General features: G+C 42.8%; 5 protein-coding genes across 33 annotated transcripts in view; 3 read left to right on the forward strand and 2 right to left on the reverse strand.

Moving 5' to 3' along the window:
- The window catches only part of UBE2N (ubiquitin conjugating enzyme E2 N), a 19,182-nt gene extending 5,693 nt beyond the window's left edge, over positions 1 to 13,489 (reverse strand). For both annotated transcript variants that reach the window (XM_080393349.1, XM_080393348.1), the window contains exon 1: positions 13,333 to 13,489. In XM_080393349.1, the coding sequence (XP_080249475.1) occupies positions 13,333 to 13,362 (30 nt within the window). In that variant the 5' untranslated portion in view covers positions 13,363 to 13,489. The remainder of the gene's footprint in view (positions 1 to 13,332) is intronic.
- Positions 13,490 to 28,628: 15,139 nt separating this feature from the next.
- On the forward strand, positions 28,629 to 37,703 carry MRPL42 (mitochondrial ribosomal protein L42). 3 transcript variants are annotated; one of them, XR_013929097.1, is made up of 7 exons: positions 28,629 to 29,022; positions 30,356 to 30,460; positions 32,790 to 32,853; positions 33,781 to 33,865; positions 35,142 to 35,305; positions 36,573 to 36,680; positions 37,576 to 37,703. XR_013929097.1 is itself a non-coding variant. In XM_080393331.1 (6 exons), the coding sequence occupies exons 1-6, from the start codon at positions 28,644 to 28,646 to the stop codon at positions 36,570 to 36,572; spliced, it is 813 nt and encodes a 270-aa protein (XP_080249457.1). In that variant the 5' UTR covers positions 28,629 to 28,643; the 3' UTR covers positions 36,573 to 36,690. The 3 variants fall into 3 exon arrangements, 2 of the variants coding, with proteins under 2 accessions (XP_080249457.1, XP_080249456.1); XM_080393331.1 differs by lacking the exon at positions 37,576 to 37,703 and having other exon boundaries at positions 36,557 to 36,690; XM_080393330.1 differs by lacking the exon at positions 37,576 to 37,703 and having other exon boundaries at positions 36,573 to 36,690.
- Positions 30,467 to 108,596, reverse strand: LOC308066278 (uncharacterized protein). 23 transcript variants are annotated; one of them, XR_013929099.1, is made up of 5 exons: positions 55,128 to 55,939; positions 45,134 to 45,226; positions 44,222 to 44,264; positions 43,554 to 43,631; positions 40,610 to 40,689 (listed from the first exon to the last, which is right to left on the reverse strand). XR_013929099.1 is itself a non-coding variant. In XM_080393342.1 (5 exons), exons 1-4 carry the CDS (start codon positions 55,436 to 55,438, stop codon positions 43,807 to 43,809), a joined length of 492 nt encoding a protein of 163 aa, XP_080249468.1. In that variant the 5' UTR covers positions 55,439 to 55,939; the 3' UTR covers positions 43,554 to 43,631; positions 43,767 to 43,806. The 23 variants fall into 23 exon arrangements, 7 of the variants coding, with proteins under 7 accessions (XP_080249467.1, XP_080249472.1, XP_080249471.1 ...); XR_013929103.1 differs by lacking the exons at positions 40,610 to 40,689; positions 55,128 to 55,939 and adding exons at positions 43,767 to 43,851; positions 52,645 to 52,785 and having other exon boundaries at positions 42,651 to 43,631; positions 44,916 to 45,226; XR_013929106.1 differs by lacking the exon at positions 40,610 to 40,689 and adding an exon at positions 42,671 to 42,784.
- On the forward strand, positions 54,815 to 56,509 carry SOCS2 (suppressor of cytokine signaling 2; the record flags this gene model as incomplete). Its single annotated transcript, XM_080393336.1, has 2 exons — positions 54,815 to 54,959; positions 55,936 to 56,509. 2 exons carry the CDS (start codon positions 54,815 to 54,817, stop codon positions 56,382 to 56,384), a joined length of 594 nt encoding a protein of 197 aa, XP_080249462.1. The 3' UTR covers positions 56,385 to 56,509.
- CRADD (CARD and death domain containing adaptor protein) lies at positions 68,220 to 150,705 on the forward strand. Of its 4 annotated transcripts, none has more exons than XM_080393332.1 (4): positions 68,220 to 68,362; positions 71,780 to 72,090; positions 127,506 to 127,592; positions 147,411 to 150,705. In XM_080393332.1, the coding sequence occupies exons 2-4, from the start codon at positions 71,793 to 71,795 to the stop codon at positions 147,704 to 147,706; spliced, it is 681 nt and encodes a 226-aa protein (XP_080249458.1). In that variant the 5' UTR covers positions 68,220 to 68,362; positions 71,780 to 71,792; the 3' UTR covers positions 147,707 to 150,705. The 4 variants fall into 4 exon arrangements, with proteins under 4 accessions (XP_080249458.1, XP_080249461.1, XP_080249460.1 ...); XM_080393335.1 differs by having other exon boundaries at positions 127,506 to 127,564; positions 147,411 to 147,538; XM_080393334.1 differs by lacking the exon at positions 147,411 to 150,705 and adding an exon at positions 128,911 to 129,062.
- Positions 150,706 to 239,958: the final 89,253 nt, after the last annotated feature.

Below are 239,958 nucleotides of genomic sequence, written 5' to 3' on the forward strand. Positions count from 1 at the left end.
CTTTGCCCCTAAAACTGCCTTTGAAACCTTTGTCCAATTTGAACGTTTCTGTGCACTTTGTAAGCTGTCAGTGGCTAAGACAGAAACCAAGCTCAATGTTTCTGAAGAGAAAGACGTGAAGAAGTTTGATATTACATGCTCTTCAGCCAGTTTATTCTAACAAAGTATGTACTATTCTTGCCTGGCAAAAAACCCTGCCAATAAGGACAGAAAGACCTGGAACATCCAAATACTAACATACTAAAGAGGGAAAAGGACAAATTCACCAAGAACTAGGTTTTGCAGTTTTGCTGTTCACAATAGATGTTCTTACAATAGAGCAGTTAATGTTCTCTTCATGGAAATACAAATTTCCATCAAGTAAGTGTTCCAGAACAGCACTTTATAGTGTTTCTTATTAGCTCTGCTCTAGCATACTGAAGTAAGTTTCACAGAAGAGATATCAGGACATATTTTGAGCTCTAAAGCATTTAATGAAGTATCGCATGCTGCTGTAAGCAGTTACTTCTATCTGTCATACTCTGCTATGTTTTTAGATTGAGATCTCCTCTCACTCCTGCTTTTACTCCACTTCTTCCAATTCCAAGAGTATGTCGTCATTTCCGTTGGCCAGCAGAAAGTAAACCCAAAATGAAGATACATGTCAGTACTTCAGAAAAAAACAAAACAAAAAAAAACACCCACACCAAGCCACAACACTGTCATTCACAACTGGTTATGCCCCCCCACAATTTTATCTTTCTTATTTTTAATTAAGTGATTAAAAAACACTGAAGTGCTGAAGGTGTTTTGACAAAATAAGAAAAGCTTTGCTTTCGCAACACAGGTGGCCTGAAGTAGAGTGACAGATGATATGGATGGGACAGATGGTGCAGCTGACATTCTGCATAGCTATTCTTCTATGAAGACATTAAATTGAAAACTAATTGTACCCAAAGGGGAAAAAACCCTCAACCTGTTTTTACAGTAACCTGTGAGGACAAGAAACCTCGGGAAGGGAGTGCACTCTGACCTGTAGAAGAGACCAACAGAGCAAGAGGTGGGGATGAGGGGTTTTCAGCTTGCAAAGACTGAGAAACCACGTAAACACAAGAGATCAGTTTGCACAGGGATGTTTCATTCTTTGAATTTTTGCTTGGTTATCTGCTTTCAGCAGAAGGAAAAAAAGTTACTGAAAAGCAGACATAACCACAAGGATTCTCCTGGTTCATACACCCAGAATAACACAAAAGTCCTTCTTTAAAGGAGTGAATTGAACTTCCATACACACATGCACAAAAATCAATTGTTAGAGCACACAGGAATATGAACAAGCATACAAAGAAATCCATTAGAAATATACTATTTTAATCACTTCCAGTCTTGCAGAAGTGTTCATAAAAGCCTCAAGCTGCCAAGGCCTCAGTCAAAACAACCAAAAAAGATTTCTGTATGCTATGTTTTTGGAAAACAAAAAGCTAATTCAGAAGTTTTACTTGCTATCAACAGACTAGTGCAGGATCAAACAGTGGCATATTGACAAATAACTACAATCAGAAAACTCATGTATACAAGTATTTGCAAAAAAAAATACCCAAAAACCCAAATGTTATTTCTTACATAGCAGAGCTGAACTGAAATCTCTAAAGCTTCACCTGCCTGACAGAGACCAATCCAGTAGCGAATGAAGAAATTGTTGCATGGGATTAGACAATTTTTAAAGCTTTTTCATTGCTTTTTAGGATACTGTATTCTTTGTTTGGGAAAATAATTGCAATTCCATTCCCTGTACTATGGCAGTAGCTAATCACAACAAATTTCACACTGCCTGCCAAGGGATGCGAGGAAAAAAAAAGTTAAGAACAGATCAATATCTAGCACCCACAAATTACAAGAACTTTAAGGCTACTGTATGAAGCCCACTAGAATTTAAGAAAAAAGCTTTCCTGCAAAGTCAGCACAAACTAGCTCAAAGAAGAAATCCATACTCCATGTCTTCAGGCAAATTTGCTTTGCTTAGTAATTCAGCTGTCTGCATGCTCAATTTCCTGACACCCGTTTTCTTACTTCATATTCAATATTACTACTATACAGTTACCTTCCACTAAGTAAAAAATTCTGCATATTAATCCACAAGTTCAATATAGTAGTCTTTAGTGAGGTGTTACAGTTGAAGGAATATACCTTCTGACATAACCTAACATGGTCTTCTGCTCCACACAGTCCTTTAATACCAGCTGTGAAATCACTTGGTGAAATTCATAAAATCTATTAGAACAAAAGGAGCTTAGAGAAATCCCAACACCTTACAAAACCTGAACGTTATAAGCTGATAAATGAGCAGACAGAGGAAAGGAAGAAAAAAAAAAGCTGTGCTGCCTTTCCACTTCGGCCTATTGTGCACCTTCACTTTTGCGTGTATAGCTGTTTCTCAGCCTCATGTTGAGATAGCATGGAGCTGATCTGGAAGGAGAAAAAAAAAAAAAAAAAAAAGTCATACAAGAAAGAAGAGTCCCTGATGCAGCTCACCACATGTCCACGAAAACAGCTGTGCCAAGAAGGGTGCAAACACATGCTGTCAGAAGGATGGGAGAACAGACTGCTCCTTTTGGTGAAGGGGCCAGTTTAAAGAGCTGAGAATGCAACATCAATCACAGCAAGATACTAGCATAACAGATTACTGTTCTATAACCAACCTAAAAAGGAAACACAGACTACCTCCTCATTCCAAAGGAAGAAGCTTAACTACCAACAGCACTAATTTCAGTAACTGCTAAATTAAAGTCTTCATCCCTCCACAAACGTCTTAGACTCTGTGTATCTTCTTACATGTTACAGTTATCTAGCAACCTTTTATAGTACTGCAACTACAGAAAAGCATCCTTGTGACAAGCAGCTTTATGCTAGTACCTTAAAGAGATAACATCATTAAGACTTACAAAGGTCAACATAGCTGCAATAAAATTATTCTGAAACTTTGTAACAGAAACCATTAATACGGCCTCTTACACAAAGAGAAAATATTGCAGGTCTTAGAGCTGTTAAATATTTAAAATGGCACAATACCGCATCTTTATGCAAAGTCTCAGGGGAATGACCCTTCCCTTGTATTTTCAGCAGCAGATTTACTAGCACAATTCTTATGCCGTAGTCAAGTAATTTACCTTCAGCATCACCCAAGATGGAGGTTACATCCCTACAACTTCATCAGTTCAAGGCAAGGTACAAGGCCTCTCTAATCTACTTCAGACAGTGAAAAAGCATAGGTAATATCCACCTTTACCTGTAGGTTCAACTAACCCAAGATGGTTTTATTCTGAACAGATCAGGGAAGACAGCTGACGGATGAGTATGTCTTAGTAAAACTTAATCTGCAACAAATCACAGCTCAGAGCTCTACTCCCAGTGCTTATTGCTGCTCCCTTGGCAGAAATCACCACCAGAAAGTAAACCTTGTCAGTATTCCCAATTCAACTCAAGGGAAGTATACTGGGCTCTTTTAACCAGATCTTTAAACCAAAAAATGTTGACTGACAGCATACAAACTCTGCTGTCATCTAGCAGAGGACAGTAACTTTGAATAGAAATGGATGAACACTTGGCACCAGCTGCAGGTAAAAGCATCTTCCAACAGTAAGATTAAATGAAATCTGCACACATCTCTTGATACTTTTCTTCCATAGGTACTACAAGCAAGGGTCTCCAAACAGCTGACTATAAAGCAAATTTCTTTGATAGTCTTGGCCATTTATAATAGGAACAACAGGATGCAACGCTGCATGAATAGTCCCAAGACAGCCTAAAAGAAAGTTATTGGTAAAATGAAAGAAGCACCCAGACTGAAAGAAATACACATCAGCTTGCCTCACTACTTTGGGACATAAAACTTTTATTTGGTTTAGCGTAACTACTTAATCATCTAGGCATATGTACAGGGTGCAGGTATCAAGGCGTTGGCAGCAGGGGGCCTCCGGTCTGACCTCTGTGGGAAGGGGCCAGGGGCTGTGCTGTGCCAGACACAGCCAGCTCCAACAGACATGACACAGCGCACAGCTGAGCCCATCAGCCACACTGGTGGCACACCTGGGAAAACAGGATAGAAGGCATCCCACAGAGAGAACAGTGAGGGGGACGAAAAAAAAAAAACAAATGTGAGCAAAACTAGTCTGAACACCAAGCTCAGAGGAGGATGAGGAGGTGCTTCAGACACTGGAACAGAGATTCCCTGTAGCTCATGGAGGACCAGAACAGAGCAGACGTCCACACTGCAACCCATGGAGAGGACCATGCTGGAGCACAGGAGAAGCACAAGGAGGAGGAGGAGAGAACAGCAGACAGGAGCTGTTAGGGACTAAGCAAACACTTCCATTCTCCTGGAACCATCAGGGGCAGGGGAGGTAGAGGAGTCAGGAGTGGAAGGACTGCAGTTGAGTGTGGAAAAAGGAGGCAAAGGTGTTGTTTTAACTCTATCTTTGCTTCTTACCATCCAACTCTTTTACTTGGCAATAAACTAATTTTCCCCAAGCCAAGCCTGTTTTGCCCTTGATGGCAATCAGTAAATGATCTCCCCATCTTTCTCTTGGACCATAAGCTTTTTCATCTTTTTTCTCCTGCTGCCTGGTTGAGGTGGGGAGTGACTGGGTGGGCAGCTGGCCAGTGTCAACCCACTACAGCATGAATCACAATGTACTTTTTAATCTGAAATGTTTGAACTGTTGTATCCAGAAGCACTTTTAGTGAGGATGTAGTAGACTGCTTCAGACTCCACAGATAATATTGCAAATCAGAGGTTTTTCAAAAAGATAACAGAATTAAAATCAAAGCCACTAGCTCCATTTTTTGCTATAGCTGTAATGATAACACTTATCACTGGAGGGTACCACACACAATAATTTATGTGGGAGAATATATGATGAGGAAAGTGATCTCTTTCAGTTTAACTCATTGCTTCTCAGCTTCTTCAGTATTTGCTTCCTAGGAGAGATCAGACATCTGCTGCCAAGTCCTCCAGCAGTTGAAAAGTCACTACCAATAGCAAAAAGTGAAAAGCTTTAAAAAAAAGTACACCTAAGTTGCACTGATTTTTTTAGTCATTGAGAGTTGAAGTCCTTTACCTTATGCTTCACTGGCTTTAGCTATTGAGCTTACAATTGAGTCAAACTGCTTTTCTCCCCACCATTTCAGCCTGATTCTCAGTCCTTCTTGATCAACTTCACTCACATCTGTAACTACCTCCACCTTTTCCTTTCCTCACAAATTGCAGGGTTTGCCTGAATGAGAAGCCCAAACTTCTCAGCAGCAGCGCTAATTTATACAGTCCCCATTCCAGGCAACCCTTCTATCAGCCCAAGTGTTTGCAAAGTCAAACAACAAATGAGGTCACAGAACTGATTTGGCTTAAGAAATAACCTTTACTGCAGAGTTCTGAACCAAATCAGTCCCTCACTGCAAGCTTACCACAGCAGCACAAAAACTTTTGTGCCAGCACAACCCAGGCTAAATCTGTTTATATAGTAAGGCTACTCATCATGAACCCAGGGTAATCACCTTGAGAACTTCTGGTTAATCTAACTTAACTAGGTGGTAACTCCTCCACCTTGTGCTGGCTCTCTGAAAAAAACACAGAAGTACACCACCAACTTTAGCATTTCAATTCAGACTACATACGACATACATTTGTTTCATATTTTTATGCCAATTGCAGGAAACCCTTGCCAGCTACCGGTGCCATTATCGTCCAACTACATCTAATAGTTCAGGTTAATTTTGAGGTACGAAGTAGAAACTGAAGGTTTTAGTGGCATAGGGCAAAACTTAAAGCAGCATACTGGCACACCGACAAGTTAATAATTACTTGCCAAATGGCAATTCTTTCCTTTTCTGTCAGAGTGGGATAAGGGGGAAGATCACAGTTATCTCCTTCGCCAAGAACTGGCAAGTGACACATGAGAAAGTAAACCACATGCATGTTTCTGCTTTGATTTTTATTGGGGGGGGGGGGGCAGTAGGGGAAAGTGAAACGTATCAGTCAAAACTGCCTTTTACATATACGGATAAAGCTGCCTCAGAAAACCACAAAGACTTAATTCAAACACCTTTTATAACAGTACATAACATTTTGGCACAAGTTCTTCTAGGGTCTATCAATTCATTAGCTACAATTGTGTAAAGAACTGGCTATAACCAGCATTACTCAAAATGAACTGGTTACCTAACCAGAAATCATAGCCAAGAGAGATTTAACAATGTTTAGATTAAATTTGTGTCACTGTAAAACAACTACATTGAAGGAACTCTTCTGAAAATAGCATCTACCTTTTAGGAAAAAAAAAAAAAAAAAAAAAAAGAATTAGCAATAAAGCCCATTAAACTGTAAGGCAGAGGTCAAACATCATAAATAGAAGGCTACACTTGTGGTTTCCAGTAGCTGGCCTCCACATTAATTCTTCTCTTCCTTGCCATATATTCCCCAGGTGTCAGCATCCCACACGCCTCTGCTTCCTGCACTCATTACTAGGCTAACATCTCTGTACACCAATGCTTCCATCACCCTGCGGGTTCCCAGACCCTACCACCAGCCTCCACCGCCAGCCCCAACTGTAACTACACTACCACCTCAAAAAAAAAAAAAAAAAAAGCAAGAAAATGTTCTGAGTGTCAACGTATCAAAGGCAACAGCTGTAAAAACAAAGAACAGAACAGTGGTACAGCAGATTTAGAAACCATTAACTAGTACTCAATCTATGAACAATTGTCCAGCAGCTTGAAACCACAGCTCTGCTAAGCAAGCACCACGAACTCCAGATTGCTCACAACCTTCCCTCATGCATTTCTGGTTCTCCAGTTCCTATCACCACACAATTTTAACCATTGCACAGTCACTTACAGGGAGATGAAGACAAACTTACTCCAGGCAAGAGTAAGTAACCTTCCCAGAAAAAAAAAAAAAAATCCAGGATCTACCCACTCTTGGAACAAGACCTTATTGCCAAACAATAGTAACGTGAAGAGGGGCATTTTTAAGGTCAGCACCACTCTCCCCTGAAAACGACCACCTCCTCAAATTTTCCAGAGCAGATTACAGGATTTTAGAACTGTGAAGCTGAGATCCTATGCAAATTCCTAGAGGATTATCTATGTACTAACACAGATCAAGCTTTTCATGGTGTATCTCCAGCTATAGCAAAGTAAGGCACAACTAAATTCACTAGGCTAACAGTGAACCCATTCCTGCAAATATACTGATGGAGCACATTTGCATTAATATACAGTGCAGAGTCAACTATCAAAGTGTGGTTAAAGCAAACAGTAATTCATACATTCAAATGCCATCTGTACTGGGCTTGCGTGGCAAGGTTTTGGTAGCAGGGAGAGCTACAGAGGTGGATTCTGTGAGAAGCTGCTAGAAGCTTCCCCCAGTAGAGGGTATGCCAGTCAGCTCCAAGATGGACCCACTGCTGGCCAAGGCTGAGCCTATCAGTAATGTTGGTAGTGCCTCTGTGATAACGTATTTAAGAAAGGAGGGGCAGGAGTGTGAAAATGCAAGAGAAACAACACTGCAGACACCAAGGTCAGTGAAGAAGGAGGGGGAGCAGGTGCTCCAGGCACCAGACCAGAGATTCTTCACCCCTGCACCCTGCGGTGAAGACCATGGTGAGGCAGGCTGACCCCCTGCAGCCCATGGAGCTCCACAGCAGAGCAGAAATCCACCTGCAGCCCGTGGAGGACCCCACGCCGGAGCAGGTAGATGTGCCCAAAGGAGGCTGTGACCCCATGGGGACCCTATGCTGGAGTAGGCTCCTGGCAGGACCCTGTGGACCCATAGAGAGAGAGAAGCCCACACTGGAGCACCTTTGCTGGCAGGGCTTGTGACCCCCCATGACGGAGCAGTCTGTTCCTGAAGGACTGCACCCTGTGGAAGGGACCCATGCTGGAGCAGGTTGTGAAGAACTGCAGCCTGTGGGAAGGGCTCCCCTTGGAGAAGTTTGTGGAGGCCTGCCTCCCTTGGGAGGGACCCCACAACGGAGCAAGGAAAGAGTGTGAGGAGTCCTCCCCCCGAGGAGGGAGTGTCAGAGACATGTCATGAACTGAGCACAACCCCCATTCCCTGCGCCCCTGCCCCTCAGTGGGGGAGGATGTAGAGAATTTGGGAGTAAAGTTAAGCCCAGGAAGAAGGGAGAGGTGGAGGGAAAGTGTGTTAAGATTTAGTTTTCATTTTCTCATTAGCCTACTCTGTTTTGATTGGTAATAAATTAAACTAATTTCCTCAAGTAGAGTCTGTTTTGCCCATGATGGTAATGGGTGCATGATTTCTCCCTGTCCTTGTTTCAACCCACAAGCCAAGCCTTTCATTGCATTTTCTCTCCTCTGTCCAGCTGAGTGATAGAGCAGCTTTGGTGGGCACCTGGCATCCATCCAGGTACCCAACCCACCATATCATCTATGGCAAAATTTGCCACTTGCTTCTCACTATTAACTCACCAGTCACATATAACTATGAAAATATGTTTTTGTTTTGTACTATTACACAAAACCAATTCTGAGGTACACTGAAAGCCACATAAACATAAGACAAGCATAGTATTAAAAAAACCTGCATGCAAAACAATAGAAAACCATTAGCATCGGTAGTTAGAAAGCTTGGTGTACTATAGATTTGTACCTCAAAGTTGCTCCAGTGTTATACAAAGAGGTGGTCCAAACAAGACTTTTGCCTGTAGTTGGATTATCTAGTTTTTTCCTCAGTTTTTCTTCTCTAGCGTCTGCTGAAAGCTTCTTTAAGGAAAAGGATGTGAAAAGTTATCAGTGTCCTCTTTAATATCTCTTATTAGGAATCCATGTCTTCCTTTCAAAACTGGTACCTTAGTCTGACTTGAAAGTTTTCCTATCCTCTGAGCCTGAACCACCTTCTCAGCTTTGCCCTGACACCTCCACAAAGGTTGCATCCCGCCGAACTTCAGGCTTCCAATACCTGCCTCTACACCCCTCCCACTACCAGAGCCAGCCTATGCTATACTGGTCACCTGGCAAGAAGATTCAATGTGGGTTGCAAAGTAGTGTTATGTCTTATCTTCCTACCTTCCTACATTTGTTGGGGAGGCAGGGGAAGGTGGTTTTAAGAAGAATGATACAAAACACCCTCTGAAAATTCCTCAAGTTCTTACCCTCCTGTCAAATTTGAAGTTATCCACAAGATTCAAACAGCATACAAGGGGCAAAAACACATTACAAAGACCAAATATACAGTTCCTCTGCAAATGCCAAGGAACAGCACTGTCCAGAAGTAATGTTTTTATGCCTAACCACCATCCAAACAAATGCAAAATACCACTAAAGATGCTAAGCTTACCTTCAGCCTTTTTAATTTTTTCTATCCAGGAAATAAAAAAAAAAGTCAAAGAAATCAAGAAGTAATGGCAACTTAAATTTTCAGGTGGAGACAGATGTCCACACCCCAAAAGCCCATAGCTTCCAAGACAAAATGACAAACTTCAAGTTGGCTACCAGTAATACTGTTCAAGAACTTCTAGAAGTTTCAGAAGTTGCAGACTAAATGCCTGATTTATATTTTAAGAAACATATAAAGCTGTTCATACTGACCTCTAATATAGAATGCTGTTGGTGCCCATCACCACACACACCATGAGAATCTTCATAAAACCTCTGAGAAATTTTACATTTTCAGGTAGCATTTTATAACTCAGCAATCCAAATGTCACCCAGATCCTCGAAAAATACTGCAAGCTAGCAGCAATGTGGAAACAGCTTCTCACAGTAAACACCAAGAAATTAGTATCTCATACAACACAATACCATGCAGGGGAGGAAATCAAAGACTCAGTAATTTAATGCCGATAAATTCATCAACTAAAAAAGTCTGAAGGAGTCTCAGATACTGCTTCAGATGGTTGCTTCATGATAAGAGCAGCTGCAGTGGTTGCAACAGAAGCACTACTAACAACTGGCTACACAGTCAAAACATAGACCTGGACATCAAATCATGAATAATGAGATCACTGCAGTAGTGAAAACAGCAGGAAAAAAAAACCATTTGAAAAGATGACAAGAGGCAGTATTGCCCATCCCATTCAGATATACTGACTGCACTTGACACAGCAATGAGGTGGACTGAATGTCAGCCAAAAAAAAAAAAAATCAGATGCAATTCAATTCCTTACTTGACTGGAGCTACGTGACTTTGCAACACTGGAGAGAATTGGTGTAATACATGCTTGAATGTAAAAATCGCTGGGCTTCTTTATTGTGTATATTGCAAAGGCTCACATTTTAATACAGGATTAATATTAAGAAAAAATTTTACAGCATCAAAAATGCACACCTATGTAAATGTGCCATAGCATATTTTTATTTTATCTTACATGAACGGATTTTCTTGTCAAGGTGATTCTCAGAGGACTCCTAGCTTTGGACTACTGAAGAAAATAAAAATACCTCTTCTCTATTCACAAGATAGATTTTCCAATTCTGACTATATCTTTAAAGATTCAAAACTATGTCATCATTTTCTACTCAACATTTGTGAAGTGCTAACACCAAGTTGTAACACTAAAGCAAGTAATCTCTTGAGCTTACAGATCATTCCCATACACACACTCAGTCCGTGATCCTAAGTAATCTGAGGACAGCAAACTGGGACTAATTCTGTATCTTCTGTAACAATTGCTTTGCAACATCTATACTAACACCTTTGAATTGAATTTGGGGGAAGTATTAGAAATATAAATAGAGTGCTCTGCTGAGACAAGGAAAACTACTGCTCTCCTACTGGGCCAGATGACAGCCTCCACATAGCAAAGCAGCAAGCCGAGGAGTACAGGGCTGCTAGTCAACCTGAGAGCCAGGCCATCTGCCAGCAGTCGGTCAAAATGAGGAATGCCAGCTGTATTTCGAGCAGCTAACTAGACTCTATACTTCATTACAGTCCAAATATGCACTCGTATCCCAAATCAGCCATCAGCGGTCTCCCTCGGATGACAACACAAAGGGTGCATGTGGATCAAAGGGAGGAGGTCTTTTCCTAACACTAACCCAAACCATTTATTTATCATCAAATTTATTACTGTGCATAAAGAAAATCAGTTCACCTTGTTATTGGAGTTATTTCACCTTTCTACAGCTCTTTCCTTCCCAATCTCTCTCACTTCCATTTCCTTTCCTTGTTTTTCATTCTCACTAAGCAGAGTTCACTCCTTCCCCTCCCTCTAAGGCAACTAGCAATAGGAAATTTAACTCCAACATCAAGATTAGCAGGATAGAAAAGGTCAAAACAATTCTCACTCAAGACTCCTGAGGACTCAAGCAGGCATATTTCTAGGTCTGCACCTCTGCAGCTGCAGTATTTCAAAATATGACTTTGCACATTTTTGAGTCTGTAGTAAATAGTCAGATTCAAGTCCTAGACTGTATGCACATCTGGCAACCTAATGTATGTATAGCACAGGAGCTAAAGAATTGGTCATCTAATGTGACCCACCCAAGATTTAAAAGCTCTGCATTGGCTGCAGAGAACTTATAATGCACACATGGAAATACACAACCCACTGTACAGACCACCTTGTAACATGTAATAATCCTGAAAGTACTGAAGAGAATACTCTGGAGGAAACATGAAGTTTCTACGTCTCTGTTCTGCTGGCATCCACCTCCCCTCTCCAGGAGGAGAAGAAACATTCCCATGCCGTCACACATCTTTGAAGCAAGTCGTGAACTGCTCCACGTTTTCTTTTAGGAAACACAAAAACCCCAAAAGCACCAAGAAGGAAACGTATGCACCAGCTTACAAGTGGGTGTGCTTCTTGGTTGTATTTAGGGGAATTGTCAAGAGCTATTAAAAAATTTAATACAGACATCAGCCTCATGACTGAGCTCTTACCACAACTCTGATTAATACCAGTTCCACTGTATTATGAATCAGTGATCCCTCTCACACCTGAAATACATTCAGCTTTGCATGCTGTGCACTAAGGCAGCTGGGTGAGCATCAAACTCATTTTGTAAGATTTGTCTTTGTTATTTTCACTACTTACAAATCTGAGCAGTAATCATAGTTTAGTCTATTTCACACCAGATAAATGCTACTCCAGCCTTATTTTTAACTCATGTCCTCTATCACCTGTTAGATAGCTTGACTTTTTAGTATATGAAAAAAAAAACCTGTATTTTCCTCTATTTAACATGTTCTCCACTCAGGCGTTTTACAATGGTTGCCAACATCATGTGCTCAACCAAGAGAGCTTCACAGTGTTAGAAATTATTTGTGACATTTGTACAGTTCAACAAGTAACAACGGTGCTGTTATTTCCTATGAGGGCTAGCGAACCTCACTGGAATCACTTCGTAACTTTTGTAAAGGGAGCAATCATCAATTTGAGGGCTTCAACTCACAACACTGCAAATGGAGTGGGAAGGAGTAGCCCAGCACCAACACCCACGACTAAACCATCTTTTGATAGCTTGCAATGCAGCTAGCTGTGTATCTCTGTGAAGTGACTCCAAACCATTCAAGTCCTAAGGGTCAGCTGAAAATACCCCGAAGAAGAGAGCCCTTACAAAGCTTTTGAGCTTAAACGAAAGTCCAAGCGAGACAGTGAACCGCCAACAGGAAGACGCTAACACCGTAAGGGCCGACAGCTCAGAGCGCACGTAGTAGTAACCAGGCTGGCTTCGCGTGTGCCGGCACGGATGCCCCCGACGTGCAGCTCAAGCCCCGGTTTAACCACTCGCTGAGTTTCGCCCCTCCTCGTACCGGAGCGGGAGCCCAGCACCGCGCCGCCGCCGCGATCCCCCGGCCCCGAGCCGGCGAGGAGCCGCGCAGCCGGGGAAAGAGCCAGGGGGGTGCGTCCGGTGCCCTCCAAGCTCCGGGCCGCGGAAAGGGCGCGCAGGCACCCAGCAGACGGCAGCAGGGCAGGCCGTGAGGCGCTGCCGCCGCCTGGGCGGCCACTGTGGAAGGCGCGGGCCCACTGCCGCTCGCCGCCCCCGGCCCCTCAGGAGGGCCCAGCCGCTCCCCACCGCCCGCGCACACCCGGGAGCCCCCGCCGGCGGCCACACAGCCAGCGGCGCAGGGACCAGGACCAGGACCGGGACCGGCGCGGCCCCAACCCCTAGTCGCTCCCGCGGCGGACGGGCTCAGCGGCGGGTCCCCCCCCGCCCGGCTGGGGAAGGAGAAGGCCCGGGAGGGCCCTGCCCCCGCGCGGCCCTGCTCCCGGGCACCGGAAGCGGTGCGCGGCCCGGCCCGGCCCAGCCCAGCCCTACCCTGCCCTGACCCGCCGCGCGGGGCCCGGCCCGGCCCCCCCTCAGGCGCCCCGCAGAGCGCGGCGGGGCAGGCGGGGGTACCTTGATGATCCTGCGGGGCAGCCCGGCCATCTTGTCTCGTCGGGGTGTAGGCTCGCGGGCTCGCCTCCGCTTGGGGCTCGCGCACAGCCGGAAGTAGTCCGCCCCGCGCTTCCGGTGGCGCCGCCCTCGGCGCGGGACGCTGGGCAATGTAGGCCGCGCCCGCCCGGACGGCCGCGAACTCCGCTGAGGGGCGCTCCGGGGGTGAGGCGGCCCCGTCGGCTGAAAGGGGGCTCCTGGGGTCCCGCTGCCCGTGGGCAGGAATGCGGTGAAGGGGACGCTGGGGAGGGAGCCGAGCGGGGCCGTGAGGCGGCAGGCGGGCCGGGGCGCACCGCCTCCCGCACCGCCCTCTGCCTGAGGCCGCGCCGCCGCCGGTGGCGGGACGAGCTCGACAGCTGCCTTCGCGGCCCTGTGGGCAGCCCCAGGCTGAAATAGACCGGGGCCGTCAGCCTGCGGGAGGAGTGGGCAACGCTGGGGGGCAGCGGCCTTCGCGCCCACCCCGGTGCGAGCTGGCAGAGCCCGGCTGCTAGAGCCCCTTGTAGTCCCTTTGGTTTATGCCCTCGGTGATGCACTTCGGCTGTCTGCAAAGGCAGGAGAAGCCCGTTTGGAGTAAGTGTGTGGGATCATCACTCAACACTGACAACTAAGATTTCTTCAGCGTGTCCTGTGAACAGTAATGGCACAACGTGTACCACTTCCTGATTTTAGGCAGTGTGACAGCATACCTGTCACAAAGATACTGTAGAACATCTTTGTCTTGATAACACCTGGTTAGTAAACCTCCTTCTTTCTTAGCAGAAAGAAAAATATTGTGGAAGTTGGAGTATTATCATCACCTGAGCATCCTATGACACTACTACAGCTGCACAGTAATAGTAACATCTAGCACTCTGCATCATTGTTGATGGGAAATAAAAGCACAGACAGGTGAAGCAACTTGCCATTGGTTACTAAGCAGGCTAGCAGCACAGACAGGAACAGGACCCTGCGTATGTATGATTCTCTGCCGAGTGTTTTCTCCTGGTTTAAACACAGGACTTCTAGATGATCTACATAATTTCTGTACCCTCTGGTAGAATGGAAAGTTCTCTGACACTGGCAAATCTAGACAGTGTAATGGCTGAAACACGTCTATCACAGATATTACAAACATGTTCTATATCTTAAAATTTAAGCATTCATATTATTACACAATGGTTACCATAACATGAAGCACGTGTCAGAAGAGTGGTGTGGCTCCCTCCTTCATCCTTCCTGCAACGCTTCCTAAAAACTTACCAAGTTTTCCTTCTCTACCCCTCTTATTAAGCCACTGGCACTACAGAAGACAATTAGCACATAGAGTAGTTCTACACTATTTGATATCCTCAGTCGTTGAATACACCAGTAATTTCAAACTTCATGTAAATTCATGAAAATGCATAATCTCTGTGAGCTCCTGTGTACGTCCTCAGCCCTTTAAGCACTTAGATCCCTTCCTAACTTTCTGCGTATAACTTTCTCTGAAGTCAGTCAAATCAATGAAGTGAGACTCACCAACAGCAGTGCATGAAAACACATTTGCAGAATTCAGGCGTGAAACATTCATCAATAACACACCTTGTTCTGCAGTGGAGATGAGTGAGTTCATTTGCGTACATTAGCATGTGAAATGGCCGTGTTTAGATGTGGTCCTTCAGCAAAATCTGGTCTTGCTTGTTACACATAAAATACATAGTACACATACACTATTCTTTAATTGGGGTTTTTTCTTTGTGCTTAATTATTACAGCCTATTGCTGCTACCAAAATAGACCAAGTAGATACTGCTGTGTACTCAGCACCTTCACAGTACTTACCTAAAAAGATGAAATGCTGATCTCTAGGGGGAAAAAGCTGTAAGGAAGAGAAAAAAACTCCTAGCATTATACATTTTATCAGCTGGATGTTAGCCTGTTTTTTTCCTAGTTTCACAGATATTGGTCTATACCACATATACCTTATGTACCTTAGAATAAACATATATACTCTGGGCAGATAGGGCTCTCCTGAGGATGCACAGTGTCTTATTGTTTGATCCTGGTAGCAGCAGTCTTGCTGATTATTGCTTTTGGGGTTGGGTTTTGGGCTGGTTTTGAGGGTATTTTTATTGGATTTTTTTAGATAGGTGAGATCACACACAGACAAGTGAAACATCTTCCAAATGATATAGCACAGCTTCCCACCCCTCTGCAGGAACAAATAGACTATATGGGAAGTATGGTATTCAGGATGTTTTTTGTATGGGCTAACCTTAAGCTTTGTATGTAAACCTCTGGCCTGAGCTCATACAGTGGGGTTTAGAACCCATATGATATTAAATTGTTCTCAGGCAATCCTTGTTAAATTGGAAGAATTCTGAGGCTGTATTTAGTGCCTGTTTCTAGCACTCAGATCACAAATGAAGACTTATTTTGCAGTAAATTTTACAAGGCAAAAATGCAGTAATGCCTTCTCAAATCATCTGTCACTTGGGAGAGCCATGAGGTTGGTGTAAATGAATTAACAACATCTAGTGATGACCACAATGTAGTGCTGACCTGCATATAAATAACTGCTTACCGCTGAGCAGCATGTGTATGGGGTAGAGAATCTAATTGCTTTTGAGGAATGGGATTACAGTGAACTTTGCTTAGGAAGTTAGGAGAAACAGAAGTCAGGAGGACATAAGGTTAGTGAGAAGAGGAAATTAACATTCATATAATCTTGAAAATTTGTGAATAACTGAAAATATTTGTAATCATGTTGCTGTGATACCCAGTTATAACTAGGAGCCTTCATTTCGAGTTAGCAGATATAATGACATATGTAGAAGGAATACAAACATTTAGGTTATTTTTAAAATTGTTCTCTCCATGTTGTATAAATTTCACATAATACAATAGTTTAGGGACCAAGACCAGAAACGGTATGTAAGCCAAATGATCCCTTTTCACCCTTCTGTCCTGTGCTGGTAACCCTTGTATGCACTTGCCAGCATCAAACAAATACAAAGATACAGCTGGAGAGGTGAAGCAGCTCCTTGTGAAAGACAGTAATTCCTTGTGAATATTATGAAAGTAGGAAGAAAAAAGAGGAAAAAAATGTTGCTGGTAATCTTACTAGGAGAAAGACTCCATGACTCCAACACTTCATTAGACATCAAAGTATCTTCACTGGGCCATATCCTCAAGACCAAAATAATCGGAAACTAATGTATTTTGTTACACTGCTTGCAGAATTACTTCTTTTTCTTTGTTTCTGCTTTCTCCTACTCTTTTTTTTTTAACCCTTCTCCCAGAACATTGACCATTAAAGGACTGGCATAAGTGGAAGAAAACATGGGCCAAAAGATGCTTTTAGTTTCAATGCAAGTAAAATGCCACTCAGTTTCTTGGAAGTGCTAGAACTTCTGCTCTGTGAGCCTTGCCCTATATCTATGAGATGCAATAACAGAGTGGAGCATAGTGGCTCAAATGTTCATGAATGTTGTATTCAGCATCCCCTTCAAGTGTTGTAGACCACAAATCTTGCTTCAGTCTGAAGATGCAGCAAATCAGCCTAGCAAGTTACTATGTTCTGACAGTTTTCATTGCTTAACAAGTGGCCTGCCACAGTCTGGGAAAGTTGCAGTTTTCATGACACCTCTCTTTCTCTCCTCTTAGGGGGAAGCTTTTGAAGTCTACTTGCTCAGGAGATGGCAGTGAACAAAAACATTGTTTTCTGCTGTCAAATCTACAAAGATTTAGATTGCTCCCCCAAGTCATTCTAGCTCCTGCAAGGACTGCTGCAGATATTCCTGAGTATCCATACAGGTGCTGGAAAAGCCATCCAAACTCACTACTCCAAAAAAACGGCTTTAGACTTTGGTCATTTGTGCTCCTTCTGTACCAAAGGATATCTTCCAGTAAAAGCCATAGTAAAAATCATCCTTCTTTTATAGCATACTCAAATTCCTGAAGGAGGCAACTTAATCCTCTGAATGAAAGCTGGAACAAGACACATATGTGCCAGCAGAGCTTTGTCTCTCCTCAAGCTAGCCATGCCCCATGGAAGTTCTTGCATCTTCTAGGTGCTTTCCCAACCCAATGACGTTCCAGTGTCCACCCCTGTCCTTCAGGATTTTCCACTCAGCCATTATTGCCACTGTAACTGGGTTCTGGACCGACGCCTGCTTCACTCTGTGTGCATATCCTCCATTTGGCATGTGTCTTGGAAGACATCCTTGGAGAAGCACCACAGGTGATCCAGCCTAGCATGCTTCTGCTTTCCACTTGCCTGGGTAGAATAGTACTTCAGCACTCCTGAATTCCAGAGTTCAGAGTTGTTGCTAAAATGTATTTATGCTTCTCTGCCAGATTATTTATTTTGAGCAGTATGGCACAGGGATTCTTTATTCATACCATTTTTCACAGCCACATATACCATTAAACATATGACAATGCCATTAAACATATGGCAATGGCATTAAAACCATCTAAAAACCCCTAAAAGTTTCTAGAAGGGCATGGGAGGGGGGACAGAGAGGAGGAGGAGGGAAGAAAAAGTAGATCTGAAACGCTACTTTCCACAGTGCTATATGTGTAGTTTGTCAAAACTTGCAGAGTGTTTCAGCAATCTTTTTTTTTTTCTCTTTTTTGGTAAAATAAATGTTTGATGGGGAAAAAAATTCTCCTTTCATCCCAAGTATTGTAATTAATGAAGTTATGCATCCTTATTTAGGCAGCTGCCCTCCCTGACTCAACCTGCTATTTTTATTTTGCTAGGCTGAGCGATTTCAGTGCTATGTGTTTGGAAGTCATTTAGATTGATATTTTTGTTCAAATCAAATTGAAATTTTTCATTAGACTCATTGCCTGGAGCTCTGTCTGATGCTGTGTTAGCACTGGCAATTGCTAACTGTTTGCTCTCTTAATACCCTGAAATAAACCCTGCACCTCGGGCAGAATGTGAGGAAATCTGGGAATATTATATGCCTGTATTTTGTCAGATGTATACTGACCAACAGTTCAAGGATATCAGGCAGGACTCTGGATCGTTGTACTCCCCTTAGATCAGTAAAGGCTTTGTGGGATGCTATTTTGACTCCACAGCTTTGCGTCAGAGTGCCGAGTGCACAAATAGACCTTAACTGCTGTGACAGCCTCAACAGGGGCCTCCACCCTCACCCTCTGATGGTCCTGGGTGCTCAGTCCTTCCTTAGCTATGTCTCAGCTGTGCCTGCCTGACCGTTGGGGGCTCCTGGACCATCCTCAGACCTGGCCCATTACTGCGTCCTGCCTGATGACCCCTTGACTGTGGATAGGCCCTGCTGCAGAAACCACCCTGCCCTGCTCACCTGCCTCAGGCACAGTGGGGTCACCACCTGGCTCACCTTGGGGTGCCCTTGGCTCCCAGCTCACCCACCCTGAGGGAGCAGTGCCACTCTTGCTGCTCCCTGATGCTTGCTTTCTGAGTTCAGAGCACCTGAAATGCAGGTTCATTTTAGAAAAGCAATCTGATCAGCATCTAAGCTCCTGAATTGCCAAACTCTGATTTAGTGTTTAGCTATACACTAAACGAATCTGTGCACAACATTTAGGCCAAACTGACTCTCTAAAGTTGTTAAAAGTGATGAATGATGGGATATCTAATCAAGGGAGTCAGCCTTGGAAGGATGGGAAGCAGTGAATGGAGGGTGAAAAGAACACTGTTAAGTTATGCGGAAAGAAACCTCCAAGTGAGGAAGTTCTGGCCACAAGAGGAGGCAAGTTGAAGAGCTGCAGGTCACAGAAAGCTGGTTGAAAGTAGGACAAAGGTAATTGTGGCAGTGGGAGATTGTGGCCTCTGATTCAAATAGCCCCACTGAAAGAGGGCAAAACCCCACTTGAGGAGCACGCGTAGTTAGCAAAAAACATCAGTGGTGCTATCTGAGGATGTGCACTAGTTTCCATTAGAACTGAGAAACTTGTAACCAATCCTGTACGTGAATGAAAATGAATATGCAGTACACTATGAAGGTACAAGTACTCTACTGTATATAATGTGTACCCTCAAGTAACCTGGTGTGTACACTGGGCGGAGCAATTCCCTGCGCATCCATCATTGTAAATAAAAGAGAATGTCTGCTTCTTAATGCTACATTGGTGTTAAAGAGATTTATTCTGTGATATTGTCACGCTACAGTTGCTGCTGCTTGTCTTCTATAAAGCAACATCTATATTTGTATTTTAGAGGAAGTATAGGTACAGTGTTCAGCAAGACTGGTGTCACCTGTAGTCCCCATTTAAATCAGAGTTCATTCCTACAGCCCAGCTCCACCAAGGCCTACCTCCACAGGTGTTATTTAGGATGTAGTTTCATGTCAGGGTTATGCCACTTTGTGTTTGCATTGCTGCAAACAGGCTCCTGCCCTCCTCTGCCACACACCACGGCTCCCTCAGTTCACATCATGAGCTCATGGAAGATGAGCTGATCAAAAGTGTTAATAGTTCCTGAGTGAACTATGAGCTGATAGGAACCACTGGCAGTCATGTAGCTGTGTAGGTCTGGCACAAGAAAGGGGACAGGAACCCATACCAGAGGGTGAGGGAAGGGGAATGTCTCTAGTTCACTGTATTAGGGACAGTGTGAAACCACATATCTGAGGTCAAGTTATACCAGACAGCTAAGTCAATCTGTCAAAAAGAGGACTTCTTACTTCCCTTTCCCATCTCACTCCTCCTACCCTCCCTCCTCATGCACGGCATTTCCCCTACCATTAATTCCTGAGGCTTGTCAGATTCTGCTGAGCTGATTCAATGCAAAAACTTGGCAGAAAAACAGTCATTTGGTCTGGTCTTCTGCTGGACTGACGAATTGATCTGGCTTGCAGTGGGGTCTAGCAAGCACCAGAGACAGCAAGTAACACAAGTGGGAATGAAATTGCCCCTTCTAGTATCCAGGAGTTATTAACTCAACTTTGGATGCCTCTTATCCTTTCAGAGAAGCTGCAAGCAACACTGAGCTCCTGCTCCCTTTCCCTGCACTCTGCCCTGTATTCCTGCTCCCCTCCTTCCATTAGTATGTATCTATTAGAGTACAGGGTGGGGGTTTTGGCCAAGTTACCTTTCTGACCAGCTCAATGAGGCATCAGAGCTAGCACAAAAGAAGCAGTAGGAAACAGAGGGAGATGTGGCAATGTGAGATTACCCCTTCCCACAGCAGTGGCCTGTTCTGCTGGCTGAGCAATCTTGTCCCACCACACAAATGTGAAGGCCAGGATGGAGAGCACAATCCTCCTCCCACAAATCCATGACTATCACGAATCACTGCTGGGATTACAGTGGTTCTGAGAACAAAGTCAGGCAATCACCTTATTCACCAAAGTGCTGTATAATGTCACTGTAAACAGAAAAGGTAAACAAATAGTTGCAATTAAGCAATTAATACTCCCAGAACCATTCGACACAGCTGCTGACCATCTTCCTATGACAGCTTTTGCTGTCATTGAGTTACTCACTGAATGGGTGCATCCAGGCCAGCTGAGCCTGTGGCTGACTAATCTGACTTCCTCCTCCTACCCCCCCTTTGCAATCTTGTAAAAGACTTACTGCAATTACAAGTGTATTTCAAACCCCAAGTTCTTTATTTTGCATAAAAGCATTTTTATATTTTTGTCAAGTATTGCAGAAAGTCAGTTCTACAGAAAAAAAATAGATGGATGGATGTACACATACAGAATGAATTCTCACAGTAATATATAGATATTAAAAATGTTTTTCAGTAAATCCCAGAGTATTTTACAAGAGTTTATGATCCTTATGTACAAATGGGGAAACTGAGGCACAGAAGTGCAATGTTTTTCACTTAGCACTAATTGTAAGAGTCACTGGACAATTTCTGAATTATCTTAACCAGCAGTACTGGGGGAAACTGTACTGAGAGAAGAAAAAAACCCACCAGTTGCATGTTTTACCAACTTAGGACATCAGAATAGAATGCTATGAGTAGAAGCCTTCACTGTAGCAAATAACTTTAGATTTTTTGGTTTTTTTCATTAAGTGGATGCTTTAATAGAGGCATAATATTTTTTACTTCAACTACAGTAATCAACAGGAACACACCCTATTTAAGCTGCATTTAGTCATCTGTTATTTGCAGTTTCAGCTTGACTCCTTTCCGGTAACTGCATGGCCCACTGATGTGATGGTGCGAGATCTGCTAAAGAATGAAGACAGCCTGTTGACACTAGCATTGGCATTTATTCTGGGTGTTTACAGATTGACTTACAACATAGAAACCTGTCTGGGTATAGCATAACTTGAGAAGATTTGAGAATTAAAACCATAATTAAATTACAATGTCTCATTAGAAATTTATATCCTACATTTATAGAATAACCTCATAAAGATTAAGATACATTATTTCAGGAGTGAAGGCTCATCCATCTTTATTGTTAAGATACCACCTTTACAACAAAACAAACCCATCTGTTTACAAATTCAGTTCCACTTCTAGGTATGACTATATAGTACCTTTTCTACTCCAGATTTAAAGGAAACAAAGGAAACCAAATGCTTATTCCTGGAAGATTCTGAAATACTGGTTTCTATGAAAAAAAAATACTTATTATATTCAGTTTGTTAATGAGCAGCCTGAATGATTTTACTAAGAAACAATTTCCTAAATATGCCACTGCAGCACAAGAACTAGAATAGCCAAGTCCCAGTTTTCCACTTCCTGCAAGGAGGGAGGGAGGGAGGAAAGGAGAGTGTGTGTGTGTGCAACTGCTTACACAAAAGCCATGCCAATCCACATACCAACTCTGACTTATAAATTTGTTCTTCCAAAACAGAGCCAAGCAATGTAGTCCTATCCTCATTACTACATAGAGTTTGCTGCTCAGCTGTAGCTCAACTCCTTTACCAATTAGAATTATTTCCTGGAGAAGTTCGTAACTGACTGACTAAGAACAGGTGATGGTTTTTCTTCAGTGACAGAGCAACCTAGAAATAAAGCTTTCCAGGTTTTCAAAGACATGAAGTCCCAGAGGTCTGCAACTCACCATTAGTACCTTCACAGTGTCCTCGCAACTAATGGAGAGAGCAGCCTCCTTTCTGTTGAGCCAATACAGAATGAGCAGCTCTCCTCTTCACTGTCTACAACCTGCTGAAGCAAGCAAGGCCGTTGGCAGTTATTAATAACCCCATCTCCAGACATGCTAGAGAAGTGTGTAGTCACGCTTCTGAGCTGTCCTGAAGCAATTCCTGTCTCCCTACCAGAAAGTTGTAATCTGTCAGAACATGGTTCCAAGAATAGACTCGCAGAACATTATGTGTCAGGAAGGGGGTAGACCTCGTCTACTCTCTCCTAAAAAAAACCTTTTTATAGAAACTATCTAAAAGTAGCCTGGAAGCTTAATAGGGAATGTGGTTTAGTTTTTACAAAATAAAGCTCTGGGGTACCTTCAATTACAACCTTTTAGAACCAGGGTTTAAGTTATAAGATTTCCCATTACCGTGATGTTTTAAAAGCACATATTTCTAGAATAAAATCGTTACAAAAACACCTACAGGTTACCTCTAATTTAAAACTAATTAAGTAATGAGGGTCTAATATCTGGGAATCTGAAAAATCTAGTGAAGGCTGTTTTGTGAATCAAGATTCCAGAGTGCTATCAAGTTTCCCAGTGAGTTCACACAATGAACAGAAGATTGCTAACGATTTCTGATGAACCTTGCAAGCGATATTCCATTGCAGTGATGTGAAAGCAGAGGCTAAAGATGTGGTAGCACCAGGCAACAGATACCCAGTAATCCTCACAGTGCCTGCCCTCCTGTCTGGAATTGGAAATTCCCCCCATAGAACCATGTAGCATTTGCTATGTGGAAAAAACCCAAACAGTACAGGCTGGCATGTGGTGCAACATTTATTAAAAACAAAAGAAACCAAAACAAAATACTTCAAATTCAATAACTTTTGCTGTTCCTTGCAATCTCATTGATGAATTAGCCCCTATAGCCATTAACAACCAAATACCACCAGCCTGTAAAATCCCACCATTATAAGATGTTGGTCACATTCACCAGCAACATCAGAAACTACTTTTTCAAACTTGTGTCTGAGGAGAGCACACATACTTGTGAGTATATGTCTGTATGCAGTCCTCAGAAAATACATATGGTACTGAAGAATAAAAAAATTGTCTTGATAAAAGCAAATAAATCAACATAGGAGACAGTAATGTAGGAGCACCACAGAAGGCTTATATTGCAGTGATGGCTAATATGCTCAATCATATCAAGATCTAGTATTTTTTATGGAGAAGGAAATTTTCTAAGAGGCTAGTGAGAGGTTTTTAAAAATTGATTTTTCTAACAGGTTGCTGCTCAATATGGAGAAGATAAGTTAAAAAAAAAGAGGCAACTTACACTGGAGAAAGAAGCAGGTGTGATTTGCTGTGATCTCCAGCTGTGAAGGGACTTAATTTCAAGGTTTGCACCTGACAGCAAAGGATTTTTGTCACCTGCATGGATGAACAATACCCTTGATGAACAATATCCTTCTGAGAAAGTATCTAAGAATCAGAGGTGTTAACCACAGTCGTCGACATCACTGTTTAGGCAAGCTTTTAAAGAAGCTATGACAAATTTATAAGTACCTTCAAGATAAGTCAGAGAAGCCTTAATTTTACTTAATATCTAGGAAACCAGAACAAGGCCTACTGTGCTTGTCTCACAAGTTCACAAGTTCACACACAGAGCACACATGACAGCATTCTGCACTAAGGGACCACAGCAAGGTGCATTTGTATACAGGTGTGTCGCACTGCAGCTGTCCAGGAGAAAGGCAAGAATCCTGGGCAGTATTCCCCTGTTGCTGTGGGAGACGGTATAGCTGGAGACGGAAAGGCGCTACATCTTGTTCCTCCCTTTGCTGTTTGCATGGGAAATTTACACTAGAGATTAGCTGGACATGGCACAGGGCCAGCCAAGGGTTTTGGTTGTTTGCTTGAACACAGAACTATGAGCTTGTTATCACACGTGCAGCTGCAAAAGATCCTGAAAACCAGAAACCATGAACATGCTTGGCAAGCAGTATTATTGGCATCCACAAAGCCACGAATCCAAAGCTGACTGGCTCTAGTAGCCGGTGTGTTAGTATATAAGGCGTTCACTTGAGCAATAGAGGGATTCTGATTGAGCACAGATTGGAGTCCATGTAATCATTCAACACAAATGGCGCCTGAACATGGACCTGAAGACATTTGGAACTGAAACTCTGTGCTGGTGGTGGATCCGCAGCTGAAACGGAGGAGACATATGTACGCATGCACTCTCGAGAGGCATCACCCTTTGCCGAATGATTGAGGTGAGCAGCTGCAGCAATTATAAGATGGGGCAGTCAGTTACGAAGGAGCAAAACCTCCATCAAGAGATTTTACAGAGAATTTTGAAAGAACAGTGCTTTGAGGTATTGGCCTTAAAGTTGGTTACATTGCTGGTTTGGATAAGAGACTATTGCCCATGGTTCCCTTCCTCAGGTTCTTATGATAGCTCTTTGTGGGCAAAGGTGGGGAGGAATTGCAAATGAAAAAGACTTGCAGCTCTAAGTCCCTGAGGAAATCATTATTACCTGGAAAACAGTGTATACAGCTTTAAATGCTCTAAGACCCACAGAAGATATCTTACAAGCATCTGCTGCCCCTCCTCTGTTCTCTCAGAAGCAGGAACAGGCAGAGCCGCAGTCTTTTGAAATATTACCTCCTGTGTACAATGAAATTCCTAACACGACACAGGATGTGCGGGAGGTAGATCTGCCAGAACCTTACGATCCTTTTGATCCCAGGGAAATAGACCCCAAGGATGAACCTGATTTATACCCACCACCAACTCCAGTAAAGGTTATGGCAGCCACTGCCTCTATGGCAGATGCAATTTTGCAGGCACAGCGAAAGAAGTCAATATCATGCATGTCACTTACTACTGACATGCCCCCCCTTTTGCTCCCACACCGCCTCTGACACATACGGGGCCACTGCATGTAGTTGGACAGTCAAACGGATTGTTAGATAAATGTAGGATTGAAGCGCTCTGCAAAGGAGATGTTTCTATACTCCAAACGATACCTGTAATATATAAACCTAACCAAGCCCCAGAGTATGCTCACTTACCAGATGGGGTTATTAAGGAAGTTTGGAAATCAATACGAAAATATGGTCTCCAGACTTAATTTGCTATAAACCTTATACAAGCTATAGGAGAATCTTATGTCATGACCTCTCCTGATTGGCGATCAGTTCTTGGAATGGTTCTATCATCTACACAATATACTGTCTGGACATCAGAATATAAGGAACTTGTGACTGCACAGGTTATGGATAATATTGCTGCTGGACTAGGTATTGGAGAGAACGAGTTGCTAGGCCAAGGCAACTAGGCCACGGGGGGATCACAGACTGCACCGCCAAGAGCAGTATTTACACAAGCCGTGGAATTAACTGTCAAGGCCTTGCAAAAGGTGCCAGCTTCTGTCTGGTGAGAAGTGCCTCTTACATCAATTTTACAGGGATCTCAGGAACCTTATGTTCAATTCCTAGATCAGTTACAAACTGCTATTATGAGACAAATTGAATAAGAGGAAGCCGCTGAGATTTTGCTATTTCAGCTTACAATTGAAAATGCAAAAGCAGACTGTAAGAGAGCAATTGATCCTATACGTAATTCGGCAAAAACTATTGCTCATCTCGTAAAGGCTTGTCAGAATGTCAGGTCAGAACAACATAAAGCAGAAATGCTCACCACTGTTGTAGCTCAGCGGATGGTAGTGGCACGGGCTGCACTTAAATGCTTTCAATGCGGTCAAGAGGGACATATGAAGCAGAATTGTCCCCAGAAGAGAAAACAGACAGAATATGAAATGTGGATAACTGGCTAGCTGAAAAGGGTCACATAGACATAGTCCAGCTGGCTGGACAAAAATGCACATTGCTCTCAGCTTATCTGAAGTAAAGCAAAAATACACTGTCTTTGGCTGTTCTTGTTACACAATAACAGGAAGATTTCGGTGGGAAAAGAATGTTGCAGGTGGGAACAGATAACTACAGAAGAGAAACTAGGGGCGGGCTTGGTATTTAGGCAACTAACCAATAATGAGCTTAACTTTTGTAATATGTATGAGCTAATTATAAGAAGGCATAAAAGGTGACTGTAAGAGACAATAAATGAAGTCTGCTGATCACTCATATTGAGTGACTGTGTCTTCCCTCCGTCGCGACAATGAAACAACCTCCTACACAGCTGTGCCCAAAGTGTGGAAAAGGGTATCACTGGGGAAACCAATGCTGCTCAAAATTTGATAAACAAGGAAATCCAACCCAGGGAAACAGGAAGCGGCCCACAAGACCTGGCGCCCCGAAAATGCACAACAGGGTCCCCCAGTGACAGTGGGCGTACCTGACCTGGGACCAAAACATGGCGAACCCCAGCATAAAACCATTCAGTCCCTCCAACACAACACAGCTTGTAGCGCCGGGCTGGACCTGGCCACAGCGACAACACTTACATTATCAGTTGGATCAGTGAACCTTATACCTACTGGGGTATATGGCCCCCTACCTCACAAGGTAAGTGGTCTATTAATTGGACATTCTTCAACCACCAAGTCCGGACTTTCCATATTACCTGGAGTTATCAATTCCAGCTTTAATGGAGAGATTAAAATAATGCTCTGGACTGCAAATCCTCCCTGTACTATCCTGAAAGTATATTGTGCAGTTGATTTTATTACCGTATCATGCTGTCGCAGCAGACAATAAACAAAGGCAAGAAGGAGCATTCAGCAGTACAGGAGCACCAAATATTTTTTGTTGTCACAAACTGCTTCTGGTCATAAATTTGGCAAGAGTCACTTTGAAGTAATTCTGTTTATCCTCACTATACTTGTGGACAAGGTATTCCTGAAGCTCACTCCTTACATGCAGTTTCACTTCCTTCTTTTAATTCCCAGACTGCAATTGTTTCAGACAGTTTATAACCTTTATTTATTTTTGTCAACACTGTCTGGGAGCTTATAATCCTCAATATGTTTTCTTTGTCTATCAGTATAACCACCATCTTGCTTGTATTCAGCTTCAAAAGGCTGTTCTTCAGCCGAGGGCTGTCCTCATGCTAGTACAAGGATTTCCTTGTGGGAATAATGAGCTGGAACACTGCAGAAGACACATAGAACTGTGTTGCTTCTGGTTGGTGCTTGAGCTCAGATCAGACCCCTCTGTAGCTGCACACAGGAACTTAATGGGAACAATGGAGAGAGGTGATCTCCACAAACCTGGAGGAGTGTTGTAGTGGAGATATGGCGTCCCACCTTGCATTTCTCCAAGCAGTATGTAAAACATTTTGGCCCATCTCCGTCTCTTTTCTCTGTGGCTTGCTTAATCTAATATTGCAATAAGACCCAGAATGGATGTCTTCCATCTTTCATGAAAAACATTCAAAAAGAAACCTTTGCCACTGCTGATGGGAACAATCAGCTCTTGACTAGTGATTTCTGGTTACACTTCCGCTACACTTCTGGAAGTTATCAGTGTCACTACAACCCTGCAGCTACAGAACAAAGTTGGACGCTGCTGAAATTGTGAAATTTCCACCCACAACTGCATGAAATTGCTGTAATACAGCCAATTACCAGAAAAGATGCAATGATTTGAAGTTACCTGGAAGAGGTCACAGCTTTTTCAAGAGGTCTCTTGTCCACAACTCTCCAGAGGAGTAATTCTGTGAAAGGAACTGAAACACAGCTGGCTGATCTGATTTAGAGATGCTTCATGAGCATGTGAGAGTTCATGGTGCTGGAGCCATTTCAGGTACTACAGCAAGTCAGATAATTGAATTTTGTTTATACTTCTTGTCTTTTATCAGTGTTGTGTAAATACAACATTGTTTTTTAAACACTTTGTGACTCAGTCTTTGAAAGAAGCAAAGCAAGTAGCCCCAGAGCAGCAGCGTGCCTGAGGCGTTCAGGTGAGCTTTCTGCATGCCTTAAAGATCTCAAATGTGCTATTTCACGTACATAAAAGCCGGGCCTTCCCAGTGGAAAGGTATTACAGGCACTGTGAAACGTTGGCAGGCTGAAGAGAGGGAGCTGCTGCAGCCGTTGTGTAACTTAACCTGGAAAGCAAGCAGGCAGTGCTCACAGGCTTGTGAAATTGTCATTTGTCACATGTCAGAGATGCCCCTTCAAATTACAGGATTAGAAGGGGTTATTTTTCAGCTAGTCTAACAGGACGACATACGTTGTATTTCGGGGCGCGCTGCCCCCCGAAACTCCCTCAGCACAGGGACCGCCAGCCAGCACGGATGGCGGGCTGGAGCGGCCGCCGTCCGCCCGCTCCCCCGGGCCCGGCCCGGCCCGGCCCACCGCCATCAGGGCCCGGCCCGGCGCGGCGGGGCCGCCCCCACCAGCCAAGGAGCGTCTCGCTGGCCGCGGCAGCCGCATTTCGGAGCGCCTCAGGGTTCGTTGCCGGTGTCGGGACGGCCCTGGGCGGGGAGGGAGGCGGAGAGGGAGGCGACGACCGCGCCCGCGCCCCGCCAGAGGAGGCCCGCACTGCGTGTCCCGGCGTGCCGCGGGGCCAGCCGCCGCCGGAACCGGAAAGGAACCGGAAGGGTACTAGGTGCCGCTTCCGGCAGTGTGGCCGTCGGTGGGCGGCCGTGAGGGGACGCGGCGGTGTCCGCACAGGTAACAGCAGCGCCGTGGCGGCCGGGGGGGGGCGGCCGGGCTCCCTCCCTCCCTCCGGGTTGCAGCGCCCGTGTCCGCGGGCCGGGCCGGGCCGGGCCGCCGAGGGCCCGGCTGCTTCGCCGGAGGGTCGCTCCGTGCAGCACTGCCCCGGCCCCCCTTGTTTCTGTAGTTAATGACAATGTGTGCCCGGCTGATGCAGGGGAACTGCAGGCTAGGCCTCCGAAACGGGCCGGAGGAAGAGAGTTTATATACTTTCGGAAGGATTAAATCGCTGTCTTTCGCCCTCGGGTTTTGCTTGTTTGTTGTTTTTTCTTTTAATAGCCTGCAGATCCATGTGCAGTCTGCGGGATGGGAATGCCCCGATTTAAACTGTAGTGATCCTTGAGGCGAGGCCGAGAATGGGCCGGTGCTTGAACCCTGTCCTTTGACAAGGTGGTCCAGATCCCCCATATTCCACACACCTTTTTTATTAATGAGCTTTCAGAGGCATGTTATGAGCAGCTCTGTAGATGGTGTGTTAGTGTTTGCTAACTTCAGCAGCACTTGTCACAGGTAAAGAAAATGATGACTAATAATTTTTCAAAATTTGAAAAAACACATTTCTGGTGATGTTCTTAAGTGCTAAATATGAAGTAGTTTTAAAGATGTATTGTTGCTTTTTTCTTTTTTTTTTTTATAAGTATGTCTTTAAACTGCCTCCAGTTAAGTTTTTTTAAAGATTCTCTTTGAAGCAATTTTTTTTTCTGTAGGCAGTGAAAACTTAAGATGTTTATATGTGTTGTTCTGCCTCTGTGCAATTTGGGGTAATATTTAAGGTATTCTAAATGGTGTTTCATAGCTTTTAGGTGTATTGCTTTTGAGATGGATGAAACCAACTGCTCTGTTTGACTACAGCAAGTGTTATTTCTAAGTACTTCTATTTTTATACTGGGTAATGATATTGACATTGTGAACAAAAAAAGCATATTTCAGGTATAACTCTTGTGACTTGCACAGAAGGAAGGATGCAAAACTTAAGTAGGTGAGTACCAGTAGAAAAACTGAGAAGATCCAAGCTTGGAAACTTGAAAAAAGTTAAAAGATGTACCTTTAAGTAAATAAAGTCTTGTACTGCATTTGGCTATTAAGGAGGCAGGTACCAGGCTCTTAAATAATAAGGACTTCTAAACAACTGACAAATAATGATTAATATACTGCACACATTTTATTTATCCTTAAGATTTCAAGAAATTAAATTATTGGTCTTTTGTACCCTTTTGTTATGAAACTGGTTTCTTTCAGAGGTTGTTCTGGAGAAAAAAAGGATGTGGTGTCTGAATTCTGTCTTGTCCAGGACTGATTTCTTCTGCTGTCAGCATGGCAATGTCAGTTAGAGCTGTGTGGTCCAGCTTGTTCTGGATGCGTTCAGTAGCAACCTGTAAGCAGACCCCACTGCAGAGTAAGTAGTGATGAAACCAGAAGTCCTATACTAAAACTTGTTCTTTGAGAGTTTATTACTGTACTTTTTAAGGTAATGGAAGCATGTAAATGAATTTTTATTTGAACGGAATCAAGTCTGCTATTCCATATTCTCTGCTAATAATAAGAGAATATCTTGGTTTGTTTTTGTTTTCTTTTAAAGCATCCATGGTCCATATATGGTGCTTCTTTAACTTATTAACTAGCTTGTAAATACCACCCTCTTGTCACTGTTTGAATTTGAAGATTTATTTTTCAGACTTAGTGGTGAGAAAAGACTACAGTAAAATTTCATTATTTAACATATAGAACAAGTGAAAACAGGCAATATTATTTCTTAAGATTTTTGTCCATGTTTTAGATGTCAATAGAAAGATGTAGGGGAGATAGTAAAGGTAGTAAAGAGTTTGGAAAATATAATGGACATGTTACATTTTAGAGGTTAGTGAGCAAAAGGGGAAAGAAATATTAGGAAGAAATACAAACTATTTGCAGGAATATTTTACCAGAACTCAATTTTTTAGTAAATAAGAATGGCTTAATTGGAAGAACTGAAGCACTAACAAAAATTCTAAATTTAAGAATTTTATATTTTAAATAGATATAGCTAATACATTTAAATATATAAATTTAAGAATTTTGCATCTAAAATATTTATTAGAGGAAGATAGCCACAGAAAAGTTTCTACTTGGTTCTGTCAGCTTTCCCAATTTTGACACACTGAATGCTCTCCCCCTCTGTTATGAACAGCCAAGAAAAATCCTGTTTGTATTAAAACTATGGTCAACATAAAACAACATGTTAGAAAAAAGTTGAAACCTTTTTATGACTTGAAAACAGAACACTCAGAACATGCTAAGACTTAGTTCTTATGGTCATAATTTGGTCTTTAAAGCGTAGTGGTAGAAGAAGCTTCACTGGACTCAGAAACTTACATATGGATTTGTGTCAGGTTCTAGCAGTAAAGGAAGGGGTTTGCCAGTACAAGTCAACTACAGGCAGCTCCTAGGCCCACCTTAGGCGTGCACACCTATATGGTTGTGGAAGGCAAGATGCCCACGGTATGGTTCCTATGTAAGGGACTGTTACTGTTTAACACCTTACATCAGGTTTACAGTTGGACTTGATCTTAAATGTCTTTTCCAACCTAAATGATTCTATGATTCTATAAAAAAAATCGGAATAGATCATGGGAAAGCTCAGTTGGAAGGCACTCTGGGTGGTGTGTGGTCCAACCTCCTGTTCAAAGCAGGCTCAGCTCTGCAGTCATACCGGCTTGCTCAGGGCTTTGTCCAGCTGGGTCTTTTAAGTCTCCAAGGACAGAGGCAGCGCAGACCTGTCAGGGCCCCGGTCCTGTTGGTTGGCTGTCCTCATGAGGAAAACATTTCTCTACATATCCAGTCAACCTCTCGTTCCAGCTTATGGGTTTTGTTTCATGTCCTCCTGCCATGCAGCACTGTGAACAGACTGGTTCCCTCACCTCAGTAACCTCATACATAGTCACTGGGGGCTGCTGTTGGGTATCCCCAAAACTTTCTCTGCTCCAGGCGGAGCCAGCTCCAGTCCCTCAGCCTTTCCCCACAGGGCAGGTGCTGCAGCCCCTGACCGTCTTGGCAGGCCTTTGCTGAACTCATTCGAGTTTGTCGAGGCCCCAAAATGGCTGTAGTACCTAGATGTGGTCTAACAGGTGCTGAGTAGAGGGAGCTAATCCCTTCCTTCATTGTGCTTAGTACAGTCCTGGATGCTGTTGGCCTTCGTTACTACTTGTAATTCTTGTGATTGCTTTCCTTGGAGCAACAGGAACCTGGGGAAAGGGGTGAAGTTGTCTAGTATTATAGCAGTCAAGACATTATAGTTCTGTCTTTTGTATACCATATATAGCAGTGGCCAGTGAAGTACAAATTTGATTTTTATAGTAAATATTGCTATGAATGAAGTTATGATCTTCCTGGTAAGTCAGAACGTAATGTTCTTTGCATATATAAAGAACGTACTGTAGTGGTGGAATCTATAGGTATTTTGTTCGTACTGTGATTTTTCTTAGGAAAACAATGAAATTGAAAAGGTAAATGCAGGCTGTAGCCTCTTAGATACTTTATTTTTTTATTGCTCTAGAAATCTGTGTAGTAAAGTGAACTTCTGTTTAGACAGTATTTGGGTTTTGTTAATCTAGAACTGAGGATTCCCCAGTTGAGACTTGGAAGAGAATGAAAATATAAACACTCTTAAATTTGGCACAGCTCTGCTTGTTTTTACATTAGTGTTCTAGTTACTTGCTTTTTTTTACTTGCTTTTTTTTGTTTTGCAGATGGAGCTATGCATCGTGCTTGCCATAAATCTACATATTCAGTTCTCCCTGAAGACTACAATTGGTACTTCAATGTGTGCCCTTTCCATGTGACGTTTATTCCAGGGCTGCTTTCTGTGTTGCGAAGTTGTCATATAGTGATACCAAATACATCTTCTACCAGTTTTGAATATAAGCAATTTTTAACTAAAGTACTGTTTCCGATCATAATGATTGTGAAGTTAATATTTTAAAAAAAAATGAGTAACGAAAAATCATACAGGACTCATACTAAACATGGTGATGATCCCAGTACGCCTTCAGTTTTGTTTGTGGAAGCGCAAAATTAGCTAAGGAAGTAATCTTTATTGATGTTTGTTGTTAAGACAAAGTCCAGGTATCTTTGTGCTACCACATGGGAAACTTTTGTAGAAACCAGAAAAGATGATACAAATATAGTGAGAAACACAGCGCCCGTGCCATTCAAGGCTTTAGGAAGCTAATGTGTTAAAGGAAGGGGAAGGAAGGCGAGAAAGTCATGTTCCCTCAAGGAACCTCTAAGTAGGACTTTTTCTTCAACATGCTTATTATCTTTTACCAAATACAAAAGTTGGAACCCCAAACAGAGCTTTGTTTCCTATTCTTTCTTCTGTAGGTGCCATACTTCTTACAAAGGCATGTTGTCCTAGAGATCATTATCTCCATCTGTTGCTACAGTTTTATATGCAATTATTCAAAGTGTTAAAGATTTTTTTTCCAACCCATATTTCCAGCTATCTTTAATACTTTATTTTAGCCCTTGTTTTGCTCTCCATCCAAAAAAGAAACGTGAAGATGGCTGGGAGAAAAAAAATGCAAGTTCAGATCAAGTATTTGTGACCCTTATTTATAGAAGATTCTTAAGAATTTGTAATTGCAGGGTCAAATATAGTTTTCTATGGGACTTGGGCTGCTCAGGTTTTCTGAAAATTGTAGGGGGTATATCTAAGAGTGTAAGTTTTTATTTTTATAGCAAAGTGGAACTTGCGGTGACATCAGATTTGAAGACAATTGTCTGCTACCACCCTTCGCTTGAGATTCCATACGAGCATACAAAAGTATGTCCAAATTTACACATTTATATTTCTTTCTCTTGTAAAGGCATAAGTAGTTCATAATTTTGAGTCTTTAGGGCATCTTTTTTAAAATTTTAAATGCTGAGGTACTTTTTAGTACATGATCAGTGTATCTGTGAAGTGAATGATGAATGTGTAGTTGCTGCCATGAGGAGGACCTTATTCTCAGTTGAACTGAGGGAAAATTGGAGAGTAAGAAATGCTCAGATATCACAGCATATCGTAACTGAAATAGAATTAAATGAGGCACTTAGATACTACAGAGAAAACTAGTGTCTGTCTGAGCACTCCTCAGGATGTTTGGGATGCATGTTATAGTTCAAACGTCCTACTGCGTACAGATGCTGCAGACTGGGCAAGAGGATATAAAGTGCTGCTGCTGTTTTCAGCTAGAGCTTTAAATTTCGTTCAGTGCTCTGGGTTCATAAATGCCACAAAAAACTTTAAATATTTTGTTTTTATCTATTAGTAGTACTTCCAATGTGTTCTTTACACTGATGAAAGTAAGTCTAGATAAACTTTTCTAGTGTACACTTTTCGTTTTGATTTCCAGTTCTCATGTACTAGTGTGCTAGTAAAATATTGCAAATGGTAACTGTGTTGCTGATGTACCCAATGTGAAAATTCTCCATTGAAAACTTAAAAAGTTTTAGCACTGTTTGCCTGCAAGTTGTGTACTGGTATTTTTAAATTTCAGTTGCATGTCTGTTGGGGAAAAACGGGTGTAAAAGACTAAAACAAGGAAAAACGTTTGTAATGGTGCTAGTAGTTAGGTTTCAGGTTAAGAACAAACATCCTGGTCTTAGCAGATGCACAAACGATTAGGAAGTGACATTCTTCTCTAAGGTGCACATAATCTAAAAGCCTTTTTAGTGATGATTGTCACTATGAATAAATTTCTACATAGGAATAATGTAGGTACTTTTGTATTAGTAGAACTGAGGCTTATGATTCAGCTGGTGAATTGTAAGGATGAGATCAGCAATAATGATGACAGCAGTGCTGATTTTAGGGTTAGGATAATCAGCTGTAGCACCTGGGGTAATTAGATGTTTCTAGACATCTGCTGCACAGTGGTGTGGTTTTGTTTTGGGCAGGCGGGGGCGGTGGTAAATGGCCTTTACAATTACAAGCATTCTTCTGTATTCCATTGGTTTCAGCTGTTAAAGGTAAATTGTAATGCTATCTATGTAGCTTGGCTTTTTGTTTTTCTCAAAAAAAGGAGAAAAAGGAAATATATGCACTACTGTTTTTATAGCCCGTACCGCGGCCAGATCCAGTGAATAATAAAGAAGAAACCCTTGATCAAGTTTTGAAATCCAGATTGAATGAAAAAGATCTAAAGAACAATAGTGGTCCTACAATTGAAGAGCTCAGCAAAATGTTTTACACAACAAAACATCGCTGGTATCCTGTGGGACAGTAAGTATTTTCTTTTCAATGTTTGTTCCTTTTAGAGGTCAAGGGAAATACAGGAATAATTTAATGACCAGCTTCAACCTAGGATAAGTCATGTGAGAGAAGATACTGTCAGCACATGGGCTACTACATAAAATCTTAAATGCAGTGTTATGTAAATGGAAGACTATTTCATAAGGTTTTTTAACACTGCCCCTTTGCTAGCCTTTGCCACTTTTTTTTTTTTTGATAAAATCTATCGCAGAGTAGAATTTTTTTCATACAATCTAGTTAGCTACTGGTTCAGGTCGTTTATTAAAGTTGCCTAAGAGAATCTATTCTGTAAAATACCCTCAATGGACATACCCAAATACAGCTTGGAAACATGCATTGTTTATTCTTTATCAACTTCTCAGGAAAAAAGACTTACTGGGGTGATTCTCAGATGAAAAAACAGTAGAGGTTTTTCATGTGAAATGGTGAAAAGTGCACTTTAGCGTGCCTTGTATTCAGAAAGCTAGGAGGAGGAGACGGGCAAATATGGATCACTGAGCTTAAAGAGGAGCTATATACATTCAGATATACTAATGGAAACATGGCATTCTGGTTTGTGTTGCTCCTTTCTAGTCTATGTTACTACATTTTTTGGTAGCTGCTTATTTTATAGCTATGGAGACTTGATACAGGCAGAATTTTTTTAGTCCACAGAAAATTTTTTAATTACTGTGTTTTGAGTGTAGATAAAAGGAATGAAATGATAGGACTTTCTATGGCCAAAGGGTAGCTGCAACTTAAATGAGCATCCAAGAGGATCTTCCTTGTTTTAGGGTGGGTAATTAAGAGGGAAGTAGGGATAGCTTGTTGTTGTGAATAATTTGGTTTTTAGTTTGTCTGCAAAATATTATGCTATTTAACATACAGTCTGGCACAACTCCTTTAGATATCAAGTCTCTTTGTTCTGTAGCAATCACTTTAGCCAAAGGAAAAGCTGACCATGTAATAAAATTAACTTCACAGAAAGGATTAAGAATAAACAGCAGCCTTTGTACCTATTCAGGCTGTAGAACTGATTGTATTATTGCGTGCTTGTAGCAGATGTAGCAATAGAAATGAGTAGCATTATGTAACTCCATGAACAGAGAGGACAATCTAATGAGTGGTCATGGGTTGTGCTCATGTATCTTGCGTTTCTCTTACTTGTGTAAGCTCAGGTTACTTGCTGGGTGCAAAAATATCAGAAAATCAAAGACTGTCCAAAGCTTGCATTCTCTGCAGCCTTTTTTTCTTCTAGATACCACAGAAGACGCAAGAATCCTAATCCTCCTAAAGATCGATAATTAAGATAACTTCTTGTTCGTCAGCGCTTTGCTGTTGATCTTTATTGGAAATAAAAATTACAGTAAGTGAGATGTTTGGCAATTCTGTGTGAGTGCTATAACAAAAACATGTTTAATTAAATTTGACTGTTATTTTCTACTTCATCATCTAGCTGACAGAAAAACATCAAAACTGCACTAGTAAGGATTCAGTGAAGGCTGTTGTACAGTCAGCAAATGTGCTAGTCATAAATTGGGTGTAACAGGTGACAGAATGCTCTGATTAAACTCAGTCAGAGGCTTATTGAAGTGGATGCATGAAGTCATGTCAAAATGGGAAGTCTAGAACTAGACATGTGGGGTTTAGTGTTATTTTGGGAGATTTTTAAAATTTTTTTTGGTACCTGGTAACCCAAATGCAGGTGTGTTTCAATACTGAGATATTAATGAGATAGTATTAATGAAAAATATTATGTGAGGTATTTACAAAACCGATGGAATAGTTTTGCTTCTTCTATTAACTTGCAAGATAGCCGATTCCCTGTTTAACCCTACATCAGCCAAGTGATTCTATTTAAGCCTGTTGTCCTATATTGAAAACTGGCCAACTTGTAGACTTAGTAACTTGTCCTTCTAAGTCACCCAGTATTCCTAAATATCTGAGGTAACTTCCGTGTGCGTTTGGGGCAGGTGGGTATTTTCATTTTTTAATCCCACCCCAACTACTGTTCAGTGAGGATGCTATGTTCATATAAATCAGAATAACTGTAGCTCGGGCAGGAGTGTTTTGCCTCAGCAAGGTTATCAGTGAAGACTCACAGCTCTTTATAGCTCACCTAGGTGGAAGGATTGGCCCTTGAATATATAAAATACTTCAAAGACATTTGGCTTGATTCTACTTCATAGATTCAGAATTTATAGTGCTTAAATGTTTCTGCTATTAGAATATTTTATGTCATCTAGCATATTTTTTCTCAGGAAAAGGAGATCCTTTACTCCAGTCTACAATTTTAGGCATCAGACTTCTGATAGAAAGAGCTGGCTTAGAACATTGTGCCTCTGCAGAGATCCCAGTGACTTCATAATGTCTCCTAAGGAGATCCTTATACATAATTAAAAAATAATTATCCCATATATGTAATTAATTTTGATTGTATTTCCTTTCTAAAGCAACTTTGGTAAGCTAGGAAGGTTCTCGTTTCTTCTGTTAGTTTAATTTTGCCAGCATGTGATACCTACAGATTTTGCTCGGAGTACCTCAGAAAGTCTCTAATCCTGTCATTGTTAGTATAAAACATACTTGCTTTTCTGAGGTTATTACCAAATAACCTTTTTTCCTTTAATTTCCTTAACACGATGTTGGATGTGTGTAAAAAGTCTGCCTCTAAATACTTCTGGAAAATTTTATGTGAAGCTAGTTGAAGTATTTATCTTGGTATTATTTTTAAAAATACATTTTTAAATCCAAATGCCAGTTAGCTGATAATGGCTTATCATGGCAGAGCATGGAATCATTTTGCGTACTCTTTCAGTTAAGATATCTGAGTCCATGTTTAAGCCTACACCAGCCAAATTATTTTGGCTCCACGTTATACTATATGTTGCTTGTGTGATAACAAACGCGGTATCATGAAGGAATGTCTATTGTGTCTATGAAAAGGACCACTGCTTATTCTGCAAGTTCAATTGCATGAAAACGGTCATTTTTTTCTGCCTAGAATATAACCTTAAAAAAAAGTCTTTAGTGATTTGCAGTACAACAGATTTTAGTATTTTCATCTATTTATGGCGCCTGGTACTGATACGGGTCCTTAAGTGAGAAGCTTACATCTCATGTTTAGAGTTTTGTTACATTCCACTGCATAAAATCAAGCCCTCTTTATTTTTGTAAAACTGAGACCTAGTATGTCACTGTTCAACTTTACACCAGTGTAAAAAGAGATATCCTTGGACTAATTTAAACTTTCAGTTATTTTTCCCCCTTCTCCCTGATGCTTTTGCTTATCGCTGCCTAATACTATTAAGGCATTTTGCTTTACAGAAACCTTGTTACCACATTTGTCTTTTCTTGCCTGTCAAACCCTGTTTGTGATCAAACATCCACAATCACTGTAGAAATGGTGGATTTCTCAATGTTTCCCAAGCATTTCTGGATGCTTTTCAGGCATTTTGAGGCCTAAAAAATCTATGATGTGCTGGACTGCTGTGTTTAAAGTACTACGTCTTCTGACCAGCTACTGGAAACTGAGTCTAAAACATGTTCCCTACATATACCCTCTGCCATTTTGTTGCTACGGTAATTCGTAAAATTGGTTTTTTAAAATCTTTCCCTGCATTACACTGCCGCTCAGTCTTTCTATGCTCTCATCTACTAAATCTTTCTTCTGGGTCATCTGAAGCATGACTTAATTAAAATCCTACTCTCTCAGTAATTCCAAGCTGTTCCCCTGATTTTCTAGTCTTGGACATCTACATAAAGCTGTCTTTATCTGTTTCTCTTCACTTAAACTTGGAATTAGAAATCCATCCATTTGATTCTTGTCCCACTTTATGCAAAAGAATCATCCCTTTGAAAGTTAATCTGGGATTTCTTATTTTCTGTTGCTCTTGGTCTTTGTAATTGAAAACCTAAGTTGCATAAAATTTACAATGTTGTTAAGTCTGCTCTGGGGTCTTTGTATCCAGTTTTAGGCGCTTACCCATTTGCTTTGTATCTAGTAGTTACTAAGTGTTTCAGACCTTATTAGGCTCACTGCTGTAGGTAGTATACAGTTGGGTATGTATTTTTTTTTTTTTTATTGTGTCACTAAGTCCTCTCGGGCTTTGCTATTAGAAAACTGTCTCAATTAAGTAGCAAAAACTTTGTCTTCAATTCAGACCACTTAAATAGCAGTTCAATCTATCTCGATGTCCTAGTGAAAAGTTCTTTCGCTTCCTCTAGTTAGACCTGAATTAAAAAAGGAAGCATGCAAAAACCAAAACAGGTTTTTGCCTTTTCTATGTGCAAATTATGTTGTTCTGCAGATTCTTGGTCCTACCACCAGGAGGCAGTCTTGCACAGTAACGCAACTGGATTTGCTTGAAACCATAGAGGATGTAGCTATAGCATCACACTTAACACTACTCGAGACATGCATTAGTGGTTCTTTACTTAAATTTTTAAGTACTGAAAAAAGGAACTCCCTAGCAGGCTTGAAAGTGGTTGGATTCAAAGGGTCAGTGCTTCTTTTGTGGAACTTGCCTATTTGCTTTGCTTTCACTTTTGTAATGTGCAGCAGAGATGTATATTCACACCGAAACAAACCTCACCCTCCCGGTTTTGAAAACATGAGCCAATAGTGGAGCAGTAATGGGACGCAACAGCCACATCCAAGTTGCATGGCTTTACGCTTCAGTTCCTCATGGCTGTAATGCAGGGAGCAGTTATCCACCCACCCCTTCCTGCCCCTCCAGTTGTTCAGTCCTGCAAGAAAGGTCTCTTCCTGTCTGTTTACTGTTGTAATAGATCTGAATTTCAGCTGCCGCGTCTCAATTCTGCTGTACCAGAATAAACCACTGCAGCAGCGATGCTAAAAGTCCCAGTGATGATTGCTATTTAAAGCCAACTCTACATTTCTCAGTTACTCCAATCTGTATGAATTTTAGCAGCTGCTCTGTGGTAATTTCTCACATGCTCATTCCATCCTCAAACCCAGTACCAAGTGATAGAATGAAGATATGAAATAGGTGTAGGTTGCATTCCTATTCTGTAATAAAGGATGTGTACTTTGTTTTAATGCAATAATATAAAAAAATTGACTTAAAATAAGCCCACTGGTCACAGGAATAAATGTCAGACAAATTGTGTACCCACGATATGTAAAAGTTGGATTCATCTCCAGGACTGAGATGGGTACTAATTAGACATCTAAGCTTGAGTTAATCTTTGTAGGCTCTTCTTACAGTCAATTGACACAAAAAAGTACTGACGCAAGGCAGCTGATTTTATTTTAAAATTTTATTGTCTAGAATACATGACACGAATTTTTCACTGGAGGTGCTTTTTGCTTCTCCTCTATAAAGGGAGGATGAAGCTTAGCTGAGATTCAGGTGCTTGCATTAGAGAAAATAAAAGCAGGTTTGGGTTTTTTTTAATTCAAGAGAGCATATATGTAAAAGAAAAATACTCCACTTAATTTTAATACAAAAACGTTTTTGCTGTTTCTGCTAGGCTTCAGTAGCATGCAGTCCACATACAGGAACTCTGTTTTCTATATAGAGTAATTCACACACATTTAATTTGTAATTTTGAGTAAACTGTGTATAGGATTTTAATTTCACCTCCTTAAATGTAATCAACCCTCCAATGTTAAAAGATAATACTTGAGCTGTTATTTTTTTTGTTCCATTTGGTGCGTAGTCACAGGAGAAATAAGGTAATTGCTTATTTTATCTATAGCACCTCTTCTAATGAGCTTATGATTGCAACCATACCTCTAGGTCCTTCTAGAAAAATGAACACAATAAATCATAATTTACTGGGTAATTTGCACAGAATTATCTGAATATTTAAATACAATTTACGCAGAGTATTAGTTCCCCTGTATGTAACTACAGCTGTTAGGACACTGCTCATCAGAAGATGGGAGTTATGTGGAAGCTGCATAAACCAAACGGCATGTTTGGTCAGCAATTTTCATTGCATGGCTTCTGGAGAAGTAAAAGTTTATGGCCTGGAGTACCACTTTATTAAGTGTCATGATGTAGGTGAGAAACGATAATCCATGTATCACAAAGCTCTTCATCACCTAGAGGCACCACAGGAGGTTGGAATGGCCAACAGAACTGAGCAAGTTTGTCAACTACTCTTTCTGAAAAATCAAGTAATAAGTACAAAACCCAGTTGTGCTTATATTCAGCTTTACTGCTTGTCAAGTCTTGGCTCAGAGGCAGTTTACCATTTTTAAATAAGGCCAGTTCTGACTGCTACCAAAGCTTATAATTCCTTGGCAAAAGAATCTCCCTACTAGCAAAATATAAGATATCACAGGAAAAGTAGTATTCTGGAAGAGATGGGTTTTAGCATTTCTTCTGTCAAAACTAATATAGATTTAACTAAGTATCACATCATTTTAATGAACACTGAAAAGTTACTGTTAAATTAGGCAACTGCATTAAGCCATTATCACACAGAATAAAAATTAACCTAAGTAAACAATTAAAGTATTAAAGACCCTCCTGTACAAACATGTATTTCCTACTCACTAATGCTAACAAAACTGAGCTATATAGTTGCATGCAAAGATTAGTGTTTCTTAAAACACTGCTAGTCTTTCTTATTATTCAGATTTATGCTTTATTTGTTTAAACAAATAATAAGCTAAGTAGCATTTTTCTAAAGTCAACATCTGTAGGAATTGCACAGGATCAGAGCTGTGCTGTGGCAGTGATCTTCACCTTCTGCTTTAGTTGAGACACTGAGGATTTCAACTGAATAATAAACTAATGCCAGGGAAAATTTTTCTTTGACCCCTAATTAAGTTAACAATTGGTTGGGATACAGTAGTATAAGCCTACAGGTGCCTTCTCATATTTTTTTGTTATTTTGTAGGTTTTAATCCTGACTGGTTTAAGTATGGATTCACTTGTTATTTCTCAAGAATACTTTGTATCTTTGTAAACCCCCCACTCCCCCAGGCCATTTTTCATACTGTTAAAATCCTGGCATTCAGTGATGGGAAAATGGAGGGTGGCAGCAAGTTCCACAAATTTTAGAATTGGATTAAGGAAAAGGATTTCCTATTCAGAGTAGAGGCACAGTGCAAACAAAATTCATGGTAAGTTCATCATAAGCAGAGAAAAGAAAAAATGACAGAGAAATTCCCTTTCTAGAGCATATATTTGTATGTTCAAATGACTAAAATAAACATGCTGTATGTTAGCTGCATGTGTTACAATTCATTGACTTTATGTGGCCGTATTTGTTGAAGAAAGAGATTTGAAATGAGCCCAAAGAGGCCACTGGTAAGGCTGAAAGGTGACACAATGGTCTCTGAAGAGAAGAGCAGTGGTGGTCCTGATGGAGAGCAGCTGTGGTTAGTACCTACGCAGTGCTTAGCCAGTCCTTATCCAGTCTGAGGGCAAAACGGTGAATCGCTGGAACTGGGTGAGTGTTTTGCTTCCATATGACCAAGATTTTAATTCATGACTTTATGGAAATGATACATGAGAAGCCTTAGATTATTTTTTTGAGTGAAGTGTTTATCCTGCAGTCAAAATACCTGTGTCTACACTTTACTTCGGCCAGAGGTGGCCCCCAGCAGCAGACTGATGCTCTGGGTCCCTCTGAGCAGTCCTTACTGCTGCAGGCTGGGGAACAAGCTCAAGCTCCAGCTGCTGATACCCACAAGTCTTTGTTAGTTCCCCCTGTTCCACCTAGCCCTCCTTAAAGCAATGGCTGCACACACCTGCAGTGAGAGTTCACACAAGCACTGCTCTGAAGATCACACCTTGTCTGACTTGACCTTGTGTGCTCTTTTAAACTCAAGCTGATGGTACACCCTCAAACATTACTGCATCCCAAAATGTATAATGTGTACCCTCAGTTTCATGCTAGGAAAGCACCGTTCTCACAGGCTGCAGTATAGTTTCACATAATTTCATATACTTCAAACTGTACAATACACCAAAAAATCAGAATTACATGTTGGGTCTGTAGGGGCACCAGAAAGAATCCAGGGAGTACTGTGGGATGTGGATATAGGAGTCTGCTCTAGAGGGAAGTAGCCCCAGCTAGTGTGGATATGAGCCAAGCCTCTTGGCATCAGGGACTTTATTAGAAAGGCAAGACTGCCCTCTGAAATCAGGTAGTTGGGAACCACATCATTTTTACAGATAACCTGAGCTCAGACTGTTTGGACTACTAAATCTGACTGAGTCTGGTATGGGCTTATTGAGACGAGAAAACAGCAACTCACATGCATAATTACTGTTCCCTAAACAACTCGGTCATCGAGATTGTCTAATCCAGTTCAGAGATGTCCCAGTTGAGACTCCTGTAAAAATAAAACTGTTTTTCTTCTGGATAAACAAAATTAAATATGCAGAAGAAAGTACATTTCTGTAACTTCAAAGAAAATCAGAATTTAGCAACTTCTTCAACAGTCCACATCAGAGTAAATGAACCATACCAAAGATCACTAAATGTCAATATTCTGTAATTCTCAGCCTTCAGAGGATCAAAGAAATCTGAAGAAATGGTTCAAGTTGAGGCATCTGGCAAAATAATGAGGTGAAAGGCTTTCAGATTTTTCTGGAGAAAAAAACAGTAATTGGACATAATTCTTAAAATCTTCATTTAGGCATTACTAAATGAAAATGCTGTGTTTCCATTTCAGGGCTAGTGAAATGTCAACAAAAGAAAATAGTGGTATAAACCCCAAAGAGCTGTTTTTCAGTTACTCTCAGGACATAAGGGATTTATTTATTTAAAAATCTGTGACACGGGCAAATGAGCTGTTCGCTTTAAGTAGCTTGCCAGGTGGTTTGTTTTTTTTTCCTTTTCAGCTGTACTCATGATAAATTAATTTTGCTAAAAATATGCTACCAATTCAGCACAGATTTTTTTAACAGTTCATCTCCTTACCTGGCATATTCTTGCCCCCTTAGAACAGCCCAAGGAACCGATCCTGAAAATGCCCAAGGAGATTAAAAGATACGCATCAATTGATTGTTGAAGTATAACTATCAGAAGCATAATTGATCAGTCGTTTGGGGATTTTTATTGTTGCTGCATCTTTTCCATCAGCCAGTCCAAAAGGATTTCATAACATCGCACTAGTACCTCTGACTATGTAGGAATTTTGACTAGATTATGAAAGCTCCTAGAAATAATCTATTTTGAAGTGTTAAGTGTATAAATGCAAACTGAATGGAAACAGCTGTTATTTACATTCTCTGAATGCAGGATTACATTCCCTGATAGTTGAGGCGGGGGGCGGGGGGGGGGAGGGAGGGAAAGACATTGAAAGAACATGAAGAAATTGGAAAAATACAGATCTAGTAGAAATATATGCAATGTTGGGTGGTGTAAATCAGTATAGCCTCACAGGTTTGCCACCATAACAATATACAGCCTGCCTGCCAGGAGGACTTGAAGAGCTTCACATGTTTCTTGGAGAAAGGAGGGGTTGCAGGAATGCATGTGCTGAAAGCTAAAGCATATGAACAAATTCGTGTTTCAGTCTTTTATGCAATGACTAACAGAGAGCCAGGCATTTTCAGAAATAGTCTCACAGAACAAAGTCCCCATTCACAACAAGATTTTGCTGTGGACTTACGTTAGTTTGAGATTATGTTCTGGAAAAATAACAAAAAGGTCCCGAAAAATGTAGGTAGCGTATTCTAGACCAGTGTGCCTGGACATGAAGGACTGTGCTGGAGGGAAAAGAAAGCACAGTGTGAAAGCTCACCCCTTCAGTGAACCCAGGCTTTACCTTTTTATTAGCCTGGCAGAGGCCCTGCTGCATGTCCCCTGTACGTGTCCCCCTTCGCTTACCCGGAGCAGATCCCCACTGTTACGTGTTCCACTGGGAAGCTCACACTCCCTCCTGCCATGCCAGCTTCTATCAGTAACATCACTGGCAACCACCTAGAGTAAAATAAACAGTAATAGACTGTCCTCAGAAAAGGTTAGGCATGTTTAAAAATGTACGTGAGATGTGGCTGCTAATTTCATTTGGACCAAACCCACTCAGTCAAATCAGCATCAGCAGTAGGAACCTGGGCTGGGGAATTAAAGGTGTGATTGTTTTGCCCGGCTTTCCTTATAAATGGGAAAGGAACCGATGAAACCAACACAGCTAAAGCTCAAGCACTGCAGAAACATTTGATTCTTGGAGCCTGTAGTGATTCCCTCCAGGATTAGCTCTGCTTGACTTGGGATTGCTTTGTACCTGCCAGCACACAAAAACTATCATCATGCAGGCAAACGTGGGACAGAAATTTCATTCTGGGTCCATTTTAGATACAGACTCCTGCCTGCTGTTCTGCCTTACGCAAATGAGACATCTGATGGCTAAATGCATCCTCTAGTTCCTTCCCAGAACAGACTGATCTACAGCAGCAGGTTTTGCAGCTCCCTTCCATCCAGCACAATGTGGCCTGAAATGCTGGGGAAAAATTCTGCTGTGCCTCAGGCATCTTTCTGGATCAAATTTATTCCCGGAGGGATAATTTATCAGAGAAGTGAGCTCTGAAGAGAATGCTAAAAATAGGGTTAAAATTTTGAAATATGGGGTAATGGCACTGAAAGTCAGGAAAGATGTCTAGCCCAAACTCACACTTTATAAAAGGCTTTGCATATTTTATAATAATTGTGGATATTATTTCCCCTCCCCCATTCATTTACAAGGACAGAGAGATAATAACAAACCAGCAAATCAGAATTTGGTTACACAGAGCCATCTGTTAATTCTGGTGTATGGCAGTAGAGGGCATCTAAGGACTTCAAGTCACATATGGTAAGGGATTAAAATCAGATGGCTGAAGGAGTTACTACTCTCATCCTCAACCATTCACCCCACCCCGTGACAGAATTTGCCACCTCACGACCAAACAGCTAATGAAGCTGCTCCTGAACGACAGCAGTTCTGAGCCACGCTGAAACTGGGGTTGTTCTTAACACACCAGACGGAAAGCTCCAGTTGTTTAGGAGGAGATGCGTGCGTTAATTCCTCATCCCTGCTGCTGGCAGCACTCTGTCACAGCCAGGGGGAAGGATGCCTCAGGTACAGTATAAGGGGAGACACAACCTCCTCGAGCACTCTATCCAATTTTACCTACTAGTGTCTGAGCTTTAATTTCCACAAACCTGGCAAATACACTTACAGCAGGGTCAAACAATCCTGGGAATGGACAGGCAGTGCCAAGAAAAGGCGAGCTGTGGACCACTGCTCTTTCCTTAACCAGGAAGAATAGCCCTGTGGCTGTTTCCTCGGTTGAGCCCCAAAAATGCTAGTCTGTCTGTCAGGTCTGTGTTTCAGTTTATGAACTCCCAACATGCCAGTCAGTTACAGGACAATGCCTTGAGCCTTCCTCACAAAAAAAAAAAAAAGCGTTAATCATCACAAATAGAGAGAGCGGAGGTAGCTGGCAGGTAGCACTGTTTTCTTGTCATCTCTTCAGGTTTGTATGACATCCCACCTCCAGCCTCTCTTTATAGTGAAGTGGGGAAAGCAGCCGTGCCTACCTTGAGCCAAAAGAGGCCAACATGTCGTCGGGGAGGGAGGTTAAGGCCATTACCTGACACTTAACGCACTAATTTGAAAAATTTATTTGATCCAAGCAGCATATAAACGTACCATGGGCAGCAGATTTTCAATTCACTGCAAGCAGTTTAAAATTATATAAACACATTAGTACATGTCGATTATCCTGTTATTGAAACTCCTAAACACAGCAACACGTCAGGCCTTCTGCTGAAGTCTATTATAGCCTTAGTCTGAAATTTAGAAGTGGCTCACGCCAGGAAAAGGTTCTACAACTCATTTAATGATTCACTGTACTCCTGAAATGATATTCATCTGTCTGCTTTCCATGGCAGCACTTCCAATCATAAACACTTAATTGTAGGAATTCATCCCCAAGGCCAAATAGCTTTGGGTGAATTAAACCATCTTTAATGTAGGAACTAGAACAGTGATTTAAAATTGATCTTTCTGATGGGAGACCATATATTCAGAAACATAACCCAGTTTCTTCTTTGTTTTACTTTGCACTCAAAATTCCCTCCTTTGGAGACAGCCACTGCATCACCTGTTTTAATTTTCCTTACTAGTTTCAGAACTGACTCATTGCCAACAAAGGAACTTTAATTACTTATGGATTGGCAGAGCACAGGAGAGCTGCCTGCATGCTGTCTGTCAGGAACTTTTTTCACAGACATTACTTGCTCTCTTTGGGAAGTAGGACTCGCAACTGGCAAGAAAACATCTCAAGCCTCCTCAAGCATAAAAGGCTTGTTTTTTCTGGCAGCATCTAGGACGAGAATGCAAGATTTCACAGTGCTTTCAGCTGTGCTATCTTTAGGATTTTTCTAAAACAAAAACAAGAGTGTAATTTCCCAAAAATCCAGAACTTCAAAGAGCATGGTTCTGAACATGTGTATGTAGAGATGTATGTGTATATATACACCTATACACACTTTCTCAGCCAAAAAAACCAAGATAAACAAGTATTACAGTCATGGCATCTCATACTACAATCTGAAAACTGAAATCCATAGCAAATATTCTCCTAGTAGTTCAAAATGACTGCTATCAAAATGGTTCTTTTTTTTCTATCGTGTTCATAAAAAGGAAATGTGATAGGGAAGAAAATGCTGTCAAAGCATGTATATTTTACAAATTGTCCTCAGGTAACTTTCAGCAGTATTTAGCTAGTTCTAGTCAGAGTGAAATTGGATAATTCACAAAATAATAAAGTGACAGACCAAATTTCTGCTGTTTATAAAGAAGCCTAACATAGCATAAGGTGAAAACTGCTGGATAAATTATCTTTTATATATATATATACTTAGTACCCTGTGTCACCACATTCCACTTTTCCTTAACAAGTCCAGCCAAATTATTTTTATGTTTTGTTTTTACTGTAAATTGTAAATGGTAAATTAGAGACACTATAAAAGCACTACATTTAATATTTTGAATTAAAGATCCTAAGTATGTCTAGATAACCTCTTATTCAATGCAGTTGAGGCCTTTAGATGCTACCGTAAGTTTCAATAGTATAAAGCACATATGAGATGAAAGAAGGATTTTAATACCACCTTTTTATGGTCAGAGTTTCATGCTTGCTGGTGATTATCTGTCTACCTATCCACTGAATTAAAGAAAACGATCCTTCTTTTTCTCAGCTGTCTTGGAAAGAAAAAATCTGGGTGCTATTTCAAAGTACTGCTCTTTAGTACCATCTCTTGATGGTTTGCTTTTAAATTACAAGTGCTGGTTTTCTTTCAGAACACCACTGATTTACAGAAATTATTCACTGTATTTTTTATTATTCTCCTTTACTAAGTGTCTATTTTCAAGAAAGATAAAGCATTCACATCTGAATAGTAAAAATGGCAGGAAATAAGGTGGCAGCTGGTTAAGAGTAAAATTGTTTGGTATACACCATAATTTATTTCATCAAAACATTCTGTTCCTCGGGGCAGCTGGAAAGAGCAAAGTGATCCCATTTATGAAAATACTTGTTTTCTCTCTGCTATATTTATGATGTTTTAGGAACTCTGTGAAATAAGCAAACCTTCCTTCTGACTGCTGAGTGAGAAATTCTCTCAGGTCTCACACTGGGGACCTTGTTCGTGGTGTGGAGCTACAATTGTTCTCATTTGCTTGAGATAAAAGCTCAATATTCATATTTCTCTGCTTGAGAACCAGACATGCTGCCTGACCACTATAATCACAGGACAGGGAGGAACCATGGCAGTTATACACTGCTGTTTAGATCAGCTCAGGTAAACATTTGCCAAAATATGGTCAATAAATAAGACATATGTGATAAGCAATAGCTGGCCTTTTAACTAACACAGATTTTATCTGACCAAAATGGTATGTCATGGATAATGGATATTCTGTGCTGCATCTTCAGGAAGGAAGGAAGCAGAGAGCAAGGAGAGGCCCCTTGTATTCTTCCAGGTAGCTAGATAAATCTAGCTAAATAAATCAGTAAAACTTTTCAGCAAATCAGACCAAATCTAGCAAAATCAGCTGGGCCAAAAATGCATCATTCCCTACTCCACTCACATTATATTATATAAATAAACCAGCATGCTAACTGTCTAGTAAATTTGGCATACTTTTCAGGAATAAAGTGAAAATAATTTCTAGCAACAGGCACTTCCCATGAGTGTAAAAACATTGTTGCCTCCATCCTTGGTCATGAAAAGGATTTTTGCCTGAAGGAAAAATAAAAATTAAATGCACTTGTCCCTCTCCTTCTCTTTTTGAGCATACACATTTGAAATCAAGACAGAAATGTAATATATTCTGCTTCTGATTTTCAAGAACTCTTAAATGTTCATGTTTTCACTACTAATATAAAGCTCTATTAAAAATATCTATTACATGGATGATATACTGCCCAAACTAAACCATTCATGCCCAGCAGAAAGTATCTGGAAAAGAAATCGGAGATTCCTTAAGTCTGTGCCTTTCATCTCCATTCAGATAATACACCTCTAAAACTGGCTCACAAACATTCCTAACTGCATACATCCAGGCAGTATCTGTCCTAGAATCGCTACCCCCAAAACATGAAGACTAAAAATAAATAAAGCACTTGGTTTGAACTGCACTTAGAGATGTTTAATCCCCATTTGTATAAACTAGGTTTCTGTTCATATTAATGGCTCTGTTTAGAAGAATTATTGTTTGTTACATGACAAATTAAAAGACCTCATTTTGTTTACATGATGGAAAGCTAAGTTTTCAATGTCTGCTGCTGCTTTTCTCTTTCTCCATTTCACATCTCCTACTCCATTATAGTTTTTTATACAGTAAAACACTTCAGGCAGACCAAGCATGTATTAAACATCCCAATGCCAAAGAAGCTAAAAAGTAGCTTAGTTTCATGCACCACATGTGGCCCATAATCCCAGAAGTAATTTAATTTAATCACCTTTTCTTACCCTTAAAAATTATATTTTTTTCTCCCCTGTTACTGTGTGAAAGGCTCACGCAGACAGAAGAGAAAACCAGCTAACTAACATTGTTGAAAGAAACTAAAATACTAACTTACTCCACCGAGCCCATAGTACTTAGGGAAGTCTCATACCACAGAATAAAGGTAACTGTGAACCAAAGTACTCTTATGAGGTGCCAAAAGTGTCATTTACAAATCGATTTGCAGTTTTTAAGTTTTAAATTCATTACTCTTGTAAATTTATCAGATCTTTAGTACTATTCTTAAAAGACATTAAATTCTCATTTAAAAAATACAACAGAACTCTGTTTAGGAAAGATTCTGCTGATACACTACCTATGTAATTTTTATGCTACCTTTTTCATGACAATATCTGAAGTTTTAAGTAACAAATATGTATTACATTCTTCTGTTCTTGTTTCTCATTCACCACATAAATCATGGTCTTCCTCCCTCTGCCTTTATAGCAGCCAGCTGTGGTTTTAGAAACAAATTATTATGACTTCAAGTGACGAATAAACAGCAGAAGCAAAGGAAGTCTTGCGATACTATCCACATAAAAATGCCATTAATAAATAACGGGAAAAGAACTACAGCAAAGCTGTAAAAAAGCAGCTTTGCATGTAGACAAGATGCATTCCATTTCTCCAAGACGATTTAGTGAACTTTAAAGGAATATCCCCAATTTCAACTCTATTATAGCAAAATAAGATTTTTGAGCAAAAGCTCTGTGACTGCATATACATATATGGAATTATTTAGTTAAAAAATATATCTGTATTCTTTGTTGTTGTTGTTCTTCTGAATATAATGAAACTAGGGCAATTCTGAAAAAGTAAGATTTTACGCAAGATCTCACATCATTAGTAGCGGAACAGTAAACTAAATTTCGAAGTACACGGACATGTTCTTTCCCCTCCTCACATCTATCCAACTAAAAGTCAGTGAGGATTCCACAAATCACTGGAGGCTAGATCTGAGGCTATCCGAACTGCACTGACGAAAACATGAACAAGAATGACCTTCAAGACCTAAATTGTTTTAAACTATTTCTGAGAATGCTTAAGAAAGACCATGTTTTCTCTTCAGACCTCATTTTAAATCTGCAGTGCTGTCAGTGACTAAACCCACCTTTTTTTTCATAAACTGAATAAATTAAATTAAAAAGCACCCAGGCATTACAAACAGATGAAACCATACTGACCAATTCACTTAATTTTTTTTCTCAAATGAATCTGCTTAATTACTAAATACAGCACTTATTTTTTAAGAGAGCTATTAATTCTAATACTCTTCACTCATCCCCTTACGTTTAAAAATTGCAATATCTATTACAAAAGCCTTCAGGAACTGTCTTCCACGGTCCCTTTTTTTCTTTATAAAGAAATGCTGAATTGCAGAAGTTTCTGGGGAGTGCTACCCAAGGCAAGAGTGCCCCTGCGGGAGCGTTCTCCGTGCTCGGGAGCTGGCACACCGGTGCTGCCCTGCTCCCTCAGCCAGACTGTCCAGCCTAATACAGGCTAACTTTTCTCTTTGATAATAAACACACACACACACACACACGATTTGTAAAGCTATTATTTTGTATTATTATTTTATATTATTTTTTCCTGAGGACTTGAAAAAGACATCTCTTAATCCTTCTCCCGTCAAAGCCGAAAAATACTCTCCCCCAAGCACCGCCGTGCAATTTGCAGGGAGCCCCGACCTGCAGCCAGGGAAAGGGGTGAGACCAATACGGCTACTTTTGCTTTGTTTCCCCTCCTTTTTTTCCTTTTTTTTTTTTTTTTTTTGTCTTTCTAAAGTCGGCTCGAGGCCGCCGGGGCAGCGGCGAAAGGTGGCTGGATACCGAGCAGCACCCGCGGTGCAATCAATCATCTTCACGCCAAAAAACAGCTTTGGGTTTATTAAATAAAAAAGAAATAATAATAAAAAAAAATCGCAGGGGGGGCGGGGGCGGGGGGGGGGGGGGGAGAAGCGGCGCGCGCATCGGCTGGTAATGGCTGTTTGTAGCAACGAGGTATTTAGCGCCGGAGGGTGAAGGGGGGTGGAGAGCAGGGTGCGGTGTCCCAGGAGCTTCGGCCGCCGCAAGTCCCTGGCATGGAGCTCCTGGCACGGGCCCCTGACGCGCTCCCGGCCCCGAGGGCGGGCCCGGCCGCCGCGCTCAGGTGCCCGCGGCTGCTGGCGCCGGGCAGGCCGGGCGCCCCTCGCCCGCACGCCGCCGCCCCGCAGAGGGAGGGTGCCGCGCTCCGCGCCCGCCCAGTTACCTCGAGAGGTGCCGCGCGCGCGGGCGGCTGCTGGAGCCCGCCGGCGGGCTTCAACGGCCGCTCGCGCGCCGGTGCCTCAGCAGCCCCGGCCACTGACCTGCTCGCCGCGCGGCTCCCGCGGCTCCGCGGGTGGAAGGGGGGGGGCGCAGGGAGGGGTCAGGCCACCGCTGCCCCGGCGTGACAGGGGCGGTGGCTCGGTGCGGCGGCTCCGGCTGGCCCCGATCGCGGCGGAGGCGCCGGAGCGGGTCCTGTCACATGATGCGGTTCCTGGAAAGTTCCTGGAAAGCAGCCTTTGTATGTAGCCACCCCGGGAGGGGGGAGCGGCGGGGGCAGGATGCCCTCGCCTCGCAATCAAAGGCGAACAGACCGCCCGCGCCGGGGAGAGGGGGGGAGCTAAGGGTGTTGTTTCCCCAGGAGCACCGTCCTCCTCCGGCAGCGGCAGCCTGTCTGTCTGCCCGAGCACAGCCCCGCCGCCTCTCTCCGGCGGCGGGTGCTGTACCGCGCCGGCCCCTCAGCGCCGCCGGCAGCGAAAACCTGACCGCCCCACCTCCAGGCGGCGGCGGCAGCGGCGGCCCCAGCGGCCCCAGCCCCGTCCCGCGGAGCCCGGGTGAGTTCTGCCGTCGTCCCCCTCCCTGCGCCCGGCGCCCTGCCGCTTCTCGAGAGCAGGGAGCGCAGGGAGCGTGCCGCTCGGCTCCCGGGACGGAGCCGCCGACAGGCGGGCTGAAGGCTCCCCCGAAGCCGGAGGCAGGCTGCTGCCGTGCCCCTCTTCTCTGCCGGGGGACGCCCCGCTGCAGCTAGCTGCCACCGCCTGGCAAACTCTCCGTCTCCGCCAAACTCCCGCGGGCGGCGGCGCTTCGCGGCCAGGCGCTCCCGGCGCTTCCCCTTCACAAGGGATCGCGCCCGGGCAGCCCCGGCAAGGCTGCGCTCACCTGCGCTCGGGGCTTTGCGGCCGGCGGCCTCGCAGCAGCTCCGGCGACAGGCGCACCTGTGCCCGGTCCCCGAGCCGGCGGCCGGAGGTCCTGTGCGGGGGAGAAGGGGATGGGGATGGGCTTTGCCGGGAGGTTGCCGCGTGTGTGCCTGCGCACGTAGCGATAGAAACCCGGCAGAGCAACCTATCAGCTGCCTCTAAAGTTTAATTCGGAAAAGTTTCTGAGCTCCGGCGTGGAACTTGTGACGGGAGGAGCCACCTCGGCGTAACCCCTCACCTGGCGGCTGCCGCGCACCTGGAGGCAGAGACTGGCCGGTTCGGGAGCGCCGGCGGGGGTCCCGCTCTTTCCCGTGAGCCCCCTCCCCGCCCCCGGCCAAGCCTGCTGGGCTCCCCCTCGCTGGCGCTGCCCGGCTTCACGTCGTTCCCGGAGCGAGAGGCTCTTGTTGCCCCTCCCGTTCGCTTCAGCCGAGCAGAAAGATAATTTTTTTTTCATAGTACCGGCAATCAGTGGAACGTGCAAAGCACGCTACCTGCCCCCCGCCAAATACATCGCGTCCTGCACCGCGCTGCCCCTTCCCGTACCCAGGCGGCCAGCGAGTCCCGGGAGCCGGCGCTGCCCGCGCACCCGCCCCGCAGCACCGCGGGCACGCCGCAGCCCGGGAGAGGCTCGCTCGCAGCCCCCCAGCCCGGCAGCGCGGCCCACGCCGGGCTCCCGATCCTAGAGATATGCCTTGGCGCATGACCTCAGTGAAAGGCGTACCGTACCGTTCCTGCGCACCGCAGCGTGCAACCCGGGCAGCGCCGGTGCTCCTTGGCTAGCCCTCCCCACTCGTACCTTTACGTGCTCGGCTCTCCCCCACGACCTCCTTCCTCCTCAGCCGCCCCCCTGGCGCTGCGGCCCGGGCTCGCCTACCCCGGCCGAGAGAGCGGCGCATCAGCGGGTTTGCCCTTGCAGTAAAGCGAGACCACCCTTGGCGGGCCGGCGCCTCCCGCCTCGTCCCCGGCGGAGGGGAGCCGGGGACAGGCTGGGCGGCGGGCGGAGGAGATGTCCCTCCCCCGCTCCGCCGGGAGGTGATCTCTCGCCTCGGGTCCCTCCTCTGGATGCTGGGAAGTTCCGAACCGGGAGCGCCAGAAACGCACGGGCTGCGTCGGGAGCGCCTCTCGCGGGGCTGGCCGCTAACCACGCTCTCTCTCCGCTCGCAGGCGGCGCCCGGGCCGGGGGCCGGGGCCATGCACTCGGTGCGGCGCTGAGCACTGCGGCGGCGAAGCGGAGCCTTCTCCTCGCCGGCGGTCCCCGACCTGCGTGCGAGCGGGGCCGCGCCGGCCGCCGCCGCCCCCCATGACCCTGCGCTCCGCCGGGTCCCTGGAGAGTGCGGAGGGCTCCCGGGCGGGCTGGCGGCACCCCGGTGCGGCGGCGCCTGCTGCCGAGGAGTCCCGTGGGGCGGCGCAGCTGGCCGCGGCTATGGAGGAACTGCGGCGGGCAGGTAAGGCCGGCCGGCCGGCCGGGAAGAGAGGAGCGCCTGGGGCGGCGGCGCTCGCCGGGGTGCCCGGCTCGCCGCCGTCCTTCGCGCCGCGGTCCCGGGGGAGGCGGAGCGGCGCGGCAGGGAGCCCCGCCGGGCCGAGAGGGAAAGCGGGCGGAGGGCAACGCTTACCGCCGCCCGGCGCTGCGGGGTCGCGGCCCCGCGGTGGCGAGGGGCGGCGGCGGCTCCGACCTTCCGAGGGCTGCGGCGGCCGAAGCGAAAGCACCGCCAGCAGCAGCGCCGCGCCCCGGCGGCAGCCCGGGATCGCGGGCCGGGCGCTGCCGCCGGCCGGGGCGGCCGCGGCTTTGGGAGCGGGCGGCGGCGCCGCCGCATCCCCTCGGCCCCGCATACCTGCGCTCCGCTCGCCGACGTGGTGGCGGCTCGCCCGGCCCCGCAAGGCGCGGGGCTTGGCCGCGGGCGTAGAGAAGGGCATTTGTCTTCATCGCCTTCCCGCTACGAACGCAGCCGCACGGCCGAAGTTTTTTTTTACCCCTCTCTGCTTCCGATTGCTAGGCAAAGCTCATTTCAACAACAGCCTACCTAGAGTTACCAAAAGCGGGCTTTTTGCGGGCTGCCAGCGTGCGCCCGCAGCGCTCGCCCCGTGTGTGCGTAGCGCGGAGCCACGGGACGCGTCCCTGCCGCCGTCGGGGCGGCCCGTGAGGTCGGCGGCTCCGGCGTTAGCCTCGCAGGACGCTGCAGGAAGGTTTGTGCGTGTGGATGTATAGGTACGAAAGTAAGCAGTGACCTGGAAGGCTCTGTCAAAACGAGACACATTGTAAAGCAAATTAATTTAAGTAGCAAATAAAAATTTACAATGCCTGCAGGACTTCAGCTTTCAAACAACAAAGGAAATGGGTTATTACAAGTGTAGCAGCCAAAGACCAGCTTTTTAAACTAACAAACAGGAATAAACAAAACCCTTCTTTCTCTCTTTTAACAGGATGGTACTGGGGCAACATGACTGTTGCTGAAGCCAAAGAGAGATTACAGGATGCCCCCGAAGGGACCTTCTTGGTTAGAGATAGCTCACATTCAGAGTATCTACTGACTATTTCGGTAAAAACATCAGCGGGACCGACCAATTTGCGTATAGAATATCAAGATGGCAAGTTTAGACTGGACTCTATCACTTGTGTCAGATCTAGACTTAAACAGTTCAACAGCGTTGTGCATTTGATTGAGTACTATGTTCTTATGTGTAAGGACAGAACCGAAACACCTTCTAATGGAACAGTTCATCTTTACTTGAACAAGCCCCTCTATACATCTGCTCCATCTCTGCAACATCGCTGCAGAATAACTATAAACAAATGTACAAATCAGATCTGGGAGCTGCCATTACCAACGAGACTAAAAGAGTACTTGAAAGAGTACCAATACCAGGTATAAATATCTTTTCTAAATGCCTCTAATGTAGAGTAACTTTTAAATGCAGTTCTTAAAATCAGCCAAAGACTGAGCAATCAGTTGTACAACTCAGCATGGAATTCACTGTCAAAACAGTGGCAGTTCTGGGGGAAAGGTTTTTATTTCAGATGCCACAAAGGGAGACTTTATGTAGAATAATCCCAGCTTGCATCCTCGGGGGTTCAACAAGGTAGCGTGCTATTCTTGCTAGGAGAGAGAAGCCAGGAATCTGTCCAGATTGTGTTGCTTTGTCAATGGCATGAAATACTGCACTAACTATCAAATGCTAACTGAAAAAGTGGGACCGGGAGAGACTACAGAAGTGGTCAGAGACCTATGAGAGTGCATAAGTATCTCAGTTGTCTGATTCCAAAATTAATTTGGTGCTGGTGTTCATATAATACTGAAAGCTTAACTGGATCACACTGTGATAATCTTGCCAAAGTTATGCAACTAATCAAATCCAGTCAAAAAAGTGATCATGTATTCAGTTTTTATTGAACTATAATTCTTGTGCTTTTCTGCAAGTAAAGGAGTACTGTAAGTCATCAGTTTAAAACACTGTTTTTCAAAATTCTCTAAAAGCTGACCTTCAGGAGAAATGCACATCTTTCGCAGGAACCCAGTATGTTGCTGATTATACCAGATTGGTATCCCAGAATCTTTAACATGTTAACATCTTCCCAGTGGTGATATATCCATGTTATTACTATTAAGCCTTTTTTGGTTGAGGCTTTAGGATGCTGCAGACTTGCAGTTGCTCAGTTCCAATGTCAGAACATGGATATCAGCAGTTACAGCTGTCTTCTACAGTGTAGAATGTTCTCTTCAGCTTGTTTCCCAAAATATGGGGAAATATGATGGGGGGGGGTATGGGGTTGGAGGGGATTGGGTGGGGTTTTTTCCTTTTTTTCCTTTTTCTTCTAGTTCACCATTGTAGCTATCAGGCTATTATTCAATAAAGTAAATCAAATTGCACAATAATCTCCCAATCTTTGTATGTATGGATTTGCTGCTATTCAGGAAACTGATCTTACGAACCTATATTGTTTCCCAGCTAATACTCAAATAAATGTGCGTGAACCGGTGAGGATGAATACCACTGCTTTGCCTTGTGCTGCTGCTCAAAGGTATAGCTGGATTATGTACAGATTAGTGGCTTAGAGGCTGCTGAATTCCTGTAGTTAGGTATTAATTAGCACACAACATTGCTTTTTCTGTTACAGCAGTCCTCCAAATGGCAAGAAGGGACTAAGACCCTTAGTACCTGTTCCTCAGTTTAAACATAAAGTATTTCAAAGAAGAAATATCCAGGATGAGAGTAATGGGAGAGCAGTAAAGAGAGAAACAAGGACATATATTCATCCTCAGTCAACAATTTCATAGTTTTAACTCTTTCCCTCACTTACTTTTTAATTAAAGCAAATAGACCTGTGTTTGAACAAGGAAGGCTGTCAAGACTTGCTGTAATCTAGCCCTGCCCAGGCTGAAATGGAAACAACATAAAATAATCTTTGTTTTCCTTGTGACTTAACTGCTCTGTAGTACTGTCAAGATGCTCTGTCCTTTCTCATAAGCTCTAGGGCACTGGCTGTCTTACTCTGTTGCACCTGAACTCCCAGTGTTACGCACTCAGTTTTGTCATTCACTTGTCCCTTGACACAAGGGACACACCAAGAACTCGAGGCAGAGGGAATGGTCCCTTGGTATGGCAAATACTTGGTATGTTGTTCTCTCCGTGGAAAAGCTGGCTTTTGTTCCTCCTCCTCCACAGTTTCAATTCTCTTTCCCTGTTTTTAATACAAGCTTTAGTATAGAAATGGGGGGAGTTTTCTCCTGAAAAACAAAACAAAAGCCTTTGTTATGTAACATTCACCCCACCCCCACCCACCTCCTCCCCACGCTCTGCCAAAATGTAGCAGATCGTTGGAAGTTTTTCACAGAACACCGTGACCACCCTCGGGTTTCCATCCCGGAACAGCTCTTGTAGTCCAGGTATGTATCATAATCACACGGTTCTTCTGCCTTGCTAGGATCTGCCACCCTGACGCTGCGGAGCTTTTCCCGTGAACAGTGCCTGTGAAACAACTGTATTCCCGGGAACACTTTTTGTTCTGATGAATCTGTTTTCTTACAGTTCTTCAGTCTACCTCTACCTTGAGATGAGATAGCTGCTATACGGAATAACTTGTTACAGTAAGAAACACTCTTAAGCTGCTGCGACATTAACCTTCTACTACTGGGCATTTTTAGCCAAGGTGATACTTCGCTGTGATAAGCTTGGGGTCTCAGCGGTGAACGTGTTATACTAAGGTCCTTTAAAATAATTTCCCTCCAGCTAGCCCCTAGCCTGGGGATTTAAAATCATGAATACCAATGCTGGAACAAGCAGATTGAGAAGAGCTTTGAGCTGCAATGAGACAGTCGTGTTGTACGTGTAAGAAATGATTCATGGCTCGTTGCTGGCAGCCTGCTGTAAGTGGTGACAGGCCAGGTACACCCCACGGCAGAACCAGGCTCTAAGGAACAACGTGCGGCAGATGCAGGGCAGCTCACCGGGCTTCTTGTTCACAGTTCTCCAAAGCACAAGGACAAACGGCAGCCTGAAGACAAGGAGTGCTAGCAAAGTGAAAGGTGTTGATTCTCGCAAATAATCAAGAGTAGTTACTGTGATGTGGAATCAAGTCAGCAAACCCTGAGATGGTATTATTATACTGACTTCGTATCATTTGTATTAGTTACTGTGAGGGGAAGTAGGGTCTGTAGCTATGGTGTGCTGGAAGTAGTGAACAATATTTTGAACAGACTGGAGGGGGAACTAGTCCTCTTCGTATGAAAGCATAGTTCTTGTCCTCATTAGGATGCCAGCCCTAGGGTTGATGCATTGCACCAGTAAAACTGAACCACACTATAGCTCGCTGAAAGCTCAGCTTCATTCTAACGCGGCACAGAGGAATGACTTGTTCTGGTACAAAAAAATCTAAGGATAGTGCACGATTAGATTACAGTGGTGTAAAAATCTTGCATGTAGACCTTGTGAATTTTCAGGCACAATCATGTTGTCCAAACATTTTTAAAATGTTCCAGAATTCCAGTGCTTTTTTTTTTTTTTCTTTTTTTTTTTTCTTTTTTTAACTTTATGGATGTTGTGGCTTGTTGGCAGACTAGTTTTAAATTGCTGGCCCTTCAGAGTCCAAAAATTGCTTCTAACTGATACATGTCATCTTGAGTTGCTAGTAGAGAGTGTCCAGTAAAGCCAGTTTCACAGTTTCAATGCCCATGAGTCAATCAAAAACCATGATAAGGACTTTAATCCTAAGCCTTTTTTTTTTTACCCCACGTGTTGGTTTGGCTTTTCATTTTTGAGTCTTGAGGTTTCGCATTTTCTAGCTTATACCTGCAATGCTAGTTGCTGAAAACCTCTTCATTTTAATTAAAGGAAAGCTGAGAACCCAACAACCCTAGAAGGTGATGCTTGGGAAAAAAAAAACAACACCTGAAACTGCAAGATGAATGATGAAAATTAAATTGGTGATTGTATTTAGTTTAGGACTAAACCTAGAAGAAGTGTGAACTATGGCTCCATTTTAGTTGTATGGCTATTTCTGTGCTGCTAGCTTTATCACCAGAGACAGAAAATGGTTCAAGTACAAGATGGGTGGGTAGAGTGGGAATGTAACCATGCAGCTGTGCCCCATGCATTAGAAGTAATTTTATTTTAATCTGATATCATCAGTATTGTCCTAATTATATTTTATGTAACTGCATTCTAGATAAACAATATTTAATTATAAGTGAGAAGCGAAAATTGTTCACTAGAATATGGGTTTATTTGTGTATCTTAAAACAATCCAGAACTTACTCCTCACTAAAAATTGTGGAGCTTTAGAATCTGAGATTTTACTAAGTCTCATCACCTTAAGAAAACAGAATCTACATACGATAGGAAGGACGGGGTTCTGTAGCTGCATGAATTCCTATATCTTATCCACCTCTTGTGTCTCAGCAAAGTGTTCCTGTAGGTAGACTACCTTGTTAAAGTTCGTAGAAAAACTTTACTTACCTACATGTTCTATTCAAGAGCTTTTTCTTGTATTCCTGAAAAAATTCCTGTGGGCTTTTTTTTCTTTGGCTTAAGATCTAGCAGAAACTAAGTCCAGTGGTGTCAGGGCTTTGTTCTTCTTAAGCCAAAACACGTGATGGAAATGGGAAGACATACCTTTAGATGTGGGTGTCGTGTCTAAGAGTCTTTTAAAATAAAGTAAAATAAAACTTCTGCTGGCTTTGTTGTCTCATATTGACTGCTAGAGAAAATAATGGCTTGAGGGATTCTAGCAGTTGTATTACTGATTCTTAAGAATTATAAGAAACTTCACTGTTGAAAGGAGAATTTTTATTTTTCAAAAACTATAGCAATAAAGGAAACTTTTGGTACATAAACCCTAACTTTCCAAATAGAATAACTAGAAATTACTTGAAAGGTCTGAGCTGGTAGTGCTGTATACACAAAGGAAGTGGGGATGACAAGCTACTTTGGTATATCAGCCTAGTTCCTGAAAACCACTTCTTTATTAGTGTTAACTTCAGCAGGTTGCAGTATTTAGCTAAGCCCTTTGCATGACTGAAAATGCCCGGAAACAACATTCCACGACACATCACTTCAGTCACCAGGGTCTGAGCTCGCTTTACAACAACATGGCGGTTTGCCGCAGTATTGCTGAAATCGGGTAATTTCAACAGGCTGAAGACCAGTCAAAGAAACTGGGAGGCAAAGTTGGTGCTGCCAGGGCAGGGGCTGTGAAGGGCATCAGTGCAGGCCATGGCTGGTCCTTACCTGTTGTCTTAGAGGGCATGCTACAGGCTAGGTAAAATTCAGCTGCCAGGAAAGCAGATGAGAAGCTATTCTGCTTGCTAAGGAAGGAATTACGTGTCCGGCTTTTGGTGTCTGAGAAGGGACTGAAGGGGAAGGACACAGAAAAGCCAGCAGCTCCTATGACAGGTAGCACTTCTCACAAGGTATATCAAATAACTGACCATCAGGACTAGTTCGATGCTGAAAGGTGTATTAGTAGAGCTCAAAGTTCCAGGGGAGTAACTAGTATCAGCACAGTCTGAAACCACATATAAAAAAACTCTGGCTAGATAACTGAATTTCATGGAAAAAAAATAAGCTTATAGCATAATTAATCTGTACTGTCCCAGGGTTGACAAAGTGGGGAGGGATTACCTGTGTTTATTAATCAGGTTATCTACAGGGCTTTGAAGTAGCCGGTCCCTCTGAAAAAGCTTAGGGAAATGTAGAAACGTATCAACATGATTATGGTGTTTCATCTGCCTGATAAATTGTGGATTTTATTCTACGTAAATCCTATTTACAAAAAGGATTGCACCTGTGTTTTGTTTCCTTCCAGATTTGGAGCCATTAACTCTCCAGGAACTGAAATACCAAAATAATACCATTACTTTCTGTGGTATTAAGGAGGAATAAAGTGCAGGAGCAAAAGCCATTTATATTAGCCTAAGGAACAAGCTGACATTTAGTAGGAAAAAGTTCAAACAGATAATACCCAGGAAAAGTTTAGTGCTGAGTGCTGCAAAGAACAAAATAAATTTTAAAAAATCCAAATTCAATGTTCCTGCTTTAATTTTTCTTTCACTGGCAGGCAGGGTTTATGTAAGTAAATCCTTCTGTTTTCAGTCAAATTGTTCCATAACTGATGTTTCATCGCTGAGGCTTGCAATTTGGTGCACTGTCAGTTAATAAATAGTAAATGCAGAGGTGTGTTAAATGCAGGAAAAGATTCAAAGTCCAATGCAAATCCTTTTTTTGACTTTATTGAGGTTATTTGGATCAGGCTTGATAACAAGAATTATATAAGAAACAGTTCCACGACTGATAGTTGAAAGCTGTAAAACCCTTTTCCAAAATGTGTTGTTACAATTTAATCGTCTCTCTTTAGGTTGCAGCCCTGAAATAGGTTCTGTTCCCCTGAATCTCTGTACCCACACCCACTGTGTCTCAGGGAGAATCTCCATTTTGAGGGATTGCTCTGGACACCTGTATTACAGACATCACACATTTGCTTTTTTCTTGCCTAGCACGCTGCTTGACAGAGTCTGGAGGGCAGAGTAAGCTGTGGATCAACTATTATTGTTTATGGGCTTTTCATCCCGTTCATTTTCTTTAGAGCAGCATTAAACAAGACTGAGCCTATATTAGCTGCAATTTACCCATCTGTAAAGTGGCCAGTGGACTTTACATTTTGTAATGTATCAGCGTGGGGTGAAAAGTCACTTATATTTCAACTAACATTGATGGGAACTTCAGCTGCAATGATGGTAATATCTTTGACTGGCTGCATTGCTAGGAAGAGAAAAGAAAATAAAGTTAGGAAATTAAGGTTCTTGTCTAACTGGATTGCAGTGGAAGTAGCATCACAGCTCCTTTGTGAGCTGATGCGCTTCAGATGTGTGTTGTCTGCGAGGCAAACTGCTTGCAAGAAGGTAACTGCTTTCTGGAAATCCGTATGTTTAACTCCCCTGATGGAAGATGCAGTGCCTACTGTGGGCTGCTTAACTAACCCACTGTAACCATACATGCAGGCAGGTTTCATTTTGAAAGGGAACAAAATAGAGTAAGTGGATTTTTAATCAAAGCATATTTTTTGTTTGAAAACAGGACATATGGAAAAAGTATAACCAGTGACAAACCTCTTGCTAGGCTACCTGTAAAAACTTTCCATGAATCATTACTAGCTCCAGAAAGGCTTAACCTGAAAGTAAGAACCTTTAAAAATATAGGTGCTGTACGTGAGTTTGTCCAGTTCGAAGCCCGGGAAAGAAACAGATTACAAAAAGCAGTAGTTACTCTTCTCCTAAACCAGCCTTTCAGTCTTTTATCTAAAATGTTAGACAACCATTTCATATGCTGTAATTTGCAAACAAAAGAAGTTGGTTTTGTGAAAAGGTTTCAGACTTAAATCTTACATTCCTTTTACTTATTTGTCAATCTTTGATTTTCAGGATGATTCATGAATTTTCTGTTTGTTCTCACATTATTAAAATGGTTGCTTTACATTTTAAAAAGTGTTTCAGATATCTGGAGTAAATATTTAGAGGCTTGCAGTATTTCATGTCTCCTCAAAGCATCTTTAAATTAAACTTAAAAACCAGAGAACTAGGTTAATTCATATTTTTAACGAAAATTGACTAAAAATTTGGAGAAATACTGAGTCACATTTTGCAAATATTAATTGCAGGGGGGTTATTACCATTCATTGCAGAGATATTTTTTTTTTTTCCTGGAATGAACATAAAAGTGTCACATTTGATGCCTGCTTCTTTCTTATAACTATTCTGCATTCAACTTTTGGCTAGAGATTATTTGCATCAAAGTAATTAATTCACTGCAGTACTGCTAATAAACACTTATTTTTATTATTGAAACAACTGTAAATGTACAGACACTACACAGCCACTTCAAACCCCACGGTTTATGATGTTTTGGAACTTTCTCTGCTATATTTTACCTATATGCTGGACATGCCTTTTAATAAAATAATACTTTTAAGGAAGTTTGTCATGTGTCACCTACATTTTATATTCATTGCTCTCTTCGAACTGCATTTAATTTCAAGCCTTTATTATTTAAATGAATGGGAAGTCATAATCTAAGCGGCAGGCCAGGGGCTGATCCCTTCGGTGACGCACTTCAGTGCTGCCTGTCATCTTTTCTCAGGACTGATAAGCAACCACTTTTGGAGTAGCAAATGTCACCTGAAGAGCAGAGCGATACCCCCTCCCAACCCACAGTCCAGTCCCTTCAAACCCTGCCGGCACCCAGCACAGCACACCCGAGCTCGGTCTACAAGTTGGGCAACCCCTCCGCACCAAACCCTTTCCTTCCTTGGCATCAGCCTGGTTTTTGGTGGCTGGCGCAGGAGACCTGGATGTCAGCATTACGGAGGCCCACGCTCGTGAAGGGGAGTGCAATGGGGACCATAGTGAGGAGGAAGGGGAGAGAGGGAGGAAAGGATTATTGCCTGGGATGGTGGTGGATGGCAATGTCTTGCAAGACCCTCATCTGGTCTTCAGACCACCGAGTTTGGGCCACCCTTACTTGTATTTTAACAGTGTTTTTGGGATACATCACATTAAGAAATGTTTTCTGTGTTGTTCTTTCTAAAAATGACAGGCAACCATATAATATATGTTTCTTTTTTTTCCATCTTCATTTCAGAGGTTTTGTGAGAGATTTAACCAATTAGATGTGTTTTTAATAAACAAATCTAGAGGCTCATATTTCTTTTCTTTTGTCCTTAAAGTTGGAATGCTGTCCTACAGACAATTGAAAACAGCATAGTCTTAATAGATTAAATCTGCTTGCACTAGTTTTAAAAACACAATTTGGCTCTTGTTATCAGCAGAAACAAATTAGTCTGTAGAAAACAAAGAAATACATACATGCTAGGATACAGCTTGACTCTAATTAGCATAAAGGATTCTCTCAAAAGCTTTTTTTTAAAAAAATATCTCATTATACTTGCCAGAGTTTCTAAAAAGATTTGAGACTTTTAAGTGAGCTTTAAAAAAGTGTATGGTAAATTTAAAAATCTGGTATTCTGACCTGGAATAACCCTCATGTAAAAAGAATAGCATTGTCAGAAGACATGCTGCTTAGCTTCATTCCTACAGATTTGGACTTGCTACCCTGAACTCAGCAGTCCTCAAAAAGAGTGGCTTGATGACCACTGGTGATTCCCCAGTCCACAGTTCCAAAGAGAACAAGGCTTTAATTCTAAAAGTCTGATGATACCAATGTGCAGGACTGACCGCGGTCCGTTGATCAACGAAGTCTAGAAATACTTTTTTAAGCTGCATGGTTAGCTTTGAGATTTGAGCAGAGTTAGTGAGGAGCTGAGCTGAACCCAAACTGCCTCAATGACAGATATATAGAGATACGTATTTGTCCCTAAAACTGGAACAGAACCAAACCATCCTTCTGTAGTTTTGTTGAACTCAGGCCAGAACTGAAATGGAAGAACTTTAGTCAGGGCTGAGCCCAAACAGAACTGGACTGAAAAGGTTAAGGGTTTCTCTCCTTGGACTTAAAAGTATTACCTGTGTGCATCTTTATCCATAACTGCAGAGTATAATCAACACCTGGGGTGCATTGCTAAAGATGAATCCAAAATACCAGTAGCACATTTACAGTTTCCACTAGTGAATTTGCAGCACTAGTTATAAACTAGTGGAAGGAAAAGGAAACACCAGATTTTTCCCTTTAATCAAACTCGGACCATTGCTGTCATACTCTTCCTTCCTAGGCTTACCTGTTGTCTTTCACTGCTTTCCCTCTTTGCATCTCTGTTCAGACTGCAAGCAAAGATGTGACTAAATGCTGCATGTGCAACTGCTACCATTTACTTCAGTGGGAACCAGAGTTGCTCTGTGCATATCCATATGTTTTGCTAACTTTCTAAGATATTCTTGGACAGTACAAAATAAATAATCCTAATTGTGTCATCTGGCAAAAAGATACAGTAAATGCAAGTGATGTAACTGCTCGTCTTCATGTTCTATTTTAAAATGCAGGCACATTATCTACAATTAAATGCAGCTGTCAGGATTACAATGACGTGGTATTTTAAAAGTCTCCAAGTTTGGTCAGTCTGACTCCAGACATAATACAGTTCCTTAGATCGTGACTGAAGAAAAAAAAACCCCGGCAATCACAAATACAAGAAGCTGAGAAAGGAAACTTGCAGTAGCTGTACAGCGCTGTGCTGAGGTATAATCATATAGATGGATTGTGATGTTCTCTGCTCCCTGGTGCCAATTTGTGTTGTATTTTCTCACAACCAGTATTACAGACTATCCACGACATGAAAATTTAAAACCACCTCAGCTGTACTTTGGCTATAACAGCAGCATGCTTCTTGTCTTACAGTTACTGATGATGACTTACTTGTGTGGTTTCCAGTGTTGTCAAGGTCATAATAAATATGTTAATGCATCACTCTGGAACAACTCATAGGAGTATTTAATTTTTTTATGTCTGTGTTCCTAGAAGACTAACATGTGTTCCTGAGACAAAAACATTTACCTTGGTTTGAAAGATGCACTGGAATAAGATACTATTTATCAATTATTCAAAAGCAATTTAAACCCCTTGTATCAAATTTATTGTCTGGAAATAATCCTAGATAAGTGTGTTATGTCAATTAAACCAAAAACTTCTTTACAATTGCCAAATAAGTAGCACCTCTGCAGCAGCTGGCCACATAATAAATGTACATAATTTTTTACACATTTCTTAAATCCAGCATACAAACTTTGCCTTTAAGACTGCAATTTACATTCTGCATCCACATAAATTCTCAACTTTGTTGTGTTTGTCAGCCACATGAAAATCAAAGGAAAATGATCTAAGCTTTCAGAGTGTGGCTTATATGTGTATCTTTATGCAAAATCTTGTAGATAAACATCATGTTAAGCATACGCAGTATCTCAGCTCTACCAATAATACTTTGTTATATTTTTCCATGGCAAACATTTCCTGGGTGCAGTACCTAGGAAAGGCACATAAAGGTTTCCATAACACAACTTCCAAACACCCTTGAATCTTCCAAATACCCTTAAATCTGTATGATTAGTCTAACCTGACTGTACAAATGGGATTCACACGGTGGCAACATTTCTAGCAGCAGCTGCCCCAACCATCTCTCCTGCTTTTCCTAGCTGTGGTTGCCTGCAGCTTCAAGGTAGCACGTTCCAGCTCTGCAGGATCTGTTTTTGTTTGATTTCCCATCCCCCCCCTCCCCTTCATTGCTCTTGGGATCCCAACTGAAAACAGCCAAACTGCTCAAGCCCGTGTGACACTTGGCACCTACGTAAAGATGGAAAAAAGTTCTTCGATGCTATGTGATAGGAAACCACACTGTCTCATTCTTATAGCTCTGTGAATTGCAGTTTTCTCTCTCCTGCTGTACTTTGGTTTCCAATGTTTGCACAAAATGACCTGAAAGAGATGTTTTTCTATTCAGTAACAGATGAATACAGTTATGAGGATATGCATAGGGCTGCGGTAGACACAGGCTGGATCTTACTTTACTGAATGGTTTTCATCTGTGAAAGTTCTTCGTTTTCAGGCTGTACAGATGTAAGTAATGAAGCTAAATATACATAGTATTCGATATAGCATTAATGCATGTTTGGTAAGATGATGCCAGCACCTGGACGATGTATGGTTTAGCATACACTTGCAAACAGGAACCAGTATCCCTAGAAAGTAATGAGATCAGCTCCTTCTAACGTCACGAAAACTCCAATTTTTCGTAATTTCCAATTTAATTTTGGACACGACTCCTCCACTATCGAAAAAAATTCGCACCGCCCAGAGGCTGAGAGCGCAGCGGGTCCTCCGCGCTGCCGGGCAGAAGCCGCATCCCGCTCGCCCCACAGCAGGGGGTCCCCGCCGCGGCCCCTCTCCCGCCGGCGGTGGCCGAGCTGGCGCGGGGCCGGCTGCGCGCCGGTGGCCGCCCTGCCCGCCGCTCGCCCCCTTGCCGGACGCCCCCGCGCGAGCTCCAGCCAGTGCCGCCGCGGCCGGGGGCTCCGCGCTGCCTGCGCCCCCCCGCCCCCGCAGACCCGCTGCAGACCCGCCCGCGTCCCCCGCCCCGAGGCCCACCTTCCCGGCCGGGAGGCGGGTGGGACGCAGCTCCGCGCCCCGACCTGCGGGGGCGCCCTGCCTCGCTGCCCATAGCTGACATGGCGGCCGCGGCGCGCCCGCCCCCCCCCCCGTCCGCAGCGGGGCCGGCGGCGGCGGCCCTTCCTCGGCCGGCCCGCAGCAGGGCGGCGGCGGCGGCTTCCGGCGAAGCTCTCTTGCCTTCAACAAAGATGGTGCTCCCCGCGCAGGCTCGGCGGGCACCCGGGCGCTCGGTGTAGCTCCCCACTGCCCTCTCGTAAGTACGGGGCGGGGGCGGCGGGGCTCTCCCCTCACGGCGCTCGCCGACCCCCCACGGCGGCCCGGCCCGGCTGCCCGCGCCCGCTGCCCCGGCCGCCGCCGGGGGGAAGCGGCACTAAACAGAGCCGAGGGGCCGTCAGGCGGCGGCACCCCTCGCCGCGGGGCCGGGGCAGGGGCCGGGCTTTCGCGGGGCGGGCCGGGGCGGCAGGGGCCGCGGGCCGGCGGCAGCGCCCGCCTCCGCTGCGGCTGTCGTGACCGGGGGGCGGGCGGAGGTGGGCGGCCGCCATGCGCCGCCGGCCGGGCTGCAGGCGCGGGGCTCGGGTGCCGTGGGCCGGACCGCGGCCGGGGCGGCAGCTGCCGGGCCTCGGTGACCGGGGAGAAGCCAAACGGAGAACTGGACACTGGCCGGGGCGACGTGTGGCGCGTGTTCGCGCCGTGCGCGCGGGCACGGCGGGGGGCGGGGCGGCCCTGCGCGGCGCTGCGCAGCCAGCCGGGAGCGCGCCCCCAGGCAGCAGCGGCCCGGGGCAGCTGGGGTGTGGGAGAACGCCAAAGTGTTTCGAGGCAAAAACTAAAGCGGATGCGCCTTTTAGTATCAGAATGGGGCTCTTCAAGGTTAAGGCTTTCAAAACTTTATACTTCCCCATTCATGGGCAGATGCCGTGTCCATCCAGTGAAAGGCCGTGGCAGACCTGCCGGCAGCGCAGGGGCTGCTCTCTTTCAGGAGGGCTGGGGCGGGGGGTGGGGTGGGTATATATTTCTCGAATTTTGGCTCTGCAGTGGAAAAGATGCATTTTTAGAAGTATCTGGGGAAGATCTGAGCCATGTCATCGTTTGGGTAAACAGACCTCCATTTTTTTACTTTCCCTTTAGTGACAGCATTGCTAGAGAAAATTAATTTTAGAGCTTACTTTGGATCCCGAGATGTAGACTGAGTTTAAAATTAAATTAGTTCTGTCTCACTCTGAACTCCATCCCTATACTGTTGCACACCAGAATCCTGCTACGTTTCCATATCTGGCTGCTTAGTTCCAGACTCGGACATTTCCTTCCCACTGCAAACACACACAAAGAAATATTTAATCTTTAAAAAGACCTTAGGAGTCAATATGCCCCATCCTGGAAGTTTGCTGGGCCAGTGGCCTTGGTGTTAAGGGCTTTAAAACTTCAGTTGTGCTCACCCTGCGGTCAGCGAGCCAAAGGCCTTTCTCAGCAGAAATCCCCCCTTCAGGTTCATGGCTTGATAGGCATTTTTCAGTGCACAAAGGTTCAAACTGAGATGGTTTGAAACACCCTTATTTTGGAAGAGCATTTACCCTTTGGTCACAAGGAGGGGGAACTCATCAAGTGCTGTAACAGTGACTGGCAGAGCTGACTTCCTCATCCAGCATGTGGGTGAGGAGGCTGCTGGATGGGGACTCACGGTGGCCCGTGCAGAATGTGAAGCACAAGAGCTTCGTAGCATCTGAAACGGTCTTCTGCCCAAGCTGAGAGAATGCCCTCAGAGCTGCTGCTGAGTGCTTGTCTTGAACTCTGCAAGCACTTCATGAGATGCGGGGTGGTCAGGGAATCATGGAAGGGAGAAATGGCAGAGATCTGCTGCCTGAATTTTATCTGACTTTGCGTTAGTCTGGTGATTGCTCCAAGTAGTGTAAAGATAGCCCTTGTTAGAGATGAGAATCTTTAGCTTCACCTGTCCAAAATGAGCATCCGAACATCAAATGGAGAAATCCAGTTCTCTTTCTTGCCTGCTCTTTTTCCATCTCCTTACTTGCACTATCATCTCACTCTATGATGGAGTTTGATGTTTGAGCTATGCTTAGCAAACTGGCATTTTTTTAAGGACATGGGCTGGGATACTGTTGTTTGATTCCCAAATGACCCCTAGACAGCAGGCAGGTACCTCAAAATTCACTTCAGTATACAAGAAATGTACTGGGTCACCCAGGAAAGATGGAGTCCTCCTGGGAAGGTGCTGTCCAGCAATGCTTTTAGCACTCAGAGGGAGCATTTTCGGAAAGTGGCTTTATCAGAGGTTGCCACAGACAGGGTTTTCCAGTCTCTCTCTTGTGGTGCTGTGCTCTTGCATTCTGTCCTGAGATGCCGTTTACATGCCTATATGTTCTGTTGGTTACCTGCCCACGATTTTAACAACCAGGCCCACCAGCCATCCTTTGATGGGCCCTCAGGACTCTGCAAGCACCTCTGATGATAAAAAGACTTTAGCAGAGTTCTTACAAAACCTTTGAAAATCTCTGCCTCTTCTTGTACCTCAAGCTGCATGAAGTAGAGTTTCTGCAAGGTATAGCTGTTTGAACAGCAGCCTCTAGTTTAATTATCAGAAAGTCTCTTGGTAATCACACCACCTGCTGCAGGTTTTTTTCTTAATTATTTAGTGATGAGAAAGTATTTAATTGTATTACTCTGTCATTTTCCTTGTCAAGTGCCATTAATAGGCCTAGGGATATGTTTGTTGTTAAGAACTAGACTAGACATCTTGATTCAGTTCATAGGTCTGGCACAGACTCCCAGTATGATCTTGGATGAGTTGCTTGGTCTCTCTGGACCTTGATTCCTCTTCTGTAGAGTGGCTATAAAATGCATCTTTTCCAGCTTTTGTCTAGTCAGAGTGTTAGTCAAGTGAAATGGGAGATGGCAGAGGGCATCCAATTGCTTCCTGTGAATATATCAGAAGGATAAATACCAGAGAGGGAGAAGAGCTACTTAAGCTAAAGAACAGTTTTGACAGGACAAGTGCCTATAAATAGAAGGTGGATAAATTTGAGATGGAAATTCAAAGAAAGTTTCTCATCATCAGATCAGTTGAGCTCCAGAGCAGCCTTCCAGGATGAGTCAGGGGAGAACAACCTGGTGTGTAAGGTACATTTCTGCCCTTCCTAAAATTAAAATGCATCGCACAGGGCAAAGCTACCTGCTGATTGTGTCCCTGCCACTCCTGCCTGGCTGTGGTGCATCTACCAGTCCTGCTGCTGCTTTTGCACTACTGCAGCAGCAATAGCGTCACAGACGTCAGTGCCAGAGGTCAGGCATGACATCTCTTAACTTTTTTGGGTGGAGTCTCTTAAGGACTGGCAAATGCTCTAGCTGCCTTTAGTATGGACCTTGACTAGTTAGTGAGCAGAATTATTTGGCATGGGTTTTATTCCAGCAAAGGACCGGTCTTCACAATGCCAAAGGTTCTCTTCCTGTCTAATATTTCCCAGAAATGGCTGCATTTTAGCTCATGAGACAGTGACATCTGAGTGGAAAGAAGATGGTGGGGATCAGTTAATAGCTTTCTCAGTATCTGGTGATTCTGAGTTTGCCATTCTTTCTAAAGGCTGCCAGGTATCAAACATCACTTCTGGATGTTAAAGATTGAATTATTTAATATTCACTCATGTGTCTTTTCTTACAGTCTACGTTGCCAGATGAATGCCAGAGACAAGCAGCTTTTACGCTCCCTGCGCCTGGAGCTCTGCACAGAGGTGCTGGTGGATGGAGTTGTTATTCAGTATCTCTACCAAGAAGGGATTCTCACGGACAGTCATGTTCAAGAAATAAAATCCCAAACCACCAGTCAGAGGAAAACCATGATGCTCCTTGATATTCTCCCCACCAGAGGACCCAAGGCTTTTGATGTGTTCTTGGATTCCTTACAGGAGTTCCCGTGGGTTAAAGACAAGCTGGTGGTGAAGCGTAAGGAAATGACAGTGCAAGATCCTGCAGGTAAGGCCAGGATTATTGCTGATATTTTGAAGCTTGTTCTCAAGCTGTAATTTTGAAAGTATTGAATAAACGAGTAATTTCAAGTTATGTGTCATGTAGATATGAAGCATGATGCCAAGAAAAGGGGACAGGCAGAATTTCCTGGATGCCAGCCAAAGTATTGCAAAATTTGGGGAGTAAGCAGGGCTGAATTTCAGGAGTCTGGGGGACAGCATGAGAGGCTGCCTGGGGGGAGGCTGGGTTGTGGGAGGACCCGGATTCCATTAGGAATGGACTATAAAACATAGCTTTGACTGGCTACAGAACAGTCTCTTCACCATCCATACCTGATTATTGTTTTATGTATGTTATGCAGTGGTTTGTTTCTGGATTGTTTATAGTGACAGAATTTTTATTTATTTACTTTTATTATGATTTTAATGCCATTTTGATTTAGTACAATATGCTATTTTAGATTTATTTAGTTTATTAAGTTTATTGGAGTGCAAATATCTAGGAACATTACTTCCAAATTTACTAGCTGTTGCTCAGTTTTCAAGAAAATTTGGGAGCTAACTGATTTAGTGGGTGTTATATAATCTTATTTAGTCAATTCTCTGGCTTTCTGACATTTAAATGTACTTCTAAAACTAGTTTTCTGGACTTGATGTTTGTTCAGAAGTTATTTCTTTACCAATCCATGCATGCAATTGTTGAACTGTTTTGAAGTCAAGATGACTGCTTAAAATGCGTATTTCTTGCCCTAGATTCTGTCAGCATGCACTGGCTGCTAACCTGATGTTACCAGTGAGATAGTGAAATAGCCCTCACTTGGGAACATCATTTCCAATCAGTCTAATTAACTTTTCTCCAAGCTCTCCACCTCCTGGCTCCCCCCATTTGAGTTTGGTTGTATGTATTTTGATGCACATGACACGTTTTTTCCAGTGTCAGTGTACTTTGGGTGAGACTGAAAGCCCGTGAAGATGGATGACTAAGACCTGTTGACTGTCATGTACACCTGCATCTCAGCTGCATGTGCAAGAACGTTTGTCAAGATCTGCTGGACAAATCTGACATTATCTTATCTTAGCACATTTTTAATGGGATACCATGACAGCTTAGCTTTCTGTTGTGTCTCTGTGGAATTTGCTTTATGCTTGCTTGGAAATGGGTAAATAGTTTTCAGAATTTGGGAAATAAATGGTCCTGTGCTGCCCATGGGGGAAAACACCGCAAGTTCTCAGCACAGTGCGGACTTGTGATACTGAGTGTGTTGGAAAAGACTTTCCTGGCTGTTACTACAAATCCTGTCATGTTAAAGCTCTATTTGCCTTACAAATCAGCCTGTTTGTTTGCTAATTGCTGGTTATGCTGTTGAATAATCCTTACAGTTCCAGAAAAGCACACACAGCCATTGAGTACAGTCAGGATCACATAGTTTGTTACTAGAAAAATTGTTTCCAGTTTTTGTTCTTTTTATTGTTTTGTGGATTGCTTGTTCCTGTCCCATCGCCTGTGACTAGCATGATGAATTTATGCATATCAGGTTCTCCGGTTTTGAGTGGGCTGACTGTACTTGATAATCCTATTGCCAAATTGTGTGTGTAAATTAGTAGAAGGCTTCCAGATTAGGTCAAAGTTTACTGTTATTTTTACTGTGGCAATACAAAGTGTAAAAACAGCATAAGAGGCAGATAGCCAAGTTTGTTTTAATATTTAGGCATGTTCTTTAGAAGCCAAAAAAAGAGCACACCATCTGTGCCCTAATAAATGCTGAGTGCACCCTGGAATGAATTGGAAACTCTGGCGGCATCATCAGTACTGATTACATGCAAGAAAATGTGGTTTGGGATAAAAAGCCTCGCTTTGCATTCTAAACAACAAACTTGTAAGCTTTTGTCTCAGCAGAGTACTTGAGCATATGCTTGGCCTTAAGCATGGAAAAACCCATTTGCTCTAATAAAACTATAGGCATACTTAAAATTAAATGTGTTCTTTAGTGCCATGCTAGATAACTTCTGCCTTACTGGAAACAGTTCTTATAAATGATGATTTGTCAGTGGTAGTGCCTTTTGAAGAATCCATTTGTAGTGAAAAAAAGCCTGCTGCATACACACTACCTTTTTTAGACCCTAAAACTTTTAAAATTTAAGTTGGTTTTATGGCTGCAGGTTTTTAAATCCTTTTTTTCTTTGATTCATGCATACTTACAGAAATTGCATGCCTGGTGTTCACTTGTTTATGCTCAATTAAAAAATCTGTTTACTCAAGCAAAATATCCTCAGGTTTTGCAGATCTTTTGCAGGACTAAGGAGTGGTGGCAAGTTGTTCCTTGAAGGATGTTTTATTTTATAGTCTTTCACTTCTTGCTGACTACATGTAGGATTTTTAAAGTTAGTAGAAGCAGACTATTAGGTTTTCTCTCTCTGAATGTAAAAACTGTGGCATGTGCACAGTGATTTTTCTATGTAGGCCTTTGTATTATTATGCATTTTGTTCAAAGAGATCAGGCTTTCTATCTTTGCTTCAGCTGAGAAATAGTTCGTTGGTTCCCAGTTAAAAAAATAAAATTCACAACTGTAATTGTTAAGAAGCTTTTAATGTATTTTCTTCCCCTAGTAAAAAAACCCAAAAACCAAACCAAACAAATAGCAATTTCAGGAGGACAGGAGCAGAAATATTTTTGGTGACATAGTGTAAATATGATCTGGTGGACTGAGCAGCCATGAAATGGAAGCCAAAGTCTGAGACGTCAACAAGACACTGCCACTGACTCATTGGGAGCCTTTGGGCAAATTCTTCCAAGGCAATGGATTTATTGATTCCCAAGTGATGTAACTCAGTTCATGGGGCAGCATAGAGTGTAACTATGAGTTGGCCCGGGATTCAACCCAGAGTGTGCTGTTTGGCTGCTTACGTATAAATGAACTTAAAAACCTGTGATATCCTGAGTTCCATTGCTGAACATCAGTTGACTTAATAGTTCTGTGTACTGTTAACTGCTCTAGTTCCAAGGAACACAGAAGACCCCAGTCCTGCAGAGCATGAGGAGTAGTTTTTGCATGAGAATCAGGAGAGTGACTTGCAAGCAGGTGGGACCGCTTGCATCTATATAATTGCAGCAAAAAGACCCAAGATTCCTTCCCCTGCTTGTTTACTTTATGCACAGGACAGCCTTTTACCTAGTCACCTTTCTTCTCTCTCATATGGATCTGTCAGATGGCTGCAGCTTTGGGTAAATCTTTTCTTAAGGTAGGGAAAGCTTCACTGTAAACCCCAAAAATCGCAAGAAGAAAATTTAGACATGTGCTTTTGGAGGTAAATATTTATGACTTTAATGGATTTCAAGATTATAGGATGTGTTTCTTGCCTGTGTAAGAACCTGCGATAAAACAGTGCACCTTGTGCAGAGTGGCATTGCAGGAGTTAATAATTTATAAACATCAACCACAGCATGAGTTCGTGCTTTTGAAGATCAAAACTTCTGCTGTAGTAAGAGTTAACAAAAATAGTGCAGGACTGTTTCATTGGGAAAAGACTGTTCCGTTTTTTCTGCCCTGTTTTGGATAACTTTGTGCTTTTGTCAGGAACATAAATCTTCAATATAGTATTAAAATTCCTATGAAAAACTACAGCTGTTGGCACCAGAATTCCATTCTTTCTAGGAACAGCAAATGGTTACCCAATATTTTTTGCAATGAATAAAAGAATATAACATTCAGTGATGTTTGTTTATCAGAATGTTTTTCTAATCTCTCTCTCTGCTAGGGAATTTCTCTGCCCAAGTATTGTATTTCTCTCTATACTCTTAAGTTGCTATAAAATTATTTACTTCTGAAAGTGTTAGTACTGCACCTCTTTGTAGCATAGATGATTCTCCATTTCACAGGAAACAGCAGCATACCAAGAAAGAGAAAAGTCTGAGATACAGCATTTGCCAAAGGAATCGTGCGGCAGCCGTTGCTATCTGGCGAACATTAGTGAATTTGGGGCATGGACTTACACAGAAACATCTCAGGAAAGCTGTTCTCTCACAACTAAGCAAGGAATATTTTCTAATGCATGATTTTGTTGTTGTTGTTGTGCTACCTAGTCAGGAGTCTGCATCAGGGTCCTGTTAGACTTGGGTGAGGCTTTCTGATTTGAACAGATTTTGGCATGGCTGGAGTTTTTCCTTGGGTGTGTAGGGAGCGTGTGTTCTTGTATAGCTATATAAAGCTTCTTGTTGTGTAACACTTTGGATGAAGCATGCAAATGCAAAATGTACTTCTGCTGAGAAAGCCATTCTCCCCCGCCCCTACCCCCCCCCCCCACCCTACCCCAAGCTTTCCCAAAGTCCTTTTTCCACAGCTGGGTTGTAGGTTTCTAAGAATTTAGATTCAAATGTAACAGCATTAGGGCATGGGAAAGAGTTCAGCATCTCTTCTTACCTTTTGTTGGCTGCTTCCTGCCCTCTTCCTATCCTGCTTCCTCTCACGTCTAATGCAGTGAGGAAACAGCCTGGTCTCTTGTCTTTTCCACTGGGATGTCAGATAGGAGAGCAGCTGATGAATTCCTTTTCTCTCTCTAAAATGGTGGACAGAAGATGGTAGCTTTTTTTTTTTTTAATTCTCTTTCCCTCCCATCTCTTGTATAGTCCAGTGGCAGAAGGGGGAGTTTCCTCCCATGTATGTCTGAAGGAAAGGGATGGGCTTAGCAGCCTTGGCCGCAGTGGATTGACCTGGAGATGGAGGAGTGCCCTCGTGCCACATCCCAATGCCTGGAGGCTATAGAAAATATTCTCTGGTTCTCCGGAGAGATTAAAAGCGTCATTGTAGGAGAATTTCCAAAACGCTTTTCCACGTTCCCATCTCCCCTGAAAATCAGGTGTTACGTTTATGGCTTTGGCTTTGTTCCTGACTGCAACGAGATCTGTGAAGTCTGGCATTAAAGGTTTGCACACACGCTCAACATTAACAGCATGCATCATAACATGGACAAGTAATCAACTTCCCTCATTCTACAGAGTGTTCTGTGTATGTATTTTGGTTTTAAAGTGTTCATTAAAATGAACATATTTTCTTTTTTTTTAACAGTTTAAGGAATATTTGCTTTGTTGCTTTTTTGCCATGTTAATAAGCAGCTGTGTTTATGCTGCTTACATCTATGCTTTAAACTTTGAGAAGCTTAAATCCTAGGCGTCACTGTTAAGATCTGTAGTGTTCCCTGTCTAGTCTGAAACAGTTTGTTTCAGGTAAGTTAATGGAAAGATATAACCATGCGTCATGTCATCCTTAGTAACACAAATGTGACGCTAATGACAGTAGAGATTTTTTAAAATATATAGTCCCTGGAAACAGGAGAGGAGTGAGTTGTGGCAGGTGAGGTGTTTGGGCCAGCTGTGCCTGATCAGTAACTCATAACCAGTGCCACTAAGAGTAAGCAATGGGTAATTGGGATTGAAGACTCCGTGGTGTAGGGAATGGAGACATCCACCTGTTGACCAGACCTGATGACTTCCAAAGTTTGTTGCTTCCCCAGGGATGGGATCCAGGGCATCACAGAGGTTGCCAAGGCCTGGCCAATCATCAGACTTTGCTACTCTGTCATGCGGGCATGTCAGTAGATTAAGGATGACCATGGGGCTTGGTGATCCCATGTGATGAGATGGAGCCCAAGCAGTGTTTTCCATCCTGTCATTCAAGGGGAAGAACCTGGGCAGCGGTGGATGCATCCTGCACATACACACCTATCTGTGCGCCTGGTGTCATGGGAGCATTTTGGATTCTGTGACCACAGGACCATTTTCAGCAGATGGGAACTACTAGGGACAGAGGGATCTACTCAACAGTGTGGGGCAAAAGCGTCTTCACCAGCAGGTGTGCTGGGAGGAAGTCTGCACAGTTGCAGCACTGAGATGTCACTGGATTTGCAGAGATGCGCCGGGATCGTTCACACAACTGCAGTGCCATAGTGCATGGCATCAAGTTCTTAGACAAGGATGCCATTGCAGTCTCTTCAAAGAAGTGTCTGGAATGCACAGAGCTTTGCTGTTGCCTGGGCACCAGGCTGGTCAAGAGCTTATTTGCGTTAGAGCCTGGGGAAGGGAAGATAAATGCTTTCCAATACCTACAGAGAAGATATGAAGGGAAGACAGGTACAGGCTCTACAAAGCAATGCATGGTGGGAAGACGGGGGATGAAGCGTGTTAGTTGAAGTGCAAGGTTCTGACTGGCTATAATGAGAGTGCTTCATTGTAAGGGAAGTCAATAAGTAGAACCAGTCAATAAGGGACCCAGAGAGTTTGATTAGTCTTCATCCTTGGAGATTTTCAAGATCTGGCTGGGTAGAATACTGAGCAACATGGTCTGATCTCAGAGCTGACCCTGATTTGAACAGGAGGTTGGACAGGAGACTCCTGAGGTCTTTTCCAACCCGAAGTTCCCTATGATCCTATGAAGCCTTCTTAAAAGATTGCTTCTATTGCAGGCCCTGGTTCTCAGGGAAACTTTAACAGCCCTGGTGTCTGCTGGGAATGTGACACAGTACAGCGATCCAGGAGACTTCTGGAATGCAGAACAGACAATATCTTGATGAATGTCCTAAAGGAGTAGACTGAGGGAGGTGCTTTACTGGACTTGGTATGCTCAAAAAAGGAACAGCTCTTTAGGGATGTGTATGTTAATGTCAGTCATGGCTGCAGTTACCATGCAGTGCTCAAATTTAAGATACTGAGAGAAGAGAGGAAAACAAATACCAGAGTAAAGGTCCTGGACTTTAGCTTGTTTATTAAACTGGTTGAAGGAACACTGTAGGAGACAGTTCTGGAGGACAGAAGCATGCAGGAAACCTGACTGATCATCAAGGAAAACCTCTTCAAAGCACAAAAATGGTCCATTCCTACATAAAGGAAAAGCAGCAGGCATGGCAGGAGGCCGGCTTGGCTGAAAGGGGAGCACCCAACTGAGCTCAAATTCAAAAAGGAATTGTCTAGGAGATAGAAGTGAGGACAGGCTACCCAGGAGCAATATAAAAGCATTCATGGGCTTTTGGGGATAGAATTATGAAGGACAAAGCTCATCTGAGTTTGACAGTGTTCAAGGATGTGAAGGACAACAAGATGGGCTTCTGCAGGTACATTGGCAGTGGAAGGAGGTCTAAGGCAACCACTGAAGAGGGGCACAGAAAAGGCTGGGTCTTTATATGCAAAGTCTGCTGTCAGTTGGCCCTCGTCTCTTTGCCTAGTAGTGGAATTTGGATGAGGGAAGTGCTGTTTATAGTAGAAGATAATTGAGTTGGGAAATACCTGAGCAGAGTGGGCATACCCAAATCCATGGAGCTGGATGGGATGTGTCAGAGTGCTGAGGGAGCCAGCCTATGTCTTTGAGAGGCTGTTTTCTGTCATGTTTGGTAGGCTGAGGTAAGCCAAATGTGTGAAGTGCAATAAAGTGACTGGGAACAGCCCGCTTAGGTTTACCACAGATAAATCAAGCTTGACCAACTTCATTCTTGCCTTCTGTGATAAAATGACTGCCTCAGTGGATGACAGCAGTAGATTTCATTTAATTGACTTCAGCAAGGCTTTCAGCACAGTCTCATAGCATTTTGATGACTATCTGGGAAGGTATCAGACTGAATAGGTGGACGTCACAGTGGGTGGAAAAAAAAGGCTGGACTACCAGGCTCAAAGGTGGTGGTCAGTGGTTCAATATCTATCTAACTGGGTGTTAGTTATGAGTGATGTTCCTCAGGACTGACAGTGGGACCAGTTCTGTTTAAGCTCTTTGTCAGTGACCTGGGCGATCCAACGGACTGTATCTTCAGGTGGTTTGTAGGTGAATTAACTTTGCACACTTGTCTGTGTTCTGAGATGTTCTGAACTGTGCCTAAAGCAGGAAGGCAGGATGAGTCCAGGCCTTGGGGATCATTTGACGCAGAATAGCAGAACTGCCTCTCAGATGGATCCCAGCAAACTGCATGAATGGGCCAGCAAGAACCTCGTGACATTCAACAGAAGTAAGTGTAAAGTCCTGCACCTGGGATACAAAATTCTGGCAAAATAACATGAGATGGTCAGTTGCAGCTCTGCAGGAAAGAAGCTGGATGTCTTGATACACAGTAAGTACAATGATGAAGATTAACCATGCATAGGACTGCATCAGCAAGAGCAAAGCCGGCAGGCTGAGGGAAGTGATTATTCCCCTGTACTTGGTACTAGGAGGCTGTATTCAAAATACTGTGTTGAGCTTTATGCCACCAGTACAAGGGAGAGATGACAAACTAGAGGGTCCTGTGGGACATGACTAAAGTGGTTATTGTAACGTGAAGTGCAAGGAAAGTCTGAGACAACTGAATTTGTTCTCAGAGAAGAGAAGGCCAAGTAGACTCAGAAAAGGTGAAATCAGGCTCTTCCTACAGGTGCATCACAAAAGGAAAAGAAGTGGCAGCCACAAGTTTTAGCAAGGGAAATACTTCACAAGTCAGGTTAAGCACTAGCCACCAGAGGCTGTGGCCCAAGTAGGGTTGCCAAAAGAGGCTATGGAATCTCCATCCTTGGAGACAGTCGTCATTCAGCAATACAAGACCCAGAGCAATCTGATCAGACTTTGAAGCTGGCCTTTTTTTTGAGCAGGAGGTTGGAGTAGATGACCTCCAAAGGTTCCTCCCAGCCTAATTTTTTCTGCAATTCTTTAAGCTTGGCATCACACTCTGTGTACTCAGTATGTGGGATTTTAGTCCAAATATAACTGGTGCTGATGAAGGACGCTTTGGATATGTATGCACGACTTCTAGGTCAGATTAGGAATGTGTTTTTTAAATGGAGTGTTTGAATTAGATTTCTTTCAGGTGAATCTAAACAGGAAAATATGCTCCAAGTGTTCATAGAGTCCATAGGACCAGACTAGAGCCAGTTAGAAGTGAAACCTACTGGCTGTGTACAGTCTGGATGCCAGATCCTCAGCATGATCTCTATCAGTCTGTAGGACCTCTCCTATTGCTCTATACTGCTTGCTAATATAGACATAGCCTTTTCTGGCCAGTGGTTGAAGTGATTTTGTCCATAAACACCTGCAGTCTGGGAATCCTTTCTTCCCAAAATTCCGTGGTCATACATACATACAGATGTAGATGTGCATCCTGTCAGGGATGCTGCTGCATGCAAATAAGTTTGGTTTTTTTTCCCTTTGATTATTTAAGTATCTCTGTTTCACAGAGTTTATAGTAGTGTTCCTCATCTTTGGGGTATGTCCGTCCTAAATGTTTTACAGAGTTCACTACCTGGAGTTTTCCATTAGACAAAATATCTTTATTCCCTGTCCATTTTCCACCTCAACCTGTATCACAGTATGATAAAATCATGCCTATGTCTTAGATTTCCAAAAACATGCATAGTTGCAGTCCTCTGTGATCCTTGAGATCTTTTGTTAATTGTTGACAGCTTCCCACTGTTCTTGTCTCAGAGTGTGGTGAGGGAACCATTGAAAAAGCTTTGTACAGACAATAATAATTGTTTTCTAGAACAGACTGGTAACTTTCTTGTAAGGACTTGATCCTGTGACTTCATAAAGCTACTTGTAAACATGTAAAGTAAGATGCAGTTATTTTTGCATTGTCATCAGTATAAGCATTCTGTTGATGCTAATTAATGGCCCTTGTAGCTCATAGATAATACACTAATATATGCTCCAGAATAACTGAGAGAACTTCCTACTTAAGTCTTTGTAGACTTCTTTTCATGAAATTTTTCTTCATTAATACTTTCCTGCAGAGCTCGCCAGCTCTTCTTTTAGCACCTCTGAAATTGCCTTGCAGCTCCATCTGAAAATGTTTGTTAAATTTTTGTATTCACAATGCATGGGGAAAATCTATTGTCTTTTGTAAATTAAGTCTTTGAATGCTGTTTTAAAAACAAAATAACCAAGCAGCAAACACGCCCACCTTAGCTTGCATGTGTTGTGGAGGCTGCATAGCCTTCCAAAGTCAGTAAAAATGTTAACTAGTGTCTTGCAGTGAAGTCAGAGGCCAGACTCCCATTGACCAGAGCAGGACAAAGGTCTTGCCACTGATGACTGCAGTGTTCTCCCTGATGGAGGAATGGGTGCTATGCTGTCTTCCCTACACTGACATGGCAGCATGTCTCAACCTTCAAAGAAAAATTGTTTCAGCAGCTGAAAAGCTATTACTAGTTCAGACTCTGCACTCCTTTTGCCTGTTGACTGAGAATATCAGCAGTGATGTGACTGACTTCTCATTGGGAAATGTCACTTGTATTGCAAAGGTCAGGAAATTCCACTAGAATACAGTTAATTATGCATGATTATTGTATCTTGAAGTCCTCCGTCCACTGCCATACACAACTAAGCTTTCCTTCCAGATTTGTTTACCATCATATGTATGTGTTTATATTTGAGAACTATGTGTTTATATATATGAGAACTAGAGGAAGCAGGTATCACTCGTTGTTGCCTCACAGTGATGCAGCTGCAGTTTATCTTGTTAGAAGAGTTACAGGTTTGTATACAAGACTTTTAAAGCCAATTTTTATCTATTTGGCAATTGTCTGTGTAAACAGAAAACCAATCTTGTTGCTTCTTTTAGCCATTAAACCATTGTTCCAGTATACTCTCAGATTTTCTTAAATTTTCTTCCTGCTCTTGCTTAGTCCATGGATAGATTTGTGCTCCCTCATATATTGATGTATTAGCAAGCAGTTGCACATGTTTTGGCAAACACCTCTGCTGCAAACTGAAGTGAAGCTTCGGTGTTTCTTCCAATCTACAGTTAGAGGAGTCAATTTGATTTATACTATCCAGTTTGTGTGTGCAGGAAATAAGCATTAATGCATTGGGTCAAGGGGAATAAATTGCCGTTAGTGCACCACTTCTTTTGGCAGGCTTCTTAATCTTCGTATTTCACCACCTTGCCTGGGATTTTCAAAAAGACTCGTAGTTAACTCAAGCTCACCCAACCCCCCTCCTGTCAAGGTCAAGGGTAAGCTCCCCTTGGCTTGAAAGACAGCAATTTTAGTCCTGTGCTGGTGCTTTTGAAATTACCTTTCATTTGTAGTTAATAATATGTGGAGCTCTTTAATGAATGGCCTGTTGCAGTCTTTGGATCTTTCTAAATAAAACATGCTCTGGTTGAGTGAAAGGACTTTACATAGGTAAAGGGCTGACTAAGGCCCTTGCCAGCCCTGGGGGGTCTCTGGCTGGCTCTGGTGGGAGGTAGGCTTCCTCCACAGACAGCTGGTGCTGCCTTTCTGCAGGTACACATGAATCCTCAGCAAGATAACTGTTGAGAAAGGAAAGCTGGAATGAAAAGGAAAGCCAGTACTTTCTAGTGTTTCTATGTGAAAAAAGTATTTCTTTAAATATGTTTTTATTTACTGTAAGCAATGGCTGGGTTTTCTCAGCTTTTCAAAGTGACAAGACATATTCTGTATTCTTACTCCGCTTCTGTTTAATGCAACAGTCATGTATTTCCCTGTGATCCTGTTCTGCCACATCCCACGTGAGATTAGTTCCATCTTCATATCGTTGAACAACAATTCCTGCAGTTAGGATTGCAAAACACTTGGTTCACGTGCTTATAGTGGATCTGACAAGTTCACCTGCAAAACACTCATTTTAAAAGCAATGTCAGGCTATAGCTAGAAATGCTAGCTAGCTGTTTGAAGTAGAAATTAACTTGGGATTCCTGGGTCATTCCTCTTGCAGGCACCTGGATCCAAAATAGGAAGCCTTAAATCTTTCCCTACCAAGCTGCTGGCTGTGCCTGCAGCTTTTGCCTTTGGAGCATCTCAGGCACTTCAAAGCCTGCTCTGGGCAGGTCCCGGGCTGCCTGCCTCTCTGCAGTGCCAAGCAGTGCAGCGCCTCGCTCACAGGCAGCATTGGAACAGGCGGCCAGGCATTTCTCCAGCAATCTCGCTCACGGGGCCGAATCCTGTGGGCGTTCATGGGGCACACCTGTCAGATGGGGCTGCGTCCCCGCCAGCACCTGGCAGTACGGTACAGCTCTTTGCATGGAGTAGTTAAATATTAATGTGACCCCACAGTGCTAACAGGTAGGATACCACCTTGTGATTTGATGTCTTAGGTACTTCCCTAGTGAGTGAATCTATGGTTTATCTGAGCGGTGCCCCCTCAGCTGTGTTTTATAAATCGTTGGTGAGACGTTGCTCCAAGAGAGAGATCAGATCTTGAATTTTGACTAGAATAAAGCCCTTCCCATTAGTTGAAAGAAATTTATCTAAGTCCTAGAAAGAGAGAAGATAGGGCTTGATTTCTGTTCCTCTGTGTTTCATCTGGGCTAATTGAGGCAGCTTCTCAGTTGATGCGCTGGCCTTTGTGCATCCTCTTCTTAATGCCCTTAACTTTCCCCAGAAATTATGCATGGATTTTAGGAGAATAATTCAGATCTGTTGTGAGGGAAGGGGATTGATGATAAACCCATGTCTCTGCCTTGCACCTAAATGGAGGTAAATTGACCCTATAACTGAGTCTTGTTTTCATTTATCACTATTTGTTTATATATTTCATTTTTACTAGGTCTCATATTTAGCAATGTTATTGTATCTTTAAATCATTCAACTAAGTTGTCCTGGTTTTGGCTGGGATAGAGTTTTCTTAGTAGCTGGTACAGTGCTGTATTTTGGATTTACTATGAGAATAATGTTGATAACAACTGAAGTATCAGTGGGTTGCTAAGTAGCGCTTACTCTAAATCAAGGGCTTTTCAAGTTTCCCATGCTCTGCCAGTGAGCAGGTGCACAAGAAGCCGGGAAGGGAGAGTAGCCAGGACAGCTGACCAGAGCTAGCCAAAGGGCTTGTCCATACCATAGAACATCATGCCCAGTATATACACTGGGGGGAGTCGGCTAGGAGCCACTGATTGCTGCTCGGGGACTGGCTGGGCATTGGTCAGTGGGTGGTGAATGGTTGTATTGTGCATCATTTGTGTTTTTTTTTTTTCCTTTGGATTTTATTCCTCTCTTTCTCCCTCTCCTTTTCATTGTAATTGTTGTTGTTATTATTATTGGTTTATTTTATTTCAATTATTAAATTGTTCTTAGCTCAACCCACAGGTTTTACCTTTTTCCAGTTCTCTTCCCCATCCTGCTGCGGGAGTCAGGGGAGTGAGTGAGCGGCTGCATGTTACTTATTTACCAGCTGGGGTTAAACCACAACTTAAGTGTGTGACCTTCCTTTTCCTATGCAAAGGATAGATACATACACTTCACTTGTCTCTTTAAAGTTGTTACCTACGTTAGGGATTTTTCAGCTTCCAGTGTGACCAATGGGTAAAATATAGTTAAGAAAGAAATAAGTAATACCTGTTTAGCACAGATGTCTACCATTTTATTAAAAGGCTGTTACCATACTTTTGTTTGTGTAAAATTAAGTTGGCCAGCTGCTGGCATGGCACTGCGTTGATCTGATATCTTTGCACAAGACAAAGGCCTGAAAGGAGCTCCTCATTCTTCAGAAGGTGATGGTCATCTTACATGGTGTCCACATCCCAATTAGTTGAAATGCATGTGTAACTGAAGTTTAATTTGAATAGCTTTAACTAGAGGCCTGAGCTAATATATCTTTATTATCAAACTCAACCTGCAACCATTTGTGTGACTGTATGCATGTTAGCATGCTCACTGGCCTCAGTTGGATTACTTGCTCTGAATTTACTTTAATTATCCACAGGATTGGGCTATAATGTATAAACAGAGTCTGTAGGAGTGAAAGCAACTGTTTCCACTGAAGGATGCTCAGGGAGTCAGGGGGATACTACAGGGTTGTACACATCTTGTTTGGGCGCTGTTAGCATTTTCCTTTTGTTTTTCAATTTGCCTCCTATGTAAAGAATCAACATCAAGTCATTTAGAGAAAAGGTGAATCTCAACAGTTTGGTGCCTTTCTATTCAGATTAATATTAGGAAGAATTGGGAGTGTAAACTGCTCTTCACTTGCGATTCATGCTCTAGCCTGCTGCATGACAAGGTGTTTTCCCGGCTAATGCTGATTAGAGGCATTCCTAGTGTCATTGTATGTCCACTGCAGCGCTCATTTTGCCTTTGGTATGTGCACCCTCTTACAAAATTCTTTGCCTGCCAGGCTCTGGTTTAGAAGATTTCTCTCTGTTTGTTTTATGAAGCTAGGTAAAAGGGGAACTGTGATTTACAGCCTTGAATTTATGATTTAACAGCTTTCACTTTCACTGCTCAGTAGCCCGTGGATTTGGTAAAGTTCCTCCTGTATCACTGAGTATTTTTGTTAACAGGGATTATATTCTGATTAAGAAAGCAGCTGGGTTTTCCTCCTTTTGTTCTGCCTGCACAAATGTACTACTCCTTTCCATTCAAAACCTCTTTGGTAACTGCTGAAATCACTTTGGGGCTTTTTTTTTAAAGGAAAACAGTCTTGATGATGATAGCAACAGTAATCCTATGAGATTCTCTGCAGGTTTTCTGTAATCTGTAAATGTTAAGAAGGGCAGAACTAGCTTTTTGCTTTTGTGCATAAGCCTTCCATGTTGGTCTTAAATATTATGTTGTGTTTGTTACATGTCTAGCCCTCCTGTTAAGTGTCCCCCAAGATAAAGTTCACCATTGTACACTTCTTCAGCTTGGTTTTTCAACTTCAACATTCTTTTGTTGAATACTATCAAATATTGGGTAACTTTTGTCCATAAAGCTTGAGGTCCAACAAATATATAGGATGTCCACTTCTTGATACTGCTTTCATGCTGATTCCACCTAGTATGAACTGAGGAAGGGTTATGAATTACTTGTGCAGGATAGAGCATTACTAGTGCTTTTTGTACTAAATAACATGCTGTGCAGTCAAAACTGAAAACCCTCTCATTTATGTACAGACATTATTTTTGTATGTACTGTTGTTACCTTTTAGGTTCATTCTGGGAAACTGTCATCATGTCAGCAATATTGGCTGAGATATACATATCCAGAAAAGTCTGGAGCTCTTCAGACTTCGTCACTGTCTTGCATTACTGCCTATGGGGTAATTATGAACTCTTTCCACACAAGACTGGAGAATACCACAAGTCCTGGAACTGTGGATCTAATAACTGTTAATCCTGGAACATCAGAGCAGGCACGCAGTCCCAAAACATGCCTATTCCGGGTGGGGAGAGGGAGGTGGTAAGAGATTCTGTACTTCTAGACGTTAATTAGCCTTCTGGTTTGGCACCAGCTAACATTTGTACACCTTTAGTGTTTGCACTGATAAACAAAGTCCTCTTCTATTTTATGCTGGAAGTGTGACGTTTTGCTTTTTTTTGTTGCTCATTTGCTATTGACTCTACAAGTCGTTGCTGTAGCCCTTTTTCCTCCCATAGGCCTACCACCATTTAGTTACTCAGACTGCTAATTTAATCATGTGCATCCAGAAAAGCATTTATGTTGTCATATCATTAATGAAGAGTTACACCCTGAATAGATTAAGTCCTTTGGTTTATTGAGTAAGCTAATACAGGAGTATAAAATCCCCTGGAAAGCCATTGTGATCCTATATCCCTTCCATGTACACCCAATTCTGAATGGCTCCCTTTCTCCTTATCTGCTTCCAGTCATGCCTGAACCAGAACTTTTGAGCATTTTCCTTCTTCTGGATAGCTTTTTCCTTCTCAGTTTACTATTTCCACATGCATAACCCTTTCACAGATAAGTTAATGTTTTAACATATAGTTGATTTAATTCTGAGACACAAAGGACATTGGTCATACATATCAGAGAAGAGTTTAATGGCATTTCTGTGAAAAAAACAAGCATAATTGTATTGTACCTTCTTTAAAGATCTAAAAGCAAAGTTACTACTTGAACTTTTCTCTAGGATTGCATGTTCTGCCTTTGTCAGGGTGTTTGGGTACGTTATTGTTTCATTCCTTTCTTAACCAACTTCTGAGTCCAATGGTGTCACAAGGTTAAAAAATAAGTCATTGGCACATACAAGCATGAAGAATTGACTGCTTTGCTTCACCATAGGGAACTGCTGTGAGTTATCTACATGCTTATTTTCTGCATGACACTGAAACTGGATATCACGTTTGGGTTTTTGGGTATAATTTCTTCCTTGTGTTAAAAATTGTCAGCACCAAAATGACCCTGAAGTGTCCTCCTTCTACAAAAGCTGTACATCTTTCTTTTGCAGTGGTAACATTCATGCTTGCCATCATGGTCTTTTATCTTTTCCAGGTTGTAATGTACCTGATATAAATTCTAATGTACAGTTGCGACTACTGCTTTGTCCTTAAATCATTGCAGCTGTGTTGCAGACACCCACTGATTCCTGACCACAGCTGATGGGCTTACTCCTCATACTATGCTTTGTAGATTTCCTCACCCTGGTTTTGAAAAAGGGGCTTTCTCAAGACTTCATCATAATCCTATCCTAGCATAGCATAGCCTACATTACAAACTTACCAGTGTTGTTTGCTTTGCCTTTGAGCTGTAGGGGCATATAGGCTTTGATGGGGTTTGTTTCCACCTGTGGGATCTATTTTGTTATTAGTAATATTCCTTCTCCTATAGTAGTCTTGCAGTTGCTCAGCCATGAAGCCTTAGCTGCAAAAGGAGAGAGAGATGCCTGAGGTTTTGTTCAGCATTTCCATAATATAGCTACTGGGATGAGAGCTGATGGACAGACAGCCATGCCGGTTCTGTCTTTTTCAATACACCCACTGCATCAAGGAACTCACCATTAACCTTTGCCCAAGCTGGACACCCACAGCACCACCAGAGGGAAGCTTGACCGAGGGGAATCCCAACAGTGGGGTAGGACCTCTTTCTACTCCCTTTTGCTGTCCTGTCTCCAGAGAGGTGCCAGGTGGCATCTTAATGAGGTGGTTTCTTAATGAGTCTTTGGGAAACGGTGTCAGGAACACCTGACTTAAGGCTCCCCTTTGGCCTCCTGTTCTTATGTTTTTTTGAACCCCTTGATCCTCATGCCTCTCTCTTTTTTTCTTGATTGTCATATCCAGTAATTTTCTTGGTTTTCCCACATGTAGCCCTCTGATATCTGTCCCAGGTAGGAAAGCCAGTCAGGACAGTGGTCTAGAAAAGGATAAGCCAAGCGTGAGCATGTAATCCCAGGGCTTTCAGTGACTGTGTTTTTAGGCATAGGTTTTAGTACTTAGTTTGATAATTTTTTTTGTTTGACTGGAGGTAGCTAATCAAATTCTGTCTTTTAACACCATAGTCATTTTCATGCAAAGTGATACTACAAACACACCTGAAGAAAGTGTGTATGCCATGTCTGGAACACCAAAAGTAATTACCTCAGACATAGAGACAGAAGGCAATCACAGAAAACAAGGGATAATTTAGGATCAAGATATGGGAAATGCACTATTAGATAATTTCCCCCCACTATTCCAGGTTTATAAAATAAGTATTGGCATCTGCACACAAAGGTGGTTGGTGCTTTAGGAATGCCAAAGAGGATGTAGCTGGTTGACAGAACTACAACCAATTCTATGCTTGTTTTTGCCTACAGGTTATGAAAAAGTGTTGAGAGCTGTTCTCAGCTTTGAGTGGGTCATCCTGTTTTGGTAGCTTGAATTCAGAATATACATACATACCTAAGCAGTTTATTTCCTATGGGAAATGAATGTGTTAAAGTAGCTGAAAAAAAGTTGTTCAAGAGAATTGGTGCTTCTGGCAGACTGTGATTCTCTTACCTTGTGGTAAGAATCTTCTCACCCAGGCGGGCTGGTGAACCTTTGGCCTTGGGAGGAAACCCAGCTGAATCTGTTGCTGTTCTTGGTGGGCAAATCTGCATGAATGAATTATATTTAGTATGGAAGAAAGCTGAATGGCTTGTCTTTAGAATTGTTTCATATCACTTACTTTTCTCCCTCCATACAAGTTGGGTGTGTTACGCCCTAGGCAGTACCCAGCTTAGCTAAGTTTTCTCAGAAAAGCGTCTTGCACTTTAATCAGGCAGTACATAGCAGCTGGAGCTTTGTCCCAGTACACAAAGTGTGTGCATTACATTTATGCTGTAAAATGTACCAGAACTTAATTTCAGGGTAATTTTCTTCATGATTGAAGCCAGAGGAAGATGAAATTTGCCTTTTGTCTACAGCCTTTTTGTCTTGTAGAGTTTCAATTATTCTTCAAAGCCTAGTAATTGGTCCAGTTTCATTATGAAGTCTTGAAATGGAACTTTAAAGGATCATTCCTGTTTGGAGATAAAGCTGGTCATAACTCTTTCTGCTACAAGTTGAAGATTCAAGTTTTGCTTTGTTTATTGTTCCAAACACAAATTAATTCTTCTAATATCAGGAGAGATTAAGGAAAAGGTGCTCCTTAGGAATGAAGTCCTGTCCATTCTGTGTTTTCTCATCATGTTTCTTAGTAGTTCCTGTTTTCTTGTGGACCATGAGAAACATGAATGACAAGTAGAATATCTTTTTTTATCAAAGTTTTTGGTAAACCAGTGGACTTCTGGGAACTAGGCAAGGCTGTCTTTTTGTCACTCCTTTGTCTTCCCATGATAAGTTTGTTTGGTTTTTGTTCTGACTGTGGTTGAACAGTTGGATTGTAATCTGTAAAGAAAAAAATTAGAACCTTTAGACAGTGACATGAAAAATCATTTAATTTATTTAAATTGTTGTAAATAGCCTCACTTATGGAATAGATGTCACTGTATTGCCTGCTGACTTTTATTATATACCTCTCAAGGTGAAGGTGCAGTTTTTCAGGTCTGCTCTGTGACCTGTCCTAAGGAATAGGCAGAGGAAAGCTGAACCTCAGGAAAGCTGAGATGTTACCATCTCAGACCAGAAACATCTCATGTTCTCACCAAGCATTGGGACTAGCAAGACACCTCTTGTTAAGAGGGACAAAGCTCCCAGGTTTCTTACAGGCTAGCAATGACACTTTTTTTAGTTAAGGAGCACATAAAGAAAGATCTTGGATAGGTGCTTTACTCTTAAGTCCTGAAGCGTTTACAGTAGTTCATGTTTAAAACTCATAAAAGAAGATACAGCTTATTGGTATAAATTGAAGATCCTTAGGGCCCAGGGGCCTGTAGCACGATGTTTTAGAGGATGCACTTTCCAAAAATTTGAACTTTTCTGGCAAGGCACCTCTCGCTGCTGCAGAGGAGTTTTAATGCCAGGAGTGAAGGCTGCAAGTGCGAAGTATTCATAACTTATCATGGCAAACACCTTTGTTAACTACAGCAGGTTTTTTAGGGTTTCAGCAGAGTGTTGTGAGCACCTTGTATTGCATTTGGAAGAGAAGAGGAAACTGGTCTAAAGTATATATTGCCATTCAACTGAGCTCATGGTTTCAGTTGCTGTGCAACCCTTGGTTTTCCTTTACTCAACCTGTTTTGACTTGATTGTATGGTATTACGCCTAACCTGATGGTTTTGCCTTGCCCTGTTCCCCTGGGACTGAGATAAGGTTTGCTGCTGGTAATGTCTGGTGTGTTAATCGTCACGTTCTGCCTGAACTTGAGTACTTTTAAAAATGGCACTGCGTAATTGACTTTTCAGGAATAGTTGCTCTTTTAAAGGGTTCAGTTTGCTCTATCAGCAAGCGTTGTTGCTGTTTTATGCTGTTCTCTCAGAATTTCTCATCCAAGGGACTTCTGGCACTTGAACTTCCCAAACTGTTCTGTAATTTACTCTGTATGGATTTTAATCTTTGTCCAGGACAGACCAACAAGCCATAAGAATTGTTTGGAAAAGGAATTTCCCCTTTTAGCTCAACAGCAAAAAATTATGTAAAAAAGTTCATGTAACTGTCTGCTCTGCTCCCATGAGTGGCTGAGATGGGCTGCAGTCACACATGCCATCTTATTGTTCTCCTCCTAAAAAATGTTACCAAAGAAAACGGGGTTTAGATGATTGTTTCCATGACAGTTGTGCCTGCAGAAAAGATGTTTAAACAGGGGACTCTGGTCTTGATCTGGACCATGACTAAACTTTGTCTGGATGCCAAACCAATATCCCAGAAATCTGCTGTCTCCTGAGGCCACGCATGATATCAGTTGCCTCTCCCCCTGGGGTGTCTCAGGGTAGCTGGAGCGTGCCACCCCCAGCTGCGTGCATGGCAGAGGGGACAATGCATGGCTTTAACTTCTAACTCTTGAGGGTTAACATTTTAAACTCTTCCCCCCTTCTCTTCAGCACTTTTCTGTATGGCTGTAGGGCTCTTTTCTTCATGAAAACCAAGGGCAGCAGGTTTGGCAAAATGGTGCCAGGACCTGGACATTTAGGCAAAACAGCAGAGAGGGTTGTTCCTGTGGAGAAGGAGCTGTTGGTACTGGGTCAATGGCAAAGGTGATGGTGGGATGTGGACAGCATGATCTGGAGACTAGTCCGTTAGCTCCCGCTTCAGACGGCACCCTCGCTGCTCAGATGGCCTATTCAGTTTTTGCCTTCCTTGACACGCAGGTCTCCATTTATTTGTGGTAGTGTGGAGGATTTTTATCTTTAAAGGACACTTTGGTAACTGTCATGTATTCATACACTTGGCTCACTTACCCCAGCTTAACTGTGCCTTTTTACAGCCCGTTTTGCAGGTCACAAACTGTCTTCTGATGTGCTGCTGTTGAGTTGTCTCTGAACCCCCCGTGTGGTCTTATCTATGTTCTGTTTTACGTTTGGCCTGATCTGGTGCACTTACCCGAATGCCATATGTCTTATGCTTCCAGAGACTGATCCTGTTGTAGTTTGAGGGCAGTAGGCTCCCTTCCCCTTTAAGATTACTGAATTTACTTCCTGCCCTTAAAAATCACTGTATATGGCCTCTGCAAAGGCTTCCTCCTCGAGCATCAAAAAACTATGCTAAGAGCCTTTGCTTATTTTTTTTTCAGTAGATGGCTTCTTCAAACCACTCCCAGATGTGCCATCCATCCAAATTATATCGGGCTGGTTAGTTTTAGAGCTTCTTGAGAAACACAAAAGAATCCCCGTTTTATTGAGATATGAATAAAACTTCTCCCATGAAAAATTCCTTCCCTGCCCTCTTAGCGTTAACAGTTGCTTTTAAGTTGTGGAGCACAAGAACGCTTGTTTTGGTATTTAAAACAAAAAAGAAATCGGGAGGAAAAATAGCTGTGTGTGTTGGTGCCCCCTTGGTTTCAGTTTGATGCTGTGTCGGTGGACACAGCTCAGCACAGCGTTAAGTGGGCAGGAGGTTGTTTTCTTTAGTCTTTTACATTTGCTGCCTTTTAACTCTCACTGTTTATTCTTTTTAATGGCTTTTAAAGATCATAAAGCAGCATGCCAAGGTGTTGAAACAACTCCCCTGGCCTATTCCACCAGTCACTCCCGTGTATTTCTAACCTATATTTGCTGTCAAACTTGTAGCTCCAATTTTTTGTATTCTGCTGATGTGTGACTGGGGCATGCATCTGAACCTTGCTGTCTTTGCTCGTTTCGTATCAAGTGCTGTGCAGCTCCTTTTCACTTCTAACCTTACTGAATCAGCATGGAGAGCTGTCTTCTGTTTACGTGGATGTATAAATATATCTACAATTATATATATGGTATATATACTGTAAGTAGCAGTGTGGTTACTGTTGGCTGCAGCATGTAAAAAACCTGCTTTTTTCCTGAACTGGTGTGCTGATAACGCCCAGGCCTCCTAAAATTACTTACTTTTCTTTGAGGCTTATCAGCACTCCCATTTCAGGTAGATTCTTTGATTGAGGCCAAATGCATGTTGTTCAGCTGCTGTTAGCTTTGTCGCAATGCTCCTGTCTTGAAATATTTTTCCCTTTACACCAAACTGTTAATTTTGTCTGTGCTTGTTTGGGTTTTTGTGCTGCAATCCGCTGAATGGTGCCTGCACCAGGAAAGCAGAATGATTTGGGAATTTTATTCCTAGTTCTAGCACTGATTTAAGGCACCTGGGGCAAGTGTTTGCTGGTCTGCTTTCCCTTATGTTCACTGGAGGCAATGATATTCATTTATGCATCTCCTGGAGCTGCTCAGCTGTGGTGTGAATGCACAGGGTGGATGGACCCACAGGACCTGCGGTAACTAGCTGCAGTGGGTATCATGGAGTACTTCTTAATCACTTTCTGTATATTTTTATTGTCCCCCTCCCAGGCCAGATGGATTTGAAATTTATAGTTCTGAGAAACTGGATTCCGTTGTTCATACTGTATGGCTCACCCCCCTTTTTTTTTCTTTGCCTCCCGGCCCCCCCAGTGTTGGGGTATCTAATTTAATAAAGGTTTCAATCAGCTGGAATATGCACATTGGAAATTGACAGACATCAGAGGCTTCCAGGGGAGGCCAGGCACATGAGACAGCTTTAGGAGAGAGAAAGAATGAGCCAACTGTAGTATAAAAGATGTCTAATGTAGTTAACATACAAATACCATACAGAAAAGGAATAGTCTGCTCTCTTTCTTCATTATGCTAGAATGTGATGGTGTTTCAGACCTCATTACATCTTTACTTTGACTGAGGTTTAATGCTTTATGAGAGGTGACAGGTTTGATGGCATCTGCTTTTCTGAGATTAAAAAAAATAAATATATCCACCTGCCTCTCCTTTCATTTGGGGCTTGCAAAGGGTTAAGGACTGCTGAATGCAGACATATATGGTGCTGTATTGATATTATGTACTTTGTAATAGAAAACAGAACTATCCAGGTCAAATATCAATAACATTCTATAAGCCTTTCTAGGAAAATATAATTAAAACCATTCAAAGCTGTTTCCCATAACTGAATTTACTGTGTCTTAATGACTTCAGTCCTGCATCTACAGCGTGATATTATTATTGATTTTTAGAGCTCTGCCTATTTTAAAAATGAAGAAAACACAAAATCAGGTGGTGGTATTCATTTTATTAGAAATCTTGCCCTCCTTTTCTCCCTGAAGCAGGGATCGTATTGAATTGTTTGAACAACAAAATGGTGGGGTAGCCCTTCAGCTGCTTTAAATTGTCACAGTCCCACTGAAAGCAGCTAAACCAGTGGACCATCAACTGAGAACCTGTCCCACATGCTGCATTTAAGCAACATACTCCTTTGCACCCAAGGCTACCAGTTACAGCACTACCTTTGGTTTTATTATCAAGCTACATTGACTTGTTTCATGTTGACTATCATGAATAGGATTTAGAGTAGGAAGTTCACTAAACTGCTTAAATATTTCAGACGGAATGAGTTTGCTTTTATAATTCTGTCACTCCTCCTCAAAGCAAATATTTTGTCATATCATCCACACTTAAATCAGGAATATATTCCTCCAAGCATATAATTTTCATGATAAATATATTTTGTATATTTGGTAAGTTCTTAAAACCTATTTGCTAGCACAGCCTCTTAAAAAAAAAAAAGTATATCATAGTCTTAAAAATTGAATGCTTATATAAAATAACTGATACTGTACCATTTTCATTAATTACATTTATTATGAGGACTTGTACCAAATATTAAGTATGTCTGTGTTTTTCACACAGATCTGCTACAGGAATAAGTTTTAGTTATAAATATTAATAATACGGAACAGTTTCTGCAAATATTACAAAAGCCTAAGAAAAATATTTTCTGGGTATAGTTTTGTTATTGTTCTTGGCAGTGGGTTGCTTAGCACTTTATGGTTATCACTATCACACAATATGTGATCAATATTTAAATTTTTGAAGAAGTCACATGTATGCAGATGTCTAAAATAGATGTGTATACACACCCCCACCCCCACCCCCCATATATATGTATAAAGAAGAAATGGGTGTAGAAACTTACAAGGAGTTTAAATGTTCTATTCCCATAAAATTCAGTATGCTCATGTAACGTTGGTCTGATTTTCCTAAGATCTGAAGTTTCCCAGAAGTCGGTAGTAGAAGTTGCATTGTAGAAGAGGGAAGAATTCAGACTGTTTCCTTTCTACTTGAATTCCACTATATTGGGTATATTTGTGGCTCAAATAGAGCATCTAGATTTAACATTAACTTCCTTTAAAAACATTCAGACATGGATATTTATTGGTTGTGACAGCCTAGAATATTTTTTAGTCCACTAATGTTTTATGTGCTTTTTTTATGTAGTTGGGGCTTAATTGTTAAAATACAGAGCACCCCAAATGTTCTAAGGCACACAGCAGCAGCACTTAGAAAAATCTGATGGTCAGTGGTAAATGTACTCTGAAGAGGAGATGAGGTAAAAGAAAAAAATTCTGAAAGTATTGAGAACTGAACAGGAATATTGTGTGTGGAACAACAAAAACTAAAATATTTTTTCCTTCAGCAAGTACCTTTTTACCTTATTATAACTTAATAGATATATGTTAAGTTGGTAGACAGAAAGGTTTCTGTATGAACCATATTTATATTCCTCGTGCTGTCAAAATTGCTATAATTCTGTGGCTGAGTTTTAAAAATTACATCCCAAAGATTATATGAGCTACTGTCCTTGTTGCTATTTGATCTGAATACTCAACTAGGAATTCATTTGGCTGAATTGTATCTATTTATTTTTTAGGTCATTTTAAGTCACCTGCAAGTTGTAGGCAGGTCTGAGTCATAATTTTTTTATTTATTTTTTTCAAAAAATCTCAGCATTTCAGTTTGAAATGCAGAATATTTTACACTCTAAGTATTTGTTTAATATTGTAATAACTGTGTGTTTTGATGTCTATATTTTCTGCTTGTGGTATTAGAAACTACATTAGTATGTAAAAGGAAATAAGAATAAAAAATTCAAAAGTCTGTAGGACTTTCATGTAATTTCCATTAGTTAATTCATGTAATTTCCATTAGTTAATTCATGTTATTTATATTTTCTTCATGTCTAGCTTAAGAATGGCTCTACAGTCTGGTTTTGGATTGTTGTGTGTCTTCTCTAAATATAAAGGTGGTGGTGGTAAAGTATTTACAGGAGGAATGTACAGGGGATTTTGATCTGTCCTGTTGTTCTCTTACCTTTAAACAAAACTGTTTACAGACACTTAAGAACAAGCCTACAGACTGGGCAGTCGCTATAGATTTTCACTTACACTATTCCCTCTTTTTCAAATCTGATAGTGCTGTGCTCTGTCATTTCAGGAATTACTGTTTACAAGCATTGTAGTATCATTAAATGTTCATTAAAACTTTGCTGTTTTAGCATACAGGTGGCAGTAGGAAGATTAAACCAAGCAAATGAGTATTACTAAAAGACGACAGGAAAAACAATCTGATTCTGACCTGCATCACTTGTTTTCACTGCAGTTTCCCCCCTGACCCCACATTTTTCACATAGCCCATGAATACTTGGAAAAAAACATTGTTAAATCAAATTTTTACATGCATCTATAAATTTGGCAGAGTCAATTACTTGCCTGGGCCTGCCACTTTTATATTTTTAACTCTGTTCTGACTTGCTATGAGAGAAGCATCCCTGCACTATGCAGAGGAATTGCAATTGCAGTAACATATGCAGTAGCATATTTTTTCCAGCTGCAAATTAATTATTCCCTTTATCTTTAGGATTATTGTGGAATGCTATGATTTTATGATTATTATCAGGCCTCTTGAGGTAGTCAGAATATTGTGTAATACTTTTATGAGTTCAGAGACTGTACAAGAGTGGTTAACGCATATGGATACACCCCCAAAGTTTCCAGTAACAATTACATTCCAAGGAAGGTGCTAAATATATTGCTACCAAGAATCTTCTGGTTTTTTCCTCCCTCAATCTTTGATGTCATTTAGGAGTGCCAAGAATTTTCACTTCACCTACTTAAAACATTTAAACGTGAATATAAAAATTTGCTTTAGATTTTTATCCTACCCAGGAAGCTTGATCCTGTGGCTATCACCTGGGAAAAATTCCCAGTGTATTAAATACAAGTCTTCCTTGTGTCAGGACTGCGGGAGCAGGGCTGGAGTTACAGTCAGCCCTTCGTGGTAAAATTATTCTGAGTTCACGCAAGGCTGCTGCTGTTGTTACTCTAGCTGAAAACTTTACTACAAAGGCAGAAGCCCTTGAAAATAAAGTTTGCAAGACCACTTGTTTACATTTTATAATTCAGAGATGAAAACTGGTTGCTGCTTTTATGGTCAGTGTTTTAATTTAGAGATGTATTAACCTTTTGAGGTTTTTGGCTTTTTTTTTGGGGGGTAGCACGTTCTTAATGTAATATTTTTATATGCACAGGCAAAGGCTGTAAAAGGGTTTGCAATTATGACATACCTCTTTAGGTCAGCGTTATACTTACTACACAGTTTCTACCCACGATTACTTTGTGAAGTGAGAGCAGATGATAATTGAGGTAGTTTGCAGGCAATAACAACCTGCGTTTTCTCACAGGAACCTCAGTAACAATGTGACATAATGAAGGTAAAAGCAAATTGAATTAGAAAAACAGCAAACATTGTGTTTTATAACCCAAAATAAAATTCTTCAGCAGCAACTAGTCCTGTAATGTAATCCAATCTGTTTTAATACTGAGATTTTTCCAAGAAAGCAGGAAACAGTAAAGGGTAAGGCTTTCAAACCTCTGCTGTTTCGTTTACAGATCCCTTGTGTTAATTTAATGCTTCTAGGGAACTGGGGCTCTTTCTTTTTTCTCAGAATCCCTTCTCTAGGAAATACTGAGTGGTGTGGCGCTGAGGAGCAGTCATGGTTTACAACAGATAAGCCAAAGGACCTGGCTTCAAATTCCACACTTCTCTGAGAAAACAAAACATGCCAATGCGTGCTTCTCTCTAAAGTGGATGATTTCTTGCTAACATGCTACAGAAAATTTACCTTAGAAGGAGTTTAGCAGACAGTCTTTAGGGCCTTGATTCTCTTCCCCTTCTCCTGTCCCTCCGGTGCATGCACCAACATCTAGCAGTTCTGGACAGTCAGGTTTTTTAAGCATAAAAGATAAATATTTATAGCTATTACTTTTGGAGCATTACCCTGAGAGTTTTACTGGCACAAAACTTCACGCTTCTGCTGGTGTGACCGTGCCAGCTGGAGCCCCGGCAGAGGGGCAATGCCTGCCCCTTCCGAAACCTTGCCTGTGCGCTTTCCGCATGCTTGAAACACCACTTCCCGCCCCCCCCCCCCGAAGCAGAGACACCCACCTGGACAACTGGATTTTGCGTCTAAAACTGATTTTGTCTGGAAAAAAGTAGAACGAGTCGCTTGCAAAAACCCAGCCTGGCTGATGTCAGCCGTGTGCTTGTTAGCAGCCCTGCAGCTGCAGCTTTAGGAGATGCCTGGGCAATGCATGTTTTAGTCTCTCGCTGTTTCTTTTCCTCATTTTGCTGATTCAAAAAAAAAGGGTTCATAGTGTGATTTCTGAAATTAAACCAGCCCTGGCTTCTGGGGTTTTGTGGGCAGCGAGGCTTTGGGGTGTAAGTTGCGGGGCTTGGGCAGAGGGGGCCGTGGGGTGCCCTGCGGCGGGTGTCAGTGAGCTCTTGCTGGCGGTCCCTCAGCGGCCCCCGCCGCCTGGCCCACACATGCTGAGGGAAGAGTGGCTGCTGGGAGCGAGCGGAAGGAGACATCTGGAAGGGGACCATCGCTGCGGACACAGCTGGGGACCCACTCCTGGTCTTCAGAGGGGCAGGGGACAACAAGATGTGTGGAGGAGAAGGAATAAAGGAGGCACAGCAGGAAGGTACAGCAGCCTGACCCCAGCCGCCTGTGCTGCCGCTTCTCCCACAGACTGAACATGGCATGTGGGCGAAACAAGGGAAACTGAGGCTAGGAAGGGGGAGAAGTTCATATCCCTCCCCCCCCCCCCCCCCCAGTATCTGAAGCAGTAATTAAGACTTTGTGTTAATTGACAATAAAGTGAAATAAGTAAAATGCCCAGAGTTGTTTTGCCTGCAAGGGGAAGGGAAAAGCAAAAATTAATAGCATGCTTTGTAACCAGCAGGCTCTTCTGTCTTTGGCTGTAGTTTGCCTGGCATGAGAGGAGATTTTCAGGAACTTTGTTCTTGTCGTGGTGCAGAAGATCCTGGTAGACTGATTCTTTTCCTCAGGCCATTCATTTTTTCATTACTGTGTAAAGGCAGGGAGAATATCAAAGGCTGAGCTGTATCCTCTCACAGTCCCAGGGTAGGCCGAAAGGATTTCAGATTCATGGGCCAGGAGCAAAGATTTGACAAAAGGGAAGAGCACTTTCCTATAGCATCTGTCCTTGGTCCCAGCCCATCCCTGGTGCCATACAGCTTTGGAAAGAAAATTTAGCAAACAGTTGTAGGTGTGCCATGGAGAATCCTGCTGCCAGGCCAGGGCAGGTGCAGCTCCCCTAGAGTCATAGTCATGGTTTAGGCTTATGGCTGTGAAACTGGTAGTATCAGCACCAGAGTGGGATGTCACGGTGCTCTAGAGGTTCCCCAAGATCAAGGAAGTATCTTGGGAATCTTCTTGAGAGACAGCTGTTACTCCCATATAAGAAGAGGGAGACAAATCTCATGCTGCAACAGATAAAGCACTGCCCTGATTTTCTTCCTAAACCTTCTTTCCTGAGTTTTATATAGGAGGGAGAGCTCTGCATCCATTTCATCAGGTTCAGTTTACGCTTGCAATGTGCATTAGATAGCTAACATTGAGGACTGCTGGGAGAGAAAGAAAGAAAAATGAGTGCTGATTTTAGAGGGTATTAACATGCTGAATAATGTGCTGCTCAGACTTGTAGCTATTTTAGAACTTCTCTTTTCATTTTCCTTTTGCAAAGGTACTGGAAGCCTGCAAAGAATTCTTGATGATGCCAGCATGTTGCCCCTACCAATTATGGAAACAATGAAAAACAAATTGGCTAGTCGAAAATTTGCAAAATAAACTTCTTCTCCCATCCGTGCTGTTTCCAGATTTTTCTTTTGCTCTGTCATCCTGGTGTGTAGGCCGCTCAGGATTGGCAGGTGTTGTACAAAGTATCACTGATTTCTTCTGATCTTTGAAAAAGTGTATTTTGTATGTATTTTTTGTGTGAACAGACTTTGAAAAAATATGAATATAAAAATAATCTAAGGATGGATATGAAAGATATGAAGCCAGGCCAAGATCTATCTGTCTCAGCAACCAGTTTCTGATTAAGATCAGTAGCCCAGTGCCTGAGGGAAAGCTGCAAGAAGAGGACCTGCCCATAGCAGTAGGTACTTACCATGTTCTTCCTGCAGGCTGGGGCTTGGAGGCTCCATGAGCTGCAGTTTGTATCTTGGTGTTGTCTAGCCCATCTGGATTTTCTCTCCCTTAATTTGAGAATATGCTTGTTGAAATCTGGTGCCAGGAGATTTTGACAGATTTAACTTTTGGCCTGCTTTCCCATTTGGTTGCATTTGATGCACTTCTGTTCCTCAAACATAGTTGGCTTGAAGGAGAGAGAGCAGTATACTCTCACTAAGGATGTAGCCTGTGATGACCAGGTAATAAAAAACATCTACCTTCAAGCACAAAAGGAAGTTCCAGTTCTACAAAGTGATGCAAGCAGAAAGACCCTTCCTCTTTGGCTTTCCTATCCTCTTCATTCACCAGGGCTTTTCCTAGGCTCAGGAGACCAAAGTGAGCCTTTTCTGCTTTTAGGGTTGACTCTGTGAAGTCACATAGTGAAACTGTTTTAGTCTGACAAATGCTTCTGATAAAGGATAATGGCACCCGACTGCCTGAGCATGCCAATTTGGTGTTATTTACATAAAGCCTTGCATAAAGGCTTGAAGATTTCCCTTTATTGGCTGATACACGATGCACAACAAACCAGCTGCACATGTGAAAGGGCAATGTCTGTCTGTCTGTCTGTCTCCCTGTATAAAATAGTCCCCAGCAGTGTTACTATGAGTGGCTGCCTTCTGGCTGGCACAACTTTCAGCATTGATTATTTTTTTTCTGGGTAGGATTAATCTGCACCATTTGTGTAGTTGTTCTGCAGTAACATGAAATGATATGTGCTGTGATATGGAAGTTGCTTAAAACAGGCAATCTTCCAGATCTGTCAAAAGCTGCTTCATTGACTCTGCTGCTTCATCTCTTTGCTAATTTCTTGGCAGTCAGAAGGAAGATAATAAAACTGTGCTCTTTGCATACCAGGCGGGTAGAATTTGTCCTGCGTCATATTAAGTAGTGCTTATTACTTCATATCTGCTGTGGTTTTATAAATGAAGATAAAAGTTTGTAGATGTTTGATTCACAGGAGGTAGAATGGGTTTCCATGTTGCCCTATAGGTTGTAATAATAATAATGATGATGATGATATGATGATAATCAGCAAGAAAATTATGAAAGGCTCCCATTACAAAATATGGATTAAACCAAGTCAACTTTTATGCACATGTGGTAATCCTTGTTTTCACAAAAACTTCTTCAGACACGCAGCAGGGGGTTTTGCTCACATGGAAATCCTTGGGTTTTATCCTGTTTACTTTTGTTATGTTTTTGAGAGGTATGAAGTTGAATAAAACTAGCATTTTCAGACACACCTTCAAATGTAGAGTATATTCTGTGAAGAGTGAAGATGTTAAAGATTAAGTTAAAATGTATGTTTTCTTTTTATTTAAATATAAACAATATGACTAAATTTGACCTTTGAACTTGAAGACTGGGGGTTATTAATATGAGGGTCTGTGATTGACCGTGTGAAGTGTGGTTACAATTGCATTGCCTTTCATTTACATATAATTCATTTGCAAGTCAGAGCTTTGATCTTTCAGGTTGATACAGACCTAATATGATTGATATGTCGACTTCTGCCATGGTTGGGTTCCAGATTGTGCGTGATTTTACTTGTAAAAGTGCAGCCCAGTCAGCTGATGGAGCCAAATTCATCCTGCATGATCTACTCATTGGTCGCAGTAACATGAGAAATGTAAAATGAGAACTGGCCCCATTGTTCTCGGCAATCACCCTCTCCAGGTGTGGAAGCTTCAATATGTAGGGCAAGGGAAAAAAAAAGATGAGTATTTTGCTTTTACAGCTAGCAAATTAAGCAGCAAAATGAATGATTTCCCTAAAGTTTATGGCAGATTCAGGAACTGAACTATTAAGTCCCAGGCCACTGTCCTAACCACAGATGGTTTTTCCTATCATCAATTAAATGAAATTTGAAAGCTTTCGAGGCTCTTTTTCAGGGATACCTCAGAGCTAATGGCACTGGTCCATCTTAACCTGTGAGCATTTTAATGTCTGGTATCTATTTTATTTAAAAATTTTCAGGAATTTAACTTTTGAGATTAAAGTCTCCTACTAGCTCACTTTTGAATTCTTCTGTAGTCCCAAAAGAAGAGAGAAATTGCTGTTTCCCCTGCAGAGAATTACTTGAGGTAGTATTTCAAAACCATCAGTGTGTGTTTTCTAGAAAACCTGGTAAAATAATTCTTTAGATTCCTGAAAGATTGCAATGCTATATTAGTTCTAAATATGTTTTTTTTCCTATTGTTCTTGCTTCCGTCCTTGTTTATAAACCCAGGGGCTTTTCTTCTGCTCTGGAGATTAGGTGGCACAGAGGTGAATGTGTTAAAAAACCCTAAATTCTTTTGCAGTACAGTTGTACATGTCTGAACATTAGATTCCAGTGGGCATGAAGAGTAGGTATCACATTATTTGCATTGAATTTTCACTTGGAATCTGGAATTGGATTTGGGGAATTTTACCAAAATACATAACTCCAGAATGCATGAACTTTAAACTGTTTCAATAATTCCTCATTTTTATAGTTATCACTGTTCCTAATGAATTTGCTACAACTTACTTTAGTGGTTTTCAGTGTGCTGGCTGGGGTTCCAGGATACTTGTTGTTTATACATCATAAAAACACCATGCTGTCTTTCAACAGAAAGGTTTTCCTTTTAACAATCCTTTTAAGTACATTTCATGAAGCAACAAAGACAGTCATTAAAAGACAGCATTGCATAACTTCTGCCAAGTTTCAGTGAACAAATTTTTATTTAAATTAGGAATGGAAAAGATTTCCTAAACCTAGTATTCATTCTCTTACTGTTCCAGGCAACCTCCTCCTGCTATGCCATTCGCAAAGTGATCACAATCCCATTAAGTTCTTTGTCTTCACTACTGTTATTAAAAATATGTTCCAAAACCTCACTGTGGTCAGACTAGAAGTCTTCTTCTAACTTCAGCCTGAATTTCATTGTGGCCTGTTTATATCCACTTGTTCTTGAGTTAACATTGCCATTTTGCTTAAATAGCTCTTCTACTTCCTCTGCAATATATTTATAGAAAAAAATCTTGCAGCCCTGTCAGCCTGCATCTTCTGAGGCTAATGAAGCCAAGCTCCTTAGGCCCTCTTCTCATGTAGGAGAAGCTTGTCTGTTTGCTTGACCACCCCAATAACCCTGCTTTGCACCAGTTTGAGGCCAGTTTCCTTCAATGTGAGTAGTGAAAAACTGCTCAGTGCTCCAGGTGAGCTCTTGCTTTGCAGAGCAGGAGCACTGCAGTGATCTTTGTCTAGCAGAAGCATATCTGATACACTTTAGCAGTGTCTTTGTCTTTTATGATTAGATCAGAGTGACACTCTGATCTGTGTGTTCAGTTTCCAGTTTATAGCAGAAATTTTGATTCCAGTCCTTTTGTTTGTGATCTTGCTTTTTCAGTTGCATTTCTATAGCAATGCTTCATGACCTCAGACAGTTCTTCTTATTTGATAACTCCACAGGCCAGGTGATTATTTAATAAACTGGTTTATTTTAGTTTATCAGACTTGCCCTTTTGAAGTCCTGAACTTTTATTACAGGCATTTTGCTTATCTGTCTGTTTAGTTTAAACAACAGTGAATAATAGTCTCACAACTCATGATTATTTTCTTAATACAATTGTACTGCAGATATCTTTGCTGTTCCCCAAGCCAACCCTAAGAATACCCACAGACCCTCTTGTTTAACCAGTGTTTGGTAAAGAAGTACATAGGATCTCACATGCAGAAATAACTGGGACCCTGCTATTACTAGATCCAGTTGTTCTGCTGTCTGTATCTCATAATGTAAACTCTTTTTTCTCCTAGGAATTGGGTCTTTTGAATGTCAGGTAAAAATTTTTTCGGGGAAAAATGGAAGACATCTGCTGCAAAGGAAATGAAAGTCTACTGCTAAGTGTCTTTCTCCTAAATGCTTTTTGTATTATCAATGCTATTCCTTCTTATCACATTGCTATTTATATGATTCATGTTCAGTTCTTGTTCATAATTTTTATTACTGTTTCTGTCTTTCCTGAACGCAGTCATATCCTAGTCCTGACTGAATTTTTTTGTTATTCCTGCAACATATTTCTTCATATTTTGCACCAGCAATTAAAATTCCACTTTTTCTTTTCTGGTCCATGGCCTAAGTATTAGTATATAGACTTTTTTCTTGTTTCTCACTAACCTCATCTGTTTCCCTTACTTACTGGATTAGGCATAATCCTGTATTTCCTCTCAATTACTGCACTCTGCAGTACTGAATCTGTTTTCTTTCTCATTTTTTACTCAGCTGATGTTCCTTTGCCCATAGCTGTATCTTTTAAGTGCAACATTTTTCAGGATAATTTTTAAACCTAAATCCATATCCTATATCCATTTGATATGCCATTCTTATTTGTAGATCCAGTCAGATGACACTTTTTCAGCCTTGTTAAGGACAGTCTCCCATCATGTCTACCTTCTTCCTCTTCCTGGTGTTGGTATGAATCTGACTCCTTTCTCTTCCATCTTTTCTCCTGTCGGTGAAGCATTCTGTTCACTGTGTTACCTGCAGTCTCTAGTACACTGTCAGGATCCAGTCCCTCAATGTTTCTGTTCTTTCTTCTTCTTGTAATGCTATTTTTCTCATGTTCCCTTTCTCTCCACTGTTTGTGGGTCTCATTTTCTGCTTATGTGATCACCCTTATCTAGGAAATTTTTCACAGAATCATAGAATTGTTAAGTTGGTAAAGACCTTTAAGATCATTGAGTCCAACTGTTAACCTGGCACTGCCAAGTCCGCCACTAAACCATGTCCCTAAACACCATGTCTATACATCTTTTAAATACCTTCAGGGATGGTGATTCAACCACTCCCCAGGGCAGCCTGTTCAATGTTTGGTAACCCTTTTGGTGAAGAATTTTTTCCTAATATCCCATCTAAACCTCCTCTGGTGCTACTTGAGGCCATTTTCTCTTGTCCTATTGTTACCTGTGAGAAGAGACCAACCTCCACCTGCCTACAACCTCCTTTCAAGTGGTTGTTGAGAGCAGTAAGGTCTCCCCTGATACTCCTTTTCTCCAGCCTAAACAGCCCCAGTTCCCTCAGCCGCTCCTCACGGGCCTCGTTCTCTAGACCCTTCCCCAGCTCCGTTGCCCGTCTCTGGACACGCTCCAGCACCTCAGTGTCCTTCTTGCAGTGAGGGGCCCAAAACTGAACACTGGATTTGAGGTGTGGCCTCACCAGTGCCCAGTACCGGGGGACAGTCACTTCCCTGGTCCTGCTGGCCACACTGCTTCTGATACAAGCCGGGATGCTGTTGGCCTTCTTGGCCACCTGGGCACACCGCCAGCTCATGTCCAGCCGGCTGCCAACCAGCACCCCCAGGTCCTTTTCCCCAGGCAGCTTTCCAGCCGCTCTGCCCCAAGTCTGTTGTGGGTTTGTTGTGACCCAGGTGCAGGACCCAGCACGTTTCCTTGTTGAACCTCATACAATTGGCCTCAACCCATTGATCCACATGGTCCAGATCCCTCTGAAGAGCCTTCCTGCCCTCAAGCAGATCAACAGTTCTGCCCAACTTGGTGTTGTCTGCAAACTCACTGAGGAGAATCCCCTTGTCCAGATCATCAATAAACATATTAAACAGAACTGGCCCCAGTACTGAACCCTGGGGAACACCACTTGTGACTGGTCACCAACTGAATGTAACTCTATTCACCACAACTCTTTAGGCTCAGCTGTTCAATGAGGTTTTTTACACAGTGAAGAGTACACCCATCCAAGCCAGTTTCTCCAGGAGAATGCTGTGGGAGATGGTGTCAAAGACTTTACTGAAGTTCAGGTAGACAGCATCCACAGCCTTTCCCTCATCCACTAAGTGGGTCACATTGTCATAGAAGGAGGTCAGAACCTGCCTTTCCTCAACCCACGCTGTCTGGGCCTGGTCTCCTGGTTGTCCTGTACGTGCTGTGTGATGGCACTCAAGATCATCTGCTCCATAACCTTCCCCAGCACAGGCAGGCAGGCCTGTAGTTTCCCAGATCCTCTTTCCGGCCCTTCTTGTAGATGGGCATCACATTTGCTAACTTCCAGGCAACTGCGACCTTCCCAGTTTAGCCAGGACTGCTGATGAATGATGGAAAGTGGCTGGCTGAGTGCTTCTGCCAGCAACCTTGGTACCCTCAGGTGGATCTCATCAGGCCCCATAGACTTATGTGTGTCTTTAATTAGTGTAGCTGGTCACTGACCATTTCCCCTTGGCTTCATTCTGCTCCCCATTCCCCTGTCTTCCAGATCAGGGGGCTGGGTACCCAGACAACAACTGGTTTTAATATTAAATACTGAGACAAAGAAGGCATTAGGTACCTCAGTCTTTTCCTCATCTTTTGTGGCTACATTTTTGCCTGCATCCAGTAAAGGATGGAGATTCTCCTTAGCCCTCCTTTTGTTGCTAATGTATTTATAGAAACATTTTTTGTTGTCTTTATGGCAGTAGCCAGATTAAGTTCTAGTTTGGGCTTTGGACCTTCCATTCTTGCTGTGTAACATCATGACGTCCTTATAGTCCTCCTGAGTTGCCTGCCCCTTCTTCCAAAAGTCATAAACTCTCTTAGTTTCCCTGACTTCCAGACCAAGGTCTCTGTTCAGCCAGGCGGGTCTGCTTCCACACTGGCCAGTTATTGGAATTTATTGAATTGCTTAATAGAAAGACTTACACTAAGGAGTTGCACACAGCATAGTGAAAGTTGGTAAAAGTTATATTGATAAAGGTTTCTTGTTACTGTATTAAAGGATCATCTGACTACAATGTATACCAAAAAGAAAAGCGTACCAGCATTGTAGGAAAGTGTTTTAATATTTGAACTGTAGGTATTAACAGAGATACATTAAAGCTGCAATTTCAAAGAATGTTTTCTTTTCCTGAGAAATGAAGGTACTTCTATAAATTAACTTTTTCTGGGTGAAGCTGCCGGAAAATCCAAGTAATAGACAACAGCAACATATTCCTTTAGTATGGCTGATTCTAGTAAGATAAATTCTCATTGTATGTTTGAGCCTGAAAAAAGTGCAGGCAACATTCAGAATGATTTCTTATCATTCATACAAATCTTTTACAGTAATTGAGAAATTATTAAAGCTTGTTTGTTGGTTGAGTCACAGTCAGGGCTTTACGTTTTCATTCTTTCTCAAGTTGGAGGATTTTTTTTTAATATAAACCAGCATAATTTAGAGCTTTTGACAAATTAGTGGATGATCCTCCCTCTCCAGCAAAACTGATGCTAAAAACATACTAAAGTATAGAATATTGATGAATTATTTCAGTCTGACAGTTGAATAACAGACCAAAATTTGTGTTACAATTGCAGGTGTTTCCTGTAGCTGAGTATGAAATTAAGTACGTTTTAATTAAGTTACAGTTGCTATTTATTGAGCTTTTGCTGTTCCTAGGTTTTTTTCTCAGTTACTCTTACTGTTTTCCAGGAATTCTGGAACTAAGAAATGTTCTACTTAGAATTTGAAAACATAAACCCTTTGATTCGGTGAGTTTGTTTTTAAGTTTGGAAAGCAGTGAAATAGAGGTTTCTAATTTGTTCCTCTATGTACTATCTTGTAAACTTGTAATTTAATTGCACTTCATGGAGCGAAAAACCACAAACAGTAAATGCAGATACATTCTTGCAACATTAAACAAACAAACATTGCCATCTGAAAGAGAGTGATTTTAATAACAAAACAAAAAAAGGAAGGGGTAAGTAACTACATAATAAAAATGGAAATTTTTTAAAAACAGAAATTATGTAATAGCTTGTTGCCATTCTCCTCTATGCTTGAATTAAACATATCTGCTTTTTATTCTCACTGACTTCTGTGAAAGTAGGAAGTTCCTTTTTTCCTGTCATTTTCCAATTAAGTTATTTTTCACATTAAACATGCCTAAACTTGACCTTTTTCTCATTTTATTCTTACACTTTTCCACCTCTTTCCTCAGAAGTATTCTATCTTTAGTCCTTTTCTGCATTTTTTATATCTTTTCCACCCTCATTCTTCTTTTCTCAGGTCCCAAGTCCAGGGATGCTTGGTATTCAGAGGAAACCACGACAGTATTTTCCTTAGGCTTGCAGGTCCCATCCTGTTCTTAGTGAGGAAAAAGTAAAAGACATCTCTCCCTCAGTCACCTGCACTGGAGGCTGCAACCAGAAACCTCTTATTAATGTCTACTATTAAAAAAAATATTTTACATGGAAAAAAAAAGAGAGAGGGAAGGAAGTACTAGCCTAGTAAATGTGAAACACAAGCAGGTTTCACATCAGCAGAATTCAGGCTTGGTTGTAGGAACTGAAATTCACTTGCCTTGTTATCTCAGAATGTGTCTCAGCCACCAGGCCCTATCTTGTTGGGTTTTAATACCCAGTGCAGCTCTCCTTCTCTTTTCAGGGTCATGATAAGCACTCCTGGGAAAAGATGAAATAAGTAGCCTGTGAAGTTAAGTACAGTTTAAGGTAAATAGGCTGGTTATTACATAATGTAAAATGATATAGCTCCGCTAATCCTGCTTGGGTTTACAACAGTTTCTGCCATTTGAGAGAAGTGAACAATGTCTTTGGGGAAAGATACTGAGCGCAGCTTAAATGAGTTGTCAATCAAGAGTACAAGTGCTCTCCCAGCAGTCAGTCAGTGCACGGCGACAAATACTTCATTTATCACAGCCCAGGTTTAATTTGTGAGTAAGAATTACTGATATGTGCCAAGAGGATCTTTTCTGACAGTCTGTAATGGGAAAGCAGGTCCAAAACTGTTAGCAGAATCAGCTCTTCCACAGCTCCGCAGAGGGCTCTCCGTTTCCCTTTGCATCAGGCCTGGGTCTCAGCAGCTTCTTCTCCAGCAGACACGGGCCACTCTGAGCCCTTATCTTGCCACACTAAAATGGCCCTCAGAAAGCTAAGACTTGCTGCCTCCCAGAGCAACACCTGCCTACTCCTTGTCCTGGCCTGCATCCTGGGATATGTTCCAGACTTCTCCCATTTGAGGGCCAATGCCATAGCATACACTGGCTGTGTACTGTTAGCCAAGCAAATTATAAGCAAGCAGTACATAATGCCAGCATTTCTTTGAGGTTCTGCAGTGTACCTTCGGAACCAGACACATGATTACCCATTCCAAGATATAATGCTGCTCTTTTAGGTTGATGGGCTGTCTTGAATATTGCTTTGCTCTTCTGTTTCTTGCATTTTCCTGGGTAAAAGCTTTTCCTTTGCTCCAGCTGAGTTTCTTCAATAGGTTCTAATGATAAGGCAATCTCCTTTCTGATAGCTGGTGTGTGTTGACCATAATAAATTAAATTCTGTTTTTGTCAGTGCTGAGAAAACTACATTCCTGTTGATATGCACGCTTTTGCTTGACATACTAGTGTGTCTAGACTAGCTTGAGTCTGGTGACAGGAGTAACATCCATTTTCTCACTTCATTGTAACAGGTAGCTTGAGTGAAGCTCTGTATTTGCAAGGCATTTCTTCTTCCTAACCTGCAATTTTCTCCCTGCCAAGCAGCAGCACAGTTGGCTTTTTAGTGCAGATTTACTTACAATGCTGATATCAGTTGTTTTTGCTTTTTCCATCAGGTTCCCTTTGAATACTAAAATTCCAATATTTAAGATTAGTTACTTAAACCTTAAGAGTTTTCTCACATTTCATGATACTGTTGGTCAGAAGTCTCTGGCTACCTGAAATGTGTAAAAAAAACAAGAATGAAAAAAAAAGACAATCTCTCCATAAAATGTCTGTGCTGGTGCTGCTGGGAGCAGGCGTTGATGTTGGATGTGGTAAATGCCTGTGCTGTCTTGGAGAGTGATTTTTTTATTTGAATGTCTTCTTGGTAATTAACTGAAAATATGAGAGTGTATTCCCCAGTGGTGAAATGTGTTTTAAATGTGATGTAATCTGCACAACACCTTTCAAGGAAGGGGCATGCTGGGTCCTTGAAGCTGTCAAGCAATTTGTACAGGACTCGGTGCTGGCTGCCATCGCCACAGCCCTGCTGCACTTGCACATCTCTCAGGAAAAGGCCGCAAATCACTGCTCTTACGATGTCCTGTGTGGACAGTGCCTCTGCTGGCACCTGCTAGGTCTGTCCCGAGCTTGTTATCCTCTTCTCCCCCTGGAGCCTTCTTTTTCTTGGAACACACCACAACTTTTTCTCCCATTCAACAATGTTGACCACAGAGGTAGTATAAGATAAACTATCCAAAATACAATAACCCAGAGGTGCCCAGTGCTTTTTCCTGCTGCCTGTTGTCTGAATGGCCACCCCCCATCTGCGAGGCTGTGCCAGCAAGTTCATCTGCCAGTCTTTACAGCTAGTGGGCCTGTGAGGACGAGAGACCTCAGAAGAGAGGCTGATTCAAGGCTGTGCAGTGGCTCATCTTGCACCCCAAAACAGCACTGAGAAACCACCTCCCTTCTCCTTTGTCTTTGCCTTGTGCATAGTGTAAATTGCATGGATTTAGCAGAATGATGAATCTGGCTTCAGGGCTGTGGTGGCTTCTACTGGACAGTGAGACCTGTGCTGGATCCTGCTTACTCAGCAGCAGGGTCTCCCCCCTCTTGGTGATACAGTGTACCCCCAACCCCACCCAGGTACCCAGTATGGAGCATAGAGAAGAGATGCTAATTCCCTAGAGGGGAAGACAATGGTGTAATGGAGATATATATTGGTGCCTTCCTTTGAAAGCTCTTCATGACTTCCTTTGTGATTTCCCTCAAGCTGCACATGCTTTCACTCCCTGGTTTCCAGACCCTCAGTCCCTTCTATTAGACCTTCTCTGGGCCTTGAGTGTGGTCATGGCCTCTGTCCTCACCCATCTCCCTTTCTGAACACTCCCAAAAACATCCACTTCACTTTCCAGCATGCACAGATGCTGTCACAGTCTGATGGATCTGTTCGCTCTTCCTTTGCATTTCTTTCTGGAATGAGCTAACTGTTCTGCTCAGGAATACTTTGTACATGCTTAGGGCTCTTCCCAGGCTTCAGGAAGAAGCCAGCATCTGGATTATCTCAGTGCTTGAAGCAACCTGCAAAAGAAAAATCTGTTTCTTGTCCTCTGAATGAAGAATAGCCACTTCTCTGAAAAGAAGTTTCCCATAGCTTCCTTGTGCATAACGAAAAATAAGCTTTCCTTTTTTTTGCTTAGCTGGAAGGCGGGCCTGGATAGTTGAGGAAAGATGTGGTCACAATCCTACATAATCCTTTCCAGCTCTTTTGAAGGAAGATCTTTGTCTTTACTTTTTTTCTCTCCTGCTGTTAACTGTGCCTACCACTCAGTGTCTTATCTGGGCTTGGCTTTGCTCTGCAACTTTTCACTCTGAATCTTCCTACTCTTGCATACCAGCTGCCTACCCTCCCATCCAAACAGCTTTTCACACCATATAGTGTTTTGCTGTTCCCCTTTCCCAGTGATGCAGCACGGTGGCTTGCCAAGCCAGGAAACACCTCTGTCTGATGGGGAATGTGGAATATACTGGGGGGGAAGGCAGGATGCATTGCACCATGGTGTCCTTCAGGGAGTAGAGCAAAGGGAATACCTGGGAAGAAGTGCCTGGTACAGATCTTCAGTTGTTTGGGGAATATGAAAGAGGGCAGAGCAGGAGAAGCAGCAGCACGTGGTAGCCAGTGGCCAGTGCAGCATCAGTCTTTCGTCATGGAGGCTGACAGCCTACCCGTCTCTAGCTGTGGTCAGTTCTGGGTGCCTACCTCTTGCCACCCCTGCCTAGTCACAGTTAGCTGCCCTCCCTGTGGTTTTCCTTGTGAGAGCAGCCTCTTCCTCATAGGACTCATAGGACTGCATCCTGCAGTTCCCCATCTCTCTCTTCCATATTTCTCCTGGGGTCAGCAGTCCTCCAGCTGGCTGGAGAAGGCAGGAGAGGGCGTAAGGAACGTGTCCCAGGAGAGTAGAGAGGAAAAGACGCTGAAGAACTGCTACTGTAGCTTGCTTCTTCTCATTACTAAGAGTGATGTGATGGTGACCTGCTTTTGACTATAGGTGGCATGTGTATCTGGCATCTCTGCCAGAACATCCGTTTGGTGTGAGCTTTGCTTGGTGGAGCGATACAAATAGCAGAGGGGCTTGCAGAAACAAGGGACTATCAGCCATAGTTGCTGCTTTGCTTTTTACTTTCATTGTACTGTTAGGCTTTTAAAGTGACTTGAAGTACTTTTTATCTGTAGTATATCAGAGCTTTCTAAAGCCCGCATTAGTAAAAATATCCTTGAAACTAAGTGCAGTCATTGAGGTTAGAAAGACTAGAGCAGGTGGCTTGAGTGTTCAGAGCATCCCCCCAATTCCTGTTATTCCTTTCTTCCTGAGGTTTGTTTACTTCTTTTAATAGAATCTGTGTGTCAAGGCCAAAATACAGTATATCTCTTTTTCCTCTCTGAACTGGAGTTTGCTTTTACCAGAGTTTAAGGGGAGCTGGAGGCCCCTTGGGACCCTTTGATGCCTGTGGAAGGTGGGGAAGGCTGATCAGTCCTTTCTTTAGAAAATGTACTGCATTTGATAAAGGACTTGAGTTATGCTTTTGACTTCGTGTGTTAACAGTAAAATCAATCTTGGGGCTGTCTTATTTTTTTATGTGAAGGAGAGAAAACAAGCAAGGGAGAAACTGATTCCTCCCGTATTTCTTTTATTCAAGGTAATAATAAAAAAGAGCTCTCTGAGTGTGATTGAGGCATGTTTGTTCATCAGCCCCATAGGAAGTGGTGTTTTCTGTGCAGCATAAAAACACACAGCTCTCAGGTACATCCCTCAGTTACAAGAAAAGCAACATGCACACCCAAAACAACCCAATAAACCCAAACCATCCAACTCTCCAAACCAAACTGCAGCCAGAGTGGGACACCCTAGCAACACAACTACCTATTTTGAAATTTCTATCCCCAAATTATCATTTTATTTTCCCTCCAGAATATCTAAATTAAAATGAGGACAAGTTGCCAAGCTGATTTATTAGTGAGTAATGGTGAAACTGGTTAGAGCTGTGCCGTCCTTCTTCCTGCAGTCCTCTTGACCTTAAGGGCTGATTTTATGTTAAAGTACAATGGAGATTAGAGTAACTTACATCTGTGATCCCCTGATGCCCTGTTTCTGCTAAAATGTCCCTGTAGTGAATGAAAGTTCTTATTGTACTTGCACTATGGTGTGCTTACGTGTCATACATGTAGGACCACATCTATCCGTCATATGACTACAGTGCACATCAGTGGATATCTCAGGTTGATTTGCATTGTAAGGCATGTATGTGTGTGTTTGAGAGTGACCTCAGTTCCCTGGTAGCAAAGCTATTTTGCTATTTTGGCTCTATCTGGACATGTCCAGGAACCTCAGTGTCTTTTTCTAATGACTTGTGTTTAGGAGTTTGAAATGGAAATAATTTCTTAGCAGCTTTATGAATGTAGACCAAACTGATTATGAATTGCTATCTGTGGCATAGAAACTCTGTAAGTAAATTAGATGTAATTTCAAGGGCTGATGGGCATATCCTCATTAGTAGGGACAATTAGTGAAAAGCCAGCAAGGGATATGGCTGCATTTTAGTTAGTCTGGCTTGTTTGGCTGTTTTTATTGCTCTAAACTTTGTCCATAAGCTGAGCAGAATTCAGGGGGCTTCCTTGTTTGATATTCTGGCTCTTGTTCAATGGAGTCCTTAATCACAAACCTAACTTCAGGCATATGGATAGTGCCACTTATTACGGGTGTTGACAAAGCCATCTCCAAGAGTCCCCTTCCTGACTTCTTTAAATACAAGCCTGTTGTATTTTCTGCTAGCATAAGAAGTGATATTTGACCATTTGTCCTGCTTTATCTTCCTCTTCCTGCTTTTTCACCCCCAATATACATGAGGCTCTTTCAGAGTGGAAGGATTTAATTTCTTTTAACAGAGTGAGTGAGGCACGGAAAAAGAAATGTTTATCAAAGAGGCCAAAAGAACGAAATTCTACAGAGCATGGAAATTTCAAAACATTAGTTTCCAATGAGCAGCAAGTGACTTCTCAGGAGTGCCAAAATGATATCCTTAATGAAAAGAATTTCTACTTCCATATGCATGGTCACAGCATCACAGAATGGTTGAGAATGGCAGAGACACTTGGGCATCATCCAGTCCAACTTTCTGCTGAGAGCAATGTCAGCCAGTGCAGGTTGTGACCCATCGGATTTTGAGCATCTCCAAGGATGGGGACTCCACAACCTCCCTGGGTAACCTGGTCCAGTGTTTGATCACTCCCTCAGTAAAAGATTTTCTGGTGTTTAAGTTGAATTTTCTGTATTTGAATTTGTCCCCTTTGTCATCCTGTTGCTGGATGTTGTGCCACTAACTGCAGCCCCTGAAGCCCAACAGTTTGTTCTGTTGTCAGTCTGCCTCACTGTCCACTTAACTAGACTGAACCACATCTCTTGTCTACTAGGATGTTATGGGAGACAGCATCAGAGGCATTACTGAAGTCCAGATAAACATCTGCTGCAAGCAGTCATCACATGGTAGAAAGCTATCAGGTTGAGCTATCATGTTGCCATGAAAGGGCTGAGGATAAAAGCAGCAGTTAATACACTGTTGCATTACTTTCTCAGCCAGTGAATTTGCTAGCTAGCTGTTCAAATCTCAAGAGGCTGTGAAACACGTGCAGTTCTAAGCCTGAAGCTGGCTACTTTTAAGATGGAAAAATGTTTTTTAATTTAATTTAAGAAATAATTAGTAGAACTTTTCAAACTGGATTTTTTAATTCTAGTTACAAAAAAGGGACATAAAATCAGTGCAAAAAATTATTCTTGAACTTTGGATCAAGCAGGTTAGCAGTAATAATATATGAGCTCTTTAGGCATTATAAGGAAGAAGGCCACGTAACACTGCAATATTATGGCTTTTTAAATGTGACTAAGTTTTTTCGTACTGTAAGCTAAATAGGAATGAAATCTGGAGTTTGCAATTTTGTGTACTGTTCTGCTATTTCAGTTGGAGTTGGTTTTTTTTCTTGTTGTAGTTTAACTTTTTAACTCCTGTGCTAGTTAACCTTTTATACATGTTCAATACTATACTAGATTTTCAGGGAGTAAGTTTGGCTCATTGCCTGCATAAGTAGTGCTTTTTCTTTTTTTTTTTTTTAATGTGTTGCAATTCTGTGGCCACTGTTGAGTCATGCTGTGTAACTAGGCCAAGCAGGGATGTATTGCCTATTTCTGTCTTTCTAAGGATATTTCTAACATTTGGCTCTAATTAAGAGAATGAAGAAATGGGGGAAAACAAGATATTTTTTTTATATGACCTTCAATTACTTAAGGAGAGAGTTAAACTTAACAGTTTGAGTTCTTTTGTTAAAATGAAACTAGAGCATTGGTCATTTGTAATTTGTAAGTTCTTTCATGGATTAAAAAATGCTTGATGCTAAACTAGGGGGTTACTAAAAGGTCACTTTCAGAGGAGTAGAAGGCATAACAGGAACCAGTGGCTGGAAGCTGAGGCCAGAAAATTTCAAATCAGATGCAGGGTTCATACTTTTAATAAGAGAGGTGGCTAACCTTTGGAGGAAATTGCTGGTTGACAAATTAAATGTTTCTTTTTAGTAAAGACTAACAGATTTTCTGGAAGATGCACTGTAGCCAAACATAAATTTGTCCTATATTCAGACACAGTTGAACCTAGTGCAGGGGCAACAATCTGAAATGAAATGGCTTGTGATAATGCAAAAGGTTAGACAAGACCAGGGATGTTCAGCGTCTAACTCTAGATCACATATGCCCTCACTCAGTCTGCTACGATCTGTTGCTGTAGCACTCATCCATCGTGAGACAGGGTGAAAAGTAGCCTGCCTACGGGAAGATTGTGGCTAATAGCTACTTCTGCTAAGACACACAATTGTCCAGCCTGTAGACCACACTGCTCCTGAGGTTTCACCAGAGAGACCGTTCTGGTGGTGGTAACCTGCCCCCAGGTCCCTCTGTCAGAGGACAGTCAAGATGTGGGAGCCTAGCTGTACCATTGGAAAATCACTCCAGCACTGGCCCTTGAAGTTCAGCTTGAAGTCTGGGATTAGGTATGCAGATAACATTGAAGAGGGCAGACGTGGATACAATCATTTAGAAAGACAAGGTGATCTACCCACAGTCAAAATTTGAAGACTGAAAAATCTGGGAGGAACTCGTAGCAACTGCCCCAGGAAAGTTCTCATCATTGACATAGTGTAACCATACAGGAATGGAGCTGAGGAACCACATAACTCCCCTTAAGAGATAGAAAAGGGTCCTGTGATTAAGACCTAAGAAGGAAACGTAGAAGATAAGGATCTTGTCAATGTAATTTTCACATTGGGGTCAGTGGGGAAAGTGAGGAGTTACAAGCTGCTGTTAGCTTGCCCTCCCACATTATAGCTCACGTATTTTGCACAGTAATTCTTCTGTGAACCTTATAACTTCTGTTGAACTCAGTCAGAATTTTCTGGAAAAATAGATGCAAGGCAAGGATGGGCAAGGAGTGAAAGTACTGCCGTTCAACATGTTCATTTATAAAAAGGAGAAAACATTTGGCTAATTCACAAAGGCATGGCTGTGTGGAACAGGTACCCTCTGATCCTCAGACAGAAGGTACAACAAATACAATGTGTTGGTTTTTTCTTGTGATCCTGGGTGTGTGTAAGGCCTTGAAGATGAGTCAGCTATGAATTAATAATGTGTGGGGTAATTAAGAAACCCATATAATTTAGTGAAATTATCTTCTTATGACAGCAGAAAGAACACTGAGACTCCTGTGGCTGGGTCATAATTCCGTCGCCACTTGAGATCCACTGAAGACACTGGTAGTGACAGTGTTTGACATTGTGTTGAATTGTGTCCACAGTCCCATGAATCAGAAATAACAGACTGCTGTGAACCAAGTCTGAGGCTTCCAAAAGTGTGTTAGTGCATTGGGGTTCAGCTCCCACCGAACTCCACTGGTCTTCTCTAGAAATCTCAGGCATGAATTTCCAAGCAGATTAGCTGCTGTGATCTGACTCGCCTATAGAAACTCCAACTATGAGAAAAGTTGTTTATTCAAATAACTGGCCTAAAAATAAAAATGGCATTTGTAATGCATTTCAGAAATCAGTCAATTATAATTCCCAGGAACTTGTGTTCAGAACACAGTCGTTCTGCGTAGGGCTGGGAAGATGATAGGAAGTAATACGTTGTTGGGAAGTTCATACTTGTTGTGAGATTTATTTTTTGACTCTGAAACATTGCTTTAAGTGGTGTGGTTTTATTGTTATGTTTGTTACATGCATTTTATTATGGGCTTAGGGACTGAACAAGGACTATTATGCAAATGCAAAGTGTCATCTTCATTTTGCAGATGGTTCCCGCTCTTAGTCATACTTGACATAAATTGTTATGGCACAGAATAAATCATTTGATATTTAAAGAGAAGTTACTAGTTTGTGTAACCAGAAACTTTCTTTATTAACTAAAATCAAAGAGGTACTCTCAAAATGTGTAACTCCACCAGCACTTTGAGATCACTTATATTTTGGTCATCCTGGGGTTTTGAGCTAAAGAGGAAACTCCACATACATGGCCTTTTATAAACCATATAAATCAGATGATCAGGTTTAATTTTTATTATATGAACCCTGCTTTTATTACATTTACCTTGCTCTGGAATTTTGAATATAATCAGTGTCACAATGACCTTACAAATATCTTATCCAACCTTTTTATCTCATAATATCATACCCAAATACTCTCATCATCCTGTATCACATCATCTTCCCCACCTTCTCTATGCATTTCAAGCTGCCCAATTAGCACATCACACATTTCATTGCCTCTTACCTAATTAGCAGGAAACAATTCCTTCTTCTATTATGGAAAAAGAAATTACTTATCTTTCAGGCCAGCAAACGGAGATCTTAATCTGCTGGACCTCTCAGGAATCCCAGGCTTTATTTACACCACTGCAATTACTTAGCAAACAAACCAGCCAACCACTGTGGTCCACAGTGAATTATGAAGTGACATTTGTCAGCAAGATGGTATGCACTGAACTCAGAACCTCCATGTTCTGAATATTGCTGAAGTTTTGTAGGCGGCATAAGAAAGAACTGGAGAAAGAGTGGGAAGAAGACTATCTGAAGCAAATGACACATTTTCTCTCCAGGTTAGCCTGGAGTTTTTTTTTTTTTTTTTTTTGAGGACTGGATACTGTCTGTTAGAAGATGCTGACTTAACCTGTTAATAGAGACAACCCATTTCTAGAAGTTCTGCAAGCATTCTTATTATTAGTCTGGGAATTCAGATGATCCAGCTTGCATCTCTGGATTGATTAGTTTCTTGTGTCACAGTGCCTAATATCAGCTGATAGCTTAGTAGGGGTATTTAGCACTAGCCTGGAGCACTGTGTCAACTGAGACAATATGGTGGGATCTTTCTGCTAGAGCTTAAGAGGAAATTCTGGGGCAGCTGATGGGAAATTTGGCTGCTTTTTTTTTTTTTTTTTTTATGGGAGGCGCTCATTTTAAGTATTTCTCTTTGATAGGGAAGTCTGACAGAAGCTGTGGATTGGCTTGGAAAAAGAGGCTACCTAGCACAGTGTTGCTTGTCTGAAAGAGGCTGGTAGGAGATACTGGTGGAGATGTATAGATCCTCAGCATGTCCAAAGGCTGCATTTGGATCACTGTGGTTTGTAGTCACTGGAGACTGTTTATCCTCTGAATTTGTCTAATCTGTTTTGAGCCCAATTTTACTTCAGCCTCTAGAACATCCTGTGTCTACGAGTTTAGCGAATTGTAGAGTGAAGAAAAAAGCTGATTTTTTCCTTATTCCTTTTTTACTTATAAGCAGCCTGTTAAGGTATGTATGGTAAGCACCTGTGCTCAAAGGTGGCTAGCATCTGTCTTTCTGTTTCTTTGTTTTCAGTGAGTGTTGCTGACATGGTGATCGGTACTAAATATAAAAAATTATTACCAAATGGGAAGTATGAGGACAAATAATCTTTTCAAGAAGATTGTATGTTCTCTGCACAGATGGTGGCTTTTTAGTGTTCACAGACTCAGTTTCAAATAAGCTAAGAACATACTTTTAAAATGATGTCTTGAAACTTACTGTAGCCCACAAAGCAGTTTGGGATATTACTGTTGTGAAAACAGTCATTTTTGCACAAGTGATGCAATCTCTTGTTGTTCTGTGGTGGTTTGAGGGTGGGATAGACTCTTTCAGTGGTTAATGGGTCATACTCAACTTGGAGGCCCGTGACAAGTGGAGGAGCACAGGGTCTGTACTGGGACATGCCCTGTTTAACATCAGTGACCTGGGGGAGGAGACCAAGTGCACGTTCACCAGGTTGACAGATGACATCAAACTGGGGGAACCAGTCAGTATGCTAAAGCACAAGGTTGCCATTCAGAGAGACCTGGACAGACTAGAGACATGGGTCAACAGCAACCTTAGGAAATTCATTAGGGATGAATGTGAAGTCTTGCAGCTGGGAAAGAAGCAATACAGGCTGGGGACTGATTGTGGGGAACAGCTGTGCTGGAAGGGAACGCAGGAATGTGATAGACAGCAACCAAACATGAGCTGGTGCTGTGCCCCGACAGCAAAGGGGGCCGACACCATCCTGGACTCTTTTTAAGAGGAGCAGAGCCAGTAGATCGAGGGAGCTGATTATCTCCCTCCACAGTTAACAGGGCACATCTAGATATTGTGGCTAGTTTTGGCCTCCTGAGCACAGGAAAGACATCAATAAACAGCAGGGAGGACAAAGGCCCACCAAGATCGTTGGAGGCAGGAGCATGTGCCATGTGAGGAGAGGCTGAGCGCTGGCTTCAGTGCACCCATTCCTTATTTTAACAGCAGATATACACAAAAGATTTCGTGCTGGTTCATGTCCTCCCAGTTGACAGATGAGTTAAAACTCCCACAGCAGGATGTCCTTCTTAACCCACCAGCCCCCCAGCAGAGGATTTGATTGTTGATGTTTCCAGAATATTTTTGGGAATATAGTTGATATATAGTTTGATACATGGTAATTAGAAGACATCAGGTCCTATGAATGCTTTGGAACTCTGGACCATAAATATGATACCGTATTCTCACTCTTATCAAAAATCCACAGTGTAGACCCCAATGGACATTATCTCGCTGATGCTTGACAAGAAATTCAAGTAAATGCTTATTCATTTTTTCTCTGGAGACATGGAAGTTCTCAAACTTCCAAAATTATGCTTTCAGAATGGAGTATCTCTTTTAGCTCTTCACTTTCAGGAGGTAAAAATAAATTTGTGAACTTGCAGAGTAGAAGGGGCAATTCACAAGAAGCTGACAGAGAGCTGTTAAACATCAGTGAGGCTTCCTGTGGTGGATCTCATTGCTGCCAAAGGTGTTAGCAATAGCAACATTTTAATTCCAGGAGCATGAGTTCAGGGACACCGATCATTGTCTTGTTGCTTGTGGTATCCTTTTCTTTCTCAACCAGTTCCCCCAATTTCCAACAAGATCTCTAAAGGCTGAAGAGAGAAAGCTATGACCGCTTTCAGAGATCCAGACTGGGATAGAGTTGGCAATACCCTCTCTCTATTGAGACTTGAGCAGCTGGTGCTTGCTTCACAGCATAAATATATGTCAAAGAGCATAAGCACTTCCACATTCTTTCCAGTGAACTTATTGGTTATACACATGATCATCATTACTGGTCCAACTTAGCCGGGACTTCACCAAGTTATAACCGTATAGATGATCCAAGCCCAGGGTTCCAGCAGCACACAGCCTGGCATGGGGCAGGACGGTTCCACAGACAGGGTCCCCGCTGGAGAGCCCCAAGGTGTGAGCCTCCACCCGACCTTCTCTGTCCGAGGACATGGAGGAGATGTGTCATTCAGTATTCAAGCTGTGCTCTGGGGGCCGCAGATCCTGGAGCAGAATTCCTCATCCTTCTACTGAGCTCCATCAGAGTGTGTTGACAGTCTCCCTCTACTTCTGGTGGTGCTGTGGGAGCTCATGTCCTTGCTACAAAGTTACCCATCAACAAGGAATGTGCCTTGCCTACAAGGTCTTGAAACTCAGTAGTTCCTCTTTTGTTTCTTTCTTTCAGAATTCAGATTTTTTCACATAGCTATGAACAGTTTTCTGTTCAGTGTCAGGTAATTAACTTTTCTGAGTTACTACATCCTGCCTTTACTTACACTGCCCTGTTCTCTTGAATGCACGTCTTGTCCTGCATAGTTGTTACTACCAGTATTAATGACTGAATCAAAAAGAGTACAGCTGAGTTTTCAGCTCCTGGGCAGTAAATAAGGCCAAGAGTTAGGAGAAGCCACCACCAAAAAATTTCCCCAAGCTTATACTTCGTAAATGGAGCTAATTTTATCTGGAAGTCACTGAGACATAAAAGGTGCATGATTTTAATGTCATTTTGATAAGCCAATTTTCAGAATAAATTTCACTTTAAAACCTCAGATTGTCAATAGGTAAATATGTTTTTTTAAAAAAGCTGGCATGTACAGACACATTTAGAATGGAATAGAAAGAAAGAAACTAGTTCTGGTTATTCAGAGAAAGCAATGGAATATACAAACCTCTGCTCTGTGCTGAAAGAGACCTCATGAGAATATTTGGGTTACTAAGAAAATTATTAAAAATTAAGAAAATGCTGAAAGCAAAATTTGTCTTCACTATTTGACCCCTTGTTACTGCATATTGCAACACTCTTGAATTACACAGTAATATGTATGCATGTTCAGCAATAGCACTGCATCATTACAGTGAAATGAACATTGGAATAGGTGAGGGTCTTCCCTTAGGCTTTATTTAAGACTTCAAACAAGGGCAGGCAGTTCTTAAGTGATACTTAATTTCCCTGCAGGAATTGTATTCACCTTTGTTGTGCAGGCATAGTATTGCACAATGGCTTTTCAGTGGGTTGGGTTTTTTTCTTGTTTTATTCTCCAGCTAATCTTCACACTGAGCTGGGGAAGGATAGCATGTAATTTAATATAATGAAGGTTATTGCAGAGGTAATTGTTGCATGGGTGATATTAAAGTAGCACTTTGCTGCTGCTGAGCACTTCACTTCCCATTTCAAAGCTAAAAAACCTTCAACAACAGGGGAAAAAAAAGAAAGAGAAACTGCATAATTTAGATCTCTTTATAAGAAAGCATTAGAGCATTCTCCAGTGTGAGGAATATTCATCATCGGTTCTCATACGTGATTTGCCAGCATAACCAATAAAGAAAAAATAAGACAAAGCCACCAAACGCTGTGATTACAGATCCTCTGTTACTGGCATTGTAACCACTTTGTGAAGTTTGGGAATAAATGAGTAGATATTTTTAGACTTTGTTGCACAATAGAGATGCTTATGTGCCATAATTAAAATTTGCCTTTGTGTCATTAGGGTTCATAATCCTACTTGTGTGCTGGCTGGCCTGTACATCCCTCTGTGGGAGATGGTCTGATCTGGGATTAATAATCAGAGTTTGGATGTGCCCTGATCTCCAGTTCGGACTCAGGTGCATTGTGTTCATATGTGCATCACTTGACTTGTATGGCAGCTGGCTGGCTGTGATGAAGAATCAGAGGGAAGACGTGGACTGGGGAGAACAGCTTCTAGTTTCTTGGCAAAGCCTTCCAGATTTTCAGCAAACCTGCAAGGCCAATTTGATTAACTCACAAAGTACAGAAGGTGATCTCAAAGAATGTAGTCCTTCAAGCAGCAGAACAGATGATCACATAACTGCTGTGATATTCATATATGCTTTAATAACTTTAATAAGTGGAATATACTGCTGCCTGCTTGCAGAGACAGATCATGAACTCCTTATCTTGTAAATCTCTACTGAGCTCACGGGGCTGACTAAAAGCCCACAACATTTTCTGTAAGAAAAGATGTCTAAATTCAAAACCATGGCCAAATCTCAAATTATTTATATTTTAAAACTTCAGGGGGAGTTTAGGTTATCAGAATATAAAATACCGCAGTATTTCTCTTTACTTACAGCTATATACTTTCCTGTGTAAGAACTGCCAGCTTTCAGCTGCCAAGTTATAATTCAGATGAGGCTGAATTTCAGTAACAGACAAAATTGTTCTTAAATACACCTTGTTTGTAGACCTGTTTGGGACACATCAAGGACTTGTGTAAATGTTTTCTGTGAAGATGTATTTAGGTCAGGTACGTAGTATGCTCCTGGTGTCTTAAATTTAGCAATTTTCCTACACTTCAGCGCTGTCTTTTGCAGTGTATTTGGTTTGGAAATTCAACTGATAGCCAACTGGCTTTTCTTGTAAGAAGACTCAGAATGCTTGAACAAATTAACAAGTTGTGAGGGCTTCCAAAGGGAAATTGCCCAGACTGGAATATGTCTGAGGAGAGTTTGTCATCAAGGGGAATTCTCTGCCATCTAAGAAATCTTTCCTCAGTAGTAGACATCCATCCCTTATGTAGAAAACACTGCCAAGCACTTATGGAAATATTAGATCTGGAAATGACTGACTAATTGGTTGACTGAGCTTCTTCTAACACAGCCCCCACCTCTCCCCCCCCCCCCCCCCCCCCCCCCTTTTTTTTTGACATTCCTGGCCAGGACTGCTTCCTCAGTTAATTCAATTTTCCCATTTCCTCCCTGGCTTCCGCTGGCTGCGCTGGGACAGGAAGTTCTGCTGCACCCTGCTCAAGACTCATCTCCTTCTGCAGCTCAGGCGAAGTGTTTCACCAGTCCTTTGCAGACCCTTGAGCAACCTCTGGTTGTGAGCACCAAAGCAGGAGGCTAGAAAGCCCTACATGCTTTTACTGCCTGAGGGCAGCTGGAAGAACAATTTCACTAAGAAGGACAAAGAGGTTAGAGCAGTCTTCTGGGAACCGAGACATGTGGATTCAAACCTCCTAAGAAATGAATCTTGGGTGCCTAGGGATGTTGGACAAAGTGGCTCAGTGGCAGCACTAGTCCTCAGATCTCATTGCGAGGACTGTGACACTTGCTTTTGAAATGATGGATTTATCCAGCTCCGGAAGAGGATTCTCGGCTGAGAACCATGAATGGAGACATACCTCCTTGTGGCCCTGTGTTAGACTCTCATGTTATTGAGGGGAGTATGGCCTGGCATTTCTCATTTCTTTGTTTCTTGTTCAGTCTGCCAGCTATTGTGAATCATGCTCTCATAAGTCTTACTTGCCCCATGCATAGCTTAGAGGGAGCCTCAGCCTTCAGGAAGGTGTGTGAAGATCACATGAAAATCCAGTCTGACATTTTGCAAGTTTGCATTTCCCAGTTTTCATTTGTTCAGACCTCTGTGGAGCCCTTAGCTGTTTGGAGCAGTTTTCTCTTTTTAAGCACATAGTACAATACCTTTCATCAGCATCTTTGTCCTGGAGCATTGTTTATGTTTGCCTGTTCCTCTTAAGAAATGCAGAGTGTGCTTGCTGCTGAGGTCTGAAGTACTCAGCTTGCAGCATTGCAGCAGATCTCCCACTCTGGGTCAATTCCAAAATACAGAACTTGTCTTTTCTCAGTTTTTCTCCTTTGCTACTCTTATCAGGCTATGGCTGTTCCCACAAGATGACATGTCAGAGTAGATAGATGCCACCTCCCCTGCCTTCTCAGAGGTTTTCCCTTTAGCCTCATGAGCCTCAGGAGAGATTAGCTTTTCAAAGCTCTTGTCAACATCCTCTGAGAATGCGTCAGATTTTTCTCCCAAAGCTTGTACTTTTTGCTTCAGTGCTGCAAGCTGCTGGTCATTTCATCCTCGAGTAAGATCACTTCTTTCTCAATGACACTTGGCAAGAAGTTTGGAATTGCCTTTCCTTTGACTAAGACATTTAGCTTGTTTGGGCCTCAAGTACTCTGTCTTTCAGGTAATTTAATGCTTAACCCTCTGATTCCTTGTTTAATGGTGCACATCTCTTTCTGAAAGAGCAGCTGGAGAAGAGAGAAAAATTGCCTTACAGGCATTTTGCAATCTTGACAATTTGAGAGGCATTGAGGGGGACTGTGAGGATTGTCTGTGAGAATCTACTAGCAACGATGTGACTGCTTTCCATTGCTTTCCATTGTTGTAATGCTCATCACCATCCTTCTCTCTTCCCTCAGCATCTTCAGCCTTGAGGCTCAGAGAAATGCTATAAAGGAGAAATTAACCTCCATGAGCATCAGGATGCAAAGTCTGAGCCTTATCAAACGCTAAAAAGGTTCCTTTCCTTCATTTGGAAGGAACATCTAGAAGTAAAGTGAGTATTGCAAAGTGTGAAACAGGCTGGCAAGACTAATCTTAGGGCCATAAAATATTACCAAGGCAGTTGCCCCATGCAGTCTTTCTGCTCACAGTGGCAGCTGGTCTCATAGGAGAGCTTTGCTGAACTTCCGTATCTGCAGGGAGGTGGCTTGGAAGGGCTACAACAAAGGACGGAGACAGTTCACAGTATTTTAAACTGTAAGTTCCAAACTGAAATATTTTAATGTAAGCTTACTTACAAGCAGTAGTACCAGCTTGGATTGCTAAGGCTGGAAGGATTTTAGAAGCTGGACCTGTAAGTTTCTGTTGAACTTTCCATGCATAGGTTGCAGTGTTTACTGACACTCAGTAATGGTACCAGAACCCAAATTTGGTTTTCATCACAGAATTTGCATTTCATGGTCATGAAAGGTGGAACGTGATTGGCCACTTTCACTTTCCTTTCTAAGGGCTATTTTTAAAGTGTTTCACTTTCTGGCTCCCCTCCATTTGACCTGTGCTGTAATGTTTGGAATAGAGATGCTTCTGAGGAAACATTCTATCCAAACAAACTCCCTTCCACCCTGTTTTTCATGAAATCTTTCTTGGATGGTCACTAATGCTCTATTATTTTTTTTCCATTACATTCTCTATTAAACACAGACATACACTAGAGTTCTCATGATTAGTAATTTCCCCAAACTAAAGCAATATTAAATGCTTTTCTGTTTTTTTTTTTTTTTTGTATTTTGGAAGGCAATTAGAAACACTATGGTGCTTACTTGTTTGTTTTGTTTTGTTTTTCTTTGCTTTGGGGCTTTGGGGATTTTGGGGGGATTTTTTTTTTCTTTGTTTTTCCCGACTATGGGCTGGGAAAAGTGAGGAATTGGAAACCCTGGAAATCCTTGGCACTAAAATCAAAATAAGTTTTTCCCCTTTGGTAGTATGTTTGGAAATGAGGAGAGATGAGTTGTTAAAGAATTGGTCATTACACTCTGATTTATGGAAACTTCCGGTAGTGACGATGCCTTCAGTTGTACCTAGGGACATGCAAGTTCCTTCTTTCACAGCATGCTGATGTGTTAGGTCTTCCCAAAGCCGTGCAGACCATGCAGATGTTTTGAAGACAGAGTGTTTCGAAGACAGATCTTTCCTTTTTGCAGGAGTGTGGCAGAAGAAGAATGAAATATTCATGGGTCCTTCTTGGCTGATTCTCCACTGGGTATGTCCCAGTGAAGAAAGAAATGAAGGTCAGAAATGGAAAAGGGGACCAAATGATCAGGGTAGAATTGATGTGAAGGTTTGCTGTGCCTGTGGTCTGTCTGAACCTTTGCCAAAGTCTGGCTTCCCAAGAAGTTGCAGTATTTCTCTATCTTGCTTGATCTGTGCTTTATTATTTTATTTCAAGTCTTGTAAAATCAACAACTCACAATGCAATAAAATTTCTGCTTGCTTTGTTTATGTCAAACATAGATATCTTTCTTCCTCTGCACGTCCCACACCTGGGATAACATGATGAGAGGTCTCTTTCTTAGGTCTTCACAGACTTGCCTTTGTGTCAGGGTTTTTAAATCAAATCATTTACATTGTATCCTATTGTTGGATAAAATATGTATTTCATATGCTGCTTTGGTAGCCCAAGTATCTTGGGACTTACATTCTTCCTGCTGGAGTGTTTTTTCAAAAATATCTGGTTTGAGTTGATGAATCTGAAAACTATAATCTGTATTTTTATTATGAGCTTCTTGGCACTGATATGTAATAAATTTACTTCATTACCCCATCCAAGAGAAATACGACTAAGCTGAGAGTCATGAATGTTTCATATCAATATCCTGTCTTTAATAAATCCCGGTCACTTCTGCAAAAAATCTGTCTGCTTTCTGTTTTGGGATGTTCAGGAAGAAAAATAAGGGAAAATGAAATATTTTGGTCTGGGACTTCCTTCCTTTTCTCTGCCTCTTTCGCCTTTGTCTTCCTGGTAGATACCTCCAGTATGTGCTAACTCAGCTGGGCTGCAGCTGAGCCCAGGAGCCAGAATGGAGTTGGTACATCCATACTTCTAGTGGCTCACTTTCTAGAATGTTCTAACCTCTAGCATTTTAAAGCTTCTGCCCTCTGAATCCTAAATTGTTTGTATGTAAGAGCTTCCCACCCAGCCAAATATTTTCGCTCTATGGCAGTGGCAAGCAAAAGGCAGTGTGAGACCAGTAGGCTTGTGGAGCAGTGGAATAAACCAAGAAAACCTAAGTGATGGGAACTGCGTGCTGTGCCTGGCAGGTAGCACGTGGCTGGGGCTTACAGACACTGCTAGTTTTAGTAGTAAGAAGGCTTTCTCGATAGCATTGCCTGGTCCTTGCACTCTACCACTGTACTCTGCCTGTCTTCCCCACAGGCCAGCATCTATGCGGGCAGCTTGTTCTGATTTTCTTTGATTACTTTGTTGACTGGGGATGGACAGACAACCTTAGGAGTAGGCTTGATGACTGTGTGAGGGATTAACCTAAAGTGAAAGAAAGTAGACGAAACGAGAATAAATTTAAGACTATATGTTTTTATTCTCATTAGAGTTTCAGGAGATGATCCATGGGACCCCTGCTGGTACAAAAACCTGCTGTGGGGGAAGATGAAGCCACGTCATTAGGTGTAACTAGTAACGCCACCTGTTATCTACAACAAAAACTCAAGCTGTGTTCTCATAACAAATGAAAGGTATGGCGTAGTAGTTTCCCAAATGAGCTGTGATATCAAGATTTCAGTTTACTTTGGAAGATGCTACCAGGATGTAATTTCATAGGTGGGTTTTCTGGGCTGTTATAACTTGTCAAAACACACTTCAATTACTGCAATTACTGGAATTCCCTGGAGGAAAGCAGCCTTCAGAGGAATGAAACCCACAGCATACCAGCACAGATAGTTTTCCTGTTTGTTGCATAATAGGGTGACATGCTTGGTTATTCCATGGTTGGTCCTTTCCATGCTGAAAGAAGTATTCGGAAGTGAAAGTCCAGACTGTTCAGTGGCCTTATCTTTTTTTGAAGTCAGGTTGTGAAATGAGGGAAGAAACCAAAGTAAGGGAAGAAACCGAAGTAAGGGAAGCTTAAAGAATTTTCTAATCATCTCATCCCCTCCAGGATGAAGGGAGAAAAAAGATTTGCTGTGTGAATGGAAGACAGGAAGCATGACTTTGCAATTACAGTGTATGACGGAGACTCCAGAAATCCTGAGTTTTTAGCTCTGCCACAGATCTGTCTGCCATTCCCCCCTTTCCTTGCTACAGGTGATATTAAAATCAGCCTGGGAGGACCCTGGAGCCTTGTGAGGAATGAGCCACGTCTTTTCTGCCTGATGTTGTTGCAGAATATCAGGATCCATCAGCTCTGCAACACACCTAGATTTCCACCCACGAACAACAGCAGGGTGGATCTAGATTCAGGCCATCGTATGGGTGGGGGTGCAGGACGCTTAATTTGCAGTGTAAATAAAGACATAATGTGTTAGCATTGCTCCAGACAGAGAATGTCTGCAGTGTGCATAAGCTATCCTTTGTTTTGGGAAACACCAGATATTTGGGACCAACACCAGATATTAAAACCTTTGGCCTGAAGCTCTGGGCTTTATTGCTCGTAGTTTCATTTGCTTTTCAGCTCACAAAGCAATACTTTCCCACTCTAAATACAGCTTTTCAGCTCACAAAGCAATACTTTCCCACTCTAAATACAGCTTATCACAACAAAAAATGCATGGTGCTATTGCAGTTGCTGTGGCAGACACTGCACTTAATGAGATGTTCCGTGTGGAAAGCCGCACTTCTACGCAGCACAGCTCAAGGCTTGCTGAAGCTAGGAAGAACAGCTGGCTTGGCTGATGCATGCTCTGTGATACTGAGTTTGGGCTGACACCATAAAATATGACCCATTGATGCTTTATTGCTGGTGTAGGGTTGCTGTGTTCCAGCTGCACCGGCTGGATTAACAGTTGCTGGTGGTCTGCTGAGAAGTTGCGTGTGTGTGTGCAGTTGGGATGTTTCTTCTACTCCTATTTCCAGGTGCAAGCAGACTCAGAGTCATAGAGGAAAGAGGGTGATGGTTGGTTGTCCCCAGAACTCATCATGTTTCCAAGAGCTGTTATTTGTGTTGGTTTGCATGGAACTTACTTGTGCCAACGATGGTTACTGGACTTTCACTTATATCATGTTTTGTAGATAGTTGTTGAGTTTTAGGAGGCCAGCACCCTGCTGCTGGGTCAGGCCAGCATTGAGTTACACCTTGCTGTGCCGGTGAGCCCTGCCACGCTGTCAGAAGAGGGAATACACAGAGGAAGCTGTGCTGCCTTGTGGTCACAGCACACCCCTGGAGACTCTGCTGGAAAGGGTCTGGTTGGTTAACAGCCAAGCCTTACAGGAGTTTCCTGGCCATAAATAAATAAATAAATAAAAGCTGCTGAAGGAATAAAATAAATCAGTATGTGTTTCTGTCACTGTCTTTTCTGGTACAGTCCTGCCTTATGTACTTCCTATTGCAAATAAGGTTTAGACTCGTTCCTGTGTCACAAGCTTTTTTTTTTTCATGGGAGACCTAGAATAGCCAGAGCAATGGGTTGCATTCTGCACCTAGTGGTGCAGGCTCTGCTCTGAACCATGTGAATTTCTAGTTGGGAATTCAGATTTTCCTAGTAGCCTCAAAAAAACCACCACCCTCCACCACCACCACCAGTTAAAGCAGGAAGATTGTTGTAGGCAGTTAATTAAAAATTGTGTAATGTTAATTATATAGTCTGGCTAGATATGTGCTCCTGTAATACTTAAAATAATAGTTTGAAGGAAGGAATTGGAGAGATGACTATTTTTGCATTGGTAAAAAGCGCAACAGTCTTTATTTTTGAAAACAGCCAGGGGCTGGTTTGGCAGCAAAATCTTAACCCAGCAGCCATCATGCTTTGCCATCTGCTCAGACAAAGCACACCTTTAACAACGTTAATGCCTGAGCAGAAACGGAGACGGTTTGCAATGTATACATGCACGTCATTCCCATGAGTGACTGTAGGGTCCCAAACCTGCTCAGACCCCAGCCCATCAACACCATTGGAAAATCAATAGCCTCTGTGCCTATTTCTTCTCCTTTATTGGCTACTCCAGTCTCTGCCGCTCCCTCTGTACATGGAAAGGCTGCCCTGGCTTTTGGCCACTCCGGTCCTTTCCTTGCTCACCAGTGCTTTCCTCCCTCCTTCCCAAACATGAGCAGGCAGTGGGGATTAACACCGGGGGTGTGCAAAGCCAACTGGCAGAAGGAAAGCATCACAAGCTGTGCATCCACACTGGGCTACGGGATTTGATTTATACAGCTGAAACTCTGAAAAACAGTTTGCGAAGATACAGTTCAAGAGAAGACTCCAAGGTGACATCTTGCCACACTTGAGGCTGGGTTCTGTGCTAAATGAAACAGAGGTACCAGCTGTCTGCTACCTTCCACATCAAATGTCAGTATTAAGTGGACACTGATTTAGGGAATTTTAAATTAAAAAATGGCTTCTGAACCTCGCTGAAGAAAAAAAGCCCCAAAAAAATCTGTCTTGGTGGAAAATTTTTGCGGTTTTTTTTTTCCAACAGAAGCTGAGGAAATCATTATTCTCCCTGTCACTCTTCTTCCTGCTTGAAAAAGTGGGTGTGGAATGAGGGAAAAGGCTGGAGAAGGAAGAAAAAAAGAAAAAACCAAATTCATTATTTAAAAGTAGGAAGGGATTTTTGTTATGGAAAAACTTGCAACATACCTTTGACACAGCAGAGTCTACCCATCCGGTGGGAGAGCTGCACCCCTGCCTGACATGGGTTAGGAGACAGACTAACTGCCTTTCTGTGATGGAGGCACATGGTGGTGGCACCCTGCCCCAGCTCCAGGGTCCTCCGGCAGCTGCAGCACAAGGCAGGGAAGAGAGGTGGAGGAGATAGCAGACAGTGACAATAGACTTAAGTCAGTGCTAACAGTGGGAAACCAGGAGTCCACGCTTTGAACTTTCTGGGAAAATCTATCACTGTGTAAATGCAGACATCAGAATTTGACGCATAGTTGTTTTTTTCCAGATTAAACCCAATGCCTTAAATTCCGCCTGAAGAAACTGGCAGAATAGAGCTGAGGTGCAGACACTGGAGGATGCTTTGGTAAGCAGTGACAGTGGATCAGCTCTGCTCTTGGTGTAGCTTTTCATGAATTTTTGAGAAACTGTCATGACAGCACCTGCATGCGCAATGAGCACAGATAGGAGATATTTTTAGATACCTTCATGAACTACCTGTGGTCACTGGATGACTGAAAACAGAACAGGGCAAATCTTAACTACCTCTATCTTGAATGCATGGGAGCTCCTCTATGCAGGGCTTTTCTAGCTCCTCAAAAGCTTTAGGAGGATCTGCTCTGTATAGAGCTGTGAGATCAGAGCTCCAGCCTCATCCCAAGCTCATATGTGCATATGTATCTGCATAATATTTTAGCCTTTGTATCTCAAATGGCTACTGGCCCCTTTGGTTGTCTGCTCCCTTTGGTTATCAGTACCTCTGGATTTCCAAATTCCAGTATGTTCAATACCATACTTGAGATTATTTGGGACAATTTATTATTTACATTTCTGGGATGTGGTCAATTAGGCTCTCTGATTAAAGCTGCAGAGGCATGGCAGGGCTCCATTGGCATCTGAAGATGGGCACCTTTCAAAGCAGTGGTCATGAGTAGAAAATCCAGCATGGACGAGCTGCTGGGCTGTTGCCTTCTGTGGTGCTTTTCCTTTTTTACCTGTGTAGGCCCAGCTCTTCGGAGTCATTTGAACGTAATCATGGCAGTCTCTGTGTACATAATGAATGCAAAGCCTTTTTCACAACCCACACCTGCAACTGCAAACTCTCCGGTGCAGTGTCTCTCCTCCTGTGTTTGTATTTAACAGAAGGCCAGTCTCACAGGGAGTTTCCAGACAGTGCAGTGTGGAAGCCACAAAATACAGTAGTTCAGATGTAAGAAGGGCTAGGAGGCTGTTGGTTCAGAGTTCCTGGAAAGCTTGGGATGGTGTACAAATGAGGTAATATCTAAAACATCTTCAAATGTTCCTAAAGCAAATGTTGCACAATTAAATTAAGGCTTCAGAAGAATAAAAAGTAGAGTCAGATTTGTTTTTCTGTTGGAACAGGACAAGTGTGTCATATTTAATGATTCCCATAGAAAAATGTGGACTTCAAAATCAAAGCCACAGCTGTGTTGTTAGTCTAATAAAGTATATCGGATTGGGACACAGAGAGCAAACTGTTGCATAAAACCTGAGCAGTTCTCACCACCTCTTTCTAGTGTTTTGTCTTTTCCTAGGCGTTCTTTTGATGTAATATGGGTATTCATGCAGTAATTATATTTTTTCTCAGGGTCAGAGACCGATGAGCACCAGAGCTGTGCTGCAGATTGCTTCAGCTGCCTCCTGCTGTCCCTGCATGTAGCTCTGATTTTATTTCATAGATATTCTCAAGCTGTGTTTCTTAATGAAACTGTCTTCAAAATAGCAATCCATGGGTTTACAGAACTACAAATTTTTTACAGTTGTGTATCTGAGACAACTTTATATGTTGTTTGGAATTACTTCATTAAGCTTATGTTCAGCTGTTCCAAACATACTTCTGTTCCTTGTAAACGTTGTGCTCCTGCCATGCTTACAGACACAGGCGTCTTTGGTTGACCAAGTTTCTCTACTTGCATGTGGAAATAATTGCATGACACAAAGAACAGTATTAAAAATTGCTTATACTTTCCTTGCTTTGTGTACAGAAGGGGTCTGTTGAGACTCTTTGTCAAATGCTTTGGATTTGGGTTGTTTGAAAAGAACTAGTAGCTTCTGGTGATCCGGGGATCCTTTTCTCAAGTCTCACAATCTGACTGCACGGAGCTTTCTGAAAACATTGAGGCTCTTCATACTTTTCAGCTTAACTGTGCCCATTCACTTGGCAATGTTGGAAGTAAAAACCTTCATAGATCTTTAAATTCCAAGATGCCTCGAGCAAGGAGTTTTCATGTGGTACCTAAAGTTCTCAAATGATTCAAATACAGTATAAATGTCACTGAATAATGTCTAGTAAATAATGCCTTCAAAAGCCCAAGTCATAGCATTACCCTCATGTTCTTGTCAACCTCTTTTGTGTAGACAAGAAGCCCTCACTTTCAATCTACAGAACTGAATAAAGATATTTAAATAGCCCAGTCTTGTGGCTTTAGCACACAACTCCTAGGCTGTATAACAGTCTTAGAAAGCTGGGATCTCCCAAAATCAGGGAAAACCAAAGCATTGCAGCCAACTTTTCTTCTGTCTTCTGCACTTGAACTTGTAAACTTGCTCATGAACCCTCTGTGCCTGTCATTAGCATATTTACACACACTGAAGGGCAAGTGGAAGGTCAGGTGAGGTAGCTGGGCACTGTTTGTGTGGTCTGCACACAGCGAAAGTTAGGTTTGCATATGCTGATGTGGTGTGGCACATTTCCGCAAATGCAAATTTGAGGCCACTTTTGCAGAATGTGTTAACCTCTCATCACCAGATTGTTCAGCGCTTCTCTGAGGAGCACACACACAAAATTAGGTAACGTGTTGAACATGAAGCTGAAAATACTTAGCCCTGTCTAACACCAAAATCAGTTAGAAGGGTCATTGCAGGGTGTGTTTGATTTCTTTAATAAAGTCAACCAATGCATAGCAGTTAACATCTGAAGAAGGGAGGAAGAGAATGATGTGGATGTTTACGGTTCTGGCACTGAAATATTCAGCATTACAAAAAACCCCACTGATCTCTTTGTTTCTGAGTTTGTAGAACTAAGAAAATGTTTCCTTAAGGAAAAAAAAATACCCTTTTTTAAGATTGCTTTTCCATTGTTACCTCTAGGAGGTAGCTATGATGTCAGGAACAGTTGTTGAGGAAATAACAGCCCTTCTCTCTTGTTCATAGCAGGATTTCAGTTTTGGCTCCCCCAGGGACACAAGAATTGTTTGTATTCCTGCATCTCTGGGATGGAACAATTTGTCTAGTTTTTTGTTTTGCCTTTTGGTTTTGTTTCAGTGTTTCTTAGATTAGGTATAGCTGTGTAAAAATCCCAAACCAAGTAAAACAAATCTTTCATAGTCTGTGTGATCTTCCTGTCTTTTCATTTCTGATGTTAAAACATTTGCATTTCTGATTTGCTATGTACAAAAGCCAAAATGACTGAAATTTCAATTCTGGATCAAAATCTGGCAGCTAGTAGACTGCAAAACCATGAGGGAAAACATTGTTCTATATGCATGAGACAGGAAAATTAATGTCTTAAGGAAAAGATTTTTTCAAATGTTTAGGTTTTTCATATGAATTGTCCCACCAGTACTAGCATAAATCTTCTACAGATACCGTAAGAAATACAAATGTTTGATTTTGAACTTGCTTCAGTTGCTTTGGCAAAACACTATCTCTGAGTGAGTAACAGAATAATTGGGTTTGCAGCCTTCGGGTGCATGGCTGTGACTGTGAGTCACCTCATTATTTTCAGTAGTGTCTTGGGATCTCTGATGACTGCAGCTGGTCAGTGTGTGGTGTCACACGGTACAAGCCGTGTCACAGGGCAGCCACAAGCCACGCCAGTGAAGTGCATCGCAAGGGATGTTAGGTCAGTGCTGACTCAGAGAGGAAAGGACTACTCATCAAACCCGTGGTAGTATAAAGTGCCCTGTGAATTAGTACCTCTGTTTATGAAGTGACTTCACCCACGCTCCCATTTTCATCCTTTTTCTCACAGAGCGGTGTGACAGTTCCCTAATCTGAATTTGTGGAAATGAAATAAAAAAGGGGATTAATTTGACTTGCAGATACTTAAGACTTTCATATTTTTTAATTAAGATTTTGAAAATATATGCATGTGTATATATATGTATACCACACACAAATACAATCTCACATTTGCTTTACAGATAATTAAAAGTCCTATGACTGTGACCTTCTAAAATGACTGACTGCCTTACTGGTCAGCTGAAGTTACTTTCGGACAGTACTGATCTGTCAAACCAGCCGTAATATTCCAAACCAGTTTCTTTCAGGTCTTCAAGTGACTTAGCACTTGAGAGGGCTGTTTGCGAGTCCAGACTCCCACAAGTCTGGAAATGGAGAGAAGCAAATGACACCACCTGAAGCTCTCCTTCCCTACGCCTGTGGAAAGCCCTGCCTTCTGACTCAGGCTGTTGAATTGCACTTGGCAAGCCAGGCGCAGAAACCAAATGTAGCTGAGCAGTGTATTTTAGTACCAGTACCTGTCTTTTCCTGTGGATTTTGAAATGTCAAAGAGTCTACTAAAGTTCATAAGTCTTTAAGGCACTGACACAAGGAGGAAAAAAACAAACCAGAACAGAAGGGTCTAAGTCCATATTGCTTATGGCATTCTGTGAAGTCTTTTACACCTGTGCAAAATGTCGGTAATGAGACGCAAAACAAACCTGTTGCATTTTATTTACTTGCTTGCATGGGTGTAAATGAATAAATAAAATGCCAAGCAGTGGAGGATTTGGCATAATGATAGTACTGTTTTAGCTTGCTTTGCCTGGCTTGTTCTATTAATATATGTTTGTGGTCAGGAAGGAATGTAGTCTCACTTCGCTAAAATCTGAAGCTCGGTAAAGCATAATATGTGCAAAATTAATCTTGGTTTGACACCTGCCAGGCAAAGATCTTCACCAGCCAAAGGCATTCTTCTTAACCGAGCTCCATCTGTTGCACAGATCTTCGGTTCTGATATTTCTAACTACTCGAGCTAAAGCAAAAGGAGGAGCGAAATTGAAGAAAAAAAAAAATCTCTAGGAGGAATGAACAGTTTTATCAAGGCTAAATATAATGGCTTGTTTTCATACTTGGTTTAAGTCCTGTAAGGGAAACATGTACGATTAGTTGTGTTACATAAGAAAACAGTCCTTCATACTGGCAATGTGATTTTTGTTGTTGCATGAAAGGAATGTTAATAGCTAAAGTCCAAGCGCACAATTTTGTTGTTGAAGTGCTGCAGCCTTTAGAAAGATTTCTTGGTAGGAAAGTTGCTAGTAAAAAATTTACTCAGTTATCGCACTTTGCAAATAAAAAACCCAAAGAGTCTGCTGTGATTCTTGCACGCAAAGAAGCAGCAGGATTAACACTTGCCTCAGTTCCTTGAAAGACAGCTCAGGCTATTTGAAATAAGCATCTAAGTAGTATCTGTCAAAAGATGTTGACTTCCAATCCCCTGACAAAAGTTATGTGATGAGTTTGTCACCTAGCTGACAAAACAATCATTAATTGCTCCATTTGTCTTTGTTTTGCACTTTAAGTGAGTTACTCTGTCAGAGCTGCCCTGCCCACTCCGGTGACATTTGCCCCCTATGAAACCATGAGAGGTCTACTGCAAAAATGAATGTACTTTTGATCGTCGTGACTTCATACAACCATGCGCTGGTGGTTAATTATTATTTCTGATAGCGTGGAGAAGAAATTTGACTGAGGGAAATGATGGCTTTGTGTGCCTCAGACCAATAATTAGTGGTTATTATGAGTGTTATCACACACTGTTGAATTCACTAAGAACTGCAGAGCATTCAAAAGTATATAGAAATCCATTGGTATACTTCAGAATTTGGTTTTTTTCAGCATTATTTCTAGAGTTGACTCCTGGTGTGACTGCCAGCACGTAAACCAGAGACTCTCATCTCTGCTTTCGCAGGCTATCAGGTAGCTTTGTATGTCTAACAACTAGTTGCACCTGGCTTTCAAAAACTGATCATATATCTTCTTTCCATATAACTTTTCAAGTCCTATTTGTTCATTTGGAGAAAAAATCTTTGGCCAAGGTCTAAATGTTTGGTATCTGTATTGAGGCAGCTCCTCCAAGTAATTCCTAAAAACTCAGTTGTTCCTCAGAACCTCCCGAGTAGATTATTTTTTTTTTTTAGTGTAATGCTGCATGCTGAGCTTGTTCATACATTTATACTGAAGGTATCACTGCAAGGATAGCATTATTAGCTATGGCTTCAGTGCTAATGAATGTAGCTTATTTACATATCACAATATAGAAATTCATAGGAAATACCAAGCAAATTTTTTTCCACTTCAGTGTCTACAGCAACATCAAGTGCTGCTAAGAATAAAAAAAGTATAAAAACACAGAATAATTAAGTCTGATCTTGTCTGTAATGTAGGGTAATCCTGCTTGAAAAGAGAGCAGATACAGTATGTTGTGTTTGTGTTTTCTTTGCATAGGTATTCTTGCCCTTGCATGCATATGCAGTTGCCATTTTATGAAATTCATTATTTGATTTCATGGTATGCAACAATAGAGATATACTATGTGGGATTATAATTAATGTTTTACATGGGAAACAGAGTAACATCTACACTATTGCTGAAATTTCCTCCCTGCACTGCCCAATAAAAAGCAGACGAAGAAGTGAAAACCCAATCTCTTTCAACTCCAGGGATAGCTCCCTATGACTTAAAAATGATGAAAACTTAAGACAGCATGAATTTATTTAGGGACTTCTGTCAATCTGTTTAATTGGATTAATACTGAAGGCCATCAGTATAGCAGAAATCGGTGGAGGTACATAACCTCTGAAACAGATTAAAAAAATGTTTGGGAAAACTGCATAGCTACTGGAGGTGAATAGTGGGAATACAACTGAAAATTTTTGTCATGAAATCTGAATGTTTATGTTTCAGGTTTTAGCAGTGTGCTGCCACATCTGCAGCTACTAGGCAGTCATTAGCAAGTGATAAAGAATATACAAATTAGCTGTTGGTATTGAGCCAAAATAGAAACATCTGTGTTCTTGAATTGCGTGTAGATTTACAAAATTTTATGCTGTCTTTTTTTCCTACCCTAATACCCAAAATGTATTTATTGTCACAAAGCGTGATGCTTTAGAGCTCACAAAGGAGAAGAGACTGGCAACAAATGAGGATATATGTACTTTTTAATTACACCAGTAACGCAGAGTCCCAGCAAGCTTTTGGCAGTAAGGAGCTGAATTTGGTACCGTGGGTAGATTCTGCTTCACTTGAGGGAGACTGTTTAAAATTGCCGTAGATTTGATTGTCACGGGATCATGGCCACAGCTGATTCTGCACGTTGGCTGTCATAGTATTAGATTCCAATTTATTTAAAATAAGACAGAGAACTTCCTATCTTTTACTGCAAGTCATAAAACCCAGCATGATATGGAAGAATGCAGCCTGTCTGAAAAATTTATTTCATATTTGCTTTCATTTTGATTAGTGCCTTTCATAATGTAATTACAAGATATGGAAATGTAAATTACTGTGATAGAAGTATGCTTACAAGTGTTTTATGATCAATAATTAACAGAGGTTGGTTTTATTATTGCACATTCTGTCTGTTAATGACTGTTTGCATTCATCAGATCAGAAGTTTTTAAGCTACAGAAACTTTACAGTCCTGTATTTGTGAAGCATAACTGTGGCATATACTCAGCTGAACATAAAATTCTCTATCAAGTTTGTTTCACTGTAACATGGTCAGATGAAAAAAATGCGCTGCTTTCTAAACCTTTGGTTTAGGTGTTTTTCTTTTGGTACAGATTCCACTCTGTAGTTTAGTCTGGGTATTTAACTGAGCAAGATTTGATTTTTATTGCGCTAGATAAGATAGTGTTTCTTCTTAGGAAGGTAAGTGGGCCTGTTGTTCCTGCAAAGGTGCAGGATTTCCCTGTGCTGAGTCAGCTCTATGGGGGGCAGAAGCGGGAGTTCCCAAGCAGAGAACAGAGATCAGTGCACGCTTGGCAGTCATCGTTAGATGGAGTCCTCTGAGAGTCTCAGATGGGGTGAAGGAGGTGGGCATCTCTCTGATAGTGAGCAGAAGCCGCCAGAGGAGGCAACCAGCGCAGCTAAGTGGAACAGCTACCGCAGTCTTGTATCTTGCAGCTACCCATGTAACTCACCACTCATGTTTGGCAGGAAAAACAGAGAAACAGCTATGCCTGTGCTAAAAGCAGGAGAAAGCTATACATCTTCTCCAAATTATTTCAATCTTTTATAAGTTATTTTAATCTGAGTGTATTAACTTTATATATGGGAAGATACCTATAATGGGGTCAGCTATCTGTCTTCAAATAGTAAAGGATTTACAGTTCAGTTTTTCTCGCTTCTTGGTAAAACACTTTTTGGAACCACCTGACACCAGGAGGCAGACCTGGTGGTTTTGAATAGACTTTAAATGGGCTGCATGATCTGTGTTGTTTCAAGATATATAGAGAAGATATGTATATGGTAATAGAGACGAGAAGTATTTTTCCATGTTCTCTGGAGCACAATTATTTGAAGCTGTTGCAAAACACTATAATGTTCCCTTCCCAGCCTTTGAATCAGTCCAGTTTGCATTAATTAGCAACAATGACAATGACAATAAGAACAACGCCCAAATTATGTAGCAGGGGTCAGTTTCTGGGTAGCCTGTTCTACTTTTTTAATGATCAGCAATTTGAGCTTGTTGCTTGTGATTGAACAGGTCCTGAATCAGACCCTTCTAAAGTTCACAGCAACAAAATAACCTTATAATGCTTCGTGATCATTTTTAACTTGCACAGGAGGGAGGAAGCGCTGCGTTCTCCATACAGGCCTGCCAATTGTCATATATCCAGCGTGATACTTTCCCATCTGGCACTCTAGTCATTCATTGCTGCAGGCTGGCTTGGAGCTTATGAGTTCGGATTTGCTGTAGGAAGAGGGCAGGCATTTGCCTGCAGTACCACCTGTTAGGACAGGGTTGGGAGAGAACAGCTGAACAAGGAAGCAGAAGAACAGCCATGCAAGTGGAGGCCCACTGTCACCTCCCATCTCAGCCCCTTTTCTAACATATCAAGCCAAGCCCCCCCAACCCCTGCAGTTACCCAGAACCTTCTGTTTATTCCACCCTTCTCACCAGGACCTCCACCATGGTCTGGTCTTCGACTTCAGTGATCTACAGCACCCACTGGGATCCCTCAGAATGCTTACTCTTTGCTTTCCCTTTCATCCATTATCTCCAGCGGCTTAAGGGGGGCTACAGCTCTCAGAAGTCTTCGACATCTCCCTTTGTGGTAGTGTTACATACCTTCCAATTCAGGTTCTGCAACCCCACCTCATTGCTCTTGGAAGCCTGTCCCAACCTGATCCGCCAAGTGTTGTTCTGCTTCATGACCCACTTTTACTGTTGTGCTCAGGCCAAGGGGATTTCACTTTAAAGCAAATATACCTGGTTATGTGCAAGTTGTTTGCTATTGTGACATTCAGTCATTAAATAATTTCTGGAACATATACACAGCTGCCAAAACACACAGCGCACAATCTTGGCAACCATGGCCATGCCCATTCAGTAGCCACTGCTGGGTCTGTGGCTCAGGCTAGTTGAACAAGTGCACTGCACTCTGAGGGGGCTGGAGGAAAGCAGAGCCTGGCACAAGATTCTTTGCATGTTTCCCTTTAGCTGAAGCGCCCCAAATGTCACTGGCTGCTGGCGTGTTAGCCATGATGGCTCTCCGGAGCTTTGAAGTCCCTTTTAGCATAATTTCCTATAGTAACCACAGCTGTGTGTTCCTCTATTGCGAGCTGTCGCGTGTCTGCATGTACCCCTAGTAGCTTCTGAACCTGTTGGCCAACTTCAAGAAGCCTGCCTAGGTTGCTGTTGCGGACAGAAGCAATGTCATGAATGTCTTGAGAATTGGTAAGCAGCTGGAGAAGTCCTGAAGCACAAGTCAGCTGTAGGACTGACACCTGGGGGAAACAAGGCTTCATTAGTTTGCTGCTTGTGGACCTGCTTAATCTAATTTTAGCACTTCTCAGGGAAGAACTGTACTCCAGATGCCAGGAAAGATGATTAAAGAGGACTCTGAAATGCTTGCTTTGAACTCTTCAGAAATTATGAGCAGGATCTGGTAAGAGGGTCAAGTGAACAACAGTTAGTGACTTGAGTAGAGGTCACTGAAGGACTCTGTACACCTAGCAGTAGGAGATGCTGAGGCCAGATGCATGCCTAAGCAGTTAGTCCTTTTTGCAGTCCCATTCCAATTAAGCAGTGCCTGAAGCCCAGAATCACCTAGCTGTTTCTGGTATGATTGTGTAAAAATCAGAGCATTTGCCTAGCATTGCTCCTGCCAAGGGCTCTTGCATGTAGTTTTGTTCTGTTTCAACATACCCTTGATTCCCAGGAGTTTTCTCTCCAACAGGCCCCATTCTAGAGAGTGGGAAGCATTCTTGACCCTTCCCGGGGAAATCTTTTTATTTTTTGCTGGAATGATTTATCAGGAGAAAGGAGATGAAGAGGACCATGACTGTGTACCTCAACATTAGGTTGTGCAGCTCAGAGGGACCTGAATTCCTGTCTCCTCTGCCAGGGCTGCTTATGCCTTCTTATCCAATGAGTATGTACATGGTCATTTAATTGGATGAAATACAGAGTCAGCGCTGGAAGCAGAGACCAGTCCCCAGAACATCCTTTCCCAAGGGACAGATTTGTTAGCTAGTTATTGGGTAAGAGGTGGGTCATTGTATCCCTGGCTCTCCACTGGTCTCCTGAACTACCTGTGGAGTTGCCCTTGCTGGATTAGGTAGCAGCTGATTGAGACTCTTTCAGCACTTTGGATTCAGGTTCATCATTTCCATCAAAGTCCCTTTTACACAGCAAAGAGCAAAAGCCAAAAAGCTGTTTTTGTGTTGCATCATGTAAAAATGTATTGACTGCATAAGGGTGAAGTCTCCCTGAAACTTCCAACAGATGCTTTTGGTCGTGCACAGAGGAGTCATACTTACATGCAGAAGGGTCCTTTAGACAAAACCATGAGGCACTCTGGGCTGCCAGCAGTTCTGGGGGATCAGCTGGATACTTTGCAGATCATCCAAAAATGACTCAGCAGTTTTTGCTGCTGTGTCCTGTGTTGGACCAAGCTCGCCTGCTCCCCACTGGGTTCCAGCAGCGTGGAGAGTGGGAGGTCAGTTCCTCGATGCTGATAAAGATTTTCCCATGGTGCAAGACAGCCTAAAGATGATCTCAGCTTTTTTCATCACCTAGGGATGGTGATGAGAAAGCAAAAGCAAAAAAATACCTTTGAGTGATTCAAAGCCCATTTTCATTGCACTTTATCTTGCATCCTCCCACTTGTATCAAGTGGAACAGAGCTGGGGCGAGTTTATTTTCCATCCCCCTGATTGTTGCAATATCTTTTTGAAGTCTCCTACTTAAAGCTGGAGAGGCCCTGAAGAAAAAGAAATGCAAAAGTGGCAACTGGCTGCCTTTGCCCCATATATAGCTTTGGTATCTGGGTTACTCTGTTTTTTTCTGGTACGTATTTGTGATACTGTCTATTAGTATCCAGTTCTGTTTCCCGTCCACACTCACCAGCACCTTTTTATCTCCTGGTCTGTGCAGTGGTCTGGAGGCACAGATGTACACACAGGCCAGAGGTTGTCAGCATCTCCTGTTTTTTAATTAGGACAAGTAGGATAACAGCTTAGGGTGGATGAGCTTTCTTGACCAGGAAGAAGCACATTCCCTCGTGCTGCAACTTTGAATAGGAGTTGTGGGTCTTTCTGTGAGTCGGTTTCAGCTCCAAAACCAGGGTGGAGAGTGTCTTGCCCACCTCCAGCTCGGAAAAGGGGAATTTGCATGGTCCCAAGCACCATGCCAGTGAGCTGGCTGGCAGTCCCAGGAGAGCAGCTGAGCACTAGGCTGGCTCGCTCTCCAGCACAAAGCTGTCGGCTCCCCATACCTCAAGGACTTGGTGGCTTCAGCATGAGTAGTGAGACTTCAGCCTCTAAATCTCCGCAGCATGCAGCTCTGGCACTTTGTGGCGTAGTCTGTGCCCACAGCTGGACTTGGTGTTTCACTTGGTGTGCCTGCTGGAGGTGACAGCAGCGCAAACTGCCTTCTCCAGGGAAACCCTCAACAGCCTCTGCTGGTGCCCCAAACCCCATTTCTAACAGCGCAGTCCTCATTTTGCTAAGCTGAAGCATATACCTAACGTAAACACGTACACATGTCTCCACATTGGATCCACCTAAAACAAGAAGAGCCTTACATTTTTTGCAGAATTGAGGTCTCAGTATCTTAGACATACCTTTCAAAGGCAACTGCAGGTTCTGCATAATTGAAACTTTTGCTCTAATCTCATTACCTCCCTCAGGCAGTTCCTGACAAATGGAGATTATAAGTGAGGGTACGTAGTAAACATAACTAAAAAAAGGCATCTTTAATATTTTTGCAATGTGTTCAAAGCAGCTTGGGTGCTAAGCACAGAAAACTCATTTCCCTTTTACCTGAAATGGCATTATGTTTATTAAATTGAGTAACATTAATCCTAGAACATATCCAGATCTTTTTGTGATTTTGCATTTGTCATAACCAAAAGATCTCGCTAAATATTTCTCTGTACCTCTAAATAATATTGCCCATCATGTAATACTTGTTTCAGATTTTCCTCAGTGACTTTGTATCAGAACTGAAAAAGAGCTATCATAGAAAATAAAATGGGACTAAAATAACAGTCCTTTGTATTAAATTTAACATTTGGCTTCTGTCCCAGAATTTTCCACATCCATATTAGAATCAGATGGTAGCATAAGATGAAAAGATTTCCTGGATGGGTTTTATTCTTACTCTTATTAAAGGGCTGATAACAGGCTGAAGGCAAGATACTTGTTGTAGTAAAAAAATCTGCCTAATATCAAAGGCTGGATGGACGAGCTGACATGTATTATTGTTAGGCCTCCCTGCTTGATCTCATTTCAGTATCATAAAAACATTTTGCTAGTGCACATGAAGTATAAAAATTCCAGCATGAAAGCATAAAGCCCAGGCTGGCAGGTAGTGCTCCTTTGGGCACTTGGTAGCTTATGGCACTTATGCTTAGTAGCTGACCATAAGCCAAGGCAAGGTAGTGTTGGTGACAGCACAGTGTAGCTATATTTATTTTAAATTTTAGTTATTATCAAATATTTGCATTTGTGAAAGGCGCTTCCTCGTCCTGACTTACCTGTGGAGTAGGTATCGCGTCTGATGTGACAGCACAGGTTAGCCCCACCAGTATTGCTCAGCCTTCTTCAGGAGCCTGGGCTCTGTCCCCAAACCAGCCACTTGCCTAGGGTTCCTTTGGCAATCTGGAAACAGAAAGATCAAAGGGACCTAAACACTCTTCAGAAAGCAATTTTCCCTTTACTCAAAGCAGCTTTGTATAGTACTTATGTGTGATTGGGCTTAAATTGTACAAACATTTGCAGGCTCTGGGTATTCTATGCAAAAACAATTACTTTTGATAAAATGAAGGAGTGGTGCTTTCTAGTGTTGCTGTTCTGCTGTAGTGGAGACTGTGAGCATGATATTGGAGCTATAAATTAGATTTTGCAAAGCAGCTCTCATGTAGGGAGTCTGCTGCGTCAGACCAACAGGCTGTAATCAGCATTTTCTTGGGGCTATTTTTGCACTGGTTTGATGCAGTATCTTCAACAGTAAAAGTAGAGAACCAATTGCAGGCTGCATTGACCCTTCATTTCAGCTTGTGATCACAAAAGGTATTGAAGAGCAAATATGCTTGCTTCATAGATATCTTATGCTGCTTTTCTAAATGCAACTTTTTAAAGCAAATTTGTATGTGGCAGAGAATTGTTTAACCAGCACTAGATGTTTACAGCATCAACTTCAACATCTGAGCTTATACCCAGCACTCCTTTTACAGTCAATGGAAAGAAATGTGCACATTTAGAGGAGTAATTTATCTGATTATTTTAGACATCTTCTTCCCAATGAGATGGATTGTAATCTAGAACAACCTATTTCTCTCCTTTGCAATAATTAATCCTAGTACAATTAGTTCAGGAGGGGCTAGCCCAAGTTAGATGAGATGAATCCCATACAGCATGCTTCTGAATAACACTGTATTGTCACTGTATTAACATTGTTTGTATGAATGCTTTTTTTTTTTTTTTTTTTTTTTTTAATGATCAGAATACCATAGGGAATACACAGAGAGATCATTTATGTTTGTAAGAAATACTTGGATTGTTCCCTAAGAGTTTTTTAGTACTGATAATTACAGCTACCTTAATGCTTCCTGTGCAAGCTGTTTCAGTAGTTGCATTGATCCTGTCCTCCATGACTCAGGTACCAGTTCAATGCTGAACATCTTCTGGGATGAAAAGCACATTCTGGGGTATGTTGGTGCTTGGGCAATACTAAGGAACATAGGGCAGAAATCTCAGAGAACACGGGACTTCCTTGCACTCCCCTGAGAATAGTTTCAAGGAGGGCCAGATGAATGGGACTGTAGCACATACATGCCTGTTTTCAAGAGTGTTAGTACAGCTGAGATGAGGCATAAGCATAATTTGTGTCAAGGAACAGTGCTGATGCCCTGTTCATTTGGGTTCACCTGAACCATGCTTATGGGTTCATTCAAATAGAAGAAAACGCCCCAAAAGCTGGTCTCCTCAAGATGAGTTTGCCATAAATGACAGGACACAAAGAGTAAGTAACATCTTAGGAGACAGAAGAATTCCCTGTGAATACCTCTCAGCAAAAAAATAGTCATACCTAGTAACTAAGGAATCAAAGTTATTTCTGAATTGTATAAATAGAGTCACAGAATAGGTGTAATAAAGTATTATTGGTCCCATATTTGTCCTTTGTCGCTATATCATACTGGTGCAAGCAGATTGACTTTCAGAGGGCGATGGCTGCTGGAAACGTGTTCTTTGAAAACCTTTCTTGTTCACTACCCCAAAATCTATAATTACTTTTAGAAGTCTTGGCTTTGGAGTAGAATTCTGATATCTGGGTTTCTGACCCCCAAAAGTAGTGTACTCAGGGTGCCCTAGTATGGTCCACTGAGCATTAGTTTTTGTCTAATTAGTCTTCTGGTTGATTATGAAATTACTTTTTCTATGTATGTATTCTGTTTCTTTAATTAATTCTTTCACCCTCAACTTTGCTTATTCCCTCCTTTGTCAAGGTCTTACATTAATATTTGCAGCATTGCCTAGTGACAAGGGTATGCATTTTCTTTTTCTTTTTCTTTTTTTTACAGATATAATTGAAATTGCACCATGTGTTTTGAGGACTTCACCCACAGATCAGCAGCTGAACAAGCTTGCGAGGAGACTGGGACCCGAATGGGAGCATATAGTTCTGTGCTTGGGTTTGTCCCATACTGACATCTATCGATGTAAAGTCAATCACCCTCACAACCTGCAGTCACAGGTTGTAGCTGCATTCGTCCTGTGGAGACAGCGTTTGGGGAAAAAAGCAACAATCCAATGTTTGCAAGCTGGTCTGATGGCAGAAGAAGTGGATCCTTCTGTGATACAGTACATGCTTGAGTGAAGCCTTGCTTTTGATTGGGAGCTTTCAAGTACTCTGTTAAATTAAATAAAGAGGATTCACGGAAATGTATGTTGAAGATCTGATGCTTCAAACTGAAAAAAAAAAAAAGCAGTTGGGAGCTGTGGTTTTATTAAGCTTAAACATTCCAGGTTTCTGTGGCATCTTGTGACTTGTAATTCTTTTCATGCCAGATTAATTTTTAGCAGGCATTAAAAAATGGATCACTTTTTCCTGTTCACTTTGGTACTATTCCAGTGGGGATATAGGGTGACACTTAAAGTCCTTGCAAGCAGGCGGCCCTGCCGTGAGTGCAGCAAGGTTTCTGGTTTCATTGCAGGAGCAACACTTGTTTTAACCTATTTTCTGGACTATGTAGGAGCCTTTTTTACTGCTGTTCCGTGCTCGTTCCCTGATACCCCTGAAACAAGAATAATCACTGTTACTAATTTAACAATTTTACAACAGTTATTGCAGGTGGCTAATTTCGCATTTATAAAAGTTTTAGCACATATGGTTTCTTGCTAGGGTAGATGGCTGCCACCTTCATCTGCCTTTGAAACTGGCCCTAAGTGGAAGTAACAGGAACCGAGTGTGCCCGTGAGAGTTTCTGCTGTTGTTATTTAATGGGTGTGGATGGGCACCATGTACACGTGCCATCTTTTAGAATAGCACAGATGGGGAGTTCTGAGGGAAGAGACATGCAGTAGAAAAGTGACCAGGAGATGGGCAGGAGCAGGCAGAGTGAGAAGGGTCGTAAAAAATGAGACAGCTTCTAAGCTGTCCATGTTTGTCTCCACTAATAAACTGGGAGACAGCCTGATGCCTGCTGGGTCTTTGTACTGTGCTCTGGATCCAGGCAGTCTTGTTTCACAGAAGTTTTACTCTTAGGTCAGGCATCCATAGGCACCTTTCTCTGACCACCACGTGCCCAACAGGGTAGTGAAGCTTGCAGGTCCTTTCTGCTCAAGGTGAACTCCCCAGCGCTCTCCTTCCAGCTTGTGCCATCCACCAGACTCATTTGCTTTTTACCAGCTTTTGTGCACCTAATGGGGGCAGCTTTGACACGTCTGTCCCCGGTTCTTTGCCAGCTGTAATTGTACCAGCAGCGATAAATGGATTTTGTCCAGAAAAACACTAGAGCTTGGGCTTTTCTCCTCCTTCCCTCCTGTCAAGGAGATTTTTTTCCTGCTGGAAGAAACCACTGAGGTTTTTGCTGGGGATCAGTCTACAGGGAATGTAACCAAAGGTGAAGGAAGTGACCAGCTGCTCTCTGAGCCCTGGTGAAAGAGGCAGAATATGTTTTAATTCTCCCTGAGCTGTTTGCTGTACAGTAGGTGAGGAACAATGTTTGGATGTAGGGTTTCCAGGTTTATTTGTGAGCAAGTTGCGGTAGACTTTTTCATCTACAGAGTCATTGCAAGTAAATTCTCATCCTCCAAGATCTACCCTATATAATTTAACAACTTAACAGCCTTGTCAGAAGTCTTTATTGGGGCAAGAATGAACTTCACTGCCTTTCCATATTTATTTATTTATTTATATGTTTTCCTATACCCAGATTTTGGAAGACATCCAGGAAATTAGGAAAGACAAAGAGATTTTAAGGAAATCCTGTCTGCCTCTTTTTTCAGAAGCATGAAAGCAGAGAACACATCCTTGCAGGATCAGCTCCTGCAGGTCCCAAAGCAACCTGGTGGTATTTTGGTTTTAGTCTTCTGTATGCAGTTCTGATCTTCAGTAAACAATGATCCTGTTATACCTCACTCAAATCTTAACTAACCATATCCTATTATGGCTGCTTATAGAGTTTAAGCGTATCAACAAATCCCAAATAAACAATGCAAATCAATTTAGGCCTTAGGATTTACTTTTCTGTTTCATGATGCTTTAATGCCAGATTATTCTTTTTTTTGGTTGAAAACCATCCTAGAGAGGTGTACAGAGATTGGGCAAATCCATATGATCATGGCCCAGCTTAGGGAGTGTGACGAAAACTGAAGCAATTCTGCCAGTGAGATGGGCAGGAGCACATTCTGCATGTTAGGGACAAGGGGCACATGAGTGTCTCTGACAGCGGTTTGGAGGAACAAAAGCTGGAGATAGGGAACAGGTGAAAATACTGAAAACACGATTTAGAGGAAGCAGCTGGCTCCCAGTGACATAAATATGAGTACCTCATCTTGTTCTGAGCCAGCATGGACCAAGCCTTAACACAGACTGATCTCCAAAGGAGTCATCCCCAGTTAACCCAGCATGAGCAGAGTACTCCAGGAAGGCAACCAGTCCAGGTGGTAAAGCAGTGTAATGGGTACACTCATGGGGCCCCGGTTCACCCCACCTTCTTTGGGTGAACTTTGCATTTCATGTTCTTCATTTGTAAGGCCAATGTCAGTTATCTGTAACTGAAATATTAAGAGTCTTTTTAATGGCTAAGAGAACAGCCTGCAGTAAGTATGAAGTGTCATGCCAAAGAAGCCTTCCTTACAAGTCATGTACCCTTCTGTGTATCTACTATGGGCCAGTGGAAACCTGGTGGGTATCGTATCAGTTAATTTCTCCCTTTAAATTGGTCTTTTAAGTCAGCTGAATTGTGCATCCCAGCAGTGGTACTGAAATTACAGAAGCCACAGCTAGACAAGGAATTTTAAACCTGGCCTCTCATATGGTAGAACAAAGCACTTAATTCATAGTTACTTTCACATTCCCAGGCCCTAAATTAATGCTGTAATACTTGAGTTGCATATATTGAAGGGAGAGGTTTACTTATTTTATGAGATTGTTTCCATTGCTGTTATTTTTAAATTCATGGAAATGTTCCTATTAGACTCTTCAGTTTTATTAAAGCTTGTTTTTGCACCACACAAATGCAGGGACACGTTTAACTTGACAGTAGTATTCCTTTAACCCAGTGGATTTTTCCATCCACTTAAAAGTATTTGTCCTCTGTATGTAATGCTTTATTTTGCACAAGGATGCAATTAAACAATTCTTCTGATGTATAGCAAGGCCTCTCATTCTCTCTTAGGACAGCCAAAAGGTCTTAAAATGTTTATTCTTCTCTAGCTAATTTGTGAGCAAATGTTATGTATTTAAAACTCACTTGTAGCAAAGCCTCCAGCTTGAGCATTGCCCAGGAGCGAGGCAGCTCAGTGAGCGCCTTTCCCCGTCCCTCCCTTCGCCTCAGCTCCCTTGCACCACCAGTCTGGGAGGCGACAGGGGGCTTGTGCGGCAGCTTACGCAGGGTCTCCTGTCCTCGCTGCCCCCTGCACCCCCAGGCCTGAGGCACGGGGCAGGCTGGTGGCCCCCAGCAAGGACTCGTCCCTCTTCAACTGCTCATTGCTTTCAGCGAGGTACAGGGCCACTCCAAGCTTCGAGCAAGCGTGTGGGCTCAGGGGCAAATGCTAGCCAGCAGCAGCTGCTCTCTGATGTGTTTAGGTTTCTTAACTGATGTTGACAAAGCCTTCCTAGTGAAAATGGTATTACTGCTATCTGCTTGTTTGTTTTATTGTGTTTAGGAAGCCTAACAGAGGAAAGCATAAAGGTGGCTCCTGCTGGACCCTCCACTGGAATGAATGGCTTAACTTCTAGTCCTTGGAAAAAGTAGTCATTGATTTTCTTCCTTTGTCTATAAAGGAGATTTTGAGATCCTGTTTAACTCTCCTGAGTGGTAAGTAGGCTTTATAAAAGCCATTTGTAGTCTGCAAGTACAGGTAATAGGCAAGGTCTAAGAGCACTACTTCCCACCTGCGTAAAGCGACATGGATGATCACAAAGGAGAGATCTCCTCAGGGCAGAACCATGTCAAGGAGGCTTTATGCTGCATTGAAGAGTGGCTGAAGTGTTGAGTAAAATGAAAATGCAGTTATCTTTGAGCTGCTTCTCCCAGATGGTGCAGAGGAAATTTCTATCTTGAGTCATATATTATGACAGTCATTAATCTATGGAATAAAACATTTTGCAAATGGCTGGAAAAATAAACAAGGTCGTATTATATCCAAAGAACATCAAAGGCATGCTCATCTGATGCTAAAATTGGTCATGCTCCCGATTTTTTTTCTTACTGGAAATAAAAACAGTCTCTGAGAGCTAATCTGTTTATAAGCTTCCATATTCTCTGTAGCCATAGACTAATGTCAAAGCGTTGTAGAATTAGACCTGAAAAGACAGTTCCTAAAAGCTTTGTGTATTTACAATGAATATTCAAAAGCTTTGTCCAGATTTCACCAAGTTAAAAGAGTTTTGACTTTCAAGGTGTCTTTCTATCACCTGATAAATAGACCTAAAAATAAATCCAGTGTTTAGGCTTTTTTTGGCCTGAATACAGTGGGGTTTTTTAACTGATGTCCTGAGAAAAAGGAACCTTTGCCAGAAACAGAATAATCTTTCAAAGTATCTTTCCAGATTAAAAGAAGAAGTGTGTGTTTTAGAAGAATTCACTTCTGAACCTAGTGTTTTAGTTGTGGAAAAAAAAGACGAACTGGCAATTTCCCTTTGAAGCTGTTGGGGAGAGCTGAATGATCAGTTGAGCTGATAGTGGCGCAGGAGGACTGCTGGCTCTCCTGCAGCAGTGACTGCGTTAAAATGTCCGCATGTGTTGTAGATGCCATTTCTGATGCTGATGTCTGGTCCAAGCCTCAAAAGCAAGGAGACAAAAAGTCTCTTATTAACTTCAATGCGCTTTGCATTAGGCCTTCTTTAATTGGAACCTGCTGAAGCGCGGTACTTTTACTACCTCCCTTTGAAAAGCAGTCTTTATGGATTTGGGGCAATAAAAAGGAAAGGGGTTTTTGTGGGTGTAGTAAGCATTCTAGGTTATGGGGTCCTCTTTTCACTGCCTCAAGTGCTACTTTGCACTATTCACTTCAAAGTAAACGTCACGAGAAAGGAAAAAGAACGGTGGAGTCGAGCCATTTAGCAAAGGATATCAGTAAGTCTCCAAAACCGAGATCATTTTAAGTTCTGAAATGTGAATAATCTTCTAAGAGGTGGGATTTGATGGCTCAGGAGGTTGTTAATACCTTCACGGAGTTTTCCACCTTGAGAGATGAAGGATCCAAAGCCGCTATTGACCCAAAAGAAATGCAACCTAATCACAGTCTGTGCATTTTCTTTTGTCTGTCTTTACAGTCTTCATATCTGACCTATGCAGCACCAGCCCTTGCTATCAGACTTAGAAAAGGGCAGAGGGGGTTGAATGAGCCAAGTACTTGAACTGCACTCTGCCCAGAAGAGGGACAAAACCCTGGGAGGGTAAAGTAGGCAATGTGCTTTGCCATGGCTGGTGTTAATGTTCATGTGGCCTGTGCAGAGAGGCCATCAGCTCGCTGGGATGTCACCCAGACCTTTGCCACACCAGCAGCAAGCTCATTCACATGGGGAGCGTGCAAAGAGACCTCCTCAACGGCTCCGTGCAGCATACGCTCCAAGGCTGTGTTCACTGGCTGGCTAGTTATGACTCTTGTGAGTGCTGTCACAGCCCTTCCTGAGGAATGTGTGTCTGGGCATAATATTTAACTGCCCGAAGTCCTGTTTCTGCATGACAGAGTCACCTCCATGGAGAGGTTCAGGGCAGGGCAGGACACCACCTTAGCTGGGAGCACTGCTCAAGTGCAGATCCCATTGGCAGAGTTTCTAGCTGAAGATGTATTTCCAGAATCGGAATAATTTTCTAGTTAACAATACCTTTTATTTTCTGAAATTCAGAGCTGATCCAGCACTTGCTTCCTGGTTTGATTTCTGTGCCGGCAGAGTGAATTTTGCCCTGTGATGGGGGTGCTTGCACGTGGCCGCTCAACAGCCGTAAGTCAGCCTGCCCTGTGGCATGTGCAGCTCCGGCACGGGCCACAGTATCAGCCCTTCTGACTGTCAAAATATGCAAACGCTTCTAGTACCTGGCACACCTGCATGTTGCTGTTCACGGCCATTCCAGTCATTAGCTGTTTTATTGTTATCGACTCTAATCTTCCGTCTTTGCACCATTAATTTTGGATTATCCTGAAGGGAATCATTCAGTTATCCTCACAAACCAGAGTGGTGGTTTGGGGTTTTTTTGCATGCATACTGAACGCTGTTCCCTAGGAACCAGTCACACAGGGATTCCTACACTCCTTTTACGCTCATTTCGGTGTTTTAGTGATACTTTCTCAGCCAGGAGGGTGATGCTTCCTAGCTTCACCCTGTGAACTCCAGGAAGGGGCTGGGAGTGATCCCACTTGGCTGAGGCCGGTTGGGATAAGCCAACGACCACATCTGCCTTCATGCCACCTTGACAGGAGCCGTGCTAGGGACGCATGGCACAGTCATTGGCCTTGAAAGCCCAACGGGCACCCCACGGCTCTGTAAAAAAAGGATACAAAGACTAACAGGAAAATATAACTTTCAATTATCTAAGCAGGCACACCTCAGTGATACTGCCTTTTATGAGGTAATTTTATTTTTATGGACACATTTGCTAGGCTTTATTTAAATAAGAAAGCAACTGAATAACTAGACCATGTGGAGACTCCTGATAAGGATCCGTCTTTCAGTTTATTAAACAAACTGCATAGCAAGTGCTCAATTATTCTTCAAAATGCTTAAGCAACACCTTTTGTTCAGATTCTCATCTAGAATTACCTCCCAGTAAGTTGCCTCCCAGTAATTTCCAAGAAGCGGCATGCGAACAGCACACACCCCTGTTCTGGATAATAAATACTTCTGAGAAAATTCCTGGGTTTAACAAACAAGCCACGTAGGGACCTGGGAAATCAAGCCTTCTGAAGGAATTTCACATGCCTGGCGCTGGGCTCACTGGGCTGTTGGGTGTGATGTCTGCATGTGAAATGAGCCTCAATAATTACCCATTCCTCCTCTACGTTGCTGGTCCTGACTTTGCAACATTTGAGAAACCACTTCAGGCTGCAATTTGTAGAGGGATGCAGACTTCCGATGAGCGGAGTTCGGTGAAGGCCTAGCGAGCCCGAGATGATTTGCTGAATTCAGGCCTGGGGTTTGCTGCTTGAGCATGCGGCCACCATGCGTCGAGCAGGGTGGAGCGCCAAGACCGCTGCAGAGGAGCATGGGCATGCTGCTCAGCCATGGTGCAGTGTGTCAACGGGGCCTTGAAGAGGCAACCAGAGGTTTTCCTCCTTGTGATACACACAGGTTTTCTCACCCAGCACCAAGTATTTGGGTTCCACAGAACTCTGAAAAAATCCCACCCCCCACCCCCCAACCCTTAAACTAGCTACCTAAAGTCAGAGACACACCATAGAAGCAGGCAAGAGTAATAACAAAGATCTGAAGAAAACCAGACTGGAAAAAAAAGCACCAAATCTGGCTGACCAGCCTGTTGTGAATTTGAGGACTGCGATTCTTGTTGACTGGGCTCCATGTCACGGGCTGTCAGCTTCTCCACTTCTGTGGAGAGCTTGGGGCTCTGGTGAGTCAGCGCCGGGGCACCTGGTAAAGGCAGGGAATAGCAAACAGGTCAGAGAGGGAAACATGTGCGTGAGCATGTAGAGGACAAGAACAAGGATCGGGAGAGGAGGGAACGAACTCCAGAGCCCCTGGAGGGCTCACTCCCAGCACTGCCCCTTCCTTCCCAGTGCCCCAGGTCCCTTCCTGCTGGCTCCCTTTCCCTGCCACAAGGCTGTGTGTTGGCAGACCTGTCCTCTGATGCAAGCAGATGCCACAGCAGGTAGGATTTTTCTTTCTTTTTTTTTCCCCCTTTTCCCAGGCAGGCACAACTGACACATCAGATTTCACCCTGAAATCCAGCTGACAGGCTGGCTTTAGGTTTAACATGCTTTCCTAGAAGGGACATTGCTCACAGGGCACGCAGCTGCAGTTTCCAAAAGCTAATCCCATGAGGCGTGCATCCTGGCGAGGTGACAAGCCATGAGTGACTGAAGCAAAGTCGTCACCTGAAAGAAACACCAGCAGGCGCCTGACCAAGCACAGCCAACGTGCAGCCGTCACCGCATCCCCACATGTGGACATGAGCACCAGGCCAATGTCAGGACACGCACCACACGGGGCTGGACGATGAGGCTCGGCCACCCCATCCAGGGCCTCCTGCTGGCTTTAGGGCCCTGGTTTGGGTACATGTTTAACTGCCTAAGCTATTGAGTCCTGTTCTGGTCCAGATGGAGCTGAAGGGTGTCACAGGAAGGCCAAGCTCCATTGGCTGGAGAAATCTGTCTGCTGCTCTGAGGCTGTGAGAGGCTTGCCCAGCTCTGGTGCGGGGCTGTGGGTCAATACACAGCCTAGCTTCAGGAAACTGGCAACTGAAATAGCTGGTTCCTTTGGGAATCAAAACAAGTCAACAGAAGCATCACCTGCTTCAAAACCTCTCTTGAGTGTCTCATCTTAGAAATGCAGGTTGTTCTCTTTGGTGTTATTAAAGAAGCACCTTGAGCATGAAATCATAAAATCATAGAATAGCTGGGGTTGGAAGGGACCTTTGAAGGTCATGCAGTCCAACCCCCTTGCAATGAGCAGGGACATCTTCAACTAGATCAGGTTGCTCAGAGCCCCGTCCATCCTGGCCTTGAAGGTTTCCAGGGATGGGGCATCTACCACCCCTCTGGGCAACCTGTTCCCGACTTGGAGAAGAGGAATGGGTGAGTGCTGGGCTCAATACTGTGTTCCTGCTCACTCCTCACAGTGCCCCTTTGCTGTATGCCAATGGTGGGCCCAACACACACTTGCAGCCAGTCCTGCTCTGCCTCCCCCACTGTGGGCATCCTCAGTGTGGGCTTGTGTGGACCCTCAGAGTGGACCACGGTGGCTCTTACTTCTGATGAGCCCAGCAGAAATCCAGGGACAATGAGTGTGGCCCGTTGAGTTTGAGCTGTCCATGCAGTGGTCAATGCCACTCCCCCTGGCAAACAGCATTGTTTTTCATTAACAAGCCAGCATTTCTCAGATAGTGCCATTGTGTTTTCCTATACTTGAGCCTGTTGGCAAATGTGTATGTTTTTTAAGGGCCATTAGAGCAACAGAGTAGGAGTGCTGACACAAGTAAGCCAGAAGTGCTGGTGATCAGAAGCAGCAATGCAGGGTTGCCACATTCGCTGCTGTGAACTCTCCTGGGGAGATAAGCTTGGTAAGAGAAAGAGGAAAAGATGAATGGCACCATTTGACAGTGGCTGTAACTAACATGGTAGGAAAAATCCAGACCTAATGTATGAGAGATGATCATATGGCATAACAGAATTGCTCATCTGTTAAGCATTACTAAATGCTTACTATACTAAGCATTGCCGATCTCCAGGAAATGTACCTAGGTGAAGCTGAAGATTTTTAAATCTAAAACTGATGGCATAAATCAAACCCTTCTTAGGCTTCTGCAATAAGAGGAGAAAAGGAAATTGCTTTTCAGCCCAGAAAGCATGCTCCTGGTAGCTGATAAACTGGTTGTGATTCCCCACAGAAGGCACAATGAATGGCAAGAAAGCAAATATCAGAACTATAATGAGCCTCCAAAGGGACATGGGGAGCGACACCAGCTCCTGTTGGAGGAATTTGGGGCTGCAGGAGATGCCCTTGGAAGAGAGGGCAGTGGGTGGGAGGGGGAACTGCACCCTATGGGTAAGAGCCTGTAGGGCACCTGGGGTGGAGCTGCTTAGCATCCAGAGTCTTTCGTGTGTCACTTTAACTGCTTAGCCCTGGAGCCAGAAAAGATATCCAAGGAAATGCAAAATCACCCATGCGTTTGTGCCATACCAGCCAAAAGATGAGCTGAGGCCTTCCTGAGGTCATGGGCGAGGGTGTGATCCTGAAGCAAAGCAACCCTATGCAACAGAGACCTGACTTCATCCCTTCTAGCTTTCACCAGCTAAAGATAAGGTGTGTATCCTAGCCTGTGATTCTCCCATAGACAGAAGAATGAAGATGGGCACCGTTGGCAGGCAGCTCAGCTCACCTGTCAGGTTGATGTGAATGACATGTTCCAGAGGGATCTCTTTTTCCACTGGCTGTCGAGGGAATGTATATGACTTACTTTGGCCAACCATTTAGCATTAGAAAGCCAGAGAAGGATGCACCTGACTGTAGACCTCTACTGTAGAGACACCTAAATGAGAGCTGATCCCTGTCATATCCTTTTACAGTCAAGGGAGAGAAGCAGACACCTTTTGGGTGCAATTCATCTACCTTTCCTTATGGTTTTGCTAGGACGAGACAAATTCACACCCCAGTGGCTATAATTGATGCCTACCTCAGCTGTAAGCGTGTACATTAATTGAGATGAATCCCATCCCTTGTGTTGGATTACATCAATCCCACCCCAAAGTCCTGCTTTTTGAGACAAGGTGCTTTCAGCTCCTGATGGTTCTGTCTGCCAATGCTGACAGCCCCTGTGGTAACGCTGCCACCTCACCAGCTGTGGAAGTCCTGACATCGTGAGTTTCAGGGAGGCCTTTCAGGGTGTAATAAATGGCTCATGTAGCCAATAAAAGGAAATTGAAACTTGGTAGACAGGCTTCCCTGGAAAAAGACCTACTCAGTTTGTATAAACAATTCACACACAGCAACAGGGATTCTAGAACAAAATGCAGCCTTGTCATCCAGTTCTAGTCCTAAGCGTGTATAAACACGGAGTGGATCTCTACTACAAAAATAGATATATCAAAGGAAGCCAAAGACAACGAGGGTGCCTAACAAATGTGATAAACTACCAAGCAGTAGATCATGTATGTTTACCTTGACTGAGATAGTTGACTGTCTGCTTTGTAAAGCGCCCGAGCAAAAGTGTTCCATTTTGCACCTTGTGAGAGGTTTGGTGGCTTGGCTTCCCTGCGCGCGCACACACACACACACACACACACACACAGAGTCATCTCATCCCTGCCTTCCCCTCCCCCCCCCCCCCCCTTTGTTGCTAGAATTTTAAAAGCTTGAATTTGGAATAGTCTTGCATTTCCTCATGTCTGTGTGTCTCACCTCAGTGCCATTAAAAGTCATGACACGTAATAGAGAAACAGCTGTGCAGGAAACTTCAGGCATCTGTTTAATATTAATTGCATGTATTCCTAAAAAGTCATAGCATGTTTTTAAAATTTCACTGCACATCTGGTGCGTCACCGCTGGGGGGGTGGGGGTGGGGGCGGCGGGTTTAGTAGGTTTTATCCGTGAGTCACTGAGAATTATCAACCGCAAGCTGGCCAGACTGTAGGGAGATACACAGGCAAGTAAAATGGAAGAGATGTTTCTAAATAGCTTCTAAAAAAACACAGCTCTGAACAAAAATGTCAAAGCAACAGCGACTTAGCTGTCTGTCAGCAGACACCGAGCTATGGGGAATCTAGGTTTAGGAAGGTGAGCATGTTCTATTAATAAACACTGTATGATTTAAAAGATATATCTTCCTGTGAATCCTGTCCCAAACTGTAAGCTAGGATTTCTTTCTCAGCTAGGGGACGGTGAGTTCTCCTGTATCTACTCAAAAAAACCCACAACTTGGCCCCTTGTGCTACACCCTTACCCCAAACTACTTGCATTTAGCCATAAAACTGTATTTTCTGCAGCCTTGGCAAGTCTCACGTTAAAGAAAGTGGTCTCTTGAAGGTTAGGTGAAAGGTGAGGTGAGTTCCTCAGCCTGACACAGCCCTGCAAAGCCTCCAGCTCCAGGAGGTCCTCCCACCACTCTACACTGTGCTAGCCTAGGGGACTATGGAGCCAGTTTTCCCTGCCAGGGTGGGAGACTCAGACCCCAGGGAAGCCACAGCGGATGGTCCTGCCAGCACCCATGAGCTTCTGAGAATTAGGTGAAGTTTCTGAGAAGCTTTTTCTGAATGAATGAATGCCGGATAGAAGATTTTTGCACGTTTTTCTGTATGTCCACCCACTAGGAGGCAAGGACCCCAAAAAGTGTCACTATGAACAACTCCTTTTCTATTTTAGAGGTCTTTTTTCAAGAGCTTGTCTTGTATATTGTGCATTACAAGACTGTTTTCCACTGTCTGCTGTTTGAAATATTTGCTGAGTAGTGACAACCAGTAATTAAGTCAGTAGCAAATGACAATTTGGGATGTTTATTAATGCCTCAAAAAAGGACTGGAAGGCATAGATTGGGAGAAACACAGCTTTGTCAGTGTTACAGAGCAGGTGCATCTCACAGTGAGCTCAATTTGGAGAAATACAGCAGTCGGTCTGTGGTGCGTGCGTGCCTGGGGTTACGTTAAGCGGATGAGAGAACCCGTGGTGGCTGGGGCAAGGGAAGGAGGGAGGGAAGCCACGGGCACAGCTGTCATCCCAACGTGCTGCAGCAGGCAACTGCACCCACGTGTAAGAGGGTGTCTATGGGAGAAGCGTTCCTCAGCCTAAAGAGTAAAGTTGTGTTCCCATTCTCTACTCAGAAGGGTTACAACTTTCTCCCTTTGAAAGAGTTTCTCTAAAATGAACCCTTCGTTTCATACCTCCCCCCAGCTCTGGGGAAGGTCCTTGTTTTGGGGCTAGACTTCACAGTTTGTTCCTGTGTTTGTAATGGGGTGTACAGCCATGACTGCCATGGGCCCCCTCGTGGGACTTCTGGTTTGGAGTCGGTGGCCTGGGTGCCCTGGTGGCTGTGAGCTCAGTGCAGCCCCCACTTCAGACCTCTCTGCTTACCGGTAAACAGGGGCAGTGATTTTATTTTCCCCTTGAAAAAAGGCTTTGAATTTTTCAAATGAGGAAGACCTGCACAATCTGAGAGCGAGTGGGAAGATATGAAGTCGGTGTGTTCCAGAGGTGTGGGGACTGAGTGTCCATTGCACGTTCATCCCTGTTTGCATTGCTAGCACAAGGATACCTTCCAGTCCTTATTCTTCCTGTCTTAAAATACCTCTGCAGCCATATGCTAAACTACTTTTAGGAATCCACAGCCTAGAGGAGATGAGCTCCAGGCCACTGGGAATCAAGGAGGGGGCAATAAGTGGAAAATCAAGCAGCAGAGCAGTGTATCCATGATGTGAGAGGGGGAAAGGGAAGGCTTCTCTGAGACCCCGCCTGAGGACCCAGCAGGTCTGGTGCCAGCTCTGGCAACCACACAAGTCAAGTGCATGTCGTGGTTTAACCCCAGCCAGCAACTAAGTACCACACAGCTGCTCACTTGCTCCCCGCCACCCCCCACCGCCACCCCCCGCCCCGCCCCAGCGGCATGGGTAGGAGAACTGGAAAAAGGTAAAACCTTTTGTGGGTTGACATAAGAACAGTTTAATAACTGAGGATTATTATTATTATTATTATTATTATTACTACTACTACTACTACTATTATTATTATAAACAACAGCAATAATAATTGTAATGAAGAGGAGAGGGAGAGAGGAATAAATCCAAGGGGAAAAAAACCCACAAATGATGCTCAATACAACCACTCACCACCCACTGACCCATGCCCGGCCAGTCCCCGAGCAGCGATCAGTGGCTCCCAGCCAGCTCTCCCCAGTGTATATACTGGGCATGATGTTCTATGGTATGGACAAGCCCTTTGGCTAGCTCTGGTCAGCTGTCCTGGCTACTCTCCCTTCCCGGCTTCTTGTGCACCTGCTCACTGGCAGAGCATGGGAAACTTGAAAAGCCCTTGATTTAGAGCAAGCGCTACTTGGCAACAACTAAAACATCAGTGGGTTATCAACATTATTCTCATAGTAAATTTGAAACACAGCACTGTACCATCTGCTAAGAAGAAAATTAACTCTATCCCAGCTGAAACTAGGACAGCATGTTTTGTCTTGATGTTTTTACAGATATGGATGAAATTTAATTCCTGGAAGAGAGCAAGTACATTATTTGGGGATATAGTTGAAGGGGGACAACACAGAACATGCAGAGAATTATTTAAAAATAATTCTAGTGAACAGTTGCATGCACAAGTTACAGAAGAGAAAGAAAAAGCTCATGGAACTCAGGGCAGAGACAGTATTTAGTCTGCATAATCACCACAGCCCAAATGCAGAGGCAAGGGTGGATCTTTGCATCACATCCCAGCTAAGCACCTGGGTTGTCCCTCCTGGCCTTTGTCCACCTCAGGCTGCTGGGGAGGGACGTGAAGACAAGCCGTGCTCGTGCTCCTCTTGTGGGACAGGGGCATGGAGTATTATGTGGCTGCTACTGGTGGTATCAGCATATGCCTGCTGAGCTGTGCTGATACAGAAGCAAAGATCCTTTAATGTGATAAGGTGCTATCCAGGCCAGAATTAAACCCAGCCAGCCATGCTAAATCTCTGAACATGGGGAGGAAATACCTGTCATGGGCAGAAGGGCAAGCCTGACCCTGGAGCTAAGATGCAGGGGGGGATCCAGGCTCTCCTCTGCAGGCAGGCTGGGCTGGGATGTCACAGAGACAGGGTATGGCACTTTGTGGGGAGGAAACTTGTGTGCTTTCCTAAAATGGAGCAACTTTCCTCCCTGGCTCATGCCCTGAGGGTACAACCCCTGGCACTTTCTACTGCTAAGGCCAGTACACAGGCGCTGGGGAGGCTGGGTGACTGCCCCTGCTCACAGACCCTCCCTGCTGCTGCCACTGGGGCCATCCCAGCACACGATGGCACTTCCTCGCCCTGGGTGGCAATGCCAGCCGAGTGTCCTGACCTGCCCTGGCTCAGGCTGGGCTGTGATCACTGTCCAAGACCTTTTCCTCAGTTAGCAAGAGATGCCAAGATCCGCCCCAAAATCAGCGAAGGAAATAGATCTTGCCAGGGCAATTACAACAAGGAACAGGTTAAAAGCAGGAGAAGCACCGAAGAAACCGCCCAACATGGATCCTGGGGTTTTTTTCCTTGCCAGCATGCCTCACCTTAAGCAACTTTCTCCTAGCATGACTTCACCCTGCACTTCCTCGCTGCTAGCAAACAGCAACACGCTGCAAAAGCTAAAAGCCCGTCTCTGGTGTATGCCACAGCTCAGGGGGGTGGCCAGGGACAAGTGGGGACAGCATGGCTGGACAACCCATGTGGCCACCCTTCCAGCTGCTGTGTGCATGTGTGCATGTGTGTGTATGTGCACAGATTTCCACTGCATTGGTGTGTGTGTGCAAAGGGGCAAGGCTGTAATTTATAGTCTGGGGCCATTTGCCTTCACGCAGCCATTGTTCTGACAGTGCAGGACAGCCACGGTGGTGCTGCCAGGAGGGACACACAGCTCGCAGCACACTGAATCCTGCGGGCCACCGTGGTGCGGAGCAGGTTGGGTGCACGGCTGGTGCAGTGCTGAAGCTGGGGCGGGGAGAATGCCAAGGCAGCGGGGGGCCCATGCATGGTGCAAAGGCAAATGCCAACTCGTTGTGAGAGAGGGAGCGAGCGGCACATGGTGCGCAGAACAAGATCTGTTCAATTCCATCAGTCAGCACTCTCTTCCAGAAGATGACCTATTGAACATTTCCAGGAATAGCTGTGCCAAGCCTGTCAACTGTTTCTTGGAAATACACTCAAGAAAAATGGCTTCCTTCCAGTAGGGATCTGCAGAAAGCCTGGACTGGATCAAGGCTGCAGTCAGACGCTAAGGTGGTGATGCTGTTGCAGCAGCTCTTTTGGGAGCAGGGGATGCAGGGGGCCTGGGTGGGGGGAGCTGTGTTTCCCCCCCCCCCCCCCCCCCCTCCTCCTTTTGCATCAGGTGGGAATGACAGGGAGAGAAGGCGTGATTTTGTGTGTGTGTATTGTCTCAGCTCACTGTTATGCTTACCCTTACTTGCAGTCTCCAGCAGTGTGCAGATAGGAAAACCTGCAGAGCTGCGTGGGACCGGGCTGTCAGCCTGGCACACAACCCACCTGGGCTAGTCCATAGACAATCACCAGCGTCAGCTGCCAAGACCAGCACATGCACCCTCAATCATAACTCGCTCCCTGTGTGACATTCTTGGTATTCCTTTATCGCTTTATTGCTGGAATTAACATGATAACCTGAAGTTATCGCTGTGGTACTGAGGTTTCACAATCTGCACCAGCAGTTGTGTGGGTGGTAGGGTGGGGAGTGAGGTTGAAACGTGCCCTGGGAAGGTCCTGTCACAGTGGCCCTGTGCCAGCTGGAGAGACCCACCCACTCCGATCGACTGGCAAGGAGAGGGGTTGCAGGTCACAGGCAGTAGGGGCTACCTGCTGGGGCCTGTCCCACCACGCACACCATGACCTGCACCCCTGCCACTGCCAAACCCACCCCTCTTTTTGCCAGCTGGAACCAGCGAAGTACAAACCAAGGTTGTGAGCTGACAGAGTTTAAATGTAAGGTAGTTGTCGTGCATTTACCTGTTGCAATGTGGTATCAGTGCAGCAGATGTTTTTTGCAAAGTGGGCATCCAAGTGCCTCTTCACGTCTCACTGGTCCCTTTCCACCGTCGTCCTCTGATGTTGTCTGCATGAACAAAACCCCATGGAATTGAACATTTCCCCACTGCTGGGTGAAACTGGGCAGATGCTGCTCTGCTGTGTGAGAGAGATTGTAGAGGTGACTTTCGGAGTTGCTCTGGATCAACTCCAGAACTGGATTTGCCTTGGGTCCTTCCTGACGGGTTACAAATAAACCAAAGTAATGGGATATGGCGTGGCTTGGCAGAGTGTTAATAGGATATAGAGTCTTTCATTTCTGGATCATTAATTCAAACCAGCCCAGATCAGTAGTGGCCACATTTTGTTGCAGTCTAATAGCTGTATAATAACCTCCCTGAACAGAATTAGGAAGTCCATCACCACAATTTATATTAATTATAGTAACTTTTGTTGTCTGTCTCAGAGCCCGGGACTGATTATGCCCTGAAGTGGGGGCTCCCTGGAGAAGCAGGGGCAGGTGGTAGCTCTGCAGCAGCCGAGTGCAGCCCCTGGGGCTGTTCCTTCGTCGCTATTTACAAGGCAAAGCTCCCTGGTGTGCGGAGAGACCACCTGAGCAGTAAGCATCTCTGTGGCTATTAAAAACTGGGCTCCAGATGTAGCCTCCAGCTTAGAAAGTCCCCACAGCGCCTGCTTGACTGTTGGAAGTGTGGGACAGCTCTATATTTGCTTGCTTTCTTATACTCTTTCCAAAGCATCTGTTGCTGGTGACTGTCTGAGTCAGGACACTGGGCTGGCTGGGTTTGTGTTTGACCTAACAGGGATCTTTTTTCTTTTTTTTTTTTTACATTCTTACAATCTGAAACCCTCGAAGGAGACATTAACGATATGCAGTGTGCTTGTCTAGGATCTATGCACGCTTTTACCCCTAAATTTACACATGCATTTGTATATGCTTATGCACATCCAGCATTTGTCTGCATTTTTGTAATGGCCCAGTAACTGAAAAACCTTTTGAATGACTTATAATTCCTTTGTGAGGAAGGAGGGCTATACCGCTTTTATTTTTTTCTCCTCTGTGTCAAATCCAGTTAGCTGGCCACTGGCCACCATCTCATTTCAAAAATTAACTAAAATAAGCTTTCTGTTTTCCTGGGAGGAATATTTTCATGTTTCTTTCTGGGTGTGGTCAGAATTTTTGGCATCTTTGCTGAACCGAAGTGTGTGTCTGACTAATGCAGCAAACAGGCAAGTACACCATGCCATTTGCAGAGATTATTCATTTCATAACATCAGATCACATCATTTGTAATTTGTTGTAGCGATTCCAAAGAGCCCCGGAGCTTGATGCTAAGCCCACTTTACATGTAGCTGCTTTCAATACGAGGCAGAGGGGACTGGGAGGGGAGGGAGGAATGCTATGAAACTTGTGTATAAAATGGGGGTGGTGGAAAAAGCCATGACCTGAGTGTCAGGGGTCTGTAAAGGAATTTGTCTACAAGGACAGCCTTTCATCAGTGGGTTGCCTGTAAGCAGAGTCATTTGCCGCAGCTGACAGTTTTCACTTCATTGCATCACTAGCTGTGCCACTCTGATTCTGGGCTTTTAAAAATTTTATTATTAAATTTTTTATTCTTTTAAAAGAGGGGAAGAGGTCCTTTCTTTACTAAATGAATAAACAGAACCACAAGCATCTGTTGGTTGACTCGCCAGTGTCCTTCTGGGTGATCCTGACTACCCACCGCAGTGTCTGCTAGCGAGGGCTGCATTTAGCACCTGTTCTTCTAGTTTTGCTACATGGAGGCTTCATTGTGGGCATCAGTTTGCACAATTTCATCTGAGTGGTCTCCAGATCTCACACCCCCCCGACACACACACACTCCCTTCCCCCTGTGTGGTACAGTTCCTGGCTATCTATTGTGGACCCAGCCTTGAGCTTTAGCACCTGCAAGTGAGAATCAGAGAGCTGTTAGACCCTTGGGATCCCCTTTTGAACACAGGGAGGTTTTGATCCCTCATGTTCCCCACAGGGCTCCATTCTCATTGCATTAGCAATGCAACGGTGTTAATGAACAGCCTTGTGGCACAGGGGGTGGTAGTTTTGAGGGCCAGCTTTCCCAGACAGATAGAGACAATAGGAAATTCCTCTAGTTGCTATGTGCAAGCAGTTTAAACGGGACATGGAATAAAGCAGGTCACTTGCAAACGCTTCAAGCACTGAGTGCTTGACATGCCATTGGAGTAACTGCAGATGTTATTTGAATAATACAGAGGTTTACATGTGGTGCTATGAATCGGGGCAAATTTTGGAAGAGCATCACCAGAGGCTTGGAGGAGTTTGGAAACCAGTGGTAGTAAATAAAGTAAAAAACTGAAAACCTAAGTGCCTAATCGGAGCATGAAAGCTGCAAGGTGTATAGATAGATCTCAGACAGATTTTAGTAAAGACAATCATCAATATGCCTGTGCCAGTGACAAGTGGAAATAAGACTTTGAACGGACAAAAAAGCTTAATGGGATTTGCAAAGCTATTGCAATGTACTGTGAAGGCTGCCATTCATGTGCCACAGTCATGAGTATGAAATTAAGCCATTGTAGGAAACTGTAATCCTGAACATGAAGAGCACAATCCTCTTGCAAAAGCATGATCAAAGTAGACCAGCAGCTTAACCCGTGAGCACAGGAAGAGTCCTGTGCTCATTTTGGGGAAGACTATGCCAATCAAAACTGCTTACAGCCCCTTCCACTACCGCTGAAAGGAGCTGTAGACAGCTGCTGGATGCAGATGGCGTACTGGGTCATGTAGGGCGGGAGAGGTGGTATCTAAAGGCTGCGGCTGAGGACTGTGCTGGAGCACGGGCCTCACCTTGGGGCTGCCCTGCTCTATGTCTCTGGGCAGGTCCCCAGGGCTGTGTCTGGCCCCGGGTAGGTCCCAGCTGGGCAGAACGGCAGGCCTGCACTGGGCATGTCTGAGGGGTCTCTGTGCAGGACAGCATGAGGCAGAAGGTAGCTGTGAGAGTTGTGCACAGAGATCATGAGATGTGACCTCTCAGATATAGTTGGAACAAGCCTGAGGCTGGTCTGATGAAAATCAGCATTGGTGGCTGCCTGCCATTGTACTTCCAAATTATTTCAGCAGCCATTTCCTAAGGGTACGGGAACATCTGCCCTCCAGGACTCTCCAGGTTTTGGTCTGGCTTAGATTTAAGCCAATGAAATTGTATGTAGGAAAAAGCTCAAGACAACCCTTGGGCTAATTTCTGAAGCAACCAGCAAGAAAGCTAATTGTACTGACTTTGGTGACAGTGGTGGTAATTTCATCGCTTATTCTCTGAGAACTGCACTGACGTCAGCAACTCATGTCCCATGGGTGGTGAAAGAGCTGTCCTGGGAGACAAACTTTTGGTCACCACCGACAAATCCTTGCTCTCAGTCCTCAGTTCTGCCATCTGGTGACATGACATTGCCAAATCCTCATGGGCGCCCCGGGATTGCTCTGTATGCAGTCTAAATGGTACAAAGGCGTATCTAGCTAGGTCGAGAGAGGCAACCCATGAAGTGTGACGCCCATGTCCCAAGCCTTTTTCTTGACTGTACAACACGTTACCCTGAGTATATTGATCAATCCTATTTAGAAGAGATGTAATATGGATCTCTTCCATGTTTCCTGCCAGCTCTTGTGCAAACCAGCTGTTTCACATCATTCAAAAGATGGTGCGTTTTAAGTGGAGGTAGGAGTGCTCAATGAGTTCCAAGGCATTTTGAGATCCTCAGCTGATGCATACTATAAAAATGGACTGTATCACTGTTATCTGAGCACAGATGTGAAAATTGTTTCCTTGTACAAGTCTGCTGGGTTAGCCCATTTGTTTTTTTCCCATCATTTAAAGGAGGAGAGTAATTCCTTTATTCTGCCTACACCCCTGATTGGAATTCAAACCGTTATCAGAATCTTCCCTGCAGAAAACCACAAATGCCAGATTGCAAATTCTTTGCAAATGAAACCAAGCTCTTTATTTTATTTCATTTTATGTCTAGCAGTGAGATTTTTGTAGACTGATTTCCTAAGGTAATTTCACTTATGGAACTGTGCTGTCCTTACATGTCTGTCAGCCCCTTCTTCACAGATTTGTCCGGGTTGACTAGATTCCACCATATCTGACTGTAAGGTAGAAATGTCAAAGATCCTGCAAGTCTTTGGATAACAGGCAGCTGTGGAGAGGAAGGAGACCCAAATTCATGGCCTTTCTGAGAGGAAAGCTTCTGTATAGTGGAACAATTGTTTTATCTAACCTTTTTAGCTCTCTACAGCATAGTAGACAGCACACAGAGTACAGCATTCTGCCTTCTGCCCAAGTCACAGCTGAGGGATTTTGGAAGCAGTTGATACAGAGAAGGGATAAGGGTGTGAGGGGAGCAAGGAATCCAGGAGGTGTTGGAGGAATTGAAAGTCTTGTAGCAGGGGGCAGTCATTGGAGTTCAGCGATGGTTTGCTATGGTGCAAGGGGACAAAGATGGAGGAAGGAAGAGAGAGAATGCAAATCCCCAAGGAAGCAGCACGTCCTCTACTGCTGCACTTGGATCAATGTACACCTCTAACACGCTTTACACTAACTAAACTTCCACTCCTCATCTCTTCCCCACCAAGCAACAACTGCCCGTGGGCCCTGCTGTTGGGTCCTGTTATCAGTTTGTTGTTTCCAGCCACCTCTGCCTAGCTAGCATTGACAGGAAATCACCTGTACACCCTATCCTGTAGACCATGGATATAATTTTTTATCCTTCTTCATGCAGGCTGTGACATTTATGGAGTCCTCTGGGTCCACATGTCTGAAAGAGATCCTTTTTATGCATGCCAGCAGTTTCCCTTGCTTTTGTTAAAAAGGACTCTTCTCCCTGTACTGTTGCTCCTTTCTGGGCCATGACGGTTCCATCTGCACCAGCTGGTGTGAGTTGCTGCAGGGCTGCTCTCAAGACCAGACTTACCTATGCTGCATGTGAGCCAGCAAGAACAGCAGCAGCTGTGGCCAGGAGTCCTTTGCTGAAATCCTCCGGCTTGCGTGGTGGAGCAGGGGGCAAGACCAGAGGACCTCCAGCTGATGAACTTCCAGTGACCTGGCTCCCACCTGGGAGCTAATCCACTAAACAGCTCCTGTTCTCAGTGACTTTACTGTTCCTTGTAAGGAAATACCTTAATTAAAATCCCCTAGTTTAGTCTGGTAGGCTACTTTTTAGATAGCAGCCACTTAATTCAAGCTTCCTAGTGAAATAATGCTTGAGTCAAAGGCACTGCTGGAACATACTGGGCTCATGTGAGAGCCAAGAACTGCAGCACAAATGGCAACTTCATGCCAGTTTGTGTAACAAGGGCTCATCTTTGTCTTCCTGATTTTCTTTCTCTCTCTTCTTGTTTTTGTTGGCTTGAGGGGTAATTTTGAAACACAGTTTTCTTCTGGTACACTCACAGAAGAATTTTCTGTTTGAAGTCTCTTAGAAAGAATTGCAGAGATGTGCGTGGGGGGGGTTTGTTTTTTTGTTTTGTTTTGTTTTGCTTTGTTTTTTAATTCTCTGGTCTAAAACCGGAGAAATCTGAATGCAGTCAATGAGAAAAATAAGTGCTTCAGATCTCAGACTCATTTCAGTGTTTGCCATCTCACATCTGACTAGGTCTGAGTCTGGAATGAGAGCTTGATCTCACAGGAGGTTTCAGGGGTAAAACCCTGGGCAATGGCCTCAAGCTTTCATCGCACTTTATAGCCCTTGGTGTTTTGGAGCAGTGTAGGGGCCTGAGTGGATGCTGTGATGGGATGGCTCACCCTGGCCACCCACCCACTCTCTGCACAAGGTGGCCGTGGACAGTGCTGGAGCAAGGAGGGAGGCATGGGGAGCACGTGCCCTGCCTAGGGCCTCAGCACTGGGTGCTTATCCAGGCACACTGCCAGGGACTGGAGCCCCTCTGCCTGCCTCCACCGTCTCCTGCTTGATGCAGAAGGTGCTGTGCTGAGATGGCTGCTGGAGGCAGCTCCTGAGCCTCCTGAAGCTGTTGCTGACTGCTTTTTGGAAGAATGCATTACCAGAGTAATTTGCTTGTGAAATTATATCATTGAGAGTGCTGTGCACATGCACAGCATGTTTTACTACAAATGGGCATAGAAAATCACAGACACTCTATCTGAAAAACACATGGTTTTTTTCTGGTTTTCCATCTCTTGAGATTTTGATGTTCTGTGGCCCAAGAAGATGACATCTTCCCATTTCAAACTACTGACAGCGAGAACACCTGTTCCTCCCCTTCTGTTATGCTCAAGTCCCTACTAACAGGTTTCTTGTGTTTCTCTTTTCCATTGTTCACACTGGTTGAGCTGCTGCTTACTTATCCTGGAATTACAAAATCTGTATGTTTGCTCAGTGAAGCAGGTACCTAGCACAGTAAACACAGCACAATGCTCTTTCTTTGTTATGGATAGAGGGAAATTAAGACAGAAAGAGACAATACATGAGGGAAAGGCAATAGCTGCTCCCTTAGCAAACAAGACACACATACAGAGAAGGTAGTTTTGCAAACTCCCTGCTCAGGTGGCTCTTTGTGTTTCGCTTGCTCACAGCCCTTCCTCCAGCCAAGCAGGTGCTTCACCTTCTCTCTCTGCAGCCCTATATGTGGACAGACCATCCAGGGGAACATACTGGGCTCTAGCTGCCTGGTTGCTTACACCTGCAGTGGCTGACCATTTCCCTGGGTAAGCTGTAGGCTGTCGCAACTTTGCAAAGCCAAAGTACTTGTCCAGAGGCCTCTCCATTTTCAAGGGTCCTGCACCAACTTTGCAGACACCTGGATGGCTTATAGTTCAGGACAGCATTTATACATGCTGGTGAAGATGTGAAGCTGCCATACATAAAGGCTTTTTATAGCACTTACTGCCTGTTCCCACATGTGCTTGGCAAGGAGCCTGCCCACGCTTTTTCACTGGGAACATAGAGCAGGTTTGATAATCTTATTGAGCAAAAAGCTGAAAGTTCACAGTCCCATCCAGCTATTGCAATGGTACAAGGGGAAAAAAGTAGCTTGTGGAAAAAATAACAACCAGGAGAGCCAGCCTGGCAAGCTGGCTACACCTGCACAAGGCTGCAGGCGGTGGAGGGAAATACGCAGTGATTCTGTGAAAGCCATCAGGATGCAATGACAGGTGAACAGGGAACCTTAGAAAAGCAAAGTTCACCCACAGAGTGCCCCCCCACCCGGAGCATGTCTTCACAGTCAGGAGCAAACAGATGTGAATCCTCATCCCAAAGCCCTGCTACTGTAATAGTGTGTCACCGCACTCCTGGCAGCTTAATGTGTTGCGGTCAGCACTGTGCTAACGCAGGATTGATCCCAAGCTGGATTGCACCCGGGGCACACTGGCAGAGGAGTGGGAGTCTGTCTGCACCTGCTCATCTGACACACTTGGGCTGGAGCAGGCATGCAACCTAATACATGCTGGAACTGCTACTGCATAGGCCTGTTCTCTTGTTCTACCAATGCCTTTTTACTTACCTTCCTACCTGGCTCTGCTTTCACCCAGAATGGCCTGGTTCTGGTGACAGCGTGGTGGTAACAAAGTGCCACCCCTTGGCTGTGCTAATGGAGGTAGCAAGGGCTGAGAGAGTGCTCAAAGGGCCACCCGAATGTCTGGAAAACAAAGCCCACGTCGACTGTCTTGTAGCTCACATGCGAAGTGGTCTCTAGACTTCTGTATACAGTGGTCCTCACCATAACCAATTAAATAATCCACATAGATTTTAAAAAAACAAGACAGGAGAGGGTGAGGATCACAGCCACTGCCTTGTGGGCTTGCTGATCTTTGTGAGTCTTGAAACACATGCTGCATTTGAGAGACACGGGCGCCCCAGGCTGGTCTGGCATGCAGCGGGCCCTTTCTCAGGGAAAGAGCTGGAATCCATCAGGGGTAACTGCTCAAACAAGAATCCTCTATTCATTCCCCAAACCTGCTGGCTGTGTGGAGGAATGTTTGCTATTACACCCAACAATCATCCTATCAGATAACACTATCAGTTATGCAAATTGCAATAAACTTTTTTTTCCCCCCTTTAGGAAGAGGGTAAAAATGGATGTTTTCAACAGACAAGCTCCTCTATTTAAAGCTAGAGCTAGAGAGGCAAAGCAGGTGGCAGCCTGAAGCAACAGCCTGCCCCTGGCCCCCAAACGGTCCTGCTGTTTCTTTCCCCAGCAAAGATGAGGTGCAGTTTTCCAGTGCTGAGCTTTTCTCAAGCCCTGGGTGCCATCCTGCCTTTGTCCTGCCCAGCCCGCAGCCAGGCTGTTAGCTGTGGTGGAAAGCAGGAGCATCTCTATCCCTGCCAGGAAGCCTGACCCCCATCCCCTTTCAGGGCTCCAGCAGCTCCAGCCCCACCTGCATCCACGGGGATGCTCAGGCATCCACCACCCATTTCTCAGTACCTATAAAGCTCCTTCTGCTACTATGCACAACATAATTCATAAGCTCTGTCCTTTAGTCAGTGAGGCAGTGCACTTCTCGCAGTCATGTGTGGGTTTCCAGCAGGCATGTTGCGGCTCTGACTACTGTCCGAGGCAGGTCTGCACGCCAGAAGCACTAAAACACGTTTGATGCTATAAACGTGCCATGTGTACATTCAGAGGTCATCTTTACAGTCTGTCCCCATCTTGTACAATATGATAAGAAGTGTTGAACTGCCTCCCAGCCAAGCAGTGGCACTAATTTGGGATTGTTATGTTAGGAAGAGCAGTGAGGAGCAGTGAGGTTGTATTTCTAGGGCCAGTCTGCCCCAAAGCTTGGGGTTCTGCCTGCACAGGGCTTGTCTGGAGGAGTATGGGAGCTGCTATTAACACACTTTCCAAAGAGCCACCCGTTTTCCCTGCCCTGTGGGACAGAGAGGAGGCAGCAGCCTCCTCCGTGCAGCAGAGGGGTCCCTGCAAATGGTGGAATGTGCTTGGGGTGGTTGCCCCTGTGCAGAGCCATGGCCCATACATGGTATGGGGCATGGCTCTGTGTAGAGTGGCCACCCCAAGCACAGCCAGATGGCACCTGGGATGTGTCCAGGTGGCCATCCTGCAAGGGTTCCTGTGCCAAGGGCCAGCTGGAGAGCCTGGGTGCAGGGGTGTAGATGTGATGGGATTGTTCGTCCCTTTTACTCCTGTGCATGTGCCTTCCTGGTGGGACCGGGAATGGCACTGGACGTGTTCCCTGGTGCACTCTCTGTGCTGGTAATTCAGAAAAAAACATGTTCACATCTCTGAATGGTGTTGAAATGACATCTGTTCCTGAATATTTCTTCTTTTTAATTTGTACTGACTGTGAGTATTGCTCAGTTTTTGGCAACCCAATGAACTAGGTAGCACTGGTGACAGTGACCCTAGCAATGTTTTCTTTCCAAGAGGGCCGGGCATTGGGCAGCCAATGCCAAAACCAGCATGCAGATTTTCACTGTCCAGCAGAGATGCTACAGCAAAATCCTCAGCACCACTTCAGTCCCATTGGTTTTGAATGAAAGCAAGAAAAGGATAAAAATAATCCTAGCACTAGCTCCTCAAAGGGTGCAAGCATCTAATAGGCTTTAGAATCTGTAAGTGGTGGGCATCTAAATGCCTTTAATTTTCATTTGTTTCAAAAGAGATTGCATGCCTGAAATCCTTAAGAAATGCAAGCTTTGCTGACATGATTGCATCTCCTATGGTTTTGAATTTTCTCATACACGTTCATGTCAGTAAGAGCTTTTACAGGGGCAGAGTTCAGTAGTGAAACCTTAGTTTAGCTGATCCTACAGTGAAACTGTCCATTTTCAGCACTCTGGTATTGGTATAACTACACCCAGTCTTTAGGGGGTTTGCTGCAATTACCAGCTTAAGATTGGTTATTGAAAATCTCTGAGATGCAGCTCTGAATCTCGAGCTTGGATGTTCCTCCTGTCTTAACAGGTGGATGCAAAAGTTGAAAATCCATTAAGAGTACACAGACATAAAAATAGTAAGAGCATGAGTAGGTGTAAATTTTTGGGTTCCCAGGTGCTCCAGTGCTTTTTGAAAATGGCCCTTAAGCTCAACAGTGGGTTTGAAGCTAAACTGAAAGGGCTGATGCAACCTGAAAGTGGAAACACTGCAGTCCACAGAGGTAAAGCTGTACAGCCTTAATACTGATGGCCCAAAGCCTGTGTGGGTCAGGAAGGGCAGTTCACCCTGAGCTATGACAAATCACTAAGGCAGGTGTTCTAGTAAAAAATTGCCCTTAAGTCATAACATATTTAAGCTGCTGTTACTGTACGGCTGTATCTAATCCTATTACAAAAGATTCTGCAAAACACAATAAGAGATTTTAAGCCTGGTTGTGCACGAGGTAAATTAAAAGAAAGGCTCTTAATTTCTTGTTTTAAGAACATCGTGCGATCACGCCTCCCAGCAGGAACCAGCAAAGGAGGGGACTGGGCAGAGGATGCATCATTGCAAGGGGTGGTGGAAGATGGGTGCTGGGCAGCGTGGGCATTGCCCATTCCTGCCACCCTGCTGCTTGGCAGGTGGGGCAGGCACCATGTAACTCCAACATGGGCCTTTAAAACAATAGTAAATAATAACCCAGAAAGCCCATCATGCGTTAGCCACAGGAGTAAAACCCTCTGTAACTTACTACTTGCTTCAGGTTACCAGGTCAGCGAAGCCTGGAAGAGGGTTGACTAACGCTAATGGCTTTTCATTGCTAAGCCCTCTAACCATCTGAACTGCAGAACCCTTTCCAGAGCTGCAGGGCAGGGAAGGGGTGACCAAAGACAGTGTTTTGGTCATGCAGGGACACACAACCTGAGGCAGAAAGGCAAACTGCTACCTGGAGGACCTCGTGAAGAATTAGTGAAAGCAAGCCGAAAGTACTGCCTGTTCTTGGTTCCATGTACAGACCACTGGAGCACAGCTGGAGTGCTAGATATCTGAAGCAGGGGGTCTTCCCTTACCAAGTAGGCCGTTGTGGACAAACAGCAAACATTTGGCATTAAAATAGATAGCACGTATGTAGCCTCTAGTAATATACATTAAGCATTTCTCTTGGACTTCAGGATAATGACAGCGGAGGATGAACATGCTAACAAAGGCTTAAAAATTAGCGTCCAAGTAATTTCTATTAATGCTTCTGTGGTTTTCAAGCTCTAAGTAGTATAGAATTTATGCAAACGCATTGAAGAATTCTAGCTTGGCAAGTACACCCAAGCAGGTTATTAAACTATATATACAGAAAGTGATACATACAGAATTTAAAAGAGTCCTTCTGATTTTCTTTATAGCCTTGAAAATTGACAAAAAACCTGAGGACAGCTCTACAATATTAAACATTAGGTAACCACGGAAGCTGGGAAGCCTAACTACACAAACTGATTAAAATACCCAGATGACTTTGTAGTGTTTAATATAATCCAGTTCGTAGTCAAGGGCACAAGGCAACATTTAACAAAAATAGTCACATCAATTGACCTAGAAATCAAATGTAAATATATATGAATACAATCTCCAAAATCTGTCTTTAAGTGAACATTAACCATTTATTCAAAGTTATACAATAATTTGAAGGATAAAGTCTTCTGCAACAGGAAACAAACTTACAAGTTTCATGTCTCAGTTGAATTGAAGTGGTGGCAAGTGGGGCGGTGGTCAGGTGCCCCTACTACCCCCACAGCACCTGACGTCTCCCACCCACCAGCGCTGCTCTGGCTGATGGCTTCACCCAAGCTGCGGAGAGCAGAAAGCACATTATCAAACCACGGCTTATTGCCAGTGGCCACCCCGTTGCCTGGCAGGCTGGGACATTGACAGCAAGGCAAAAATCCTGGTCCCCAGGGCCCGTTGCTGAGCACAGCATTGGAGGGTGATGACTGCAAACCAGGTAAGAAAACCTAAAGTTTTATTTCTAACCACAGTGTCCAAGGGTCTTTACCACCCAAGGATTTGGTCTATGTATCAAACAAATTTAGACTACATTGGTGAGGTGGAGGGCATCGCTTCATGTTTGGATCTCACTTCAAGCCAAAGGCAAATGGAAATGCAAAATCTGCTCGACTGAAAGAAGTGTGACCATGTGATTCTCTGTGTGAAGAAAGGTTGGGGGGTGGGCTGTGACATGAAGTCACTTTACAAGGCTAGAAAGCCAAAATACGTCCCAGGACAGGTACTGCCCTGAAAAGCAGCCAGGCAACTCTTGTGCCCAGCAGCACCTCCCAGCCCTCACCGCCAGGCTTGCCAGGTCTGTCCCCCCGCAGGGCTGCCCCTCTGCTGAGGCTGCAATGGGCTCTGCCAGGCAGTTTTACTGGAGTCTGGCAGAGTCTTTTCCTGTGTACAATCACACAGAGACCCTTCATTTCCTTTGCGTAAAAACCCTTAGGACAGATAATGGTTTCTGCCATTAGTTGCTTGGACACTTTCTCATTATTTGATTATGTGGGCTCTTCCCAGTCCTCTGTGGTGTGGAGTTCATTATTTTACTTCCTTGCCCTGCTGTACAGCCTTGTGCAGTAAACGCTTTGCTAGTATCAGTTAAATTCTAGCAGGAGTAAGCTTTCTTGATGGTCAAATTAATGGCCATATTACAGAGCAAATGTGAAACAACTGCTCCTAATAGAATTATTTTGGATTAGTGCTTCTGCAACTGGCAGCAGATAGCAAATGCTTCCAGGGCTCAAAGTTACAAAGCCTAGCTATCTTCTTTCGTTACAAACCACAGGGTATGCAAAACAGCACCTAATAATATTATCATTTGGGGTATGAGTACATTTGGGGGGGTACCATCATTTTGATCTTAATTTTTCTTATACAAAAAGTTTATAGAATTTCTATCAGCTTTCACAAGGGTTCAAGGAAATGCAAATGAAAGTATTTAAGGAAAATTTGGCTCCTCAGTTCCCCAATTCTTTGTGTGTGTGTGTGTTTGCATGTATGTAGGAGAGAGAGGACATGCGAGCCTCCATTTTTTCCTCACAGTTACATGTCATTTATATTAATTTGGTCCAAATTAATATAAAACGGAGCATTAATAAATATGTAAATAAAAACCCCCGGAGCAAACATTTTTCAAATGCCGAGAAATGCACAAATCTGGTTTTGTTAAAAGAAATTGTGGATAAATATTTCAGTTTTCAGGGAGCTAAACGAACTGCGCTTCTCAAAATGTGTGATAATAAAGTTTTAATAATCTCTGGTTTGTGTATGACAGAAAGGTTACACTCAGCTGTGTGCGTCTGCAGCATTTGTGAGAAAATGAAAATTAATAGTATTTAGCATTTACTTGAAAATGCATTTAGCAAACCCAAACAATACAAAGATCGGAAAGACTGAATGCGCAGCCTTTTGAATGCTTCAAAAACTGTCTTCTAACTCTTGCAGGAAACACTGGGGTGTTTTAATGTTTTAATGGTTAGAAGAAAGCTAGAGAGAAATTTGGTCAGAAGTATCCAAAGTGATGTGCGTGTGGTTTTCTAATTGTGGTGAGGGACATATCCAGCATGTTTAGCCCAGAACCAGACCTGTCCTGGGTTGCTGGCCCTGCCAAGGGAAAGGTCCCATCAATGCTTACACCTTGGGAAGGGACTCACTTTTAGTGATGGGGGGGCAATAGTACTCCTGTGCTTTCACAGGGTGGGATAAGGGACTCTGGACATTACCTAGTTCTAATGGGGAACAACCTGATCACTTTAAATTGTCTCATTTAGGGGAGAAGGGAGCAAATGTCACGTCACACTGAAAATCTTAGTGCCGATTTTAACCCAGACACTTACATGGCCGCTGTCACTGGTATGTCTGGTGCTGGAACATTAAATTTTGGAGTGCCTTGCTGATCACTGCCCCTGCGGGCTCCAGGGCTGGTGGCAGGGGAGCTGGAGCAGCCCCCTCATCCTGGCAAGCTGGGTTTGTGCCGAAATAGGAGTTGGCACACATGTCCAGACAAAAGGCTTATGAGCTTTGCAAGACTCGAAGAAGGTGTCAGGTTTATAGTTGTGAAATCTTTCCAGTTAACTAAGGAAGTTTCCTAAACATTGGAATAATTCCCTATTTCCTTTTGAGTCCTTGGGAACTGATATTTTCTTTTTTTCACTCTGAGTAGAAATACCATCTATTAGACAAATAAGTCTGCCACAAACCCTCTTCCCTTCCATTAGGTGCCAGCGATTGCATACCTCTCGTTGCATATCAGATGTGTGCATAGGGAAGCTGGAGTTGCAAAGCAAAATTTGAGAACAAGCATATCTGTATTTGTTTCTCTAGATTTCACCTGGTTCCTGCAGGAAAATATGGTCTGCATGCACAGCTCCCTTCCCCGTTCCTGTGTCAGCCAGAGCAAACCACATGGCCTCTGTATGTTATCTCTGGTCTGTAGGATAAGTATTGGAACAATTCTTTGTCTCGTGTGTTTAGATTATGAATAAAAAACAGCCTTTAGCCTGAAACTTGTTCCCAAGTATAGGCTTCTTCACTTAAAAGCTTCTGTTTTTCCTGTGACAACATCATATTTTACTTGTAATCCACTGATTAGATTGAAGGCTTCCTCCATGCAGCCTGGAAGAGAAGCAGCTAAGGACATATGTCATGGCCCATGCTAAATCAAAGAGAAATCAGGATATGCAGACCCAGACTTAATTCCAGATTCTGTTAAATCAGAATGGCCCCACTGTGCGATTACTAATACTTGATGATTTTCGACTACAGCACTTCAACATAGCTTCCCTGTGTCATCTGTTACAGTTATAACACTCACGCAATTTTCGAACAATAGCAATTGGGTGTGATCTGGCAGTGTGAACCTCAGGAAGCCATATATTTCCCCATGACACAATATTATCTAATATACTGGCTATCTCGGGTTGCAGCAGCTCTGAAACCTAGCATAGGGGTTATGATTTAACACAAATAATAAAATCCATTTATTGCTTATGAGACATGAAGCAATAACGTTTCTGGCATTCCTCCTCCCTGCTCCTACCACGGTCTCTCCTGAAGCAGAGGAAACATGCTGTTTGAATTTAAGGTTCTTTGCTGGTGTTTTCAGAAGAGCACTTCACACTGGTGGCCATGCTCGGTGTAGCTGGGTCCCCTCCCACCATGGCTTGGCACTCAGGCTTCTGCTCAAATGCATTTCCTATGCTACCCTGCTTTGTCTGCTGCAGTAAAGGGAGGTGCTACATGCTGCTCCCCAAACTTGGCCATGCAGGAGGCAGCGGGGGGGGGGGGGGGGGGGGGGTACGGGGCTGAGCAGTGCCTGTTTGGGGATCCAGCCTGTGCTGGGGGGGCTGCAGGGCATGCAAGGCGGGTGGTGGGCAGCTCACGGCTTGCTGGCTGGCACGCCTGCAAGAAAACATCCTCTGGGATGTGCCATTTGGGGCACAATGTGGTTGCTAGGTCTGGCATAGACAGCAGCTGGAGTCTGGTCTGGAAGGCACCACCGCTTCTGGTAGAAAGCTTGTTTTAGGGACAGGCGCAGTCTGTGGTGTTGATAGTCTTTCTATGCTCAGTAACTGAATTACAGTTGTTATTTACAGTAGAAAACCTTCAGACGTCCTATGACTGCTGTTAGAAATTAACTGAGGCTTTTAAAATCCTGTCTTCAAGGCTATTTATTTCTTATTGCCTGTTTATCTTCCTGCATTTTTTAATAACTCTTTCCATTTCATTTCCCCACATTTCCTCACCTTTTATTTAATGGGTATTATGTACCTGTTACACAAAGCCAAATTATTTCTGTGAATTTGGCATTTGACTGTTTCTTATGTTAAGAAAGAATCCGAGTGTGAGATAGCTGCCCAGCTAACACACTGTGTGCAGTTGCTGCTGCGGGACAGATTCTGCTTTTGTTTATGCTGACACAGACTGAGTTGTTTTTTGACATCTAGTCACAGTATTCTGTGTTTACATGAGATGTGAGGTCTGTTATCCTCTCCACCATAATGCCAAATAAATAAGCTTTTGAAGAAAATACTCAGTTTTTAAAATCAAAAAGTGTTTTGAAAATCATATTGGAATTAAAAAATATTTTGTGTACTTAGCTGAGGTTTAACTTGTACTTTCTTACTCGATATCCACAATGCCCATATGTTAGCCACCAGCGCTGCCTCTTGCTTGTTACCATGATCTCCCAGCACATAAACTGTTCAGGATCTGATTTTCCTTTGACTTTAACCCCTCAGATTTCCATTCACAGTGCCACACACAGTGTACATTTAAAATGCTATAAAAGGTATTAATAATGCCTGAATCTACAAAGCAGAGCACAGAAAAAGAAAGGATAGAAAAGCAAAATGTAATTCTCCCCGTTGAAATTTAAGCAGCAGAACAAGATTAATTCTCCAGCTCTTGCAAAAAGAGTCATGGGATCTTTAAAGACCACAGACAAAGTGGGCCAAGATCTTTAAGTCCCTTTAGGAGTAATGCTCCCTTCACACCATATAAACCATATGAAAAAACCACCAAGGGGAAGGCTCCCAACAATTTAAACAGCTGTGTAACGCGTAACCTGACGCCAGGAGGGTTTATGCGTCCCTGCACCCAGCGCATCCTCCTGATGAGCACTGAACGTTGTGTGGCGTGTTGCTGCCAAAGGCAGACGGAGCAGTGCCACCGGCAGCGCACAGCGGTGAGGCCATGCTGGTGGGAGCGGAGCGGGGAGAAGGCATTGCCATATTACGGCAGTCTCCTGAGCAGATATTTGTGAGTGCCCAGGCTGCCACAGATACCTTTAATAAGATTGTCCCCAAATCAGAACTCCTCAAAAGAAATGTATTAATAGTTGCCTGTATTCTCCCCTCATGAGACACACCACCCGACTGGGACTGGAATAGAAGCACACCGGCCCAGGCAGCCCCAGCACCACTGACAGCAGTGAACTGTTTCCTTGAAGGTCTCTTTGTTGGTCAAGTGAGAAGCTGTGAGTCGAGCTGTTGTCCTTCCTCACCCCTACACCAGGGCTGGACCCTGCCACAGAGGTCCTGGTTCCTCCCAGGATGCAGGGTCTCCTCACCTCTGCAAGGCAGACGTGGGAAAAAGAAGCGTTTCCAGAGCTTATGGAGGAAGCAGGGGTTTCTTCCTGGCCAGCAGCATGTTGTGGCCAGCGTGTCCTTGCTGCCTAAGGTCTACGAGCCCCCTCAGCCAGGAGGGGAATGAGTAGTTGTGGGTGATGCAGACACAATAGGTGTTACTGACAAATCACCAGCCTGAGCGAAACCCAGATATGCACAGCCTTCAGAGGGAAAGAGCAAGCTTGTAATGTCATCGTGAATGCAAAGAAAAATGGCATTGCCGGATTGATAGCAAGATCATAGCAGAACTGCACATCTGCAGATGAAAGGGAGGAAAGTGAATACAGAGAGAAATGAGCCCAGCAGCAGGGAAGAGGCAATGGTAGGAGAGTTCAGTAGCCTACCCACAGCTTGGACAGCTTGCACCAACCCCAGGGAGACTTTTTCTTGGATGCAAGTGTTGAGTGTCAGTGTTGGGTGTCAGAGTAGCTAAGCTAAGAGCTTGCACATCAGAGGGAAAGCTATTCCTCATTCAGTCTTAATTAAAACACAGGAGTTAATTTCAAGAAAATGACAGTAGTTGAATATTAAATAATTAAAGATAACCATAAAATTAGACTCTCAAAGGGAAAACAAAACACAAACCCAGAAAGTGACATGGTTCTTGTAAGCATTAAAAAACAAGGTGAACACATTAGTTTAAAAGGCTTTAAAATTAAAATTAAATGCCTAGAAAGTGAACTACTCAAAACAGTTGTATGGTGTCAGAAGAAATGCATAGGGCTGAATAAAGGGGAACCAGACAGGGCAGAGGAATGCCAAGTGACAAGATTTAAGAGGTAATTTGAGCCAGTCCTTCAGCATTTAGAAATCTGACCCTACTGAGGGCAATAAACAGGATTATAAATTATGGTAGGTGATAAATTAGCAGGAAATCAGAAGGATCAACATAAGCTTCAAAGGAATATAGCTAAAAATAAAAGTACAGATAAAAAGATGTTTTCTTAAGTCTATCAGAAGGGATAGTCATAGGAAACAATCCACGGGACTGTGAAAGCACCGGGGACCAAAGGAAGCAGCTGAAGGAAAACAAGGGTATTTTTCAGAAGTAAAGTTATTTTTCAGTGTAAGTCTTTACCACTGATGATGTTGGACCTGTTCCTACAGATGGGATGAAGCTGCTGAGGAAATACCACAACTGAGATGTCGGAGCAAACTGAAAAAAGTTGCAAGTTGCTACGTTCAGATAGTATGTCCATGACTGGGAAGGTGCTCCGCTCCTCAAGGAGGCTGATGGGCTGAAAGAAAGGAAGCTTTTTGTGTGCCTGAGACTGCAAGTGGTAGGCTTATCCAGTGTTTACACATACACAGGAAAAAATCTGACAGTGATCACTAACTGCTGCATTTGTACCTCAGAACTGCTTCAACGAAACTATAATTGAAACTAGAGCAATAAAATGTCTGGAAGCGGAATGAGTTGTCTGGATTTCTACAGGGATCTAGTCAGGTATCACCTCAGCAGCTAAACAGGAAAAAAGTAAGAGTCAGAGCACTGTCATGAGCCAGTCTTTGTGCAAGAGGCAGAAAGCAGTGGGTAGGACTAAAGGTTTATTTTCATTACAGCAAAATAGTGAAATGCAGAAGATCCTGTCCTGGTGCCTGTGTTATTCACTATGCTTATCAATAATTTGGAAATCAGGGTGGGTTGTAAGGTAACAAAATTATGAGTGATTCAAAGAAGGAAGTAGAGAAAGATTAATTAGACTTGACATTCTTGGCAGATGCTTGCCTGATCCTTTTCTAAAAGCTCCAGTTATGGAGGCTTCACTGCCCTTCTTTGCCAGTCTACTCCACTGCTGCACAGTCCTTACTATTGCAAAAATTTTCCTGATGAGTAACCCATCTTTGTTGTGATGCTTGACATTACTCTTTATCCAACCCGCAGCAGACACTGAGAAGAGTTTATTCCTTTCCTATGACTTATCTTTTGCATATTTAAAGAATTATTTTTATGTTTAGTAATTTATGTGTGCCTAAGTATCTAAGTTATCTAAATATCATGAGATATTTAAGGACTCATCAGCTCTCACTGGAGTCTACTCCATACTAAGCCATATTCCTCCAACCCTTCTCACTACCAGCCCCTAAAGGACAAATCCTTCTTGAATCACTGTGACCTAAACGGGACACAACCTTACCAGCACCACATATAGCAAAAGAATTGCATCATATTTCATGGGCTGGTCATTTTTATCCATCATAACACAGCTATTGCCTATTTTGTGTCTGAATTCCTGACTAGTATGAATTTGCAGACTACTATACCCACAAGCTGCGTTACCTTGCATTAATTAGTCATTCCCCTCCTAGTTTTCTGGAGTTTGCTATTCCTATTTAGTTACTAAAATTTTTAATTTATCCTTTTTCAGTTGCACCCTATTTCTTCCAAGCCATTTCTTCAATTTGTCAAGATTGTTCTACCTTCCCATCTTGCCTTCTGTCTTCACTGCAGCTTCTCCCAGTTTAGTCATTCATGTAATTAAAAAGCATATGTCTGCTCTCTCACGTAACTGTTGAAAATCTGGAATAGTGCTGGGCAGAGTACAGACACTGCTGAACCTCAGCAGATACTTTCCGTGAATTTGAGAATGAGCTGTTGATCACTGCTCTCTGAGTACATGGTTTTAACCAGTCATGGTACTTCCAATTATTATCTACTTTTTTCCATGCCTATTTATGGGAATATCGTGCCAGCCTTCATAAACTAAAAGTATGTGCCATTAATTTCTTCCTAGCCAACAAGACCTGTTGCCTGCCGCAGAGAGTAAATTATATTAGTTTGACATGACAGATCCTTGTTAGATGTCACTCACCTGTTTTTTACCTTCCGGATGCCCCAAATTCTCTGATTTCTTTTCCCAGTATTTTTCTATTAATTGAAGAAAAGCTGATTGCCTTGTAGTTTTCCTGTTCTCTTACAATGATGAGAACTGTATTGACCTTTTTTTAGGCTCATGATTCATCCAGGTTTGCCTCTGACACTCAGTTCTAGATGTCCTCCTCACTAGGACAGATAGATCATATTTTTGACCTTACTGTAACATTCAGGGACTCTCCACCTTCCCTCAATCCTTTCTCTTTTATGGTTGTTTTTCTGTGTTGATCTTACGTGCTAGATCACTTGAGTATTTTGAGGACTCCTTTCTTAAGTCCATTCTCTTTATTTTAGTCTTTTCTGTTTCTGCTTTTCCTAAGAGTTATAAGGTATGTCATATCATGGGCACACCTGTACAGATCACCTTCACTTTCATGTTCTTAAATAGCAGCAAACGAAGAAGATCCTCTCTTCCAATTGCTTTCTCCACCCTTTGCGTTAACAATGCTGCTCATGACACAACCCAGGATCTTGTTGTGGACCATCTCTATCCTGCTGTTTTTCTCTTCCAGCAAATTCTTGTGTAGGAGTTAATCTCATTAATACTAAATCTTGTGTTTTGGGTGGTTCTATTAGTTGCTAAGAAAAAGTTGCATTCATCTAATCTTCGTGCTATTGCAAAATCTTCTGTGCTCATGCCTGTGTAAATCTTCTACTTGTCATTTTACTCTGCAACGTGACAGCTGTGAAAGTACAATGGAGATCTGGATTGTTTATGTCAGGTAGAAGATGTGGGTAGTTCTTTCTTCCTTCTAACAATAGGTCACTGACATGTAAAAAGCAAGAAATTTGAGATGGATAAAAGGAAGCCTTTTCTTTCACAGTCTTATTATTATACCATTCATTGCCACAAGAACTCTTTTCAGCTGAGATGTAAGATTCAAAAAGCCACATGGGGCATGGATGTGGATGGAGTACATTTCCAGATAGCATGTGTACTGAAAACAGTTATGAAGAAAGGTGCTAAATCTTGTTCTCCAAAACTCATGCCAGTCTCTAACAATTCAGTGCCAGGGTAACTCATGAGGTGCTAAGTGTCTTACTCTTCCAAGGTGAGCATTTCTTATGCAGGAGCTAATGTAGCTTTCTGAGCCCCCAGATCAACTCTGCCACATGTGGCATGTTTCTGGCCACCAGTGGTATCAGAGCAATGCAGTCGGGCTATTCCTCCCAACCTGACCATAGCTGCATTTACCTCTGCACCCACTCACGGCTCTTACACTTTCCCCTGAAACATTTGCTGCCAGAATTTCTGGAGGACACAACAAGGTTTCCAGACTGAATCAGAGCAGGAGCTGCTTTCCTGTTCCCAAACTTCAATAACTTTTTGGCAGCAGTTTCCAAACTTTTTTATTTACAACCCCACTTCCCGTGTCACTCATCTACTTCTGTTTGCCCTTCCGGACTTGCGAGCCCTTCTGCAGAAGCTGCTGCTTTATGGCATCATGTGCTCCCCACATTCCCTTCCTCCACATCCACATCTTCCCTGCACTCCTACCTTGCCCTGCCACTCAAGTCCCTCCCCTCTCCGCAGATCTCCATCTGCTCCCTTCCTCTGTTCCTGCACGTCCGCCCTGCAGATGCTGCCCTGCTTCCTTCATTTCTGCTTGCTTGAGGTACCCCATTTTCCCACCAAAGCTCTGCAGAAGTCTTGCTGAATTTTCAAAGTCCTTCCAGACTTTCCTTTGCTCCAGTCCCGCGTCCCTCAGTGCGTACTCCCATACCGTCCAACTCCATTTTGGCATCACACGATGTCATAAGTGACAAAACCTGCTTGTGACAGTTCTCAGATTTCAAGAGGTGAAGAAGCCTATGCCAAGGGAATCTGGGATTTTCCTGGATTTTTTTATTGGAGAAAATTGCAGGGAAGAAAGAAGAAAGGTGGGGATATGGACAGTTAAACTCGATCATTTATTAGGAATTGCACTGTAGTGCAGGAAGGCCATAAAATGCATACAAAAGAGCAGTAAAAAAATAAGGGACTGCAGCTTCCTAAAGGAAACTTGATAATCAAGTTTGAAAGTCAGCAGTAAGGATGTTAAGATAGGGTTGTTCTTGGTAGGGTCTTCATCTTTTTTTTAACAGGAAAGGGCTTTTTATCCCACCATGAGTGACTCTGGGCTGCAGGACTGGATTAGGTGCAAGTGGTTGGTTGCTTCCTAAGTGGGACAATGCTCCCACGGGGGCAGGAATGGTACCTACTAATCCCCTTGCTCCTACCCCCTCACTAGGTCCACCTCTGCACAGATTGACAATTTGGTTTCAGGGAAAAGAAGGAATGGGATTATTTAGAAAATGGCGTAGAGAAAGGAAGTTTGCAATACATTAAAAAATGCTTTTGCTGGCTCTGTGCTTGAAGAAGAGATTTTTCCTGACTTAGAAACACCTACAATGGCAACGAAGACAAATCTCCCAGAAAATTACTGGAAAAAATATGTAAGGAAGAGGCTGGTTAATTTCCAAAGTAATTTTCTGGGAGATTTGCCTTCATTGTCATTGAAGGTGTTCCTAAGAAAGAGTCTGATTAATTTCCAAAGTTAAGACTGCCCTTGTTTAGACAGAAAATCATGTTTGCCATGTTTCCACTCTGGTGATTTACATTTTTCACTTTGGACATGGGCCAGAAGGATTTACAGCTTGAGAAAGGATCTTCCATCTTCCTAGGAAGTTAAATCATTGGCACTGCTTCAGTTTTTCTGTATAAAAGAGATTAACATCATATTGATGTATAAGGTTGAACGAACCACAAAACAGATGTTTGGATAGTCAACTGAACACTGAACCCAATGGAAAAATTCCATTTTGATCAGTTTGAGGTAGGCCTAGTCATCTTGTGGCTGTGCAGGGTACTAAAATCTGGACTTTATAAATGAAACACTCATTAAAAAAAAATAAAAATAAATTCCTGGAGAAACACAACTGCTTCAGGCTTCTGGTTTTATTTTTTTAAACTGCAATAATCTCTGGCATGGCTGGTCTAGCCCAAGTGGAATACATTAACGTTAGTTATTCTAATAATTATGGCTTTTCAGATGATAGCCATCTCCCAGTCACAGCTGGTGCCCATCTATAATAGTACTGGTGTCATGTTGTTATCTTTTTGGTGACTTTTCACAGAGGTCGCCCTGGGAACAAGGCCGGAGAGCCAACAGGTCCTGCTGTGGAGCGGTGGTTCATCGCTGAGCATTTCCTTCATTCCCAAAGAGCACCGTGAGGGATCTCAGTTAAAGCAGTGGGTAAGGACTGGGATTAACCATGGCCAGTCTTTACCAATCATGCACGCAACAAGCCATAATGCAGGCCTGAACTGCTTGTCCCCAGGGCACACTGATGCCTTCAGGTCATTACAGCCAAGCAGCATAATCAGCTGCTGCTATTTCAGATGTGAATTCCCTTTCTTACACTTGTGATGCCTTATTGGATTTTTTCAGCCAGGTATTCTCATACTTGCCATCTTTATGCTATACAGCACATTTCCTTCCTTCCCACGCTAGACTCTTTACCCAGCCAACCTCATTGGCCTTTTCTTACCTGAAAGGTGGTTACAGCACTGACTTTTTTTTATCTCACCTGTGGGGTGAAGAAGAAAGGGTGGCTCCTCTCCCATGTTGTTAAGGCCTTTTTTTTAAACACACTTATTATTGCTCACTTTCTCTAACATAAGGAGTCCGTTTGTGGGACCAGCAAGAGTAGGACTGAGGCAAACACACCTGTAGTGTGCATTGATCTTCCTGTGTTGTAAACGTTAGACACTTGGGTCCGGCCCTCGCTCAGAGCCTGCACAGGGATGGTCAAGGATGCTGCTACATCTGCTACTCTCTCAGATTTGGTCAGGTAAGTGATGAGAAACAGAGAACCAGCAAGCTTCGGTTTTGTTTACTAAGGATTTGTTGAATATGTAGTACTACGAAAACCGGCATGTCTCAGATTACATCACAGGCAGATTGTGTTTGTTAAAGGAAGCCTGAAGGTGAATCTGACCTTTAATCATTACTAAACTGTGTAATGGAAAAAGCCTAAATTAAGACTCTTAAAAGGAGCAAGAGGTGTGTGTGGGGGGGGTGGTAATTTGACCTGACAATATCTGTATAAGCAGAGGAAGCACATGATTCAAGTTGCAATTTTCTATTAAGCCTCTGAGTGTTAGCACTGATATAAAAAGAAATGGTGCCTTTGAAGTCAATAGATGGAGGTACTTTCGAGAAATGTGGACTGCAAGATGGGGAGCCGGTCAAAGCAAGTCTGCCTCTTCCAACAGTGCTGCCTCCGAGTTCTGCTTTAATTGAGGGTATTCATTAGAGGCCTTTCTTTCAGCTACAAAATTTGCAGATATGTTGACCCTCATTGATCTCTGAGATACTCTTAGCTTTACACCAGAGAAGAAGGTGGATCCAATGTGTGCAGAACCCTCCGTGAACATTATTTACTTCTTTGTGTTACTCCCCTTTAGGTTGAGATTCATCTCCCCTGATTTCAGCTGCTTTAGATTAAACTACTCATCTGCTAAAGTCAATAGAAGGAGAAAGACACCAACTGTAGTATATAATTCATGTCACTTATCCTAAATTTCATTTCTCACTACCCTAAATACAGCCTCTGGGACCATGAACACATGGCTCTGATTAGATGGCTTAAGGTAAGTTTGATCAATGATCATGCTAGTGTCCATAATCACCTTATACTTTCTTTTCCCCAAAAATCAGAGCACTGAAAACGACAAAAACACTGCCAGTGGCATCAAAGGTACCCAAAGAAAAGCTCGGTGTGTAAGCCTCATAAAGGGAATTAATTTTTGCCTTTTCTCCTCCTTTTACACTCCTCTCCTTTGAGCTCTACCAAATTTTATTTTTATTTTTCATGTCCCTTTTCATTTTTTGAAATAAATACCTGACCCTGGGCTGGAGATCTGCCATGGTTTCATGATAAGTGAGCCCTGCTTAAAAAACCCTATTCATGGTCATCTAATTTTGCTTTCTACTGTCATTTTTGTCTTTCTCCACTTCGAACACTTTAGCAAGTATGCATGTTATCCCAGCAAACATTTATTTTAGGTCATAACACGAAAAGCTCCTTTCCATTCCAGGGTTATTTTGAAAGTCTGGAGGTGAGTCTGGGCATGTCTACATGGATGGGCCCAGACAAGTATGCTCATCTGCCATGCTCTAAGCTGATCGAATGGGAGCCAGTTCTGGTCTGGAAACCATTGAGTCATTTTCCTGAAGCTCTGTGCCCAAGCTAAGAGGCCCTGCAGAAGATACCACATCTGTCCACACCAATCTGTGTAGACATGCCTTATGCATATGAAGCACTTAATTTTGGTTCTCTCCCTCTCCTTGATTGTTTCTCCTGATGTACACATATGTGCATGTATACACACATGTGTGTGCACTCTCCCATTTTGTATAGCTATGACAATCTACAGGGGCTCAAGTGGCACCAAAATATCATAGGAATATATTTTTTTAAGATAACATTTTTTTTTTTGTGAACACGCAATTGAAAAGCAGCCTGTATCCTCTCTTTGTGAAATGTTATACTGGCAGATAAACTAGATGGACCTGACCATGCATTCCATCTCTAATTTATGATTTGTGATGTAAGCAAAATTAATTGAAAGCCTGGCACTTGTAAACTCTTTACTCCAGGCAATACACTTCAGAAGGAAATAACAAAAGAGAAGTGTTAGTTCAAAAGGCAAGTTTTTCCATCTGCATTTAAGGTTCGCTCTGTGAACTCACAGACTGTATTGAAATGAGCAAAGGGAATACAGATCCTGAATTTACCCATATGCAAACAGCATCTTGCTATGCAGATGCAGACTATGGCCCGAAACCAACTAACATGGTTTTTTACAGCCCTTGCTGCCCCCAAATCCTTGGAGGAATTCTGGCTAGTGCAGACTTCCTCCTGGAGCATTAGCAAAAAAGTAAGCTGGAGCAGCAGTCTCACACTACCTTCAAAGAGTGCTCCCCTGGCCCCGTGCGTGGAGCCAGTCCTCCTGACACTGGTGTTCGCATGCCTCTCCTCCCTGACTGGCTGTGATTAATGTCCCTTGGAAGACTACAGGTGTTCTGGGTGCCTGATGCTTATGACTGTGGACAGCCGTTTTGTGGAACACAACTGGGATGGAAAAAGACTTGTATCCTTTTCCCCCTTTTCTCACATTAGTGGAAAAAGAGTCTCCAGCAGTGCTTGAGAAACTAATTTTGCACACAGTGCTCTCATAGACTGTGAAGTGTGCATACTGATATATGAAGTGGATGCCTACAGATATATTTCTGTGTTTTTGGCTAAGCAAATATAATGGACAGCTTCATTACTAAAAGTCTACCCCAACAGCCAGTGGTGTATTTACTCTTGTTTGCAGTGACCACTGAATTGCTTCCTCATCTTGCAGCACATAAAAATTACCCCATTCAAACTGGTAGAGTTACCTTTGTTTCTAAGGGCTTGTCTACAAGAGGAGGCTAATGTGCATTAAGATGAGGCATGAATTTACAGTGCTCTTGGGGTAGCTGCACTTGATAGGAAAGCTATAAGGATGGAAAATGTGAAATTATGCCTGGTGGAATGGCTTATTTAGCTAAGTCTGGTCTAACTGTAATGCCTTATTCAGATGGCAATTCTGGTCACCTGGCAGATGTTCATGTAAGTTCCCATAGCTTTTGAATAATTATTCCACATCTTCTCATCCCATTGAGGCATGATTTCCACTCTCTCCAGTCACTGTTTTTCTTGGCCTTTTTCCAGATGTGAGTGATTTGATAAAATCCCTGTTCAAATGTAGAGTTTCTGCAGCTGTAATCACTTTTGGCAGCCTGCTCAATAAGATAAGCTGATCTCCAAATATGAAAAAGATTGGACTGATAGGAAGCTTCACTTCATCATCCTTGAAAAACAAACAATACTTGCCACTCCATGAAGGGCTGTTCTTGGAAAAAGAAGATCGGATTTTTAACACAGAAAGCTGAAGGCAGTAATAAAAGCCTTGCTTAGTTTCTCTTCATAATGTCAGTGATGCCATGACTCTGTATTTTTAAACCAAAATATCCCTCTAAAATATTGCTAGGTCTTTACCTCTATACAAAGACAGAGATTGAGTAGATGTATACTGGTATTTGTACATCACTCCAGCATTCTTTGGCAGTTATTAGTATGTGCAACATCCAGACTTTCCTTTCCAAAACTGCCGCCTTCCTGAATGTGCACGTAAAAAAAGCTAAAAAGAGAGCCTTAGGCTTACAGTTACTCAACAGTGTTATCCTGGAAATTCACTAGGCTTCAGTGGTCATACTGACATGGAAGACAAAGAATCAGGTAGCCGTACCCTTTCAGTTAACTATTTCATGTAATGACAGAACCATTCAGACTGCAAGGGACCTCAGACGGTCTCTAGTCCAACCCTCTGCTCCAAGCAGGTTTAGATCTGAGACTGAATCAGGTTGCTCAGGAATTCATCCGCCTGGGACCTTAAAACCTGTGAGGATGGGGACTGCACGGTCTCTCTGGGCAACCACTGCTTGACTGTCCTGATGGAGAAAACATTTCTCCCTACATCCAGTGTTTGCACGATAGCTCACTCATGAGTTGCCTGCTGAGTCAAGCCACTTTCTTGATACATCTGCTTGTTTTCCTGCACACTAGGATGGCTTTGTGCTTGGAAGACGTTGTCAGTAAAGACTTGGGACTGTTCCTGAGCTTTTTTGCCCTTCAGAGTTGGTTCCTATAGGATCCAACCTTCAGTAGTCTGAAGAAACTGAAGTCTCTGCTCTCCTCAAGTCCATGGTCTGTAGTCTGCTACTTGTCTTCCTCGTTCTCTTCAGTATCATTAAGTCCACTATTTCAGGGTCTCCGCAATCAATCCTGCCATTGATTATCACTCCCCCAACCCGTGTGAACATTTTGTGAATAACAAGTCCAGTGTGTGTGTATGTGTGTGTGTGAGTGTGTGTGAGATCCCAAGGCTGGCTTATCTAGTACCTGTATCAAGCAGTTGGCCCTGATATCTTCCAGGAACCTCCTGGATTGTCTGCATTCCTCTCTAGTGTTCTTCCAGCATACATCAGGGAAGTTAAAATCTCTCATAAGCGTCAGAGATGGGATCCAGAAATATCTCCAAGTTGTTTACAGAAGGCTTCATTTTCTTCCTCATCCCAATTAATTAGTCATTAACAAACTCCCACCAAACTGTCACCATTAATGATAACCCACCCCTGTCCTGATCCACACTCCCACCCAGCCTACTGTCTGGCCCATTGAGGAGCTCCATATATCAGAGCTGCTCCACCATATCTATGCACCCACACCCCCTTGTTTCCCTGACAGTCTTTCCTAAAGACCTGGTATCCACCCATCACAGCACTCCAGTTGTGTGAGCTGTCCCAACATGGCCCAGTTACTCCAATGTTGTTCTAGTTCCTCTTCACCAACCAGACTGCTGAGACACACCTTGGGTCCCCATGCCCTTAGCCAGCACCCCAAAATCCATGTAGTCTCTCCTGATATGTTTGAAGTCCCTGGCAGTAACGTTGGTGCCCATGAGGAAGAGCAGCTAGGGTAACAGTCTGAGGCCAGACAACCCTTGGTCATCTCTGCAGTGTCCTGGACTTAAGCACAGGTCAGGTTGGCAGGCAGAGACTTCTGTCTCCTGCAGCAGGGTGTCTCCAGCCACCTTTGATCTCCTGTTCCTCTCCATGCAGATGTTTGGTTGAGGGCCAGCCAGCCATGCCACCTCCCTGAAGTGAGGTCATCTCCCCCTGGTCCCAGGGCAATGCCGAGGAGGGCCCTTACATAGGATGCCTGAAATGGTGCAGCCTTCCCCATCTTGTGAGCTTCTTATCCATCTATAAGCTATCTCCAGCTCTCCTTCCCAAACACAGGGCTTGGGCTCCTGGCTCTGCAGAGTTTCTGCAGAGACTCTCCCCATCTCCTCCAGCTCACCTTCACAATGGTGTGTGCCCACTCACCTCCTCCTGGCACTTCGTGCAGGTCCGTGAGGCAGATGGCTCATTCCCTCACCCAATACTGCCTTTGTATCAACAGTTTCTATGAAACATCTTTTTTTTTTTTTTTTCTGCCTGAAAATCTTGTCCAGATGGGAAAAGAGGAATTTGGCCAGATATCAAACAGTCCAGTCGGAGCAGAAACATCATTCAGTGCACATGCAGTAAGTTGGATGTATCCAAGAAAGATGAAAGTTCCCAACACCCTTCCCTATTTCTCAGCCCGCAGAGTGGGGCAGCCTTGGGGTCCCCAGCCCTACAAGCATTGCAGGTGGTAAATGGAGCCCAGATCAATGTGCCCAGTGGGCCCCAGGCTGGGAGAGGGAATATGGCAACTCAGTGCTGCAGAAGTGGGCACCTCGCTCTCAGTGTGCCAGCCCTGACAGGGGCTCAGAGATGCTGGGGTGGGGAAGCATATGGTGTGCAGTAGCGGAGAATGATGGACCAGGCCAGCAGATATGGCATGCTCCACAGTGATGAGAAAACAACAGGAGGACTTCTGCGTGCCTGCACCCTGCCAGTTAAAGGATCCCTGATTTCCCTAGCACAGCAGACCCCCACTTGCTGGAGTATCTTAGTGCTTTTGCATGATCTTGTCCATGCATGCTAGTCTGTCAGCCTGCAAGTGTGCACAGGTGTGGAGGGCTGGCACTGGTGGTGGGACAGGCAGGAAAGCAGCGGCACATTTGTGGTGGTGGCACTCACTCTCGGGGGAGCAGGCACCTGAGATCCCCACAGGGGATGTCAGGCAGATGTTTGTACTTCTAGTGCAAGCCTGGAGAGCCCAAAAGAGGTCACCAGCAGGGACAGCTCAGCCTTGGCAGACCAAGAGGCGCTGGCAGGACTCCAACCTGGGAGTGTCCAGAGGGAGGTAAGGCCTCCTCCAGACCCTAGACCATGCACAGAGCCCATGGGGGCTCGAAATTTCTTCTAAAACTCCAGCAAAGGGTATCACAAGGGCTGGAGGTAGTAGAGAAATAGTCAAAAGCTTGGCCTTGCTTTGAAGTGGAATGATACAAGTCATCACAAAGGTTGCAACGGCAAACCTGAGGGTATTTCTAGCTAACAAGGTAAATACATAAGAACAAATCAAATCAGTGCGATAGAAAGGGGAAAAAAGTAATTTATAATGCCACTCGTGATTTTTTTTTTACTTTATAGCATTTATTTTACACAGTACTCCATCAGTAATGGAAAAGCCATCTATGCCTTCAAGCAATACGGAATTTCCTTCTCATGTACTCCCTCCCTGACCTTTGTCTCCAGAGAGACAAAATGTCATGGACTGAAATCAAGCAAACAATTTTAGTAATTATCTGCCACTTACAGTGCCTCTTTCCTGCACAGCAGAGCAGCACCCTGTCAGCTTCATCCTATAGCTGGGGAATCTGGAGGGGAGTGAGTTAAGTGATGGCTCTGGGTCTCACAAGAACTGGAGGGTAAGTGTCTTGCCTTTTTGGCCAGCCCTTGTCCTTCAGGCTACACTGCTTCCATCAACGATTTGGTAGTGAAATCATGGCACTGGTATGCCTAAAAGTTTTCACTTTTTTTAGCTATGGTAAACACCAAACCATTATTCTGGTTATCTTAGCTGAGATGGTGGACAAAGACAAGTGCTTGGAGGGAAAGAAAATAACAGGGGTGCATAGTGTGGCTTCAAAAAATCACTTAATGACAGGATGCGGAGAAACTCAAAGACAAAAATATCAGAAGGAATGACAAGAATGGTGCCACAGCAAAGAGCGGCTAAAATGCAGGGAGCGGAGTGAAGCCCTAAAAAGGCAGGCTTGGAGAGAGCTAATATAGCATCTCACAGGACATTGTTGTGTGCCGTGCACTAGACAGATTAAATGACAGCGATGTTACCCTGACATCAGAAGAAAAACAGGACAAAGGACAGGCGGGAATACGAAGGGATGAGAAAGAGCAAGTGTGTATCACTCTTACCCCTCACTGCAAGTGTTTTTTCACAGTTTGTGGTAATCTGCTTCTAAAGAGATCAACATGAACTGCCTGATGGCATCTGTGTTTTAGATGCACATGTGATGAATGTCCAAGAAGTGAGCACCGCTGCCCTTTACATTCACCCATAGTATACACATTATTAGCTTCTTCAAGTAAACAAGGTCCAAATCAAAGGAGGTAGGTTGCATGGGAGAATCTCACCCTCTATTATGAGCCCATCTCTGGTCCAAAACTCACAAGAGTCCTGGGACCCATAGTGGGAATTAAAATTAGAAAACTCGTGTAAAAATAGAACTCTGTTTCTTTTAATAGCCTGGTTTTATTTCAAGATACCCTTCAGGGAACGCCCCGCTGAAATGTGATCTGAAGCCAAACTTTTGACTACACAAAACTTGTTTTATTTGTGCAGATGGTTTAGTAGACTAGTCTTTATTTTAATGTAACGGGTGGTCATTAAAAAATGATTGCACAAAAACTTAACTGATGTGTTCTGAAGACACTGGCAAAGTGGGGTGCTCAGGCTGTTAGCAGCGAAGAAGACCATTTCCCCCCTCCCCAGCGCTCACAGTGACAGCAGGTTCTGCCGCATCCATGCAGTGCTGAGCTGACATTGCATGCCATGTTTCAGAATGTCCTTGCTTGTGCCTCAAGGAAACCTCAGGAGAGGAAAATGCTACACTGAAAGCTAGGTAGATCCGGGACTGCTGAGGATTTATTTCCCATATTCTGACTAGTGCAAGTCTAATGGTTAAATAATAATGCTCTTTGTTTAAATGAACCTGATATGCTTTAATGGAATTTTTTCAGCTCCTCTGTTATTGAAGTCACAGTGTATTACTGAGCCCTCGTGTCCCAAATGTACGCAGATGCAATTCCGGCCGTGAGCCAAGTCATAAGATGGCAAAACATAAGCCTTGAGAGCAGCAGGCTTAGGAAAATACACCATTTACAACCCCTGCCATGAAGTGCTTTCAAAGGCCTAATTTTAGACGTACGCACTGGAATCAAATAGCAATGGGATCAGTAGTGTGAGGAATGGAGGATTTTTTATTCAAATGTCAATTATAATTAAACTAGAGGACGATGATATTCTCCTGTCTCAGGGCATTTGTGGTGGCGTGTAACACCATCCTTGGAAGCTGTTCCTAAGAAAGCAATCCTAAGAAAGGCATTCCTCACCTCAGGCAACAAAACTGCCAAACGTTTCTGCCAACGCTTGTCCTTGAAGGCTTATTTCGGTGTCTGCCCATCAGAGGCTGGCCTTGGGCACGAGTGGATCAAGCAGCTTCTCTTGGCCCTTCCCACTACTCTCCTCATTGCTGCAAGGCCACCCTGGGGGCATGCTCCTGCATGACCGCCCATGCCATCATCTTCCTTTTTCATATCGCATAATTGCAAATCCCCTGTGCTTGGGGAAGAGCAATCGCCCTCAGGGTGTGAAGGGAGCAAAAACTCCCAGTGCCTGGGCTCAGAGAAATCAGGAGGCAGTGTCAGTCCTCTCCCACGGGAATTTGCTTTCCACCTGCACCCCTGGTCCTCCCAGGGCCTGATCGTGGGATGCCACATACTGATGCCATGGTCACACCTGGGACTGTTGCATTCGTCCTCACTCTTGTCTTGTCTTTTTCTCCTCTCTTCCCCTCCCTCTGGATTGGGCTTGCAGCTGTCTGTAATACAAGGTGGAGACCCTTCAGCAACAAGGGGAGTTGCCAGACTGGCATACTGTGTGGTTTTTTTCTCTACTCATGCTGTAGGCTTTTCCCACGGTCAAACGATTTTGCTGTGTTTTGCCAATATATTGCCTAGTGATTCAGTATCAAGTCCACAGTTACGCTGCAGCAACACATACATAAAGCCTAAGGCCAAGAGTTTCAGAATCTGAAACCCACATTTTGGCTTGTGGTATATAACTATATGCATAAAAATGGGAGGATCCTGATTCCTCACTCCACTTTGGCAGTTTTGTGCTAGTTTAATGCTCAATTTCCATGTAATGAGGCTGCAATAAAAGAAGCATAATGGAGCAGAATGGTGCACAACAGGCAGATGCCTTATTTACAGGGAAACCCAGAAAACTCCCTTTGTGACCCCCAGAGCTCAGAGGTGTTCACTGCTGCCTCGCCACGTCCAGAGACCTGTGTCTGAGCGGAGGACAGCCCCATTTCCTCCAGGCTCTTGTGCTGCCACCTCTCAGACTGACTTTCCCAGGGGCAGGAGCCATCGCCAACACTCCTTGGCCAGGGACCCTGTTTCGCACTCAGCCCTACTCCTCCAGACCATGTTCAAGAGCCCGGACCTGAACAGCAACAAACCCTGCTAACCCTTTTGGTAGCCGAGATCAATGTCTGGAGATTGTACACATTTAACTCCTCACCCATTTCTTTACCTTCCATCAGCTGGACACCTGGATCTTCCTCCTTTCAAACCATTGCTGGAGAAACTTTGGTGAAACTAACGATGCGTGGCCTAAACAGTCTCACCATTCCAGCTGGACAGAGCAGGGCTTGTCTGACCAAATGTGGACATCTCTAAGGTGGATTTCAACAGCTGACACCAGGATCTGTGCTTCTGTTAGAGCTGATGAATGTTGTACATGAACTTCTAGGCTATACTCACCACCTACTAAAGCAACATCTCAAGGAGACCAGATGAATCACACTCTCTCAAGCAGCAGGATTTTCTCGAGTAGCTCTCTCAGGTGTGGATCTCTGCACTGGAGGAATCTAAAATAGGCAAGATGAACTCTGTCTTTAATGACTCTTCCCTTATTTCAGTAAGCTTCCAACAAGTCATTAACTGCCTTTGAAGCACAGTGCCATGTCCTAGTTTCCTGGAAAATGTTTAAATCACAGACGGAAACTTCTTCTCATACAAATTGTGTGTGCAATACAAAAGAACTTCCTGCTCCCAGCCAGGAGCTGAGATAACTGAATGACTGTGCTGCATGACTGCATTTTGCTTGTCGAGACATGAGAACAACAAATACCTCCTAGGTGATAATGGCGTTTGGAAACTGGGCCACCTCCTGGCTTCATCTTTTAAGAGATACAGTGACAATGGAGTTTTAAATGAACCTAATAAAAAGAAATTAACATAAGATGAGAATGTCACAGCAGCTCGTAGACTTCAATTTTTATGCATTTTAACAAATGTTGTCATGCTCTCTATCAGACTTCTGACAATATTACTGTGGTGGATCATAGTAGTCAGTCAGCACAGACTGTATAAACTCAATGCATGCAGATGCCTTCATTTGGGCCATAAGGAGTGATTAAACATCTTCTAATGTAAAGGCAGCTGAAGCCATTGCCCAAGGAAATGGCTAGCCATCACTGCAAAGCCGAAGCAGAAGCTAAGACATCACCAAAAATTCAGAGATTGTCTGAAAACCGACCACAAACCCACAATTCATCAGTTACATCACAAGTAAAAAGCTGCAGTAGCAAGAGAAAGACAGCAAATGAGGACTGATGTCATGTCCCCAAGAGAAAGCACAGGCAGAAAGTGTACTCCCTGGAACAGTCATCTTGGAAATGGTGCACAAGGAAACAGCCAGATATTTGTTTTTACTGCATTCACAAAAACAGATCTTGTGCGAAATATTGCATTCTTTGTAAATAATCAGTACAACCTCAGAGAGCTAGTAATAGACTTTTATAATCAATTCTCCTTGCAAACCTTGAACATTGGCTAGCCTCTCCATCCAAGGGGCATTAATATATCGTCCAGGAGCCTGAATAATTAAGGACAAGGTAGATTTCTGTGGCTTGCACTGAAAAAGGCAGAACCGTCAGTACCTTGATAATGTAGTGAGCCGGATAACTTTTTATTTGGTGACTCACTGTTGGAAGACTGTTCTGTATGCTACTTACCCCTCTGCTTATTTTGGACACACTGTACTCAGGGATGCTACCAAAATCAATATTGTAGATAAGTTTATAGACTTGGCTAGAGTCAAGGAGATGATGCAGGGAAATAAAAACCAGTAATTTGAAAGTGCATGTCATAAAGAGTACCCTATTTATTTTCAAGCAATTAGCCACCAATAAGGGAAACTAAAAACATCCATGGCAGATGTCAGAGAAAGTGTACTGAGACACCTTCCTTCTTAATAGACTTGAAAACATTCCCCATGCAGAAGGACATAATGGAGTCAGAAAAGGGCAACTTAAATGGTTAAAGTGGTTTATGGTGCAGACATAAAAGCAACACTAAACTACTACCTTGTAGTAGCCCTGGTATAATAATGGGGGATGCTAGGGAGTACTAGAAAACAAACCACTGAGGACTGTGCACTCTCCCTAAACAGCATCTCCATTGACACTGTCCATCCTATTTCCCTGTTGGGGAAAGGGAAAAGAAAACAGGAAGAAATTGAATTATTATGGGGTACAAGGATGAAGATAAGGGAGAGGAGTGGGAGTCAGAGAATGAAAACCGAATAAACACAGCACCAGAGGAAGACCCTGAGCAGAGCAGCTGGCAGTGCCCTGCCAGGAGGCTGGGCAGCAGCGGACCCTGCAATGATAGCACCATAATTTTTTTCTACACATTTTGGATGTTGGAAAATAACCTTTGAACTGAGGAGAAACAACATGGGACTGGAGCATGTCCTTTCCTGCCTCAAAGCAGCATCTCCTCCTGACTACACCTCAGAAGGCTTGGCATGGGATGATGATCCTGCAGAAGACCCAGACAAGGTATCTGGGAGCCAAAGATGTGATTGTTCCCAGCAGGGAGAGCAAGGCCTTCAGTGAAATGCAAGGAGCCACCAGCTCCAGTGTCCAGCACCACAATGAGTCTGTCACAGATCTCTCCTTCCTTTCCACCACTTCTCTCACATCTTGGTCTTCCATCCGATAGGGTCTCGCCCTGCTCCCTCAGTGCCCTAAAATGTGCTTTCCTAAAAGGTTGCGATGTCACGTCATGTGCATGCTCCATGCTAATTCAGACAGCTTTGCAGGGAGGGTTATACCCTGGGGAACAAAGCAACCAAACCTCCCCAAAATAAACCAGGGTGCAGAGTGGAGGGACGAGGGCTGCCTGGGTTATTCCCTGCGATATGCAAGTCAGCGACTGAGATCCTGTAGGAGCTTTTCAGGCTCAGAAAACACTCTTCAATCACAACTGAGCTGCAGAAGGAAGTGTTTGACTCAGGAATCAGCAGAGGTTTGCTATGAAGTGCCTCTTTGTTTAAAGAGCTTAAAAGGGGGAAGCTTAGTAAAGTACAGTAAATAAATTCTGGCAATCTGGTTTGAACAAGTTTCTTATCTATGGTTTCAGAAAAGAGAGGGAAGACAGCAAGTCGGGCTGAGGCAGTGGCAGCATGTGTCCTGGGAGCTGCACCTGACCCAGCAGCACTCTGATTCTCTCTCCAGTTGATTTATCTTTCTCTTGGAGCACGGAAAGCAATAATAAAAAGCTGTGCTCTTTGGTATAGTGAAGATGTGTTCTTTTATCGAGAACAGTCTGGTTTTTCATCTACATATGTAAGCATGGGATTTGCATCCCCATCTGAAGTATGGAAGTATTTGTGTCTGTCCTGACTTCTGTAACAGAGCTTCTACTAGCAAGGGACAATGAGGCAGGAAAGCATGTATAAGTAATTTATTATAGCATAGAAATGCTTTCAGAAGATGGAAATACTAGCTACAACAGTGCTTTTTGCTCAAATGGGAAATGGCACGAGTTTAGTGGCTGTAAGCGGAAGCCATTTAAGCTCAAATAAGACATAAAATTTAGATTTTGACCAGCAAGGTTGTTTAACAGTGGACCAGACTGCCATGGACACAGTGAAATTTTCATTTCTTGATGTCTTTGTATCAGAAGTGCAAGGCTTTGAGGAAAGCATGTTTTAATCAACTGTTAACTGAAGAACCCTCCAAAATGATTGACAGGCCAGAATGAAAGTGTTTGCGATGGGCTGGGGGACAGAGTTAGGCAACTGCTGGTCTCCTTGGCTTTCAAATAACCCTGTGACTCTGCAAAGTTAGCTGTCTGTAATAAAACTCACCAACTTAATCTTCTGAAATCAATATAGAATACAATAACCCCATAAAACACAATTTGTGTTTTAAATGTATTTGTTAAAAAGTTAAGTTCCAAGCTAACTTCTCTAATACCTAAGGGTCTTTATAAAGGTTACACAATCTTTAACTCCACTCTCAACTTGAGTGTCTACTTTCTCGTTCTTTCAGAACCAGCAGAGGTTGCACTGAAAAAGTCAGAAGCTTTGCTGGCCAGCACGTCAAGCAGCAGAACTGCAGTCCCAGACAGGCTCTCCAGTGCTCAGCCTGTTACAGGGTACATCAGTTCTCTCTGAACCTCTCCTGGCACTGGGTTCTTGGCCAACAGGAGATGTGCTGTCCATGTCAGGACAGCACCAGATGATTTGCAATAATCTAATTTTTATCATAAATCAAATAATTCTGTTTAATTTTGTTTTGACTTTCTACTTATATTTGGATTTTAGATTTATTTTCCTAACAGACTGGTTCTCACTGGTTGGTAGCTATTAAAATACGTTGGTTTGTTACTTAAAGTTAGCCCATAATTACAACTGGCATTTCCTTTTTGGTAGCCAAGGTGATATACTATACATACATTAAATACATAGCTTCAAAGTAAAATTCTTGTGCTGAATGAACAAGAAAAATTTTAATTGGAACATGCTATGCATTCACAACAAAATGACACCTTAGACAAAGAAAGCATTATTCATAGAAAGTTAATCAAACTAATGGTTTCTGATCAGCATACCAGCTACTCTTCAGCATTTTAGAACTAATAGATCTCACCCTCTCACACCCCATTTTTATAAGTAAATTGGAAGAGGAAACCTGGTTTTTTTCTTTTTTCAAGTCCCAGCTGGTTTCTCAAATATTATTACATTATTAAAGTAGCTATTGAATTGAACACATCTGATAGGAAGAAAATACCCTTCCAGCAGAAGACACTACAGATTACCAAAAAGAAATTTAATGCTTTAGCAAATTCTATCCCCAGAGCTCAGCTAGTGATTTACAGGTAAACTTACTTCTATGTAAATTTCATTTAAGCAAATATATACTGGCTAAATAGTGTTCCTCACATAACCTAAAGGTTTTTAATAGCATAAGATCAGGAGTTAATATAGGTCTTGATGATTGTTTAAGTGCATTTAAACTAAACCCATTAAAGTGCATTAATTTTTAATAAGGAAAATAACAATGTAAGTTTATTTTTTTATTTAGACTTTTGTCAGCTCATTGCCTGCTGCTATATTCCTAGGACCTTAGGACCCTGAGAAGCTTTTTGCCTGCCATTTGCTGACAATGATCCTATGCAAACTTCTCAGACTTATCACGACCTTGTGACTCACTTCTGCACTTGGATCACAGAAGGACAACTAAAAAGCTGAGCAAGACAGGAATATCTCTTTGGCTTCAAAGCCCCTAAGAGTTCAATCTCATAGATTAAGGGAGTTACACTTTTCTTTTTTCAGCCCTGTTCTGGTTTTCTGGACTTCTTTTACCCTTCCCTACCATGCTAGCTCTGCTTTCATGGAGGACTTTGAAGCATTTTTCTTCCTTCCTTAGGTATGCAACGATGAGGCTCACCCGCCACAAACTTCAACATTTGTCTTTAAGGTATCGCCCTGAAAATTACTTTTGTCTTTAAAACAAAACGACATTGTTCCAACTCTCTAAATACATGCATGGTTTGATTTACGTTTACATTATAAATGCATATGGCCTCTGAAAAAGTATTGAGCTCAAAGATACATAGATAAATGTGTATATGTGTATGGTTATAGAATTGTTAGAAGTACATATATGTACATATGGACACACACAGTTTGTGAAAGATCAGCCATAAGCAAGCTAAAACCAGGAACAGATTAAATCAATTGCTATAAAAAAATTGACATCTGGAGTCTTTTTTTCACACTGAGTATGAAGCAAGGAAAGATCCCTATTTTTGAAACAGTGTTTAGCTTATGTGTTTATTTTTTTCTGTGACATTTTACAAGATTGATTATTGGCTTTACTGACATTTTCTAATATCATTGCTGCTCTTTACCTCCTCCTGCTGTGCTCCATTACAAACCCAGTGCCTGGGAAAAGTTTATTTCTTTTTCTGTTCTCCTTTTCAAAGGTATAATTAGTGGTTTTCTGTGCATGAGGGCCAGCGCATGCATGTATGTGTGTTTGTGTATGCTTTATATCCACAAAGGCATATGTGTATACACATATACATACTGAATATTGTTTGTCATTATAAATACTCCTCAATTGAAAATTAACAGTGAAATGGCAATTATGTATAACTTTTATGTTTCTGAACTGATAAACTATGATAAGAACATGACAAATTAATCACATCCAGAAGATTAACAGCACTGAGGTGAGCTTTTACCAGCACACCTGCCTGGCACCCAAATCCAGCAAGAAGCCCACCTCCCAGGACCCCAGACCCAAGCAGGACTCCAAGCACAGTTCCTGCCTACTCTGGACCAGATTAGTTGACAGGATCATGGCCAGAAGAGGGAACTACTCTGCTGAAGTCAGTGAAGCTTTCAAGGCAATCTCTTAAAATAAAATGAGTTCTAATAGGTAGCATGCTCCTCTGGGGTGAGAAAATCAAAACAAGGGATTGGGGTGTCCAAATGAATGTGGTATCAGGTGCAATTTGCATTAGCTTGTGCTTCCCTGATATACTTCCATTGGTCTTTCCTAAAATTTGTAAAAAATGCATGCATTTTTCAACACTTCTATTGCTGTTAATTGGGTTGCCTTAGACTAAGCTGTTCAGATTGTATTAAAGAAGGTCATACAGTGGTCATGGAGAACATTTGAATTGTTACTAGATTAGTGTTAACAATCAAATAAATCAAAAAAGAACAAGGAAACCTTTTCACAGAACACAATTTCTACCTTTGTTTGAACAGACTGGTTTGTAAATAGAGTTTTATTAGTATTAGCCTAATGTAATTCTGTACTTTGCTTTGCAAATGAAAAGAAGGTTAGAAAAATTCATCTTCCAGAGAGGAAGAGATAAAATCTCTGTCTTCTGGAAACAGAATATGCAAAAGAAGTCAGTAAAACCGTTGGGCAATACTGAAGAATAAATAAAGCTACAATCAAATAGAGCATACAATAAGAACAAGAGCAAAAAATGTATAATACCTGTAGGCAAAAGTTAATGGTCTAAAATCAGAGACAGATGAACAGAAATGCTTGGGTCTAAATGAAGATATTGTTATACGAGATTGAAATGTGAACTAGGAGGAAGGAAATAAAATTAGTGTAACACTAAGGTAAAAATTACATCAGAAAATGTAGCTGTCTGCTGGTGGGGAAACAGTAACTGTGTTAAAGAAAGCCTTGGCAGTCAAATAATATGATTAAGTCATCCACGTTAACAAATCCTAGGGCATATGTGGGTTATAGGCTAAGAGTGGGGCAATAGTCCACATCGGTGGAGCACAATGGTGACCACCGCTTCCAGGATCAGAAACAGAACAATAATGGAAGATTTTGGTCATTGCTTATCCCCATGACAATGGAGGAATGTCATTACAGGCATCACACAGAGACGAAACTTGTAGACGTCATAAATGACTGTGTTTTCTCAAGAAAAGTGGAAAAAACCAGTCTAGATGAATACTGGATATATACAAGAAAAAAGCATCTTGTGGGCATTGTACAAGATACAGTTCACGATACTTTATATATAAAATCATAGAAAAGATACTCTGTAGTGCCTACACTACCAACGAGGTAAATGTCAAAAAGTCAGCTATATTATTATGGCAGTTTAAAAAGGGTGATTAATAAGAATAAGGAAGCTTGTTAAAAGGGGTTTTTTTTATAGATACCTTATCAGAGTCTGAGTAAATGTAAATCCCCTACAAAAAACACTCAAACCCAAACTCAGGCCTAAAAATCAAAAATAGAATAGCTTTTATGATTAAACATTGGAGTAAACGAGCTGCCTAGAACTGAAAAATTAAAGTTGACTCTAAATGAGGAAAATAGACAAGAAGGTATATCCTGGTAGTTAAATGCAAGAGTATAAGAGAGCATGCTAAAAGGATCTTGAGAAGCAACAAGCAAATGGCATGAAAACTATTAAAAGCCTTTTCAAACACAGGATTAGCAGGAAGCCTATCAGAGTTAGACAGGTAAACAAAGTACAGAATAGATGCTCAGAGAAGTAAGGCCACTGCAAAAAAGAAAAAAGAAAAGAAGGAAGAAGGAAGAGGAAAGGAGAAAGAAGAAAGAAGGAAAAGGAAAAGAAAAAGAAAGAAAAAGAAAAAGAAACAGAAAAAGAAAAAGAAAAAGGAAAAGGAAAAAAAGACAAGTGAAAAGGATTCTTTGTGTCAGGATTCAGCACAGAGGCTTGAGGAAGTTTGTGCAACAAAGTCTTTATTTACGGGGATGAAGCTGAGGGGTTTTGTCAAGTTGAACTGTCAGTAAAGAGGGTTTAAAGCAAATCAATAAAGTGAGTAGCAACACATTGCCAGGAGCAGGTAACGGTCACTCAAGGGATCTAAGGGAATTCAAATATAAAATTGCTGAACTTTTCACAGTAGTGTGTAACCTATCGCTTACATTGGCCCAGATTCCAGAGTAATGGAAGGAGGCAAATGTGGCCTCAGTTTTTAAAATAATCTCCGGAGGGAAGCCAGGAAACCAAAGAATTGTAAATTTGACTTCCTGCTGAGGCAGACTGATGGAAGTTATAATAATGAGCAGAATTAGTAGACATGAATATATACAACTTACTGGAGATAGTGAACAGGGTTCATAAATAAAGAAATCATGCCTCACAAATCCTGTACAGTTCTTTGAAAGGATCATTGCACTTGTAGACATGGGCAACTTGAGCAAAAAAATTACCTTTGGATTCCTAAACCTTCCTATAATATCCCTTGCCAAACAATCTTACAGAAACCTAATGTCAAGGGGAGATTGCTGTGCATTAATAACTGCTCAAAGCAGATGGAACAGCAGGCAGGAATAAATGGTTGCTATTCTTCCTGGAGCAGTTACTCAGGGAATCCCAGGGAGATCTGGATAGGAATGGACACAAATCACCTAGAAAGGCTGAAGCACAGCAAAAGGAGAAAGTTTGCTGATATTTTGGAAGTAGTCAGGTCAATCGAAACCAAAGCAGACTCGAGAATTTCAGAACTTTGCATCATGCTGAATAGGTGAAAAAATGGAAGATCAAATTCATCCTTGATAAATATGAAGTAATATGCCATGGCAATGTAGTCCTAAGCACACTTAGACAAGGATCAGATCTATTTATCTGGTTTTGTTTTGGAGAAGAGGGAGAACTTAGCACAGTCCTCCAAAGACATCTGCTTGACAGCCTTTAATTGTCAAAAAGGTGAACAACATTAGAGGTGGGCTAAGAGGAAACAACATTATGCTAATGATGCTGCCACAGCTTAGAGACAGTGTCAGCTTCTGTCTCATAAAGGATACAGAAGAATTAGAAAACTTACGAAAGATAAGTAACAAAAGTGAGCAGAGGCTTCTATGCAAAACAGAGTTTAATATAGGAAGACTACTAACAGTAGAAAAAGAAGGCTCCAACAGGACATACCCAAGACGTATAAAAATCCTGAATGATATGGAGGAGGAGGGAACAATTCAGTTTCTCCCAGTACAAGAACTAGGATCATCCAGAAGAAAACCTAAACAGCACATCTGAAACAAACAAAAAGAAATACTTTTGCACATAGCACACATACAATTATGGAAGTGCCATAGGGTGTTAAGGAGGTTTAGGATCTAAGGAGGTTCAAAATAAAACCAGGTGGCTACATGGAGTGAAATCTGTGGCTGTTAAAGTGCAACTCTGCTCAGCAAGTCTCTAACCTATGACTTCCAGAAACTGGAAAAATGTAACAATGTAAGGATTATACTTGGCTAGTTTCTCATGGACTCTCCCTGCATCTGCTGCAGCCAGGTGGGATGGATGGACCCTTGTTCTGACCCAGCATACCATCTTTAAATTGTCTGTCTTCTTTTGTTCAATTTAGCACTTAGTTATTTGGCAGTGCTGAGGCAAGAGGGAGATGGCCTTTTGATTGTGCAGATGCTCAGGTGCACAGAAAAGCTCTGAGGAAGAGAGCAAGGTTCTCTCCTACTTCCAGATGGGTAAAAATAGCTGGTAATTCTCCAAGACTGAAGTCCATCATGTTAAAAGGTAGTAATCCCACAATGCAGAGAGACGCACAGGTAGCAGGTTTGGGTAGAAAACAAGAGCGTGCTGTAGTTGGAAGGAGGAAAATTAGTAACACAAACCTGAGCTGTTGCTGATGAAGCTTTAATGGCATTAAAGTGCCAGGGTCATTCACCGGGTACTTCGGGATTCCCCTGCACCATATGTAATGGATGGATTATGGATTAGCACTTTCCCTTTTAAACATTGAAGCTTTATAGACTCAGCAACCCCTCAAATAGGAATGGGAGAAAGATGTGATGAGCTGGCTCTAGTACACATTAAAAATTTTAGTCTGTGAAATACTCAGTCTTGCTGTTAATAACACAGAATGTTACGTTTAAACTGGAAGAGCTCATTTGAAGAATGCAAGTTGCCACTTTGTTTCGCCCAACAAACGCTGAGGAGCTGCTCTGCTGGCTGACAGCTCTCCAACTCCTGGGAACTGCTGCTCTCTGGTGCCCATCTTCCAAACAAAAAAACAGGACAATTTCTCTCCCATCCTCCTCACCCTGCTTTTGATGTTGCTGCTGAACCACCTCATCAAGAGAAGATGTAGTAACTCATCTTCAGATACATATCCTCTCTAATTAAGTGTTGGCAAATAATATGCATTTGAATTGTAAAACTGGCCTATGTAATATGTAAATGAAGTTGTGTCAATTTGCAGATGGGGCTTTGTACGGCACGGTGTCTTATACACATGTGACATAAAAAGCAAAGAAAATTCTGATTTTAGTAGTAGGGGTAGCTTAATTTAAACATTTTCAACAGAAAATGCCTGGACTCCTCATTTCAAAATTATTTTCATTTTGAAATTGATGATGGTATCTTGAAAATGAGGTTAAATAACCTGAAAATGAAACAAAGCACTCCTTTTTGGAGCTGGATGAAATGGAGTAATCATTGTTTCTCAAAGAGACTGTTTGCTTTAAAAGGAACATAAATCCTGTGCTGGGCCCATACATCTACAAGGGCCTTCGATGCATTTTGCGAGTGACGGCTTAATTTCTGTTTTGATTTTATACCACAGAAACTGCACAGCTGAAATAATGAATGATTTGGTAATATATCTTTCACTATTTATTGCTTATTTTCATCACAGTTCTGCCATTTTTATTCCTTCTGCAAGCCAGTACATCTTCCTTGATGTTAGAGACTGGTGAACTAAATAAATATAAAGCAGAAACTGTCTGCAGCAAAATGCCTATTAGAAGTTCTCTCTTTTCCATTTTTAATAATTATGTCCTATAAACCGCACAAAGGAAATAACAAAGTCAGCCAGTAAATCAGAGGCAGTAAGTAGAAAAAGGGACTGTTGATGGTGTCTTTAACTGTTGAAAGTGGATATACACATGAAGTAGCAATACTTTACAAAGTCACAGTTATTTCTGACATTATTGAAATGCCTGCTGCTCATTACAGAGATTTAAGAGGTTGATGCTGTGAGGTGTAACAGCTATATCTAATGAAAGTTGCAGCACTCCTGCTCTTCTGGGCTACTGCAATTATGTTTTACACAAACTGCAGAAGCATTAGGTTCACCTTTAACTGACCATCAAAACATCCCATGTTGTTATTCACAGTGATTTCAACATCCGTTGCTTGTAATAACTGTAGAGAGTTTTTGTTAATAGTCTGCTTCCTACTTGTGATGTTTATTTTAAAAATGCTTGTGTTTTAAATGTTATATGCACTAATTTCAGGTACAAAAAAATTAAGATTAAGGGCTTAGAGCTGAATAAAGCACTTAACCAGGTACTTATCCTTTTACTGTAAGAACAGCTCCATTGGCCTTAAAGCACTTTGCTTACATGCTTAATATAAGCTCACATTAAAAGCTTGGCTGGATTTGAAAGTGAAATAGCTTAAAAGCACTATTTAGAGACCCATGCAAAATAACTATGAAATACGAACTTTCTTTCTGTGAACAGTATTCCTCCTCTTTAGCTGTATTTTAATTTTAGAAAAAAAGCTATTAATGAAAATCTTTTCTATAAACCAGAATACCCATGTCACTGTCTTTTTTCCTGCTATTGAACACGTGGCTTGGTTTATCCCAAGGTACCAAATCCCACTCTGAATTCACTGTTTTTGCTGGGATAAATCTGATGGATATGCAAGGTAGAAGCATGCTAGAAGCTCAGGCAATGAGTCCCTCAAGAACAGCTATGCAAGGTTCAAATGGTTTAGGTGCCCTTGAATAACCGAAGTACTGACTCAAAATTGTAGCCTTCACTACTCATTCACTTAAAATTATCAAGATTTGTAGAGGAATGAAGCTGGGTTAATTATCATTGATAATACACAACTGTGGGCTGGATTCAGGGATGTCGGGCTGGCCGATGTGGATAAGGTGCAGCTGTGGCTGGTTCTGTGAAGGGGTTGAGAGCCAATGAAGAGAGAGTGGCTGAGGGAGAGGCAGAAAGAAGCAAGAGAAAAGAGAGTGGGTGCTGGATGAGGTGAAGGCAGCAGAGGGACTGTATGAGGAGTATGATGGTATGAGATGGTAAATGACCTTGTTCCAGCCTGATAGTCTAGAGAGTGCTGTGACAAAAATTATAGATAAAAATATATATCAAATGTGGGCTGTGTAAGTGAGCAAAGACAGGGAAGGATCTGTCTTCTTGAAAGAAGCTTGGGATTTAAAGACCTTTTCCAGAAAAAGGTTGTCCATTTTTAGAAAACCTCTTCTTAAGAAGAACCTTGAAACCAACATTTTACAAGAGCGACTTCCAAAGGGACAATTTTGATGCAATTTCTAATCAGATTGCATTTGAGTCAAAAGCTACTAGCAAGCAAACAAAAAGTTTGTCCATATTTTGTGAAACTGTGATCTGAAATAGTCTATTTTTCATTTTATCAGAAAAAAAACCCAGGTTTTTGTTTCCTACTTACTGAAAGCTTGCTCATGTGACAATGCCGTACAGAATCAAGCTGTGTTTATCACAAGGCAGTAAACCAGGAATGGGGGATGCGCACTGAGGGCCGATGAACAGTACCTGGTGTAAAAGAAATTGAGAGAAGTGTAGTCACTATCCAAACCACTTTCTTTAAAATGGTGACACCTTTTCAGTGTATCATTAAAAAACAGTCAGAAACCTAAGCTATTAGAAGATTTCCACAACAAAACTCATTCAATGAGAGCCTGCTCTAAAGTGAATGAGCCTCATGGCCACGTACCACAAAAAGAAGTAAAAGATGGCAAAAAAGGAATCCGGAGGTGACAAAAGAAAGATAACTGAAGTCTTGGAATGTTTATGAAATGCCAGAGATTATTTTTCCTGTTAAAAATCAGCAAATTAACAGTGACCAGATGAAACCTACCAACCATTCAACAAGAGAGGCAGGGAGTTAAGAGGAGGAGAGCAGCAAGAGTTGCTTGTGCTGGCAAAACCTACACATACTTCTAAAAATTCAAAAATACACTTGTCTTGTGAGTATTTACTGGTTGCAAAATGTTAGCACGAAGCATCCTGTTTTATTTCAGTTTTCTTTTGAATATACAGTCACCTCATATAAAGAGTAGTTCTCCATACCATCCTTACACAGTCATTTTATTGTCTCTTGGCATCATATGTTCTGGGATATCTAACTCCACAAAGGTTACTATTATCCTATAGTTTGTCGCTTACAAACATGGGCTACATTTTAGGTGCCAACAGGACAGGAATCATCTGTGGTTATACGTTCCAGCTGAATAATTCCAAGGCATTTATGTGTTGTGGTTGCAATAGAACTATTCTTCAGATCATCCCACAGAATTAGGAAACTATGAGGTCACTTCCAGTAAACAATTACCACATAATTCACCGAGTGACTGCAGGGAGGAAAAAGCTGTTGTTTCTTGTTTATTGCCTATTCCTTAAATGAGCACAAGGTAAACATTAGTGGAATAGTTAAGAGAGCATGACCTGCAACTAGCCCTGAAATAGAAGAGATATGGAGAGAGTTAGGAAGGAGAAAGGAGAGTTACGTCAATGGAAAGTGAAGTTTGAAAGGATGCTGAGGGAAACAGAAGCACAAACTCATCATTAATGTCCAGTGGTGTTGTCAAGGTGTTGGTGCTGCCCTACTGATTGAAGAAGCTATGGTACTAGATACGTAACTTCCAACAGTTGTTTTGGGTTCATGGGCTCATATAAATCCTTCCATGTGTATCTCCATGTTCAGATTTGTGGTTTGGGGGTTTATAAGGAGGAGAGGGCTATCCACACCTTGGCTTGCTCTCTTCTGCACCATATCTGGCCCCAAGATGTGCAGACATGCTGTGACATGATAAGTGAGGTTTAGCTTCATTTTGTATTCCTCCTTTCCAGCTTGCAGTCTTGTCTCAGATGCTATGGGATTGCAGAAGCAATGAAAACAGCCTATGTGGAGATGAAAGAGGTATCTGTTCCCATGGCATCTCAGAGGCTCTGACCTGGGTAGATAATACAGGAAAGATAAGAAGAAAGAGGGGGAAAGATATAGGGGAAGATTAAGAGCTGAGATACCCCAAGACATGCTTCAGAAAGTGAGGAGCGTTGCCTGATGTTGCCTTATATGCCTTCTCCTGGTCACTCATTCAAGTGACCCCTTGACCCATTTTTTTTGTTGCAGCTGTGGACAGCTATGCCAGTGCCGCGGCAGCACAGTGGCTGCTGTCCTCATGCTGCTGTCTGCTGACAGCGGGAAACAACGCTGGTGCCTATTGAACAGATGGCTGCGTGGGACACCGGGCAGTATGTTACCCATGCTGGAACACCATGGAGGCACCGTCAAAGGATTGGTCTTCAGCTCTTCTGCCTCTGAGGTTGGTGGTACAGGTACTGGAAAAAATGGAGTTATTGCAAAGCTGAATGGTCCTGAAAATCCTTTTGCTTCTGATCAAATCCAGTTGAAACTGGTGGCATAAAAGTTTCCCACTGAACATCCCTGGAAGTTGGATCAAGGCTTTTTGGATAGCTATCATACTCTGCTACTCCAAAAAATGAGACAGACTCTGCCTGGAGAAAAATGGACTGCTGTTTGCATCAAGCTAGCAGGAATGTAACCACCAACATATTGAAAAGGTTTCGTATGTAAAACGCTTGACTTTGAGGAGCAAGGCCTGAAGTCCTTATATAGTCTAAGACGGTTCTGGATTTGGCTGAAGTTCAGAAGCTTGCTTTCTGTCTGTACAAATAAGCCCCTGGAAGTCCAGTCAAGACATTCCTAAAACAGAGTTTCTTACAGTTTAAAATTAATAGTCAGTAGTAAGTCATTATGATTTTGTGTAATAAACCAGCTATAAGGGTTTGCAGCCAGTTCTTAAACTTCCAGGAACTGTGCTGCGGGATATAATGTTTCTATAGAGATCTTTTGTTGTGCCACAAAATAGGTCTACAAAATGTACAGCAGGGTGTCCCCTCTTCGACAATCCTTCTTATATCTCTCTGCCATATATTAGAGTGGTGCCTCACACAACAAGCGCACGTCTTCCAATAATTGTATTTTCTAAAGATGTCTTCATGCCTTCCAAAAAGCTGGAGAATAGAGATTAAAAATAAGTTGAAATTTACAGTTTTCAGAGGAGTAAAATCTCAGCTCTACAACTGTTGCTTTTATTTTACTGATTCTTGTATTCTACCTTTTGCTCCTGCACATACATGTTCATATTCTACTTTGAGTTAGAAAAACTCTGAGATTTAGGAATGAGAGTTTATTAGAAAATATTAATGTATTATTATTCACTCACATTTAAAATAAATAGCAAGCTACTATAACACATTGACATGGAAATAGGTTTTTAAATTTTTTTTTTTTACATGAACAATTTTATTGGTGGAAGCTCAGGGAACAGGGAGGGTCTCATAAGCAAAGTTAATTTCTATAAAAAGTAAAGAGAAATAGAAGGAAAATACAGACCGAGCAGTGTTATTGATATACAACAGATTTATAATGAGCTATTTCTTAAAGCTGCTAAAATCAATAGGTGAAGCATGAGGATATTCCTTTCAGTGACTAAATTTCCTTAGTCAAATTATTTTAATGGATCTCTGTAGACTTCATGCATACTCTTCTGTGTTAAATTACAAGAAACTGTAAAAATCATTTTGCTGTTTAAAGAAACACTATAATATCCATTGAAACTGCAAAACACTTTTCAAAATTATTTTAAATGTATAAACATGAACTCTTGCATTGGAAATCTGACTCAAAAGATTAAGTGAATTTTGACTAAGACCACGTTTTTATTCTGACTTTTTTGTCTAGACACAGATAACCAAAACGGTGAACTTTTATAATCAATGACTTAAAAAACATCTTCATCATTTTCTACAGATCAAGAATTATCCTACAAATTATAAAAAATAAAAAAAATAGATTCCAGGACTTCCAGAAAAATGCCAGAACAAATTACAGATTTAGAATCCATCCAAACAGTATTGGGTTTTGATTATTTTTTCCAACAGTACTGGGGAATATTGTTTCTGTAAAAAAAAAAAAAAAAAAAGCAACCCCACAGTTTCCGGACATTGGAATTGCTGAATAAAAGAAGCTAATCTTGCAACATGTTTGTTGAGAAACCATTAACGTGCTTCCCTGTTTAAGACCAGCTGGCACATCACAGAAGACTTTTATGAACATTCTGATTTTAATTAATCCCTTGGGGTTCTCCATTGACCTCAGGACAGTTACACAAGGATGAGATTTGTCTTCTTGTTAGAAACAATTCTGTTTATAAATATGTCTTTAATTTTGTTAGGAGCTGGGTGGGTTCTCTACTCTTCCTCAGTAGAGCACTATGAGTACAAAGCTCAGAGTTACTTGTTCTTTGTTTGACTGCTGCTTAATTAGACTTCTCAGTTCTAACCAAGCTTATTATGGAGCTCACCTTTTGCTGGCCTTGTGCTATAAACCCAGCTTTCATCACAGGCTTGTGTGCTCTTTGCATCTACAGCATGCTTTCTAGATAAAAGAGGCCAAATGTGTGGCTTTCAAGACTTGGGTTAACCCAAGGGAGGAGGGCATAGTCTTATGCGACTTTCTGTTTTTCAGCTGTGATTTCTGAGTTCACATGAGCCGGCAACTCCAGGTAAAATTAACTGGGAACAAACCAGCAGAGACTAAGATCACAGCAAACCCTCCCTTTGCCTTGACTGTGGATCTTCATGCGTCAACCCGATCTTTAAGCGCGTCCACAGCAAGTACCTGTGATGTTACAAAGAGACTCCTCAGCCACTTAAGGAAGGAGTAGGAAGAGCTGTTTAAACTTGGATAGTTACGCAAATCCCTATCTCTATGTCAGGAAGCTTGTTAATGTATCAATAAGGAAAGGTGGGGAGAGGAAGGCACGTGGGAGAAGAGCCACACATATGCCAGCATTACGCCTTCTCCTTCGGGGGAGAGTGAGTCAGAAATTTTTGCCTTCCACATATCCTTGCTTTGAAGTGGCTCATTTTGGCTTGATTTGACTGCACAGGAGACACTGCAAACCAGCGCTTGTGCTGATACTGTCAGCCCTCCAGTGGGTAATGAATCTGGTGTAGACAGTCACCACAGGACTGCCCAAAACGTGTTCAAAAACATCAGTCACGGGGATTACACAATGTATTTCTTAGCTATTTACATGCAGAAATCTCACCAGCTGGGTTAATCTTGTAGAAGCAAGTACAATTAGATGATATTTTATATGTATTAAAAAGGCTGAGCCACAGGGCTCTGCGCCAAGCTCTGCTCTCATAAACAACAGCGTAAATCCAGAGCAACTCCCTCAACTTCAGTGGAGATTACATCAAAGCTGAGCCAGGACTCATATTCTAAGTTGCTCCTCACTGCCTACACACAGCCTACCAAGTTGCCTAAACTGAATCCTGGCTGCCTCACTTCTGGCACCTTAAAGGAACAGTTACCAGATATGTACATACGTAAGTATTTTTATATATTGAGATATATAGTAGTTCGAATTGTTAGCAATGTTGGAAATAGTCATATAACACCAAGAATTTACTAATATGAATGTTACATTTCAACAAGCATGCGTGTTCTTGTGTGTGCACCTACGCGACACTCACACAGACAATAGATTTTATAGATGCACGTGTGAGCCCCGAAGAAAAGGAATAGAAAGGGAACTCTAGCAAAACAAAAAAGAGGGAGATGACAGGGTGATTTCAAGGTTATTAATCCAAACTTACAGCAGTGACAAGCAACACTCAGGATGACTACACTGGGGAAAAAAATCAAGTATCATGTAGTGTGTTTTGAACCTTTGACATGACTTTTAAGTCAGTTTTCCCATTTCCTAGTGTAGTCCTTTAAGGATGATATCCTGTGGCTGGGGTAGGCCAGTCACACAGTAAGAGATTACAAAGAACCTATTTTTAGTCAAATTTCCTAAGATATCTGGCTGTTCACATGACTACAGAGCCTGGAGATCTGCCCATCTTTCTCCTTGTCATCCTCAATGACTTTTGGCCAGTTGCAGCCACATCAGAGATGTAGAATTCATAAATATATTAAATTCCTACAGGTCTCATGATCTTTTGTGACTGAGTGGAGGAGAAAGATCTAAACCAGTTCTCTTACTGTGAGCTCTGAGCAATATGACTAGACATTAAAGGAAGCCACCCAGGAGAAAGGAGGTTTAAATATTCCAGCCATAGGAAATGCTTTGCACCACATGAGGCACAGAATGTCATTAGGCACAGAAGAACAAGCAACCAGAGCTCATTGGGTCTTCTACTCAGGGAACTGCTTCTTAAAACAACGAGAAATATGATGCTTCCACCGCAATACCTGATAAGGCGTAGAACAATAAAACCTGAAAGCAGTTTTAAATCATTACTCTAGTTTTCTAGTAAATCTCTAGTAATTCTCTAATTGGCAGTGACCCCTCAATACCTGCTTCAAAAACCTATTTTAACATGGTGTCACTAATTTGTTTCTATGTGTTGAGTTCCCTTTCTTTACGTTTTTTAAAAGCAAGGTTTTGGTACATTGTAGCACCTCACATAGAAAGTTCTAGTGAGCTCAGAAAAATTTGTTGGGTTGCGTTTTCACCTGGAGCTTTCCAGGAGCCCTTCAGATAAAAATTTGACTTAAACATGACTTTTGCTGCCTACACCCTTAGCCGATATAACTCAGGTCTCTGAATGGGCTGACCCATGGAACTCTGGGTTCAGAGACCATGGAACTCTGCCATTCCCTGTGGAAGCTCCCTGTTCCCATTGAACCCTCCACTGCAGCTTGGTGTCCATTTATGATCAAATGATTAGGTCAGGTCTCAGGATTTTGAAGAAGCCTTTGAAAATAGATATTGCAGAGCTTGAGCTTGCAGCTGTCCAGGTAGCGGCCGGGAAATACAAACTCCAACTTTGTGCTTCCTTGCAGCTGTTAACTGTAAAGTTTAAAGCTGACATATTAGGCACCGAAGACAAACAAATCACGTGCATTTAATTTAGTATTCAACTAAATAAAATTAGAGTTCCTGCAGCTCATCTTCTGATGGAAAAAAAACCCCACAATAAAAACTTCAGTTTTTCAAATGCCAACAAGTCTCACAGAGAATTTGTATCCAAGTGTCACAGATGGCAAGCATCACGCTGCAAAGTATACAAAAGAACGAATTCGTTCGTTGGATCCTTGATGAGGGTGTACTGTGCTCATAGTTGGAAAAGGAATGTTCAATTAATTTCCAGGAAGTCAGACTTTCTAAACCATAAAACTAATGATACAAGCTTAATGCTTCCAGTCAATACTGATACGCTTTCTTGGCTACTGAAAGGAACCTTTTCACTTCGTTAAGCTGCACCTCCAGAGCCCTCCCCTTTCCCACGGGACATGCTGCGCTCCCATTCCTTATCACTGCAATTGCAGAGATGTACATTACTGTAAGGCCTTTCATGGCACATCACGCTGCTCTACAGATGCACTTTCTGCCCATCTGAAATTTTGTGGAGACAGGGGTAAAGGAGATTCCCTTTGAAAACAAACAAAAAACAAGCAAGCAAATAAAATGTTTACTGACACATCACCGTGCCAGCGCTGCGTGTGCTTGCTTGCCTGGGCAGTCCGCTGACAGCACCATGGCTGAGTCGCCTAAGGCAGCCATGCAGCAAGCTGGACCAATTGCTTCCCTACCACCTTTCCCAGCGGTGGCAAGGAGTCAAAGTCTGTGCCTTCCGTGTTGGACCCTGCCCTTCACCCCACAGCAATTGTCAAGAGCATCTCTTCCCAGAGGATGCCGCGCGGGAGCTCCCCTTGCTGTCCCCAGCCAGTCAGCAGGCTTTGGGGATTGCCAGACCCCGCAAAGCGCGGGGACCTTGCCTGCCCCCCACCTCTCCTTGCTGACTGCCGGGCACATTTACCACACCGCAGTGCCGGAATGGGCAGACGTCAGGTTCACCAGCCATGCTGAGCGCTGCCCTCTGGACGGGAGCAGCAGCCTCTCGCACCGGGGGATGGCTTGGCCGCTGGCTGCTGGCTGTCGTGTTACTCATTATTCCAGCCGCACGCATGGCTGGAGTTAGGATGATTTCTAACAGCTTGGGGATAAAACCCTAAATGTACTATTTCCTGCCCTCAGGGCCTTGGCTTTCAAGGATATTTCAAATGTGGGACTCTCACTTAAATGAAAAAGGAGAATAAATGCCTAAATCTTGCTCAGGTACTGTTTTTATACTCTCCTCATCACTTCCCAAACAATCCCTCTTAAGCCAGGGAATTTAACAAAACCAGGCTTATTCAGTTGCACACGCATAAGCCAACTAAGAGTGAAACTGAAGGACAGCAGTAAGAGAAGAACCGGGGTGTGGAAGGCAAAGGCCTAATTAGCCATGGTGCGTTAGAAGATCTGATAACAAATAAAAAGCAGAACAGGTTTTAGATGATCTGCATCCACAGGGAAGACTCTTGTTTCTTAACTAAGCAGAAGGGTAATAAACCTCTTGCTGTGCTGGCTTCATTAGGACTGGAATGCATTGTGACTAAGGAAAAGAAAAGCAGCTCTGACACTTTTAACTGATGCGGATTTTTTTAATGAGACTAGCTGGCCTGACTTGCAAATGCTCATAGACTTGTGCAGGGTTGAGCAGAGGTTGCTTCGTACTTGTAATGATACTGCAAAGTAAGTGCAAAGTTGTGTGAAACCAGTTGAATGTGCTGCTCTGTTACTGGTAAGTTATACTTACAGACCATATCTAATGAATATGGAAACTGGCTGATTTGGAGATAAAAGGGGTGTTAAAAAATGGTTCCTTGGAGTTCCTTCTCAGGCTTGTGTTTTGACACTTCTTTTTCACCTTGTGCCTGCTGTGCCAGGCTTCTCTGAACACGGAGCTTATTTGAATTCTAAGTTCTTAGTACTGCTTTTAATTTTAGTAATAGAGTTCATTTGGATTTTGTCTGGTTTCTGCTGTACTAAAACAGAGCTACATGAAACCACCAGTTTTTTAGTGGATGAAGCTTACAAAAACTATCAGTGTTTACAACTTTACGACACTTAACATTTACAACAAACAGATCAGAAACTTTGGTAAACATTTAGGATCCTGCTCACGATTATCTTGACAGTGTCTTCTGAGTTACAGCAGGCCAAGAGCAAACCCCAAAGAAGCTGGTGTCCGCAAACAGTAGGCTTTAAATAACAGTTAAAAATCTACTTGTCATCTAAGGCACCTCGGAGTTTTTCCCTTATTTTCTCCAATTCAGGAGTCCCGTTTCTCAATTTGTACTGTTAAGCCTTCCTGAAGAAATAAAAAGCAGAGGGAGGAATTACTCCACCTATACCCTGGCATCACACTGGAATTCAGGGTCACTGGGGGCAGTAACTTGCTTTGATGAACCAGGAAGAGGTTTCTACAAAGACTGATGTTCCCACCTCTGCTTTTTGCAGTGGATGCCACCAGCCCTGAAGCCACCCCATTGACATCTGCACCGTTTCCTGTGCTGCCAGAAGAAGTCAATGACAACTTTTATTCTTGTGCAAGCTCTACAAACAGATCTTGCAGGAGATGCAATGCAAACACTACCCCAGAATGATCCACTTGCCCCAGGGGAAGAGGCAGAAGGCACCTTCAACAGGAAAGGAGCATGTCCCTACAGTGGGACAGAGGACAGATGGCAAACAGCCTGTTGACACAGCGTGTAGAGAGCTCGTAGCTGCCAAACTACCTGCCCTTAGGTGTCCTGCGCGACTTCCAGTGAAATGGCCACTTGTGGAAAATAACCTTTATGCCGGAGTGCATTCAAGCTGGGAGGGTGGAGGCATCCCATCCGAAAGGCAGCAAGAATGCCATTTCACCGGGTGGATCAGATGGGCTTGCAGCAGGCAGGCAGTCCCTCTGGAGCAGGCAAGTTGCCTGCAGCCCTGTGTCCCCCCTGTGCACCCTGCCATCCCCATGGGGAGAGAAGCCCTTACCTTACCTTCCAAATCTGGATGAAGCAGAAGGGCACATTTGAAGTATTTATTTGGGGAACAAGAGGTTGCTTATACCTTGACAGCAGGACTGCCTTCAAAGCCCTCGTTCAAACAGAGCTGTGTTTATCAAATTCCTCTGCGCTGAGTATACACATGCCTGAGATTTTAATTCTTTTGTAACTGTGAAGCACTTGGTCATATTTCTATCTGAGGTATCAGGATAGGAATTATTAGATATTTGTGTGAATTCTGGTCTGTTTAGATCAAGATTGCAAAAAAAATCAACTATGTGGGACTTCAGAGGTTCCCCAGGCAGAAAGACTCAGGAGGAGGGAAATCTCTTCTCCCCACTGGCCTGTTTTGTGACAAAGTGTGTCATAAAATCTCAGACATGGAATAAAAAAGCCCACATATTGCTTTTGATAACTACTCACCCTCAGGCTTTCCGAACAGATGGGAGCACTAAACACCAAAATTCTTCAGCTTACAAACTGGCAAAAGGCCCAGCAGCGCTGCTAACAGAAGGAGTTGTACGAGCTCTTCATTATTTACAAATTGAAATTCTTCTGGAAAGAATTACTATAATATGTAGGACATGATCCCAGGGTTTTGGCAAAATGTATTAGTAACATGAGCTATTGATCCTAGGAATTAAATTAGATCTTGGAAGGTTAAAGTGTGATGTTGTCTAATGTATTGGGAACTTTACCTCTAATGGAAAGTTGTTTACACCTGTTGCGAGTGCTTTAGTTAATACATGAAAGTTAGTCTTTCCATGAGGGAATAAGCTGGCTGTTCCTCTGAAACGGTGCCTGTGGAAATCAGGCAAGCAGTTCTGGGCTAGAAGCATGACTATACTACCACTGCCACAGGAACGAAATGTTACAACTACTTTATCTCCTTTTTTTTTTGTCAAATGCAATCTTTTTGTCCCAAATATCTCATTGTGGAAACTTCCTGCAAATAATTCAAAGTTTAGAAATTCGTTTACTAAAAGAATATTTTAAGAGATGAGGGTTTTTTGCTTCTAGGTACTGCCAAAACAGTTTACTTCTAAGGATTCAACTATATCATATCAAGCTAGACCTGCAGACATATTACTGCCTTCGTAGGATATAATCAAACAGGGGTTTGAAGCACTGGAAATAAAGTAGTGGGAACAGAAGGCTCAGATATACAGGGTTGTTCCTATAATTTCAGAAAACCAAGGAGCTTTGAGTTCTGTCATGGATGGGAGATGGGAGCTGCCGGTTCAGGCAGTGGTGAGGCAGCAAGGAGATCTGCTGGGAAGGGAGCAGGAAGCATCACACAGACGTTTCCTCCTTCCCAAGGAGTTTCTGCCAACACACTTCATCTCTAATTTAGGAAGGGAGGACGCCATCTGGCATACCAGCTTTGAAGGGAGTATGCCCACAGTTTATATTGCAGGTGGTAGCTCCAGTGGGTTAGGGCGGAGGGAGACACCCAGGCACAAATTCACTGAACGGAAGGTTCCTGCCTGCCAGATAGCGTCCCTCCCCATGGGTACCCATCAATCAGAAGTGGATGCGTCTCTCTCTGTAATCCCTTCCTCATTAAACTTTCACTGGCACTCCTATTGTTTCCTTTAAATGTTTCAGTGTTGACGTGTTGTTTTGTTGAAAAATTCCTGTCTGGCTCTGCTCTGTATCCCTTCCTTCAGTAAGCTGTCAGCGCTATGTGATTTGCCAGGCTTATGGCAGTCACATAACAAGGAAACTTGCAATATGAATGAGTGATATATACGTGTCTCCCAGAGGATGCAAGTGATGGAAATCCCAGTTATTGGTTCTTATTGGACCAGTGGGAGCTTAGGGCTGGGAAAGAGATCATCTTACCAGTCTCACTGTAGTAAATAAGGCCCCTTCTTTGTTCCCTTGAAGCCACTAATTGCAATGGCAGTTACGTTCAGGCCTCAGTTTTGGGACCAGCCATACAGAGTAAGGGAGGCTGAAGCATTCGGATTACCCTGCAGGCTCGAGCTTTTGTTGGTTTTGAGTCAGAACAAGATTTCCAGAAGGCAGTCAGACTATGATTACTGCAGTGCATTTCAGGAATATCCAAACCAGCTTTAGCCAAGAAGCAATAGCACTGAATTTTTGCAAGATTTGTGCAGGCTTCAGCTGAAGCTTGCCGTTGCTGTGCCGTGTTTAGAAAGCTAATAGCGGAAAGGAGGCTCAGGCACTGTATCTTTGGATCACAGCAAAGGCAGAGTATTTGTTCAGCTGTGCACGTGCAGGTGGGCAGGCTCTTGCCCCTGCTGAGAAGTTTAATAGATCTCTTACTGTTTTATTCTGCAGTCTTCGCTACAGAAGACCACGCTGGGGTTTTTTGGGTTTTTTTTTTTTTCTTTTTTTTTTTTTTTTTCTCAGGAAATCTTAGATTCCTGCTCCTGCCAGCTTGCCTGTATGGGGCATCAATAAAAAGTGATTGACCGAGTCAGGCCTCCTTCCATGCATTTGCAGTTTTGCTCCTGTCAGATCCTTTGAAAAAAGCACAGTCAAGTTTGAGCAGTGCTCTAACTAGAAAACCTTTATAGGACAAAATTGTTGCCTTTGTTTAGCACAAGTACCTACAGTTTATCCACAGCTATCTGCCACAAAGTCATGTGGCAGCTGGGTTGTGTTACTTCCTTCTTTCCCCCCTTCTGCTGTATTCATTAGCTTAATTCTTTAAATAAGTATTGACCTTTTCCACCATTGTGAGTGCAGTTGGCAATCATCTGCCAAGCAGCTTAGCTACTTGAGCCCACATCCCAAGACATGCGGAAGCTAAAGGCACTGGCCTGGCCTGCCCTTACACCTGCTGCAAGCGGGCAGGTGAGAAAATGCAAATAGAGGGATCTTTATTAATTGAAAGGGGACGTGGTTATCAGTCTGGGAAAACAGCACCAATTACATGTGCAAAGCAAGTTGAGTGCCTGTTCTTTTCCAGTAACAGCCAGTGCTCTCCCAGTTCCTATCCTAACTGCCACGGAAAACCATCCCTTGTACCAAAGTCCTCACAAGGGAGAAGCAAGAGGATGCAGAGCACTGGAGCAGCCGTGACAGCTTCAAAAGGAGCTGCTTGCTCCAACATGAGAGGTCTTGGAGGCCTTCTGTTCTCTCAGGACACAAGTTCAAGGACAGCAATAACAACTTCACAATGGTGTTCGCTAACCTGTGAGTAAACATCTCATGCAAGCAAAACCCCATTGCAGCACCTCTCTAGAGAAAAAAGTTTTAAGATGGTGATTGGACTGGCCAGAGCAATGGGGATTTGTTCAGAAGAGGATTTGAGTGTTTTCCGAGGTGTGTTCCTCCTGTTGGGGAGCAGATACCAAACTGCTTCATATTCCTTGGAAGGAGGTAACAGCCATGGACCACGAGGATCCAACGCTAAAGGCAATCCAGCTGCTGAGCTGCCATGGAGTAGGGCAGGAGTATGTATATGCCTGCACATACATGCACGCATTCACGTGCACAACAAGCAGGAGACTGCCAGAGCTTTCTCTGAATTATTTCAGCATAGTGTTTTGATTCCTACAGCCTGACACATTCCAGCCATTTAATGAGAATCTGGGGGTTTTTACTGAACTTGCATTTAGGGAATTGAGCAGACTGTTTTACTGTGGGAACATCAGTCCTGTACCTTGCACATAAATAGCACAAAGTTGCCCTCAGTTTCTTTTATTTACTTTCTTAAATCCAAGATCTTGCAGAATACAGGGAAGTGAAACAAGGTGATATATAACTGACAGAACAATGTGAAATCCTTTTCAAAGGCTTGACATTGAAATGCATGCCTGAAACTCACTGTTGCATGAGCTAATATCAGGCAAGTGAAAGCAACTGGCTATGAATAGAGGCAAATTTCTGCTTCAGAGATGAAATCCCCTCCGCAATCAAGAACAGCTCTGTGAGGTTATTTGTCAGGCTCTCACCATACTGCACTATCACGAATTGATTTCAGGCAGAGGATCAGTGAAATTGTATCTGGTTTGGCCAGATGCCAGCAGTATTCAAGAAGTTATGATTTCCAGGAAAAAAATACGATTTCCAGGATGAGGACACAGTCTCTATCACCTGCAGAACCATGAATTCTAGGTCAGTGGCTCCTGATTGTTTTGTAAGAAAGGCTCACTAGAGAAAACTGATAGTACTATATGCCTTTCCCTCCACCCCCAAAATCCTGCTCCTTTTCCTCCTGCCACTTGTCCTTAGTGCTGCTGCTACCACTACTCCCCTCTTCATTTCTGGCAACCCAACACAGGATTCCCACCACATTCTCCTCTCCTTTTGTCATTGCCTCCCAGAGGAGACCCGGGTGAGCACTCTCAGCAGTTTGCAGCTGGAGTCTGCCCAGCTGTTGTTGGAGAGGTGACTCAATAGCATCGCATTTTCTTCCTCTACCTGAAGATGCTGCAAAATGCTGATGAGCTTTTCAGTAATTACCTGCATCTGTTGAGACGTATGCTTTTACCATGTTAGAAAATACGCATTTTCCCAAACCCTGAGGACTGCAAATAAATGTTCTCAGCTCTGAATATACCACTAGACTACCATGATGGTATTGCATTTACATCCAGCACTTTCCAACAGAACAAGCATTGTTAAAACAGTGAGGATAACGTGAGGAAATAGTTTGAAAAAATCTGCAGGTGTTTTTTTTTTTAAATACCTGAAACAGCACTTTTCTAATGATGATAGGTTTTTTTTAAAAAATACCTGAAACAGCACTTTTCTAATGATGATGGAGCTGTTTGAAGTTTGGAATAGGATTAGTTGATCATCTTGTTTCACTAATACTTTTTATGAGTTTGTATAACAGCAGAGATGCATAGCTTATTTTCAGTGGCTTCATCTCAAATCATATCGTAAGAATCAGGTTTTTTAACCCTCTATAACCATATGATGTTTATGAAATACCTCTTAAAGTTCTCTTTAGATCCTTTTATTATAAATTCTGCTGACTTTTCATTTGTGCACTTTAATAAAAAGCCATTCTTTTCTGAAGAAACATCTTGACTGCAGCTGAACTGAAGCCCATTGGTGATTGAGAGAGAAGGGTTATTGTATGACCCTTGGACAACAGGCAGCTCCAGAAAACCTACTGTCCCAGGCTGAGTTACAACAAGGCGTGCTGTTAAAATTAGTCTCGTATTTGCCAGAGAAACTGGTTTTGTCAACTGAATTGGTAGCGGCACCCAGTGGTTCAAACACAGACTGCAAATACCCAAACATTTCCCAACTCCAGCGCACTCGTGTCCACCAGATAAAAAGCTTCCAGCTAAGCACAGGGAGATCCTAGCAAGGGGAAACTGTTTCCAGCCTCTCTCATGAGTACTGAAAGAGTTTGGCATTGAAGTACCTAACTACCCTTGGAATACTCCCTTTTTCACCAAAACAGCTAAATACACATATTTTCCTAACATTATTTTCCTGGGCAACTGCTGCAGTTGCCACGGGAGGTTTATATAACGATTTTTGGGAAAGGAGGTGATCCTTGTAATTGCAAATAGGAAGCAAAATATCTGCAGTGAGCTCCTGGCTATACGTAGCCCATGCTATAGCACACTATAACTGCCTTTGACATTACATGTATTTCTATTTACACATGTACGTGCATGTTATATGTATTTATATATGTGTTACATATAATTATATATGGGTCTGCGTGCACGCATATTTTGTAGCAAAACAAATAGGCAGACCCAGTATATTAATACCAAGAGTCCAGTATCTACTGGTCCGTGCTGCTCACAATTTAAAAGCTGACATGAAGTCGTTCAGTATCAACGCTTCATGAATCAGTGTTTGTGGAGGAAACACTGGGGCTGAAATACTGGCCTCCTGAATGCATCCATCCCATGAGGGCAGGTGATGCTCACACTGCTCTGCAGGCTTCATCCCCCTGGTCCAGGTAACAGGGGCAGCAGAGCTGCTATGGCAGGGGCTATGACCTTTGTTAATTGGAGATCTGCTAAGCATCCCTTAAGTGTGTATAGGAAGGCTTCTGCTGCCATATCTTCCCTGCTGCTGATAAAATTCTCACAGAGTTCCATGAGACATGGGTTTCTCACTGCATGGCCTTGGGCCTTTGGACTGAGCCCCCAGAACCTTTCAGGGACCCTGATCTCAGGGTGCTCATCTGTAGAGTTGCACCTACTCTGACAGCAGCAGCCAGAAACATCTTGCTATAATAATAAATGTATTTCTAAGTACTCAGACAAAGCTCTTAGTGAACCACAAAAAGTAAAATAACATTTTTCAAGGCAATGTAAGATCAGTACTAATATGAAAACCACCATCACACCCCTCACACGAGACAATAAACGCAGATGCTGTGAGGTGCGAGCGGTTACAAATATGTGGCCACCCATGGTAGCTCAGAGAGGTAACCTGGTACAGGGAAAGCTGGGAAGGAGCAGCAGAAAGTGCCATGCACTATTCAAAAATGGGAAAGCTGGCTGATGCAGAGGCAGTGAAAGCAAGCACTCACTGAAGGACTCACCACAGCCCAGACCTCGCCTGCCGGCTTGTGGTCGTAACTACAGATCACTGCTACCCTCACAAAACCATCGGGGAAGCTTAAGGCGAAGCTGCCAAGCACACCCGCCATAAAAAGCTTTAAAAACACGCACCAGCAGGTGCCGTGTTGTTCTGTGCCTTGTGCACCAAGATAATGCCGTGCGGGACAATTTCAAAACTGGTTTCTGTTCTGGTTGTTTCTCCTAGTTGTAAGTCTCCCTTCCTACCACACAGAGTTTAAGCACTGGAGAGAAACACACCTGCTGCACAGCTAGTTACAGACGTGATCCTCACTTCGGCCAGTTGTTCTTCCTTTGGGAACCACTGGCCAAGAGAACACCCTGCCATAGGAATGCTCACTTCTGAGTGGAAGATGTTGGAGTTAGGAAGAAGCAAACAGCTGGAGACATTCCCATCTCTAGCCCCCACCCCTTTTCCAGGGCTTCCTCTACCCACAGCAGAAGCAAACTCATCTCAGCCACCCACCTCCATGGGTACTTTCAGAGGAGTGAAAAATATCACCTTTTTTTTTTTTTTTTTTTTTTTTTACTGTGAGCTTGATGCACTTGGAGCCTTCTCCATTTTTGCCTTCCAGCTGCTGAGCAAACACCTCACACAGCAGGATGTGATGGGAAATCTTCAGTGATAGTTTCCTAAAGAGCCAGAGAAGACCTGGCTCAGCTTATGCATTCAGGCTCTGTGTGGTTAGTGAAGCACAGGAATAGCTTGTCTGGTGAGACAGAGCACTCTTCACCACTGACAACTCTTACAAAAAAAAAAAGGCAAAAATCTCTTGAAAATTATTTACTTATAGCTGTCCCTCCATTATGAGAGGATGGACTAGAGGACCTCCTAAAGTACTGTTCAGCCCTATTTTCTATGATCTCTAGTAGTTTCAGTTTCTAGAGATCTCTGACATGAAGGGACTTTCTACACTGAGTAAGATCCTAACAAAACCAACCAAACAAAAAAACACTACCAAACCCAAACCCACCAAAAATCTCCAGTACCCCCCCCCCCCCCGTTCCCCCTGTACAGTGATACTTCTTTGTAGCAAATATAAAGTCTTATTTTGTCTTAAGTCCATTAAATGCACAAAAATATTTGCTGATCGGTTGTGGCCAATTAAAAGAAACTACTGATTAATACATGACATAAAGTTTGCACTGCATTTAAAATGGTACTTAAAAGAGGATCCACATCCTTTTTTCATGATTCAGTAATTGCTGTCTTTCATATCTGAGATAATTCTACCTTTAATAAATACGTATTAGTGAGGTATTTTCACATCAGTTTTTGCAGACAATGTTTTGAAAATGTTCTGCCTGCAAAATCTTGTCCTTATTTTACCTTGCTCAAGCTTAGTGGCCTCTGCAGCTGTCACACTATGAGGGACCTTCCCATTTTCTCACAGTGGTAATAAAGAGGTCAGCACCCCCAGGTGGACTTCACAGAGCTTTTTCCTAATCCCTGTAAAATGTTCCAATAGGATGAAGAGAGTGAGAGCCCCTTTCCCCACTCCTCACCCAACCAAAACCAGCTTGAAGGGGGAGCAGGAATGATAAACACAGGGAACTGATAAAGAATGAAACAGTGTCCTGGTTTCAGCTGGGACAGAGTTAATTTTCTTCTTAGTAGCTGGCGCAGTGCTGTGCTTTGGATTTGGTGTGAGATACTGACGGCACACTGATGGCTTTGGTTGCTGCTGGGTGATGTTTACACTCAGTCAAGGACTTTTCAGTTTCTCAGGCCCTGCCAGGGAGAGGGCTGGAGGGGCACGGGGAACTGGGAGGGGCATAGCCAGGGCAGCTGACCTGAACTGGCCAAAGAGGTATTCCATACCATATGGCCTCATGCTGAGTGTATAAGCTGGGGGAAGAAGAAGGAAGGAGGGAACGCCTGACATTACAGCGTTTGTCTTCCCAAGTAACCGTTACATGTGCTGCAGCCCTGCTTCCCTGGGGATGGCTGAACCCCTGCCTGCCCATGGGAAGCGGTGCATGAATTCCTTGTTTTCCTTTGCTTGCGTGCACAGCTTTTGCTTTACCTATTAAATTGTTCTTGTATCAGCCCCTGAGTTTTACATTCTTTTCTGATTCACCTCCCCATCCCTCTGGGTGAGGGGGAGTAAGAGAGTGGCTGTGGGGGACTTGGCTGCCCGGCCAGGGTTAAACAACGACACAGAAGCAAATGCCATCCTATCATCATACAGAATGCTACTGGTCTGAGTTCAGGATGAGGATACATGAATGCGTAACACATCTTCCCCAAAAATGGTGTCATCCGCATACACACACGTGCATCTTCCTCTTCCAGTTATTCATTATTCATGTCTGCTCAGGCCCAGTTATTTTCAGCAAGATAAGAGTCAGAACATGGATTGCAAATTTGGTGGGGTGCTGTGGAACCACCTAGGCAAGACCAACTCTGCCTGTCATTCTAGACCAAGGTTTATGTTCTTAAATACTGCCCAGTGATCAATCCTTTGAGACTTCACTTTCCTGACATTTCCTGATGTCAAATCTGAACCTTTCTCACTGCAGTTTTCCTGTCATGCAATCAACCATAGACAAAGGGGAACAGTTTCCTTTCCTGTTGCATATCTGAAGATCATCACAGCCCTTCTCAGTTTACCCTTTTCTTTTTTCCCCTTGAGAAAAACAAATTCAAAACAATTCTAACTAGTCCAGTCTTGTCTTCAAAGGCCCATTCTGGTTTTTGCTGCTTTCCACTGGTTCTCCTCCTCCTTGAAGGGTGATGCCCAAAACCAGAGGCATCTGAGCAGAGCAGAAGGATTGCTTTATGCTCTTGAAGGCAGTATTTCTGCTCACAGGGAAGGTTAATCTGCAAGTGATTTTGCACAAAAGCATGATGCTGTTAACTGATGTTCCAGGCTCTAGACTGGATAGGATACCCCATGGATTTTTGTCTGTAAAACTGTGGGTTACCTTGTTCCTCAAAATCTTGTGCCCTGTGACACAGGTTGTTTCAGTTACACGTGGAACCTTATACTTTCAAGGAACTTACACAAGTTCTCCGTTTCATCTTTCTAGCCATGGTTTTACAGCCAAACAAATTATGTGGGTTTTTCTTTTCCTTTATTGAATTTCATTCTATTTTCCCCCCAGGCTACTTCTCCAATTTGTAAAGATCATTTTGAATTACAATCCTGTCCTCCAAACTGTTTGAAGCCCCTTCCAGCCTGGTGGTTGCCAACACTCATTGCAAACAATGACCCTAGGAGACTTTTGAACACAGATGATAAATGTTAACTTTTTGCTGAGCTGCATCACCTGTGGGTCAGTTTGGGGAAGTATTTTCCTCAGTCTGGATTAAAAGACTCTTAAGTATCTTGAAAAAAGGAGAGACTTTATTTACTGGTACTCTTCTAAAGGAAGAGACATCTGGGCTGGCAAACGACATTAATCCAGAGCAGTCCTGCAAAGACTGTATTTCTTGCAGCTCTTTCCTGTGGAAAAAGCAAACTTTTTGTTTTGCTCTTTGAGCCACTGCCTGGCCTCCACATACTTCCGTAACAGGTCTAATTCACAGAATCACAGAATGGTCAGGGTTGAAAGGGACCTCTGGAGATCATCTAGTCTTTTTGAATTCAGGTCTAACTGCATATATGTCTATTCATTCTTTTTTTTTTTTTATCACATACTTTATACTATCACAGAGTGGCATTTTTTCAATGTGTATTTCTGGCTTAGAGTCACGTTATCTGGAGGATTATTTGAATGGGAGGTCTCAAAATAGATTATTTGGTGAATTAATGCATATAGAGATTATGAGATAAAATTATAAGAATATAGAGAATATGAAGATACAGAGAACCCCATCATCTTTCAGGCACTGATTTTGCAGATAAACAAATTCTGGCTTTTTTTTTTCTCCTCTGCTTCAGATCCTCCTTTGGGATAAACTGCTACTGCTTCATTGACCACAGCAGACTTGTGACATTTTGTATCAGTTGAGGACCTGCCTCTGTTACACTTCAACTAGAATATTAAAAGCAATATACTGTTCATTAAAATAAAACAACTGCATCTGGTGTCCTTTCATGTACATTAAGTTACGGAAGGTTTTAAAGCATGGTATGCTTCAGTAATTTAAGCTCTATTTCAGTTTCAGATGGCACAGTAAACACGTCATTTCATATAAGCAGTGCCATTACAATAGCTAGTTATTTGGTTATTTGGATAGGCATCTTACAGCAGGTTATTAGGTGAATTACTGAAGTTAGAGGATATGGGGAACACAAGGGATCCTGGATGCATTTGTTGATGATGAGAAAAGCCACAGGTATTTGTAACAAGAGAGAAAAGAAGCAAGATATTTCTGCAGTTAATAAATAAGCTCAATAGCATTTGCAATGGCGAAGCTGACCGATGTCATACACATCAAGGTTTCGTACTCCAGCAACCTACATTTAGTTGCAGAATCCACCATCCTTGTTTTCCTCTGACAATCCAGAATCCTCTGTTTCACATTTACAATGTGGATTTAACTTGAGAAAGAAGGCACACAGGACATACAGCACAGGTTTGTAGCCCAGATCTGGCACTGAACAATGCCCCAGACTGAAAGGAGAGGAACAGAGGGAGAATCTATGGGAACATGGTCATATACTGCGGTGTAAACAACTCCCACGAGAGAGGGAATTTGCAAGGAGCGCTAAGCATTTTTATAAACATGAAGACAAACATGCCTGAAATAGGGAGTGATTAAAAAGGGAAAAGTAAGAGCAGAAATTGAAATCAAAATAAAGACCAAGCAGGAGTGTGGGAAAGAAAGAGAGAGAGAAAGAGAGAAAGAGAGAAAGAGAGAAAGAAAGAAAGAGAGAGAGAAAGAAAGAGAGAAAGAAAGAGAAAGAAAGAGAGAAAGAGAGAAAGAGAGAAAGAGAGAAAGAGAGAAAGAGAGAAAGAGAGAAAGAGAGAGAGAGAAAGAAAGAGAGAAAGAGAGAGAGAGAAAGAAAGAGAGAGAGAACAAGAGAAAGAAAGAGAAAGAAAGAAAGAGAGAAAAAGTGAAAGAAAGAGAAAGAAAGAGAGAAAGAGAGAAAGAAAGAGAAAGTAAGAAAGAAAGAAAGAGAGAGAGAAAGAGACAGAAAGAGAGAGAAAGAGAAAGAGAGAATGAAAGAAAGGAAGGAAGGAAGGAAAAAAGAAGGAAGGAAGGAAGGAAAGAAGGAAGGAAGGGAGAGAGAGAGAGTGAGAAAGGCAGGTGGAAAAGAAGAAAGGAAGATAGCCAGAGCAATCTGTCTGTTAGTCTTCACTGCAAACATGGCAACAATGAAGACTGGAGACAGGCTTTCCAAATGGTATTCCAGATTGATGTACTGGGGATGGAACCATCAGCTAACAAGTTCTGGGCAAATTTGTTGGTGAATCATCAGATATAATGACAATTCAATCAGACCCTTCTCAGAATGAGCATAGTGAAGGGAACTACTAGGAAAAAAAGAAACAATTTCAAGCAAACTCATAAATAAACTAAGAGGTTTGTCCTTGTTCCCTTCAGAGACACCACTATGCAACAGCACTCAAGGAAAAGCAAGTACTTGCATTTAGCGCATGTCACTAATTAAAAACAATTATTGCTGTAATTAAAATACTTCATTCCACTGCTCTGTGGTGGCAAAGGTAGTGTATATCTTGTATCTTTCTATTATCTCAGAGTGGGAACACTGAGGAAATTATTTGGCAAAAGCTATCTTCGTAGCCTCTGGACACAAACCTGAAAGTTGCCTTCGTTAATTTCATTAGCTTAATTAATTTGGCTAACTTAATTATTCAGACTTTCATTAAAACCAATGAAAAAACAAAGTACTGCTTTTGTGTTGATAATGTTTTTTTTTTTTTAAATGCTTATTAAAAGATTGTTTGTACCCAGACAACTTTGAAAAATGCTCTCTATAGAAATTGGGGTTTTCTCTGTGCCAAGCTTGTCTTTCACTCTGTCTTGTCTTTTTGATTCCTCTTAGATGACTACAGAAGAAAAAAAATATCAGCCTGCAGATCACAGCCTGCAGGCATTGAATACCCTGCAGCATTGGGCCAGCTTGTCTGAGACTAATGTCCTGTTTCCATGCAAAAGTCTCTTCAGCAGAAACAAAAAGGGGGAAGTGAGACTGAGATGAACGAAAACCAATTACCAGAATGATGAATAAGGAGTTAATCTTGGGTCAGCTTTTACCTTTCTTTGAAGACTTGCTCATGGAAACCAGCCATGGAGTCAGGGAGGAAAGGTCAAGCACCAGCAGTGAGAGATGAAGACTGGTCTGGACACCAGAACAGTTTTCAGGTTACCTCCTGAGTGGAGTTAGTATCTTTCACTGCCTTCCTATGCACAGCTAATTGCAAAGTTGTTTTTTTTCTCCTGATATGCCATTCATTTCACAGCATAATTGCATAGGTCTTTGAGAAACAATACAGTGATTTTTCTTTCTCTCACCAACAGTATTTCAAAACATACAGGTCAGTGTGCAAGGAGAAGTAAATACATACATAAATAGGTGCTTAGTTACATGGTCCCTTAAATGAACATGCATTTGGAAAAACATTTTGTTTTCTATTCCAAAAATCAATTTTAGTTTCATGCATCTCTCTGTATTAACCTATCTAGCACCAGTGTGTTGTTTACATCTTTACTTACAACAGAAAAATCCAAGGTGTCTTTTTGCAGACATGCTTGAACTTTCTCTAACATAGGTAAGTATTTTAATTTGTTGAACTGGGTATGTGGAGACCTGTACACTTGGTAACAAGGGTCGGTGTTTCAGATGGGATCTCTCCCACAGTTAGCATCTGGGCTCTAGATGGTAGGAATCCAGGATGGTAGGACTTGCAGGCTGAAAGAGGAAAGCCACATGGAAGAAACTGGAATTTCTGCCACATGAGAGATTGTGGAGGATCCTTTTCCCAAGCTGCCCTGGCAAAGCAGGTTTGGTTTACCATCATTTTTGAGTCCATATCCTGGAAAGTAAAGGATGCAACATCAGTGTTACAATGTGGCAGGGTGGACTTGTGTAGTGGAATGAAGCTGGGTTAATTAGCATTGATAATATACAGCTGTGGGCTGGCTTCAGAGGAGGTGGGCTGGCTTCAGAGGAGGTGGGCTGGCTTCAGAGGAGGTGGGCTGGCTTCAGAGGAGGTGGGCTGGCCGATGTGGATAAGGTGCAGCTGTGGCTGGTTCTGGTAAGAGGTTGAGAGCCAATGAAGAGGGAGCAGCTGAGGAAGAAAGAAGCAGAAAAAGAGAGAACACATGCTTTGGGTGAGGTGGGGAGAAGGCAGCAGAGGGACTGTATGAAGACTGTGTTGGTATGAGATGGTAAAAGACCTTGTTGCAGTTTGATAGTTTGGGGAGTGCTGTGGCAGACTTGGAATATTGTTTAAGTTTAGGTCCAACTGATGCAAGTGTGTCTAATGGCAAGCAAAAGTAATATTTCATTAAGTGATTGTCAGGATTAGTGGCAGGGTATTATAATGCTTTGGAAGCTATATATAATTTAGGCTTGTTCCTTTGTGGATAATAGCCATTAGTACCCTTCTCTTAAAGTTAACAAATATTCCTATCTATCTGCTACAGTGGAATATATCTGTAATCCTACTCAATTTCCAAGTGATGTCTTTGTGTCAGATTATGAAACTCTGGCTGTGACCAGAATAATCACAACAAAAAGGAGTTATAATTAACAGCTGCAGTGGGATTGCACCAAATTGGTATCATTTTAGGAAATTGGAGAAAAAATGGTGGAAATAAATAGTTCTTGATCCATTCAGAACCTATTCTAATCCTGGAGCATATAAACATGTAATAATGTTATGATGGCTCTTGCATCTTGTTCTGTAATTAAAGTTGAGATGACTGTCCTTTAAAGCAGTCGTTCATTTTGCTTGTCCCTGAGGAAGATTACAGTATCTTATTCCCCCACTTTGAGAAGTTGCTTTTTTTCAATTCTGAGTGAGTATTCCAAGTTTAATTTGAAATAAATTCAATGAACAAATTTTAGCATGCATTTTAACTTTTCTATGACTTGAAGGTTCTTATTAGGGGAATGACACAGGCATTTCAAATCCTATTAGATGAAAATTTATTGAATTCAGGTGCAAAAGCTCTATTTTTAAAAAGCTCTTGCTAAACATATCCATTAAAAATTATTTGTATATCCATTAAATTTAATGTTTGTTAGAAATGAATAGGGTGAGGACAAAACTGAGTAAGACAAGGCTGCCAGAGATAGGAAAATATTAAGGATTTAGGCAGATGGTGACTCTGCAAATGGTGGTGCTGATGCAAGATGGTACTATGGTGTTTTTGTGCTAGATGTTCTTAATGACAGATGATGAGTCTTTAACAAAAAGTTCAATTAAGAAACACTCAAGGCATCTGTGAAAGGGATGTACGCATCTCACAGCCTCGGTTCACATCAACAAGACATTAAAACAGACATACTCAGACTCCTGGGTGGTCAGCCGCTGTTTCCTTTACCACTTCTTGGCCTATACGCCACTGTTTATCACCACAACCCCCCCAGCTGAATTTATCATCCCTTTAGATCTACCAGCAGAAAAATCTGCACAAGCTCTCCTACATCTGTCTCATTCAAATCAGATGGGCTGGTTTAGACAGCTTAAATAGCAAGCATGGCAGCCCAACAAATTTTGTTTGAAATGGTTTAGTAAGTCTTTGGATGAGTATCTCCTCTTCAGGTGTAAAGGTGCCAAGGAGAAAAATGAATAGGAGTTTAGGACAGGTTCTTGATAGTTTTCCCTTTCTACTGGCACAGTTACATGTGGCAGATTAAATTTGTCCTTGTTTTACTCAGGGTGTGTTTGTCTAATGCTAATTCTGAGGAACTGACTTGATGCGGAAGTTTCTGTTTTGTATTTTGGCTCATACAGGAAGGGCCACATCATACAGCAGTTACCCTTTTCTCATCTGATCAAAATCGCTCTTGCTTCACACCCCACTCTAGATCTTAGGCTCTTCCACTGTGTGATTATTATCACTGACTGAAAACACAGTCAGGTCAAGAGCTTGGATCACTTCAAAAAACTTTTGAGTAACAGCAGGCATCACCCTTCCTGGCCAGTTTGACATAAGAATGAACCACTGGAAGGAGCCTTCTGGGTCATTAATTCCTGCAGGTTTCCATGTCATATACGCCCACCATAAAGTCATGAAGTTCCATTCTAAAAACACTGCCACTCTGTACTCACTGCTCCTGTTAAAATTTTTTTCAAGGACCATGTTCTGATAGTCAGAACCCAGCCCCAAGTTTCCAGCCCTTGTTAGTTGGAGGCTGAGTCTTTTGGTTAGAACATGCTGGTCCCATGAAGGGAAGCATTAACCAGCATCCAGAGCACTCTGCTGGCTCAGAGATGCCCAGGTATTGTGCACAGCTCGAGCATTTCATCAGAAGGGAGCACTTCCCTGAGCAAGTGGCTCAGATGCATTGGTAGGACTCCAGCAAAGCAACATTTTCCATGGAGCCTACAGAGGCATCACTGGTGGCTACAGCTGACACCACCCCATGCAGATCCCCAAGGAGTTATAACAGCATAGCCCTCACTGGCTGTTATCAGCCTTGTCTCCAGATTTATCTACACTCTTCTTCCTCTTATCTAAAAAGATATTGTTCCCTTCCTCTCATCTGCCTCACATCCTTTCTCATCCTCCGTGGTTCAACCTCCTTCCCTCAATCCTCAGCATTATCCTCACAGTGTCTCTGCACTCTTGTCACACCCACAAAGCTTTTTTCTTTTTTTTACTTAAGTCCTGGCATCATTTACTCCAGCTGGAGTTCCTTCACAGCTCCCTTCACAGACAGGCAGCACCAGAAAGATGAAACAACATGCACACCTACAGAGGATGGAGGAACCTACCATCATTTTGAGACACCTTTGTGACTTCCTTATTCTGCATTGCCTTGGATGCTGGCAAGATGCACTGATACACTAAACTCATCCCCAAGTGAGTATAGGCAAAGCTTTCTGTCCAGGAGTCCTTCTCTGCATACACCAGCAAATACAAGTTTCAGGTATATTGTCACACTTTGGCCACTACCATCCAGTCGCATCATTCTGCTCCAGCACAGTACAAGCCAGAGAGCACTACCTATGAGCCCTACCAGTTGTGACAGAAAAAAAAAGGAGATTGATGTTGTTCAACTCTTGTTCCTCTTAGTTAATTCATGGAGACATTATTTTGCTGAATGCCATGGGACAATGTTTTATAATAAATACAATAAAAAAGAAAATACATCCTAGGTAAAACATAGCTGTTGATATGTATCAGCTCCAGAACTTAAGATAAGCTGAGGATAAAAAACTCCTATTATTTTCAGTTATGATGTTACCTGTATGGCATGTGTGCCTTCCTGTAATCCTGTAATTTTATTTCCCATGCATACAATGCCTTCACTGGTGTGGATTCTTCAGACCGTCCTTGAAAGGTAAATAATTTTACTTCTTTCATAAATGGGGTTCAGCGAGGGATTTGTCTTGTCCAAAGTTATATAGTAATGTTGTGGCTTCTAGAGCCCAGGTTTCCTGCTTGTGTTTCTGATACCCAACCTTCTCAGCTTTAATTTAGATAATGAACATTTTTCAATGTAGAGAAGAGCAAACTGTATTTTTCCTTTGTGTATATTCCTCATTTCCTTTTCTGTAACATTGCTACTGTATCTCAAAAATACCACATTTGAAAAGAAAGAGAACATAATGTGATTGAAAAAAAGTGTTTTACTTATATAATCATGGTTTCCTGATTTTTTATGCAAATTTTTATAACATTTATAATGGAAATAGGATTATAACCTTCCATTCTTTGTTTCTTCCTCCCTCCCTCTCTTCTTTCCTTCTTTCCCACTCATTCCCACAATACAGAAAGTATTAGTACCTGTGAATATTTTAACATAGGCAAATATGTGACTAGTAGATTCATTAATTTACGTCAATGTCCTCTACCTTTGATTGCATTATTTGCAGACCTTTCACAGTTAATTGCTCGGTTTTTGCAATAGCAACTGGAATTTCCTCTCAAGGGTCCCAAAGGTGCCGGTTCTTGAATGTGCCATTTCCTCATTGTGAAGACCACCACCACCAAAAAAAAAATAAATAAAAAAAGCAGAAGGGTCAGTAACTTTTCAACTAAATGATGCATAGAAACAAAACTGAAAAGCAGAACTAAAACACAAATCTGCAAATTCAGTTTCAGAATTCAAATGCGCTTAACTCTGGCTGGGAAGGGAATCCTTCTCAGCAAAGTCTTTTGAAAAACTGCTCAGCGTTTCCATTTTATTTTGTCAACATTTAGTTACAGTACAAAACTGACTTAACTATATAATGAGAAAAGCAGTTATTTCAAGTATTACATTGAGGATGAAATGCATGTTAACATTAATGCTACCAATTATGACTTTGTAAATGGAAGGTTATTTACCTTTTGAGAAAAAAACATTTCAGAACCAAACTAAGGTAACCACATGCATTAAATAAACAAATCAAATCAAACTTTAATTAGGCTTGGAGCTTCAAAACAGGGAAAATATCAAAGTTAAGCTAAATAAATTAAACATGAAAAATAAATCTCATTTACTGAGTAATATTTTGTCAGATTCTCTGTGGAGTCATAAATTCAGAGAAATTAAGCATGCAGATGAGAAATAAGGAGGAGGGAAGCAGGCAGATGTAGTGGGAAAGCAAATGTAAGTTAATTCAGGATGTGTTCTGCCTAACACTGATGAAAATCTAAATGAGAGCTCTTTAAACTGCATTTGTAGAACCAAGTCCTGGTGTGATTCACATTCTAACTTCAGATCTCATACACCCTGCTGAAACATGTAAAGCTTGCTTAGGATAGCGAAGGAAGCTCAATTTGGTTCTCTGGCTTTTTTATAAATTTTGCTTGGAGTGAAAGGGTTAGGCTGCAACACTTTGTAAAGTCTAACGTTAATAGGCAGACTCCCTTGTCTGCGCTTCCTCCAGTGCCTGAAAAATAGTGCAGCAATAGGATGAAAACACCAACTATGGAACTGACAGCAAAGAAAATACAGCAAGACAATTTGCTGTTGCCTGCTTAGTTTTTATAAAAGTATCGTAGAATGGTTTGGGTTGGAAGGCACCTTTGAAGATTATCTGGTTCCAACACGAACATCAATCAGTCCATATCAGAATCAGTTCAAGCATTAACTGACTGCACTGTTTTCTGGTCTGCTGTATTAATAACAAACACTATACTCCACAGCATTAAAAAAAAACCCTGTAGCCTCCCTTTCTATTTCCATAACAACAGTAGAAGCTCAACTTTTCCAATATCCTGATGGGTATCTCTAGAAGAACAGGTTGAAGATGGGAACTCCTATTTACTTCAGTGACTTTGAAAGGAATTGAAAATGCTTTGCCACTTCAAGAACAGGGCCACTCATGAGCAAGACTTCATGCACTAATTGTTAGTGCAAAGCTGCTTCAGTGGCTCTCAGAAGCATATGCAAAATTAAACACTGCAAGATGAGGCTCTGGTCTGAGCCACTGCTTCCCTGGGAAGAGGGAGGAAAGAACAGAAACAGGGAAGTGACGCAGGCAGGGAAAAATCTACAGAACTGGGCTCTGATGGCTGTCCCTGGGACAAGTGGGGTGCAGCCTCCCATCCCATCCCATCCCACCCTACCCTACATTATCCTTATCCCATTCCATTGTGGTAGTACCTGCTTCCCCACACAGCAGCTATATGCAGTATAGCATCCCCAGGTCCTAGAATAAGCAAAATTTGGAGCAGAACACTGCTGTTTTGGCAGTCAAATTAGTCTGTAGCCTTAGGAGACATTGCTGTTCTCTAAGATTAGAACAACCCTGGTCTCACCCATTTAACCAAATCAGTCATTCGGCAAAGTACATGTGGCTTATTTTAAACATAAAGCCTGAGAAACCAGCTGTTTGGTCAGTCCTGAGAGGCAAAAAATGCAAAATTTGGTGATTTTGCAAACAGAGAGATGTCCACAGAAGACCTATTGCGGGGCATGCTCTGTGGCCAGGAGCAAAGATGTCTCGCTGATAGGAGGTTGGTGTGCTTTCTGGTTAGCCTCGTAAGTCGCGAGCAAGATGTAGATCACCGAGAGCTTTATATTTGTACTGAAAAGCAACGTGAAGGCAAGGTACTGTATAACGCATTCCAGCACGACATGTTCAGCCTCCTTTGCAATGCCATATAAATTGCACTTTGTACAAAATCTATTTTGGTGATACTGGCATGAGGGTTTACTTTGCTTACATGTTGACTAGCAGTCCAGTCCCGCACGAGAAGCTGCAGGCAGTGTTTGGTAGTTCACAGACCACCTCTCTGCATCTAGTGAGAGGACAAACTGCGGAATGATTCTGTTCCACATCCTCTGCTACATTCTGCAGTTTTTGAATGCATTTTGGAGTCACCGCAGAAGAGATAAGCAGATGAGTTGTGGAGGGCTCTGAATTTCACAATAATCTGTCCTAGGCACCGATTGCAGCAAGACAGTAAAGTATTCTTGCTGATGAGAGCAGCATCAATCCTTGCACAATAACCACTGCTGAGCACAGTAACGGAGAAAAAAAGAATTTGCTAACTACATGGCACTTCCTACTTGAAAATATTGTGCTTGACTCCTTTATACAGAGGTTGCTTTTGTTCTAGTTTTTACGGTTCCACTTATTCCTGCTGTAAAGCTACCTTAACATAAAAGCAGTGTAAACAGAGGGTCAGAAGGCCTCTCTGTTTTGAACATTACATGCTGTTCTCAGTAAGAGTGGCAATGGGCCCTATGCCCATCCTCACCCGGAGTTTCCAGAGACACCCAAGAGAGAACACTAAAATGCATCTTTGCTACCTTTCACAAACCCATTTTTCATTTAAAATGCAGCAAAACAATAATGAGCTGAGCACGCAGCCCACACCTCCCATCTGACAGAACCCGTACCAGCCATGACCCAGCAGGCAGCGAGGCCATCGGTCG

This window comes from Falco punctatus, assembly GCF_963210335.1.
Source record: "Falco punctatus genome assembly, chromosome: 6".
In the NCBI taxonomy this organism is placed as follows: domain Eukaryota; kingdom Metazoa; phylum Chordata; class Aves; order Falconiformes; family Falconidae; genus Falco; species Falco punctatus.

What these genes read in the sequence shown, in the direction of transcription:
- MRPL42 (XM_080393330.1), top strand. Translation starts at nt 28,644, where the DNA reads ATGGCGGGCTGGAGCGGCCGCCGTCCGCCCGCTCCCCCGGGCCCGGCC. An exon ending in TTCCATACGAGCATACAAAA is followed by an intron (nt 33,866 to 35,141) that starts GTATGTCCAAAT and finishes CTGTTTTTATAG; the next exon opens with CCCGTACCGCGGCCAGATCC. An exon ending in CGCTGGTATCCTGTGGGACA is followed by an intron (nt 35,306 to 36,572) that starts GTAAGTATTTTC and finishes TTTTTCTTCTAG; the next exon opens with ATACCACAGAAGACGCAAGA.
- LOC308066278 (XM_080393341.1), bottom strand. Translation starts at nt 55,438, where the DNA reads ATGAAGACAAATGCCCTTCTCTACGCCCGCGGCCAAGCCCCGCGCCTT. An exon ending in CCCCGCAGCGCCGGGCGGCG is followed by an intron (nt 45,227 to 55,127) that starts GTAAGCGTTGCC and finishes ATTTTACTCTAG; the next exon opens with GTGGTTGCCAGTGATGTTAC. An exon ending in ACAGTGGGGATCTGCTCCGG is followed by an intron (nt 32,286 to 45,133) that starts GTAAGCGAAGGG and finishes CCCTTTCCCCAG; the next exon opens with GTTCCTGTTGCTCCAAGGAA.
- CRADD (XM_080393332.1), top strand. Translation starts at nt 71,793, where the DNA reads ATGAATGCCAGAGACAAGCAGCTTTTACGCTCCCTGCGCCTGGAGCTC. An exon ending in GACAGTGCAAGATCCTGCAG is followed by an intron (nt 72,091 to 127,505) that starts GTAAGGCCAGGA and finishes TCCTTTTTGCAG; the next exon opens with GAGTGTGGCAGAAGAAGAAT. An exon ending in CAGTGAAGAAAGAAATGAAG is followed by an intron (nt 127,593 to 147,410) that starts GTCAGAAATGGA and finishes TTTTTTTTACAG; the next exon opens with ATATAATTGAAATTGCACCA.